A 288,358-nucleotide genomic window follows, 5' to 3' on the forward strand; every position below is an offset into this window, starting at 1 on the left:
AATGTGTAAAACTGTTGCTGGGAATATAAACTGATACAGCCACTATGGAAGACAGTATGGAGATTCCTTAGAAAACTAGGAATAAAACTACCATATGACCCCCAAATCCCATTACTGGGCATATACCCTGAGAAAACCATAATGAAAAAGATACATGTACCCCAATGTTCATTGCAGCACTAATTACAATAGCTAAGACAGGGAATCAACCTAAATGTCCATACAATGGAACATTACTCAGCCAGAAAAAGGAATGCATTTGAGTCAGTGCTAATGAGGTGGATGAACCTAGAGCCTATTATACAGAGTGAAGTAAGTCAGAAATAGAAAAACAAATATATTAGTGCATATATATGGAATCTAGAACGATGGTACTAATGAACTTATCTTCAGGGCAGCAGTGGAGATGCAGACATACAAAACAAACTTATGGACATGGGGAGGGGAGGAGAGGGTAGGACAAATTGAGAGAGTAGCATGGAAACATATACTGTACTGTTTGTAAAATAGATAGCCAGTGGGAATTTGCTATATGACTCAGGGAACTCAAAATGAGGCTCTGTGACAACCTAGAGGTGTGGGATGGGGTGGGAGATGGGAGGGAGGCTCAGGAGGGAGGGGATATATGTATACTTATAGCTGATACATGCCGATGTATGGCAGAAACCAACACAATATTGTAAAGCAATTATCCTTCCATTAAAAATAAATTGGTTTTAAAGTGTGCAAAGACAACCCACAGAATGGGAAAAAATATTTGCAAACAGTTGACTGGCAAGTGATTAATCTCCAAAATTTACAAACAGCTCATGCAGCTCAATATCAAAAAACCAAACAACCCAATCAAAAAAATGGGCAGGAAATCTAAATAGACATTTCTCCAGAGAAGACATACAGATGGCCAAGAAATGAAAAGATGCTCAGCATCAGTAATTATTAGAGAGAGGCAAACCAAAATTATAATCAGATAGAACCTCACAAGAATCAGAATGGCCATTATTAAAAAGTCTACAAACAATAAATTCTAGAGAAGGTGTGGAGAAAAGGGGACTCTCCTTCACTGTTGGTGGGAATGTAAATTGGTAGAGCTACTATGGAGAACAGTATGGAGGTTCCTCAAAAAACTAAAAATAGACCTAGCATATGATCCATCAATCCTATTCCTGGGCATATACCTGGAGAAAAACGTGTTTCAAAAGCATACATGCATCCCAACATTCATTTTAGCACTGTTTACAATAACCAAGATGTGGAAGCAACCTAAATGTTCATCAACAGATTGATGGATAAAGAAGATATGGTACATATATACAATGGAATAGTTAAAGTGAAAGTCACTCAGTAATGTCCGACTCTGCAATTCCATTGAATTCTCCAGGCCAGAATACTGGAGTAGGTACCTTTTCCCTTCTCCAGGGGATCTTTCCAACCCTGGAATCAAACCCAGGTCTCCCACATTGCAGGCAGGTTCTTTACCAGCTGAGCCACAAGGGAAGTCTCCAAACAGTGGAGTGGGCAGCCTATCCCTTCTCCAGTGGATCTTCCCGACCCAGGAATTGAACCAGGGTGTCCTGCATTGCAGGCAGATTCTTTACCAACTGAGCTATCAGGGAAGCCCCCAATGGAATATTACTCAGCTGTAAAAGAGTAAAATAATTCCATTTACATCAACATGGATGGACCTGCAGATTTTCATACTAAGTTAGTCAGACACAGAAAGACAAATGTAATATGACATTGCTTATATGCAGAATCTAAAAAAATGATATGAATGAACTTATTTGCAAAACAAAGACTCATAGACTTAGAAAACAAACTTATGGTTACCAAAAGGGAAAGGTGTGGGAGGGGAAGGATAAATTGGGAGTTTGGAATTGACATATACACTCTACTATATTTAAAATAGGTATGCTAAAAAATAAAAATAGGTAAGCAATAAGGATCTACTGTATAGTGCAGGGAACTCTACTCAATATTCTGTAATAACCTAAATGGGAAAATAATTTCAAAAAGAATATAAGTATATACACACAACATTGGAAGTCAACTATTCTCCAATATAGCATACAAATTTTAAAAAATGTGGAAAGACATTTAGACTTAATTCAGTCCTTACTATATGTTAGAGAACTCATACTGTGAGAAGCTTTATGACTATAAAATACTTAATAAAGTCTTTACTGTGCATGAACAACTTACTTAATACCAGTTTAGTAATATTGGCCAAAAAATCCTCTGCATGTAATCAAAATGGGAAAACTATTAGCATGCATCAACAGGTTCCTTGATAATATTCATATTGGCAAGAAGCTCTTTGAGTGTAAGGAATGTGTGAAAGCTTTTAGATATAATTCAATCCTTAACACATGTTGGTGAGTTTATACTGGTATGAATTATTATGAATATATGGAATGTGAGAAAGCCTTTAATCAAAGAAAACATCCTGATAATGCAAAAGAGAATTCATAATGATGAAAATTCTATAAATATAAAATATGTGGCAAAGCCCAAAATAGTGTCTATCAGATTACTCAATTTCAGTGAATTCATACTGGAGACTCTATGAATGCATGGTATGTGGGAAGACCTTTATTCATGTTAGATATCTTAGTTTTCATCAAGTAATTCATTCTGGTAACAACAAATTTTAGGAACTTAGGAAGAACTTTAGGCAACATTTACATCTTTCTCAGTTTGGGGTAATTCATAATATAATTTAATTAACAAAGAAAGCCTTCATTTTTTATACTTGTGTTTGTAGATAATCAGAATATCTATCCCAGAAACAAAATGGGTAGTGTAGAAACTCCATATGCTAATTTATTTCTTATGTCTTTTACTGGTGCAGTTTTACCAGGTATAATTTGGAATTATAATAATTACTTTGGAGAAATTTTGATATGGACTAGATTGTACATTTTGAGGCACAAAGGAAATAATATTTCTACTTCCCAGTGGAGTGCTTTATTTAATTTCTGTGAGGACTCTTCCACCTTGAAACTGGACTTTAAAATTGTCTGATATAATAATTGCTTAAAGCAAATTAAAATCATGAGAAAATTAGAAATGCCTTATTTGTAGATCCACAAAAGCCCATTACATTCCCCTCCATATCTTTTCTACTTTTCCCTTACCCATCTTCCACTTCCAGGACCTTGTTCAATTTCCACTGATTCCTTACTTTTACTCCTCCTCCTTTTCCTCAACTTACAAAACCCTCATTACTGCATCTTAAATTTTATGTTCTTACTTGGGAAAGACTTCAACATGTAGCTATGTTTGGATTTCTGTGCCATTGTTTGGACTTCCCATAGCCCAAAATAAAAAAGAAAAATGTTTATTAAGATGATTATGTGGTTTTGTCTTTTATTGATTTAGAGTATCGCACTAATAGATTTTCATATGATGAAACAACCTTGCATTACTGGGATAAATCACCATTAGTCATGATGCTTTATCTTTTCAAAATTTTGCTGGATTCAATGTGCTAGTATTTTGTTGAGTATTTTTGTCTATATTCATAAGAGGTATGAGTAGGTTTTTTAAAATGTTTATTTATTTGGCTGCACTGGATCTTAGTTGAGGCTTGTGGGATCTTTGATCTTTGTTGTGGCAGGTGAAATCTTTGGCTGCTGCATGCAAACTCTTAGTTGTGACATGTGGGATCTAGTTCCATGACCACAGTCAAACCCAGGCTCCCTGCATTGGGAGCGAAGAGCCTTATTAGTCACTAGACCACCAGGGAAGTCTCTATATGTTCTTTTTTTTCTTATAATATCTTGTCTGCTTTTACTATCAGTGGCCTCATAGAATGAGTTGAGAAATATTCCTTCTTTTTCTACTCTTTGGCAGATGTGATGCAAAACCTCTATTAAATTACTATCTGGTCCTGGGATTTTCCTTGTGGGAAGTTATTTTCTTTTTATGATTAACTCAATCTCTTCACTTGTTATAGGTCTATTCAGATTTTTATATTTTTTCTATAATCAATTTTGGTAGTTTGTGTCTTTCTAGGAATTTTTCCATTTCATCTACATTATCTAATTTGTTGGTCACACTTGTTCACAATATAACCTTATCATATATGATTCTTATTTCTACAAGGTCAGTAGTCATGTTCTTTCTCTCATTTCCAATTCTAGTAATTTTATTCCTTTTCTTTTTGTCAGTCTAGCTAAAGTTTGTCAATCTTACTGATCTTTTTAAAGAACTATCTTTTAGTTTTATTGATATTTTATTTTTCCTGTACTGTAGTTCATCAATATCTATTATATCTTACTATTTGTGTTCTTCTGGTTGATTTAGGTTTAGTTTGCTCTTCTTTTTTTCCCTTCAGTGTCTTAAGGTAGGAGTTTATTAATTTAAGATCATTCTTCTTTTTAAACTTACAGTTGTAAATTTCCCTCTAAGCACTTGTTTCCCATTAACGTTTGGTATGTTGTGCTGGAGGGCCTAGAGGAGCTATCCCACATTGAAGGTCAGGAAGGGCGGTGGTGAGGAGATACCCCTCGTCCAAGGTAAGGAGCATTGGCTGCACTTTGCTGGAGCAGCCGTGAAGAGATACCCCACACCCAAGGTTAAGAGAAACCCAAGTAAGACGGTAGGTGTTGCAAGAGGGCATCAGAGGGCAGACACAATGAAACCATACTCACAGAAAACTAGTCAATCTAATCACACTAGGACCACAGCCTTGTCTAACTCAATGAAACTAAGCCATGCCTGTGGGGCAACCCAAGATGGGTGGGTCATGGTGGAGAGATCTGACAGAATGTGGTTCACTGGAGAAGGGAATGGCAAACCGCTTAGTATTCTTGCCTTGAGAACCCCATGAACAGTATGAAAAGGCAAAATGATAGGATACTGAAACAGAAACTCCCCAGGTCAGTAGGTGCCCAATATGCTACTGGAGATCAGTGGAGAAATTACTCCAGAAAGAATGAAGGGATGGAGCCAAAGCAAAAAGAATACCCAGCTGTGGATGTGACTGGTGATAGAAGCAAGGTTCAATGCTGTAAAGAGCAATATTGCATAGGAACCTGGAATGTCAGGTCCATGAATCAAGGCAAATTGGAAGTGGTCAAACAAGAGATGGCAAGAGTGAATGTCGACATTCTAGGAATCAGCGAACTGAAATGGACTGGAATGGGTGAATTTAACTCAGATGACCATTATATCTACAACTGCAGGCAGGAATCCCTCAGAAGAAATGAAGTAGCCATCATGGTCAACAAAAGAGTCTGAAATGCAGTACTTGGATGCAATCTCAAAAACGACAGAATGATCTCTGTTCATTTCCAAGGCAAACCATTCAATATCACAGTAATCCAAGTCTATGCCCCAACCAGTAACGCTGAAGAAGCTGAAGTTGAATGATTCTATGAAGACCTACAAGACCTTTTAGAATTAATGCCCAAAAAAGATGTCCTTTTCATTATAGGGGACTGGAATGCAAAGTAGGAAGTCAAGAAACACCTGAAGTAACAGGCAAATTTGGCCTTGGAATACAGAATGAAGCAGGGCAAAGACAAATAGAGTTTTGCCAAGAAAATGCACTGGTCATAGCAAACACCCTCTTCCAACAACACAAGAGAAGACTCTATACATGGACATCACCAGATGGTCAACACCGAAATCAGATTGATTATATTCTTTGCAGCCAAAGATGGAGAAGCTCTATACAGTCAGCAAAAACAAGATCAGGAGCTGACTGTGGCTCAGATCATGAACTCCTTATTGCTAAATTCAGACTTAAATTGAAGAAAGTAGGGAAAACCATTAGACCATTCAGGTATGACCTAAATCAAATCCCTTATGATTATACAGTGGAAGTGAGAAATAGATTTAAGGGCCTAGATCTGATAGATAGAGTGCCTGATGAGCTATGGAATGAGGTTCATGACATTGTCCAGGAGACAGGGATCAAGACCATCCCCATGGAAAAGAAATGCAAAAAAGCAAAATGGCTGTCTGAGGAGGCCTTACAAATAGCTGTGAAAAGAAGAGAAGCGAAAAGCAAAGGAGAAAAGGAAAGATACAAGCATCTGAATGCAGAGTTCCAAAGAATAGCAAGAAGAGATAAGAAAGCCTTCCTCAGTGATCAATGCAAAGAAATAGAGGGAAACAACAGAATGGGAAAGACTAGACATCTCTTCAAGAAAATCAGAGATACCAAAGGAACATTTCATGCAAAGATGGGCTCAATAAAGGACAGAAATGGTATGGACCTAACAGAAGCAGAAGATATTAAGAAAAGGTGGCAAGAATACACAGAAGAACTATACAAAAAAGATCTTCACGACCCAGGTAATCACTATGGTGTGATCACTGACCTAGAGCCAGACATCCTGGAATGTGAAGTCAAGTGGGCCTTAGAAAGCATCACTATGACCAAAGTTAGTGGAGGTGATAGAATTCCAGTTGAGCTATTCCAAATCCTGAAAGATGATGCTATGAAAGTGTTGCACTCAATATGCCAGCAAATTTGGAAAACTCAGCAGTGGCCACAGGACTGGAAAAGGTCAGTTTTCATTCCAATCCCAAAGAAAGGCAATGCCAAAGAATGCTCAAACTACCACACAATTGCACTCATCTCACACGCTAGTAAAGTAATGCTCAAAATTCTCCAAGCCAGGCTTCAGCAACACGTGAACTGTGAACTTCCTGATGTTCAAGCTGATTTTAGAAAAGGCAGAGGAACCAGAGATCAAATTGCCAACATCCGCTGGATCATCGAAAAAGCAAGAGAGTTCCAGAAAAACATCTATTTCTGCTTTATTGACTATGCCAAAGCCTTTGACTCTGTGGATCACAATAAACTGTGGAAAATTCTGAAAGAGATGGGAATACCAGACCACCTGATCTGCCTCTTGAGAAGTTTGTATGCAGGTCAGGAAGCAACAGTTAGAACTGGACATGGAACAACAGACTGGTTCCAAATAGGAAAAGGAGTACATCAAGGCTGTATAGTGTCACCCTGATTATTTAACTTATATGCAGAGTACATCATGAGAAACGCTGGACTGGAAGAAACACAAGCTGGAATCAAGATTGCCGGGAGAAATATCAATAACCTCAGATATGCAGATGACACCACCCTTATGGCAGAAAGTGAAGAGGAACTAAAAAGCCTCTTGATGAAGGTGAAAGTGGAGAGTGAAAAAGTTGGCTTAAAGCTCAACATTCAGCAAACTAAGATCATGGCATCCAGTCCCATCACTTCATGGGAAATAGATGGGGAAACAGTGGAAATAGTGTCAGACTTTATTTTTCTGGGCTCCAAAATCACTGCGGATGGTGACTGCAGCCATGAAATTAAAAGACGCTTACTCCTTGGAAGGAAAGTTATGTCCAACCTAGATAGCATATTGAAAAGCAGAGACATTACTTTGCCAACAAAGGTCCATCTAGTCAAGACTATGGTTTTTTCTGTGGTCATGTATGGATGTGAGAGTTGGACTGTGAAGAAGGCTGAGCACCAAAGAATTCATGCTTTTGAACTGTGGTATTGGAGAAGACTCTTGAGAGTCCCTTGGACTGCAAGGAGATCCAACCAGTCCATTCTAAAGGAGATCAGCCCTGGGATTTCTTTGGAAGGAATGATGCTAAAGCTGAAACTCCAGTACTTTGGCCACCTCATATGAAGAGTTGACTCATTGGAAAAGACTCTGATGCTGGGAGGGATTGGGGGAAAGAGGAGAAGGGGACGACAGAGGATGAGATGGCTGGATGGCATCACTGACTCGATGGACATGAGTCTGAGTGAACTCCGGGAGTTGGTGATGGACAGGGAGGCTGGTGTGCTGCGATTCATGGGGTCGCAAAGAGTAGGACACGACTGAGTGAGTGATTTGATCTGATCTGATCTGATTATTTTTTTGATGTTTCTTCCTTTGATGATTGGTCATTTAGTAATGTATTATTTAATTTTTACATATTTTTTGCATTTCCCAAATTTTTTTCTGTTATTAATTTCTAATTTCCATTAAAGGGGAACATGCTTTAGTGAGTTATCTTTTTAAATTTATTGAAACTTGCTTTATGTCTTGGTTATGGTCTATCCTGGAGACTGTTTCATGTGTATTTGAGTACATTTTGAGTACATTGTACTTGAGTACATTTGAGTGCATTGAGTGTATATTTTACTGATGGAGTTTTCTGTAGAAGTCTATTGTATCTAGTTTCTAGTGTCTAGTTTCTACAGGCAGTTGTTCAAGTCTTCTGTTTCCTTGTTGATCTTATGCATGGTTATTTCATATAGGATTGATAGTGGAGTATTGAAATCTCTGTTGTGGAATTATAATGTCTTAGTGTTGGTTTCTTTGTATTTATTCTACTTGGACTTCCTTGAGTTCATTGGATTTTTAGATACATGTGTGCACTTGGTTGCTCGGTCATGTCTGACTCCTTGCAACTCCATGAATGGTAGCCTGTCAAGCTCCTATGTCCATGGAATTTTTCAGGCAAGAATACTGGACCAGGTTGCCATTTCCTACTCCAGGGGATCTTCCTGACCCAGGGATTGAACCCATATCTCTTGCATCTCTTGCACTGGCAGCCACCTGGGAAGGCCAGTATATGTTAAAAATAATCTTTCTACTCATTTCTCCTTCTCTTCTCACTCTTGGGCTCCAGTAATGTATATATTCTAATTCTTGGTGTCCCATGAGTCCCTTACGGCTCCAATTACTTTTCTTCAATCTTTTTTCTTTCTGTTCCTCAAACATTTCCATTGTCCTACCTTCCAAGTTTTCTGATTCTTTATTCTGCCTACTAGTTTTGGCCATTGAACTACTCTGGTGAATTTTTCACTTCAGTTATTGTATTTTTCAGCTTAAAAAAAAATCTTTGGTTGTATTGGGTCTTCATTGCTGCTTGGGCTTTCCTCTAGTTGTGACAAGTGCGGGCTCCTCTCTAGCTGTAGTGTTCGGGTTTCTCATTGTGTTGGCTTCCCTAGTTGTGGAGCACCTGCTCTAGGATGTTTGAACTTCACTAGTTGTGGCTTCCAGTCTCTAGAGCACAGGCTCAAGAGTTGTGGCACATGGGTTAAGCCATTCCACAGCATGTGGGATCTTCCCAGATCAGAGATCCAATATGTGTTTCCTATACTGGCAGGAAGATTCTACTGGTGAACCACCAGGGAAGTCCTTAGGTTTGTTTTTTATACCATTTTCCTATTGAAGAATATCTTGGTTTTCCCCCCCAGTGTTTTGTGTAAACACTGTAAACACTGTAAACACTGATAGTGTAAACAATGCATATAATGCTATTAACATTTATCTAGAGGTTTTTGTGTGAACATAAGTTATTACTACTCTGGGATAAGTGCCCAGGAGTGCAACTTTAAGTCTATTTTTTCCAAAAGAATAGGAAAGTCTATTTTCCAGAATGACTGTTGTGTTTTATATTCTTAGAAGCCACTTATGAATGATTTAGTTTTCTGCATCCTTGCTAACACTTGGTATTTTAACTTTTTATTTTAGTCATTCTGGTAGGCATATAATGATATCTTATTATAGTTTTAATTTGTATTTACCCAAATGCTACTGATATTGGAAATATTTTCATGTGTTTCTTTGACATCTGTATATCTTTTTTGGTGAAATGTTTCTTCATGTCTATCAAGGTTCTATTTGGGCGATTCACCAAAGCAATCTTGAGAAAGAAGAATGGAACTGGAGGAATCAACCTGCCTGACTTCAGGCTCTACTACAAAGCCACAGTCATCAAGACAGTATGGTACTGGCACAAAGACAGAAATATAGATCAATGGAACAAAATAGAAAGCCCAGAGATAAATCCATGCACCTATGGACACCTTATCTTTGACAAAGGAGGCAAGAATATACAATGGAGAAAAGACAATCTCTTTAACAAGTGGTGCTCGAAAAACTGGTCAACCACTTGTAAAAGAATGAAACTAGAACACATTCTAACACCATACACAAAAATAAACTCAAAATGGATTAAAGATCTAAATGTAAGACGAGAAACTATAAAACTCCTAGAGGAGAACATAGGCAAAACACTCTCCGACATACATCACAGCAGGATCCTCTATGACGCACCTCCCAGAATATTGGAAATAAAAGCAAAAATAAACAAATGGGACCTAATTAAAATTAAAAGCTTCTGCACAACAAAGGAAACTATAAGCAAGGTGAAAAGACAGCCTTCAGAATGGGAGAAAATAATAGCAAATGAAGCAACTGACAAAGAACTAATCTCAAAAATATATAAGCAACTCCTGCAGCTCAGTTCCAGAAAAATAAATGACCCAATCAAAAAATGGGCCAAAGAACTTTTCTTTGGCCCATTTCTCCAAAGACATTTGGAGAATGTCTTTGGAGAACAACAGACATTTCTCCAAAGAAGACATACAGATGGCTAACAAACACATGAAAAGATGCTCAACATCATTCATTATCAGAGAAATGCAAATCAAAACCACAGTGAGGTACCATTTCACGCCAGTCAGAATGGCTGTGATCCAAAAGTCTACAAGCAATAAATGCTGGAGAGGGTGTGGAGAAAGGGGAACCCTTTTACACTGTTGGTTGGAATGCAAACTAGTACAGCCACTATGGAGAACAGTGTGGAGATTCCTTAAAAAACTGGAAATAGAACTGCCTTATGACCCAGCAATTCCACTGCTGGGCATACACACCAAGGAAACCAGAATTGAAAGAGACATGTGTACCCCAGTGTTCATCACAGCAGTGTTTATAATAGCCAGGATGTGGAAACAACCTAGATGCCCATCAGCAGATGAATGGATAAGAAAGCTGTGGTACATATACACAATGGAGTATTACTCAGCCATTAAAAAGAATACATTTGAATCAGTTCTAATGAGGTGGATGAAACTGGAGCCTATTATACAGAGTGAAGGAAGCCAGAAGGAATACCTGTGGTGGATTCATTTTGATATTTGGCAAAACTAATACAATTATGTAAAGTTTAAAAATAAAATAAAATTAAAAAAATAAAATAAAAAAAAGAAAAAAGAAAAAAATAATAATTGGGCTATTCAGTTTTTTACTGTTGAATTTTGTTTTTTCATTATACATTCTAGATATGAGTTCTTTGTCAGTTTTATGTGCTTGCAGACAATTTCTCCAAAATTTTAGCTTTTATTCCCATACCCTAAATATGGTATTTTACAGAGTAAATTTTCTTAAATCTTGATGCAATTTATCAAATTTTTCCTTTTACAGACTATGCTTTTGCTATCAAGTCTAAGGACTCTTTCCCTACCCTTAGATCTTAAAGATTTTCTCCTATTTTTGGTAAAAGTTTTAGGGTTTTATGTTTTATTTTATGTTAATGATCCATTTTGAATTGATTTTAATATAAGATATGAGACTTACGTGGGTCTTTTTGTTTGTTTTTCCTAACAAAGTCCAATTGCTGTAACAGTATTTGCCAGAAAAGCAAATTAATTGCTTTTGCACCTTTGACAAATTCAGTTAATTCAGGACATTTGAGTGGGTCTATTTTTGGATTATTTATTTTGTTCCATAGATTGATCTACCTGTCTATTTATGTACCAGTAATACAGACTTGATTTCTGCAGCTGTATAATAACTCTTAAAATAGGATACACTGGTTCCTTCTAATTTTTACTGTTTTAAAAAATTGCTTGAGGTATTATAGTTCCTCTACCATTCCATATAATCTTGTATATGTCTATAGAAAATCTTGTTGAGGTTTTGGTAGAAATTGTGCTAAATCCATATGTTAATTCAGGGAAAAGTAACATCTCCCCATGGCATATTGAGTCATCCAATTCATGAACACAATAGAAATCCCTGCTTATTTAGATATTCTTCCATTTCTTTCATCAGTGTTTTGTTGTTTTCAGAATATGGTATACATTTACACCTAAGTATCTTTTTTGAGCTAATGTAAGTAGTATTGTATTTTAAATTTAATTTTGGTAGGTATATTTTCATTTTTATTGTTAGTATATGAAAATATATTCATTTTTGTATGTTTGTTTTTTGTGACATTGCCGAACTCACTTTTCTAGGAGGTTTTTAAAAATTCCTTGAGGTTTTAATGTATACAGCTGTGATATCTGTAATTAGGGGCAGCTTTGTTTTTCTCATCCATATGCCTCTTATTTCCTTTTCTTGCTTTATTGCACAGAGTAGAACTTCCTGCACTATGCTAAAAAGAGTAGCATTTGGCCTTGTTTCCAATCAGAGATTGATGCATTCGGTTCTTCACAATTAAGTATAATGTTTTCTGGAATCAAGATTGCTGGGAGAAATATCAGTAACCTCAGATATGCAGATAACACCACCCTTATGGCAGAAAGTGAAGAGGAACTAAAGAGCCTGTTCATGAAAGTAAAATAGGAGAGTGAAAAGCTGACTTAAAACTCAAGATTTAAAAAACGAAGATCATGGCATCCAGTCCCAACACTTCATGGCAAATAGAAGGGGAAACTGTGACAGACTTTCTTTTCTTTCTTTTCCTGGGCTCCAGTCACTTTGGATGGTGACTGCAGCCATGAAATTAAAAGACTCTTGTTCCTTGGAAGAAAAGCTGTAGCACATCTAGACAGCACATTAAAAAGCAGAGACATTACTTTGCCGACAAAGGTCCATCTAGTCAAAGCTATGGTTTTTGCAGTAGTCATGTATGGATGTGAGAGTTGGACCATAAAGAAAGCTGAGTGCTGTAGAATTCATGCTTTTGAGCTGTGGTGTTGGAGAAGACTCTTGAGAGTCCCTTGGACTGCAAGGAGATCCAACCAGTCAATCCTAAAGGAAATCAGTCCTGAATATTCACTGGAAAGACTGATGCTGAAGCTGAAGCTCCAGTACTTTGGTCCCCTGATGTGAAGAGCTGACTCATTGGAAAAGACCCTGATACTGGAAAAGATTGAAGACCGGAGGAGAAGAGGACAACAGAGGATGAGATAGTTGGATGGCATCACTGACTTGATGGACATGAGTTTGAGCAAGCTCCGGGAGATGGTGATGGACAGGGAAGCCTGGTGTGCTGCAGTCCACGGGGTTGTAAAGAGTCGGATATGACTGAGGGACTGAACTTTCTATAGGATTGTCATGGATGCACTTCATCAAGTTGAGAAAGTTCTATGATTTTTGAGGAAAAGTCAGATATAATTTTTATATTTGTTCATGTATAGGTTAAGTGTATTTTCCCTCTGGCCTCTTTCAGGATTTTTTTCATTAAAATTTTGATTTTGAGGTAATTGTACACTCAAATTTAGTTGTAAGTCATAATACAGAGAGATCTTGTGTACCTTTCACCCAGTTTCCCCTGATGAAATAGAGTAAAACTGTAGTACAATAATAGAATTTTAATTTAATCTTTGATTTTCTACAATGTGAAACTGATATGCCTAGATGTAGATATTTTGGCATTTATTCTGCTTAGTGTTATCTGAGCTTCCTGGTTCTGTGATTTGATATCTGAAATTAATTTGGAGGAAATTCTCAGTCATTATTATCTCGAATATTGTTTTTCTTTTCTCTCTTTCTTGTCCTAGTACTCTCATTATGTGCATGTTATACTTTTAAAAATTTGGCCTACTGTCCTTTGATTTTATGTTCTGTTTTTTTTAAACCTTTTTACTCTTTGCTTACCATTTTCTGAGGAGTCTATTGATATATCTTCTAGCTCAGAGATTCTTTCCTCATCCATGTCCAATCGACTAATGAAGATCAAATGCATCGTTAGTAATCAAAGTCATCTTTCATTTCCATTACATTTTTTGAAAATCTCTAATATTTCTTTTTGGTTCTTCCTTAGGACTTCCATCTCTCTGTTTACATTGCCCATCTCTTCTGTTCTTATATATTGTCTATTTTATCCATTGAAGTCATTAGTATATTAGCCATAGTTGATTTAAATTCTCAATCTGATAATTTCAACATTCCTTTCATGTCTGGTTCTGTTGTTTGCTCTGCTCTTCAAATTGTGGAATTTTTCCCCCTTTTGGTATACCTCATAATTTTTTGTTGATAGCTGGATATGATATACCTGGTAGAAAGAACTGGTATAACTAGTCTAGTCATAATGAGGTGGTGAGGTGTGGGGAGAAGGGAAACATTCTATAGTCCTATGATTAGGTCTCAGTCTTTTAGTGACCTTATGCTTCTGTACTATGAACTTCACAAGTGTTTCTCATTCTCTTCACCACAGGTCAGACAGGATAGCTAGAATGCCCTGGAATTGGGTATTTTTGTTCTCTCTTATGGAAGGTTAGAGTCTGCTGGAACTGGGTATTTCCTTTCCTTAAGGTCAGTTAGGCTCTGATAATAAACAATAAATAATTAAACTTCCATTAATTAGTTTCCCCTGAGGGAAGGCCTCTTAAGAAGCAAAGAGTACTCTGGGTATTTCACAATGGTTCCTTTTCCCCTCCCACTGCCAGAAACATGAGAGGATTTTTTTTTTTTCTGATATTTACTGTAGGAATCTGGTCAAGCTCTGGGAGATAAATTTCAAAATATTTTTGCCCTAAGCTAAGTTGCTTCAGTCGTGTCTGACTCTGTGTGACCCCATAGACAGCAGCCCACCAGGCTCCCCAATCCCTGGGATTCTCCAGGCAAGAACACTGGAGTGGCTTGCCATTTCCTTCTCCAATGCATGAAAGTGAAAAGTGAAAGTGAAGTTGCTCGGTCATGTCCGACTCTTAGCGACCCCATGGACTGCAGCCTACCAGGATCCTCCGTCCCTGGGATTTTCCAGGCAAGAGTACTGGAGTGGGGTGCCATTGCCTTCTCCGATTTCCTCCATCTCAAAATGCTTCCCCCTAGATTTTTAAACTCTGAGACTCATCCACATTGAGCCTCAAGCAATTTATGCATTATAATTTAAATACTCCTGCTCCAGCTCTGATTCCCATAGTGGCTTCTGCTCTTGGGTCTCTGTGTCAGTAATCTCTGACTTTCTGAATTTCCCTATTTCTTTTATTTTGGGGGCAGTGGTTTGCCATATGTCCTCTCTTCTCTTACATATCCAAAAGATGTTGTTGACTTTTTTCAGTCTGCTCAATTTTTGTTGTTAGAATGGAGTGGTGATTTCAAAGCCTCTTACATTCAGAACTAGAGACTGGAAGTCCTCGATAGTGTCTTTTGATGGAAAAATTATTTTTCAACTTTTTTGGAGTCTAATTTGTCCATTTCTTATTTTGTTGCCTGTACCACATACAGGGAATCATCACCAAACTGAAAGTCATGAAGCTTTTGCCATGTATTCAGCTAAGTATTTTACAGTTTTAAATCTTACATTTAGGTCATGGATTTATTTGAGTTAATTTTTGTATGTGGTGGTCAGTAAGGGTATAACTCATAAGGATATCCTGTTTTCCCAGGTGGTGCTAGTGCTAAAGAACGCACCTGCCAATGCAGGAAACATAAGAGATGTGGGTTTGATCCATGGGTCAGAAAGATCCCCTGGAGGAGGGCATGGCAACCCACTCGTCTTCTTGCCTGGAGAATCCCATGGACAGAGGAGCCTGGTGGGCTACAGTCCATAGGGTCACAAAGAATCGGACATAACTGAAGCAACTTAGCATATCTTGTTTTCCCAGCACCATTTGTTGAAAAGACTATTTTTCCTCCCCTTGAATGGTCTTAGCACTTTTGTTGAAAGTCATTTGACCATATATGTAAGAATTTCTTTCTGGATTCTTTATTTCTATCCCATTGGTCTATGCATCTGTCTTTATGACAGTGCCACACTGTTTTGATTACTGTAGCTTTGTATTAAGTTTTGAAATCAGAAAGTGTGAGTCTTCTGGCTTTGCTCTTTTTCAGGATTGTTTTGGCTATTTATGGTCCCTTGAGATTCTGTATATTTCCATATGCGTGCCTGCTAAGTCACTTCAGTCATGTCCACCTCTTTACGATGCTATGTACTGAAGCCCACCAGGCTCCTCTGTCCATGGGATTCTCCAGGCAAGAACACTAGAGTGTGTTGCTATGCCCTCCTCAAGGGAATCTTCCTGACCCAGTGATGGAGCCTGTGTCTTCTACATCTTATGCATTGGCAGGCAGGTTTTTTACCACTAGTGCCACCTGAGAAGCCTATGTTTCCGTATGCTGCTGCTGCTGCTAAGTTGCTTCAGTCATGTCTGACTCTTTGTGACCCTATGGATTATAGCCCACCAGGCTCCTCTGTCCATGGGGATTCTCCAGGCAAGAAGACTGGAGTGGGTTGCCGTGCAGTCTTCCAGGGGATCTTCCCGACCCAGGAATTGAACCCAAATATCCTGTATTGCAGGCAGATTCTTTACCACTGAGCCACCAAGGAAGCTCATGTTTCCATATCAGTTCAGTTCAGTCGCTCAGTCATGTCCGACTCTTTGCGACCCCATGAATTGCAGCACGCCAGGCCTCCCTGTCCATCACCAACTCCCGGAGTTCACTCAGACTCACGTCCATTGAGTGTGTGATGCCATCCAGCCATCTCATCCTCTGTTGTCCCCTTCTCCTCCTGCCCCCAATCCCTCCCAGCATCAGAGTCTTTTCCAATGAGTCAACTCTTCGCATGAGGTGGCCAAAGTACTGGAGTTTCAGCTTTAGCATCATTCCTTCCAAAGAAATCCCAGGGCTGATCTTCAGAATGGACTGGTTGGATTTCCTTGCAGTCCAAGGGACTCTCAAGAGTCTTCTCCAACACCACAGTTCAAAAGCATCAATTCTTCGGCACTTAACCTTCTTCACAGTCCAACTCTCACATCCATACATGACCACAGGAAAAACCACAGCCTTGACTAGATGGACCTTTGTTGGCAAAGTAATGTCTCTGCTTTTGAATATGCTATCTAGGTTGGACATAACTTTCCTTCCAAGGAGTAAGCTAATTACCAAAAACTAAAGAAGGAAACCATTTTGTCACCACCAGAGAGAAGACAAAAACTGTAAAAAGATAATTTATTTCAAATATGAAGCTTTAAAAAAGCAAGATTTTAAAGTAAAGTGAGAGTGACAGGAAAGGTGTAATGCTTTTTCAATGCTATTTTCAAGGAGAGGTGGCCAGGGACACCAGTGCCTGCTGCTCTCACTTCTGCTCCTTACAGCCTGAGGGACTGGCAGTGGCCAGATTCGTTCTTGGTCCCTGAGGAAGCCAAACACAGCACCTTTGTGGGTAGCATCACCCAGGACCTGGAGCTGGAGCTGGCGGAGCTGGTGCCGTGCCTGTTCTGGGTTGTATGGGGAACTGGTTCCACAGGGAACTTATGAAGATGAATTTGCAGAATGGCATTTTGTTTGTGAATATCTAGATCCATTGGGAGAAGCTATGTGGACAGAGGGCCAAATGTAGTATCCACCTAGAGGTAATTGTGGACAGGCCACCTGAGGTTTTCCATGTGGATGTGGAGGTGCATGCTTTAATAAAAATCCTCTGGTCTTTGGAGCAAGAGAAACAGGTTAATTTATTTCTGAATCTAGATTGCTAGATTCACGTTTCCTGGTACCAATGCTATTCTAACCCTTAGCTCCAGGGTTTATTTCTCTTTGGGTGTACAGGCACGTGGTGAACTAAGTCACTTTAACCTGAATTGAAGTCTGGATAAGAAGAAACACCAGAACTTCGTTTATGATTGACAGGCACTGGGACGGGAGCAAACCAGAACTAGAAGGTACAGTTCAGCTGCTGATCAGAGTGCTTGATGCTCCATTGTTTGCCCAGGCCGTGTACACAGTGTACTTTTAGACACTATAGCAAATGGAACATTAGTGATCATATTAAACACCTGTGATGCTGATGAACGTGTAAATGGTGAAACTGCCTTTTCCTTTGGCAATGATATCCCTCTTGACTTAAAAAGAAACAAAAAGCTTCAAAAATGATTCCAGCTCAGGGGAAATTAGGCTATTTGGTAGACTGAATATGAAGAAATGAAACCCTATGAAATTCAGGTAAAAGCAGTTGATAAAGAAGGTCCTCAATATCAAATGACTGCAAGGTTTTTGTGAGTGCTGGATATAAACGATAATACTTTTTACCAGTTAGAGGACCCTTCACTCTGCACTGTCATTGCCTTCATCTCCTTGTCCAACTGTGACTGTGGTGTCAGTGTGTAGGTGACATGCACCCTGAGGCCTCATGTCCCCTTCAAGCTGATGTCCACCTAAAAGAATTCATTGGTGCTGGACAGAGCCCTGGACTGTGAAAGCATGTCGAAATATGTGGTGGTGGTGACTGTAAGGTGCTCACCTTCCCTGTCGACCACGACCAACATGTTTGTGGAGGTAGCCAATGTGAACTACAGCATGCCTGGCTGCTGCCTCCTGAGCTGGGTGACTGGGCCGTGCTGTGAGCCAGCTGGTGGCGGGGTAGGTGAGTGTGGGCCACATGGTGGCAAAGGTGCACACAGTGGATGCAGACTGGGCTATACCACATGGCTGTCTTAAGGACTCGGGGCTACCATGCGTGGCTGTCATATGAGCTGTAGCCGGTGGTGGGTGGCGAGCACAGCGCATTCCTCATGGGGCTGTACACTGGCAAGATCCACATGATGCACACCCTGGACAAGGTGGACGCACTGCGCCTACCAGTGCTGGTGAAGGACGAGGGTGAGCCGGCGCTGACGGCCATGGCTACCGTGCTAGAGGACAGCAGCCGGGTGCCCAAGGGCTCTTTGTGGGCTTCGACGGGCTTCGCTGGAGCGGAAATGGTGTTAATGGATGTGAACGTGTACGTGATCATCGCCATCTGTGTGGTGTCCAGCCTGTGGATGTCATGCTGCTGCTGTACATGGCGCTGTGGTGCTCCATGCTGCCCAGCGAGGGTGCATGTGGTCCACGAAGCCCAAGCTGGTGTGCTCCATCATGGTGGGGAGCTGGTCTTACTCTCAGCAGACACAGCAGAGGGTGGGTGCTCTGGGGAGGGACCACCCAACACCAACCTCATGGCTTTCAGCTCCGTCTTTGTTCAGGTCTGAACACGTTGGGAGGAAATGAATATCCAGAAACAAATTCGGATCTTTCTGGTAATGTAAATTCAACTTCCAAGCTTTAGGTTTAATTTTTAAATTTTTTAACTTATCTAACCATCTTTTCAAATGTCACTTTAAAAACTGTATTCCAAGTGTTCGCTAAAGTCAGAACAAATCTTACTGTTTATTGTAGATGTTTATTCTATTACATATGGCTGCATCTTGAATGGAACTTGGAGTCAAACAACAAGCACATATAGGGACAAATCATCATATTCCTTGGTTTAAATAGCAGGATACTTTTGAAAGAAATACTGAGGTAGTAAGTAGCTTTGAGCATATTTACCATAGGATCTTAATGTAGTCAAATACAGTGACATTTTCAAGTTTATTTATATCTCATAATGAAATGTCAAGCTCTGGACAAAAAATTATAGGCAAATTTTTAGAAACCATCTGCCTTTCCTTAATATTTTAAGTTTCAAAGTGGGCAATTTAAAAAATCATTTTAAGCAAAAGTAATTTAAAATATATTTTAGGGTGATATTTTAATTTTTGTATTAAAATATACAGTTATTTTTTGATTGCCATTATGGTCACTATCCTGATGCCAATGACTTTGAGTTCTCCTGGTTCTAGAAAGCTTGATGTGGAATGATTTTGTTATTATAGGATCATTGACTAGGAAACACTTACTGAGCACCTTCCATTTACTCACAAATGTTCTAAGACACTTTATTTTTATTTCTCTCAACCTTTCCAATAACTTTGTGAAGTGCATACTTTAGTCTCTCTTTGTGGATGAAGGTGCTGAGGCTCAGAAAAACTAAGTGCAATATTTTTACTCAGTTTCCTCTAAATTTCCCAAGGATATCCAAAATTGGCTTGTTCTAATGCACTTCATTGCCTTGTATAAAGTATTTAAAGTAGCTTACAGTGGAAGATATTTATAAGAATTATTTTTAAAATCTGTTTAAAAGTCAAAGTAAAAGATCAAGAGAAGAGTGGGAACAATTTATCAAAAAATCAGTAATATGTTGAGTGCAAATCCTAATACTCATCTTCCTAGAAGTAAATACAGAAATATAAAAAAGAATAAAAGGAAATTCTCTATACCAAATTTTCAAGAGAGAAAAAAAAAAAAAACTCCTCTCTGCTATAAACTCAAACAGTTGGTTACTGATCATTATGTAAGGGTTTAGCAATATACTCAAGAGTATGTTTGATAGCAGTTTTGGAAAACAAGCTGAAACATATTTGTTAAAAATACTATACTTGCTAGTCACTAAGTCAAGAGCATAATGTTAAACTTTATTTCCTATGTTTAATTCTGAAGTTACACAAGCATTAAATGAACATATTTTTGTCTGCAAACATTCAAATAAACATACAGAAAATGTCCTATGAAAGTCCCCTTTTAGAAGCATTCTATAAGAAGTTAGTATAATTTAGTAGTTAAGTTTCTAGAGATTTGAACTGATACAGAACTGTTGCTTAGAGTGTTTCAAAAAACAGGTGGTGAGCATGTTTCTGCAACTTTTCAAATATTAATTATCATCCCTCCAGGCTTTTGGCAAAAATCAGCAAAATAATATTAATAATAATAATAATTTTAAAGTCATATTGCCAAGTTTCCAGCTCCTTTAAATGTGAGGTAAACTTTGCAAGATTATAAAGTTGAGAGAGATAAATTGAAGCACAAAAGAGTTTCTCTTCCCTAATTCACACTACCTATGTCCCCACGTCCAGGCTTAGGAATTTCTCTAGGGACACTCAATATATTTACTGATGGATCCATTCCACAAGCACAAATGGAAAGCCTACTGCATACTAAGTCCTGCTGTAGAAACTAGGGACCTAGCAAGAATGAAACAAGATAGGTGAGTCCCTGACTTCAAGGTGATCACACTGTAACCCATTTAAAATCACAATTGTGTTATGAAAAGACTTGGATTTGGTGTAATATTGCCTTTTCAGTTTTATTTGTCTAAACAAATTGTCTTATAAAGGAGAATCTCATTCTATTAATAACTTTTTAAAAATAGGCAATATAATGCTGACTGCTATTAGCCGTAGTTAATATTCTTGTGCCATTCAGAATCTTTGTGCCAACTTTCAATAGTTTTGTCTTCCTTTATAAGATTTCTTCCATGAAATGTATTCTTTCCTTTCTTCTTCTTTATTAAGATGGCCCAGTTGCCTTATTTTTCAGCTTTTCCACCATTCTTTGCTATCATTAATGTGTTATATAGATTTATGGGAAAGTTTATTAATGTGTTATATAGATTTATGGGAAAGTTTATTTTTTGGTATGTTTACAATTCTAATTAGTCATTCATTTGGGAAATGTATTAACTTAAAATGGTCATATCTTCAAAAGGTAAATTTATATATGCTGAGATCTTATCAGATATGGCAGGCTACAGTTCATAGAGCTGCAAAGAGTTGGACAGAACTGAAGCAACTTAGCACACATGCAATTTGATTAGTTTTGGTTAATATTAATTATCCATTAAAGCTGGCAGCTTCACACCTTTGTCATCTATCTGAAAAAACTAGACAGAGATCATTGTGCTGTTAATACTTTTTATTCTAATTTTTCTATGAAGGCTCCAAAAATCATCCCAGTGGAAACAAAACCCATCATTGCTTTCAGTAAAATATTGGTAAAACATACCTTATTATCATTTGATTATTCAATTTCAGTAATGAATTTAAATTTAATAACTATGATTTTAGGATACTTTCAAGTTACCTTGGTATAATAATAACAATGTAATTTAATTTGTAGGGGAATACTACAAATTAGCATTGTCTAAAATATAAGGAATAATACCCAAGAAGACTATTTCTTGATATGTTCCTTCTTTTTCAGAAAACTTCCTTTCTAAGATTAGAGTTGTGATTCTATTTTCTAGTATTTGTTGTTCAGTTGCTAAGTCGTGTCTGACTCTTTGTGATCCCACAAACTGCAGCATGCCAGGCTTCTCTGTCCTTCACTATCTCCCTTAGTTTGCTCAAACTCATGTGCACTGACATGACCATTGACCTGACATGTCCAAACTCATGACCATTGAGTCAGTGATGCCATACATCTCATCCTCTGTTGCCCCTTCTCCTCCTGCCCTCAATCTTTCCCAGCATCAGGGTCTTTTCCAATGAGTCAGCTCTTTGTATCAGGTGGCCAAAGTATTGGAGCTTCAGCATCAGTCTTTCCAGTGAATATTCAGGACTGATTTCCTTTAGGATTGACTGGTTGGATCTCCTTGCAGTCCAAGAGACTCTCAAGAGTCTTCTCCAGCACGACAGTTTGAAAGCATCAATTCTTTGGTGCTCAGCCTTCTTTATGGTCCAGCTCTCACATCTATACATGACTACTGGAAAAACCATAGCTTTTACTATATGGACCTTTGTCAGCAAAGTAATGTCTCTGCTTTTTCATAAGCTGTCTAGATTTGTCATAGCTATTCTTCCAAGGAGCAAACATCTTTTAATTTAACGGCTGCAGTCATCGTCCACATTGATTTTGGAGCCCAGGAAAATGAAATCCGACACTGTTTCCACATTTTCCCCATCTATTGCTGTGAATTGATGGGACCAGATGCCATAATCTTACTTTTTTGAATGTTGAGTTTTAAGCCAGCATTTTCACTCTCTTCTTTCACCTTCATCAAGAGGTTCTTTTGCTTCTCTTCACTTCCTGCTATTGAAGTGGTATCATTTGCATATCTGAGGTTGTTGATATTTCTTCTGGAAATCTTGATTCCAGCTTGTGATTCATTCAGCTTACTGTTATTTTCTAGTATGTGCTGTGCTATGCTTAGTCATGTCTGACTCTTTGCGAACCCATGGGTTGTGGCCTGCCAGGCTCTTCTGTCCATGGAGATTCTCCAGGCAAGAATACTGGAGTGAGTTGCCATGCCCTCTTCCAGATCTTCCCAAACCAGGGATCAAGCCCAGGTCTCCCTCATTGCAGACGAATTCTTTACCATCTGAGCCATCAGGGAAGCCTATGAATACTTCAGTGGGTCGCCTATCCCTTTTCCAGGGGAACTTCCCAACCCAAGAATCAAACCAGGGTCTCCTGCATTGCAGGATTATTTACCAGCTGACCTACTAGGGAAGCCCATTTTCTAGTATAACAGTAAATAATTAGAGAAGTTAGGTATCACTTCAAAGTACCTTTGAGACTTATGATTAGGCAAGAATGCAAATGGATGAGAATGAGAAACAGTTGTTTATTTTGGTAGCCACTGTCAATATTTCTGTTCTCCTCCTTCTGGGAACACTGGAGGATTTCATTTCCTTGCTACCCTGAGCTTTGATTTTCTTTGATCAAATACATGTGAATGATGTATATCACTTCCAAGCAGAAACAGATAATTGCCAGTGAAAGATTGCCTCCTGCTGTCTTTTCCTATTGTAGCATTTGTGGAAGTACAGGTTGATGCTGAGATGCCATTGATCAAAATATTCTGGGATGCTGAGCCAACATGTGGAGAAAAGCTGTCCTAGACAGTCTCCCATAACCACAGAGGACTTTTCAGGAGTCAGAGATAAAATCATGTTTATTTAAAATGGAAATAGTCAATATACAGCAACATGGTCATTGGGGTTCCACTGCCATTAAGCTAATGTGAATAGAATACATTTTACAAGAAGAGCATTACAACATGTAATCTATACAACTGATAGGAGAACATTATTATTGACCCTTTCACTAAGATTTGTGACCCACCCAAATCTAGGATAATGCTAAGTTTAGGTTTATCTTAATTATGTCTGTAAAGATCTCTATTCCAAATAAAGACACATTTTAAGTATCTGACCATTAAGTAGATTAGATAACTTGTATTTCATGGAAAAATTATTGTGTAGTGATTTCTTTTATATAAAAATCAGGAGAAGAAAAATAAACTGAATTTAAAATGTTTTAGGCACCTCTTTTTTTTTTTTTTCTTGCCTATCATCCATTTCCCTTTCTTCTTTTCTTCCTTCTGGGGCTTTGTTGTAGTTTTGTGAAAGACTTGAATGGGCATTTTTGAAGAATGAATCCTCAGAGACATAAAATTGTAGGGAATTGACAGTTTGCTTTGGTAAGGGCAAAGGGTATTCTTAGCAATGGATACTATATTGGTTTTGTAATGCTTCTGTATGTAACAAATTACCACAACCTTGGGGGCTTGAAACAACACAACAGAAATTTATTCTCTCACAGTTCTAGAGTTCAGAAGTCCAACAAGGTGTTGGCAGGGCCATGTTCTTTCTGAAGACTGTAAGGGGAGAATTCTTCCTGGCCTCTTCCAGGTTCTGGTGGCTCTAGCCATTCCAAGGTTCGTGGAAGTGTAACTCCAGTTTCTGTCTCAGTGGTCACAGTTCCTTCTTTCACATGCCTCTGTGCATTTTTTCTGTCTCTTATAAGGATATTTGTCACTGGATTTGTGACCCACCCAAATCTAGGATAATGCTAAGTTTAGGTTTATCTTAATTATGTCTGTAAAGATCTCTATTCCAAATAAAGACACATTTTAAGATTCTGAGTGGATATATCTTTTGGGAGCTACTATTCCAACCACTATAGATACAAAGAAGTATCAAGCTTATTGGCTAAGCTTGGCTTCTCAGACTCCTATCCCCATTGGAGGAAATGTGCTTGCATTTCTGGCAATGGGAATCTATCTCTCTGAGAGAGGGGGAGAGATATTCCGGGTCCTCAGAAACCCTGAATAACAGAAGAATGTGCCTCATACCTTCAGACATATGATTCTCAAAATCCAGCAAAATTAGTTTATAGGATTGCAAAAATTCCCTTTAAGCAAGCCATGTTTCCTAGAGCTAATATCTGGATTTTAGGCATAATTCCTTAGTATGTCAACAGTAGCTGGTATGTGGCCACTGATTATTAAAAAAACCCATACGGTATTACAAATATACAGTTGCACTGCAACTACTTAATGATATAATGGCTAGCCTGTAGCTATGTGCAATCTCTTTAAGCTCCAGGAGAAACTAAATACATGAGTCTTTGTACTGGCCTTAACAAAAACAAACCTCCTTGTTTTTAGTCCCCATAATTTAGGTGTGCCTGATTTCATCTCCTGGCTTTAAGAATAGATAAGCAAACCATGTCTGGCCAGTGTGAGGACCATCACCACTACTGACTAAAGAAAAGATATGTCATCTAAACAGGATCAAAGGAAGTGATTGTCTAGGACTTTTTCCTGGGCTACTAAGAAAAGGGCATTTTTCTTTCTGCTGAGAGTCACTACATGTGGCCTGAAAATAGGTAGCCTAAAAGCTACCCTAACCATTTTTGCCATCACATGTAAAAGTATTATAAAAGTTGAGATAATTTTCTTATGGCATTATTAAAGTGTGTACACCAAGCTCTTCCTGAAACTAGTACATAATTTTCCACTTCCATGTATAAAACAATAAATAATGTTCTGCTTTTTTGCTTAAGTCAGTTTACTTGGGGTTTATTGTTAGAATATGATTAATAGACATATATACTTTTATAGATGATGTGAATGAATATCTTAAGATATTGGACTCAAGGGAGAAATTAGCCTTGGGTTTCAGTACCAGGAAAAGCTAGTTTTTCTTTAGCAAGGATTTTTTCATTTACTGACACTATAAATTTTGCAGTTAATTTTTGTTTTCCTCTTTGCCGAAAACAAAGTTTGTGACCTCCTTATTGTGGTTCAGTCATAAGATGTGTCCAACTCTTTGCTACCCCATGAACTGCAGCATTCCAGGCTTCCCTGTCCTTCACCATCTCCTGCAGTTTGCTAAAACTCATGTCCATTGAGTCAGTGATGCCATTCAACCATCTCATCCTCTGTCTCCCTCTTCTCCTCATGTCCTCAATCTTTCCCAGCATCAGAGTCTTTTCCCATGAATAGGCTCTTTGCATCAGGTGGCCAAAGTATTGGAGCTTCAGCTCAGCATCAGTCCTTCCAGTAAATATTCAGGGTTGATTTCCTTTAGAACTGACTGATTTAATCTCCTTACTGTCCAAAGGACTCTCAAGAGTCTTTTTCAGCACCACAGTTTGAAAGCATCAGTTCTTCAGCGTTCAGCCTTCTTTGTGGTTGTGACCTGCTTAGAGTAACTGAAGATAACTTTTATGCATTTTGACACTGACTTACCCTCAATTCATTTTGTTTTATCCCTATGTTATCTTTGTCATATTTTCATATCATTTGTATATTAAGGGGACAGCTAAGAATTATTAAAGTTAAGATATTCTCAACACTAAAAAGAGATCAATTGTACTGTTCTTGAATAAAAATCCAAATGTATCAGAAAAGGGGATATTCTTAATTAAGAATATATTATCCAGATGAGGAAAATAAATTATTAATTTACAAACATCTGTGAACAGTCCAGAAAGCAAAATTAAATCCCAAAGCAAAAATTAAATATATAAATATATTTTCAATTTATAAAATATAAACTAAAATATCCTTTGATTTCTATGTGCTTTACTTGAAGAAACAGAAAAAAAAATCTGTTATATCCCAAAGAACTGAAAGCAGGGTCTCACAGATATTTTCATGGTGGTGGTGGTTTAGTCGCCAAGTTGTGTCTGACTCTTGCGATCCCATGGACAGAGGAGCCTGGCAGGCTACAGTCCATGGGATTCTCCAGGCAAGAATACTGGAGTGGGTTGCCATTTCCTTCTCCAGGGATCTTCCCAACCCAGGAATAGAACCTGGGTCTTCTACATTGTAGGTGGATTCTTTACCAACTGAGCTACAAGGGAAGCCCATATTTTCATACCCATGCTTATAACAGCACTATTCTCAATAGCTAAAAGGTGGAAGCAACCCAGATATCCATGGACAGATGGATGAATGAATAAACAAAATGTGGTATATTAAAAAATCAGAATATTGTTTGGCTTTATAAGTAAGGAAATTCATCACATGCTACACATGGATGAACCTTAGTGAAATAATCCAGTCACAACCAAACTGAGATTTCACTTATGTGAGGTACCTAGAGTAGTCAAATTTGTAGAAACAGAAAGTAGAATGGTTCTGAGAGGGATGTAGTATGGTGGAAAAGGGGAGTTGTTTTCTAATGGGTATAGAGATTCATGTTTGCAAGATTAAAGTTCTCAAGATATTTCACAACATTGTGACTAAAACAAACTAAACTGTATACTTAAAAGTGGATGATATGTAAATTTTGTTATATATTTTAACACAGTAAAAGGGGGAAGTGATATATTTCAGTTAAAGATAGGTATTTTTCCTAAATGAAAGCTATCAGTAAACTTAGCCTGGACAATTGTTAAAATTTAAATCTACACAATCAACAGTAGAGCCTACATTTTGGCCACATGATGTCGCTGTCTTACCACAGTATATCCTCTAAGAAGAAAAATACCCAGAACCCTATTGTAACTCCAGCGAGGAGAACAATAAGAGAAGCAGCAGGACTTGAGCATAGATTAGAGAACAACATTTAAAATTTTGCACAACACGATATTCTAATTTGATCAACTCACTGAGAATTGGTGATGGTGTCTTCTAAGAGTAGGGGCGTGGAGGTCCGGGATCTGCTTCCGCTGCTTCTGCTCTTAGCTGTAGGCGAGGCCGCGAGCGGCCAGGTCCGCTATTCAGTCCCTGAGGAGGCCAAACACGGCACCTTCGTAGGCCGCATCGCCCAGGATCTGGGACTGGAGCTGGAGGAGCTGGTGCCGCGCCTGTTCCGGGTGGCATCCAAAGGCCACGGGGACCTTCTGGAGGTAAATCTGCAGAATGGCATTTTGTTTGTGAATTCTCGGATCGACCGGGAGGAGCTGTGCGGGAGGAGAGCAGAGTGCAGTATCCACCTGGAGGTGATCGTGGACCGGCCGCTGCAGGTGTTCCATGTGGAGGTGGAGGTGAAGGACATTAATGACAACCCGCCAGTATTTCCAGTGGCGGTAAAGACTATCCGGTTTCACGAATCGAGACTGCTTGACTCACGGTTTCCTCTAGAGGGGGCATTTGATGCAGATATCGGAGTAAACGCTCTTCTCACCTACAAGCTCAGCTCCAGTGAGTTTTTCTTTCTAGATATACAGACAAATGATGAACTAAGTCAGTCTTTGTCTCTTGTGCTGAGGAAATCTCTGGACAGAGAGGAAACTGCTGAAATTAATTTGTTACTAGTGGCTACTGATGGGGGCAAACCTGAGCTCACCGGCACCGTTCAGTTGCTTGTTAAGGTATTAGACGTGAATGACAACGAACCTACTTTTGACCAATCAGTTTACAAAATACAGTTGTTAGAGAACGTGGCAAATGGAACCTTGGTGATTAAATTAAATTCTTCTGATGCAGATGAAGGATCAAATAGTGAGATTGTGTATTCATTTAGTAGTGATGTGTCCCGGGATATAAAGACCAAGTTCAACATAGATCCTAGCTCAGGGGAAATCAGAACTAAGGGACAATTAGATTATGAAGAAGTGAAATTCTATGATATTCATGTCATTGCGTATGATAACGGGACTCCGTCAATGTCTGGGCACTGTAAAATTTCAGTAAAACTTGTGGACATCAATGATAACTCACCAGAAGTCTCAATCACGTCTCTTTCACTTCCCATTCGAGAGGATGCTCCACTGGGCAGTGTCATTGCTCTCATCACGGTGGCCGACCGTGACTCCGGTGCCAATGGACAGGTGACCTGCACCCTGATCCCCCAAGACCTCTTCAAACTGGTGTCCACCTTCAAGAACTACTATTCACTCGTGTTGGACAGCGTCTTGGATCGCGAGAGCGTGGCGAACTATGAGGTGGTGGTGACCGCGAGGGACGGGGGCTCACCTCCGTTGTCGGCCACGGCCAGCGTGTCGGTGGAGGTAGCTGACGTGAACGACAACGCGCCCGCGTTTGCGCAGCCCGAGTACACGGTGTTCGTGAAGGAGAACAACCCGCCCGGCCGCCACATCTTCACCGTGTCGGCGTGGGACGCGGACGCGCAGGAGAACGCGCTGGTGTCCTACTCGCTGGTGGAGCGACGGGTGGGCGAGCGCGCGCTGTCGAGCTACGTGTCGGTGCACGCGGAGAGCGGCAAGGTGTATGCGCTGCAGCCGCTGGACCACGAGGAGCTGGAGCTGCTGCAGTTCCAGGTGAGCGCGCGCGACGCGGGCGTGCCGCCCCTGGGCAGCAACGTGACGCTGCAGGTGTTCGTGCTGGACGAGAACGACAACGCGCCTGCGCTGCTGCCGCCCGGGCCAGGTGGAGGACCCAGCGCGGTGAGCCAGGTGGTGGCGCGGTCGGTGGGCGCGGGCCACGTGGTGGCGAAGGTGCGCGCGGTGGACTCCGACTCGGGCTACAACGCGTGGCTGTCGTACGAGCTGCAGCCGGCGGCGGGTGGCGCGAGCACCCCGTTCCGCGTAGGGCTGTACACTGGCGAGATCAGCACGACGCGCGCCCTGGACGAGGCGGACGCGCCACACCAGCACCTACTGGTGCTGGTGAAAGACCACGGCGAGCCGGCGCTGACGGCCACGGCCACCGTGCTGCTGTCGCTGGAGGACAGCGGCCAGGCGCCCAAGGCCTCTTCGCGGGCGTTGTCTGGCGCCTCTGAAGCGGAGGCCGTTCTGGTGGATGTGAATGTGTACCTGATCATCGCCATCTGCGCGGTGTCCAGCCTTTTGGTGCTCACGCTGCTGCTGTACACGGCGCTGCGGTGCTCGGCGCCGCCCAGCGAGGGCGCGTACGCGAGGGGCAAGCCCAGGCTGGTGTGCTCCAGCGCTGTGGGGAGCTGGTCTTATTCGCGGGAGAGGCAGCAGAGGGTGTGCTCTGGAGAGGGGCCGCCGAAAACCGACCTCATGGCCTTCAGTCCTAGCCTGCCTCAAGGTCCAGGCTCAGCGGACGAAAGACAACAACTCTCCGAATCAGAACAATTCGGAAAGGTGAGTCTTAACTTTTTCCCCATAATCTCTAAAATTGTTTTATTTCCTTTGTTCTCTATAATTCTATTAATTATTTTGATTTATAGTTGTTTTTATTTATATCGTTATCCTATTGTGCAATATGTGATATGAATAGAAATCAATTTCTTGCATTGAGAATAAATTACTTAGATGATCTTTTTACATTTTGAAATTCCCATAAATTCCAAAATTATTCCAAAATAATTTTCCAAATTATTCCTTTCACCATGAATAATAGGATTAAAGGAATGAAAAAAATACTTCAGCAAAATTTGAAAACTTACTATTACCTGTAAATTGTTTTTCTTGTATTAAAAAATCACAATTGGGGAAATTTAGAGCATGATTATGGAATATATATTTTCAATTTACATCATTCATCCATTCTGTCAGAATATGTTGGAAATTTCCCAAATTATTCCTTTGATCAAGAATTTGTCTTTATCTGTTTATGTAACAGTTAATATGCTAGTTTTTCTTTCCATGTATTTAAAAGCAGCCTGAATAAATTTATAATGCCAGGACCTTCAAAGTACATATCATAGGTCATCACAACACATGACATCATTTAGAAATAATTGCTAATCTTACATATGTCTTTCAGTAGTAAAAAATAACCCGTTATTTGGAATAAAGACTTCACATTTGCAAAATTCTTAGTTTTAAGGCACAATAGAGAGTTCACTGAGAAAAGAGCTCCCTTTCAACTTTGTTTAATTGAAAAATCATTTTTAAAAGTCACATTGTGGGGTGGCCAGGTAGTGGGACTTTTTCTTCATACAAGTAGAGAATACTATAACCCAGTCTTTATTTAGTGGGATGTTTAGTCAGGCTTAAAGTGTATCACTGGGTTAATATATGTAGACCTCCCACTGTGCAGAGATTGACCACCTCCCTCTGGTGCCACACAGAATGCCTGTGATAACATTTTCCAAGACTGGCAGCAATCATATTCCTTTGAAGTTGGAGTTTTCCCAAAAGGTAACATAAGGAAGGGCGCTAGTGGTAAAGAACCTGCCTGTCAATGTAGGAGTTTTAAGAGACTCAGGTTGATCCCTGGGCCTGGAGGAGGGCATGGCAACCCACTCCAGTATTCTTGCCTAGAGAATCCCACGGACAGAGAAGCCTGGCAGGCTACAGTCCATAGGGTCTCACAGAGCCAGACACAACTGAAGCAACTTAGCACTGCACACAAGGTAAGGAAAATGTAGTTATTCAATGGAAACTACTATGTTGGGTTAAACACTAAACTTGGTGAGTAAATGTTACATTTGGAAAGGATGTTAAAAACACTTTTTTTCCAACCAAAGGAAGATGTCTTGGGGTGAAATTACTGTCTTTTACTACTCTTTGGTCCATAGTTATTTGCTTTTCCCCCCTCAAATATATGTGGATATTGATGATTCATGAAATAACTTATACTAAGTGATCTTTATGATCACTTGGCTAATAGCTTTAGCCATTTTACAGATAGGCCAGAATATACATTTCTATCTGTTATTAAAGGAATGGAGTTTGGTGGGGGAAATAGTGACCTGCATCTAAGTATAATCTGTTCCTGCAGGAAACTTATTAGCACCTCAGAGTTGATATACCTCAAAATGCAGGGAGTATATATTTGCTGGGAATCAGAAAAGTTCATCTGAGACTTTACAGAGAAAAACAAATGTCTTGAACAGATGAGGAAAAAGCTCTTTCTTAAGATGAGTCATCACTACTCATTACTTTCTTGAGACTTGTGTGCAGAAAGTATGAATGATCAAATGGAATCTCTCCTACCAGCAGTCTAGTCACTATATTCTATTCTAGGTAAATTGTAAGCTTTTATATTATATCCAGGTGTGTCCATATCTCCAGGAATCACAACAGATCATTGTATAAGCTCTTACTGATTTTTATTTTATATTTACATTTTCTAGATTCAGTTGCCAAGAGATGTCTAAGTGAGAGTAGATATTACTCACTAATACTTTATCCACATATTAGCTCAGTTTTCTAAACTCATATAGTTTCTTTACTATTACCTTCATCTCTTATTAATCATTATGGGGTCTACTCTCTTATAAATTCCCTATGGCATTCTATTTTGCAGAGAGTATACTCTTAAGTGTCATGAAATGTATAGTATTACAGTAAGCTGTGAAAGGTATCTTACTGATATGAAGTCCATGATATTTAAAAATTTTAATTTTGCCTCTCATTTTAAAACTAGCTACTGCCTTTAAAGATCCACCAAAGCACCTACTGGCATACTGATAATTATAATTATTTCCTAGATCCATTCTTTTCCAAAATAAGTCTTAAATGTTAACTTCTTTTTCATGAACTAGTATAGCAGAATCAATTAGAAATTATGTGTTTGATATAAACAAATATCATTAATTTAATTTACCTCATATTTTAAAGAAAGTTAATTTAAAATATTCACTTATTCATTAAAATTTAATTGATAATTTATTCTATTCTAAATATGAATAATAAAATATAAGTAAACTGCAATGTTGGTTGCATTCAATGAGTACATGAAAAAACCTGTTATGAGAACTATTCTCGTAATACTTAAATGACTGTTTGTTTTTGGTCACACTCCCAGCAGTGGAAACAAGGAGTCCTAACCACTGGATCAACAAGGAATTCCCTTAAATCGAATGTTCGATTTCATTTAAAAAGAGTCTGATTATAAGCAAAATTTGGGCATACCCTTACCTCTCTAAATTCAACCCCTTCCCATGAATTTTCTCTGTTCAACTTCCAAACGCTCAGAGAATGCACACATCTTACACACTTCACAGATACATTTAGTATAATTCATGGCCTAGTTTTACATATGTTGAATAAGTGAGTCAGATTCTAAAACTACTTTTCTCTCTTTAATGACTAAACACCAGTTCTTTCAAGTAACAACTTTTTAACAAATTGGAAGCCAGAAATTCATCCAGAGTGAAGATTATTAAAAACACAATTATTTCATATTGGAAACATTTTAGGATATACAGGTAAATTGAAATGTATAAATGGTATAGAGATTTTAAAAATTAATATAATTTTCCCTGGTATGATGTGAATATAACAAATTTCCAAATCAAACAATTTGCTGTGTTTTTATGCAGCAAAAATCAAATTTACAAAATAACGGTACTGTAAAATACTGACTTTGGCTTCCCTGGTGGCTCAGTAGTAAAGAATCCGACTGCCAATGCAGGAGATGTGGGTTTGATCCATGTGTCAGAAAGATTATCTAGAGAAGGAAATGGTAATCCACTCCAGTGTTCTTGCCTGAGAAATCCCATGGACAGAGGAGCCTGGTGGACTACAGTTCATAGGGTTGCCAAAGAGTCAGACATGACTTAATGACTTAACAACAACAAGACTGATTTGTGAAATCTTTATATAAATAATAGTTGAGACAGCTAACAAAGATGCAGTTGTTGGATAAAGGACACAAGAATGGTTTGTAGACATTCTATAAAGGAAGAAATATAAGTGAACATAATTTATAAATTAACAAATTGCCATAATAATATAGAAGTAAATTGTGTAAAAAAAAAGTTTTTATCAGTCTTGTTGTTTTAATGGTTACAAATATCAAAGGCCTGATTTTTATGTAAAATGTAGACTTTGTGGTCAAGTGGTTAAAGTCATGAATCTTGAATTAGATTGAGATCCCACTCAACACCACAAGTCAATATTATTTTTTAAGTTACTAACCTGTACATGTTTCCACTTCAGTGTTTCTAAAAACTGAATCATATTAATACCTACATCAGAAGGTTGTTGTGAGAATTTAATGAGATAACCCTGTTAAAACAAAAGGAATAGTACTTGTCACAGGGGAAATATTTCCAATAGATGTCCACTACTGTTAAAACAATAATCACTATTTTACTATATTGAACTGTATGGAATGGACTGGCCTAATTGAAGGGCATGAATTAGTAGAAAAGTTCTAAGCATATATTTTGAAAAAAAAAAAAACATGAAGACTTTGAGGAGTGGGAAGGAAATTAACAAGGAAAAAAATTGAGGTAAGTTCAATGGAAGGAAAAGATAGATTTATTTAACACCTACACGTTTAGCCACATGATGTCGCTGTCCACCGCAAGGTATTTTACCACAGAAGAAATACAGCATTCATTACGTAGTAAGATGCTGCTTTTCCTCACCATCTGTGAAATACGGGCATGGAATGATTATTTATGAAATGAAGAATAAGGAACTAAAAGTATTTTCAAAATTTTGATCGTTGCAAAAGCGACCCAATACTTGGAAAACGCTTGCAATGGTACTTTCCTGGAGAGAAGGTCAGGGAGACTGCCGACTACTGCTTTCAGTAATGCTTCTGCTATTCTGGGAGGCCGGGAGCGGCCAGGTCCACTACTGGGTCTCCGAGGAGGCCAAACACGGCACCTTCGTGGGCCGCATCACGCAGGACCTGGGGCTGGAGCTGGAGGAGCTGGTGCCGCGCTTGTTCCGGGTGGCGTCCAAAGACCGCGGGGATCTTCTGGAGGTAAACCTGCAGAATGGTATTTTGTTTGTGAATTCTCGGATCGACCGGGAGGAGCTGTGCGGACGGAGAGCGGAGTGCAGCATCCACCTGGAGGTGATCGTGGACCGGCCGCTGCAGGTGTTCCATGTGGAGGTGGAGGTGAAGGACATTAATGACAACCCACCGGTTTTTCCAATGGCAGTAAAAAATTTGTTTATTTATGAATCCCGGCCGCCTGGTTCTCGGATTCCGCTAGAGGGCGCATCAGATGCAGATATCGGAGCTAATTCTTTATTAACTTACAGGCTTAACTCCAATGAATATTTTACCTTGGATGTAAAAAGAAATGATGAGGAAATTAAATCCCTTGGACTTGTGCTGAAAAAACTTTTAAATCGAGAGGACACTCCTGAGCATCACTTACTTATAACTGCAGTTGACGGTGGGAAACCAGAACTCACTGGTACTACTCAACTGAAGATCACCGTTCTAGATGTAAACGACAATGCTCCAGAGTTTGAGAGCACGATCTACAAAGTCAAATTATTTGAAAATGCACCAAATGGTACCCTAGTAGTGACTGTTAACGCCTCTGATTTGGATGAAGGAATAAATAAGGACATTGTGTATTCTTTCAATACAGATACATCAGCAGATACTCTGTCGAAATTCCATTTAGACCCCGTTAATGGATACATCATTGTAAAGGGTGACATAGATTTTGAGTTAACTAAGTTATATGAAATACAGGTAGAGGCAACAGATAAAGGAAATCCCCCAATGGCAGATCACTGCACGGTTCTAGTGGAAATTTTGGACACAAATGATAATGTACCTGAGTTGGTTATCAAATCACTCTCTTTACCGATATTAGAAGATGCTCCAGTCGGCACAGTCATCGCCTTGATCAGCGTGTCCGACCTCGATTCCGGTGCCAATGGGCAGGTGACCTGCACCTTGACTCATCATGTGCCCTTCAAGCTGGTGTCCACCTTCAAGAATTACTATTCATTAGTGTTGGACAGCGTCTTGGATCGCGAGAGCGTGGCGAACTATGAGGTAGTGGTGACTGCGAGGGACGGGGGCTCGCCTTCGCTGTCGGCCATGGCCAGCGTGTCCGTGGAGGTGGCCGACGTGAACGACAACGCGCCCGCCTTCCCGCAGCCCGAGTACACGGTGTTCGTGAAGGAGAACAACCCGCCCGGCTGCCACATCTTCACCGTGTCGGCGCGAGACGCGGACGCGCAGGAGAACGCGCTGGTGTCCTACTCGCTGGTGGAGCGACGGGTGGGTGAGCGCGCGCTGTCGAGCTACGTGTCGGTGCACGCGGAGAGCGGCAAGGTGTACGCGCTGCAACCGCTGGACCACGAGGAGCTGGAGCTGCTGCAGTTCCAGGTGAGCGCGCGCGACGCGGGCGTGCCGCCCCTGGGCAGCAACGTGACGCTGCAGGTGTTCGTGCTGGACGAGAACGACAACGCGCCTGCGCTGTTGCCGCCGGGGCCAGGTGGAGGACCCAGCGCGGTGAGCCAGGTGGTGGCGCGGTCGGTGGGCGCGGGCCACGTGGTGGCGAAGGTGCGCGCGGTGGACGCCGACTCGGGCTACAACGCGTGGCTGTCCTACGAGCTGCAGCCGGCGGCGGATGGCGCGAGCACCCCGTTCCGCGTGGGACTGTACACTGGCGAGATTAGCACGACGCGCGCCCTGGACGAGGCGGACGCGCCGCGCCAGCGTCTGCTGGTGCTGGTGAAAGACCACGGCGAGCCGGCGCTGACGGCCACGGCCACCGTGCTGCTGTCGCTGGAGGATAGCGGCCAGGCGCCCAAGGCCTCTTCGCGGGCGTTGTCTGGCGCCTCTGAAGCGGAGGCTGTTCTGGTGAATGTGAACGTGTATCTGATCATCGCCATCTGCGCGGTATCCAGCCTGTTGGTGCTCACGCTGCTGCTGTACACGGCGCTGCGGTGCTCGGCGCCGCCCAGAGAGGGCGGGTGCGGGCCGGTGAAGCCCAGGCTGGTGTGCTCCAGCGCGGTGGGGAGCTGGTCTTACTCTCAGGAGAGGCGGCAGAGGGTGTGTTCTGGGGAGGGACAGCCCAAGACCGACCTCATGGCCTTCAGTCCTAGTCTTCCACCTGGTCCCATTAGTGGAGACAGAGAAAAGCAGCTGGATGTGGAGACTGATCTTCCTGCCAAAGTGAGTAATTAAAAAAAATCCTTTCAAAAATGTCTTTGTTCTTGATTGACTATTTCTGCTTCTTTGGAAGCATTTTTAACAGTAATTAGTCTTGCTTCTGGCAGTAGACTTTTCCAAGTATTGGTTTTGTTGTTAAAATGTTTGAATTTCTTGTGACTAATGAATGATTTTGAACCAAATCAGCAATAAGTGAGTACCATACTTGCCAGTGTTTAAAAATCGCTGGAGGATTATTATATTGCTAAAAGTCTGGATAGATAAAATAGATTTTTCCAGGGTATTTTGCATTGTTTACAATATTTAACTTTTAACTGTGGTGTACTAATTCCTGTACAATGCTTCAATAGCTAATGATACTTTTCATTTGAAATTTGGAGTAGATGTTAGTCCAAATGTCACTGGCCCATTTAGTTTTTTAAACCTGTTCTCTCCTATAGATCCCCTTTACTCATTTATCTATTTATTTGGATTCTCACTTCCTCTTTCTACTTGAACATGATGTTTTAATTTTTGTGCTCACATTTTGCAATACTGTGTATTGTTCCTAGTTTTCCAATTGGGCAAAAAAGCTAGAATAGTAAATTTATTGCTTTTAGAATTGTATCTTTTTCTTCAGTTTCTTACTACTTTTTATTAGAGAGCATTAAGAAATCAACAGGAAGTGAAATTTTAATATTCCCTTTATTATATCATCATTTAGAAAATGTTGCTTTTGGAAGAGTATTATTAGTCTTGTTAAGAACTATTATTTTCTACCTGCACAGTGTTGGAAAAATACTGTACATCTCATTTTAAAGCCATACTACTAGCAAAACTTATTGTCATTAATCTCTTTTACATACAATATTAAGGATGCTAATATCCGAAAAGTTCAATGTCATTATTGGTGACCTCCTCTGAATACCAACCCATTAATGTGTGTCGTATAGTAAGTACAAAGTTCCAAATAACTGGAAGTAAAATTATTTTCCATTCATACCATTCATTGATATTTGTTCAGTTCTCCTAGTAAATTGGTGGACTCCCACTGATGTTTCTTTGCCACTGGAAACTAAAGCTTAGGCATGTTAATGACTGAAGAATGGGCAAGTATTTCAAACCATTAGAGATAAAAATGAAGACACCAACCTTTCTCATGGGAGGGGAATGTGTTCCCATGTATTCCATTCTAATTGTATGGAATACTTTTCTACACAAGGTATGTACGCTACAACTTTCTACTTCCTTGTTCAAGTTTCATTGGTAAAACCTGGTTAATACTCAATGACATTGTAGGGGCGGCTAACATATAAAACAGAAAATCCTGCATTTTCCCACTTCCATTTCTACTTTCTGGCTCTGTCCTTTGTGACTCCCTGTCCATCAAGTGTGAGCCACAGCATGTTCAACCTCAGTTCACTATTTATTTTATTAGGTATCATTTTCATCCTGTTGTAAATAATAGGGTCATCCAGAGTTCTTATCTTCCAGGATATGAGACTTCAGTCTTCAAGTTCAGTTCTCCTCTTCAAATTTTTGACTAACATGTGTCTCAGCTAATAAGACATTTTTAAAACTTTTGAATTTTGCCCCTTAGAGATGTGTTGCTACTATACCAGGTAAATACTGAATAGTTTCCAAATATCCTTTCTATTCTTCTGCTTTCCTTATCTATTTATTTAATTATTAGCAAAATGGAGTAAATGGTCAAGGATTCTCTTTTACTTTGTTTCAGTGTTTAATACCAATCATTTTGCACAAGTCAACAGGTTGGGTCCTATAACTGAAACTACTTTAGTTTCAGTTTTATGTTTTCAGATTTATGTTTTAATTCAGAAAAAAATGATGGTGGTGAGGAGTCTGGCTTTTCCTAGAATGGGAGCCTAGGGCTATTTTCACTAGATTTAATTTTTTTTCTTTTTTTGGCTTCACCATGCACATGCTGGGGATCTTAGTTCTCTAACCAGGGATCCAACCCTTGCTCCCTTCAGTGGAAGTGAAGAGTCCTAATGACTGGACTGCCAGGGAAGTCCTAGACTGATGTTTTTTGTCCTAGACAACTATGGAATACACGGCTTATGAACAGAAGAGTCAAAGTTTGAAAATAACTACCATTATGTCCTTCTATATTGGTGTGTGTGTATGTGTGTATGTGTGTGTGCGTGTGTGTGTGTGGAGAGTATATTGTGCTCTGTTATTTGGGAATGCCTTATTGACCATCAGAACTATTAATGTCTCAAGGATCATGCTTGCTAAGAACTAGAAAGAAAACTAACCTGAAATCCATGTTTTCAATATGGCAATTGAAATACATCTTACATAGAGCAGTGCCTAAGTAAAATATTTCCTTTATCTCTGGAAAGTTATAGAGGTTGCTGAGACATCGTATTTTCTTAACTAGCTACATGATCACCTTAATTTAATGCATTTTAAGCAATAGAAGAAATTTAATGCATTTAAGCAATAGAAGAAAACCAAACTATTCTATTCAGTAAATATTCACTAACTACTCAATAAGTATTCTGAATGTTAAAATATTATGGTAAAATATTCTCTTTAAAAGTTTACATTCCAAAAATTTATGATTAGATACATATACCCAAATACCTACAAAAGAGAAATTAATGTAATAAATGGCTAATGTGATTGACCTAGATGCTATAGTATAAAAGAAAGTAAAGATGCCTGCCCAATTGGCTTAATCATGAAAGTCTTTATTGGTCAAGGAAGTTTTAAGTTGTTATATAATGGGGGAAGACTGCTTTTAGAAGAGTTTGGAAATGCTGGATATTACTTAGGCAGAGAATGAAATGAGTATATTTGTTTAGCAAAAAATGTTATTGGAAGCAGGAAATTGTCCACTTTGGCTAGACTATATGAGCACTGTAGGAGAAACAGAAGTTGAAGCATATTAGGTCCTGAAGAACAAGCAAAAAAAAAAAAAAAAAGAACAAGCAAGTGTTTATAAACCGTGAGAACCAAAATGAGAATACCAGTGTTGTTCATGGGAGGTGAATGGGTTCCAGGGAATGAAATTATTTGGAATACTTTCCAACACAATGTATACTGCAATATCCTACTTTCCTGTTAAAGCTTCATTGCCCTCAGCCCTTACATTATTTAAGAAAGACTCTCAATTAAGTGCTGATGGTCTTTGCTTCCTTGTTTGAATATTTTTTGAAATTCCCTTTCAACTACCTATCTCTGAGATCAGAGTTTTCCTAGAGATGTATTCTCTGAAGTCTTCAATAACCAGAATGTAAAATCCAATGGTGAATAGTGTCATCATTAATGACTACCTTTCTTCACTCTCAGGAACACAAAAATGTCATGAATTTTCCTAGTCAACACTTTGCCAACTGTATAAAGTGTTAACTATAGTTGGGTCTCTGTAAATACTTAAAACTTGTATGAAAAAAGTATTTCCACTGAAGTGAAATCTGCTCCTGTGGTGAAACTCACACTCAGTCAATCAGTAGCGCAAAATGTGTGCTGCAGTAGTGTAAAGTTGTGATTCTATTCTCCAAGGGCATTAAAATCCACGGGAAGGCGGAAAGAAAGATGAAGACTTAGCAGTTCATAGTATGGATTTCCAGAATCTGTTACTTACGGTTTTGAGCCACATGATGTCGCTCTGTACCGTAAAATTGATACCATAGAGCAAAAAAAAAAAAAAAAAAAAGAAAGAAAGAAAGAAATCCCTCCTGTTCTTATGGTAAAGAAGCTACATCCACCACTGAAAAAATGGAGGCTGCAATGGCATTGGACTGAACGGTCAGGAGGTAGTGCTTCGTTTGGAAACAAGACTCTCTTCATGACAACAAAACACTGAAGACATGAGATGGAGTTTTCCTGGGGAACTGGCCAGGAATACCGGCGTTTGCTATTCTCACTTCTGTTCCTCGCAGCCTGGAAGGCTGGGAGCGGCCAGCTCCGCTACTCTGTCCTGGAAGAGACCAAACACGGCACCTTTGTGGGCCGAATCGCTCAGGACCTGGGATTGGAGCTGGTGGAACTGGTGCCGCGCCTGTTTCGTGTGTCATCCAAAGGCCGCGGGGACCTTCTGGAGGTAAATCTGCAGAATGGCAGTTTGTTTGTGAATTCTCGGATCGACCGGGAGGAGCTGTGCGGGCAGAGTGCGGAGTGCAGCATCCACCTGGAGGTGATCGTGGACCGGCCGCTGCAGGTGTTCCATGTGGAGGTGGAGGTGAAGGACATTAACGACAATCCTCCAGTGTTCCCAGGAACACAAAAGATTCTGTTTATGGCTGAATCCAGGCCGCTTGACTCTCGGTTTCCGCTAGAGGGCGCCTCTGATGCAGACATTGGGGCCAACGCTCTGCTGACTTACAGGCTGAGTCCCAATGAATATTTCTCGTTGGAAAAACCGTCCGATGAGGAGCGGGTAAAACGTCTTGGGCTGGTATTAAGGAGACCTTTAGACAGAGAAGAAGCTCCGGAGATTTTTTTAGTCCTTACAGCCTCTGATGGCGGCAAACCTGAGCTGACTGGCACTGTTCAATTACTCGTCAGAGTGCTGGACGCCAACGACAACGCCCCGACTTTCGACAGAACACTCTATGAAGTGAAATTACTAGAAAACGTTCCTAACGGAACGTTGGTAATTAAACTTAACGCCTCAGATTTAGACGAAGGCTTGAATGGGAATATTATTTATTCATTCTCAGCTGATATTTTACCCACTGTGAAATCCAAATTCTACATGGATCCAATTACTGGAGAAATTATGGTAAAGGGATATATTGATTTTGAAGAAACCAAATCCTATGAAATTCTTGTAGAGGGCATTGATAAGGGGCAGCCGCCACTTTCTGGCCATTGTACAGTTATGGTGGAAGTTGAAGACACCAATGATAATGCCCCAGTAATGGAATTCAAATTCTTGTCACTCCCAATTAGGGAAGACGCTCCACTGGGCACCGTCATTGCCTTGATAAGTTTGTCTGACCTCGACTCCAGTGTCAATGGGCAGGTGACTTGTAGACTATCGCCCCACGTCCCTTTCAGGCTGGTGTCCACCTTCAAGAACTACTATTCACTCGTTTTGGACAGCAGCTTGGATCGCGAGAAAGTGTCCGTCTATAAATTGGTGGTGACCGCTCAAGACGGGGGGTCGCCTTCCTTGTCCACCACAGCCAGTGTGTCCGTGGAGGTGGCCGACGTGAACGACAATGCACCTGCGTTCGCGCAGCCCGAGTACACGGTGTTCGTGAAGGAGAACAACCCTCCAGGCTGCCACATCTTCACCGTGTCTGCGCGAGACGCGGACGCGCAGGAAAACGCGCTGGTGTCCTACTCGCTGGTGGAGCGGCGGGTGGGCGAGCGTGAGCTGTCCAGCTATCTGTCGGTGCACGCGGAGAGCGGCAAGGTGTATGCGCTGCAGCCGCTGGACCGCGAGGAGCTGGAGCTCCTGCAGTTCCAGGTGAGCGCGCGTGACGCGGGCGTGCCGCCCCTGGGCAGCAACGTGACGCTGCAAGTGTTCGTGCTGGACGAGAACGACAACGCGCCCGCGCTGCTGCCGCCCGGGCCAAGCGGAGGACCCAGCGCGGTGAGCCAGGTGGTGGCGCGGTCGGTGGGCGCGGGCCACGTGGTGGCAAAGGTGCGCGCGGTGGACGCCGACTCGGGCTACAACGCGTGGCTGTCCTACGAGCTGCAGCCGGCGGCGAGTGGCGCACGCAGCCTATTCCGCGTGGGACTGTACACTGGCGAGATCAGCACGACGCGCGCCCTGGACGAGGCGGACGCGCCGCGCCAGCGCCTGCTGGTGCTGGTGAAAGACCACGGCGAGCCGGCGCTGACGGCCACGGCCACCGTGCTGCTGTCGCTGGAGGATAGCGGCCAGGCGCCTAAGGCCTCTTCGCGGGCATTGTCTGGCGCGGCTGAAGCGGAGGCTGTTCTGGTGGATGTGAACGTGTATCTGATCATCGCCATCTGCGCGGTGTCCAGCCTGTTGGTGCTCACGCTGCTGCTGTACACGGCGCTGCGGTGCTCGGCGCCGCCCAGAGAGGGCGGGTGCGGGCCGGTGAAGCCCAGGCTGGTGTGCTCCAGCGCGGTGGGGAGCTGGTCTTACTCTCAGGAGAGGCGGCAGAGGGTGTGCTCTGAGGAGGGGCCGCCCAAGACCGACCTCATGGCCTTCAGTCCCAGTGTTCCGGACTCTGGGGACAGGGAGGATCAGCAGCCAGCAACTGTGGATTCTCCTTCAAAGGTTAGTTTATAAATATCCTTATTTACTCTGAAGTCTGGGTATTCTTTAATTCTATCAATTTCTTCTTAAAAACTTTCTCAAAACTAAATTTCTCTGAACTAAATTTGTTTACTTTTTCTTTCATCCCCTTTTAAACTAAAACCTTTTAGAGTAATAGGACACCAAGGCAATATATGTTGTTTTGTTTTTAATATTCATTATTCAATGCATATTTATATAACTAGGGTTATAAATTTTGTGATTTCTATCTTCATCTTTATTTTCAGTTGTAATCAACTTTTAAAAAGCTTTTCTTGTTATTTGCCTATAAATCATTGAAAAGTACACAGAATACTACAGCTTAATCAACTATTTGAAAGTGAAAACTGTTACCTTCACTCCAGAAGACACTCAAATGTACCTCCCAAATACCTTTTCCCTCTTCCCCCCATATGTAGCCACAGCTTTAATTTTATAGCTGATTAATTTTTACTTGCTTCTTGAATTTTTCTAAATGGAATTGCACAAAATGTGTTGTATGTGTGCTTGTGTTTCTGTGTTCATATTTATCATTCACTATTCTGTGGAGTCATCCATATTGCCTTAAGTGCTTGGAGTTAATTTATTATCTCTAATAGTTTTTTTCTTTCTTTAAAGTATGTTTTAGGAATAGGGTATGTGTTACTCTGTTGAGAATTTCACATTGTTTCTCTTTGTATCTATTTTACCTAATGCTGCCATCAGTATATTTGTAAAATTTTCAATGCCTATTTACAAACTTTTCTGTATTATTTAGCTAAGATGGAGATTAGTGGAACATAGGCTCTGTACTTATCTTCTCCTTTAATTGATCAGTTAAGTTGCTCAGTCATGTCTGACATATTGTGACCCCATGGACTACAGCAAGCCAGACTTCCCTGTCCTTCACCAGGTCCCAGAGCTTGCTCAAACTCATGTCCATTGAGTTGGTGATGCCATCCAACCAGCTCATCATCTGTCTTCCCCTTCTCCTCCTGCCCTCAATCTTTCCCAGCATCAGGGTCTTTTCAAATGAGTCAGCTCTTCGCATCAGGTGGCTAAAATATTGGAGTTTCAGCTTCAGCATCAGGATTGAATATTCAGGACTGATTTCCTTTAGGATTGATTGGTTTGATATCCTTGCAGTCCAAGGGACTCTCAAGACTCTTCTCCAACACCACAGTTAAAAAGCATCAATTCTTCCGTGCTCAGCTTTCTTTATAGTCCAATTCTCACATCCATACATGACCACTGGAAAAACCATAGCTTTGATTAGATGGACCTTTGTTGGCAGGGTAGTGTCTTTGCTTTTTAATATGCTCGCCAGGTTGGTCATAGATTTTCTTCCAAGGAGCAAGCGACTTTTAATTTCATGGCTGCAGTCACCATATGCGGTGATTTTGGAGCACCCCAAAATAAAGTCTCTCACCGTTTTTATTGTTTCCCCATCTATTTGCCACGAAGTGATGGGACCAGATGCCATGATCTTAGTTTTCTGAATGTTTAGTTTTAAGCCAACTTTTTCACTTTGATCTTTCACTTTCATCAACAGGCTCTTGAGTTCTTTGCTTTCTGCCAGAAGGGTGGTGTCATCTGCGTGTCTGAGGTTATTGATATTTCTCCCGGCAATCTTGATTCCAGCTTGTACTTCATCCAGCCTGGCATTTCACATGATGTACTCTGCATATAAGTTAAATGAGCAGGGTGACAATATACAACGTTGATGTACTCCTTTCCAATTTGGAACGAGTCTGTTGTTCCATGTCTGTTTCTAACTGTTGCTTCTTGACCTGCATACAGATTTCTCAGGAGGCAGGTCAGGTGATCTGTTATTCTCATCTCTTTAAGAACTTTCTGCATTTTGTTGTGACCACATAATCAAAGGCTTTGGTGTAGTCAATAAAGCAGAAATAAATGTTTTTCTGGAACTCTTGCTTTTTCTGTGATCCAACGGATGTTGGCAATTTGATCTCTGTTCCCTCTGCCTTTTCTAAATCCAGCTTGAACATTTGGAAGTTCATGGTTCACATACTGTTGAAGCCTGGCTTGAAGAATTTTGAGCATTACTTTGCTAGTGTGGGAGATGAGTGCAATTGTATGGTAGTTTGAACATTGTTTGGCATTGCCTTTCTTTGGGATCGGAATGAAAACTGACCTTTTCCAGTCCTGTGACCACTGCTGAGTTTTCCAAATTTGCTGGCATATTGAGTGCAGCACTTTCAAAGCATCATCTTTTAGTATTTGAAATAGGTCAGCTGGAATTCCATCACCTCCAGTAGCTTTGTTCGTAATGATGCTTCCTAAGGCCCACTTGACTTCACATTCCAGGATGCCTGGCTCTAGGTGAGTGGTCACACCATCATGGTTATCTGGGTCATGAAGATCTTTTTTGTATAGTTCTTCTGTATATCCTTGCCACCTCTTCTTAATCTCTTCTGCTTCTGTTTAGGTCCATACCATTTCTGTCCTTTATTGCGCCCTTGGTATCACTAATTGATAATGTCAATCAATTGGTATCTTTAATTGATGTCAATTTCCCCAAATGCTTTTACCTGTTCACACTTTTGTTAGTTCTGTATGAGTTTCAGTTGCTCTTCATCATCTGGAAAACTTGGCATTGTTAATTTACATTGTTGCCATTTTGCTAGATGTGCTTATGTTTCCCAATTTGTAATTGAGGTTGAGCACATTTTTGTATTATTATTGGCCATTTTAATATCCTATTCTGTGCAATAACTGTTCAAGTCTTCTGCCTATTTTCCTATTCTGTTATATTCTTCTACTGTTTTTTAAATTAATTTTTTGCTGTACCGGGTTTTCATTGGTGCACCTAGGGTTTCTGGTGAGGGGGGCTACTCTCTAGTTGTAGTGTATGAGCTTCTCATTGTCCTGGCTTCTCTTGTTGGAGAGTAAAGCCCTAGAGCACTAGGGCTTCAGTAGTTGCGGTGCATGGGCTTATTTGCCCTGTGTCATGTAGAATCTTCCTGGAGGAGAGATCCAACTCACATCCCCTGCATTGGCAGGCAGACTTTCAACTCTGGACTACCAAGGAAGTTCCTTCTACTTCTTTTTGAAAAGTTTTATGTTCTGGATATGACCCCTTTCTTGATTTTCTGCATTGTTCCACACTGTGACTTGTCTTTTCATTCTTTTGTCATTTGGTGAATAGAAATTTTCATTTTAGTTAAGTTCAACTTACCATTTTTTTCTTCTTGATTCTATCCTCTGAAGATAATTTCTTGTGTCTTTTGTTTTCTTGTTCATGTTACATATGAAATTAATTTTAATTTTTTGTCTTTGCTGAGACCCAAGGATCAAGCTTAACTTTTGCCAAACATGTTCAGCTGAAGCAAGACCATTAAAAATAATTAGTTCCACAGTTGTTCCTTATATAACCATAGTCTTTTTGCTTTTGTTTTTCTAATCAATTTGACTGTTTTTTCCATTAATGTCATGCTGTCTCTTTAATTCAACCTAGATTTATATATTAATTCCATAAAAACAACTTGGTGAGGTATTGATTTGGATTGCATCATATCTATTGAGATAATAGATAATTATCCTGATAATTTTGTCAGGATAATTAGCTATATTAGCCTGATAATTCTGTACTGAGTTCTGGGCATTGTACATGAAACCAGCTGACATCTTTACAATCATGAGACATTCACTTCATGAGCATGCTCTGTTTATCTAAATAACCTACAATGTTTCTTAATATTTTATAATTTCCTGTGTAGAGGTTCTATTCATCTTTCATAAGATTTATTCTTAGATAATTGCCATTTGTTATCATAATAAATATCAGCTCTAAGTTTAAATTATTTTCTTTAATCATGGTACATATGAGGAAATTCCCTGGTGGTATAGTGGTTAGGACTCTGTGCTTTCCTTCCTGAGGGCCCAGATCCCTGGTTGGGGAACTAAAGAAGAAATTATTTTATATATTTTTTAGTGGTGGTAAAGAATTCTCTAATATTTGGTATATGAGAAATATGTTTATTTTGCCAGCACTTCTGAAAAATAGTTTTGTTGAGTATCAAGTTCAGGGTTGTAATTTATTTCCCCCCACCCCATTGCTTTTAAGATGACATTCCATAGTCTCTTGAGAAGACAGCTGTCAAGTTTATTGTTCAGGTAGTAAAACCTTTTTTCCCCTGTCCAGCTGGTTTGTAAAATTTTTCTTTGTTTTTTATTTCCAAGGGCTTTATGCTCAGCTTTAGTTTTCTTTGATTTTTATCTTGTTTGCAGTTTTTAAAGCTTCTTGAATATGTGGTTTGATGTCTTTCATCAGTATAGGAAAAATTCCAGCAGTCTGCCTTTGAATATTCCTTCTGCCTCATGTTTTTCTCTCTTTCTCGTCTTTAAGTCAAGGCATAGGTGTGTTAAATCTTTTCACCATATCTCTTATATCTTCTATGCCCCTGTCTATTTTTTCAGCATCATTTTTGCTATTACCTGATGGATATTTTTATCCTGACCAATCTTATACTTCAGCAAATTCCTCTTATTAAGTCATCAATTGAATCTAAACATTGATTATTATCTTTTTCTGGTGAAATAATTTATTATGTATTTATTTTGGTACCTTAATTACAGTTTATTTATGGTCTGTCATATCAGTGTAATAATTGGATCATCTGTTTGTGGGTTTTATTGTTCATTTTTTCTCATGATTCTCTTTATTGGTAAGCCTGATAATTTTGTATTGAGTTCTGGGTATTGTACATGAGAAGCTGTAACTATTCTAGATGTAGTTATATTACTCTATAGATGGATAAAGAGTTTATAAATACCTGATAGATATGCATTTAGAAATTTATGGAAAAGTTTGAGTTGAGGTAATATTTTATATCTTTTCCTTTTTTATCTACTACAATGATGTCTGTCATTACAAATCTTCTGAAGATTTTATTTTTATCTCTTCTACTTAACCCAAGGTCTATTTTGTAGTCTCATACAAAGTTAGTAGAATAAGGGTTTTGTACTTTATTTTAACCCTTTTTATGTCCTCCTTTCCTCTTTCCTTTGTTCCTAAGACCCAAGCTTACTGAATTTATTTATTTTTTGCTGTTTAGTTTCCCTCCTTCTTTCTTATCCTGGATATTTACTAATGCTTTAAGAATCTTGCATCTCATCACATTTCCACTCACTTGGCCTGGAATTTTAAAAGATATGACCTCAGAGATTGTAATTTCTTTCAATTTAATAAAGACTGAATTGTGGCCTGGAGACACACAAAAAAATTGGGGCCACATGAATATTAATATGAATGCATAGAATAGAACCAAAAGTGCTTAAATTTAGCTTATTGTCTCTTTCCATTTTTAAATGAGCTCATTTGGGAAAAATGAAGGCAATAGGATTGTGAGTAAAAACTATGCTTAATTTAGCTTCCTTATTCCCTCAGAGGTACTTTAAAATTTACTCTCAGGTGTCCTCAGAATGTGTATATAACATAAATATTTTAGCACAATATTTTGTTGGGAGGTTGAACCATTACAAAAGTAATGTAAAAATATGTACCATATGCATATTATGTGGGGTAACTGGATAAATTATTTTCTACATATAATTAAACCTTTTGTTCATATTTGATGCAAGAGGATGAACTGTTTACAAACCTTTAAAAGATTGCTTCAGTTTCACCTGTTAGATCTCAACAGTGTGGTAGACTTACATAATTTTCTACACATAGGTGAGAAATATAGCTTATTAAAATTTTATTCTGGAGTTTTGTAGGAAATGAAAGTCATCTAGACTCCAATACAAAATTAAATTTTCTAGTGTACTGTTTTCCTGAATGTTCCTCAGTAAATTAAGCAGAGATATCTCAAAATACTATTTGGTTTCCTTAATCTAAATTCATTGTCAGGAAAGGAGTCTTAGTTTTGCCATGGGGCATACATAAGTATAACTGAAAATTTTCCAGAAACTATGTAGTAATAAGCTATAATATTTAATTGAAAGAATGGATTGGAAAAAGATTTAAAGAATTTCCTCTACTTATAGATTTCATGGAATTACAAGTAAAGAGGCTACACTTGTTGAAAAAATAACCTCCAAAACAAGAGTTGAGCAATGAAAGACAAATGCAAAGGATAATTTTAAAACTCTGCAGTCTAAAAGATATGAAGACAGTTCAAAAGCCAAGAGGCTTATTTTCTCCTTTATATATTTATGTGAAAAAATTACAAGCTGAAAGAAGCATATGATACTATTGATGGCATTTTCTCCATTAAGTATATTTTTTAAAGTTTTAAATATTTACTGAAAATATTCTGTAAAATACTATGCATGCATTGTTAATATCACACTATCAGTTGGCTTTCAAATACTTAATATTTACTTTTCTCAACAGTAAATTTTTTATTATAGTTTTGTAGATCCACATCAATCATGGTTTCATAATAGAAGGTGAATCAACATTAACTGATGATATTTTCAACTCAGATATTATAATTTTTTCTTATTATATATTAAAATACTTTAAATTATCCTTGTAAGTGACTGTTAGATAAATAGCTCTGAAATTTGATTACTATTTCGCTTTTTTAGTGTTTGGATGTTCTGAATGCTAAGAAATCTTTCAAAAACTAAAGGAAATGATAAATGTACTCTTAAAGATTGTATCAGAAACAAAGTCAGTAACATTATCTGATGTCCTTACATTACTGTTTTGAATACTGAGAAGCAAGTTAATTTCAATTGACTTTGTATTTTCTAGTAATCTTATTTCTTTCCAAGCTAGTTTGTATAGTATCACTTTTCCATATTTGCTTTATACATGGGCACAAAATACATCTAATTCCACATATGACTTATACCAACATTAAAAAATGTGTTTGGAGTTTATGCTTTACATGTAAAGCATTAAGTAATAGAATTATTGATTTCCTGGCCCCTCTTATATTCACAAGAAAAGATGATTTTTTAATATTTAAGGAATATAAGCATCTGAATGCAGAGTTCCAAAGAATAACAAGGAGAGATAAGAAAGCCTTCCTCAGCAATCAATGCAAAGAAATAGAGGAAAACAACAGAATGTGAAAGACTAGAGATCTCTTCAAGAAAATTAGAGATACCAAGGAAGCATTTCATGCAAAGATGGGCTCAATAAAGGACAGAAATGCTATGGACATAACAGAAGCAGAAGATGTTAAGAAGAGGTGGCAAGAATACACAGAAGAACTGTACAAAAACATCTTCATGACCCAGATAATCATGATGGTGTGATCACTCACCTAAACCCAGGCATCCTGGAATGTGAAGTCATTTGGGCCTTAGGAAGCATTACTACAAACAAAGCTAGTGAAGGTGATAGAATTCCAGTTGAGCTATTTCAAATCCTGAAAGATGATGCTATGAAAGTGTTGCACTCAATATGCCAGCAAATCTGGAAAACTCAGCAGTGGCCACAGGACTGGAACAGGTCAGTTTTCATTCCAATCCCAAAGAAAGGCAATACCAAAGAATGCTCAAACTACCACAGAATTGCATTCATCTCACACACTAGTAAAGTAATGCTCAAAATTCTCCAAGCCAGTCTTCAGCAATACATGAATCATGAACTTCTAGATGTTCAAGCTGTATTTAGAAAAGGCAGAGGAGCCAGAGATCAAATTGCCAACATCCGCTGGATCATGGAAAAAGCAATAGAGTTCCAGAAAAACATTTATTTCTGCTTTATTGACTATGCCAAAGCCTTTGACTGGGTGGATCACAATAAACTGTGGAAAATTCTGAAAGAGATGGGAATACTAGACCACCTGACTTGCCTCTTGAGAAACCTATATGCAGGTCAGGAAGGAATAGTTAGAACTGGACATGGAACAACAGACTGGTTCCAAATAGGAAAAGGAGTACGTCAAGGCTATATGTTGTCACCCTGCTTATTTAACTTATATGCAGAGTCCATCATGAGAAACGCTGGGCTGGAAGAAGCACAAGCTGGAATCAAGATTGCTGGGAGAAATATCAATAACATCAGATATGCAGATGACACCACTTTTATGGCAGAAAGTGAAGAGGAACTAAAAAGGCTCTTGATGACAGTGAAAGAGGAGAGTGAAAAAGTTGGCTTAAAACTCAATATTCAGAAAACTAAGATCATGGCATCTGGTCCCATCACTTCATGGGAAATAGATGGGGAAACAGTGGAAACAGTGTCAGACTTTATTTTGGGGGGCTCCAAAATCACTGCAGATGGTGACTGCAGCCATGAAATTAAAAGATGCTTACTCTTTGGAAGGAAAGTTATGACCAACCTAGACAGCATATTAAAAAGCAGAGACATTACTTTGCCAACAAAGGTCCGTCTATTCAAGGCTATGGTTTTTCCTGTGGTCATGTATGGATGTTAGAGTTGGACTATGAAGAAAGCTGAGCGCCAAAGAATTGATACTTTTGAATTGTGGTGTTGGAGAAGACTCTTGAGAGTCCCTTGGCCTGCAAGGAGATCCAATCAGTCCATCCTAAAGATCAGTCCTGGGTGTTCATTGGAAGGACTGATGCTGAAGCTGAAACTCCAATACTTTGGCCACCTCATGCAAAGAGTTGACTCATTGGAAAAGCCCCTGATGCTAGGAAGGATTTGGGGCAGGAAGAGAAGGGGACAACAGAGGATGAGATGGCTGGATGGCATCACCGACTCAATGGACATGAGTTTGGGTGAACTCTGGGAGTTGGTAATGGACAGGGAAGCCTGGTGTGCTGTGATTCATGGGGTCACAAAGAGTTGGACACAACTGAGCGACTGAACTGAACTGAGGGAGTATATACTTAAGTAGAATGTTAAACTTTTTTAAGAGGAAAAGTAGGTTTGTTTTATATTGGCCATATTTATTAAGTGAACTCCAAGTCCGTGTAGCAAATAAAATGGAGCAGTAGAATGAGATGAAATTAACAGAGTTAACATTAATAATGTGATTTCTTTCCATGTTTCAATTTTTATTGGAACTCAAATATTTTATAGAATATATCTCACAAACAACATTAGGATTTTGATTTGCTACATAAAAGAAAATATATGTGCTTTCACAATTTATATCAATCTGATTTATCAGCAATAGCAACTTGAAGAAATGCTTGTCTGTATTCTGTCCTGTGCTAGATGTATTAAGTTGCAAATAGTGTCATGTCCACATTACAGTTTTTGAGTTAACACTAAAAGTAAGTAGGTAATATAAAGAAAAAGGAAATCAATAAATTTTCATCAATTTGAAAATCAGACTTCCAAATGGAACTCAGATACGAATTCTATTCACATAGCTTGTTACTTTGAAAATAACATTACAAAAGCCAATATTAAATATTGCAAATAGGAATATAAACTTGTTTTATGAGTGATATAAAGACTAATATACAAACATCCCATCAAAATAGTAGAGAAAAAAATCGGTAATTTTAGTAAGTAATATTTAAATACAGAAAGATATAAAAAATCTAAAACTTTTAAAGTCCATTAGGAACTATACAAACCCTAAATATACAGAATAGGCCAATACAAATCATTCTAGTAAAGATTGGGTGTCACAACTTGAATAGTATTGATTCTGCAGTATTTTACTTAAATTTGATACATTTTATTAAAAATTTAATTATATATTTGATTGGAGATAAGGAATATAATGAGACGTTGAAACTGGGAAATATTTAACGAATGTAAGGTAAATAAAGCATAACAAAGTAAAATAACTCCCCTTTCCTCCACATGATGGCGCTGGAAACCGCAAGTTTAGTTTTTTTTTATTTTTAACAACAAAGGACTACAGCGAGTTTATTTTCCTGAGAAAGGAAAAGAGCCACTCCATTTTTTCACTCTGCTGCTGAAGCATAAAAGGTGAGCAAATACAAAATTGTATAAAATTGGGAATTAAATTTCCAAGAGCTATATGGTAGTGCAATAGGTATTTGAAAGTTGATACAAATTTGCGATGGTATATTCTCAGAGAAAAAGTCCAGGATCTCAGCGTCTGCTGCTATCGCTTCTGCTCCTTGTAGCCTGGGAGTCGGGGAGCGGCCAGGTCCACTACTCGGTTTCCGAGGAGGCCAAACACGGCACCTTCGTGGGCCGCATCGCCCAGGACCTGGGACTGGAGCTGGCAGAGCTGGTGCCTCGCCTCTTCCGGATTGCATCCAAAGGCCGCAGAGACCTTCTGGAGGTAAATCTGCAGAATGGCATTTTGTTTGTGAATTCTCGGATCGACCGGGAGGAGCTGTGCGGGCGGAGAGCGGAGTGCAGCATCCACCTGGAGGTGATCGTGGACCGGCCGCTGCAGGTGTTCCATGTGGAGGTGGAGGTGAAGGACATTAACGACAACCCGCCAAGGTTCTTGCGACAAGAACAAACACTATTTATACTAGAGTCAAGAAGAGTGGATTCCCGGTTTCCGCTAGAGGGCGCGTCTGATATGGATATCGGAAGAAACGCAGAATTGAGATACAAGTTACAAGCAAATGAGTATTTTGACTTGGATGTTAAAACAAACGAAGAGGAAACAAACTTTTTAGAACTAGTTTTGAAGAAACCAGTAGATAGGGAAGAAATGCAAGAACATCGTTTATTGCTGATTGCAATTGATGGAGGAAAACCTGAACTAACAGGTACAGTTCAGTTATTGATCAATGTTTTGGATGCGAATGATAATGCTCCAGAATTTGATAAATCAGTTTATAATGTCAGATTACTGGAAAATGCACCGAATGGGACACTAGTTATTAAACTGAACGCCTCAGATGCAGATGAGGGTATTAATAAGGAAATAATGTATCTCTTTAACAACCTTGTTCTTGACAATGTAAAATCTAAATTTGCGATCAATTCTAATAGTGGGGAAATAACAGTTACAGGAAAACTGGATTACGAAGACTGTAATTTATATGAAATTAATATTGATGCTGTTGATAAAAGTTCATTCCCATTAACTGGACACTGCAAAGTAATAGTGAAATTGCTGGATGAAAATGATAATATCCCAGAGATGGTCATAACCTCCCTATCTCTGCCTGTGCAAGAGGACGCTCCACTGGGCACCGTCATTGCCCTGATCAGTCTATCAGACCTCGACTCTGGTGCCAACGGACAGGTCACCTGCTCTGTGACGCCTGATGTTCCTTTTAAGCTGGTGTCCACTTTCAAAAATTACTATTCATTGGTGCTGGACAGCGACTTGGATCGTGAGCGCCTGGCGAACTATGATGTGGTGCTGACTGCGAGAGATGGGGGCTCGCCTGCCTTGTCCACCACGACCAGCGTGTCCGTGGAGGTAGCCGACGTGAACGACAATGCACCCGCGTTCACGCAGCCAGAGTACACAGTATTCGTGAAGGAGAACAACCTGCCCGGCTGCCACATCTTCACCGTGTCGGCGCGAGACGCCGACGCGCAGGAGAACGCGCTGGTGTCCTACTCGCTGGTGGAGCGACGCGTGGGCGAGCGCGCGCTGTCGAGCTATGTGTCGGTGCACGCGGAGAGCGGCAAGGTGTATGCGCTGCAGCCGCTGGACCACGAGGAGCTGGAGCTGCTGCAGTTCCAGGTGAGCGCGCGCGATGCGGGCGTGCCGCCCCTGGGCAGCAACGTGACGCTGCAGGTGTTCGTGCTGGACGAGAACGACAACGCGCCTGCGCTGCTGCCGCCCGGGTCAGGCAGAGGACCCAGCGCGGTGAGCCAGGTGGTGGCGCGGTCGGTGGGCGCGGGCCACGTGGTGGCGAAGGTGCGCGCGGTGGACGCCGACTCGGGCTACAACGCGTGGCTGTCCTACGAGCTGCAGCCGGCGGCGGGTGGCGCAAGCAGCCCGTTCCGCGTGGGGCTATACACTGGCGAGATCAGCACGACGCGCGCCCTGGACGAGGCGGACGCGCCGCGCCAGCGCCTGCTGGTGCTGGTGAAGGACCACGGCGAGCCGGCGCTGACGGCCACGGCCACCGTGCTGCTATCGCTGGAGGACAGCGGCCAGGCGCCCAAGGCCTCTTCGCGGGCGTTGTATGGTGCAGCTGGCGCAGAGACGGCGTTAGTGGATGTGAACGTGTACCTGATCATCGCCATCTGCGCGGTATCCAGCCTGTTGGTGCTCACGCTACTGCTGTACACAGCGCTGCGGTGCTCGGCGCCGCCTAGCGAGGGCGCGTGTGGACCCGGGAAGCCCAGGCTGGTGTGCTCCAACGCAGTGGAGAGCTGGTCTTACTCTCAGGAGAGGCGACAGAGGGTGTGCTCTGAGGAGGGGCCGCCCAAGACCGACCTCATGGCCTTCAGTCCTAGCCTGCCTCAGGGTCCCATCTCTACGGACACAGTGAGTCTCAAAAACCTTTCAGAAATTTTTCGTTATGTGCTGCTGCGGCTACTGCTAAGTCGCTTCAGTCGTGTCCGACTCTGTGCGACCCCATAGACGGCAGCCCACCAGGCTCCCCCGTCCCTGGGATTCTCCAGGCGAGAATACTGGAGTGGGTTGCCATTGCCTTCTCCAGATTTTCGTTATGTATTTAGTATTAAATATTTAATATCCTTTATCTTCTCTTTTCATTTTTAAAGTATGGCTTTATAAGTAGTTATTGTATCCTTTTAGGTATAAATTCTCTTGGTACTAATTTCTCTATACTTACAGTTATGATTAAAATTTACTTTGTTGAAGACAACTGCTTTGCACTATATTGTTTATTTCAGTAACAATGCCCTTTTTATGAGGTTTAAAGGCTTGAGTTAATGAACTGGTTTTCAGTTCACCATAGAAAATGTTTCCATAATTAAATTTTTAGTGAACATTTCAATTTTCAAATTTTAATAAGTGTTATAGGAAGATACTTGTAAGATACATTCTTGGTGTTATCATTTATTGTCAAAGTCCAGTATTGTAACTACATAGAAATATTGTAACACGTCGTGTCAACTTGCTCTTTTTTCCTCCACTGACTATCCATTATTTGGTTTTGTTTGTTTGCTTGATTTTGTTCGTTTGTGGTGGGTCTTCTTTGCTGCCTTTGGCCTTTCTCTAGTTTCTGAGAGTGCTACCTTCTAGTTGTGGTGCGCAGGCTTCTCATTGCTATGGCTTCTCTTGTTGCGGAGCACAGGCTTTAGGATGTGCCAGCTTTAGTAGTTGCGACTAGAGAGCTGTTTAGCATGGGTTCAGTAGTCATGGCCCACAGGCTTACTTGCTCCAGGGCAGGTTCTTAACCACTAGAACACCAGGGAAGCCTCTATTTGAGAAATTTTGTTCAGTTCAGTTCAGTTCAGTCGCTCAGTCGTGTCTGACTCTTTGAGACCCCATGAATCGCAACACGCCAGGCCTCCCTGTCCATCACCAACTCCAGGAGTTCACTCAGACTCACGTCCATTGAATCGGTGATGCCATCCAGCCATCTCATCCTTTGTCATCCCCTTTTCCTCCTGCCCCAAATCCCTCCCAGCATTAGAGTCTTTTCCAATGAGTCAACTCTTTGCATGAGGTGGCCAAAGTACTGGAGTTTCAGCTTTAGCATCAGTCCTTCCAAGGAACACCCAGGGCTAATCTCCTTTAGAATGGACTGGCTGGATCTCCTTGCAGTCCAAGGGACTCTCAAGAGCCTTCTCCAACACCACAGTTCAAAAGCATCAATGTTTCAGTGCTCAGCTTTCTTCACAGTCCAACTCTCATATCCATACATGACCACTGGAAAAACCATAGCCTTGACTAGATGAACCTTTGTTGACAAAGTAATGTCTCTGCTTTTAAATATGCTATCTAGGTTGGTCATAACTTTCCTTCCAAGGAGTCAATGTCTTTTAATTTCATGGCTGCACTCACCATCTGCAGTGATTTTGGAGCCCCCCAAAATAAAGTCTGACACTGTTTCCACTGTTTGCCCATCTATTTGCCATGAAGTGATGGGACCAGATGCCATAATCTTCATTTTCTGAATGTTGAGCTTTAAGCCAACTTTTTCACTGTCCTCTTTCACTTTCATCAAGAGGCTTTTGAGTTCCTCTTCACTTTCTGCCATAAGGGTGGTGTCATCTGCATATCTGAGGTTATTGATATTTCTCCCAGCAATCTTGATTCCAGCTTGTGCTTCTTCCAGCCCAGTGTTTCTCATGATGGACTCTGCATATAAGTTAAATAAGCAGGGTGACAGTACAGAAATTGAATTAGTGTTTCTAGTAATATTTGTGTATTGAATGACTCTTTCAAGTCTTGTTAAATGTTAGCCTTGGCATACTCATGGTGAGTTTGATATTTATAATTTAAAATTTTTAGCTCTAGTGGCTTAATTTTATTCATTATTATAATATATATTTCATGATTTAAAATGTTTTAAATGTGTCCATTCCACCTCCAACATCAAGCCACTTAATCAGTTCAGTTCAATTCAGTCACTCAGTTGTGTCTGACTTTTTGCAACCCCGTAGATTACAGCACGCCAGGCCTCCCTGTCCATCTCCAACTCCCGGAGTCCACTCAAACTCATGTCCATCGAGTTGGTGAGGCCATCCAACCATCTCATCCTCTGTCTTCCCCTTCTCCTCCTGCCTTCAATCTTTCCCAGCATCAGGGTCTTTTCCAATAAGTCAGGTGGCCAAATTATTGGAGTTTCAGCTTCAACATCAGTCCTTCCAATGTATATTCAGGACTGATTTCCTTTAGGATGGACTTGTTGGATCTCCTTGCAGTCCAAGGGACTCTCAAGAGTCTTCTCCAACACCATAGTTCACAAGCATCAATTCTGCAGTGCTCAGCTTTCTTTATAGTCCACCTCTCACATCCATACATGACTACTGGAAAAACCATAGCTTTAACTTGTTGGCAAAGTAATGTTTCTGCTTTTTAATACGCTGTCTTTTTGGTCATAGCTTTTCTTCCAGGAAGCAAGTGTCTTTTCATTTCATGGCTGTAGTTACCATCTGCAGTGATTTTGGACCCCCCCCCCCCCCAAATAAAGTCTCTCATTGTTTCCATTGTTTACGGATCACATAACTGTTGAAGCCTGGCTTGGAGAATTTTGCATACTACTTTGCTAGTGTGTGAGATGAGTGCAACTGGGCAGCAGTTTGAACATTTTTTGGCATTGCCTTTCTTTGGGATTGGAATGAAAACCGACCTTTTCCAATCCTTTGGCCACTGCTGAGTTTTCCAAATTTGCTGGCATATTGAGTGCAGCACTTTCTCAGCATCATCTTTTAGGATTTGAAATAGCTCAACTGCAATTCCATCACCTCCACTAGCTTTGTTCATAGTGATGCTTCCCAAAGCCCACTTGACTTCACATTCCCTGGCTCTAGTCTGGCTCTAGTCCAATGATCACACCAGCATGGTTATTTGGGTCATGAAGATCTTTTTTGTATAGTTCTTCTGTATATTCTTGCCACCTCTTAATATCTTTTTCTTCTGTTAGGTCCATACCATTTCTGTCCTTTATTGTGCCCATGTTTGCATAAAACGTTCCCTTGGTATCTCTTTTTCCTGAAAAGATTTCTAGTCTTTCCCTTTCTATTGTTTTCCTCTATTTCTTTGCATTGATCATTGAGGAAGGCTTTCTTATCTCTCCTTGCTGTTCTTTGGAACTCTGCATTCAGCTGCTTTTATCATTCCTTTTCTCCTTTACCTTCAGTTTCTCTTCTTTTCTGAGCTATTTGTAAGGCCTCCTCAGACAATCATTTTTCCTTTTTGCATTTCTTTTTCTTCAGGATGATCTTGATCACTGCCTCCTGTACATGAGCCTCCATCCATAGTTCTTCAGGCACTCTATCAGATCTAATCCCTTGAATCCATATGTCACTTCTACTGTATAATTGTAAGGGATTTGATTTAGGTCATACCTGAATGGTCTAGTGGTTTTCCTTACTTTCTTCGATTTAAGTCTGAATTTTGCGATAAGGAGTTCATGATCTGAGCTACAGTCATCTCCTGGCCTTGTTTTTGCTGACTGTATAGAGCTTCCTCATCTTTGGCTGCAAAGAATGCAATCAATCTGATTTCGGTATTGACCATCTGGTGATGTCCATGAGTAAAGTCTTCTCTTATGTTGTTGGAAGAGGGTGTTTGCTATGACCAGTGTGTTCTCTTGGAAAAACTCTTTTGTTAGCTTTTGCCGTTCTTAATTTTGTACTCCAAGGCCAAATTTGCCCGTTACTCTAGGTATCTCTTGACCTCCTACTTTTGCATTCCAGTCCCCTATGATGAAAAGGGCATCTTTTTGTGTGTTAATTCTAGAAGGTCTTATAGGTCTTCATAGAACCAATCAACTTCAGCTTCTTCAGCATTACTGGTTGGGACATAGACTTGGATTACTGTGATATTGAATGGTTTGCCTTGGAAATGAACAGAGATCATTTGGTTGTTTTTGAAGTTGCACCCAAGTATTGTATTTCTGACTCTTTTGTTGACTATGAGGGCTACTCCATTTCTTCTAAGGGATTCTTGCCCAAAGTAGTAGATATAATGGTCATCTGAGTTAAATTCGCCCATTCCAGTCCATTTTAGTTCACTGATTCCTAAAATGTCAGTGTTCACTCTAGCCATCTCCTGTTTGATCACTTCCAATTTACCTTGATTCATGGACCTAACATTCCAGGTTCCTATGCAATATTGTACTTTACAGGATCGGACTTTACTTCTATTACCAGTCACATCCACCACTGGGCATTGTTTTTGCTTTGGCTCCATCTCTTCATTTTTTCTGGAGTTATTTCTCCACTCCTCTCCAGTAGTGTTTTGGGCACCTACCGACCTGGGGAGTTCATCTTTCAGTGTCATATTTTTTTGCCTTTTCATACTGTTCATGGGGTTCTCAAGGCAAGAATACTGAAGTGGTTTGCCATTCCCTTCTCCAGTGGACCATGTTTTGTCAGAACTCTCCACCATATACCTGCTCAAATATTTCAAATGTTCTAATTTCTTGGTTATTCTCCTAGAGAATTTTTTATATACAAATAAACTCTCTTCTTCCACTTTAAAACATAATGTTTGTATTGATTTTCCTTTCCTCATTCATTTAATATAGTTTGTCTATTACTTAAGGAGATTTTTCACTCTTTTTTCTAGTCCATGTTGTCCCATTTTGCAGCTGTATCATAATTCCCAATACCAATGTTAAATGGAGGAATGATTAATTATGCTCTTATTTTTTATTTTTCAATTCACAAATTATTATATTGGTGAGAAATAATTGTGAATTCCCACAGCTGGGAAAATCTTAACTTTTTTTTTTAGTTAGAAGACGTTTGCTTTTATTGTTGCCTTTTGTTTTTAGATTAAAAAATACTGTATGATATAAACATCCCTCTTGACTTTATTGTTTACTAATACATTTTTTTACAACAAAGCCATACGTTTTATCTGATGTAGGCAATAGTGCTCTTCATATCAAATAAAGAGAACTATTTTTCTACACTTTTTGAAAAAACAGTGTGGGCTTAGGCAGTAATAAATATTCCACATTTCATATGACAAAATGATAATTTCCCTTTTTATTGCTTTTTCTATTTCTATATATTCTCACATATATTTAATTCTTAAATATATTTATAACATATTATTTAAACATTTCTAATACCTCATTACTTTTGGGAAGTCCTATAAATGGAGAAGGCATTCTCATCATTGTGTGAATTTGTAGTTACCAGTTGTTAGCTTTTTAAAAATCAAGTTAATTCAGTTTTGAAATATAAACTCTTTGATTTATAACTAAAATTTTTCTTTGCTGGGGAGAAAGCTGTTAATAAACTGCTTTTTTTCTGTACATAATCTTTTTCCTTGACTAAATGAACTATTTGAGTTAATAACTGAACAAAAATATAAGATGTTTCTTATGAGGAGACCAGTATTTCCCTTTTCCAAATTAATTTATTTTGCATATATGATTTCAGTAACATTGTATAATTTTCTACCTGGAGCCAATAAATAGAATTATTGCTACTCTTCCAATTAATCAGATTATATTAGCAACCTTATGGAAATTGCTAGGAACTTCAATAGAAAGAGAAAGTTGATACTTTAACTATGTTAGATGTTGATATTCAAAGAGACTCTTCATTTAGGGCAGCAATTTATGAAATACCTTAACCACTATAGAAAACTTTCAACTAACAAGACTATATGGCAATATAGATTTTGTCAAGGCTTATCTTTCTGTAAGCAAAGGAATCTTTTTCTTGGGGGGCTTAGTATTGGTTAGCAAATGAACTCTTTACTTACTAAAAATAACTGTAATAGAAAGTCAGTGATAAGGACTACTACTTATCAGTATAAATATTAGATGTAGGATATGTTATGTAATTTATGTAAGGTGTTCTCATGTTGGGGATACTTTGTATTACAGTTGTCTGTGAGGATTATACAAGTATATCAGAATTCTGGAGAAGGGTGAGTGTTGGTGTGTGTTTATTTGAAAAATCTTTTTATGACTTTCATTGTATCATTTAGAGAAAGAGTTTAATTATCTACAGTTGATGACAGTAAGGATGAATTCATAGTAAAATTGACATTTTGGCATGACTTTGATATGAGTGGAGCATTTTTTACAGGTAAAGGTGTAGATAATTTTTAAAAATTGAACAAAGATTGTATTGAGGAAGAAGGCAAGTAAGTGATCTATGTTGTCTGCAAAATAGAGATAATATTGGAAAATAGTTAAAAATAACACCAGAAATGTTGGCTTGTGATCACATCTCAGGTCATATAGAAGTGATTCTAACATCTTGGAATTTATTTGTTTAGTGCAATCCAATAAAAGCTGTACCCATGAAGATAAATATGGTGGTATGTGAAAAGACAGATGGGCTATATTACAACTTTGAATAGGACAAGTAGGGGACATGGAGTAATTAAAAAAAAAATCCACAGAGGTGACATGTAAAATGTTAATGCCATTAAATAAAAGGTGAATTTAAGGGCTTGAATTTGAGGAGTATTAATAATTTATCTTCATAACCTTTAAATTGTAATCAAATTATTTTCTGGGAGTTATCAGCATGTATAGGTAAAAATGATTATCACAACCATTGAAAAGAGGAAGAAAGATGTGAATTGGGGAATACCTTTAATAAAAGTCTTGTTTGAAATGTTAGAAGTGGATAAGAGCATTTTAATGAAATCATGTAAGAGCTTGAAGTCGAAAGAAAAGGATAAGGTCATTTAGGAGCAGCTGAAGGATCAAAGCAGCAAAGCACAATAGGTAGAAATTCCACAAGATTTTGCAGTGATGGAGAAGTATGCAAAGGAAAACATTTTGAGGGGGAGACCTAATAGAAGCTGTAGAGAAATTAAGAAATGCTGTAAAGATTATGTTCCTAAATTTTCATCCTCCATTATTAAATAAAAGAAACATTATTAGGAGCAGTTGATGTTCATTGAACAAAGAAAGAACGAACTTTGATCATCTATAAGGTCTTTAAAATTTGGGTAAAATTTGTTACTTTAAAATTACAGTCTTTTATCAGAGCAAAATATAATAGCATATCTTGTGACAGAAATATATGCACATGTTCTCTACACAAAATATGGAGGATAATTTGCACTTCTAATTCCCACTTAAACTTTCTAAACTGGTTGATACAGTTTTAACATTACTAGAAGGAAAGTTGTTTCACTCTGAATATTCTGAACCCTTACTCTAAACTAATAAGATAAATGAGATATTTACAAACATGAGGAGATTTACTATAAAAGTAAGGCAAAAGACATATATATGTATAATATATATAGCATGAATTCATTTCTTACCCTTTGGAGCCGCATGATGTCGCTGTCTACCATGAATACACAAGCTGTTATTCAAGTCCATTCCTCCCATTATTGCATCCTTCCAAGAGTGCTGAATGATGGCAGTCGCAGAAGAATTGAATTAACAGACTCGGGATCATACAATATTTCATCTTAATGCCTAGACAAGATTTCCTGATGGAAATAAACCAGGAAGTATTTGAAATGGTTATTACATCTGAAGGTCGACTGAGATCCCGGTGTTTGATGCTCTCGCTTCTGCTTCTTGCAGCCTGGGAAGCAGGGAGCGGCCAGGTCCACTACTCGGTCCCGGAGGAGGCCAAACACGGCACCTTCGTGGGTCGCATTGCCCAGGACCTGGGACTGGAGCTGGCGGAACTGGTTCCCCGCCTGTTTCGGGTAGCATCCAAAGGCCGCGGGGACCTTCTGGAGGTAAATCTGCAGAATGGCATTTTGTTTGTGAATTCTCGGATCGACCGAGAGGAGCTGTGCGGGCGGAGCGCGGAGTGCAGCATCCACCTGGAGGTGATCGTGGACCGGCCGCTGCAGGTGTTCCATGTGGAGGTGGAGGTGAAGGACATTAACGACAACCCGCCTGTGTTCCCGGTAAAGGAACAAAGAGTGTTGATTTACGAATCTAGGCTGCCAGATTCTTTGTTTCCACTAGAGGGCGCATCGGATGCAGATGTGGGGTCAAATTCTATTTTAACCTACAGACTCACTTCAAACGAAAATTTCGCACTGGATGTGAAAACAAACAGTGATGACAGTACACAAATTGGGCTCGTGTTAAGGAAATCCTTGGACAGAGAAGAAGTGCCCGAACATAACTTACTCCTCATGGCCACTGACCAAGGCAAACCTGAGCTCACTGGCACTGTTCAGCTGCTGATTACCGTACTGGATGTGAATGACAATGCTCCCAGTTTTGGACAATCTGAATACGAAGTAAAAATCTTTGAAAACTCAGATAACGGAACAATAGTTATCCGAGTGAATGCTTCTGATAGGGATGAAGGAGCGAATGGGGAAATATCATATTCTTTTAATAATCTTGTTCCAGCCACTATTAGTAACCAGTTTAGAATAGATGCGAATACTGGAGAAATAGTTATTCGAGGGAACTTAGATTTTGAAAATATGAATTTATACAAAATCCGTATTGAAGCGACGGACAAAGGCCACCCTCCCATGGCTGGTCATTGCACCGTTTTAGTGAAAGTCTTGGATAAAAATGATAACGTCCCTCAGATTGCGTTGACTTCCTTATCCTTGCCCGTCCGAGAGGATGCTCAATTCGGTACTGTCATAGCCCTAATTAGCGTGTCCGATCTGGACTCAGGTCCCAATGGGCAGGTGACCTGCTCTCTGACGCCCTATGTTCCCTTCAAACTGGTGTCCACCTTCAAGAATTACTATTCACTAGTGCTGGATAGCACCTTGGACCGAGAAAACGTGGCTAACTATGAAGTGGTTGTGACCGCAAAGGACGGGGGCTCGCCTTCTCTGTCGGCCACGGCCAGCATGTCCGTGGAGGTGGCCGACGTGAACGACAATGCGCCCGCATTCGCGCAGCCTGAGTACACGGTGTTCGTGAAGGAGAACAACCCGCCCGGCTGCCACATCTTCACCGTGTCAGCGCGAGACGCGGACGCTCAGGAGAACGCCCTGGTGTCCTACTCGCTGGTGGAGCGGAGGGTGGGCGAGCGCGCGCTGTCAAGCTACGTGTCGGTGCACGCGGAGAGCGGCAAGGTGTACGCGCTGCAACCGCTGGACCACGAGGAGCTGGAGCTGCTGCAATTCCAGGTGAGCGCGCGCGATGCGGGCGTGCCGCCCCTGGGCAGCAACGTGACGCTGCAGGTATTCGTGCTGGACGAGAACGACAACGCGCCTGCGCTGCTGCCTCCCGGGTCTGGCGGAGGACCCAGCGCGCTGAGCCAGGTGGTGTCGAGGTCCGTGGGCGCGGGCCACGTGGTGGCGAAGGTGCGCGCGGTGGACGCTGACTCGGGCTACAACGCGTGGCTGTCGTACGAGCTGCAGCTGGCGGCGGGTGGCGCACGCAGCCCGTTCCGCGTGGGGCTGTACACCGGCGAGATCAGCACGACGCGCGCCCTGGACGAGGCGGACGCGCCGCGCCAGCGCCTGCTGGTGCTGGTGAAGGACCACGGCGAGCCGGCGCTGACGGCCACAGCCACCGTGCTGCTGTCGCTGGAAGACAGCGGCCAGGCTCCCAAGGCCTCTTCGCGGGGGTTGTCTGGTGCAGCTGGCACAGAAACGGTGTTAGTGGATGTTAACGTGTACCTGATCATCGCCATCTGCGCCGTGTCCAGCCTGTTGGTTCTTACACTTCTGCTGTACACGGCGCTGCGGTGCTCGGCGCCGCCCAGCGAGGGCGCGTGCGGGCCCGTGAAGCCCAGGCTGGTGTGCTCCAGCGCGGTGGGGAGCTGGTCTTACTCTCAGGAGAGGCGGCAGAGGGTGTGCTCTGAGGAGGGGCCGCCCAAGACCGACCTCATGGCCTTCAGTCCCAGCCTACCAGCCTGTCCAGTAGTGGCGGATATGGGCGAGCATCAGGATTTAAAGGATGACAGTCTTTCCAAAGTAAGTCTGAGTTTTCATAATTAACAGTTGATTTTTTAAAATGTTTTCATTATTTTCCTTGGGTTTATGTTTAAATTTTCCTATTTCAACAAATTGAGTAATTTTGCATTATATACATCTTTTCTTCTTCGTTAATTATTGTAATCTCTTTGGTTTTTTAAACTTGAGTAGAGTGGAATCAGACATTATTAAAACATCATTCTACATGTCAAGATTTTTGTCTCAAAACTCAAAATTTCCTTAGATAACCATTTGTGATACATTAAAAAATGCATTGGTAGTATTTTTCCTTATTAATATTGTAGACTTTGATTACTTTGCATTTGAACTTCAGGAGAGTTATTTCACACTCATTTTAATTGATATATTATTTCAACATCACTTTATTATAGTTTTATCCTTCAGCTTCCTTCTTCCTTCCTTTCCTTCTTCTCTCTCTCTCTCTTTGATGCTTCTGCTTAGCCAACACTTTTGATTATCCACTTTGTTAATGACTGTCTTCATCATATCTTAAATCTATATTCCTTTTTGGGCCTGGTGATTCCAAGAGTCCAAGAGTCTGTAGTGCTCATTTACTGTTGGCCTTTTAAACTATTTAGAGACAAAATACATAATAATAGTTATCCTGATAACTAATATTCTTCTTTTAAAAATTTTATTTATTTATCACCTTGCTGGATCTTCATTACTGTGTGGGTTTTTCTCTAGTTTTGGGGAGCAAGGGCGACTCTCTAGCTGTGGAGCATGGGCTTCTCATTGTAAAGGCTTCTCTTGTTGCAGATCACAGGTTCTAGAGCTGGTGGGCTCAGTATTTGCAGCTCCTGGACTCTAGTGCACAGGCTCAATAGTTGTGGTTCATGGGCTTAATTGCTCTGGGCATGTGGGATCTTCCTGGATCAGGGATTGAACCCATGTCTCCTGCATTAGCAGGCAGATTCTTTACCTCTGAGCCTCCAGTGAGGCCCAGAATACTTCTGATTGGGATGAAAAAGTGAATGGGGAAATTTCACACTCTCAACTACCATGTGATACCCATGTTATTGCTCAGCTTATCAGGGATCCAAATATTTGACAATAATTCAATAGAATGTGGACTTTGACCAAGTAAATTCATGTAAAATGTGCATTGAGTTCTCAGACACTGAAAACCCCGTATTTATGTTTGACTTATTTGGTGGGCTCCTTTTCATGGAGAGTTTATTTCTTCTAATTTAATGCTTTCATTATTCATTCTGTATTATGATTTAAAGTATTCACCATTTCTCTACATGCAAGAAATGGATAGTAGTGTTAATTTTTGTAAGTTTTGAAAATGATGCTGTGCCAAGAATCATTGAGTTAACAAGACCCAGCCCCTGGCTTCAAGAAGTTGGTAGAAAAATAAAGATATCTGTCATACATAAATATGATCATCTTAGAAGGCTGAATATTATAACAGGTACAAGAAATGTAAACCACTCTGAGTGGATTGAACAGAAATAACTGCCTATTTTTCTTTTTGAAGAAGCCCTTCAAGAGGTATGATATTTTTAGCGGTTTGTAAATGGAAAAGTTTCCTTTGAGAGAATACTGAGTATAATAGGTATTCTTGGGAACAGAGGAACTTAAAGAAATGAGTACATACAAAATCCAAAATGTGCCTGGACATAGAGAATAGTCTGTTTTGGTTAAAACATATGGTTCCCATAGGAAAGAGTACGCGATAAAGCAGGAAAAGTAATGTGAGAAAAATTTCTTGGGTAATTTGGGTACTTTGCTAAGAAATTTTGACTCACCTCTCATTATTTGAAAGCTATAAAAAATGTGAATCAATAGGAATAAAAGGTGCTTTTCACTAAGATGACTGCCAGGATTAAGAGAAGGATAAAGGAGTTGTGACAAGATGAAACAATAAGAAGCTATTGCAATAATTCAGGACAGTAACAATATTTAAAACCCATTTAGGCACAGGTAAAACTTGGAAAGCATTAGAATACAGATGTTAATTATTTTACTTGCATTGGGAACATAGGGGTGAAATATTAAAAAAAAAAAACAAAACACCTCACTCTGTTAAGTAGAAATAAAAAGGATAAAACACCACAAGCTTGATTAAAGTCTGCTTTCTTAAGAAAAGAATGTGGATTATTTCCTTATATTCCTTGCTTCTGCAAACAAACAACCTTTCTAAGTTTTTCTGCCATTAGATTCTTGAGATCCTGGGTCCCTAGAGAGACCAGGAATTTTCTTAAAATAAATTGAATTTTATTTCAGAAAAATTGAATTTTCTGAACTGTGAACTAAGGATTTTAAAATTTAGTATTGCTAACATAATTCAATTTGTCATTAATATTTTTATCCTAATTTTAAACGTTTTGTAAAGAACATATTTTCAAGGCATGAGGAAGCCACAATTATGGTCATATTAAATATTAGGCACATAAATCTTCTAATAATGCCTTAAGCAAGCATGAGAAATATGGTCCTACACTTTAAGAAAAATAAAGAAAAATTCAGAGGTTGAAATAAAACCTCGTGTCCTAATAATACAAAGCTGATTTTTAAATTCGTACTTACTATTTGGGCCACATGATGTCGCTCTTTACTGTGAAATTCTCTCAATTCAAGACAGAATTAAGTCACATTGGAAAGAGTCTCCACTCTGTTTTAATATTCGGAGGTTGAACAATGGCGAACACATCATGAAAATAAAGAGGGGATAAGAAGACTCCTCTAAATTTTGGAACAAGATACACTGATTGGAAGAAAATCCCAATAATTTGAGATGTACTCAAATCTAGGCGACTTGGGGAACCGGCAGCTATTGCTATTTTTTATAATTTTCTCGATCTGGAAGACAGCAAGTGGCCAGGTCCGCTACTCGGTCTTGGAAGAAGCCAAACACGGCACCTTCGTGGGCCGAATTGCCCAGGACCTGGGACTGGAGCTGGCGGAGCTGGTGCCGCGCCTGTTCCGGGTGGCGTCTAAAGACCTCGGGGAACTTCTGGAGGTAAATCTGCAGAATGGCATTTTGTTTGTGAATTCTCGGATCGACCGGGAGGAGCTGTGCGGGCGGAGCGCGGAGTGCAGTATCCACCTGGAGGTGATCGTGGACCGGCCGCTGCAGGTGTTCCATGTGGAGGTGGAGGTGAAGGACATTAACGACAATCCTCCTGTGTTCCAGGGGACACAAAAGAATCTGTTTATCGCGGAATCCAGGCCGCTTGACTCTCGGTTTCCACTAGAGGGCGCCTCCGACGCAGATATCGGGGAGAACGCTCTGTTGACTTACAGGCTGAGCTCCAGTGAGTATTTCTCTCTGGAGGTACCAACCACCGACCAGCAGGTAAAACCTCTCAGTCTTGTATTACGCAAACCTTTAGACAGGGAAGAATCTCCGGAACTTCATTTAGTGCTCACGGCCACTGACAGAGGCAAACCTGAGCTGACTGGCACCGTTCAGTTATTCATCAAAGTGCTAGACGTCAATGACAACACTCCAATTTTTGATAGAACACTCTATGCTGTGAAGTTAGCAGAAAATGTCCCTAATGGAACGTTGGTAATTAAACTTAACGCCTCAGATTTAGACGAAGGCTTGAATGCGGATATTATTTATTCATTCTCTAGTGACGCGTCTCCTGATATAAAATTTAAGTTCTACATAGACCCTGTAAGTGGGGAAATTACAGTTACAGGACACATCGATTTTGAAGAAAGAAAAACCTACAAAATCCGAGTAGAGGCGACTGATAAAGGCTACCCACCCCTGACTGGTCACTGTACAGTTCTTGTGGAAGTTTTGGATGCTAATGACAATCCTCCAGTGTTGACAGTCACTTCCCTGTCCCTTCCTATCTCAGAGAATGCTCAGCCAGGCACAGTCATCACCTTGATTAACGTGTCTGACCGAGATTCTGGAGCAAATGGACAGGTGACCTGTTCTCTGACGCCTCATGTCCCCTTCAAGCTTGTGTCCACCTTCAAGAATTACTATTCGCTGGTCCTGGACAGTGCCTTGGATCGTGAAAGCGTAGCGAACTATGAAGTAGTAGTGACTGCGAGGGATGGGGGCTCGCCTTCTCTGTCGGCCACGGCCAGCGTGTCCGTGGAGGTGGCCGACGTGAACGACAACGCGCCCGCCTTCCCGCAGCCCGAGTACACGGTGTTCGTGAAGGAGAACAACCCGCCCGGCTGCCACATCTTCACCGTGTCAGCGCGAGACGCGGACGCTCAGGAGAACGCCCTGGTGTCCTACTCGCTGGTGGAGCGGAGGGTGGGCGAGCGCGCGCTGTCAAGCTACGTGTCGGTGCACGCGGAGAGCGGCAAGGTGTACGCGCTGCAACCGCTGGACCACGAGGAGCTGGAGCTGCTGCAGTTCCAGGTGAGCGCGCGCGATGCGGGCGTGCCGCCCCTGGGCAGCAACGTGACGCTGCAGGTATTCGTGCTGGACGAGAACGACAACGCGCCTGCGCTGCTGCCTCCCGGGTCTGGCGGAGGACCCAGCGCGGTGAGCCAGGTGGTGTCGAGGTCCGTGGGCGCGGGCCACGTGGTGGCGAAGGTGCGCGCGGTGGACGCCGACTCGGGCTACAACGCGTGGCTGTCGTACGAGCTGCAGCTGGCGGCGGGTGGCGCACGCAGCCCGTTCCGCGTGGGGCTGTACACCGGCGAGATCAGCACGACGCGCGCTCTGGACGAGGCGGACGCGTCGCGCCAGCGTCTGCTGGTGCTGGTGAAGGACCACGGCGAGCCGGCGCTGACGGCCACGGCCACCGTGCTGCTATCGCTGGAGGACAGCGGCCAGGCTCCCAAGGCCTCTTCGCGGGCGTTGTCTGGCGCAGCTGGCGCAGAGACGGCGTTAGTGGATGTGAACGTGTACCTGATCATCGCCATTTGCGCGGTGTCCAGCCTGTTGGTGCTTTCGCTGCTGCTGTACACGGCGCTGCGGTGCTCGGCGCCGCCCAGCGAGGGCGCGTGCGGGCCGGTGAAGCCCAGGCTGGTGTGCTCCAGCGCGGTGGAGAGCTGCTCTTACTCGCAGGAGAGGCGACAGAGGGTGTGCTCTGGGGAGGGGCCGCCCAAGACCGACCTCATGGCCTTCAGCCCCAGCCTGCCTCCATTCCCAGGTGCTGAAGCCATAGGCAAACAGCAAGACTTAAATGTTGATCATTGCGCGGAAGTAAGTCTATTTACATTTATATTATAATTATTTACAATGAAATTTCATATTTACTTTAAAACTATTTCATATATTTTCTTTTTAAAATGTATTGCAAATTTCACAGTTCTATATTCAAACATTATTGTGGTTTATAAATATCTACAATTAATCGTTAGTTTCCCCAGATTTATTGAGAAATAGTTGTTGTATAACATTCCCCATAAGGTGTAAAAGATGATAATTTTATATACATGTATATAGTAAATTTAGTTGCAATTTCTCAGTGCTATCAGACATTATTAACTATTTCCCCAAGTTAGATTTCTGGTCAAATTAAAATTTTCCTTGGATGAATTTCTTATTGGATATGATTTTATCCTTTGTAATACCTCACTTTATGAACACTAAGAACATCCAGTGTATATGTATTCCTCCACATAGCATTTATTTTTCATGATTACATATTGTGTGTACTTTTTAACCTTCACATGGTATGTTCTGATAATATTGAAGTATTTTTTGGTGATTAGTTTTAATTTACTCACTTAAGATCAGAGTCCATACATTTCATTTTCTTCTCTTTCTTACTGTTGGTATATAGATGTACAGATATATCTACAACTCTATATGTACTATTTTCAACCCAGGTCTCCCATATTTGGGGTTATTCTTTACTGTGTGAGCCACCAGGGAAGCCTGTATTTATATAGAGTTTCTCTATTGGTATATCAAGCAGTTTAGTTATGTTGTTTTTCAGTTGCTAAGTCATGTGCAACTCTGCAACCTCATGAACTGCAGCACACCAGGCTTCCCTGTCCTTCATTATCTCTGGGAGTTTGCTCTAACGCATGTCCATTGAGTCAGTGATGCTATCCAGCCATCTCATACTTTGTTGTCCCTTTCTCCTCTTGCCCTCAATCTTTCCCAGCATCAGGGTCTTTTCTAATGAGTCAGCTCTTTGGCTCTTTGCATCAGGTGCCCAAATATTGGAGCTTCAACATCAGTCCTTCCAATGAATATTCAGGGTTTATTTCCTTTAGGATTGACTGGTTTGATCTCCTTGCTGTCTAAGGGATTCTCAAGAGTTTTCTCTAGCACCACAATTTGAAAGCATCAATTCTTCCACATTCAGCCTTCTTCATGGTCCAACTCTCACATGCATACATGACTACTGAGAAAACCATAGCTTTGATTATCTGGACCTTTGTTGGCAAAGTGACATCTTTGCTTTTTAATACACTGTCTAGCTTTGTAATAGCTTTCCTTCCAAGGAGCAAGCGTCTTTTAGTTTAATGGCTGCGGTCACCATCCACAGTGAATTTGGAGCCCAAGAAAATAAAATCTGTCACTATTTCCACATGGCTATTTGCCATGAAGTGATGGAACAGGATGCCATGATCTTAGTTTTTTGAATGTTGAGTTTTAAGCCGGCTTTTTCACTCTCCACTTTCACCCTCATCAAGAGGCTCTTTAGTTCCTCTTCGCTTTCTGTCATTAGAGTAATGTCGTCTGCATATCTGACATTAGTTATCAGTTCAGTTTAGTTCAGTCCCTCAGTTGTGTCTGACTCTTTGTGACCCCATGAATCATAGCACACCAGGCCTCCCTGTCTATCACCGACTCCCGGAGTTCACTCAGACTCATGTCCATCGAGTCAGTGATGCCATCCAGCCATCTAATCCTCTGTCGTCCCCTTCTCCTCCTGCCCCCCAATCCCTCCCAGCATCAGAGTCTTTTCCAATGAGTCAACTCTTCTCATGAGGTGGCCAAAGTACTGGAGTTTCATCTTTAGCATCATTCCTTCCAAAGAAATCCCAGGGCTGATTTCCTTCAGAATGGACTGGTTGGAGCTCCTTGCAGTCCAAGGGACTCTCAAGAGTCTTCTCCAACACCACACTTCAAAAGCATCAATTCTTTGGCGCTCAGCCTTCTTCACAGTCCAACTCTCACATCCATACATGACCACAGGAAAAACCGTAGCCTTGACTAGACGGACCTTTGTTGGCAAAGAAATGTCTCTGCTTTTCAATATGCTATCTAGGTTGGACGTAACTTCCCTTCCAAGGAGTGTCTTTTAATTTCATGGCTGCAGTCACCATCTGCAGTGATTTTGGAGCCCCCAAAAATAAAGTCTGACACTGTTTCCACTGTTTCCCCATCTATTTCCCATGAAGTGATGGGACTGGATGCCATGATCTTCATTTTCTGAATGTTGAGCTTTAAGCCAACTTTTTCACTGTCCTCTTTCACTTTCATCAAGAGGCTTTTTAGTTCCTCTTCACTTTCTGCCATAAGGGTGGTGTCATCTGCATATCTGATGTTATTGATATTTCTCCCGGCAATCTTGATTCCAGCTTGTACTTCTTCCAGTCCAGCCTTTCTCATGATGTACTCCGCATATAAGTTAAATAAGCAGGGTGACAATATACAGCCTTGAGGTACTCCTTTTCCTATTGGAACCAGTATGTTGTTCCATGTCCAGTTCTACCTGTTGCTTCCTGACCTGCATACAGATTTCTCAAGAGGCAGGTCAGGTGGTCTGGTATTCCCATCTCCTTCAGAATTTTCCACAGTTTATTGTGATCCACACAGTCAAAGGCTTTGGCGTAGTCAATAAAGCAGAAATAGATGTTTTTCTGGAACTCTTTTGCCTTTTGGATGATCCAGTGGATGTTGGCAATTTGATCTCTGGTTCCTCTGCCTTTTCTAAAACCATCTTGAACATCAGGAAGTTCACGGTTCACGTATTGCTGAAGCCTGGCTTGGAGAATTTTGAGCATTACTTTACTAGCGTGTGAGATGAGTGCAATTGTGCAGTAGTTTGAGCATTCTTTGGCATTGCCTTTCTTTGGGATTGGAATGAAAACTGACCTGTTCCAGTTCTGTGGCCACTGCTGAGTTTTCCAGATTTGCTGGCATATTGAGTGCAGCACTTTCACAGCATCATCTTTCAGGATTTGAAATAGCTCAACTGGAATTTCATCACCTCCACTAGCTTTGTTCGTAGTGATGCTTTCTAAGGCCCACTTGACTTCACATTCCAGGATGTCTGGCTCTAAGTCAGTGATCATACCATCGTGATTATCTGGGATATGAAGATCTTTTTTGTACAGTTCTTCTGTGTATTCTTGCCACCTCTTCTTGATATCTTCTACTTCTGTTAGGTCCATACCATTTCTGTCCTTTATCAAGCCCATCTTTGCATGAAATGTTCCCTTGGTATCTCTTTAGTTATAAAGAATAATAATTTCTTCTGAAAATTTAAATGTTTCCATCCTATATTTATTATAGACCAGAAGTTATAAAAATAGGTAATACAAAACAGGAATAATAAAAATAGGAACTATCAGGTTATTCCTTGTAGGTCCAATGTTTAGAACTCAGTGCTTTCACTACTGGAGACCCAAGTTTGTCAGTCCCTAATAGGAGGAATAAGATTCTGCAAACTACTCAGCCAAACAAAGAAAAAATCCCCAAGGAGAAAATACACAAAAAACTCACAATACAATATCCTCTCAATACAATATCAAATAGATCATTTTACCATTTCAAGATATGTACTTTACTATCAGATAATTTTTGTCATGTCAATCATAATATGTTTTGAGGATGTAAGTATAGTAAATAATTGCTTTTAGACTGATAAAAATCTACTTAACTCTAATTATTAATATTGAATAAAATACTATCAGCCCTTTGTAGATGAGTTGGAGTAGTGTGGGAAAATATTTTGCATTGATTTTTATTTTCTATATGACTTAGAAAAATATTTTGAATAGAAGAAGCATGTATTAATGCCATTCTTGGTGACCAACTGATAAATTTATAAATTTTCATTACATAGAATATGCAGATGTTGCTGCTGCTGCTGCAAAGTCGCTTCAGTCGTGTCCGACTCTGTTCGACCCCATAGATGGCAGCCCACCAGGCTCCCCCGTCCCTGGGATTCTCCAGGCAAGAACATTGGAGTGGGTTGCCATTTCCTTCTCCAATGCAGGAAAGTGAAAAGTGAAAGTGAAGTCACTCAGTCATGTCCGACTCTTAGCGACCCCATAGACTGCAGCCTACCAGGCTCCTCCGTCCATGGGATTTTCCAGGCAAGAGTACTGGAGTGGGGTGCCATTGCCTTCTCCAATGCAGATGTTAGGACCCATTAATTCAAGTAAAGATTTTTAGTGTTATAGAGTAAAATTTTGAAAGTCCAAGAAAGTTTATTAGTTTGCCATTTCATTTTTTCATTATTTTGCTTCTTCTTGTCTTTTTAAAATATTTTTTCTTATAACTCTTTGACCTGCCTTAATGTTAATCAGACAGCCATAGATTTTGAGCATCTTCCTTTGGAGAAAATGGGGGAATTTAATGGAATAGAATGAAGGGTTTCTGGTATTCTCAATTCTTATAACTTGTTATTAACATATTTCTTCATCTTATTATCAGTTATGGTCAGCAATATAATAATTTGTGGTCTCATGTTATTTCCTTTGATCAACTGTAAGTAATCTGAAATCAGTGTTACTTTGCAGTTTATTTTATATTTCTTACAATGCCATCACTGCCTATATTTGGTTATTAAAAGTACATGACATAAAAGGAATAATTTTAATTTTAGTCTTCAACTTAAATGGCTGTGTGTTGTTATATATGCTTATTTTTATCGTACTGCTTGAATCAAGTATGGAGTTTTAACCTTGTGAAAGTGATGGTACTCTTAGATTTCCTATTCTAAGCTTATCTGATTCTCAGGTATAACTTTAATCACTCAATTCTCCTCCTAACTGTTTATTTTTTAAAAATCCCTTAATTAAAAACAAAGACTGTTTCCACCACCTACCATTTACTTGACAACTCTCATAATTTCAATCGTTTTAGTTCTGTGTTCCTCCAACTCTCTAATTGGTATTTGAATTTCAATTTGGAAGTATGCCTATCACAAAGAGGGAGTCAAAATCTATATCTGTATTTTAATACTTTTCACTATTTTATCAATGCAGAGCTTTTAGCTATTAAATATTTCTTAACTGAAAGGCACCAGAGCTCAGTTATTAAATACTGTGAACCCTGAAGCATCCTGTATCAAAATTTCATCTCTATGAATTTTTCTTCATATAACATTTATTAAAGCATCTGTTATTTCAATTCCTTGGTTTCACATCCTATGAATGATGAATGAGTTCTATTGCATAGAATTTTTGTATCAAATAAGTAAATATTTATAAAATTGCTTATAAAACTATAACAAGTACTATGTGCATAAGAAAATCTGATTACTATTATTCAAAAGTACAAGGAGTTCATATTTGGAAATGGAAAAACTAAAATATTTGAAAGTCATTATGACCTTCCATATTACTCTTATGTAAAAATCATCTTTTATGATGTTATTTTCAGATTAACCTAGAATGTCTCAATGCTTTGAATTCTTTGGGGTAGAATAAAAAATTCATCTAAAAGTCAGTTGTTACAGGTTTTGGAAAGTCCAATTAGCACTCTGGGTATAGAAAATCTTTTTGGATCTAGAAAGTTATTTAGATAAAACCTCCATAGGGAAAGTCTAGACAATCTTGTGTGGACAGTGATGTATTTTTCCATGCTTATAAATTGCTTCAAATCAGAAGTCTGAGAATGTGTTTGAAATCTTTGTTCTTTTCCATTAGTAGTGTTTCCTTTTCCTTAAAAAGAAATACACAATATGTCTTATTGACGATTTAAAAATTAGTAGTACTTACTTCCTACTAAGGAAGTAAGCCTTATATATAGAGTGTTGTAGAATAACTTTTAAAATATAGCTATTTATCTTCATTAAACATTAATAGATCTTTAGAGGATCTTTAGAGATCTTTAGAGGATTCCAAGACCATGACATGCCAGAAACCACTGAATTATGAAAACCCAGCCTCTGACTTTGAAAAGCTTGAGATAAAAAACACATGAGTCATACAAGTTAAAAGAAGATATTAAAACAGGTATAAAAGTGGGGCTGCAGTTGAATAAAAATCATTCCTTGTTTGCATTTTTAAAGTAACACTTGGAAGGGTCATGGTGTTTTCAAATGAGTAAATTTCCCCTGAACACTTCTGTGAAGGAGAAAATTAAGCAAACTTGAAGACACCCACAGGCCTCAGTTGACTGGAAACTTGGAATAATCCATTTTGATGAAAACATATGGTTCACATAAAATAAAGGCAAAAAAGTGATATGAAAGTATCTCTTAATTTTGAGTATTAGACTAAGTCACTTTGAGTAGTAGATTAAGAAATTTGGATTCTTCAGAAGTTAGTTGGGAGCTAGCAAAAGATTTTAAGCAAAAGAAGTCAACATCGTATTTCAAAAGTTTGGAGGGAAAGAAAATCTAGGAAGCTACTGCAATAATCAAGGATAACAGCATTAGGTAAAAATGTTTCTTAGCTTGCTGTAAGAATATGAAAGAAAAGAAAGATATATAGAAGCATCAGTGGCACCATAAACTGATAATTTTTCCTCTACCAATTAAACTTTAAAAAAATTTATATTGGAGTATAGTTGACTTATGCTTTTACTCTTGAGAGGCACTAAAATCTAGATGCAAGTAATCTATTTGCTGTTTGAAATGAGAGCAGAATTCACAAGTGAACTTTCCTTGTTAAGTAGATACTAAGAAGGAAGAATCCCAAGCATAGCTTCAAAACCGGAAACTGGCCTAAGTACTAAAGATGAACAATAATGAAATTAAAATATATTATGAAAAGATAGGATATAAACTATATTGGGGATTTTTAAAAAATATTAATAAGTATTAAGGCTTGGAAAAATTGAACTATATAGATATAGGCATGCAACATATTTATGGAAACAAGTTATATAATTTCTAATAAAAATATAAAATAGTATCTTGGTACACAATATAGTAAAGCAAATTCTGTTCTCATTTTACATACATTCAATTCATAAAATTACTTAAGAAAATACCCAGTTAATTGCTCAATTTCCTAAATTATTTTTTCAGACATGTGAGAGTTTCTTTCTCAATGGTAGGATTTCCTAGAGACCCTGGAAAGAGTCACCAAAATCTTATAGCCAAAACCCTAAATCTGTAAATGTGGAAGATCCTGAATTACAAGATGAAAGAATCTTCCACTTTAAAATTCCTGGTTGTTCGATCATTTTTATTTTTACTTCATTTCTGTGATTATTTTAAAATTGTGTGGAATGTTTTCCCAGATGACAAAAGTTCACAATTTTGGTTTATACTAAACTTTTAGAGGTACTTAATTTGCTAGAATGCCTCCAACAAGACACAAATACTATTCTCTATTTCATTAATTATTAAGAAAAAATTCAGAGAAGGAAGTAAAATTTCTCAGGATAAGGTAAAATGTTCAGCCATGGAGTATGTACTTACTTTTTGGGCCACGTGATGTCACTCTCCGCCGAGAAATTCTCTGATCCAAGGCGACAGCCATCTTTGAGGCTTAGGAAATATGCTAGAGTCTTTTATAGTTTCCTAGTGCAGAACAATGACGAACACAGCAGGATGGAACTGACGGAATCAGAAGATTTCCCTTAATATTGAGAAATTTTTCGCTAAGAAGAAATAAGCTCGACTATTTGAAATGCTGTGCGCAAGTCAAGGCAACCAAGGGAACCGGAATCTACTACTGCTGTTTGTCACCCTCGCAGCCTGGGAGACAGGGAGTGGCCAGGTTCGTTATTCAGTTATGGAGGAGGCCAAACACGGCACCTTCGTGGGCCACATCGCCCAGGACCTAAGGCTGGAGTTGCAAGAGCTGGTGCCCCGCTTGTTCCAGTTGGATTCCAAAGGTCTTGGGGACCTTCTGGAGGTAAATCTGCAGAATGGCATTTTGTTTGTGAATTCTCGGATCGACCGGGAGGAGCTGTGCGGGCGGAGCGCGGAGTGCAGCATTCACTTGGAGGTGATCGTGGACCGGCCGCTGCAGGTGTTCCATGTGGAGGTGGAGGTGAAGGACATTAACGACAATCCTCCTGTGTTCCAGGGGACACAAAAGAATCTGTTTATCGCGGAATCCAGGCCGCTTGACTCTCGGTTTCCACTAGAGGGCGCCTCCGACGCAGATATCGGGGAGAACGCTCTGTTGACTTACAGGCTGAGCTCCAGTGAGTATTTCTCTCTGGAGGTACCAACCACCGACCAACAGGTAAAACCTCTCAGTCTTGTATTACGCAAACCTTTAGACAGGGAAGAATCTCCGGAACTTCATTTAGTGCTCACGGCCACTGACAGAGGCAAACCTGAGCTGACTGGCACCGTTCGGTTATTCATCAAAGTGCTAGACGTCAATGACAACACTCCAATTTTTGATAGAACACTCTATGCTGTGAAGTTAGCAGAAAATGTCCCTAATGGAACGTTGGTAATTAAACTTAACGCCTCAGATTTAGACGAAGGCTTGAATGCGGATATTATTTATTCATTCTCTAGTGACGCGTCTCCTGATATAAAATTTAAGTTCTACATAGACCCTGTAAGTGGGGAAATTACAGTTACAGGACACATCGATTTTGAAGAAAGAAAAACCTACAAAATCCGAGTAGAGGCGACTGATAAAGGCTACCCACCCCTGACTGGTCACTGTACAGTTCTTGTGGAAGTTTTGGATGCTAATGACAATGCTCCTAAGTTGACTATCAAAACTCTCTGGCTCCCCGTCAAAGAGGATGCACAGCTGGGGACAATCATCGCCCTGATCAGTGTGATTGACGGAGATGAAGGTGAAAATGGACAGGTGACCTGTTTTCTGACGCCTCATGTCCCCTTCAAGCTAGTGTCCACCTTCAAGAATTACTATTCGCTGGTCCTGGACAGTGCCTTGGATCGTGAGAGCGTAGCGAACTATGAAGTAGTAGTGACTGCGAGGGATGGGGGCTCGCCTTCGCTGTCGGCCACTGCCAGTGTGTCCGTGGAGGTGGCCGACGTGAACGACAACGCGCCCGCGTTCCTGCAGCCCGAGTACACGGTGTTCGTGAAGGAGAACAACCCGCCCGGCTGCCACATCTTCACCGTGTCGGCTTGGGACGCGGACGCGCAGGAGAACGCTCTGGTGTCCTACTCGCTGGTGGAGCGGCGGGTGGGCGAGCGCGCGCTGTCGAGCTACGTGTCGGTGCACGCGGAGAGCGGCAAGGTGTACGCGCTGCAACCGCTGGACCACGAGGAGCTGGAGCTGCTGCAGTTCCAGGTGAGCGCGCGCGATGCGGGCGTGCCGCCCCTGGGCAGCAACGTGACGCTGCAGGTGTTCGTGCTGGACGAGAACGACAACGCGCCTGCGCTGCTGCCGCCCGGGTCTGGCGGAGGACCCAGCGCGGTGAGCCAGGTGGTGTCGAGGTCCGTGGGCGCGGGCCACGTGGTGGCGAAGGTGCGCGCGGTGGACGCGGACTCGGGCTACAACGCGTGGCTGTCGTACGAGTTGCAGCTGGCGGCGGGTGGCGCACGCAGCCCGTTCCGCGTGGGGCTGTACACCGGCGAGATCAGCACGACGCGCGCCCTGGACGAGGCGGACGCGCCGCGCCAGCGCCTGCTGGTGCTGGTGAAGGACCACGGCGAGCCGGCGCTGACGGCCACGGCCACCGTGCTGCTGTCTCTGGAGGACAGCGGCCAGGCGCCCAAGGCCTCTTCGCGGGCGTTGTCTGGTGCAGCTGGCGCAGAGACGGCGTTAGTGGATGTGAACGTGTACCTGATCATCGCCATCTGCGCGGTGTCCAGCCTGTTGGTACTCACGCTGCTGCTGTACACGGCGCTGCGGTGCTCGGCGCCGCCCAGCGAAGGCGTGTGTGGACCTCTGAAGCCCAGGCTGGTGTGCTCCAGCGCGGTGGGGAGCTGGTCTTACTCGCAGGAGAGGCGACAGAGGGTGTGCTCTGGGGAGGGGCCGCCCAAGACCGACCTCATGGCCTTCAGCCCCAGCCTGCCTCCGTGTCCTGGATCTGTAGCCAATGATCCACAGGCTTCTTTGGACTCCTCTGGTAAGGTGGGTTATTCTAATATTTTATTTGTTCATTTTTGTATTCCGTCTTGAAAAATATCTTAATTATCTTCTAAGGTATAATAGAATAGTTTTCATCCATTTATCCTAGTTCTGCCAGAATGTTTAAATTTATTTGCAGAAAGTGAATACTTTTATTTTTTTTTGAGTTTTTTTGTTTGTACTTTAATAGAGAATTATTATAAACCATGCATTAAACAGGTATTTATTGGGACTGAATTAATTTTATTTAGAACCTGTTCTGGGAGTCATATTGAATTCCTGATCCATTGTTGCCGCCGTACCTGAAAACTATTAGGTGTAAACAAATTTAGTCGTTACACTTTACGTAAATGGAAACACCATTCTAAACTGCGCATGGTACTATAGTCTTAATTCTTTTGTTTTTAAGCAACCCCATAGCAGGTATAGTGAGTGGGCTTCCCTGGTGGCTCAGAAGGTGAAGTCTGTCTGCAATGTTTGATCCCTGGGTCGGGAAGATCCCCTGGAGGAGGAAATGATAACCCACTCTAGTACTCTTGCCCAGAAAATCCCATGGACAGAAAAGCCTGGTAGGCTACAGTCCATGGGGTCGCAAAGAGTTGGACACGACTGAGCAACTTTACTTTTACTTTACTTTACTATAGCAGGTATATGAGTAATTGTGACCTTGTTAACTTTGTAGTTGTCTACCTTTTTGGAGACACGGTGGTCAGCACTAATTAGTATCTGTAACTTCAATGAGCACCTTCCTCTATGCCTAGAAAAGAGATGCTTTACTTTAGGAATCTCATTTTGAATATAAGTGTTTCAAATATAACTCATTCTCTCTTGTTAAAAAAATTTTTTTTACATTGTCTGACAATGTAGTTCACAAGAAAGTGTTGGTTAAGAATCTTTTCTACCACTTAGAAAATTTCCTGAAATTCATGTTTTATCATTGAAAATATTTCCTGAAAGGTACTCTCTTTCCTCAAGAAGACTTTCTGCTTTTAATTTTTTTTCTGTTAGTGATATAATAATGCTCAAGCATTAAAATTTATCTACATTCTGCACTTTGAATTCTCTTGAAATTAACTGTATGGAACTTAAGCAGTTTAGAAGAGGATTTTTTTTCTTTCAATAGTACAAAAGACAGAAATCTGTAGATGAGGTTGTGCATCTTTAAATTTATTACATATTAAAGTTACAATTCTTGGATTGTGGCTTGTGAGTTTCAAATTGGTGGTTCTCCACACTCTGGTTAGTCTGAACATTCATTTTCTTCTCTAATTTATATTTTAAAAACTTCCTTTATTCTTGCATTGTAGTTGTGTAATTCACCTTGTATTTCTACTCAGGGATTTTATTCTTTATTGTGTCAGGTGTTTTACAAGGTATTTCTTAATTAAAAATTCAGCAGAGGAAAATCAGAATGGCTTTGAGAATAGAGCCACCATATAACCATAAATGTGCTAGTAAAATCTCTTCAAATAAAACACTTCAGTGCTTTTATTTTTTCCAAAGAACACATTTGGTATATGCTACAAAGCAATCTGGAAAAGGTCAGTTTTCATTCCAATCCCAAAGAAAGGCAATGCCAAAGAACGCTCAAACTACCACACAATTGCACTCATCTCACATGCTAGTAAAGTAATAGTCAAAATTCTCCAAGCCAGGCTTCAGCAATATGTGAACTGTGAACTTCCTGAGGTTCAAGCTGGTTTTAGAAAAGGCAGAGGAACCAGAGATCAAATTGCCAACATCCGCTGGATCATGGAAAAAGCAAGAGAGTTCCAGAAAAACATCTATTTCTGCTGTATTAGCTATGCCAAAGCCTTTGACTGTGTGGATCACAATAAACTGTGGAAAATTCTGAAAGAGATGGAAATACCAGACCACCTGACCTGCCTCTTGAGACATCTGTATGCAGGTCAGGAAGCAACAGGTAGAACTGGACATGGAACAAGAGACTGGTTCCAAATAAGAAAAGGAGTACGTCAAGGCTGTATATTGTCACCCTGCTTATTTAACTTATATGCAGAGTACATATGAGAAACGCTGGACTGGAAGAAGTACAAGCTGGAATCAAGATTGCCGGGAGAAATATCAGTAACCTCAGATATGCAGATGACACCACACTTATGGCAGAAAGTGAAGAGGAACTAAAAAGCCTCTTGATGAAAGTGAAAGAGGAGAGTGAAAAAGTTGGCTTAAAGCTCAACCTTCAGAAAACAAAGATCATGGCATCCAGTCCCATCACTTCATGGGAAATAGATGGGGAAACAGTGGAAACAGTGTCAGACTTTATTTTTGGGGGCTCCAAAATCACTGCAGATGGTGACTGCAGCCATGAAATTAAAAGACACTTACTCCTTGGAAGGAAAGTTATGTCCAACCTAGATAGCATATTGAAAAGCAGAGACATTTCTTTGCCAACAAAGGTCCGTCTAGTCAAGGCTACGGTTTTTCCTGTGGTCATGTATGGATGTGAGTTGGACTGTGAAGAAGGCTGAGCGCCAAAGAATTGATGCTTTTGAAGTGTGGTGTTGGAGAAGACTCTTGAGAGTCCCTTGGACTGCAGGGAGATCCAACCAGTCCATTCTGAAGGAGATCAGCCCTGGGTGTTCTTTGGAAGGAATGATGCTAAAGCTGAAACTCCAGTACTTTGGCCACCTCATGAGAAGAGTTGACTCATTGGAAAAGACTCTGATGCTGGGAGGGATTGGGGGCAGGAGGAGAAGGGGACGACAGAGGATGAGATGGCTGGATGGCATCACTGACTCGATGGACATGAGTCTGAGTGAACTCCGGGAGTTGGTGATGGACAGGGAGGCCTGGCGTGCTGCGATTCATGGGGTCACAAAGAGTCAAACACGACTGAGCGACTGAACTGAACAAAGCAATCTACTTTTTTTCCATCCTATTTATTTCAAAACTTGAGTATTTTCAGAACTCGTCATAAAACCTATGTCTATTGGCATAACACACTTTAAATCCCGACTTATACTTTCAATTATTTCTGTCTGTGCACTTTTTCAGTTTCCATATGCCACCTATATGTGGGTCCAGGTATTTGATTATGTTATATGGATTGAGGGATACTAGAAATGTCATTTCCTTCCCCCCCCAAATTCCCACCACTCTTCTAGTATCTTAGACCTAGTATTATTCGTTAAGTACTTACTACATCTTCTATACTTATACATTTTATTCTTTATCATTTTTAATTGTATCAATATAATCAGTAATTTAGTCCCTTATCCTAGTCTTTATTCCCTCCCAGAACATGGGTTATCATTGTGTGCAAATTTTCAAATCAGTAAACTTCTTAGTAATTGATTTTTTGGGTCATCAGGAAGCATGCTGCTGCTGCTGCTAAGTTGCTTCAGTCATGTCCGACTCCGTGCGACCCCATAGACGGCAGCCCACTAGGCTCCCCGGTCCCTGGGGTTCTCCAGGCAAGAACACTGGAGTGGGTTGCCATTTCCTTCTCCACAGGAAGCATGAACACAGTATAATTCAGGGAACTGGGAAGTTCCAAAACAGGGGGAAAGTCCAAAACAGAGAGGTGAGAGCTTGGAAGACGCTTCAGTGTTTCGCCTGCCTAGTAACTACCCCTCTGTTTATCTATAGGTAACCTTCTTCACTTTAAGCTAGAATCATGAGACCAACAATGAAACTCCCCTATGCCAGTCCCTGAATTGTAGTGTCAAGATAGGGCTAACTGAAGTTATGACATTTAGACACTTTTGAAAGTGAAAGGGGCACTATATAGATTTATACAAGAATGCAGACAAACATAGAGGGTATCCAGGCAGACTGGGGTCTGTGGTCAGCCTATCCTCAAAACTGAACATTCTGGTTCCCAGACATCATCTCAAATTTCTGAAATTATCAGTAAAATTTGTATTTTAACAAACATTCCAGTTAACTCTTATCCAACTGAAGTTTTAGATGCAATAGCTCTAATGAGTTGCTTGGGAAAGTAAGTTCTTATTATTTGACAAGATGTAACTTAACTACACTACTTTTTATTCATTATTGGAGATTTATATTGGGACATTTATGCTATTAACTGGTTCAAAAATGCTCATTAACAGCAATAGAATTTACCTTATATCATTGCGTTGAGATGATTAATAAATGATAAACTTATTTTTAGACTCCAGATAGTATTGACAGCTCACACTGAACATTGCTATTATGTATGGATAGATGAACTCATTTAAATTTTTATTATGTTTTGTAAGAAAAGTAACTCTTAAAATCAGGATTTGAATAGACTTTGACACTAGAATCATTCTAGAGGAGTATAGGACCATAAAATCAGAATTTAGCAGCATACATACATCAGTGAATTAACTGACCCTCATTCCTATAAATTTTCATATTCATAAATATTCTATTTCCCAGCTCTTAATAACTGTAAGAGTTCAAAATTATTGATTTCTTTTAAAAATAAAAACATAATCAAAGAAATTATCCTTTGGATCAGACAAAACTCCTAAGTTTTCCTTTTTGGAAAAGGAGAAACTTCAGGTTTTATCATTAGTGTAGATGTATTAATTGAGAATTTCAGTTACTGAATATTTGATTCCAAGAATTTTGAGATAAAATATTTTTACCACAGGTGATGAAAAACTATTGAAACACAAAATTATTAGATAATGCCAAAACTCTATATCTGGGGTGTTTGAAAAAACATAAATATGACAAGGATGAAATTAGTTGTCTCTGAAAGTAGAAATCAAAGTATAAAATTATTTTATTTTAAATCACAATTAAGATTTTTTGCTCATGTAAGATGTGTAAAAAAACTGAAACTTCCCCCTCTATAACTAATTTCTCAATATAAGCTCTTTTCTGTTCCTTAAAGATAGGAACACTGCTCAGCCTGTGCAGTAGCAATAGTAAAGGCTTTATAGGGTGACACCATTCTATAGGTAACAGTTTTTCCCAAAGAGCCAATTTTGGTCTTGAGCCTTATGAATACAATGTGGCTGAAGTGAGCTGAGAGTAACAGCCATTTATGAAACACTCACTCTCCTTAAAGTACTATCCTAGGCACTTAATATATCATAATTCATGCAACCACCATATTATTATTAATCTTCTATGAATGTTATCAAAGTGGAAACTGAGATGTAGAGGTTAAATTATTTTCCTTAAGTCACACAGCTAGTAAGTTGAAGACTAGGAATAAGAAGAGAGGAATTTCTGATGTTGAAGCCTGTGACCTTCTCTCTGCATTCTAGTGATGATTGGCTTTTAGAAGTTGCAAATACCTCACAGAGAATTGATGATTGAAATTAATGTCTGAATAAGATTTATTTAATATAAAAATAATGATGAAGAGAGTGAATTGTGTTAGAAGTTGAAGAGAGTTAAATTCGTTATCCAACAAAATGCTAGTACACTCAGTATTATACAAATACTAAAGTTGTCTTCAAATTTGACTAATGATAATCATGGTTGGAAGGAATTACTTCTGGGTGCTTTTCCATTAAAGAAAATGCTGCACTGCATATGGAAAATGATCATTATTATATACAAAAGAAACATAATGTGTCTTTGAAAGTTCATAAAGATACGAATTTGTGAAAATAGAATGAAAAGATACGAATGAGTTGTTAAACTCATGGAATTGTACTTACACATTAAGCCACCGGATGTCGCTGTCTTCCACAAAAATGGCTTTTCAGAACAGACTCAATCCTGTTTCTCAAGGACGAGGAAGGAGCTACATTCGGACATCTCAGCCATTTCGATAAAATTGAATGTAAGATATGGAACAGGAAAATTCGGAGCGTGTGGGTGTGTTCTAGATGACCCACTTATTGATTTGTAAAACAGAAGAAGGGTATGATGTTGGTCTACAGACCCAGCGGTCTGAGCACCCGGCGCCTGCTTCTCTCCTTTCTGTTTGTTGCAGCCTGGGACGCTGGGAGCGGCCAGGTCCACTACTCGGTCCTGGAGGAGGCTAAACACGGCACTTTCGTGGGTCGCATCGCTCAGGACCTGAGGCTGGAGCTGGCGGAGCTCGTGCCCCGCCTTTTCCGGATTGCATCCAAAGGCCGCGGGGACTTTCTGGAGGTAAATCTGCAGAATGGCATTTTGTTTGTGAATTCTCGGATCGACCGGGAGGAGCTGTGCGGGTGGAAAGCGGAGTGCGGCATCCACCTGGAGGTGATCGTGGAACGGCCGCTCCAGGTATTCCATGTGGAGGTGGAGGTGAAGGACATTAACGACAACCGGCCGGTTTTCTCCACCTCAGAACAAAAGCTCTCAATTCTGGAATCTCAACCGCTTGACTCTCGATTTCCTCTAGAAGGCGCATCTGATGCGGATATTGGAGAGAACGCAATGCTTACTTACGGACTCAGTTCAAATGAGTTTTTCACTCTTGATATTATAAACAAAAAGGACAAAGGCAAATTACCAGTGCTTGTTTTAAGCAAACTGCTGGATCGTGAAGAAAACCCTAAGCTTCGGTTGTTATTAACGGCAACTGATGGAGGCAAACCTGAACTTACCGGATCTGTTATTCTGCAGATCCTGGTGTTAGATGCTAATGACAATGCACCTGTATTTGACCAAACCGTGTACGAAGTTAAGATGTATGAAAATTCAGCGAACCAAACATTGGTCATTTGGCTAAATGCTTCTGATGCGGATGAAGGGATAAACAAGGAAGTAATATATTCATTTAGCTCTTTGGTTCCACCCACCATAAGAAGGAAATTTTTAATTAATGAAAGAACGGGAGAAGTAAGAATCAATGATGCCATTGACTTCGAAGATAGTAACACTTACGAAATTCATGTAGATGTTACAGATAAAGGAAACCTACCCATGGTTGGTCACTGCACCGTCCTAGTGGAAATCCTGGATGAAAATGATAATTCACCTGAGGTGGTTGTCACTTCTTTGGCTCTCCCGGTGCGAGAGGATGCTCAGGTAGGTACCATCATATCCCTGATCAGCGTGTCCGACCGTGACTCCGGCGCCAACGGGCAGGTGACCTGCTCACTAACACCTGAAAGCCCCTTCAAACTAGTGTCCACCTTCAAGAATTACTATTCACTCGTGTTGGACAGCGTCTTGGATCGTGAAAGCGTGGCGAACTATGAGGTGGTGGTGACTGCGAGAGATGGGGGCTCGCCTTCATTGTCGGCCACGGCCAGCGTGTCCGTGGAGGTGGCCGACGTGAACGACAATGTGCCCGCGTTCGCGCAGCCCGAGTACACAGTGTTCATAAAGGAGAACAACCCGCCCGGCTGCCACATCTTCACCGTGTCGGCGCGAGACGCGGACGCTCAGGAGAACGCGCTGGTGTCCTACTCGCTGGTGGAGCGGCGGGTGGGCGAGCGCGCGCTGTCGAGCTACGTGTCGGTGCACGCGGAGAGCGGCAAGGTGTACGCGCTGCAACCGCTGGACCACGAGGAGCTGGAGCTGCTGCAGTTCCAGGTGAGCGCGCGCGATGCGGGCGTGCCGCCCCTGGGCAGCAAAGTGACGCTGCAGGTGTTCGTGCTGGACGAGAACGACAACGCGCCCGCGCTGCTGCCGCCCGGGCCGGGTGGAGGACCCAGCGCGGTGAGCCAAGTGGTATCCAGGTCCGTGGACGCGGGCCACGTGGTGGCGAAGGTGCGCGCGGTGGACGCGGATTCGGGGTACAACGCGTGGCTGTCCTACGAGCTGCAGCTGGCGGCGGGTGGCGCACGCAGCCCGTTCCTCGTGGGGCTATACACCGGCGAGATCAGCACGACGCGCGCCCTGGACGAGGCGGACGCGCCGCGCCAGCGCCTGCTGGTGCTGGTGAAGGACCACGGCGAGCCGGCGCTGACGGCCACGGCCACCGTGCTGCTGTCTCTGGAGGACAGCGGCCAGGCTCCCAAGGCCTCTTCGCGGGCGTTGTCTGGTGCAGCTGGCGCAGAGACGGCGTTAGTGGATGTGAATGTGTACCTGATCATCGCCATTTGCGCGGTGTCCAGCCTGTTGGTGCTCACGCTGCTGCTGTACACGGCGCTGCGGTGCTCGGCGCCGCCCAATGAGGGCGCGTGCGGGCCGGTGAAGCCCAGGCTGGTGTGCTCCAGCGCGGTGGGGAGCTGGTCTTACTGTCAGCAGAAGCAGCAGAAGGTGTGCTCCAGCGAGGGGCCACCCAAGACCGACCTCATCGCCTTCAGTCCCAGTCTTCTGCCGTGTCCGCAACCAGAGGTGGAAGTGGAAGAACAGTCTATTGGAGGCGACCACTCTATCAAGGTGAGTTATTGCTTTTTATTTTCACGCTTTGCTGCATGAATATTTTATTTTACCCCGTTTCCCCGCCTCAAATATATTTCTTGGAGTATCTTTATCTTTTGTCTAAAGAACATATATTTCTATAAAATATCTCAAAGATTTCTTGTAATAAGTTTTGTAATATTGTTTTTTTTTCTAAAAATTCACTTTATATTTTCTTTACAGTGCCCTCTGCATCACCTTTTGATTGATACTTCAATTTTTAGTAAATGCCATGTATACTAAATTCATTTATATTTTCCAGTACAAATATTTGGTGTATGTTGCAGGTTTTAATGTTTTTTTTTTTTTTCCCAAAAACCAGTATCTTTTAATGTTATAAATATTTGTAAGAAAAGTACTTTATTATTAAATCTAAAATTTGAAATAACTCTATTGCATTAACAAAAAGACTGCTATGACTAATTGCCTCTGTGATAAAAATGTGGGTTTTGCTCCTTAAATAAAGAATATGTGTAGTGCAACATAACTTTTAATGCATACTTGAACTTCAGTGTTTACACCTTGGAGTATGTAGACTGGGAGATAGTTCATAAAATATGTCCTAATAAATGGAATTAAGTGTCTTGGACTCAAAATATTTTCATTTTTATTTATTTTTTTACTGATTTTAAATTTTAATGTGACAATATCTTCCAGTGGCTCTGTTATTAAGATAAATGTATTTTTTATTTTTTTAAATATTTGGTTGTACTGAGTCTTTGTTGTTGTGTAGACTTTTCTCTAGTTGTGGTGATTAGGGCTTTCCCTCTAATTGCTGTGCATGGGTTTCTTATTGCAGTGACTTCCCTTTGCAAAGCACAGGCTTTTGGGTTCATGGGCTTCAGTAGTTGAAGCACATGGGCTCAGTAATTGCCGCTTCAGGGCTCTGGAGCACAGGCTCAGTAGTTGTGGTGCATGGGCTTAGTTGCTTGGCAGCATGTGGAATCTTCCCAGACCAGGGATGGAACCCGTATCTTCTATATTAGCAGGCAGATTCCTTACCACTGAACCACCAGGGAAGCCCAACATAAATATTTTTAACAACTTTGTGGACAGTTTCTTTCATTCAATTCAGAAGGACTGACATTTTAGAATGAAGTCATATAAATTTCCCGAGTCAAGGATTACTCTCACCCCCTCCCTCTGGGAGCCACCCAGCTTGAGGGAGGGATCTTAATTTCTCCAGGAGGGATGGAACCAGAACCTGCTGCAGAGGAAGCACTGAATCCTAACCTTTGGACCACTAGGGAAATCCCCAAGGATTGCTTTTAACATTCTTGCCAAAAAAGGAGTTAGTCCATTTGTTTTGAAACTATAACATCTTATTTTTATAACTCTGTTTAACATGCTCTGTATTAGATGGCATTAAAATGAGGCAAATTATTAGTATTCCTGGCTCTCAATGGCTGAGCATTTGTGATAGCCTGTTTCAAGATGAGTGAAGAACCCACAGGTTTATTAATACACTGTAGTGATTTAGCTATATGATAACCTTGATATGTGGGAGCTTTAAAAGCTATCTTTCATATGTTCTTAATCAATGAAGCAACTCTTTAAGCCAAAAGTGGAACAGATCTTCAGCATGGAGTCATTCCCATAGGAACTGGAGTATTTCTATCAGCAAACATGCAGAGGTTTGTTTCCTTGTCATATCTCTTTCTGAATTTAGTCACACCTATATGCTAAAATTTTCCTGCTGTCTTCTAGGTAAATATGTTGGTCTTGAATTTATGGTTTCCATAATTAATAAAAGAGAAGTAATTAGAATGAAAAATCTTTGGCATAGAGTTATAATTATTGACTCACTATTTTATAAAATGTTCAGAATAAATATTGTGGCTCACTTTTACATGAAATGTGAGATTTCTTTGCATAACCACTTATAATTTTTTTAAGGAGAGAAATGGGATTTTCCAAATGACTGTCCTCTTCCTGGAAAGATTTCAAATATTGGATAGTTAGCTCCTTATCAATCTTGAGAATGATTAAAACATTTTTTCTAAAACAACACTGATAAGCTTTATTGCAATCGATGAATAATTGTTATGCAAATTTCATTGTTTTAAAAAAATTTGAGATAAAAGAGGAAAACAAAATTGACTGATTACATGATATTTAGAATGCTCTTTACACCCTAGTCTCCTTAAGCCAACTTTGGAATAAAATGGGTATGAACAAAGTGACAAATACAATTTGGATTTCTGATCAGTATGGTTTTAGGGGGGATTAGAAAGATTATTTCTACAGATAACAGTGGATATAACACAAATTTAAGTTGTCCTTCAGGATGGAGATGATGACATTCACCCTGGGCAGATTTAATAATTGAAAAAAACTTTTAAATGAGACAAATATAAACATGTTTCATATTTCCAGGAGTCAGTATTTGGTGAATTCATTAACATCAGAGTAAATAAGTTTTTGGACAACTTAGAAGAAGTTGCATATTAGCATTGATTCCAAACATCATCATGTTGAGAAGGTAACAGACAGTTGGCATTTTGAGTTATCTTGTACACAACTGGACTAAATGTTTAGAGTAATTTAACCCAGTATAAGGTTTAAGCAGTAGAAAATTATAGTGTTAGCAATTAAATAAACTTAGTAAGAGGCCATTCAAAATTATCAAGTTCTGAAAGTCTTTAAAAAACTGTATCACTAGTAACTCACAAACATGGATTTTTTTCACATTCATATACATAATAGTGCAGTAGTATGTTCTCTTAGTTGTCTATATCAAAAATAGAACTCTTCTTGGAATTCTAACTTCTAAATCCAAACCACCTTTAAAGAGTTAGTGGTCACACACAAGGAATAAAAGAATTAAAGGCTGACAAAAACAGACTAATATGAAGGAATCAAGGAAGAAGCCAAGTAAGTGAAAGAAATGGTATGAACGCCAAACGCACTTCCACTTTGACCCACAGGATGTCGTTGTTCTCCAAGGAGAGGATTGTTTTAACGGAAAAAAGTAGATTATTCCCGGAACAGAAAGACTGCTGTCACTGTTCCGGTGCTTAGACTATACACACACCCAAATTGTTAAGATTAGTTGGGATATCAGGACTAAGACTCAAAAGAAAGATCTCGAAAGGACTACATATTTCTACTCAGAAAATGTGATTTACTAACCAGGAGCGATGTTAGCTTCAGGATCTGGTGGCCGGCGAGCCCGGCGCCTCCTGCTCTCACTTCTGCTTCTCGCTGCCTGGGAGACTGGGAGCAATCATGTCCACTACTCAGTCCCTGAGGAGGCCAAACACGGCACCTTCGTGGGCCGCATCGCCCAGGACCTCGGGCTGGAGCTGGCGGAGCTGGTGCCGCGCCTGTTCCGGGTGGCATCCAAAGGCCACGGGGACCTTCTGGAGGTAAATCTGCAGAATGGCATTTTGTTTGTGAATTCTCGGATCGACCGGGAGGAGCTGTGCGAGCGGAGCGCGGAGTGCAGCATCCACCTGGAGGTGATTGTGGACCGGCCGCTGCAGGTGTTCTATGTGGAGGTGGAGGTGAAGGACATTAACGACAACCCGCCTGTGTTCCCAGCGACACACAGAAATCTCTTTATTTCCGAAGCTAGGGCTCTTGAGTCTCATTTTTCACTAGAGGGCGCCTCCGACGCAGATATCGGGGAGAACGCTCTGTTGACTTACAGACTGACCCCCAACGAGTATTTCTCTCTGGAAGTACCGAGCAACGATGAGCAGGAAAAACCGCTCGAACTAGTACTAAAAAAACGTTTAGACAGAGAAGTCGCTTCAGAGCTTCTCTTGGTGCTCAAAGCAACGGATGGGGGCAAACCTGAACTGACAGGCACTGTGAAGATAAACATCACAGTGCTGGATGCAAATGACAACGCCCCAGTTTTTGACAAAGCAGTTCATCGTATAAAATTACTGGAAAATGCAAGAAATGGCACACTGATTATTAGAGTTAACGCCTCAGATTTGGACGAGGGTTCAAACGGCTACATTCTTTATTCCTTTGCAACTGATGTTTCCTCTAATACAGAAGCCTCTTTTCGCATAGATTCAAACAGCGGAGAAATAAGAGTAAATGGGAAAATAGATTTCGAAGAAACTAAATTATGGAAACTTCAAATAGAAGCAGTTGACAAGGGAAATCCTCCAATGTTTGGTCACTGCACAGTCTTGATAGAAGTCTTGGACATCAATGATAATGCTCCAGAGTTACTAGTGACGTCACTGTTGCTTTCTATTCCAGAGGATGCTCCACTAGGGACCGTCATCACTCTAATCAGTGTAACCGACCGTGACGTAGGTAGCAATGCTCAGGTGACCTGCTCACTAACACCACATGTCCCTTTCAAACTGGTGTCCACCTTCAAGAATTACTATTCGCTAGTGCTGGACAGTTCCCTGGACAGAGAGAAAGTGTCAGAATATGCTTTAACACTGATAGCGAAGGACAGGGGCTCGCCTTCCTTGTCCACCACGGCTAGCGTGTCCGTGGAGGTGGCCGACGTAAACGACAACGCGCCCGTGTTCGCGCAGCCCGAGTACACGGTGTTCGTGAAGGAGAACAACCCGCCCGGCTGCCACATCTTCACCGTGTCTGCGCGAGACGCAGACGCGCAGGAGAACGCGCTGGTGTCCTACTCGCTGGTGGAGCGGCGGGTGGGCGAGCGCGCGCTGTCGAGCTACGTGTCGGTGCACGCGGAGAGCGGCAAGGTGTACGCGCTGCAACCGCTGGACCACGAGGAGCTGGAGCTGCTGCAGTTCCAGGTGAGCGCGCGCGACGCGGGCGTGCCGCCCCTGGGCAGCAACGTGACGCTGCAGGTGTTCGTGCTGGACGAGAACGACAACGCGCCTGCGCTGCTGCCGCCCGGGCCAGGTGGAGGACCCAGCGCGGTGAGCCAGGTGGTCTCTAGGTCCGTGGACGCGGGCCACGTGGTGGCGAAGGTGCGCGCGGTGGACGCCGACTCGGGCTACAACGCGTGGCTGTCGTATGAGCTGCAGCCGGCGGCGGATGGCGCGCGCAGCCCGTTCCGCGTGGGGTTGTACACCGGCGAGATCAGCACGACGCGTGCCCTGGACGAGGCGGACGCGCCGCGCCAGCGCCTGCTGGTGCTGGTGAAGGACCACGGCGAGCCGGCGCTGACGGCCACGGCCACCGTGCTGCTGTCTCTGGAGGACAGAGGCCAGGCGCCCAAGGCCTCTTCGCGGGCGTTGTCTGGTGCAGCTGGCGCAGAGACGGCGTTAGTGGATGTGAACGTGTACCTGATCATCGCCATCTGCGCGGTGTCCAGCCTGTTGGTACTCACGCTGCTGCTGTACACGGCGCTGCGGTGCTCGGCGCCGCCCAGTGAAGGCGTGTGCGGGCCCGTGAAGCCCAGGCTGGTGTGCTCCAGCGCGGTGGGGAGCTGGTCTTACTCGCAGGAGAGGCGACAGAGGGTGTGCTCTGGGGAGGAGCCGCCTAAGACCGACCTCATCGCCTTCAGTCCTAGTGTTCCCCCAGGTTTGAATTCTGGAGATATTGGAGACGAACAGGAATTTTGCGAGAATGTAAGTACAGTAATTCTGGGACGTATCATGCCTATTAATGTCAATCACGTAGTAGTTCACCAACAAATTACTACAAGTCCATTGCTTGAAATATTTGTTGTCTTTTTCTCGTGATGGTTTATTCTAAAGCACAATGGAAGTCCAGTCATTTTTATTTCTTTTCACCACAATCTTCTTAAACACACTTGAGAATATTATTTAGTTGTTGGAAATAATAATAATATTAATAATGAAGTAGACTGTCACACCTTCCTGTAAATGAGCAAGGCTAAGTCAGCCAAGAAGGAAAGTATCACTGATGGAAATGGAGCATGTGGGTGAGGCTCAAATATTCTACTTCTCAATTTTGCAGTAAGTTCATTCTTCCTGTTCATTTTTTATTCTATATTATTTGGTGCCCTCCACTAATGTTTGTGCCTTCAAATTTTCCATAATAATGCATAGTTCCATAATTTGGTTAATTTGAGTTTAAACATGGCAGAATTCTTACCTTTCTATAAATTTGTGTATTACTGTCAGGCATGGGCTGTTAAGGTGGCTTAATTTTATAAATAATTTCATTTCTTTATAATCAATAGCATGCTTCTTTCATAAAGTAGGTAGAATTTTAGCCTTTCTTTTGGGTATGATTTTAGTTTTTTGCCTTTAATCCCTTCATGATTTAAACTCCTTTTCTTCATAGTCTTCAAATGCTTGAGATATACAAACTAAATTTTTTTCTAATATAATGATGGTTTTGCTAATTGCCCAATAGCTTGCTGCTCTCCTCCACATTAATTTGTTGATTTTTATTTGGAAGATTTATTTGAGCATTTATTATACTTCTATTTCTTGCATTCATGGTACCTATAATGAGGCTGTGGGAAAATTCATACTCCTTTGTCCTTTGAGTTTCAAACATGTCTTCTCGTACTTGCAGAACTGTGATACTTCTGTCCATGTTCACCAAGCAGCTTGGACTTCAAAATAACATTGCTTTAAATAACTTAAGCCTAATAATCATGGAATATCTATAAAGGCACTTCCACTTGACAATGGTGCTGTTGACAACATTTCAAAATTTAACATTGTGTACTTAAATTTTTTTTAAACATTGTGTACTTTAGATACATTTGATACAAATTTTTTTTTTGCTCCAGTGCTATATTCATGTGAATGGTTTTCCCAAAGAGGTCACAGAGAACTTGAAATTAGAGCTGTAAGGGTGTGAATCAAATAATGTGGAAGTTGATTTTGTTCTTTTTGGCTTAATTGTGCAAATTAGAGATTCTTTAATTGTATGGTATGGAGAAATAAATTATATATGATATATTTACATGTAGGTGGAGAACCACATTATAGATAGGGTAAAGTTAATAGAAATTCTGAGATAGCTATTTTCTACCCAGAAAGTAGGATGATTTCCATAAAGATGAACATTAGGAAATCTTCAGAAAAGGAAAAGTCATATCTTGGTTTATGGCACTGGAATCTTCTTTATCCACAGCTACAGAGTACACGAGTCAAGGATACAACATTGGTCACTAACTATAATCAACCACCACTATTTGAGATATTTCTATTTGTAAGATATCATATAAAGGGCTTAAATAATAATTTTATTTAAATCTTACAGCAACTTGTAAAGTACATTCAACTATCCAAGTTCTAAAGATTAGATAAGAGATGGTGAGATGCTTGTCTGTCTTGTCCATTGCCATCCAGTTAATATATGATGGAGATGATATTCAAATGCACATCTCTTAAAGAGCCATTCTTTTATTAACTGTACAACTTTTTAGAGTAAATCTTTCATCTAATGTTCAGTTGTGCAGTTGTGTCTGACTCTGTGCAACCCCATGGACAGCAGCATACCAGGCTTCCCTGTCCTTCACAGTCTCCCAGAGTCTGCTTAAACTCATGTCCATTGAATTGGTGATGCCATCCAACCATAGCTCTGGCTAGAAAAATCAAGCACAAGCTGTATACATGTTAATTCTCCTGTTTTACTTAGGAAAAAACCTCCATGATTATTTTCATGATTATAGTATAGTGAAGTCGCTCAGTCGTGTCTGACTCTTTGTGACCCCGTGGATTGTAGCCTACCAGGCTTCTCCGTCCAAGGGATTCTCCAGGCAAGAATACTGGAGTGGGTTACCATTTCCTTCTCCAGGGGATCTTCCCGACCCAGGGATTGAACCCAGGTCTCCTGCATTGGAGGCAGACTCTTTAACCTCTGAACCACCAGGGAACAATACCATAACTAAGGTAGGAATTAAGGTTTTTTTTTTATGTTGGTAAGTGATTCTTTTCTCAGAATGTTCATGGTCATCATAATCATTTGTCTTAGTCAATGCCGTATTGAGATAGGAGATTTACATTATTAATAATTAAGGGTTGTCCAATAAGCACTGTTGATCACTTGTTTGGAAGTGATATAAATAAGCAAAATCATTTAATATATAAAGAAAAGCAGAAGACTGTGCTCTGCTACAGTCTTGCAGAACACCAAACCCAAATTATATATATATATATATATATATATATATATACACACACACACACGCATACTTATCCTTTTTATACTAATACAACAATAATTATGTTTTGACACATATATGTGGTAATATGATTATTTCTTGGATCCTAAATACCAGTGAAGGATCAGTAAGTGTTTCCAAAATTGTATACTTCAGTAATAGCTTTAAAGGTGTATATTCCCCATAAAAATCTTTGAACATGTGTGGGTCTTTCTTTCTTCTTCAGTCTTACTGTTGCCTGAGAGACTGTGCCAATTGAACAAATAATCTGTTATCAAATAACTGTATATTTCAGTGAGTCATGATAGCACAGAGTGAACATCACTGTTTATGTTCTGTAGTTTTGTAGATTCAATGCTGAATGGTACTTCTAATCCATTAATTTTGAAAAACCTACTGGTTTCCAAGAGTGGCTTCAAGATTTATTTTTGGTTCTATGTTTTCAATAAATAGTAGTACTAGATATATTATGGAATATTAGTGGATGATGAGGACTGGCAGAACATACTTGACTAGCAGGACATACAGCTGGAATTTAAGACTAACCATATTGATTTTGAAAAGGTCAGGGTCAAAGTTCCTTAGTCTTTTCAGTCAATCTTACAAAATCAATGTTAACTATATAGATGCAATTTCTTGGCACCAGCCTATTACCAGATCTCAGGCCCATTCCCAAAGATGAGTTCAAAGATACAATAATCTATTCTATAGGAGCTAGTTGAGATGATGAAATCTGAAGTATCACAGACAAAATGCAAAAGATGTGACATTGGTTCATATGATATATCCAACTCTTTTATGACTTGGTAGTCTTCCAGTGTCACTTAATATACTTGTGTAACATCTGGTTTGAATTTAGACATGTAATATAATCTCTCAGATAAACTTTCTCATATTTATTTCTCTACCTTTAAAAACTTCACATTGCATGTAACATCTCAATCTCAAGTTTACTTAGGGAAGTGGTTGGAAGTCCGTTGCTTCTTTCTTCTGCCAAATCTGACAGGCTTCAAATATCATGTTAGATCTACTGTTCTCTAGCCTAATGGTATACTTTGAAAATAGGCCTGTTTGACTGGTTGTTTTCTATTAATAGATGCATAACAGAATTCAGTGTCACAAACGGTCATTAGTCTGTTTTGTTAGTTTTTTAAGAAGGAATTTTAAATTTACTTTAAAGACAGTTCTAGCAGAATAATAATGTTGGGAAAAGAACAAATTTGAAATAAATGAAACAAGATTTGAAATTAGCAATAGAACATATGTGTGTATTCAAGATAAAAGAAAATGTTAACAATACAAATACTAGCAATTTTTTCACTGTAGTATTTTTAGATTGGATATGAACCATCAGAACTGTACAACAAAATACTCAAGCTAGAGTGATATTTATCCTGAATCACTTTCTTCTCTCAGCTTTCACTGTACCCTTTTTTCCTTCCTCAAATCTCAAAGTAATATGAAACAATAAAGGACAAGTAACTAAATTACAACTTCAGGCAATGAAAATTCATCAGTTCCAATTTTCTAGTTGATATTTTATGAAATTGAATTTCCATTAACACTAAGGTCATTTAGCTTTCAGTTAAATCGATTATTTTGTTTTCTTTAGCACAATATTAGGCACTTAGAGGCAAAGTGTTTAAAAATAATTTCCCTTATTTTGGATAAACTTACAATCTCAAACCCAGAATTTTTTAAAAGAAGAAATTGGTCAGCTATTTTCATTACTATATCTTGATAAATATATAAAAGCCAGTGTTGTTGAGTGGAAATACAAATATGGCACAGAAGTTTTCATGGCAATTTTTATGTCATTGAATGGTAAAAAAGTTCAGTATGAAAGAAGTAGTCTTTCATATACTGACACCATTACATAAAGTAACAAAGTAATCATTTTGATAACCTGTTATTATATTGTTAGCAATGCAGCTTACATGAGAAATCATATATGCCAAATATAAATTTCATTTACATCAATAGACTTTTCTCTTGTGAACTCCATGTCTTAAATCACCAAATTTGAAATATATTTTTGTTTTTCTTGTTGTTCTTTACTGGATATAAAGTTTCTTGTAACAGGAACACAATTAAATGTAAATAACAACAAAGAATTAGAACTAATGAAAAATATAAATAGAAAGCAAGTACGAATAGTGCACATAGATAAAAATACAATATGTAGGCCTAAAGACTAAAGAATTGTTATTAAAGCTTCAAATTTGTCTTTGAGTTTCCTAGCAGCTGAAGTAACAAGGGAGACTAGAAGTAAAACAATTTTTATATGAGGAAATGTTTGACTCTTTTTTCATAAAGCTACCAATAGAATTGACCTCTCTCTCTCTCTCTCTCTCAGTGTGTGTATACGTGTAGATAAGTAAAAGCACTCTAAATCAAACATAGGAACAAACATTTCAGTTTGATGTTAATCAAGAAAAAAACGCCATTTCCCATATACCATCAATTTCAATATGACCTAAAATCTGAATGTTCCACAAATAAGCACTTTGGAAATATTTGGGAGATAAAATAGCTTGAAACACGTGAACTTATTTTTTATCTCTTCAAGTAAAATTCTATGGTGTTGAATGTAGGGTACAATACTCACGATTTCAGGCACAAGGTGTCGCTCTTTACTTGGAGGAAGTAGTTCATTCAAGGGTTAGTCTGAGCTGCCAGGAACTCCCCATTTAAAGATTCTGTCATGCCGGATGCTACCGTTAAAGGATCCTTTGAAACTTCTCAAAGATTCAGCAAGATATTTCACCCGGAACTGGAGTCTATGGTACTGTAAGTGTAAAGTATCATATTTTGGAAGTCAGTATATGCGATGTCCGCGACTCAAAGAAGTGGATTGGGTAATGGGCGACTGCTGCTGTCGCTTCTGCTCCTCGCAGCTTGGGAGGCAGGGAGCGGCCAGGTCCACTACTCCGTCCCTGAAGAAGCCAAACACGGCACCTTCGTGGGTCGCATCGCCCAGGACCTGGGACTGGAGCTGGCGGAGCTGGTGCCGCGCCTGTTCCGGGTGGCGTCCAAAGGCCGCGGGGATCTTCTGGAGGTAAATCTGCAGAATGGCATTTTGTTTGTGAATTCTCGGATCGACCGAGAGGAGCTGTGCGGGCGGAGCGCGGAGTGCAGCATCCACCTGGAGGTGATCGTGGACCGGCCGCTGCAGGTTTTCCATGTGGAGGTGGAGGTGAAGGACATAAATGACAACCCGCCCGTGTTCTCTCTTAGAGAACAAAAGCTGCTGATTTCTGAATCTAAACAACCTGACTCTCGTTTTCCTCTAGAGGGAGCTTCTGATGCGGATATAGGAGAGAATGCTCAATTGACCTACCGACTAAGTAAAAATGAGTACTTTTCTTTAGAATTACTAATAAATAGTAAGCCGACTAAAAAACTGTCACTAACGTTAAAGAAGTCTCTAGACAGAGAGAAAACTCCGGAATTTAATTTACTGCTGACGGCTGTAGATGGAGGGAAACCGGAGCTCACTGGCACTGTTGAACTCTTCGTCCGCGTCTTGGATATTAACGACAATGATCCGGAATTTGAACAATCAGAATACAAGGTGAGATTGATGGAAAACGCAGCTAAAGAAACTCTTGTGATACAGTTAAATGCCACAGATCAAGATGAAGGAGTCAATGGGGAGGTAACATACTCCTTGATGTCAATTAAGCCCAAGGGAAAACCTTTATTTACACTAGATGAAAATAACGGAGAAGTGAAGGTCAATGGAACTTTAGACTATGAAGAAAACAAGTTTTATGAAATTGAAGTACAGGCCACAGATAAGGGGAATCCCCCAATGGCAGGTCACTGTACAGTCTGGGTTGAAATCTTAGATGCCAATGATAACTCCCCTGAAATCACTGTCACTTCCCTGTCTCTACCAGTACGAGAGGACACTCAGCCAAGCACTGTTATTGCGCTGATCAGTGTATTTGATCAAGACTCTGGTGACAATGGACAGGTAATCTGCTTTCTAACGCCCAACGTCCCCTTCAAGATCGTGTCTACGTTCAAGAACTATTATTCACTAGTGCTGGACGGCACCCTGGACCGTGAGAGCGTGTCTGTCTATAAGTTGGTGGTGACAGCGCGGGACGGGGGCTCGCCTTCGCTGTCCGCCACCGCCAGCATGTCTGTGGAGGTGGCCGACGTGAACGACAACGCGCCCGCGTTCGCGCAGCCTGAGTACACGGTGTTCGTGAAGGAGAACAACCCGCCCGGCTGCCACATCTTCACCGTGTCGGCGTGGGACGCGGACGCGCAGGAGAACGCTCTGGTGTCCTACTCGCTGGTGGAGCGGCGGGTGGGCGAGCGCGCGCTGTCGAGCTACGTGTCGGTGCACGCGGAGAGCGGCAAGGTGTACGCGCTGCAACCGCTGGACCACGAGGAGCTGGAGCTGCTGCAGTTCCAGGTGAGCGCGCGCGACGCGGGCGTGCCGCCCCTGGGCAGCAACGTGACGCTGCAGGTGTTCGTGCTGGACGAGAACGACAACGCGCCCGCGCTGCTGCCGCCCGGGCCGGGCGGAGGACCCAGCGCGGTGAGCCAGGTGGTGTCTAGGTCCGTGGACGCGGGCCACGTGGTGGCGAAGGTGCGCGCGGTGGACGCGGACTCGGGCTACAATGCGTGGCTGTCGTATGAGCTGCAGCCGGCGGCGGGTGGCGCGCGCAGCCCGTTCCGTGTGGGGCTGTACACCGGCGAGATCAGCACGACGCGCGCCCTGGACGAGGCGGACGCGCCGCGCCAGCGCCTGCTGGTGCTGGTGAAGGACCACGGCGAGCCGGCGCTGACGGCCACGGCCACCGTGTTGCTGTCGCTGGAGGACAGCGGCCAGGCGCCCAAGGCCTCTTCGCGGGCTTTGTCTGGTGCAGCTGGCGCAGAGACGGCGTTAGTGGATGTGAACGTGTATCTGATCATCGCCATCTGCGCGGTGTCCAGCCTGTTGGTGCTCACGCTGCTGCTGTACACGGCGCTGCGGTGCTCGGCGCCGCCCAGCGAGGGCGCGTGCGGGCCCGTGAAGCCCAGGCTGGTGTGCTCCAGCGCGGTGGGGAGCTGGTCTTACTCGCAGGAGAGGCGACAGAGGGTGTGCTCTGGGGAGGGGCCGCCCAAGACCGACCTCATGGCCTTCAGCCCCAGCCTACCTCCGGGCCTGGATAGAGAAGTCGGAGAAGAAAGGCAGGAGGCAGGATCAAACCATTCTGGTCTGGTGAGTTCTATAAATCCTTTCCCTCTTCTTGAAGTTTATATTGATTGTTTAAAAAAATCCAGTTTATTTCATGGATGTCTTATACTTTGAGTATCTTTTAAAGAACGTTTGTTAGTGAAATGCCAAATGATACACATATCCAGTTTAATCATATAAAGTATTAGGCTTTATAGCCAGTAAATATCATATTTCTCCTAATGTTTTGTTAGAACATGTTTAAAAAAAGATTCAAGAATGACATTTTTATCATCACTTTATTAGAAATAATTTCTTACTTTCAACTCATCTACCCAAATTACTTCATCATCTCTAGTCCTAATTATTGTAGATAATCACTATGGATTTTTAAAATTTTAATCATCCTCTTTGCTTTTTTAAACAAGCTTTAGGTTTGAGATTTTCACATTATTAGATCAATGATTCTTGTCACTTCAGGCTTGTATCAAAAATTTAACACTGTTAATTAGTTCTGAAAGGATTTTTCTTTTCTTTTTTTTTTTTTTGGTTTTGAACGTTCAGTTCAGTTCAGTTCAGTAGCTCAGTCGTGTCCGACTCTTTGTGACCCCATGAATCACAGCATGCCAGGCCTCCCTGTCCATCACCAACTCCTGGAGTTCACTCAGACTCATGTCCATTGAGTCGGTGATGCCATCCAACCATCTCATCCTCTGTCGTCCCCTTCTCCTCCTGCCTCCAATCCCTCCCAGCATCAGAGTCTTTTCCAGTGAGTCATCTCTTCTCATGAAGTGGCCAAAGTATTGGAGTTTCAGCTTTAGCATTGGTCCTTCCAAAGAACACTCCTTTAGAATGGACTGGTTGGATCTCCTTGCAGTCCAAGGGACTCTCAAGAGTCTTCTCCAACACCACAGTTCAAAAGCATCAATTCTTTGGTGCTCAGCCTTCTTCACAGTCCAACTCTCACATCCATACATGACCACTGGAAAAACCATAGCCTTGACTTGACGGACCTTTGTTGGCAAAGTAATATCTCTGCTTTTTAATATGCTATCTAGGTTGGTCATAATTTGCCTTCCAAGGAGTAAGCGTCTTTTAATTTCATAGCTGCATCACCATCTGCAGTGATTTTGGAGCCCCACAAAATAAAGTCTGACACTGTTTCCACTGTTTCTCCATCTATTTCCCATGAAGTGATGGGACCAGATGGCATGATCTTCGTTTTCTGAATGTTGAGCTTTAAGCCAACTTTTTCACTCTCTTTCACTTTTATCAAGAGGCTTTTGAGTTCCTCTTCACTTTCTGCCATAAGGGCAGTGTCATCTGCATATCTGAGGTTATTGATATTTCTCCTGGCAATCTTGATTCCAGCTTGTGCTTCTTCCAGCCCAGCATTTCTCATGATGTACTCTGCATATAGTTAAATAAGCAGGGTGACAATATACAGCCTTGACGTACTCCTTTTCCTATTTGGAACCAGTCTGTTGTTCCATGTCCAGTTCTAACTGTTGCTTCGTGACCTGCATATAGGTCTCTCAAGAGGCAGGTCAGGTGGTCTGGTATTCCCATCTCTTTCAGAATTTGCCACAGTTTATTGTGATCCACACAGTCAAAGGCTTTGGCATAGTCAATAAAGCAGAAATAGATGTTTTTCTGGAACTCTCTTGCTTTTTCTATGATCCAGCGGATGTTGGCAATTTGATCTCTGGTTTCTCTGCCTTTTCTAAATCCAGCTTGAACATCTGGAAGTTCACGGTTCACGTATTGCTGAAGCCTGGCTTGGAGAATTTTGAGCATTTCTTTACTAGTGTGTGAGATGAGTGCAATTGTGTGGTAGTTTGAGCATTCTTTGGCGTTCATCATACATCTATTGTCCATTAAATAATCCTCAGTCTTAACTCTAACAATAAGATAAAACCTGTTTTCATATTATTTGTGGTAAAAGAATGCAGTCTTTTGTCCTAGTGTGCTTATTTCATTGAAATAATATAACTAAAATTTCTGTCCATTTTTAATTTTGTTCTCTGAAATGGGGAGAGATTTATCTACTATGTACTGAAACAAAGCTCCCAGGTTTATGCTGCCAGAGTAACTAGGCAAATAAGGTTATTGATATTCCTCAATCAAGTCATTCAAACTTGCTAAAGGCATGCATATAGGCCTCTAACATCTGCAATATATGCTGCTGCTAAGTCACTTCAGTTGTGTCCGACTCTGTGAGACCCCATAGACGGCAGCCCACCAGGCTTCCCTGTCCGTGGGATTCTCCAGGCAAGAACACTGGAGTAGGTTTCCATTTCCTTCTCCAATGCATGAAAGTAAAAAGTGAAAGTGAAGTTGCTCAGTCATGTCAGACTCTTTGCGACCCCATGGATTGCAGCCTACCAGGCTCCTCCATCCATGGATTTTCTAGGCAAGAGTACTGGAGTGGGGTTCCATTGCCTTCTTTGCTAGTTGGCATTATTTCCTAGTTTCTGGATTTATCTAGACAGAAAAAGTTAATTCTATCAAAGTGAAGCCTATTGACATTTATCAATTTCTTTCATTTTAAATTTCCTATCCTTAAGTGCTTTATTGCTGGCATTTGTAAAAGTTTCTTTCCATGTAGTATACCCATGTATATACATGCCCATGTACCACATCTGAAGATTCTAGCAAAAATCATTTGCCTCTAGGTCATCCTTCTAATTCAGTGGTTCTTAGCCACATGTAGGATGGTGCAATTGCTGACCTCTTTTGAGAAGCTGATGAAAGTCATTCTCCCTTTAAAATTACATAGCAACCCACTTGGCATAATAGTCAAGGACTCCATGCTGAAGCTCATCCTTGGGCCTCTGTTTATGAAACTTTGTATGTCAAGATTAATTGTCTAAAAACATTCTTTATTCAAAATTAGTCAATAAGATTAAAATATAAACTATTTCAGGCTCAAAAGTAATTAATCATATCATTTATGAAAGTTTGTAAATATAAATAAATGTGAATGTTTTGTAGGGCATGTATTATTACCCATTTCCAAACTAACTTCTTGGAATGATTCAACATCATTTTAATTTAATATAAAACATATTAGAATGTTTTAAGTACAGGTTAAAAGTTTGCAAATTGTTACTATTGCATAATATATAAGTAATCAATACACATTTTAGATAATTCCAAGTTATGTGGATGAATTTCTACAAATTTAGTGTCTTTTATACTTAATTTAAATTTCAGGATTACATTCTAGAATGCAAAATTGTTATTTCATTCTATTTTGTAGTTTGATTGTTTAAGTATTGAGCTAACTTTGGATTTTTATATCTGTTTAATCATTTAGTTATGTCTAACAGTGAGTGAGAATGCATTGGGTCTCCTGAATACATTACAATAAGATTCCTTGTGAATTATGGTACATTGACATTTTTGAAAATGGAAGATATAAAATGAATAAGCTTGATGGTGATAGACAGTTTGAATAGTCCCATAGCATCAAAATTCAAATATGTGTTTCATTAATTCAGAGTGAGTGTGGTAGTTGATTTAAGTTATTTTATACTTGTAGAATCATTCTTGGTTATTATTTTCTGGCTCTTTAAAAGTTTCACTTCTCAGTTTCCTTTATTATGCGTTAAAGAATGGTGAGAAATTATTGGTTTAAAGATTTTGATTTAAATTTAGATGAACTTCTAAATAATATGCTTACTTTTTTTTTTACAACTAGCTGTAGGATCTTATCTGTGTTTTGTTTTCCCTTAAAGCTAGTCTTGAATTACTGAATAAAATTATTGGAAATATTTTGATTCTCCCTTGAATCATAGTCACCATTGTGGTCTTCTGAAGAGAAGCTTATTTTATATAACTACTAACTGGCCTAGAAGGAAGGATATAGAGGAAAACAAAATGGTCACTATGAAGTTCATATTCTTTTGACTTTAGTCAATGAGATTGGGCTCCAAAACATTTCATAAGATCTTTTTCAGATTAGTGCTCTACTACCACTTCAGAATACCGTGAAATTTGGAGGTTTTAACTCAACATTTTACATGAAAATGCTTTAATCATGCTAGAGTAAAATATTCTAGAATCTGCACCCACAATTCATTTTTCAACATATTATAAGAATGAGAGCAGTTGTATGAAAAGTCATCACATGTGAGCATCAAGGAACCAAAAATAACATCTTCCGTATTTATGATGAATTCTAATATTGGCCATATTTATGAATAAAATAATTTATATGAATGAAATATTTTCTCCTTTACTAGACAAGGAAATTCTTGGCTTTCTCATAAAGACTTAGAATGAAGTGCTTGTGAAGGATAAAAATCATTATGAATGTGAATTGTAAGCAATATAAGGGCCAGGGCAGTGTTCTCAGTCATGTCTGACTCTTTGAGACCTTATGCACTGTAGCCTGCCTGATTCCTCTGTCCATGAAAATTTCCAGGCAAGAATACTGGAGTGGGTTGCCATTTCCTACTCCAGGGTATCTTCCCCACCCAGGGATCAAACCCAAGTCTCTTGCATCTCCTGCACTGGCAGGTGGATTCTTTACCACTTTGTCACCTGGGAAGCCCAATGGCAGGGGTGATGTACATTATTCTTCATTTTATTTTCCATGAGAGCTAGCTAACGAGTAACTTCTGACATGCCACATTTCAATGATTATTTTGTGATAGACTTTGAAGCAGAATTATTTTTAAAACTGAAGTATAATAGAAGTATTTGTGCTTTGTTAAGAATATTATATATATTAAATAAATAGGTATTTGCAAATGATCCATTAAACTACCCAAAAAGTTGAAACAGATTTAAAGTGAACCAAGAAGTGGCTAAACCAAAAAGAACCTCAGGCTCTTTCTTGTACTTACATAATCAGTCACATGATGTCGCTGTATACTCAAAAGGTGAAAAGGGAAAACTGTCTCCAAGTCCAGATTCCAACAATCCACAGAATAGGATAGACTCCATATTGACCGGAAGGCTGGGTAAAATTTACTGAAGATATACTTACGGAAGGGGAGACTGGTCATAAATGTTGGCAGGCGAACTATCCCTTAAAACTGACAGTCTCACCTCAGAGATCTCTTTATCTGCAATGGTGCTTTCTTGGAGAGGAGGCTCCGAAGCTCGGAGCCTGCTACTCTCGGTTTTGCTCCTCGCAGCCTGGGAGTCGGGGAGGGGCCAGGTCCATTACTCGGTTCCCGAGGAGGCAAAACACGGCACCTTCGTGGGCCGCATCGCCCAGGACCTAGGACTGGAGCTGGCGGAGCTGGTGCCGCGCCTGTTCCGGGTGGCATCCAAAGGCCGCGGGGACCTTCTGGAGGTAAATCTGCAGAATGGCATTTTGTTTGTGAATTCTCGGATCGACCGGGAGGAGCTGTGCGGACGGAGCGCGGAGTGCAGCATCCACCTGGAGGTGATCGTGGACCGGCCGCTGCAGGTGTTCCATGTGGAGGTGGAGGTGAAGGACATTAACGACAACCCGCCAGTATTCAGAGGAGAACAAAAGCTACTCATTTCTGAATCTGCGCCTTTGGAGTCTCGTTTTCCTCTAGAGGGCGCTTCTGATGCGGATATCGGCCTAAACTCTCTTCTGACCTATAGGTTAAGTCTAAATGAGTATTTTACTCTTAAACTAATAACGAAAACCGACAAAAGTATATTGCCTGAACTCATTCTTCGGAAGTCACTGGATAGAGAAGAAATACCAGAACTTAATATGTTGCTGACCGCTCTGGATGGCGGTAAACCCCAGCTAACAGAATCTGTTCAGATTCAAATAACCATCCTGGATGTTAATGACAATGCTCCTGAGTTTGATCAGCCTGGCTATAAAGTGGTGCTGTTTGAAAATGTCCCAAACGGCACCAGAATCATTCAACTAAATGCTTCTGATCTAGACGAAGGACCAAACAGAGAAATTTCCTATGGAATCAGAACGATTCTGCCACTGAGTGAGAAATGTATGTTTTTAATAAATCCACAAACAGGTGAAATTAGAATTTACGGGAAACTGGATTTTGAAGAGAATAATGAGTATGAAATCCAGGTTAACGCTATTGATAAAGGGATTCCGCCCATGGCTGGTCATTGCACGGTCCTGGTGGAAGTTCTAGACCTGAATGACAATACCCCTGAGGTAATGATCACTTCGCTGTCGCTCCCAGTGCGGGAGGACGCTCAGGTGGGCACTGTCATTGCCTTGATCAGCGTGTCCGACTGTGACTCCGGCGCCAATGGACAGGTGACCTGCTCACTCACACCACCCCATATCCCCTTCAAGCTGGTGTCCACCTTCAAGAATTACTATTCGATAGTGCTGGACAGCGTCCTGGACCGCGAGAGTGCGTCGAACTATGAGGTAGTGGTGACAGCGAGGGACGGCGGCTCACCTTCTCTGTCGGCCACCGCCAGCGTGTCCGTGGAGGTGGCCGACGTGAACGACAACGCGCCCGCCTTCCCGCAGCCCGAGTACACGGTGTTCGTGAAGGAGAACAACCCGCCCGGCTGCCACATCTTCACGGTCTCGGCGCGGGACGCGGACGCGCAGGAGAACGCCCTGGTGTCCTACTCGCTGGTGGAGCGGCGGGTGGGCGAGCGCGCGCTGTCGAGCTACGTGTCGGTGCACGCGGAGAGCGGCAAGGTGTACGCGCTGCAACCGCTGGACCACGAGGAGCTGGAGCTGCTGCAGTTCCAGGTGAGCGCGCGCGATGCGGGCGTGCCGCCCCTGGGCAGCAACGTGACGCTGCAGGTGTTCGTGCTGGACGAGAACGACAACGCGCCTGCGCTGCTGCCGCCCGGGCCAGGCAGAGGACCCAGCGAGGTGAGCCAGGTGGTGGTGCGGTCGGTGGGCGCGGGCCACGTGGTGGCGAAGGTGCGCGCGGTGGACGCTGACTCGGGCTACAACGCGTGGCTGTCTTACGAGCTGCAGCCGGCGGCGGGCGGCTCGCGCAGCCCGTTCCGCGTGGGGTTGTACACCGGCGAGATCAGCACGACGCGTGCCCTGGACGAGGCGGACGCACCGCGCCAGCGCCTGCTGGTGCTGGTGAAGGACCACGGCGAGCCGGCCCTGACGGCCACGGCTACCGTGCTGCTATCGCTGGAGGACAGCGGCCAGGCGCCCAAGGCCTCTTCGCGGGCGTTGTCTGGTGCAGCTGGCGCAGAGACGGCGTTAGTGGATGTGAACGTGTACCTGATCATCGCCATCTGCGCGGTGTCCAGCCTGTTGGTGCTCACGCTGCTGCTGTACACGGCGCTGCGGTGCTCGGCGCCGCCCAGCGAGGGCGCGTGCGGGCCCGTGAAGCCCAGGCTGGTGTGCTCCAGCGCGGTGGGGAGCTGGTCTTACTCGCAGGAGAGGCGGCAGAGGGTGTGCTCTGGGGAGGGGCCTCCCAAGACCGACCTCATGGCCTTCAGTCCCTGTCTTCCAGCGTCTGGAGAAGATTGTTTAAATCCTTCCAGTGAAGTAAGTCCTTGGTATCATTTAAGTATGTTAGTCATTTTGTAGGTTTCATGTATTAGCCCAAATTTTCAAGCATTCAGTTCAGTTCAGTCGCGTCCGACTCTTCTCTACCCCATGGATGCCAGGCTTTCCTGTCCATCACCAGCTCCCAAAGCTTGCTCAAACTTATGTCCATGGAGTCGGTGATGCCATCCAACCATCTCATCCTCTGTCGTCCCCTTCTCCTGCCTTCACTCTTTCCCAGCATTCCATTTAATCTTTTCCAATTATTTTCAGCATTTCAAGCATTAAATAATTGGAGAGGATAAAATGGAGGCCATGGATAACCAGATTTAAAGTTTCCTGGCTCTATAATTTTTCATATTATCTATGAATTTCTAGCCTTGAAAGAAATAAGTACATTTGAGTAAAAACTAAGTTCTGATAAATTTATTTTTAATTTGTACTCAATTTCATAATTAAATGAAATTTGCAAGGTTAGTGTAGAGAGTTCCCAGATATCATAAACTAGATTCCTTTACTGCTCTTTACATGCATAGACTTGTAAAATAGTCTTCTTGATCACCAATCTAGTTGCAGTACAATCCCCTTTCAAGTATAATAACAATAATAAAAATTGTTATCAATTCTAAAATGAGTAATTTGTTATTGCTCCCATAGAGTACCTTTCTTTCCATTGTGATTGGCTGCAGTACTGTTGTTATTTACATAAAATATGCCATTTAAAATATTGTAATATCTATCTAAAGCAGGATGCACCTTATAATTAATAGTTTATAACAATTTAACTGATTCTTTTTCTTGGTAGCACACAAATAATGACACATCTTACAATTAGTAACATTGATTTGATTCCATAAAATATAAGAATAGTTATTCAGGACTTGTCTGGTGGTCCAGTGGCTAAGACTCTGCATTCCCAAAGCAGGAAGACTGGGTTTGATCCCTGGTCTGGGACCCAACACAACCAAAGAATATTTATCACCCCCTATTTTTTCCAGGACCTGTTCTAAGATCTTTAATTGTATTATCTCATTTAGTTATGAAATCACCCCTACAGTGCAGGTATAATATTTATTATTAGCATTCTACTGATAAGAAGTCGGAAACTTAAGCCACATAGATCAGGCAAAGTGACACAAACCCAGTTTTGGAGGATCACCAACCCATTATGGCATGCTACTGCTCTGATACAATTATTGGGTGAATCTTCTAAAAGTGTATTTTACATCTTGTAATTTTCTTCCACACAAAGCCTTTCCAGAGTGTTTTTTAATGTGAGGGAAAGAAGTAAGTAAAAAGGGAGATACTGAAAATCAGACAGGCAGAGAAGGAATGAAGATGAAGATGAAACATATGAATGAGAATAGAGAAAAAAATTAAGACAGTAGGGTTGGCCTTAAAAGTGGCACGATTTTTCCTTAGTAGTGAATGAATAATAGAGAATATAAAGAGAAATGTCAACATAAGAAGAGAGCCATTGAGTTTGTATTTGATGACTTATCTTTCTGGGTAAGTCATCTGAGAACCACATGGTTGGAATGAGGTTGGGAATTTGAGAAAAAAGAAGAAAGTATGGAAGAATCTCTATGGGCAGGAATTATGAATTCACTTGAGGGGTCAATTGAGGTAAAGGTGAGCATAAACTTGTAGAGAATATAGTAATGTTAAGTGGCTAATGAACTGAGGAGTTCAATAGAAAGCATTGAGAAAATGAATAGTTAGGCTGTGTATTGAAAGGTAAAGAAAATGTTAAAGAGAGGTGATATAAGAAGATATGTACCTATAGGGTATCTGAAAGGGCATGTTTTATTTTAATTTTTAAAATTTTAATTTGTGTTAGAGTATAGCCAATAAACAATGTTGTGATAGTTTCAGGTAGACAGCAAAGGGATTCAGTTATACATACACATGTATCCATTCTCCCCCCAAATTCCCCTCCCATCCAGGCTACCACATAATATTGATCAGAGTTCCCTGTGCTATGCAGTAGGTTCTTGTTGGTTACCCATTTTAAATATTTCAGTGTGTACATGTCAATAGCAAACTCCCGAACCATTGGAAAGGCATGTTTTAAATGGTTGACTGTGTATTCTAGGTTAGATGGAGAGGTAAAAAAGACAAAGTAGGGCCTAATAGACAAGAACAATTAGAATCAAGAAACTATTCCCATTATAAAAGTAAAGGTGTGTTAATAAAAGTAATGGAGCAATGAGGAGAATGATGGTGAGAGAGTATCAAATACTCACATTTTCAGAGGCGAGCAAAGGTTCAGAAATGAACCCAACTCTTATTTCCTGCAGAGTTGGGCACAAAACAGGCAAGAGAGTTATGGAGCTATACTTTTTCTTTCCTAGCCCTGTTGGCATGGAACTTGGTGACTTGGTAAAGATAAAAGTAAGATTCCCTCCCTTTCTTCCTTGCTAGAGGTTTGTTAACATCTGTATCTACTTGTTGTTACTTGGAAAATCAGAGTCAACTTAAATGATAGTAGGAAATTCCCCAGTAATGGTATAGTTAGGGAGAAAGAAAGGGGAAGTTTAACCTACTGGTAGTAATTCCATTTTTAGCAAATACATGAGATACTAGTTCTTGGCATGTTTTATACAAAGAAAATCCAGGACTTCAAAGTATTGTTATATCTAAATGGTCAATATTGTGTGTTTATGTACATACACACTCACATACAAACTCATATTTACATTGATGGACATTTTCTTTCAATACAAATATTTTATCCAAATTTACAATCATGTTTGGGGGAAGTTAAAAATATTGTATTATTTAAAATCTGGTATATCAGTTACCGAATTTTCCATGTTCATTTATTTCATTCTTATATGATTCGTTATGTTTCTGCTTGGAGTCAAGGGAGTTGTGTGAGTAGGTCTCAAAAATATTACAGGAAAAGGACAGTCCCACCAAAATCTACAAAGCTATTAAGAACTAGAGTCTGATTTCCAAAAGCGAATGTGGACTACTACCTCTTTTTACAAATTCTGCACCACGTTTTACACATGCAAAAATGTTTTTGTGGAAAGATGGAACTCATCAACCGATTTCAACTAGAAGCCAATGCTGAACAGAATACAGTGATTTACTGTTGCTGGAGAGAAAAACATTTAATCTTCCATTACGTATTTGCAGTGAAAAATGTCATGAAATGCAAGAAGAAAAAATAAATCCCCTACGGCAACGGAAATTATGAACTGAGTCGTTATTACACTTACACATTCATGCGCATGGTGTCGCTCTTCACTGAAAACAATTCCGCGAAGAAAGCGCCTCCGCTCCTTCCTTCTTGGAGAAAATTGGGCAGATAGTGGAAAACCTCCGCGAATCCTCCCGCAGTAGAAGGCCGTAAAATTAGACCTTGAGGGGCATTTGAAGTAAGGTAGCCTATAGACTTCAGATATCTTTAAAGGCTTTTGAGTGTACCATGCTGATTTCCTGGAGAGAAGGCCCAGGAGCTCGGCTTTTGCTGCTCTCGCTTCTGCTTCTCGCAGCCTGGGAGTCGGGGAGCGGCCAGGTCCATTACTCGGTTCCCGAGGAGGCAAAACACGGCACCTTCGTGGGCCGCATCGCCCAGGACCTAGGACTGGAGCTGGCGGAGCTGGTGCCCCGCCTGTTTCGGGTGGCGTCCAAAGGCCGCGGGGACCTTTTGGAGGTAAACCTGAAGAATGGCATTTTGTTTGTGAATTCTCGGATCGACCGGGAGGAGCTGTGCGGACGGAGCGCGGAGTGCAGCATCCACCTGGAGGTGATCGTGGACCGGCCGCTGCAGGTGTTCCATGTGGAGGTGGAAGTTAGAGATATTAACGACAACCCGCCTGTGTTCCCAGAAAGTGAAAAAAGAATAATCATTGCTGAATCTAGACCTCCGGAAACTCGGTTCCCGCTAGATGGCGCATCTGATGCAGATATTGGAGTAAACTCCGCCTTGACGTACCGAGTCGATCCCAACGATTATTTCACTTTGGACACACAAAACACTCGTGAACAAATGTCTTCGTTATCACTTGTGTTAAGGAAATCATTGGACAGAGAGGAAATTCAGGAACATAGTTTATTATTGACAGCTAGTGATGGAGGTAAACCCGAGTTGACCAGCACAGTTCAGCTGCTGATTACAATCCTGGATGTGAATGACAACGCACCAGAATTTGACCAATTAATTTATAAAGTGAGAATGTTAGAGAACTCACTTAATGGCTCATTAGTGATCAAACTAAATGCCACAGACCCTGATGATGGTACAAATGCAGACATAACCTACTCATTTAGAAGACCTGTATCACCTGCAATATTATATGCGTTTTACATAAATCCCGACAGTGGAGAAATTAGGACAAAAGGTAAATTGGATTTCGAAGAAAATAAATTGTATGAAATATCCGTGGAAGCGATTGACAAGGGGAATATTCCAATGGCGGGTCATTGTACCATTTTGGTGGAAATAGTAGATATAAATGACAATGCTCCAGAAGTTACCATCACTTCTTTGGCTCTTCCGGTGAGAGAGGACGCTCAGGTGGGCACTGTCATCGCCTTGGTCAGCGTATCCGACCGTGACTCCGGCGCCAACGGGCAGGTGACCTGCTCCCTGATGGCTCACAACCCGTTCAAGTTGGTGTCCACCTTCAAGAATTACTATTCGATAGTGCTGGACAGCGTCCTGGACCGCGAGAGTGCGTCGAACTATGAGGTGGTGGTGACAGCGAGGGACGGCGGCTCACCTTCTCTGTCGGCCACCGCCAGCGTGTCCGTGGAGGTGGCCGACGTGAACGACAACGCGCCCGCCTTCCCGCAGCCCGAGTACACGGTGTTCGTGAAGGAGAACAACCCGCCCGGCTGCCACATCTTCACGGTCTCGGCGCGGGACGCGGACGCGCAGGAGAACGCGCTGGTGTCCTACTCGCTGGTGGAGCGGCGGGTGGGCGAGCGCGCGCTGTCGAGCTACGTGTCGGTGCACGCGGAGAGTGGCAAGGTGTACGCGCTGCAACCGCTGGACCACGAGGAGCTGGAGCTGCTGCAGTTCCAGGTGAGCGCGCGCGACGCGGGCGTGCCGCCCCTGGGCAGCAACGTGACGCTGCAGGTGTTCGTGCTGGACGAGAACGACAACGCGCCCGCGCTGCTGCCGCCTGGGCCAAGCGGAGGACCCAGCGCGGTGAGCCAAGTGGTATCCAGGTCCGTGGACGCGGGCCACGTGGTGGCGAAGGTGCGCGCGGTGGACGCCGACTCGGGCTACAACGCGTGGCTGTCGTACGAGCTGCAGCCGGCGGCGGGCGGCTCGCGCAGCCCGTTCCGCGTGGGGTTGTACACCGGCGAGATCAGCACGACGCGTGCCCTGGACGAGGCGGACGCGCCGCGCCAGCGCCTGCTGGTGCTGGTGAAGGACCACGGCGAGCCGGCGCTGACGGCCACGGCTACCGTGCTGCTGTCGCTGGAAGACAGCGGCCAGGCGCCCAAGGCCTCTTCGCGGGCGTTGTCTGGTGCAGCTGGCGCAGAGACGGCGTTAGTGGATGTGAACGTGTACCTGATCATCGCCATCTGCGCGGTGTCCAGCCTGTTGGTGCTCACGCTGCTGCTGTACACGGCGCTGCGGTGCTCGGCGCCGCCCAGCGAGGGCGCGTGCGGGCCCGTGAAGCCCAGGCTGGTGTGCTCCAGCGCGGTGGGGAGCTGGTCTTACTCGCAGGAGAGGCGACAGAGGGTGTGCTCTGGGGAGGGGCCGCCCAAGACCGACCTCATGGCCTTCAGCCCCAGTCTTCCTCCTTGTCTGAGTTCTGCGGAGGGACCAGGGGAAATAGAAGCAGAATTAGAGCAGTTGAAAAAGGTGAGGTCATATTTTAAATTTTCTTGCTGTTTTAGCCACCCTCACAGTTTTAAGATTCTTCAATCTCAGTTTTAAGGTCATTCTTTAATTTACTTGTCATTATGGTTTTAATGAGTGTTACTGACATCATGAGTTCCATTAATCTTCAAATTAAATATTAGTAAAAAAAACACAGTATTGGTCATAATGCTAATTATTTGCTTTTGTTGAATTCTTGACAGTTTAAAAATATTTATTGCTTACATAAGCATTTTTCAAGAAACTCCACATTGTGAGTACTTAAGCATCTAGAAAACCATAATTAAACATTTTAAAATCTGTGTCTTTAAAATTTATAGATATGCCCACATACAGATTTTGTTTTGAATGTGGCCATAACTTTTTACATAAAGTTTTTTTTAAAGATGCATTTTTCTTCCTTCTTAAAGAATCTTTTTTGTTTGCTCCTTCCTTATTTTACTCTGGCACATCACCATTCCCCTGTCTGTATACAATCTGAAAAACTTTATGATTTTCCTTTAACATTTTTATTTGCAGTTACATAATTATTCACATACATGCATACATGTGGTGGGTTTTTATTATTGTTTCTTTTGGAAATTTTGTTAGCATAGATACTGCATTTTACATTTCACAGTCACCAGTACTTTGTGGAAATCCCTGATTCATTTAATAGCTGTGTAGTACTCTATAGTGTGGATGTACCATTTATATGATATCATTTATATAATTTATCAGTTATTCACCAGTTGATGAGTACTTTGTGTTTTTTTGCCCTCATAAACCATGCTGTGGAGAAGGCAATGGCACCCCACTCCAGTACTCTTGCCTGGAAACTCCCATGGACGGAGGAGCTTGGTAGGCTGCAGTTGCTCAGAGTCGGACACGACTGAGCCACTTCACTTTCACTTTTCACTTTCATGCATTGGAAAAGGAAATGGCAACCCATTCCAGTGTTCTTGCCTGGAGAATCCCAGGGATGGGGGAGCCTGGTGAGCTGCCATCTATGGGGTCACACAGAGTTGGACACGACTAAAGCGACTTAGCAACAGCAAACCATGCTGTAATATCATTTTACATATTCCTAAAATATTTGTGCCTTTATTTGTATAAAATTCATTTTCAGATATTGATGAATCTAAGAGTATGAATAATTTTAATTTAAATATATTTTCTAGATTACTTTCCCAAAATTTTGAATTTCTTTTCATCTCCACCAAGAAGTTTGAGCACTCTCCCTTTTATCTTTAAAAGCAATAGAGGTCTTACATTCTGCCAATGTGATATATGTAAATGGTATCTTTGTTACTTTAATTTTAGTTCCTGTATTTTTTTTTTATTTATTTAATTTTAATTCCTGAGCATAATGTCATCAGCATTTGGTTTTCATTGATTTGTCAGTTAAATTTTTTGGTTGTTTTTCAATTTGGGAAAGTTCTTTGTCAATAATTAGCTTTTATCTCCCATCTATATCACAGATATTTTTCCTCCTATATATTGATTTGTTTAGGATATATTTTGCCATATAAAAGTATTTTTAAAATTTCTCTGTTTCCTGTTATGGATTTTAAAGTCTTTTAAGTTTATTTAGGGATATCTTCCCAAGTTTTATACTGAACATTCATTAATTAATTCATTTAAAAACATTTAAATTTAATTTAATTAAAAAACTGAAGTATAATTGATATTAATTTCAGGTGTACAATGTAATGATTCAGTATCTGTGTATACTGTGAAATGATTACCACAATAAATCTAGTTAACATTCATCACTATACATAGTTACAAAAATTTTTTCAATGAGAACCTTTAAGATCCTTTCTTTAGCATCTTTCAAATATATAATACAGCATTATTAACTATAATCACCATCAGTTCAGTTCAGTTCAGTCGCTCAGTCATGTCCAACTCTTTGCAACCCCATGAATTGCAGCACGCCAGGCCTCCCTGTCCATCACCAACTCCCAGAGTTCACCCAGACTCACATCCATCGAGTCAGTGATGCCATCCAGCCATCTCAACCTCTTTTGTCCCCTTCTCCTCCTGCCCCCAATCCCTCCCAGCATCAGAGTCTTTTCCAATGAGTCAACTCTTCACATGAGGTGCCCAGAGTACTGGAGTTTCAGCTTTAGCATCATTCCTTCCAAATAAATCCCAGGGCTGATCTTCAGAATGGACTGGTTGGATCTCCTTGCAGTCCAAGGGACTCTCAAGAGTCTTCTCCAACACCACACTTCAAAAGCATCAATTCTTTGGCGCTCAGCCTTCTTCACAGTCCAACTCTCACACCCATACATGACCACAGGAAAAACCATAGCCTTGACTAGACAAACCTTTGTTGGCGAAGTAATGTCTCTGCTTTTTAATATGCTATCTAGGTTGGTCATAACTTTCCTTCCAAGGAGTAAGCATTTTAATTTCATGGCTGCAGTCACCATCTGCAGTGATTTTGGAGCCCCCAAAAATAAAGTCTGACACTGTTTCCACTGTTTCTCCATCTATTTCCCATAAAGTGATGGGACCGGATGCCGTGATCTTCATTTTCTGAATGTTGAGCTTTAAGCCAACTTTTTCACTCTCCTCTTTCACTTTCATCAAGAGGCTTTTGAGTTCCTCTTCACTTTCTGCCATAAGGGTGGTGTCATCTGCATATCTGAGGTTATTGATATTTCTCCTGGCAATCTTGATTCCAGTTTGTGTTTCTTCCAGCCCAGGGTTTCTCATGATGTACTCTACATATAAGTTAAATAAGCAGGGTGACAATATACAGCCTTGACGTACTCCTTTTCTTATTTGGAACCAGTCTCTTGTTCCATGTCCAGTTCTAATTGTTGCTTCCTGACCTGCATACAAATTTCTCAAGAGGCAGATCAGGTGGTCTGGTATTCCCATCTCTTTCAGAATTTTCCACAGTTTATTATGATCCACACAATCAAAGGCTTTGGCATAGTCAATAAAGCAGAAATAGATGTTTTTCTGGAACTCTCTTGCTTTTTCCATGATCCAGCGGATGTTGGCAATTTGATCTCTGGTTTCTCTGCCTTTTCTAAAACCAGCTTGAACATCAGGAAGTTCACGGTTCACATATTGCTGAAGCCTGACTTGGAGAATTTTGAGCATTATTTTACTAGTGTGTGAGATGAGTGCAATTGTGCGGTAGTTTGAGCATTCTTTGGCATTGCCTTTCTTTGGGATAGGAATGAAAACTGACCTTTTCCAGTCTTGTGCCCACTGCTGAGTTTTCCAAATTTGCTGGCATATTGAGTGCAGCACTTTCACAGCATCATCTTTCAGGATTTGAAATAGCTCAACTGGAATTCCATCACCTCCACTAGCTTTGTTCGTAGTGATGCTTTCTAAGGCCCACTTGACTTCACATTCCAGGATGTCTGGCTCTAGGTGAGTGATCACACCATCGTGGTTATCTGGGTCATGAAGATCTTTTTTGTACAGTTCTTCTGTGTATTCTTGCCATCTCTTCTTAATATCTTCTGCTTCTGTTAGGTCCATACCATTTCTGTCCTTTATCACCATACTGTACATTATATCACTAGGACTTATTTATTTTATAACTGTCAGTTTGTCCTTTTTGACCACCTTCACCCATTGCACCCACCCCTTGCATCTGGCAACCACTAATTTGTTGTCTGTATCTATAAGTTTGTTAGATTCCATATATGTGAGATCATTTTTTCTTAATATAGACATTTATCACGATAAACCTCCCTCTTAGCATTGCTTTTGCTGTATTTCATAAGTTTTTTTTAAAATATGATTTTATTTTTTTATTTATGTTTGTTGCTGCGTGAGCGAGTGGGGGATACTGTCCAGTCACAGCATTTTGGCTTCTGATTGTGATGGCTTCGCCTGTTGTGGAGCATGGGCTCTAGGCATGGCGGCTTCAGTAGTTTCAGTAGTTGTGGTGCAGGGGCTTTAGTTGGTCTGCAGCATGTGGGATCTTGCCAGACCGAGGACTGAACCCTAATCTCCTGTATTGGCACATCGATTCTTTACTACTGAGCTACCAGGGAACCCCACCTCATAAGTTTTGATATGTTGTGTTTTCATGTTCAGTTGTTTCAAGATATTTTTGAATTTTCCCTTGATTTCATCTTTGATCCATTGGTTTCCAGAAAAGCGTTGTTTAATTTCCACATATTTAACCATTGTGGTTGGAAAAGATACTTCATATGATTTTAGTCTTTTAAAATTTGCTTACCCTTGATTTGGATCTAGTATCTGATCTATCCTGGAGAATGTGAGCCTGGGTATTAGCTGAAGTGGATGTTTTGGAGGCAGCTTGTAGTTGTGTGTGTGTGTTTTTAAACGTTTTCAGCCATTCTGGGCCCTTTGATTGGATAATTTAATCCACTTACATTTAAAGTAATTCTTGATAAGTAAAAACTTACTATTACCATCTTGTTCATTGTTTTCTGGTTGTTTCATTGTTCCTTTGTTCTTTTCTTCCTCTCTTTCTATCTTCTTTTGTGAACTGATGATTTTCCATTGGGGTATACTTTGATTCCCTTTTCTTTATCTTGTGTGTATGTGTCTACTATAGTTTTTTGTTTGTTTTGTAGTTACCCTGTGGCTTACTTGAAATATCTTACAGATAAAACAGTTTATTTTAAGCTGATAACTTTGATCATATTAAAAAACTCTACTCTTTTTCCTCTCCCCTTAATTTGTTTTTGTTGCCATAATTGACATCTTTTTAATATTCTGTACCATAAACAAATTATTGTAGCTATATTTATTCTTAACACCTTTGTTTTATAACCCTTACACTAGAGTTAAATGGTTATCACACCATCATATTACAGTATTAGATTATTCTGAATCTGACTATATACTTATCTTTACCAGTGTATCATGTATTTTCATATGGTTTCATGTTATTAGTTAGCTGCCTTTCATTTCAGCTTGAAGAACTCCTTTCAGCATTTCTTGTAAGGCACATCTAATAGTAGGCGATGAACTCCCTCAGCTTTTGTTTGTTTGGGTAAGTCTTTATCTCATCTTCATTTCTGAAGGTCAGCTTTGTAGAGTCAAGTTTTCATAGTTGGCATTTTTTCTTTTAGCTCTTTGAATATATCCTCCCATTCTTTCCGGGCATACAATGCTTCTGCTACAATATCTGCTGATAGCCTTATGAGAGTTGTCTTATATAAGATAATTTTTTTTTTCTTGCTGCTTCTTTGATTTTATACAGTTTTATTATAATTTGTCTTGAAGAAGATTGTCTTGCATTGAAAATTTGAGGTAACCTAGAGGCTTCACGGACTTGGATGTCCAAACCCCTCTCCAGGTTTGGGAAATTCTCACCATTCTTTCTTCATTTTTTAAAAAAGGTATTTATTTATCTTTGGCTGTGCTGGGTCTTAGTTGCTGTGTGGGCTTTTCTCTAGTTGTAGCGAGTGGAGGCTACTCTCTACTTGCAGTTTGTGGGCTTCTCATTGCAGTGGCTTCTCTAGTTGTGGAGCACAGGCTCCAGGTGCATGGGCTTCAGTAGTTGCAGGACATGGGATGAATAATTGCAGCTTGTGGGTTCTAGAGTGCGGGCTCACTATTTTCTTTCTTTTTACATCTCTTTATCAGATATTTTTAAATGATCTGTCTTGCTCCTTCTACTGTCTTTCTGTAGCATTTCAAATTTTCTGGTTCTACAGCAGCAAGCTACTCTTGTTTGTTCTCAGTGGCCATTAGGCATCTAAACTATGGTGGTTCCCGGACAGTTTCAAGTCAAGTGGGACAGATACTAATTCCTTGAGCAGCCCTCCAGAACCCAGAAGGGCTGGATTCACGCCCTTTCTCCCTCCTTCCTAAAGGAGCTAGCTGCCTTTTTGCTAGCAGCGAAGTTGCTTATTCTTCATGACTCCCAGGCATCCAAACTATGCCAGTTCTATCAGTTCTCTGAGTAGGGCCATATATAGAAACTAATCCCTCATGAAGTTCTCCAAGGAGCTGAAGCATTGGACGCACGCTCTACTCTTCTCCTTCCCCTTGATGATAGGAGAGTGAACCAGGGTGTTTTTTCCTGGTGCTGAGCTATGCCAATTTCTGGGAGGGGCTGATGTGAGTAAAGTAAAATTACTCTTCTTATTTGTTCCAATACAGCTGTTTAAGTTTTAAACTCATTTGGGTACTCCAACTTCTTAACTTGATTATGGAATTCTTGTAAGGGTATTTCATTACACATATCATTACTAATTAGTATTTTTGTGGGTGAATTAGGGCTGGGACTTTCTATTCTGACAGCAAGGGGAAAGTGTCTTTTAATTTCATGTCTGCAGTCACTATCCACAGTGATTTTGGAGCCCAAGAAAATAAAATGGGCTTCTCTGGTGGCTCAGACAGTAAAGAATATGCCTGCAATGCAGGAGACTGAGTCGATCCCTGGGTCAGAAAGATCCTTTGGAGAAGGGAATGTCTATCTCCTCCAGTATTCTTGCCTGGAGAATTATGTGGACAGAGGAGCTTGGTGGGCTTTAGTTCATGGAGTTGCAAAGAGTCAGATGTGACTAATAGCAACATTCAGATCAGATCAGATTAGATCAGTCGCTCAGTCATGTCCAACTCTTTGAGACCCCATGAATCGCAGCACGCCAGGCCTCCCTGTCCATCACCAACTCCCGGAGTTCACTCAGACTCACATCCATCAAGTTAGTGATGCCATCCAGCCATCTCATCCTCTGTCATCCCCTTCTCTTCTTGCCCCCAATTCCTCCCAGCATCAGTCTTTTCCAATGAGTCAACTCTTCGCATGAGGTGGCCAAAGTACTGGATAGCAACATTACAAGATATTAAATATGGTCCCCTGTGCTATACAGAGGTCCTTGTTGTTTATCTGTTTTATATATGGTAGTATATATCTATTAACTCCAAATTCCTAATTTATCCCTGCCTTTCCCCTTTGGTAACCATAAGTTTGTATTCTGTGTGAGAATGTTTTTGTTTTGTGAATAAGTTAATTTGTATCATTTTTTTAGATTCCACATACAAGTGATATCATATGATGTTTGTCTTTTTCTATCTGACTTACTTTACGAAGTATGACAAATTCTAGGTCCATTCATGTTGCTGAAAATGGCATTATTTTATTATTTTTCTTGGCTGAGTGAGTAACATTCCACTGCATATATTTATACCACCTTTTCTTTATCCAGTAATTTGTTGATAAACACTTAAGTTGTTGATGAACACTCAAACTGCTGCAGAAATGCAGTCATCTCACACACTAACAAAGTAATGCTTAAAATTCTCCAAGCCAGGCTTCAACAATACGTGAACTGTGAACTTCCAGATGTTCAAGTTGGATTTACAAAAGAGAGAGGAAGCAGAGATCAAATTGTCAACATCCATTGGATCATTGAAAAATTAAGAGAGTTCCAGAAAAACATCTACTTCTGCTTTATTGACTAAACCAAAGCTTTTGACTGTGTGGATCACAACCAACTGTGGAAAATTCTTAAAGAGATGGGAATAGCAGACCACCTGACCTGCCTTCCCAGAAATCTATATGCAGGTCAAGAAGCAACAGTTAGAACTGAACAGGGAACAACAGACTGGTTCCAAATTGGGAAAGGTGTACGTCAAAGGCTGTATATTGTCACCCTGCTTTTTTTAACTTATATGCAAAGTGGTGGTGGTGGTGGTGGGTGGTTTAGTCGCTAAGTCATGTCCAGCTCTTGCGACCCCATGGACTGTAGCCTGTCAGACTCCTCTGTCCATGGGATTCTCCAGGAAAGAATACTGGAGTGGATTGCCATTTCCTTCTCCAGGGGATCTTCCTGACCCAGGAATTGAACCCAGGTCTCCTGCATTGCAGGCAGATTCTTTACCAACTGAGCTATGAGTCAGCATGCATTATGTGGAACAGCAAGCATTATATGCAGAGTACATCATGAGAAACACTGGGCTGGATGAAGCACAAGCTGGAGTCAAGATTGCTGGGAGAAATACCAATAACCTCAGATATGCAGATGGCACCACCCTTATGGCAGAAAGTGAGGAAGAACTAAAGAGCCTCTTGATGAAAGTGAAAGAGGAGAGTGAAAAAGTTGGCTTAAAGCTCAACATTCAGAAAACTAAGATCATGGCATCTGGTCCCATCACTTCATGGGGAAATAGATGGGGAAACAGTGGAAGCAGTGAGAGACTTTATTTTGGGGGCTCCAAAATCACTGCAGATGGTGATTGCAGCCATGAAATTAAAAGACACTTACTCCTTGGAAGGAAAGTTATGACCAGCCTAGTTCAGTTCAGTTCAGTTGCTCAGTCGTGTCCAACTCTTTGTGACCCCATGAATTGCAGCATTCCAGGCTTCCCTGTCCGTCACCAACTCCTGGAGTTCACTCAAACTCATGTCCACTGACCAACCTAGACAGCATATTAAAAAGCAGAGACATTATTTTGCCAACAAAGGTCCATCTAGTCAAGGCTATGGTTTTTCCAGTGGTCATGTATGGATGTGAGAGTTGGACTGTGAAGAACGCTGAGCGCCGAAGAATTGATGCTTTTGAAGTGTGGTGTTGGAGAAGACTCTTGAGAGTCCCTTGGACTGCAAGGAGATCCAACCAGTCAGTTCTAAAGGAACTATGTCCTGAATATTCATTGGAAGGACTGATGCTGAACCTGAAACTCCCAATACTTTGGCCACCTGATGTGAAGAGCTGACTCATTTGAAAAGACCCTGATGCTGGGAAAGATTGAGGACAGGAGGAGAAGGGGATGACACAGGATGAGATGGTTGGATGGCATCACTGACTCGAAGGACATGAGTTTGGGTAGGCTCTGGGAATTGGTGTTGGACAGGGAAGTCTGGCGTGCTGCAGCTCATGGGGTCGCAAAGAGCTGGACATGACTGAGCAACTGAACTGAACTGAAGAAGATTCTTGAGAGTCCCTTGGACTGCAAGGAGATCCAAGCAGTCAATCCTAAAGGAAATCAACCCTGAATGTTTGATGCCGAAGCTGCAGTTCCAATACTTGGGCCACCTGATGCAAAGAGCTGACTCATTGGAAAAGACCCTGATGCTGGGAAAGATTGAAGGCAAAAGGAGAAGGGGGCAGCAAAGGATGAGTTGGTTGGATGGCATCACTGACTCAATGGACATGAGTTTGAGCAAACTCCAGGAGATAGTGGAGGGCAGAAGAACCTGATGTGCTGCAATCCACGGGATTGCAAAAAGTTGGACATGACTTAGGGACTAAGCAACAACAACATTAGTTGCTGTATAACACAACAACAATGACAATGGTAACTGTGTTTAGATAAACTAAACCTCTATATTGTTTACCTTTATGGCTACACCAATTTACATTCCCACCAACATTGTAGGAAGGTTCCCTTTTATCCACACTCTCTGCAGCATTTAGTATTTGTAGACTTTTTGATGATGGTTATTCTGCCTGGTGTGAGGTGATGCTTCTTTGTAATTTTGATTTGCATTTCCCTAATAATTAGCAATATTGAGTATCTTTTTGTGTGCCTTTGGCCATCTGTATGCCTTCTTTGGATAAATGTCTATTTAGGTCTTCTGTCCATTTGTTAATTGAGTTGTTAGTTATTTTTTTATATTGAGCTATATAAGCTGTTCTGATATTTTAGAAATTAAGCCCTTGTCAGTCACATTGTTTGCAAATATTTTATCCCTTTCCATAGCTTGTCTTTTTGTTTTATTGATGGTTTCCTTTCTGTGCAAAAGCTTGTAAGTTTGATTAGGTCTCATTTATTTATTTTTGTTTTTATTTCTTTTGCCTTGGAAGACTGATCTAAGAAAGTGTTGCTATGATTTATGTTCAAGAATGTTTTGCTTATGTTCTCTTCTAGAAGTTTTATGGTGGTGTGTCATATTTAAGTTGTTAAACCATTTTGAATTTATTTTTGTGTATGATATGAGCGAGTGTTTTAACTTGATTGATTACATGTAACTGTCCAGCTTTCCCAACACCACTTCCTGAAGAGGCTGTCTTTTCTCCATTGTATATTCTTGCCTCCTTTGTTAAAGATTTTTTGCCCATACGTGTGTGGGTTTATTTCTGGGCTCTCTATTCTGTTCCATTAATCCATATATTGTGCCAATACCATGCTATTTTGATTACTGTAGCTTTATAGTATTGTCTGAAGTTTGGAAGGGTTAAGCTTCCAGTTTTGTTCTTTTTCCTGGGATTGCTGTAGCAATTCCAGATCTTTAGTGGTTCCATATAAATTTTAGGATTATTTGTTCTAGTTCTGTGAAAAACATCATGGGTAATTTAATAGGCAGAGTATTAAATCTGTAGATTGCTTTGGGTGGGATGGCCATTTGGACAATATTAATTCTTCCAATCGAAGAACATGTAATATCTTTCCATTTATTTGAATCATCTTCAGTTTTCACTGTCAATGTTTTATAGCTCCCATTAAGTGAGTAAGTCTTTCATCTCCTTTGTCAGGTTTATTTCTAGGTATTTTTTTTTTAATTTGATTTTAAGCAGAATTTTAAAAAACTTTCTCCTTCTGATATTTCATGGTTAGTATAAAAAAATGCACTAGATTTCTGTATGTTAATCTTGTATCCTATACCTTGCTGAATTCATTTATCAGTTCTAATAGTTTTCATGTGGATTCTTTAGGGTTTTCTTTATAGAGTATCATGTCATCTGCATATAATGACAATTTTACCTTCCAATTTGGATTTTTTTTTCTTTGTCTTGTCTGATTGCTGTAGCTGGGACTTCCAATACTATGTTGAATAGAAGTGGTCAGAGTGGGCATTCTTGTTTTGCTCCAGATTTTAGCAGGAAGGCTTCTAACTTTTCACCTTTGAATATTATGTTGGCTGTGGTGCATTATATTTATTGATTTTTCAGATGTTAAATCAACCTTGCATTCTTGGAATAACTCCAGCTTGGTGATAGTGAATAATTTCTTTACTGAGTATGGTTCTCTAGTATGATGGTGAGAATGTATGTTTTTATACTTATGAGAGATATTGGTCTCTAGTTTTTTTCTTGTGATGTCTTTGATGTCTCATGTGCACAGAAGTGTTTACTTCTCTTCTATTTTTGAAAGAGTTTGTACAGAACAGGTGTTAAATCTTACTTAAGTGTTTGGTAGAATTCATTCATAGTAACTTTTGGCCCTATTTGTTTGTTTTCGTTTTGTGTGTATTTCCATCATTATGTATTCAATTTCTTTACTTTTTATAGATCCATTCAGGTTTTCTATTTCTTTTTGACTCAGGTTTTGTATTTGTATTTTATATAAATTTGTCTGTTTTATATAAGCTATTTATTTATTGGCATACTTATTTCATTTCTGGTTTTAAGTAATTTTAGTCTTCTGTTTTTTTTCTCTTGGTCAACCTAGCTAAAGTTTTGCCAGTTTTGTTGATAATTTCAAAGAACCAACTTTTGGCTTTATTGTCTTACTCTGTTGTTTTACCATTCTTAGTTTCATTTATTTCTGCTCTAATGCTAATTATTTTGTTTCTTCTGCTTGCTTTCGGAGAAGGCAATGGCACCCCACTCCAGTGCTCTTGCCTGGAAAATCCCATGGACAGAGGAGCCTGGTAGGCTGCAGTCCATGGGGTTACTAGGAGTTGGACACGACTGAGCGACTTCACTTTCACTTTTCACTTTCATGCACTGGAGAAGGAAATGGCACCCCACTCCAGTGTTCTTGCTTGGAGAATCCCAGGGACGGGGAGCCTGGTGGGCTACCGTCTCTGGGGTGGCACAGAGTCGGACACGACTGAAGCGACTTAGCAGCAGCAGCTGCTTGCTTTAGATTTGATTTGCTTTTCTTTTTACTGTGTCTTAAAGTAGAAGATTAGGTTATTGAAATGAGGTATTTTTTCTTTTTAAATGTCAACATTTATAGCTGTATGTTTCTCTATAAGCATTGTTTTAGTTGCATCCCATAAGTTTTCATATGTTGTGTTTCCATTTTTGGTCATTTAAGAGTATTTTCCGGAGAAGGCAATGGTACCCCACTCCAGTACTCTTGCCTGGAAAACTCCATGGACGGAGGAGCCTGGTAGGCTGCAGTCCATGGGGTCGCTAGGAGTCTGACACGACTGAGCAACTTCACTTTCACGTTTCACTTTCATGCATTGGAGAAGGAAATGGCAACCCACTCCACTGTTCTTGCCTGGAGAATCCCAGGGACGGGGGAGCCTGGTGGGCTGCCATCTCTGGGGTCACACAGAGTCGGACATGACTGAAGCGACTTAGCAGCAGCAGCAGCAAGAGTATTTTCTGATTTTCCTTGTTCTTTCTTCTTTGACCCATTGGTTATTTTAGCATATGTTATCTAATTTTCATATATTTGTGAATTACTCAAACTTCCTTTTGTTATGATTTCTTGTTTCATATCATTGTGGTCAGAGAATATTCTTTGTATGGCATCAATTTTTAAAAATTTATTGAAGCTTGTTTTATGACGTGTTGAGAAGGGAAGTCTCATGTGCACAGTCTTTCAACCCTCATTCAGCTACATAAAAATGGGTCTTGGAAAGGGAACCCACGTACACTGTTTGTGGAAATGTAAGTTGGTGGCTACTATGGAAAACAGCATGATATATTCTCAAAAAACTAAAAACACAACTACCATGTGACCCAGCAATTTCAGTTCTGGATATATATTTTAAAAAAATGAAAACATGAATTCAAAAAGATACACATACCCCAGTGTTCATAGCAGCATGTGTGTGTGCTTAATTAGTTGGTCGTGTCTGACTCTGTGACCCAGTGGACTGTACCCTGCCAGGCTCCTCAGTTCATGGGATTCTCCAGGCAAGAATATTGGAATGGGTAGCCATTCCCTTCTTCAGGGAATTTTCCCGACCCAGGGGTAGAACCCGGGTCTCCTGCATTGCAGGCAGATTCTTTATTGTCTGAGTCACCAGGGAAGCCCTCATGGTAGCATATTATTTACAGTTGCCAATAGAAGCAACCTAAGTGTCCATCAACAGATGAATGGATAAAGAAGATGAAGCCATAAAAAAGAATGAACTTTTGCCATTTGTAACAACATGGATGGGCCTTGAGTGTATTATACTAAGTAAAACAAATCAGATAGGGAAAGACAGATACTATATGATATTACTTATTTAAGGAATCTAAAAAATAAAACCAGCTAATGAATGTAACAAAGAAGAAATATATCTATAGATATAGAAAACAAATTAGTAGTTACCAGTGGGGAGAGGGAAATGGGGAAGGATAAGAACAGGGGAGGGAATCAAACATAGTAGTCTGTAGAGGTACAAACTATTAATATATAAAATAAAAAAGCTACAAGGATATATTGCACATCACAAGGAAAATAGCCAGTATTTTATAATAACTGCGAACCAGTATGGTGTACATATGTAACTTATTTTAAAAAAGAAGGTATTGTCAAATGTAGTCAATAAAGTTTGAGAAACATTTGTGCTATAAAGTAATAAAATTGTTTTAAAGTGGGATTGTTATGGCTACACAGTTTGTACATTTTCAAAAATGAGTTGTTTATTTAAATATGTGAACTTACAACAAAAAATTATACCTAAGAAAATAGAATGGGTCTTGATAAGGAATGGAACATTTCCTTATCAAGAGATGAAGAGTCCATACAGCCTTTGCTAGGTATATATACAATGCGGGGCTACATTTCCCTGTTTCAGGCTCAACGGATGCTCTGCTTGGAGCATGCTCATCATGTGGCACCTATCCAACTCCAATTAAAAAGTTCTTTTTATTTTTATTGAAGTATAGTTGATTTATAATATTGCAACATTTTCAGGTATATAGCAAGGTGATTCAGATATATATGCATGCATGTGTGAGACCCTAGGGACTGTAGCTTCCATAAGCCTCTTATCCTTATCCATCAGAGGACAGACAGACTGAAAACCACAATCACAGAAAACTAAGCAAACTGATCACATGGACCACAGCCTTGTCTAACTCAGTGAAACTATTAGCCATGCCATGTAGGGCCACCAAAGACGATGGGTCATGGTGGAAAGCTCTGACAAAATGTGGCCCACTAGAGAAGGGAATGGCAAACCACTTCAGTATTCTTGCCTTGAGAACCTCATGAACAGTATGAAAAGGCAAAAAGATATGACACTGAAAGATGAACACTTCAGGTTGGTAGGTGCCCAATATGCTACTGGGGAAGAGTGGAGAGATAATTCCAGAAAGAATGAAGAGATGGAGCCAATGCAAAAACAACACCCAGTTGTGGATGAGACTGGGGATGGAAGTAAAGTCTGATCCTGTAAGGTACAATATTGCATAGGAACCTGGAATGTTAGGTCCGTGAATCAAGGTAAATTGGAAGTGATCAAACAGGAAATGGCAAGAGTGAACACTGACATTTTAGGAAAGAAGAAAAGGAAAGATATACCCATTTGAATGCAGAGTTCCAAAGAATAGCAAGGAGAGATAAGAAAGCCTTCCTCAGTAATTAATGCAAAGAAATAGAGGAAAACAATAGAATAGGAAAGACTTTAGAGATCTCTTCAAGAAAATTAGAGATACCAAGGGAACATTTCATGCAAAGATGGGCTCAATAAAGGACAGAAATGGTATGGACTTAACAGAAACAGAAGATATTAAGAAGAGGTGGCAAGAATACACAGAAGAACTGTACAAAAAAGATATTCACAACCCAGATAACCACGATGGTGTGATCACTCACCTAGAGCTAGACATCCTGGAATGTGAAGTCAATTGGGCCTTAGGAAGTATCACTACGAACAAAGCTAGTGGAGGTGATGGAATTCCAGTTGAGCTATTTCAAATCCTGAAAGATGATGCTGTGAAAGTGCTGCACTCAATATGCCAGCAAATTCGGAAAACTCAGCAGTGGCCACAGGACTGGAAAAGGTCAGTTTTCATTCCTATCCCAAAGAAAGGCAATGCCAAAGAATGCTCAAACTACCGCACAATTGCACTCATCTCACACACTAGTAAAATAATGCTCAAAATTCTCCAAGTCAGGCTTCAGCAATACATGAACTGTGAACTGCCAGATGTTCAAGCTGGATTTAGAAAAGGCAGAGGAACCAGAGATCAAATTGCCAACATCCGCTGGATCATTGAAAAAGCAAGAGACTTCCAGAAAAACATCTATTTCTGCTTTATTGACTATGCCAAAGCCTTTGACTGTGTGGATCACAATAAACTGGAAAATTCTTCAAGAGGTGGAAATACCAGACCACCTGACCTACCTCTTGAGAAACCTGTATGTAGGTCAGGAAGCAACAGTTAGAATTGGACATGGAACAACAGACTGGTTCCAAATAGGAAAAGGAGTATATCAAGGCTGTATAGTGTCACCCTGCTTATTTAACTTATATGTAGAGTACATCATGAGAAACCCTGGGCTGGAGGAAGCACAAGCTGAATCAAGATTGCCAGGAGAAATATCAATAACCTCAGATATGCAGATGACACCACCCTTATGGCAGAAAGTGAAGAGGAACTAAAAAGCCTCTTGATGAAAGTGAAAGAGGAGAGTGAAAAAGTTGGCTTAAAGCTCAACATTCAGAAAACAAAGATCATGGCATCTGGTCCCATCACTTCATGGGAAATAGATGGGGAAACAGTGGAAACAGTGTCAGACTTTATTTTTGGGGGGCTCCAAAATCACTGCAGATGGCGATTGCAGCCATGAAATTAAAAGATGCTTACTCCTTGGAAGGAAAGTTATGGCCAACCTAGACAGCATATTAAAAAGCAGAGACATTACTTTATCAACAAAGGTCTGTCTAGTCAAGGCTATGGTTTTTCTAGTAGTCATGTATGGATGTGAGAGTTGGATTATAAAGAAAACTGAGCACCGAAGAATTGATGCTCTTGAACTTTAGTGTTGGAGAAGACTCTTGAGAGTCCCTTGGACTGCAAGGAGGTCCAACCAATCCATCCTAAAAGAGATCAGTCCTGGGTGTTCATTGGAAGGACTGCTGATGAAGCTGAAACTCCAATACTTTGGCCACCTGATGTGAAGAACTGACTCATTTGAGAAGACCCTGATGTTGGGAAAGACTGAAGGCAGGAGGAGAAGGGGAAGACAGAGGATGAGATGGTTAGATGGCATCACCGACTCAATGGACATGAGTTTGGGTAAACTCCGGGAGTTGGTGATGGACAGGGTGGCCTGGTGTGCTGTTGTTCATGGGGTCACAAAGAGTCAGACATGAGTGAATGACTGAACTGAACTGAACTGAACTGAACTAAATTGGACTGAAATGGGCGAATTTAACTCAGATGACCATTATATCTACTACTGTGGGCAAGGATCCCTTAGAAGAAATGGAATAACCCTCATAGTCAACAAAAGAGTCGGAAATGTATTACTTGGGTGCAGTCTCAAAAATGACAGAATGATCCCTGCTTGTTTCCAAGGAAAACCATTCAATATCACAGTAATCCAAGTCTATGCCACAACCAGTAATGCTGAAGAAGCTGAAGTTGAAGGTTCTGTGAAGACCTACAAGATGTTCTGGAACTAGCACACAAAAAAGATGTCCTCTTCATCTGCAATGAAGGGACTGAAATGCAAGAGTAGGAAGTCAAGAGATACCTGAAGTAACAGGCAAATTTGGCCTTGGTGTACAAAATGAAGCAGGGCAAAGGCTAACAGTTTTTCCAAGAGAATGCACTGGTTATAGCAAACACCCTCTTCCAACAAATCAAGAGAAGACTCTCCACATGGACATCACCAGATGGTCAATACTGAAATCAGATTGATTATATTCTTTGCAGCTGAAGATGAAGAAGCTCTATACAGTCAGCAAAAACAAGGCCAGGAGATGACTGTGGCATAGATCATGAACTCCTTATTTCAGTAATTCAGACTTAAATTGAAGAAAGTAGGGAAAACCCTTAGACCATTCAGGTATGACGTAACTCAAATCCCTTAACGATTATATAATGAGAGTGACAAATAGATTCCAGGGATTAGATGTGATAGACAGCGTGCCTGAAGAACTATGGATGGAGGTTCATGACATTGTAAAGGAAGCAGTGATCGAGACCATCCCCAAGAAAAAGAAATGCAAAAAGGCAAAATGGCTGTCTGGGGAGGCCTTACAAATAACTGAGAAAAGAAGAGAAGTGAAAGGCAAAGGAGAAAAAGAAAGATATACCCATTTGAATGCAGATTTACAAAGAATAGCATGGAGAGATAAGAAAGCCTTCCTCAGTGATCAATGCAAAAAATAGAGGAAAACAATAGAATGGGAAAGACTAGAGATCCCTTCAAGAAAATTAGAGATACCAAGGGAAAATTTCATGCAAAGATGGGCTCAATAAAGGAAGAAATGGTATAGACCTAACAGAAGTAGAAGATATTAAGAAGAGGTGCCAAGAATACATAGAAGAACTATACAAAAAAGATCTTTATGACCCAGATAACCACGATGGTGTGATCACTCACCTAGAGCCAGACATCCTGGAATGTGAAGTCAAGTGGGCCTTAAGAAGTATCACTATGAACAAAGCTAGTGGAGGTGATGGAATTCCAATTGAGCTATTTCAAATTCTAAAAGATGATGCTGTGAAAGTGCTGCACTCAACATGCCAGCAAATTTGGAAAACTCAGCAGTGGCCACAGGACTGGAAAAGGTCAGTTTTCATTCCAATCCCAAAGAAAGGCAATGCACAATTGCACTCATCTCACATGCTAGCAAAGTACTGCTCAAAATTCTCCAAGGCAGGCTTCAACAGTATGTGAACCATGAACTTCTAGATGTTCAAGCTGGATTTAGCAAAGGCAGAGGAACCAGAGATCAGATTGCCAACATCCACTGGATCATCAAAAAAGCAAGAGAGTTCCAGAAAAACATCTATTTCTTCTTTATTGACTACACCAGAGCCTTAGACTGTGTGGATCACAATAAACTGTGGAAAATTCTTAAAGAAATGGGAATACCAGACCACCTTACCTGCCTCCTGAGAAATCTGTCTGCAGGTCAAGAAGCAACAGTTAGAAGTGGGCATGGAACAACAGACTAGTTCCAAATTGGGAAAGAAGTACGTCAAGGCTGTATATTGTCACCTTGTTTATTTAACTTACATGCAGAGAACATCATGTGAAATGCTGGGCTGGATGAAGCACAAGCTGGAACAAGATTGCCAGGAGAAATATCAATAACCTCAGATATGCAGATGACACTATCCTTATGGCAGAAAGTGAAGAAGAACTGAAGAGCCTCTTGATGAAAGTGAAAGAGGAGAGTGAAAAAGTTGGCTTAAAACTCGAATTCGGAAAACTAAGATCATGGCATCCAGTCCCATCACTTCATGGCAAATAGATGGGGAAACAATGGAAAGAGTGAGAGAATTTTTTTGTGGGGGGGCTCCAAAATCACTGCAGATGGTGACTGCAGCCATGAAAGTAAAAGATGCTTGCTCCTTGGAAGAAAAGCTATGACCATCTTAGCATATTAAAAAGCAGAGACATTACCCTGCCAACAAAGGTCCGTCTAGTCTAAGCTATGGTTTTTCCAGTAGTCATGTATGGATGTGAGTGTTGGACTTTAAAGAAAGCTGAACGCTGAAGAATTGATGCTTTTGAACTGTGGTGTTGGAGAAGGCTCTTAGGATCCCTTGGACTGCAAGGAGATCCAACTAGGCCATCCTAAAGAAATCAGTCCTGAATATTCATTGGAAGGACTGATGCTGAAGCTGAATACTTTGGCCACCTGAATACTTTGGCCACCTGATGCGAAGAGCGGACTCATTGGAAAAGATCCTGATGCTGGGAAAGATTGAATCCAGGAGGAGAAGGGGACAACAGAGGATGAGATGGTTGGATGGCATCACCGACTCAATAGACATGAGTTCGAGCAAGCTCCGTGAGTTCGTGATGAACAGGGAAGCCTGGTGTTCTGCAGTCCATGGGGTTGCAGAGAGTCAGACTCAACTGAGCAACTGAACTGAACTAGAATCTAGCCTGCTAGGCTCCTCTGTCCATGGAGATTCTCCAGGCACGAATACTGGAGTCAGTTGGCGTGCCCTCCTCCAGAGGATCTTCCTGACCCAGAGATCGAATCCGCATCTCTTTTGTCTCCTGCATTGACAGGCATATTCTTTACCACTAGCACCATCTGGGAAGCCCACATAATGTGTATGTATGTGTGTGTGTATATATATACATATAATTTTTCAGATTAGTTTTCATTATAGACAATTGTTTCCTGTGTAAAAATTGTTACAGTAAATCCTTGTTGTTTATCTATTTTATTTTATTTATTATTATTTTTTTCCACACTGTGGCTTGTGGAATCATAGTTCCCCAACCAGGGATCAAACTCAGGTCCTTGGCAGTGAAAGCACAGAGTCCCAACCATAGGACTACCAGGGAATTCCATGTTTTACATATAGTAGGACTGCCCTGATAGCTCAGACAGTAAAAAATCCCCCTGTGATGTAGGAGACATGAGTTCAATCCCTGGGTCAGGAAGATCCCCTGGAGAAGAGAATGGCAATCCATTTCAGTATCCCTGCCTGGAGAATTCCATGGACAGAGGAGCTTGATGGGCTCTAGGCATGTGGGCTTCATTGCTTGCAGCATGAGGGTTCAGTAGTTGCAGTATGCAGGCTCTAGGGCACTGCAGGCTTCAGTAGTCATAGCACACAGGCTCAGTAGTTGCAGCTCATGGGCTTTAGAGTGAAGGCTCAGTAGTTGTGGTGCTGGGGCATGTGGAATTTTCCCAGACCAGGAATCAAACCCTTGTCCCCTGCATTGACAGGTGGATTCTTTTCCACTGTGCCTGTTGTATCTATTTTTAATGGGGAAGGAAAAAAGTCTTTCTACCATGGCACAAGAGGGGTGCATATAGGCAAACTGCTCTGCAATTGCCTCTTGTCTGCCATTTTACTTTTGGTTTCTTTATGTCTTAATTCTTCTTTGTTTTTATATTCCTCCTTTACCAATATTTTTATTAAGTGAATATTTTCAAATGTAACATTTTAATTCCTTTAATGGGTTTTAAACTGTATTTTTGAGTTATTTTCTCAGTGGTTTCTCTAGAGTTTATTATATACATTATAATATCAATATCTCCTTCAGATTTATATTAACTTAAATCTATTAAGGTATAAAGATATTACTCCTATATAACTCTTTTTCTTTCTTCTTCTTTGTTCTATTATTATATGTATTACATCTTGTAGTGGGTTGAATTGTGGCCTCCAAAAAGGTATGTCCACTTCCTAACCCTTGGAACCTGTGAATGTGACCTATTGGGGAAAAAAAGGACTTTGAAGATGTAATTAAGTTAAGGATCTTGGGATGAGGAGTTTATCCTGAATTTCCCAGGTGGGCACTAATTCCAAAGAGAAGTGTTTTTTTATAAGAGAGAGAATAAGGGAGGACACAGACACAGAGGGAAGGCCATGTGAAGATAGAAGCATAGTGGAGTCATGAACACAGCCATCAAAAGCTGTATGCGGCAAGAAATGAAATCTCTGCTAGAGCTTCCAGAAGGGGTGCAGCCTCGCCAACACCTTAAGTTTGAATTTCTCCCCTCCAAAACTATGAGAAAAACTGTTTTAAGCCACCTAATGTGTGGTAACTTTTTTGCAGCAGCTACAGGAAAGCAACACACATCTCTGTATATTACAAGCCCAACAGTAAGTACATTGTTAACAATTATTACATTATATAATTTTATGTCTTTTAAAGATGTTGAGGGAAAAAGGAAAGCAATTATATATTTATAGTGTTTCTCATTTCCCATTTCTGGTTCTGTTAATTTATTGCCCTGCATTGGAATTTCCTTATCCATTACAGCTGTTCTTCCATCTACCTCCTTTGTACTATAATTGGCAATTTTGTTTCATTTCTATATATTATAAGCCCAGAAATATGTTTATATATATTGTTACATACAATTGGTTTTTTAAAAGAAGAAAGGAGAAGCTTCTGGGCCTACCTCAGAAGGAGTACTATTCGTCTCTCCCTGCCAGAGCCAAGGAGATTTTTCTTGGATGTTCACTTTGAGAACCTAGTGGGATTCCTGAAAGTAAAGTCCATAAAAGTAGGCATGCTCCCCCTTCACCTCAACTGTGACCTCCATGAGTTTCTGACTCTTAAGATAGTCCACAACTCAGCCTCCAGCAATTTGTCAAAATTTCCATTAGGGTGTTCCTACCAGGCTGTGCCTCTAGAGGCTTCTGCTCCATGGAAACAGATCTTGGTTGACTCTCTGCATTTGCTTATTTCTCCAGATTTTGGTGACTTCCCTGGTGGCTCAGATAGTAAAGCATCTGCCTACAATGCGGGAGACCCAGGTTTGATCCCTAAGATCCTCTGGAGAAGGAAATGGCACCCCACTCCAGTACTCTTGCCTGGAATATCCCATGGACAGAGGAGCCTGGTAGGCTACAGTCTATGGGGTCACAAAGAGTTGGACACAATTGAGTGACTTCATTTTCACTTTTTTCTTTCCAGATTTTATAGTAGAGGTTTTCCTTGTAAACTCAGTTCTCTGATGGGTTCAGGAAAAGTCGTGTGTCCAGCTTTTCTTGTTATTACAAGAAAAAAAGTGATAAATTCTAAGCTCTTTACGTGTTGGAGGTGAAACTGGAAGTTTGTTCTTTCTACGTACTTTTCTCAGCCTTCTCAAGTGTTTCTTATTGTTCTTGACTATGTATTAATACCAAGCAGAGCTTGTTCACTTTTTTACTATTTCCAATGTGGCTCTAATTTCTGCTATTATATTCTATTATTTCTGATTTTATATTTCTCTTCCACTTATTTCATGAGTTGTATCAGCTCAGTTTTCATGGTCTTCTGTGGCATTTTCATTTTTTTTTTTGAAATTCTGTATCCCTGAGTTCTTAATTCTCTGAGACTCTTTAAAATTGTTTCATGCATCTTTTAACTAGAGACCTTTAGAGATCTGTGTGTTATTATCTGTTATGTTTCATATTTCTTATTCCTTCTTGTAATATTTATATAGGTCCTGCATTGGCTCTTTTTTGATTAGTATTTATCTTTGAGAGGAGTTCCTTTAGGACCAGCTATCTTCAGGTGGAAATGTAGATGTATGGGCCAGTAGTGCTCTGGACTAAAGTGAGCATTTCCTGTTTACCATTTGTTAGAGGGGTTTGTGTATACCTTAGCTTTTACATATCTCCCAATAATGAGAACTGGCAGCTGCAGAGCAATTTGTCCTCCACAGTTTTATCTTAATTTTAGCACATACTTAGGTTCACTCTTGAAATAATTGTGCATCTGCTCACTAGTGCATTCACTCCTGCTTTTTCTCCTATTTTGTGCTGACAAATAGGATTATGGAAAAGCCCTGCCTGATTTAACTTAGGCACTTAGATATTTTTGTTTCAAATAAGGGATCTTTTGTTTTACATCTCACTGTGAAGTACTACTTTGGAAAACTCTAATCTACCAGCTCTTCCCAAGATGGCAAGAATACTCTCTCAGCATTTTCTGGCATCTTGGTCCAATTTTCTTAGCACTTGGTAACTTCTCTTCATATATACTATTGTTGAAGTTCAAATGCTTAAAGGAGTTTAATCAAAGACACAATTTTACTTTTTGTTGGCTATTCTTCTGTTGTTTTTGGTAGGTTTTATGGAGAAGAAATCCATTTTCATTTATCCATAATTGATTGAAATCCCTCTTTTTGTCTAGTTATTGCAGATATGTAGGAAAACTATGTTTTATAACTTAGTCATCTCATTGAGCTCTGTTTCAGTTCTATTTATTTTTCTTTAATTCTCTGGGACTTTATGAATAGAAAATTTTATTACCTAAAAATTTATCATCTATTAGTGACAGTATATTTTATCCTCCTCTCTAACATACACACATATGCACACACACTTCCTTATCTTGTGTTGTCTAGAATTTCCAAGTCAGTATTGAATAATAGCTATTACATGCTGTTATGCTTATGATTTTTCATGGCAATAATTCTGATATTTTTATTGTTTAAAATAAAGATGGCTATTTTGGGGGGTGATAGCTGTGAAATTTTTATCAAAATTAAAAAAATATATAAATAATTATGATCTGGAAATACTTTGTTTTGAAACTATAATATAATGTGAGATTTATGTAGATTCTTTTTTGGTGAATGTTGATAGTGCCTTTGTCAGATCTTTATTTTAGGTTAGGCACTCCTATAAAAATGATGTCAGATAGGGTGATTAGTAGTGGTTGCAAGCCTTCCTTTTCAGCCACATGTGATGAAATTTTTTTCATCAGCTCAAAGGAAGATCTGGTGTGACTGCTTACCAAATATGTAGGAATATGAAATTTGATATGTAAAATATGTGATTGAACCAGACTGGCTAGCTCTTAATACAATGACATTCAGCCAATTTGACTTTAAAAAATTAAATGTAAAAGTCTAGGATTTTTTGATCTGTGGCTTAATAACATCTAGGAAAAAACCACGTATGAATTTTAGCTTTAAATCCATCATAAAAAAGTTATGTGATGTGGCTGTTAAGGAACCAGATGCAAGTTTAGACCCTTACTTGATATGGAGTATTTAGAATGAAAAGGCAAGATCTCATCTTCTTGGATATTATGACCAATCTGGAGCATGACTTTAAGTTCTGAGGACTATACTTTGAAGATGAAATAGAGTAAGATTTTATAAAGAGGTAATTCTAGAAAAATTATCATAGTTATAAAAAGGAGTAAGAAAACACAGCATAGAGTTAATTAGAGTGAAGATTCATGAAAAAAATGTCTGAGACACTTTATATAATATTATGTTATGGAGAAAAACTTTGTACAAACTTGAGAAGTTCTATAGTAATGTGCTATTGGTAAAGTGTTCAGGTTAAAAAAGAAACAATGATTGACATAGGCTGTTGTGTACTGAGAGTAGTTGAGCCATTTAGTTTATGTGCCTGGAGCTTAGCTAGATATTTCAGAGACAAAATTGAGTGATACAGATCTCTACCCTCAAACAATTCACACTCTGTTAGGCTTGATTTGAAACCTTCATGAAGCAATATTATGGGATGAAAATTGCTTTAATGTGATTGTGATGTCCAGTTTTTTAATTTACTTCCCATAAGTACAGAATATACTCCCAAAAGAATAATCTTAATTACTAAGAAAATCTTAAGTACAATAACATTTTACTGACAAACTCTGGTGGATATTCAGATCATTCTCTTGTTTGGCTTCAGGATCTCTAACATGAACTCATGCATTATGACTAGCAATCTCTTGAATTTACAGATTACAGCCAAGTTTGGTGGGAGAGCTTTATAGTAATAGTCTTTGCAATAGAACCCAAGCAGAAATCAGAACAATGTTTTTGCACAGAGTCCTCTTAAAGTTGTACTTGGACCTAATTAAAAGCTTGAAAATACTTGAATTAGGAGACACTATAGAAAATCCCACGAACTGGCAAAATGAAATATTAGAAAGGAAGGGTTCTGCTATAGAGAAGTTAATTCATGATTTTAACATGGCAACCCACTCCAGTACTCTCGCCTTGGAAAATCCCATGGATGGAGGAGCTTGGTAGGCTGCAGTCCATGGGGTCACTAAGAGTTGGACACTACTGAGCGACTTCACTTTCACTTTTCACTTTCATGCACTGGAGAAGGAAATGGCAACCCACCCCAGTGTTCTTGCCTGGAGAATCCCAGGGACAGGGGCGCCTGGTGGGCTGCCATCTATGAGGTCGCACAGAGTCAGACACGACTGAAGTGACTTAGCAGCAGCAGCAGCAGTAATATTATACACAGGAAAAAAGTTTTTAGACTTTCTCATCTTCAGGATATCCAAATATTTAGATATCTAAATATTACTTTCCCACAAAACAGTTTATATCAATAAATATTGAGTGCGTGCTGTTGCTTCAGTTGTGTCTGACTCTTTGTGACGCTATGGACTGTAGCCTGTTAGGCTTCTCTGTCCGAGATTCTCCAGGCAAGATTACTGGAATGGATTGCCATGCCCTCCTCCAGGGGATCTTCCCGACCCCAGGGATTGAACCTGTGTCTCCTGCAGCTCCTGCATTGCAGGCGGATTCTTTACCACTGAGCCACCAAGGAAACCCAAGGGCAGGGGTGATATATATTATTTTTCATTTTATAGTCCTTGATAGCAGAGGACTAACTTTTGACATGCCACATTTCAATGATTACTTTATGATAGGCTTTGAAGCAGAATTATTTTAAAAACTGAAGTATAATAGAAGTATTTATGCTTTGTTATAATTATAATATACATTAAATAAATAGGCAGCTCATAAATAAAATAAATAGGTAGCTCAATGGTAAAAGAATCTACCTGCTACTGCAGGGGAGGCAGTTTCAATCCCTGGGTTGGCAAGATTCCCCTGGAGAAGGAAATGGTAATCCATTCAATATTCTTGACTTGGAAATCCTATGGAGAGAAGACCCTGGTAGGTTATAGTCCATGGGGTCCCAAAGAGTCTGACACCACTTAGTGACTAAAACAACAACAAGAGGCAGCCTGCCCTACTTCCTTGGAAGAAATAAGGGGTGGGTTTGTGATGGACAGAGGAGGTGATTGGTGTTTAGTGGCATAGTGAAGTTACCAATCCCACTTAGTCTTAAAACCAGAAAGCTGGAGGTGCCTGTTTATCCCTGCCTGCCCCACCTACATTTTAAGTGACAGTTAAAAAAATTATTAGAGAAATATTCAGGCATACAGTGAAGTTGAGAGAATTGTGCAATTAACGCCATGTATCCAGTACTCAGCTTCAGTAATTAGCCATATGTTTAGGCAGTTTTCTGACCAGTAAATATAATGCCCTGAGAGCTTCACTTCTTTATCTGTATTCAACTTTTGTCTTTCAAATTTTGGTTCTTGGGGCTTTGGATACTGAAATTGTATCAAAAGAAGGATTTGAGTGAGGAATTTAGTGTTTAGTGTTTAAGCCTTTTCAGCTCTCCACCCTCTCAGGAGAAGCCACTGGTTGTAGGGTGCTATTGTAGGTGGAATTTGGAAGTATTGTGGCCAAGAGCTGTTTTTCATAGAACAGATCACTGTCCCAATTTCCGTGCCGAAGACCGGCTAAAAACAAAGCTGGGGAACCGACGGGCATCAGGTCTGCTCTTACACCAATTCAGTGCTGTTTTCTGAATAAGAGCATATTTAAAGAACAGTTTCCTGGTCACGCTCTGGGGAGTATCTCAGTATTTCCCCCTTCATTTTGTACATCCAGGTCCAGTTTGGGGGTGAGCTGTCAATCTTTCTGAGTTTCTGATGCTTGATATTGACTAGCTTCTAACCACTTTCCTCGCCCAGAGCTTGCCGAGCACTCCCCTTAGGGGCTCCTGGGGAAAACAGAAAAGCTGCTGATTTGGTAAAAAGAGGGAACATTGAGCCGGAATTGCGCTCGCCTAGTTTTGTGCCTTGAAAAGCGAGAGTGCCGGGGAATGATCCCCATATGCCCCTCACTGGTTCTCGCTATAGAAATCTTGGCGTCTCCGGGGATATAAGAAAGTGCAGGAGAGACTTAAACTCTCAGCGGAGAGGCTGAGAATCCAGCACGGAACGCACCATAGCACTTGGTTTGGGGGTTCCTGTTTCCTTAAGCCTAGAAGGCGTAGTGGTTCATGGTCGTGGTCCCGCCTCCCAGGGTGTCGGCCCGGCGGTTCCTCTCGGAATTCCTCCCTCTGCCGGCACTGTAGGGAGTCAGTGGGTCCGAGCGCCCGGGATCCGATGCTCGGCTCTCAAAATAGTCGCTGAGAGACGCCCAGCCGAGCTCAGCCCCAGTTTTAAGCCGTCTTCAGGTAGAGTTTGTAGACGTTAAGACTGCGGCAGTCAGGGCGTTGTCCTAGGAAACGCAGTTTAAGGGAAGGTGTGTTAGTTTCTCGGAGCATCTCTTTGCCCCGCCTTGCGCTCGCTGCCTGGGCGCGGGGCGAGTTCCCAGTGGGCGGGCAACCGAGACCGCTCTTTCCGGAGCCCGGCAGTTTCCCTCGCCTCTGCACCCCTAGGCGGCGCTGCGCTCCTCCGCTCCCGCAGGCTCCGCTTTCCCAGACGGCTGCTGAACCTCCAGTCTAGCAAGCCTTGCTGTCAGCCGGCCGGTCCCGGGCAATTACGGCATTCGGAAGGCGAACGTCGGCTGTCTGCACTTCCAGCGGGCAGCGGCGGCCGACCGGCCTTCGGTTTTTTCCTTTTACCACGGCTCGCACTCTCCGGGAGTCCGGAGCATGGTCCCGGGTCACGGCTGGTGGAGCGAGGACGCCGAGAGGGAGGGGGATGGTGGGCTTGAGGGTGGCGGTTCTATGTTTGTGGGTTTCCTGCGGCTCTGTAGCCGGACAGCTCGAATACTCAGTGTCGGAGGAGACCGAACGGGGCGTAGCCGTAGGCAGTGTTGCCCAGGACTTGAGGCTGTCAGCGGCCTCTCTGTCCTTGCGGAACTTTCGCTTCCTTTCCAGCCGCGGCGAGACTTACTTCGGGGTTGATCTGGCCAGCGGAAACTTGGTGGTCCGACAGCCGGCGGACCGCGAACGGCTGTGCGGGGCCAAAGCTACCTGCGTCCTGATCTATGAGCTTGTGCTCGAGGACCCGCTAGAGCTGCACAAGGTCCATGTTCACGTCCTGGACATCAACGACAACTCGCCTCACTTCCCTGCCGGCGACGTGCAATTCCATATTCCTGAGTTCCTTATGCCCGGAGCCCGCTTTACTCTCCCTAATGCCGAAGATGCCGACGAGGGAAGCAACGGGTTGCTAAGCTACAGCCTGAGCCCCAGCCGGCACTTTCGCCTGGACATGGGTTCGCGGGTCGACGGCAGCGAATTCCCAGAGCTGGTGTTGGAGAAAGCGTTGGATCGGGAGCAACGTGCCACCCACCGGCTAGTGCTCACCGCTCGGGACGGCGGGCTGCCAGCTCGCTCCGGTGAGGTACAAGTCACCATCGTCGTGGTGGACACAAACGACAATGCACCTGTATTTGAGCGCTCAGTATACCGCACCGAGGTGCCAGAGACTGCACCCAATGGGACTGTGTTATTCCGAGTGCAAGCCTCGGACCCGGATGAAGGTTCCAATGGGGAAATCCGGTACTCCTTAAGCAATAGCACCCAAGCCAAGCTGCGACACCACTTTCACGTGCACCCTAGAAATGGGGAAGTGCGGGTCGCTGCTTCACTAGGTCCTCCTGAAACGCTGTTGGAGGCATACATTGAGGCAAGGGATGAAGGTGCCTTCAGTCTAGCCAGCACCGCCAAACTGCTGGTGGAGGTGACTGACGTGAACGATCACGCCCCTGAGGTGAACCTTCTCACTCTCTCCAGTCCCGTTTCCGAGGACGCCGCCACTGGCACAGTGATTGCTCTCCTTAATGTAAGGGATGAAGACCTTGGTCCCAATGGTAAAGTCACCTGTAGCATGTACAGTGGCGGCCCCTTTAAGTTGAAGGCTTCCTTTGGCAACTACTACAGCTTGGTGACTGATGGGCCGCTGGACCGGGAGCAAGTCGGTGAATACCAGGTTCTGATCACTGCCTCGGATGGTGGCTCACCTCCACTTAGCACTCGCAGGACACTGACTGTGTCAGTTGCTGATGTGAATGACAACACACCAAGCTTTCCTAAATCGAAACAGGAACTTTTTGTGGCTGAAAACAATGCCCCTGGAGCCTCCCTAGGACATGTGTTTGCCCAGGACCCAGATCTGGGGAAGAATGGCCTTGTCTTCTATGAGCTGTTGGATATTATCTCTGAAGGACAGTCAGCCTCTAGCTTGGTGGAAGTAGATTCATCCAGTGGGGCTATCACTGCCAAAATTTCCTTTGACTTTGAGTGGCTCAGGGGGTTTCACTTCCAAGTGGAAGCCCGGGATGGTGGCTTTCCTCCCAGAAGTGCAACAGTGACTGTGAACTTGTTTGTGGTGGATAGGAACGACAATGCTCCAGTCATCTTGTTTCCCTTGCCCAAAAATGGCTCTGTCCCAGTGGAAATCGTGCCCCGCTCTGCCAGAACAGGACACTTGATCACAAAAGTGGTAGCAGAAGATGCAGACAGTGGCTCCAATGCTTGGCTTTCCTACTACATCTTTAAGGCTTCTGACTCGAGCCTTTTCAGAATTTCAGCCAACATGGGAGAGCTCCGTACTGCTCGTTTAGTTCTTCCCACTGATGCAGTTAAACAGAAGGTGGTGGTGGTGGTTCAGGACCATGGAGACCCATCACTTTCTGCCTCTGTCACATTGGGTGTGCTGTTGAGCAGCTCTGCCCCTCAGGTCCTTCCAGACTTTGAAGATGGCTGGGAAACAGGAGGGCACCTTTCTGCCCAGAACCTGTATTTAACAATTGCCCTGGCCTGTATTTCCTTTTTATTTCTGGGGTGTTTACTTTTCTTTGTGTGTAGCAAGTTCAGGCAGAGTGCAGGCTGTTGCACTCAGAGCTGCTGTCACTCTCCAGAGGAGCTGAGGTATGGAAGCAAGGTGGCTTCAAATCCTTGCATGTCATCAGCCACAATAGATGTCACTACAGTCGAAAGACTTTCTCATACTTATCTCTATTGGGCCTCCCTGGGACTTGGTTATGATAATAACAGTTTGCTGTTGCATGGGGAATACAGTGCTGCTGTCCTGAGAAATCTGGCCTCTGGGGTAGAACTGAATGTGCCAATATCCTGTCTCCAGATTCGGAATAGGAAAGGGGATCACGCAAATGTCAATGCCATGGTAAGCATATTTTATGGAATTTGATTCCCTTGACCAGGAGATGGTTACTAGGTATTTCTAAAATGTTTCTTATGTGAGTCTTTGGTAGCATGTAATCCACTGAATTGAACACTCTGGCTCAGCATCCCTTGTGCTAAGGATTCTGGGAAGATCCAGGTGTTAAAAGAGATCATTTTTGGCCTGAAGGAGGTTACAGTTTATTTTTGAAAAACCAGGGTAAGAAATGCAAACCTATTAAAGAACAATTAAAGTAATACAGTATAAAGTTCTAAAATTGAAAAGAATAAACCACCAAAGTTTCTGGAACAGGTAATAAACAACCTGGGATGTCTTTGAATAATTCCTTTTATGAATTTATTTAAGGAATTACTTGAAATAAATATCCTTTCATTAGAAAACATATTTTGAGCAAAAGATATGTTTAAGGCATTCTGATACCTAAGGTGAGAATGAAAATTATGGAAGAGTCTTTGCGTAATACAAACTTAATATCATGGATGATGAGACATTTACTCAAACCATAACAAATACATGATTTAAACATGATGATAACCTAAAACATGTAAAAATAAATCATAACAGATGTTCAAAGAAGGGAGAGAGAGAACATCTAGACAGAGAAGAGGGAATTAGAGAAGGTTTTGTGGTAGAGATGGCAGTGAATTGGATTGTGAATGCTATACCATTTAATAAAATGCAACATATTCCCTAGGCTATATTTTACAATGAATACCATTTTGACAAAGTAGTCTTTTTTGATAATGGTATTCCAAAACATAGATAATAGTTCCACACAGTATTTGTAAATATATAGAAATAATAAGCATGTCTCAGAGCACTTATTTGTACTGACAGAAAGATGATACAGTTGGGTATAGGACTTGACAATCTTTTATTATGTGTTCTTATTGATGCATTTCACAAAGAAGACAGATGCGTAATTGCCATGTCAGAAACATTTGTGTGTTCAAGGTGTACTTCCCATTCAAAGTCCATTCAACTTGGATTTAATTTTCTTATTATTTTAGAAGCCAGTAAACTTTGAAATAAGAAAATACCATGTTAAGGTGTAATGCCCCTAAGAAGGCTTCCCTCGTAGCTCAGTCAGTAAAGAGTCTGCCTGCAATGCAGGAGACCCGGGTTCGATTCCTGGGTCAGGAAGATCCCCTGGAGAAGGAAATGGCAACCCACTCCAGTATTCTTGCCTGGAGAGCCCCATAGACAGAAGAGCCTGGCAGGTAGTCTATAGGACTTGACAGTCTATGAGTTTGCAACAATTGGACATGACCAAGCACACACAGCAACAGCAGCAGCACCTAAGAAAGATTAAATTATTCAAATACTTCAGTTCATCTATAGTGGCCCTTGGTATTTCAAAACTTTCTAAGTGAAGTGGGAGCAATTGGATTAGCAATTTTCCAGTATTACTTTGTGACTTCTCATAGAGATCATGGATACAAGGGAAGGAGGTATGCAGAAGTTAGGGAAGGGAATGAAGGGAATGTTTTACCATTTCAGATAATAAGGGGGAAATTGGGTTATAAGTTACTCTACTTCAAATAATGATGTTAACCGCAAATAAAATAGATTTGCACCTTTTATAATTTTGCATATTTAATATTTACAGCATGATACAATGGAATCCGTTATATACTATATGATTAGTCAATACTTGTTGATGAATAAATGATTCAATTTGTGAATCTATGAATTGAGTGATAACACTGTTTAATATATAAATAAAAATTTACTTTTTTACTTTATGTTTATATATAGCTAGCAGTTTAAATGGCACCCCACTCCAGTACTCTTGCCTGGAAACTCCCATGGATGGAGGAGCCTGGTGGGCTGCCGTCCATGGGGTCGTTAAGGGTTGGACACTTCTGAGCGACTTCACTTTCACTTTTCCCTTTCATGCATTGGAGAAGGAAATGGCAACCCACTCCAGTGTTCTTGCCTGGAGAATCCCAGGGACGGGGAGCCTGCTGGGCTGCCGTCTATGGGGTCACATAGAGTCGGACACGACTGAAGCGACTTAGTAGTAGTAGCAGTTTAAAGGCCTTTTTCAAATACATTATTTCAATGATTATTTTCTTCCTTATGATATATAATCATGAAACAATACAACAGGGATTTTCTGGTCTAGAGCTAGCATGAACAACATCAATGCTGTGTTCTGGGGCTAAATACCAGTCCAGTTTCTGTAGAGGACAAAGTGATTAGCAGGAATGCACATAATTATTGTGAAATTTGCATGAATGAAAATTAAAGTGCAGCTAATTTTAAGGGAGAAAATTGGTGCACAAAATATTAGTATTTCAGGTATCAAAACACAATGTATAAACTCTCCTTCTATTAAGAGAATTCACTAAGGTTTGAGAGAAACCTTTTGACTAGACTGCAGAGGAAACATAAGTAAGCATTAGGAAGATCAATGATCTGAGAGAAGGAAAATTATCCACTTAGAAGGAAAGAATATAGCTAATAACAGAGGAATATGTCCCCTGCCACAGAATGTTTAAATTTATGTGAGTGATAAAGTAACAGAGATATATACTGTTTAGACATGGAGGACTATTGTGCCATCTCATCCATCCAGTTGAGCAATCTTCCCATCATTGTTGATATTTTGCTTTATAGGTGGTTCATTGTTAATTTTTATGGGCTGGACATTTCCTTACATATAAAGAAAGTTTGTTGTATAAAAACATGGACAAAAATAACTTCTTTGAAGCTGGAGTATTTGTAATTCAACACAGGCATTTATCACTTACTTTTTCCTCCAAGTGCAGATTGATCCAGTATTTTGATGCTTTAGAAAAGAATGCTTGTCATGGTGTTCATTGAATGCCTTAAGAACAACTACAGAATTCTAGAAATAAGGTATTTGTTGCTTCAGTTTTAGAAATGATCTGTCTTTTGAAAAGCCTGCAATTTCATAATTTTAACTGTGTCTGAATCACACAGAATCATGTTGATGCATATGTACTTATATTTTGTTCTACTCTAAGCTCTTTTCTCTTATTTTAGAGTACATTAGTATAGTTTATAAAGCTTATGAAATTCAGGAAAACATTTTATCTGTATCTCTCCTTTGATAATATTTAACAGATAGAAACAAAATTGACCTACTGTGCAACAGCTAAGCAATATGAGTCTCATGTCAATTTTTTTCTGTTAAGATTCTTGATAATTTTTTAGATGATATCTGTGATATATCTACTTCCTATTAAAAACTGCATTGGCAGTTTTTAAAGATAGTAAATATTAGTGTCCCCAAAATGCACAACAGCATAAACTGACTTTATTAAAAATTTCACATGAAAATTATATTTTAAACATACCAGTCTAAATTAAACTAAACCAAATTAAAGCAACTTCTCTTTTGCCAGGATCTATGGGGCATAAGATATTTCCCCTTTGCAGTGTCATTTGTTAATGACAAATGGTAGACTGTTTTTGGCATTCTGGGTGTTTTTATTTGCTAACATATATTCCCCAAGTAGACTTGCCCATAGGTTAACTGGATATTTCTTTATATCTATTTTGACTTTGAAGCTGATAACCACACTTTGAAAAACTTTAGAGTGCAGAATCTAAGGAAGCATGCAGGCTATATGAAATATGTTCAGATTCAAATATATGGAGACAGCACAATAGTATTCTTTGTATGATATGGAAACCTCAAACTAGTGACAAGGAGAGAAGAGCATCATAACTTGAATAGAAAAGAGAAAAGCAATGCTTTGGGGAGATGTATGAGTGGGAAAGTTTTGACAGCATGTATGATAATGTTGATGACCTATTGATTTTCATTGAAATCAATCAATGACCTATTGATTAATAGGTCATTGAAATCAATCAATGACCTATTGATTTTGATAATGTTAATGACTATTGATTTTCATCATTAATGTTAATGACCTATTGATTTTACTTCAATATTTGCAGTAATATTTCAGAGACTAAATACTCTTTAGCTGGGTTGGGATGAAAGTAGACTGAATTACTAAGAGGTTTTTATATTGCTCAAATGCATATAATGTGAATATCAGAAATAGCGTTTGGCAGAATGTCAAATGAATATAGATCACAATCTAGGATTCTGACTAAAGTATGGGAAGTAAAGAATTTATTCGTAAGGATTATTCTTTAAAACCAAAACTTAATGATAAAGGTGGTTACTCACTTTGTTTCCAATTTTAATTGATGAGAAGAGAATGGGTCAAGATATAAATAAGTTACATGTCTCTTTTATACTGCATTTATGAAAAATAATTGGTAATAATAAGGCAAGAATACTGTAGTGGGTTGCCATTTCCTTCTCCAGGAGATCTTCCCGACCCAGGGATTGAACCCGGGTCTTTTGCATTGTAGGCAGACGCTTTACCATCTGAGCCACCAGGTAAGTCCCATATGAAAAATAATTAGGATAAGAATTTCCTCCTCAATCTTTAAACACAGAAGGTCGTTATATATTCATCTGGAACTTGTCTTAGAATCTAGGGATGAATATAAGATCATGTAGTCTTCTGTGCTGCAGAGAAAGAGAAAAGTCTTTCTGTCCCAACTCAAATTGTTGGCTGTTCTTAGAGCCATCTGATTGCCATGTACACATACACTATTTTCATAACTGAACTCTATTGACATACCTCAAAAATGTACTCTCTGAATTCAGGTACATTATGCTTACTCTTTGGAATCTTTAAGCAAAGATTATAGCTGTTTTGTTTAGAATCAAAATGATGTTCTTATAAAATAAAAACAACCAATAAAGACATCTTAATAATGTATTCATCACTTGAGATTGGCATGTCATTTTCCTTTCTTTTAAGGATTTGCTATCAAGGTTATGCTGGCCTTATTAAACAAGTTAGAAGTGTTTTTCTTTTTTCCTCTCCTTTTTTTCTAGTCTCTGGTCATGTTAAGATTGGTGATATATCTTTCTCAAATACTTCATAGAATTCACTAAGGATATTCTCTGTGCCTTAAGTTTTCTTTGTGGGAAAGTTTAAAATCATGAAATCACATTTCTTTACTATAAAAGAAATATTAGTTATTTTATTCTTCTTATTTCATTTCTATAAATTCTCTTTTCCAGAAATACATTAATTTTAGCTAAGTTTTCAAATATTTAAGCTAAAATATACACTAAATATGGCATAAAGTTTTTTTTTATAATATCCTCTTTGTAATCTTTTAACATTTACAGGATCTGTAGTGATATTCTTCTTTCCAATCCTAATGTTGTTGTCAGCTCTCATTTTTCCTGGTTAGACTCGGCAGTCACTTATTAAATTAGCCTTTTCAAGGACTAACTAAGTTTTGGGGATTCTCTTTCTTGTATATTTGCTTTCTATTTCACTGACTTCTGCTCTTAACATTATTTACCTTCTCATATTTCTTTATATTCAGTTTGCTATTTGATTTCTAGCTTTTTGTTTTTCAGGTTTTGTTGTTTTTAATGTATGGATTTATGGATTTAAAGCCAAAAAATTTCCACTTAGTATTAGCTGATTCATGTAAATCTTATTTTTAAAATTTTATTTGAAGTATAACATACATAAAAGTTCATATATTATTATACATAAAAGTTTATATATCATACATGTACAGCTTGCTGAATAATCAAAGCCAACGCAATCATGTGGTCACCACAGAGATAAGGAAGTAGAAGAGCATTACCAGCACCCCAAGCCCCCCTCAGCCTCCTCTATCATTGTGCTTCACTGATGGCTCAGACAGTAAAGAATCTGCCTGCAATGCATGGAGACCTGGGTTTGATCCCTGGATTGGGAAGATCCCGGGAGAAGGGAATGGCTACCCCCTCCAGTATTCTTGCCTAGAGCATTCCATAAACCGAGGAGCCTGGTGGTTTATAGTCCATGGGGGTTGCAAAGAGTTGGACATGACTGAACCACTAATACCTCATTACTCTCATCTGAAAATATCACTATTGTAATGAGTTTCAATGTCATAAAAATAGGATCATATAGTATGCTTATGGTTTTGTGTCTGGCTAGTTTAATTCAATATTATACATGTGACGTTCATCTGGCCTGCTGTGTGTAGCAATAATTCATCCATTAAACTGCTGTTTATCGTGTTGTATGAGTATATAACAATTTATTTATCCATGTTTCTGTTGATGGACATTTTTTTCAAGTTTATTTTTGCTATTATAGACAATTCTGCTATGGACATTTTCCCTATGTCTTTTGGTGCACACGTTAGCGTTTCTGTTAACAGTGTATCTAGTAGTAGAAATTGCTTGTTTATGTAGTATGAGTGTTCTCAACTTTAATAGATACTGCCAGTGGTTTCCCAAATTAGTTGTTCCAAGTTATTCTCCCACCAGCTTAAGAGTTTTAGTTACTTCACATTCTTGAATAATTAGTATTACTAGTATTACCAGCCTTTTACATTTTCATCATTATAGTGGTATGTACTCATATCTCATTTTTAAAATTTAAACTCTAGATTTGAGCTAGTTTTTTTTTTTTCATGTAGTAAGTGAATATGGAACAGTCTACAAGGTGAATATTAAAGCGCTTAGACCATTTGTCCCTTCCTTCCACTATATACTTTTAAAGTCAGGTTTATTGGTTGTTTGGGGAAGGCAATGGTAACCCACTTCTGTATTCTTGCCTGGGAAATCCCATGGATAGAGGAGCCTCGTAGACTACAATCCATGGGGTCATAAAGAGTCAGACATGACTTAATGACTGAACAACAACAACTATTGGTTGTTTGGGAAATGTTGGCTCTCTGAGTTATACAGATCTTCCAAATGTGGACACATTTTATTATGCAATAAAAAATAATATTTATCAATACCACCATTGCTCTCATCAGATGGTCTTTTAGTATTGGGAAGCTACAGGCTTACCATGGTAGAGGAAAGTTTTCCAAAATTATGACTGTCACTCAAAATCTTAAATTTTAGTATTTGCAACAAATACTATCATTCATTTTCCTTGCAGTGAGGGATTCATTTCATTCATTTTTAAGAGAATGTCTGCTCTCTGGTGTTATAAATACCCAGATTCATTTTGTAAATTTCCTGTCTCGGACCTGGAACCAACCATTCCCCAAGAATCCTTCAATTCTTTTTTGTGGGAGATGTTATTTAGAAATATAATCTGGGTGGTAGGTGTGCTCATTCCTACAGGATTGAGTCAACGTTTCTAGGTATTTTCAGTTACCGAACTAAGGGATATGCGTTTTTAAAAAAGTAAAATCACAAGTTCATACTAATCTTTCCAATTCAAGTTAAGAACTATAAGGTTTTTAGTTAATTTCATTACACTTACATTTGTATCTCCTTTCTCCCACCATAAAAATCTTAGTGTTCATTTATATCAACATAATTACTAATTTATTACCACACACTAAAAGAACAGACTCAGAGAACAGTACCAGCACTACACCAACAATGTGGTTACAGTAACAGTTTAATGTTTTTGCCATTCTTTTCATTTGTAGGCTGCATTTTACTAGGCTTGTACAAATTGTTGTTTAGTTGCTAAGTCGTGTCCAGCTCTTTTGCGACCCCATGGACTGTAGCCTGCCAGGCTCCTCTGTCCATGAGATTTCCCAGGCAAGAATACTGGAGTCGTTTGCCATTTCCTTCTCCAGGGGATCCTCCCTACCTAGGGATTGGACCCACGTCTCCTGCATTGGCAGACAGATTCTTTACCACTGAGCCATCAAGGAAGCCCCTTGTATAAATTATCATGTTTTAAAGTATCTTGGAATAGTTCATCTCTGTGTAGTTAAGCCACAAACTACATAGAGTTAGATTAATTTGTTTCAAATTGCTTTCAAAACTAGGGCTTTTTAAGATTAAGTATTTTTGAACCACCTTTGTCCAATTCCCCCTCTTCCCTACCCCCACCTCTGGTAATCACAAATCTGATCTCTTTTTCTATGAGTTTGTTTTTGAAGTATAATTAACCTACAGCGCTGTGTTAATTCCTGGTGCACAACATAGTGACTTGGTATTTGTATATGTTATGAAACGGTCGCCATAATAAGTCTAGTTACCATTTGTCCCCATACAAAGGTATTGTATTATTATTGACTGTGTTTCCCACAGTGTACATTTTTTACCTGTGACTCATTTATTCTGTAGCTGAAAGTTTGTACCTCTTAATTTCCCTTACCTAGTTTACTCATTTCCCACCCTCCTCCCTTCTGGCAACCACTTGTTTCTTCTCTATATCTGTGATTTTGATTCTATTTTGTTTATTCATTTTTTTAATATTTGTTTTTCAAATGTAAGTGGAATCATGCAGTTTTTGTTGTTGTCTGACATATTTCACTTAGCATAACAACCTCACAATCCACCCAGATTGTCATGAATGGCAAGATTTTATTCTTTTCTATGACTAATATTCCATTATATATATGGGTGTGTGTACACACACACACCACATCTTCTTTATTCATTCATCTATTGGTGGACACTTAGGTTGCTTCCATATCTTGGATATTAATAGTGATTAATGCCGCAATGAACATAGGGGGTCCATATATCTTTTCAAATTAGTGTTTTCATTTTCTTTAGAAAAGTATCCAGAAGTGGAATTGCTGGGTTATATGGTAGTTCTGTTTTTAATCTTTTGAGGAAACATCATACTGTTTTCCATAATGGTACACCAATTTACATTCCTATGAACAGGGCATGAGGGTTCCATTTTCTTCACATGCTCATGCATACTTCTTTCTTATTTGCTGTCTTTTTGATAATAGTCATTCTGACAAGTGCGAGGTGATATCTCAGTGTGGTTTTGATTTGCATTTCCCTGCTGATTTGTGATTTTGAGCATCTTTTCTTATATGTTGGCCATCTGCATGTCTTCTTTGGAAAAATACCTATTCAGATCCTCTGCCCATTTTTTAATCAGATCATTTTTTTGATATTGAGTTATATGTGTTCTTTAGGTATTTTGGATATTAGTCACTTATTGGATATATCATTTGCAAATATTAATATCTTCTCCCATTCAGTAGGTGACTTTTTCATTTTGTCAGTAGATTCCTTTGCTGTGCAAAATGTTTTTAGTTTGGTGTCGTCCCATTTGTTTATTTTTGCTTTATTTATTTCATCTAGATTGTCTATTTTATTTACATATAATTGTTCATAGTAGTCTCTTGTGATTTTTTGTATTTCTGTGGTATCAGTTGTCACTTTTTTCCATTTCTGATTTTATTTATTTGGCTCCTCTCTTTTTCTTGATGAGTCTGGCTAAAGGTTTATCAATTTTGTTTATCTTTTCAAAGAACTAGCTCTTAGTTTCATTCATCTTTCCTATTTTTTTTAGACTCTATTCTATTTATTTCTTCTCTTATTTTTATGATTTCTTTCCTTCTGCTAACTTTGGGTCTTTTTGTTATTCTTTTATAGTTCCTTTCAGTGTAAGGTTAGGTTGTTTATTTGAAATTTTTCTTGTTTTCTGAGGTAGGCTTGTATCTCTGTAAAGTTCCCTTTTAGAACTGCTTTTGCTGTGTCCCATAAATTTTAAGATCACTGTTTTTGTTTTTGTCTCCAGATACTGGTTGATTTAATAGTAACAAACCAATCTTGCATTCTTAGCATAAATGTAGGTTTGCTGTGATATATTATTCTTTTTATGTCACTAGATTTAGTTTCTTAACATTTTGCTGAGAATTTAAAAAATGTGTATATGATAGAAATTGACTTGTAATCTTTCATTCTTATAATGTTTTTGTCAGGTTTTGATATCAAAACTATGCTGGTCTCATATAGTGAATTGAGAAGTATTACCTTTTTTCCAGTTCTCTGGAAAGTTTGTATATGTAAATCAGTGGTTTTTTCCCCCTTCCTGTAAACATTTGGAAGAATTCAGAATGAAGCCTTTTTGGACTAGCATTCTCTGCATTAAAGTTTTTAATTATAAATAAATATCTGTTATAGATATGAAACTATACAGATCTTCTGTTTCTAGTTATAACAGTTGCTTCATTGTGTTTTTCCAATAATTTTGTGCATTCAAATAAATGTGAAAATACATTTATAGAGTGTGGGCTTAAAGTTGTTTCATAATATTTCTTCTTATTATTTTGAAATCATAGGAACCATATGTTTCTTTTTGTATTGCTAGTGTGGTATTTTTTATTTCTCTTTTTTTTTTTGGATAAGCTTTGCTGTAGATGTGTTGGTTTTATTAGGCTTTTCAGTGAGCCATCTTTTGACTGTCAGAAAATAAAAAGAAAACATTACCTTTAAATGAGCAACAGGAAGACAGACAACTGAAGTCTCAAGGGAAAAATAAAAGCCAGAATACAATGAAATGACATCTTCAAGGGATCTAAGAACACCTGAAAAACCTAGAATTTTATACCCAGCAAAAATATCCTTAAAAAAAAGAAATAAATAAAATATTTTCAAATGAAACAAAGTTGAGGAAATGCGTCCCAATCAGATCTGCACTGAGGGAAATAGTAAGTGATTTCTTTATGGAAAATTTTCCCAATTAGAAGCTCAGAAATATAGGAAGGAAGGAAGGGGAACAAGAGGAAAGAAGAGGAAGTAAATATTTACTGACTAAAACAATAATAATGCACAGTAGAATTTAAAATATAAGAAGAACTGAAATATATGAGGACAACAACAGAAATATGGAAGGAGGTAAATGGAATTAAAAGGGTTTAAGGCCGTTACATTGTCCTGAAAGTAGTGAAAGTAAAAATTATATTAGACTTTAATAAGTCCAGGATGAATGTTGTATTTTCTAAGAAAATCCATTTAAGATAGTAAAGAAAAGTAGCCAATAAGTTAGTAGCAGAGAGAAAATGGGATAAAAATATACTTAATTAGTCCAAATGAAGGCTAGAAGTAGGGGAAAGGCAAATTAGATAAGATAAATACAAGTAGAGATTAAAATCCAGGTATATCAGTAGTTACGTTAAATGTAGATAGACTAAACACTCCGATTACAAAAATGGTCATACTGGTTAGAAATTATACTCCCGTATGTCAGTTATCAGAGACACACTTACAAAAAGGATAAAAAAAAGTGGGAAGTAAAAGAATGGAAAGAGACATACCGTGTAAACACTTATCAAAAGGAAACTGTATAGCTAACTCAACAGGTATCACTCATAGTGGACCTGAAGGCAAGAAGCCTTATGGATATAAATAGGGGCATTATGTAATAATAAAAGGGTTAGTCTATTAGGAAGATAATAATAAAATTTAATGTGTTAATAACATCATGTTTAAGTACCTTAAGCAAAAACAATTAAACTTTAAGGAGAAATAGAGAAATCTATAACCAGAATGGGAAATTTTAACATACTTTGTTCAGAAACAGAATAAGGAGACAAAAAAAAAAAAAACCACAACAATGAGAATACAGAGAATTTGAATAAGGGGGTTAATGAGCATGTATGTGTGTGCATATAAAACCACCCAGTAATTGCAAAATGAAAAATCTTTAAAATACACATGAGCATGTGGTGTATGTAAGAAAATTAAGTGTAATCTGGATCATAAAAGAAATCTCAATGAATCCATGACAAATTTTCATGCATGCATTCTTAGTTCCTCAGTCGTGTCTGACAGCATGTCAGGCTGTGAATGGTTGATTTTTGTAAATGTTCATGAATGTCTGTGTTTATGAAAGGGGTAATATTATAAAATTGCCTGTAAAAGTACTCTGTATATGTCTATTAAGTCTTTTGCCAGTTGTGTTGTTCAAATATTCTGCATTCTTTTTTACTCTTTTTATTTGCTTATTTTATGTGACTGAAAAAGTTATGTTAAAATGTCTCATTGTAAATGAACTGTTTATTTCTTCTTGGATTTTTGTCACATTTTTATTTCATATATTTTTAGGCTTTTTATTTTATTTAGATACTTAACCCAATTTAGATTTGTAATATTTTCCTGTTAAGTGGAAACTTCTAACATTATGAAATAACTCTATCTCTACTTCTGTTGGTGATGAACTGTTTTAGTTTTTGTTTGTCTATGATGTCATTCTTGATAGATATTTTTCCTTGGGTATGGAATTCTAGGTAAGCATCTCCTTCACTTTGGCACATTAAATTTATCCTACTTTTTGGGTTTCACTGTTGTCTTATTGTGCTCTTTTGTGAGTAATTTCTTATTATTTTTCTTTCAATTTTGCTAATTTTGTCTTCTTTTATGCCTAATATTCTACTAGAAGTGTCCCTTGAGTTTTATTTTTAGTTATTCTGTTTTTCATTTAAAAATTCTAATATGATTGTTCATATCTGCTGGGTTATTTTAAATTTATTTTACTTCTCTGAAAAGATTTTCAAACTTGCTTTTTATTTCTTTAAATATATTAAATCTCTGATATTTCTACAGTCTGCAGTCTGAAAGTATGTTTCTGCTGAGTGCTGCATCAACTAGTTTTTTATCACAGCTCCATATTTCCATGTGTTGCAGATTTCCCCTGACTTCTGATGGTCATTACCCTGAAAATAATATTTCTCAGGATATCCTGAGATCTTGTATGAAAGTACCTTCAGGATAGATTTTTATTTACATCTGCCAGTGTCTGAGGGGCTTCCCAGGTGGCTCAGGCATTAAGAATCTGTCTGCAATGCAGGAAATGCAGGAGATACTGGTTCAATCCCTGGGTCAGGAAGATCTCCTGGGGAAGAGTATGGCAACCCACTCCAGTATTGTTGCCTGGAGAATCCTATGGATAGAGGAGCCTGGCAGGCTACAGTCCATGGGTTCACAGAGAGTCAGACACGACTGAAGTGACTGAACACACACATGCCAGTGTCTGAATGCTACTAGTTGTATGCTACCTTAAGTTCAAGATTTGAGGATCTTTGGAGACTTAGGCTCTATGTATACCCAGCTGAAAATCTACAGGATATCCAGTATCCAATGACAACTTTATAAGACTTTTTTTCCTTTCCTGTTTTCCTTCTGTTTTGGTTGGCTCCAAGTGAAATTTCCCAGCAGTGGATAGGTTTAGTTTTGTTACACCATCTCCTGGAGGGTATGGTCCTTGGGTTCCAGATTACTGTAGTTTGGAGATCCTATAAGATTCCTCTTCTTATGTACTTTCTGGTCCTTAATTTCTGTCTTCCTTATCCTACAAATTATCTGGATTTACAGCCAAGTTTATGTTGGCAGATGCTTTCAAAACAAAAAGCAAATTCAAAATTCTGCTTGCCTCTCTGGGTTTAGGTTTCCTCCAGACTTTGTCTTAGCAGTTCTCGCTATCTTATCAGATTTTCAGTGCTTTTAAGATAATTGTTTTAATATTTTATCTAGAATATTTCCTTGCTTTCAGTAAGATGGCTGCTCTGAATAATTTAAGCTTCCGTTACCTGAGATTTCATAGTATACAATTTTATCACCAGCATATTAGCATCTAAGTAGTATTGAAATGTTTTATGCTGCTGCTACTGCTAAGTCGCTTCAGTTGTGTCCGACTCTGTGCGACCCCATAGACGGCAGCCCACCAGGCTCCCCCGTCCCTGGGATTCTCCAGGCAAGAACACTGGAGTGGGTTGCCATTGGGGGATTTAAATCTTTTATTACTATTTTGGGCTTCCCAGGTGGCACTAGTGGTAAAGAACCAGCAATTACTGATTTGGGGGAAAAAAGTAATTCGTACGTTAGATCTACTATGAACCAAGAGAGCACATGCTTTCACTTAAACATTCAGACAATAACCTATTCTCTGAAAAAGAATACACACACACACATTACATCTATGTAACTGAGTCACTGTGCTGTATACCTGACACTAACATGACATTGTAAATCAACCATATTTCAATAAAGAGCAAATAAAAACATTCAGATAATAAAATTTTATTAAAGGTGGCACTTGTGACTTTGCTTGACATACAATTTCCATATTTATTTATTCTAGTCACTCCATCTGACATACTTTTTAAAGCATGAGACATTCAAAATGTAGAGACAGATAAGATATAATCCGTAATAGTGAAAGATATGTCAACAATAAACAGGTAAACCATCAATTATAATACAAACAGATTAGAGCTACAATGAAACAAATATATGCTACCCTGGAATGCAGAGGGAAAGCAACTAACTTAGTATGTTGTTTGGTTGAGGGTGGGGACATGTAGAGAGATCTTCCCATGTACGATATCTCTATAGTAGAGGATTAATGGATGATTGGGAGAAAAGTTATGACCAACCTAGAGAGCATATTCAAAAGCAGAGACATTACTTTGCCAACAAAGGTCCATCTAGTCAAGGCTATGGTTTTTCCAGTGGTCATGTATGGATGTGAGAGTTGGACTGTGAAGAAGGCTGAGCGCCGAATTGGACTGTGAAGAAGGCTGAGCGCCGAAGAATTGATGCTTTTGAACTGTGGTGTTGGAGAAGACTCTTGAGAGTCCCTTGGACTGCAAGGAGATCCAACCAGTCCATTCTGAAGGAGATCAGCCCTGGGTGTTCTTTGGAAGGAATGATGCTAAAGCTGAAACTCCAGTACTTTGGCCACCTCATGCGAAGAGTTGACTCATTGGAAAAGACTCTGATGCTGGGAAGGATTGGGGGCAGGAGGAGAAGGGGACGACAGAGGATGAGATGGCTGGATGGTATCACTGACTCAATGGACGTGAGTCTGAGTGAACTCCGGGAGTTGGTGATGGACAGGGAGGCCTGGCGTGCTGTGATTCATGGGGTCGCAAAGAGTCGGACACGACTGAGTGACTGAACTGAACTGAACTGAAATGGATGATTTGGGAAGCAAGGAGGTAGATTGGTGAACGAGTATTTCAGGCAGAGCAAAACCCATAAAGCCCTAGAGGAATGAGAAAGCATAAAAGAAACTGAAAATACTTTGATGTGGTCAGAAAATATTGTATATGTGTAAGCAAACAAGAAGTTGAGGCTAGAAAAATAAATAAGAATCAGGTAAGATTCTTCAATGTTTAGAATATCAGATTTTACCATTAAGAAATATGTAGCTGATAAGGTTGAGAAAAAGGTTTAAAAAGAACTTTTCCATTAAATAGTACTACATGATCATTGAGATGTTTTATAAAAAGAAATTACCTGTAGTTCCAAAACCTAAGTACAGTCACAATTATATGTTTACAGCTCTTTTAAAAAAAAAACCATGTTCCATGTGTATTTTTAAAAATAGTTGAAATAATATATAAATAACTTATATATTATAGAATATAGTAAAATGTAGGAAAGTACAGGCATTTTTAAATGATTATGTTTTTATTGAGATATAGTTGATATATAATAATGTATGTTTCAGATGAATAACATAGCAATTCACAGGTTTTAAATGTTGTATTCCATTTGTAGTTATTGTAAAATATTTGCTCTATTCTCTGTGTTGTACAACATATCCTTGTAGCTAATCTGTTTTATATAGTTTGTAGCCCTTAATCCCCTACCCATATCTTGCCCCTCTCCTCTTCTCTCTTCCTGCTGGTAACCACTAGTTTGTTCTCTATGAATCTGTTTCTTTTTTGTTATAGAGGTCAACATTTTAGATGACTGTATGATAGTTCATCACAGATAATTTTCCTATGCTGAACATTTGATTCTAGTGTTTATTATAAATGTCACTGCTGTGAACAAGTTTGTACATTGATCTTTGCTTGATTTTCAGATAAATTCCTTAGGAAGATGCATAGAAGACATCCTGCTATTAGCTTGAAAGTTGACATTTTTTGTGTTTTTTAAACTTTAAAAATTCTTTTCATTATCATTTTGGTGGTTATCTTTGGTGTTACAACATAATCCTTGACTTCTCAAAGTCTAATTACTAATTAGTATTTTTAGCTCTTTTTGCTGGATCTATTTCTGTAATAGTTGTGGGTCATGAATTATTCTTACTCAGACATATTATTTTTTGTCCCTATTTCTAGCCACATTTGGGACTATTTTGGAAAATACTGTTCAGTCATGTCCAATAATAATTGCAAGTTAATTAATTAGCTGAGCCAGATTTTGTCTAGTCCCCGGATCAGTAACTAGAAATAACACAGATACCCAGGATGTAAACAACATAACTGCTAATAGTTTCCCATTCCTGCTCTTTTGACTTGAAAAATGTCATGTAATAGATAAAAGGGTTTACATTTGGTTTCTTCTCTTAGAAAGGAGGGCATATTCTATATCTCCATCAAAACCTTTAAAAGATATCTTCTTTAGATTAATGGCAGTAGCCTGAGCAAGACTGTTAATTGTTAATGTGTGTAAGACTAAATGTTCCTCCCAAGCACCTGTCCTCTACCATCAAGGATTATGATTATAATCTCAGAAGATTATAGTCATGTATTTGGATTCATTCTGAATCACAATTGATGACTTGCAATGCCTTTCAACCTTCATTCAACTGAAAATCAAATATATCTGAATTATCGTGGCACTCTTTTCACCTCTGTGGAAAGCAGAGAACCTTATAATTTTGAGGACATAGCACTAGTGTTTGCCTCTTTTATGGTGTCTTTCATAATCTATGACACTTGGGCTCAGAAACACTTTGTTCATATATGAGATTTTATCACCAAGCAAGAAGATTTACATAAGTCATTATAGTAAGTGAGGAGTTGATAGTAGTTCACGTTAATATTTGTAGCTATGATATTCTACCTATTTAGATGAACAGGAATAAATTGTGAAAATTTAATCTACAGTTTACGTATATATCAGCTGCCATCTGCCTCACTTAATTTGTCTCTCCTCTGAAATCCACTATTTATTCCTTCTGTGATTCATTTGTAAGTTAATATTTTATCTATAGTTCTCTTGAAATGCCCAATTGAAGGTTGTGCCCTAGAATGGTTTGATGGAATTTACTTTAAGAGCTTTTTTTTTGGTCCATGTGATGGCTGAATATTCTCCTGTTTAACAGCTTATTTGAGGGTTTTTGGAAATACAAGACCAGAAGAAACTTAAATCACATTTTTGTGTTTGAAAATTTTATTTTCTCCTTGTAACATCAATAGACTTTGTTTTACAGCTAAAATAATATTAAAAATATTACACAAAAACTCTAAAATCACCAGGATCCCCCAAGATATTAATCTAAATTTAGGCAAGCAGTTAATTATATGTGAATTCTTTACCACTAGTGCCACCTGGGAAGCCCTTAAGGAAAGGGAATAATTCCTTTTTTTCTTTAAAGGTTGTTATCAAGTACTTCCGGGCTTCCCTAGTAGCTCAGTTGGTAAAGAAACTGCCTGCAATGTGGGAGACCTGGGTTCGATCCCTGGGTTGGGAAGATCCCCTGGAGAAGGGATAGTGCCCACTCCAGTATTCCAGATAATTTGGTCAGGCTTAAAACATAAGGCCAGTTGCGACACTTGTGTAAGAACCTTAAAATTTTATAGTGATATTTTATGGCTTTATTTTTTATCAACTTATTATAGTTATCTTAATAACTATAATGTATTGTTATAATGTATAGTATAGATATAGCTATATCTTAATAGGCTATATCCATTTAAAGTATTTGATTCAGTGAGTTTTGTTCTGAAAAATTGAGGTTTATTATATGCAATATTATATAATTTTCAGGTGTACAACATAGTGATTTACAATTTTTAAAGGATTTGTTCCATTTATAATTATTATAAAATATTGGCTCTATTTCCTGTGTTGTACTGTATATCCTTGTAGCTTATTTGTTTTATACATAAGAATTCCTCCCTGTTAATCACCTGTCCCTACTTTGCCCTTCCCTCCTCCCCTCTCTGCAGTGCTAACCAGTAATTTGTTCTCTACATCTGTGAGCCTGTTTTTTTTTTTTTATTATTATAGTCACTAGTTTATTTTTTAGATTCCCTGATTCAATGCATTTTAGTGATTGTGTACATTCTTGAAATTACCACTAACCTAAAGGTATAGAATATTTTCACCACTCCCAAAAGTGTTCTCTGGTTCTTTTGCAGTTATTTCTCCCTCCAACTCAGGCCTCAAAGAACCACTGATCTGCTTTCAGTTACTATAAATTGATTGCATTTTCTAGAATAATATATAAATGGAATTGTTCAGGAAGAAGTTTTTGTATCTACCTTCTTTAGCTCAGCATACTGATTTTGAGATTCATTCATATTGCTGGGTATTTTCAGTAGTTCATTCCTTTTCATCATTGAGTAGTATACCATTGTAGGATATATGACATTTTTATTGCCTAGTCACCTGTCAATGGAATGTTTTTTCTAATTTTTAGCTATTAAGAAAAAGACTTCTGTGTAGATTGGTTACGTTCTATGGTAGGTTATATTTTAAGAAACCGACACATTGTTTGTCAAAGTGTGCACCATTTCACATGTTCACTAGCAACCATATAGGGGTTCCAGTTGCCCCACATCTTCACAAACGTTTGGCAGTCTTTTTTAAAAAGGTCCTTTATCATAACCATTCTAATGAGTGTGAACCGTTATTCAATTGTGGTTTTAATTAGCATTTCCCTAATGATTTTGTGCATTTTAAAAAATGTGCATCCACTTGTATGTCTTCTCCTATGGAGTATGTTAAAATTATTTTCCCCTTTTTTTATTGGTTTGTGTGCCTCATTATTACTGAATTGTAAAAATCTATATACAAGTCCTATATCAGATATACGTATTGCAGATACTCTCTCCCGTTTACCCGTTCATTTTCTTAATAATGTCCTCTGAAGACCAAAGTTTTAAATTTTCATGATGGTAAACTATTTTTTATTTTATGATTTATGTCTTCTGTGTTCTCCTTAGAAAACTTTTGCTTATTCCAAGTTGACAAAGAATTTTCTCTGTGTTTTCTTCTAGAAGCTTTTAGATTTAGTTCTGTGAGCCATTCAAGCTAATTTCTGTGGATGGTGTGAGGTAATGTAGATTTATTTTTCTCCATTCAAAGGCCATTTATTGAAAAGACCTACTCTTTTCAATTATCATGGCATGTTTATCAAAAATCAATGGACCATATTTTGCTGACCTTATTCTGGACTCTGTTTCATCCCTTTGATCTGTATGTTTTTTCTTTCACCAGGAGTAAATTGTTTTGATATTGTAATTTTCTAAGTTTGGAAATGAGCTGTATAATATTCCTTAGGATTTTCTAATTGTATCATCTGGAAATAGAGACTTCTTTCTTCCAGGATTACATTAATATTTTTCTTTGTTACTTAATAGCAATGGCTAGGACCTATAGTCTCGGAGAAGGCAACGGCAACCCACTCCAGTACTCTTGCCTGGAAAATCCCATGGATGGAGGAGCCTGGTAGTCTGCAGTCCATGAGGTCACTAAGAGTTGGACACGACTGAGCGACTTCACTTTCACTTTTCACTTGCATGCATTGGAGAAGGAAATGGCACCCCACTCCAGTGTTCTTGACTGGAGAATCCCAGGGATGGGGGAGCCTGGTGGGCTGCTGTCTATGGGGTCGCACAGAGTCGGACACGACTGAAGCGACTTAGCAGCAGCAGCAGCAGCACCAGGACCTATAGTACAGTAGTGAATAGAAGTGATAAGAGCAGGCATCCTTGCTTTATTTCCAACTTTAGGGCAAAAGTATTCAATATTTCACCATTAAGTATTATGGAAGTCATAGATTTTTTATAAATGCTTTATCAAATTGAGGAAATTCCTCCCTCTGGATTGTTCAGAATTTTATCATGAGTAGTTACTGAATTTTGTCAAACTTTTTTTCCACATCAATTGAAGTGAAAATAAAGTTTTCTTCTTTAACCTACGAATATGGTAAATTATACTGATTGTTTTTGAATGTTGAAACAACCTTTCATTCCTGGGATAAACCTTAGACATGATTATTGTCTTTAAGCATATTGTTGGATTAGATTTGCTAATATTTTGTTATTTTTACATCCGTGTTTGTACAAGATATCTTTATGTGATTTTCTCATTTTTTTCTTTTCTATTCTTTCTGTTGTGATATCTTTGTCAGGCTGTGCTATTATCTGACCCAATAAAAAGACTTCAATTTCTTTGATAGATTTTTAAATTAAAAATGGAAACACTATTCATATATTTATTTCATCTTGAGGTAGTCTTAAGATGTATTTTTCAAATAATTTGTCTGTTTCTTCCAATTTGTTATGTTTGTTAGCACAAAATTATTAATAGTATTCTCTCATCTTTTAATGTCTGTGTAGTCTATAGTAATAGCATTCCTTTTATTCCTGGTAGTGATGATTTGTGTTCTGTTTTTTTCTTGACCAGTCTAGCTTGAAGTTTATCAATGTTGTCGATCTTTTCAAAGAGCCAGCTTTTGACCATTTTGATGCATTTTCTATTATTTTTCTGCTTTCTGTTTTATTTTCTTCATCTTTATTATTTGAACTCTTCTATGACTTTAAGTTTACTTTGCTCCTTTTTACATTTTTTGGGTGCATTTTTCTATATCCTTTAGGTATATTCTATATCTAATTTTAAAATTCTTTCTAATAGAAAAAATTAAGGCTACAAATTCCCCTCTAAAACCTGTTTATTTGCATTCAACAAATTTTGATATATTGTATTTTTATTTTTGCTCATTTTAAAATATGTTCAATTTCCCTCTGATTTATTCTTTTGCCCTTTGATTACTTAGGAGTGTCTTTAAGTTTACAAGTATTTGTGGTTTTCCTAGCTATCTTATTACTTTTGATTTCTAGTCAATTCTGTTTTGTTCAAAGCAGATACTCTTCCTAATTTCAGTCTTTTGAGGTTTATTTGGTAAAGTGTTTGACTGCAATGTGTGAGACCAGGCTTCGATCCCTGGGTCGGGAACATCCCATGGAGAAGGAAATGGCAACCCACTTCCAGTACTCTTGCCTGGAAAATTCCATGGACAGAGGAGCGTGGTGGGCTACAGTCCATGAGGTCGCAAAGAGCTGGACATGACTGAGTGATTTCACTTTCTTTTTATGTCTCAGTATACAGTCTATCTTGGTGAATGTACCAAATGTACTTTAAAAGAATGTGTATTCTGCAGTTGTCAGGTGTAGTGATTTACAAGTTGTAAGTAATTATTTAGGTCTTATTTTTGTGTAGTTGCTCTGAGAGCAGTGTTAAAGTATTTATTATTATTATTGTTCTCCCTTTAATTGTGTCCATTTTTGCTTCATGCATTGTGAGGCTCTACTATTAGGCATATGTATACATTTATGATTATTACAATCTTCCTGATTTACTGATCTTTCTATTTTTATGAAATATCTCTTTGTTGCTCAGATCATGAACTCCTTATTGAGATATTCAGACTTAAATTGAAGAAAGTGGGGAAAACCACTAGACCATCCAGGTATGACCTCAATCAAATCCCTTATGATTATACAGTGGAAGTAAGAAATAGATTTAAGGGCCTAGATCTGATAGAGTGCCTGATGAACTATGGACATAAGTTCGTGACATTGTACAGGAGACAGGGATCAAGACCATCCCCAAGAAAAAGAAATGCAAAAAAGCAAAATGGCTGTCTGAGGAGGCCTTACAAATAGCTATGAAAAGAAGAGAAGCAAAAAGCAAAGGAGAAAAGGAAACATATACCCATTTGAATGCAGAGTTCCAAAGAATAGCAAGGAGAGATAAGAAAGCCTTTCTCAGCAATCAATGCAAAGAAATAGAGGAAAACAATAGAATGGGAAAGACTAGAGATCTCTTCAAGAAAATTAGAGATACCAAAGGAACATTTCATGCAAAGATGGGCTCAATAAAGGACAGAAATGGTATGGCCTAACAGAAGCAGAAGATATTAAGAAGAGGTGGCAAGAATACACAGAAGAACTGTACAAAAAACATCTTCATGACCCAGATAATCATATTGGTGTGATCATTCACCTAGAGCGAGACATCCTGGTATGTAAAGTCAAGTGGGCTTTAGGAAGCATCACTACGAACAAAGCTAGTGGAGGTGATGGAATTCCAGTTGAGCTATTTCAAATCCTGAAAGATGATGCTGTGAAAGTGCTGCACTCAATATGCCAGCAAATTTGGAAAACTCAGCAGTGGCCACCGGACTGGAAAAGGTCAGTTTTCATTCCAATCCCAAAGAAAGGCAGTGCCAAAGAATGTTCAAACTACCACACAATTGCACTCATCTCACACGCTAGTAAAGTAATGCTCAAAATTCTCCAAGCCAGGCTTCAGCAATACATGAACCATGAACTTCCAGATGTTCAAGCTGTTTTAGAAAAGGCAGAGGAACCAGAGATCAAATTGCCAACATCCGCTGGATCATTGAAAAAGCAAGAGAGTTCCAGAAAAACATCTATTTCTGCTTTATTGACTATGCCAAAGCCTTTGACTGTGTGGATCACAATAAACTGTGGAAAATTCTGAAAGAGATGGGAATACCAGACCACCTGATCTGCCTCTTGAGAAATCTGTATGCAGGTCAGGAAGCAACAGTTAGAACTGGACATGGAACAACACACTGGTTCCAATAGGAAAAGGAGTACGTCAAGGCTGTATATTGTCACCCTGCTTATTTAACTTACATGCAGAGTACATCATGAGAAATGCTGGACTGGGAGAAACACAAGTTGGAATCAAGATTGCTGGGAGAAATATCAATAACCTCAGATATGCAGATGACACCACCCTTATGGCAGAAAGTGAAGAGGAACTCAAAAGCCTCTTGAAAGTGAAAGTGGAGAGTGAAAAAGTTGGCTTAAAGCTCAACATTCAGAAAACGAAGATCATGGCATCCGGTCCCACCCCTTCATGGGAAATAGATGGGGAAACAGTGGAAACAGTGTCAGACTTTATTTTTCCGGGCTCCAAAATCACTACAGATGGTGACTGCAGCCATGAAATTAAAAGACGCTTACTCCTTGGAAGGAAAGTTATGACCAACCTAGATAGCATATTCAAAAGCAGAGGCATTACTTTGCCAACAAAGGTTCATCTAGTCAAGGCGATGGTTTTTCCAGTGGTCATGTATGGATGTGAGAGTTGGACTGTGAAGAAGGCTGAGTGCCGAAGTATTGATGCTTTTGAACTGTGGTGTTGGAGAAGACTCTTGAGAGTCCCTTGGACTGCAAGGAGATCCAATCAGTCCATTCTGAAGGAGATCAGCCCTGGGATTTCTTTGGAAGGAATGATGCTAAAGCTGAAACTCCAGTACTTTGGCCACCTCACACGAAGAGTTGACTCATTGGAAAAGACTCTGATGCTGGGAGGGATTGGGGGCAGGAGGAGAAGGGGACGACAGAGGATGAGATGGCTGGATGGCATCACTGACTCGATGGACGTGAGTCTGAGTGAACTCCAGGAGTTGGTGATGGACAGGGAGGCCTGGCGTGCTGTGATTCATGGGGTCACAAAGAGTCAGACACGACTGAGCGACTGAACTGAACTGAATACTCTTTTTTGAAGTATATTTTATCTGATATTAAATTGGCCATTGCAGTCTAATATTTACTGTGTGCATGGCATATCTCTTCTCATCCATTTACTTTCTGTTTCTTTACATTTAAAATGTGCCCTTGTAGAAAGAATATGTTTTGTTCTTGTTCTTTTATTCATCTTGGTAACTGTTATCTTTTGATTGAAGTTAATTTGTGTGATTATTGATATGTTTGAATTTGTATTCTCTAATATATTGTCTTTAATTTTCCACTATGAATTTGTTCTTTTGGTTTTCCTTGTCTCTTTTGAATTATTTGAATATTCTTTAGAATTCTGTTTAATTTTTGGATACACATATTTTTAGTTAAATATATTTGCATATTTTAGTTGTTGCTCTAAGGATTATAGTATGTATCTTAACTTCTATCAGTCTACTTAGAGTTACTTGTGTTCTACTTTCATAGAACATAGTAACATAGTAACCTGTAACCATATAAAACTGTTCAGCTTCTCTCATGTCATTGCTTACACTATAGTTTTCATTTGTATTAAACTTATACAATATTAAACCAAGACACAAGATACAGTTATAAATTTTGCTTAGTCATTATGTGCTTTAGAGAAGTTAAGAAGATAAAAAGTCATTTTTATTCATCCAGACATTTAGCATTTTCAGTGCAGTTATTTGCTTCCAAAGAGTCTAATTTCCCTGTAGTATCTTTTCACTTCAGCCTGAAAAAGCTTAATGTGTATCTGCTGCAGTGATTTCTCTTAGTTTTCTTTATTGGAAAATATATTTATTTCTACTGCATTTTTGACTGATAAAGAGTTCTGAATTGATAGTTTTTTCTTTCCTTCAGCATTTTAAAGATTTTATTCCACTGTATTTTAACCTCTGTGTTTTCTTTTATTTATTTTTGGCTGCGCTGGGTCTTTGCTTTGCATGGGTTTTCTCTAGTTATGGAGAGCAAGGGCTACTCTTCATTGCAGTGCAAGGGCTTTGCATCGTGGTAGCTACTCTTGTTGCAGAGCACAGGCTCTAGAGCGCTGGCTAATAGTTGTGACACACGGGCTTAGTTGTTCTGCAGCATGTGGAATCTTCCTAGATCAGGGATTGAACCTATGTCTCCTGCATTGGCAGGTGGATTCTTACCCACTGTGCCACCAGGGAAGACCTTAAACTCTGTGTTTTCTGATGAGAAGTCTACAATCATTTAAGTCATTGTTACCTTTCTACGATACGATTGTTTTTGTTACCTTTTTTGGGGGGGTAAGGTGTACTGATTTCAAGGTTTTCTACTTATCTTTGGTTCAGAAATTTGACTATGATGTGCTTGCTTGTGGTTTTCTTCATATTTACCCTGTTTGGGATTACCTGAGTTTACTAAACCTGTAAATTTATGTCTTTCACCAAATCTGGAAAAATTTTTGTCCTTAATTCCTAATAAAGTGAAATATTTTTTGGCTCTATTCTCTGTTTTCTCTCTTTCTGAACTCTATCACCTACATATGAAACTTTTGAATATTTTCTGATTTTATCATTGTAGAGTTTAACTTTTGTCCTTAATAGTCATATTTCTATATCCTCATATATAGGAATATATGTCCTATATTCTCTATATATCCTATATTCTATTCTAGAATATTCTTACATTGTCGTGTAGGTCTGTGAGGCTCTGTTTATTTGATTTCAATTCTTTCTCTCTCTCCTTCAGATTTGATCATTTCTCTTACTCTAATTTCAGGTTCACTGACTTTTTCTTCTATTATCTCCACTCTTCTATTAAGCCTACTCAATGAATTTTTATTTCATGATATTTTAGTACTAGTATTTCCACTGGGTTCTTTTTTAATATTTTCTATGCTCAGATTTTCTTTATTTTCATTCATTACCAGCATGGTGCTCTTCATGTTATTAAATATAGTTAGAGTAGCTACCTTAAAGTCATGGTCTGCTAATTTCAACTCCTGCATCATCTCAGGTTTCATTTCCTGGTGGTCTTTACCCTTGAAAACACATCACATTTTACTAGTTGTTTGTATGCTACATAATTTTGAATGTATCCTGGATATTATAAGTGTTGTGGAGACTCTGTACTGTGTTACATTTTTCTGAAGGGTGTTCATGTTTTTGTTTTAGGAGAGAATAAATGATTAGACTGAAAATACAAAACTTCTCTGGCTTGTGATGGGCAGTAGTTCAAATTTAAGTTTAGTTCTTTTAGCTGTAGCCTTGGTTTTCTATATGTGTTAAGGGGTCTACAGAGATGTGTAAAGAATTCCCTTTATCTGGCTCTCTCCACTTAAGGATCTTTCTCTCCTCCAATTGTTGTGGTTGCTACTAACTCTTCATTAATTCCTCATGCCTGAGAAAATGAGGTCTATCTGTCAGAGCTCTAGCTTCCTCATGTTGTGCCACAACCATGGCCTGTCCTCAGAGCAAAGCAACAAAAACAGGAAGCTCACACCATGCTAAACCCTTTCTCCAAATTTTGGCTCCCCACCAGATCTCCTTGCTTTTGTTTACTCTCAGGAGCCCTCAGAAAGTTACTGTATGTATTCGTTCAGAAGGCCTATCATGAGCTTAGTTAGGTATACTGGATTCAGCTTCAGACCTTTTCTTTAAAGATTTTACTTAAATATCACATTAATCCAGGAATTAAACTTAATAATTTATTTATCTCCAGATAAAGGGTTGAATGAATGTTTGAGAGAGTTAGATATCAAGAAATGTATTTTCTTTTCTTAAATATTCTTTATTTTTTAAATTATGAAAGTATGATAACACATTTACAAGAGACTTGGAAAATACATAACAAAGTTACATACAGTTCCACTATATATTATAATTATTTTTTAAGTAGATAAATTAAGATTTTTAGTTGGAGTTTAAATATCCAGCTCTCAAAAATTAATAGAATGAACAGACAGAAAAGTAGAAGGATATAGTAGACCCGAAAGCACTATTAAGCAATTCAATATAATTAAGATTTATACAGCTAAGGAATGTATATTCTTAAAGGAACAACTTCTAACCCTACTGGATATAGGGTAAAAATGACATAAAAACACTGTGATGTGGGGACTTCCCTTGTGGTCCAGTGGTTAAGACTTCACACTGCCAGTGCAGAAGGCATAGGTTCTGGTTGGGGAACTAAGTTCCACATGCCATGCAGTGCGACCAAAAGATAAAAATAAATAAGTAAAAACAGTATGATGAAACAAGTCAGCTTAAGTGAAATAAATTCAAAGAAGTAAGCTAACTTTCTCAATGAGAATTTAGGTGTAATTTATAGGAGTAGTATGAAATAATTATGAGACCTTTTATAAGGAAAACAAAATATTGCTGTGAACATGATTGTGTGTTTCTTTACTGTATTATGAACTAAGAATTTTAAAGACAAATTAGAAGTAATGAATTGGCACTTTTACTATTGATTGTGAGTGTAAATTGGCACAGAAATTTAGGAAAGCATTTTGCCATGTCTGATTAAAATTTATATGTGCATACTTTTAACTAAGCACCTCTCAAAATAAACACATAAGCACATACATACATGCACACACTTTCAGAAATACACCTAAATATTCAATCATATAGTAAAAATAAATTATGAAGTATTCATAATGGCTGAATATTATACAGCCACTACCAGGAGTAAAACAGAGTTATCTGGGGAATTCCCTGGCTGTCCAGTGGTTGGAACTCTGTGCTTTCACTGCCAAGGACCCGGGTTCAATCTGGGTCAGAGAACTGGGATTTCGCAGGTAGCACCACAGGGCCAAAAAACAAAACAAATAAACAAAACCCCCCAGAGTTATCTGTGGTGACATCATAAATGTTAAGTAAAAATAAACGGTAGTATGTAGAATGTGGTTACACTTGGGCAATATATATAATGTACATGTTTATGTATACATAAAAGTCTGGAGGAATATATAATTATCTATTAATGATGTAGTGTACAGGAGAATGGGATTTGAAGGGACTTTCACTTTTTTTGCCTTTTCTGGATGAATTGAGTTTTGTACAAGCAGCATGTATTTTTTAATGTTATTGAACCTAAATAAAATAAATAGAAGACCAAGAAAAAAATAAAATTTCATGTAGGAAATATAACCAAAATTTACATCTTTTTAAAACCTAAAAGTATGGACATACTATATTCACTTATTCAAAAAGCACATACATATACAATAAAAGCTTTTTACAGCAGTATAACAAATATACTTTTACTTGCTAGTGATCCCCAGATGTTTTTTCCTTAGTTGATTATAATATAACTTTAATATAATAAATAAATTAAAAGTATATGAGATACCAGGAAAGGGCATCAGAGCTTTAGTGTTTAGTTCTTGTCACAAAGTAAATTTTCAATAAATTTTGAATGAATGAAAAGGTTCCCAATATCAGAAAAAAAGAATTTTTCTTTTAATAAGAATGACTGAGATTGTTCAGCTCTGAATTATTTCTCCAAATAAGATTCTGACACCCTAACATAAGGCAGTTTTCTTGTTTACAAATTATGAGCCTTAATAGTAAAATAGCATATAGATAAAATAAATGGAAATACAGTGCAGTCACATATTACTCTAGGGTTAGGGTCCAAAGTGTATGTGTGTGGTGAATAACATGTTTAATTAGTAAAAACTTGCAAATCACATAAATCTTTCCAAGTACATTTTCCCTAGTTGTATTGGTACCACTTTAAAGAGAAATTCTTATGTATGCTAAAGTTTAAGATTACTAAACTCATCTAAATTAGGGAACAAAAGAAATTTTTTTATCTGGATATTCAGACTTTTCTGCCATTAAGATAAATGATGAATGAGGATTGATGGAGGATTATAAAGTGCTCCTGCTTGCCTATAAGTTTTATTCCATTTGCTTTTTAATGTTAGCTCAGTAACCTTGATGCATATACAAATTCTTTAATGAGAATAAAATTTGATAATTTAATTTGGCTATGTATTGTAACATTATTGAATTTCTCCATGATTTTTTAAAAAATATATTGGGGGGAAATAAGCATAGGGAATAATCCATGATAATTTAATTTTCTGTCCCTACCCCCAACCTAAAATTGCCAGGTTCTCAGAATTATAGCTAGTTTCTCATCCAGGGATGTGTACTCAGGAAACTCATGGTCTTATTTTTTCAGGGTTGCAGCTACTTTCTTAACACATCATTGTTGACACTTGGAAAGAAGGACTTTTTTGTAATTTGAAAATCCTCTTTATTTTTCAACTCCTGCTAGCTTAAGGAGCACTAAACCTACATATCCTAGGAGACATATCTGTCTAGTATATCCTATGTATACACTGATTTATGAACCAATAAATGTTTCATATACAGTTGAGATTTCAAATGAGCTTATGATAATTGGATCAGAGGAATAGTAGTCTAGCTTAAGAGTATAGCAGAAAACCAATCATGGGAGGCTATGATGAAATTTTAATTATAAAGGATATTGAATATCTTAGGGTGACAGTTCTGTTATAATAGATGTAACGTTGAACTTGAAAGGGAGAAAGTGAGATTTTCCCCCCTGCTGCTGCTGCTGCTAAGTCGCTTCAGTTGTGTCCGACTCTGTGCAACCCCATTGACAGCAGCCCACCAGGCTCCCCTGTCCCTGGGATTCTCCAGGCAAGAACAGTGGAGTGGGTTGCCATTTCCTTCTCCAATGCATGAAAGTGAAGAGTGAAAGTGAAGTCGCTTAGTCATATCCAACTCTTAGCGACCCCATGGACTGCAGCCTACCAGGCTCCTTCGTCCATGGGATTTTCCAGGTAAGAGTACTGGAGTGGGGTGCCATTGATCTGCTTGAAACCAACTCTTATTTCTAGTAAATTATCAAACCATTCTGTGCTTCGGTTTTATATCTTCATTAAGGTTACTACCTTATTGTCTTTGGTTTACTGAGTTTATTGAAAAATTCCCCAATAGATTTAGATAAAGAAAAAGTCTCAAGTTAAAGTGTTAACTAATTGGAAAGTTTGGTATGCATGTGTGTATACATATTTTTCTACTCAGGGCTGGAAGGCTAAAGTAGGCATTAACCCACTTCAAGTTGTAGATGTATAAATTAAATGATATTAAGATCTTTTTTTTTTAAATGTAGAAAAGCAATGTATTCCATTATAAGCACTTACACAGTTAGTCATGGAGAGTAACAGGCCTGCTGTGAAACAGGTCACCCAAAATTGAGATGGTATCAAACTAGTGGTCAAGGACTAACTCCTTAAAAAAAAAAGCAACTCTTATCCAGGATTAATTTAATTTTAAAAACAAATACAAGCTATTGAATCACTCTTCTCAACTTAACTGGACAGTCTACCTGTGGTATAACTGTCAGGTAAAAACATGGTTTTACAACCATGTTGTAAAGGGAATACCTTTACAACTTGGTATTCCCAAGTTTTTTTAAAAAACCATTTCACAGAAAGTAAAGAAATAATATTAAAACAGCTCAAGAAATACACTAACAAGCAAAAATATATGGGGAAGGAAGAACACATTGTCTTGACTTAACTGAAGAAACTGAGAGGGGACTGGTCTATGTAAGAAAATGTGCATCCTGGAAAGCTCAGCATGTAGGAATTTGTATGACTTGAATCTCCTCTATTTCCTGAATAAAAACAACATCTTGTAGTATTTATACTTCATGGCTCAGACACCTATCTCACTTGGCTCTATTTCTTACTCACTTTAGCCTTTACTTAAATGAGTCTGAAAAACTTGGGGGTATAGCATAAGAAGAAAAATAACCGCACACAATACTCCCCCTTTTTTGTGGCTACTTTTAGACCTCTGTTACTAGAAAATTCCTAAAGAAAATTTAAGTATAAGTCTGTGGCTCTGCTGAATCAAGAAGCCACCAGTTAATGTTTAGAAAACACCTTCTGTTTGGACTAATAATAACATTGTTGATAGAATTTATTATAGAGGGATAACCAAACAAAGTCTGTGTCTCAAAACCAGTGTTAAATCAGTCTCAGAGTTGAGAGAAAGAACAGGGGAGTCCAAAAAGTGCAGACATGATCTAAGATCCTTGTCCTTCTGGAGCCACACTTTCTTCAGGGTCTTCATCATTATAAATGTTCTCTGCCATTTGCCACACTTGCATGATATTGTCTTCTGATAAAGAACAAATCACCCAAGGTTTGTTGGGATTCCAGGAGAAATCAGATATCTTGGCAGTGTGACCACCATAAATAAACAATTCTGGTGGCCCATCTTCTGCATCTTCTGGGGATTGTCCCTCTCTAATTTTGCTTAAATCCCAGACATGCAGTCTATGATCAGTACCACTGGAAGCCAAAATAGTCTCATTGTGAGGTGACCACTGAACCTGGAATATTTCATCCTTATGTGATTCAAAGGAATGCAACTTAAGTTTCAGATTTCTCAGATCCCACAGAGCAACAGTCTTGTCAGCTGATCCTGTGGCAAGAATGAACTCACTATAAGGACTGAAAGAAAGGCAGTTCACTTCAGCAGTGTGAGCATCAACTGAGTGGCTTGGCTTGGAAGTATTGTTAGAATGAGTATCCCAGATATTAAGTTTCTGATCATCAGCAACTGACCCAAAGAGGACTCATGGAGCAGATGCCAAGAGACATCCTCTACTACTGCCGTGTGCCCTGTGAAGATGGTCTTCGCATCCACAACTTTCCCTTTCTTTGGAACAGCACTGATGTCCCACAGGCAGGCAGTGTGATCATCTGAAACACTCAGTATGTGCCCACTGAGATTTGGGTTCCAAGAAAGCCTGTAGCCTTCCTTCTGATGTCCACAGAGATGCAAGTCTGGGTTGCACTCTCCAGAAGGGTCTGGTTTAGAAGGATGTTTTGTATAGCCAAAACCAAGAACATCACTGGATGGAGTCTTTGTTGCAATGATGCAAGGGTTCTGGGGTGTATAGCATGCCCTGTTTACCTCTCCTTCAAGGTTGATCTTGATTTCTAATACAATTTTTCCACTAACTGAGCCCAAACCCCCAAATTCTCCTTTTTCACTGTTTTTGTGTGAAGCATCAAACTGAGCATTATGGTTAGTGAGCTGCATGCTGGCTATCACAAGGTGGTTTTGTTCATCTGACGTGTGTGTGTCCCCAGGACAAGTCGATGAATACTGAAATCTTTCCCTTCTGGTCTGGTTACATCTGGAAGCCACTGTGCAGTTAGGCTAGGCCACTCCAGAGCATAGGTCATCACCAAATTGTAAAGAAAAGGAATGTTCTTTTTCCATATTTTGTATTCTTCATTGAGCACACATTCTTCTACTGCGTCATCAAAGGCTGCTTCCTTGTCGGCCATGGAGGGTAGGCAAGCTGGTGGGGATCCTGTGATTTTAAGATCTTTGAGACCATTAGATTAGAGACGCTAAATAAATAGAACCAGTACTAGATTTTTCTTCTCAGTGCTAGATTTTTCTCCTCAATTCCATCAGTCAAGAATGCAAAAAGAGAATGCAGAAATTTGGAGTTTTGCTCTTTTTACTCATCCCTCCTTTCTCTTCAGGTTATTTTGATAATTTTATGAGACTTCTATCCCTATGCTGTGCCCTCTTTTTTTCTGGCTAATAATCATTGAAAATGCATAAAATGGAAATTTTTCATGCTTTATCTCAATAAATGCCTAGCAGAAACTGTTGGTAGTAAGTACTGTTTCCCCCTATTTTACTAAGCTGAGATCTACAGAGAGAGAGAGAGAGAGCATGCGAAAACCTTTCCCAAGGACACATAATAAACAGTAGAGCCAGATCTTGAATCTTAAGAGTCTGGTTTTACATTAAGCAGGATTATTTTTTTTTTCCATTTGCTGTAAAGTTTTATTTTATTTTCCTTGGAGGGGGAGTGAGGGGGAGAGGAGTCCTGACCTAATTTGTTCTGGAGCAAAATATGGCCTCTCAGGCAAAGGACCCACCTGTACACGAACTCTTGCTTGGTGCAAGCAGTATTATTATAAGAGGACCCTCCCTAGGTGCATGACCTAAGCATATGATGTGATTAAAAACCTTCAAGTGGAGTTGGGTCTATAATTGCTCGTGGAATTTAGTCCTAGAATCTTACCACCTAAAAGATCCATTGTAAAAAGTTCTGAGGATACCACAAAAATGAAGAATCTATAAGTGTCTTGGAACTCTGAGAGGTTTCTAACTTTGATAAAAGTTTTAGATAACAGTAATTGCTCATCAAAATACCTTAATGATCTTTTCATATCACAGGATACATCTTAAATTGGCTAATTTAGAGAATTTATATTTTACCCACCTTATAATGTACACATAACTGCTGAAGAATTTATTTAACAATATCCATCACAACAAATACACGAATGAGATATTAGAAAAGTCTGGGAATTCCCTGGTCGTCCAGTGGTTAGGATGCTGTGCTTCCATTTCAGAGGGCCCAGGTTCATCCCCTGGTCAGGGAACTAAGATCCCTAAGCCAATTTATTTGTAAAACCCCATTACTTAGGCAGAATATTGTAGATGAGATCCTGCAAAGCATGTAGTATGGCCAAAAAAGAGGTTCATTTGTAAAACCCAATTACTTAGGCACAATATTGTAGGTGGGAAGATGGTACTGAAAGAAGAAATGAAACACAAATCTGTTTTGTATTGCAGTTTTGCTAAGGCCAACCACCGTGTGTGTGTGCGTGTGTGTGTGTGTGCGTGCGCGTACGTGTGTGTGTGCACGTACGTGTGTTTGTGTGCGTGTGTATGTGTGTGTGTGTGTGTGTGTGTGTGTGTGTGTAGGCTTCCCAGGTGGCCCTAGTGGTAAATAACCTGCCTGCCAATGCAGGAGACATAAGAGACACAGGTTTGATCCCTGGGTTGGGAAGATCCCCTGGAGGAAGGCATGACAACCCACTCCAGTATTCTTGACTGGAGAATCCCATGGATAGAGGAACCTGGCAGGCTATAGTCCATAGGGTTGCACAGAGTCGGATACGACTGAAGCGACTTAGCACGCACACACACACGTGTGTGTGTATATGTATATATTCCAACTGAAGTCTCTAAAAGATCAAAAAATTATAGTTGTAAAAGGAATTGGATAGGAGCTCATATAAAATACTTGGAACTTTTTGCTGGAGGCAGTAACATAATTCTTAATTAAAAGTGCATGTGTAGTGGTCAGAGGTGGTATTTCTAGCTCAAGAAAAAAGGGCATGGAAAAGAGCTTCCTGAAGATTCTGTTAAATTTCTTCACCTTTTGGGTATCTAGTTTCTTCATCAGTACCAACCTGATTGGGGACTGTGCTCTTGTGAGCATTAAATGAAATAATGTGTATAGAAACAATATATAAACGTAGTGCTAAGGCATCAACATGGCAAGGAGGAACCAAAAAGCCAATAATTACTTGACACTCTGTATATATGAACAGATACTTCTGAGAATTCACCCTTTTTAGGTGGAGGTGTATATTTGTTTTCTCTAAGCAGCAAACACAATGGGTATAGAAAGAAGACACTGTGACCTTCGTTTAGACCAAACAGGTCAATCCTGAAAAACAGTTCCAATTCCAGGTACCTCACCAATATCTACATTTTTTGAAATTAAAAAAAAATGTGTACAAATCGATGACTGCTTTGGCTAAAACCCACTTGGGAACAAGGGTATTGTTTTAGTGCCAATTACCGTCTTATTTTATTCTATGGCTAAAATCCCAAGAATTGAAGAAGAGAAACAGGGCCAAAACAAGTTTTTCTATTAAAATAAAAGGCCTTGAGTGATGAATGGAAACTTGGAACAGGTTTTAATGGCAATACCAGAAGCCAGGAATTAACTTAAATACAAACTTACCAATTTCTGGCATGCATTGAGTCTCAAATAGAATATTGGTTCTAATTTTAGTGAATTAGAAACATGGCTTACTCCAGGCAGTTGGTATTCTCATTCCAGAATGCTCAACTTGTTGCTGGATTGGCGTGGACTATTGATGCTTCCTTGGTTTGAGTCATTGATAAAATGTTGAATAACTAACTGCTAAGACCAATGGTGAATCTCTGCGGTCACCTACAAGAATTCTCCTTTCAGGCTGAAACATTCCATTAATAAACACTTTTTGTCACTGTTATCCAAATAATTATGAAATCATCTAATTACACTGTCCATAGCCTTCCTTCCTTCCTTTTGTCTGTAAGGAGATATTGGGGGACTTTATTTAATGTCTTCATGAATTCCAAATAGACTGTGCCTATAGCATTTTCCTTGTCAATTATTCTAGCAACTGAAAATCTAAAATGCCCATGTGGATTTTTTAAAAAAGTTTATGTGGTTGGTTTGATGTTACCAGTTTTCAGTTAAGCCAAAGTGGTCCCTAGTATGAATGCCTTTGTCTCTAAGTGCTCAAAAACAGTTACTTTAGTAACAATAGTTTTGAAGGAATTTATATCAGACTCAATGGCACTTTTAAAAAAATAGGAAATTTGGTACTCTAGTCACATCTGTAAGTTCCGCTAATACTCTGGAAGATCATTTATTACTTGGCTTACTTTTAGCACTTTTATGTTTCCTATCTCCTCACTGATCTTGAGGTTCAAGTTCCACTTAAACATTTTGCTCAATGAAAAGTAAAGAATTTGGGTGAGATACTTTCTAAATTTCTCTCAACCTTTAACATTCTGTGATTTTTAGTAGGCCATCTCAATTGAAAATAGTGATAGAGAAGCAAAGCTCTCTAATAAGTGAATAGTTTGATTTTATCTATTACACTATCTGCCCCAATCTCTTAGTGTATTTCTCCCTTTTTATTATTTATCCAAAGATAGTTTGAGTTCCTTTGTTTATTGTAAGCAATTTTCAGATGCCTCAGTCTCGAATCAACAGTATATTAATTTCTTAGAACTAAAGACTTAAAGGATCTTTCCCTAAAAGCTAATGCATTCCCTCTGGAGGAAAGGGACTATGGAAAAAATTCAACCATCATGTTAAATGAAAAATCTTTTTTTATCTCTCCAGTCATTGGATGCCGAACCTGTAAAGAATGCTATAATCATATTTGTAAACATTTTCCTTTTCTAGATGTATAAAGATCAGAGGTGCAGTTCCTTTATAATAAGATGAAATTTTTAAACTCTTTTGGACCACACTAAACATTGGGAAGTTCATTTGTCTCTGTTTTTAAATTATATGTCATGTGCTCAGTTGGTGGAACAACATAAATACACACCTTAAAACTAAAAATTATAACCTTCCCTATTTGACAGATGTTCCCATATTGGTCAGCCCAAAGCCTGATCCAACTAATGAGAACACCTTGTGGTCAAAAGATTCTAGATTGTTTACTTCCCCAAAGTAAAATGATTTGTAATGACACTAATAATAAAGGAAAGTTTATGTGAATTAGGAGAGTTCACTAAGCACTCAGAGGCTTAATTGGGTTGTGTTCTGATTGGTTTTGCTCCTGTGTCCAATGACCTCAGGATAGATGCATTTCACAGATACAATTGAGGGATATAATTAAGGGAGGCTATTTCAGAGTTCTTGGCTAACATGGGGGTAAACAAAATCATGTTTTGTGTGTGTGTGGTGCTTCTCATATCATGTCACTTTCTTTGTTATGAGCAGGGAATATCTTTTTTATATATAATTTGTAATTATAAAGTAGAAAGAGTGATAATAAAATACTTTTGAGCAGATCCTTTCTTAAAGAGTCCAGCAACTTTAGAATTAGTTCCAGGTTTGAAATATTTTGAATTTCAAATTTTAAAGGAAGTTAAATCATTGTGGACCGTTGAACCCTCTCACCATGAGATCTGGGGGAAAAAAAGGGAAGCGATAGCTCTTCTTATATCTGCTAAAAAAGGATCTGAAGAAGTGGAAACACCCATCACTTATTTATTGAGAGGTTTCCTACACTGTGAAGAAGATAAAGACACATACAACATGGCTTCTGCTTGTAGGTTGGTTGTAATTAAGATAAAGAAATAATATTAAAGCATTTGGATGAATTAAAAAATGACACGTTTAGAATTCTGAATGTCAGCATTTAGAGAGATAAAAAGACCTTATGTTTAGAATAGACAATGTTTCATGGATTAGGTAGGTTTTAAGATGGATCTTGAAATATAGATAAGATTTGGAAAGGGGGAGAGAAAAGATGAAGCTATTTTTATTTGAGATAATTGTACAGTGAAGTTGTAAATTTAGTTCTGTTCAAGAAACATTATTAAGTACCTCTGTGCCAGTCTCTACACTGGGTGTTAGATATTACAGCATGTTTGGCAACAGTTCTGTACTCTGTTGCTAGCGTATTTTCACATATCTTAAATAAGGTGAATCTCTTGTGAGGAAACAAATCCCTTGAAGGAATTCTCATGACGTAAGTCCCTTTTCTTTGGTGATATAGAAAAGGACTGGTTTTTGTTTTCAAAATATAGGATAAGGTCAACTTTGGTACACATTCATCTTCCCCATCATCACCAACTTCCTGTCTGGCATAGTTACAGGTGCTAATCTTTGTTCAATACTTTAAAGGGCCATGCTATATACAGACTGTCAATTAAGGAGGTTATCTGATGATAAGAAGTTGTTGCATTTTGATAATAATGATAATAATAACATTTGTCAATTACTATGTAGGTTGTTTTTCTCTTTCCAATTTTATTGAGATATAACTGACATACAGCAGTGTATAAGTTTAAGGTGTACAGCATGATGATTTAAGTTACATACATCATGAAATAATTACTACAATGTTTAATGAACATCCAGTTTCTCGTATAGATAGAAAATGAAAGAAAAATAAAATTTCTTTCCTCGTGATGAGAACTCTTAGGATTTACTCTCTTAACAGCTTTCATATATAATATATAGTAGTATCAATTATATTATTTATCATCTTGTGCATTATATCCCTAGTACTTACCTTATAATTGGCAGTTTGTATGAAGCCTATCTTCTAACTGGCTTCATCTAACTCCCCCTCTCCTACCCTCTCACCTCTGGTAACCATAAATCTAATTTCTTCTTCTATGAGTTCGTGTGTTTGTGAAGTATAATTGACATACAGCACTATGTTAATTTCTGGCACACAACACAGTGATTCAATATTTCTGTGTGTTACAAAATGATCACCACAATAAGTCTAGTTAGCATTTGTCACTATACAGAGTTATCACATTATTATTGACTATATTCCCATATTGTATGTTTCATACCTGTGACTTATTTTATAAGAGGAAGTTTGTACCTCTTTAATCTCCCTAAGATTGTTTTATATATATCATTTCATGTAATTGTAATGATTCTATGAGTTTACTTAAATTTGTCTTCCCCAATTATAATGAGTAAGCTAAAGTTTAAGTTATATAACATGACCAAGGCCACATGGTTAGTCATTGGCAGGGGTGTGACTGACTTCAAAATCTGTATTACTACACTGTGCTACTCTGCTTTTCTGTAGAGGTTCTTGAAGGTCTGAGGAAAGGAAGGAGTGCATAGTGGTATGGCTGAGGCATTAGTACTAATATTCATGGACAGGGCACCTGCCAGCAGTCTAAACAATCCCATTCCAATAACTAGTAAGGTTGGCATGAGACATGTACAACATATGAGGAACTAAATCATTGTAGTGCCAAATACAGAGTACACCATCTCTTCAGTGTATCTTTGAAAAGGTGGCTGATTTGCACTGGTGCTGTTTGCCTTCTCAGCCATTGAGGGAGTGAGCACTAGCTGAAGCTTATGATCCTGACACATCAAGATGGACAACCTGGCAGATGTCCTTGCTGGAAGATGACAAGATTACTAAGAGAAGAGGCCTGATTTTTCTCCTGAGTTGACACTTGGGGGCTTCCATTAAAAACATTACCAAACCTCTGTCATTTTCATCTCTTCCTTAAGAGCCTGTGATCTTGTCAGGGGCACAGGTCCATGCATGGTCAATGCCTAGTGACCAGGTTCCCGAGCTGTGGGCAGAGGTGGCAGTGACTATGAAAGCCTGGGAGGAGATGAGGGAAGAAAAGGTCATTCTTCCTGACAACTTATAACTTGATTCCACTTATAAGCCATTTATTTTCAGAAATAAGTAATGGGTGAAGACATAGGCCAGACCTACAATTCATGCACTTGAAAGTTTAAGGCTTTCTGAGATCAAATTACCACAGCAAACAGAGACAGAGTTACTATAGGGACATTTTGGAAGGAAGCTGACAGAGGGAGAAGCCAGAGGCCTAGGAAAGGAGATAGAATTAGAATGCGATGGAAATTGCTTCCCTCTCTGCACCCTTGAGGGAACAAAGAGGGCAAATAAGAAGCAACACATGGAAGACATAGAAGGAAGAGATAGAAGGAAGCTGGGAGCTTCTCTGGAATAAAATGAGTTAGGTTGTGGAGTTGTCAGAGGGTGCACCTGGTATGTGGGAAGAAGAGATGCCCTAGTCCAGGCCTTTGAAACCTGGGTGCCTTGGCCCCTTCACCCCCTGAAGGAGCAAAGCATGTCAAATGTCAGGTCTTGTTCTAGTTTTGTTGCAGTTCATAGCTAGGAAATGACCCACAGCAGAAGATCAAGGGGTGAGAGGATGCTGAAAGAAGAGGAGTGAGTGCTTTTTTTTTTTTTTTTTAACAAGTGGGGCAATGAGTTTTAAACTCTTGCAGAATAGATGAGAAGGCCTGGGGAAAGTGGATGCTCAGAACAGAGAAGAAGAGGCAATGACACAGCACAGAAAGGCTTTTTCTGATTCTTTTGCCTTTCTGTTCACTGAAGGCAATTGGTTATCCTTTTGTTGCCTCTGCAGCAATACAAGGTGTGTATTACACCTGCAGAGACCAGCAGGTGTAGAGGAGCCTCGTATTTATGGAATATGAGCTGCAGCCATTGAAATTGTTGCCTGGTAGTGTAAGATAAATCCTAACCTCCCACATTTTGCTTAATAACAGCAGACTTTTCACTGCAAAGCATTAATGGATTCCAACTTCTGGACAGGCTTGGGAAATCAAGAGTAACAATCTTGATGTAATGGTTTTGCAGGCTCTTGACATTGTCATTCATTAAAGAAAAAATATTAAATCATTTGAAAGAACAAAGAAAATGTTTTGGGTGATAAATGATAAAGATTTGAAGTAAAATGAGGAAAAGCTTGAAGGAAGAAACTCTTTAAAATTTTACCAGATTCTCCCCACTGTGATCAAAAGTGGTCAAGTAAGAGCTTAGCCTGCAGCCTCATGGAACCAATGTTTTAAAGAATTTTAAAACCTGAAATACTGGTTATTTGCCAAGGCACACATTCAAAGTAAAGGCCATTCGGCCAGGAGTGTTGGATCCCAGGATGCTAGTTTTAGGTCTGCTCCGCGAAAGAGGACAGCACTTCCCACCCCCTCCCTCTGCTCTAGAAGTTGAACACTTTCTGCAGTATTTAGGAGTATTCAGGGAAAATGCTGGGGTCAGAGAAATAATTCTCCTCATCCTCCAGAGTGCCTCTCTGGCGTTTGTTTCTTTGAACGTGAAGCCGCCGCCCAGATACCAGTACTTAGCTGAGGCCCTCGGTGTATTTTCTTGAATTGCGCTTGGAAATCTTTCCCTGGGAGCTGATAGCTCGAGTCCTAGAGATTTAGCAGTCTTTCCTAGAATCTGCTTACAAGACCCGTGCAGCAGCCGAGGGACCGTGGAGACGGGCTGAACAGGACAGTGGGGGCTGGGAGAAAGGGAGTGGCCGTGTTCCCGCGGTCTGCCGGGATCCGGCGGGTCCGGCGTGCAGGAGCTGGGGCTGGAGTGGTTGGAGCGACTGGGCTGACCGGGTCGGTCGCCGTCCGCCACCTCGGTGCGGAATCGGAGCCGGACTTGCTGAGCACTCCTCCCCCTCCCCTTCTGCTTCCTCTTCCCTCCCCCTGGACCAGCGGCGGCGGCGGCGGCGGCGGCAAGGAAGCGAAGCCAGAGCGACTCGGTGGCGAGCGGAAGAGCTGGGATATGGGGAGTCAGGGCTGGCGGCGGGGCCAGGAGCCCTCCGGAGGGCCCACGAGGGGAGCGGCCCCCGGCATTTGCTAGCGTTTGCTGGCACGTGAGGTGTGGGGGAGCGGGCGTTGGGCGGCACAAGCGGAGGCGGAGGCGCGGCCGGGGCGTGGAGCAAGGCTGGGGAAGCTGCTGCCTCCGGCCCTGCCCGGCTGCCTCCGCCGTGGCCGGTGGCTATGGAGCTGGCGGGCATCAGACCCGGGGAGACAGTGCATCCGCGACTCCAGCCGCCCATGTCCTGGCTGCCGCTGTTGCAGCTTCTCCTGCTGCTGCCGGGCCCAGCGGCCTCCCAGCTGCGATACTCGGTGCCGGAGGAGCAGGCACCCGGCGCGCCTGTGGGCAACGTGGCTCGTGCGCTGGGGTTGGAGCTGCGGCGCTTGGGGCCGGGCTGCCTGCGCATCCACCACCTGGGTGCGCCCAGCCCGCGCTACCTGGAGCTGGACCTGACCAATGGAGCGCTCTTCGTCAACGAGCGCATTGACCGGGAGGCGCTGTGCGAGCAGCGGCCTCGCTGCCTGCTCAGTCTGGAAGTACTGGCGCACAGCCCGGTGGCGGTGAGCGCCGTGGAGGTGGAGGTGCTGGACATCAACGACAACTCGCCCCGCTTCCCGCGGCCCGACTACCAGCTGCAGGTAAGCGAATCGGTGGCCCCTGGAGCGCGCTTTCACATAGAGAGCGCCCAGGACCCCGACGTGGGCACCAACTCGGTGCAGACCTACGAGCTCAGCCCCAATGAGCACTTCGAGCTGGACCTGAAACCCCTGCAAGAGAACAGTAAGGTGCTGGAGCTGCTGCTGCGGAAGGGCCTAGACCGCGAGCAGGCAGTCTTGCACCACCTGGTTCTCACAGCTGTGGACGGGGGCAGCCCAGCCCGCTCCGGCACCGCGCAGATCTCGGTGCGAGTCCTGGACACTAACGACAATTCTCCCGCTTTCGACCAGTCCACTTACCGCGTCCACCTTCGAGAGGACTCGCCCCCAGGCACGCTAGTGGTGAAGCTGAATGCCTCCGACCCGGATGAGGGCTCCAATGGCGAGCTCACGTACTCCTTGAGCAGCTACACGTCGGACCGGGAGAGACAGCTCTTCAGCATCGACGCCAGCACGGGGGAAGTGCGCGTCAGCGGAGCGCTGGATTACGAGGAGGCCTCCTCCTACCAGATCTATGTGCAGGCAACTGACCGGGGTCCGGTGCCCATGGTGGGTCACTGCAAGGTGCTGGTGGATATCGTGGACGTGAATGATAACGCACCAGAGGTGGTGCTCACGGATCTGTACAGCCCGGTGCCTGAGGACGCTGCCTCCAACACTGTTGTGGCCCTTCTCAGTGTCAATGACCAAGACTCGGGTCCCAACCGGAAAGTGAGCCTGGGACTGGAGGCCGCACTGCCTTTCCGACTGAATGGTTTTGGAAACTCCTACACACTGGTGGTGAGTGGACCCCTGGACCGGGAGCGGGTGGCTGCCTACAACATCACAGTGACTGCCACTGATGGGGGAGTACCACAGCTCACGTCCCAGCGGACACTGCAGGTTGAGATCTCTGACATCAATGACAATCCCCCCAGCTTCCCAAAGGACTCCTACTCCATCTACATAGAGGAGAACAATTTGCCAGGGGTGTTGCTCTGCACTGTGCAAGCCACGGACCCAGATGAAAAGGAGAATGCGGAGGTGACCTACTCCCTCCTGGAGAGGGAAGTTCAAGGGCTGCCGGTCACTTCCTATGTCTCCATTAACAGTGCCAGTGGCAGCCTTTATGCTGTCAACTCCTTTGATTATGAGAAGTTTCGGGAGTTTTTTGTGATTGTGGAGGCCCGAGACAATGGGAGCCCACCACTGAGCAGCACTGTGACCGTCAATGTGTATGTAGTGGACATGAATGACCATGCCCCTCACATCCTGTACCCTACCTCAACCAATTCATCAGTAGCCATTGAAATGGTGCCTCGAACTGCCCCTGCTGGCTACCTGGTCACTAAAGTCATAGCCATGGACTCAGATTCTGGGCAAAATGCTTGGCTCTTTTACCATCTGTCCCAGATTTCTGACCTGGACCTCTTTAAAGTAGAGCTCCACACAGGAGAAATTAGGACTACCAGGAAGATGGGAGACGAGACTGGAACCACTTTCAACCTGACCGTGGTGGTCCGAGATAATGGAGAGCCATCGTTGTCAGCCTCTGTGGCCATTACAGTAGCTGTGGTGGATAGGGTTTCCAGAATCCTCCCTGACACTCAGAGACACGTGAAAAGTCCTCGGACATACTCTGAAATTACACTTTATCTCATAATAGCACTAAGCACAGTGTCTTTTATATTTCTTTTGACAATCATTGTTTTGAGCATCATCAAGTGCTACCGCTACACTGCTTATGGCACCACGTGCTGTGGAGGCTTCTGTGGAGTGAGGGAGAGGTGCCCTGCAGAACTCTACAAGCAGGCCAACAACAATATTGATGCCAGGATACCTCCTGGCCTCAAAGTGCAGCCTCACTTCATCGAAGTGCGAGGGAACGGCTCCCTCACCAAGACCTACTGCTACAAGGCCTGTCTGACAGCAGGCTCAGGGAGCGATACCTTCATGTTTTACAACACAGGGGCACAGACAGGACCGGGACCTGGGGGAGCCCAAGCAGCGTCAGGTGACAGCAGGCACCTCACAGGCCAAAGTGGGCAGAGTGCTGGGAACCTGATTATACTAAAAAATGAAGCTGTTTCTCAAAATGAGGTGAGATGGTAGTCAAGGGGTCTTCCACAAAGTCATGCATTTTTCACCCCCCTCCACCACTATCATGTGGTTGGCTTTATTGAGTTATTAGCAATGACAAGGGTTATCTGGTAAACTGAGTATATGTAGTACCTATGACTGGGTTATAATCGAATGTGTTTTCCTCTCTAGAAACATAGCACTAGAGAATTGTTTTCATTTCCCCTTTCTCTTCAGATATATGAAGACTTGACTATAAAATTGTTTGAGAAATGAAGGTTTGTCTTAAGTGTGTGATGTTCAAGCACAGCTTTGTAGAGAAATAGAATAGGCCCGAGAATAAGATGGTGCTATAGGGAGTGATGTTATGAGACTCAAGGAGGAAGGGCTTGTGCCGTGTCATCTACAGGGAAAGTTCTCTTTTGAAACCCTAGAGGAGTGTTGTTTTTTCAAAGTTCTTAGACTTCAGGGTTATGGTGTTCGCCTCTGTATGCTTTCCATACTATTTATACCTCGGACTATCTACAATGTAAAGTATCTAGTTAATATTTCTGGATATTAGTTCATATTAGTTAATCCAGTTAATATTTCTAATATTAGTTTTGCATTGTACTAATGTGATATGATCTGCTAGAAACTCTTATCAGAGTTGATGAGACCATAGAATGTGGACATTCCCGCCCCCCCCCCCCCGCCCCCCGCCAAAGTCAAAGTTTGTTTTGGCTGTTTGCTGTGGTAACTCTTCTGTAGGGGCTGTCAGAGGAGATGAATGATGGTAAGGCTGGGAACCAATTTGTCTGGTTGGGCCATGGAGATGTTAGAATGAGTGGACTAGGGATGTGAGGGTATGGTGAAGCCTAGGACAAGCTGGGGTTGGGGAGAAAGAAAGGGGGGAAGAATACTGCCCTTAGTCACCTTTCTTGGCATTGTGTGAACTCATTGTAAGAGGATTTCCCTGCGTTTAGAGTAAGTGTGGTCTGATTCCCTCTTAACAGTTTCTAAGGTTTTGATGAGATGTGAAGCAGCCTCTTCAAGGCCCTCCTGTCTTTCACTTAAATGATAATACTTTAAATAATACTTCAGTATATTCCAAAGCACACATTCATTTACTGAATGTAGCTACAAAAGCCTTGGAAAGTGGGACTTATTGTACACAAAGGACAGGTGTTAGTAGATACACTAGTTTTAAGTTTTAAGTAGGCCTAAGGCTAGTTTTCTCATTATATGAAGGATGTATATGTTGGATACTGCATGTGTTTTGTGTAGTATGTTTGTCTCCACATGAATTTTCTGTGATACTTTAAATAGGATTTCAGAAGTCAAAATTTTATCTCATAAATAGTGATAAATTGTTTCTTCCCAAACAACTACTTTGTAGCTAGGACTTTCAGAGGTACTGCAAAATGAATTAATAGTATTTATCCCTCCTATATTTTTGTGATGTGTTTTCATTGACATATTGTTGTCTTTTTATCCATAGTTTCACATTCTAAATTCATGCTCATCTTCAGGAAATTAATATATAAGCACAGAGTAGAACAGAGATGGATTGAGAGAATTTCCATGTACATTGAAGGTAGATTTATCTGAAGAGCCTGGTGTTAGTCAATGCTGAGCAGTCACCAGAGGCAGATTGCAGATTAAGAACAGGGGGTGGGGAATCAAGGAGTTTCTAGAATTCTTTAGATCATAGCTTTTGGCAGCATGTAGCAGAGTCGGACACGACTGAAGCGACTTAGCAGCAGCAGCAGCAGCAGCAGCAGGGGAGCCTGGTGGGTTGCTGTCTATGGGGTCACACAGAGTTGGACACGACTGAAGTGACTTAGCAGCAGCAGCAGAAGGGCTTAATTTTAAATAAGGATGCTGTAGACATTTGCTGAACAAATTACTGAGAAGTCGTCGTGGGCCTCTCTACAGAGAGCAGGGCAGGCGAGCTTTGCTACCAGCTGTGAGCCAGAAGCGAGGGGAGTGAACTGTTACCCTCCCTCTCCTGACTCAAAGCATGGGACAATTTGATATGTGAACTATTTCTGTCTCACACTGACCTGTGTGTTAATATGTGCTTTGGTTCACAAATCTTTAATCTAGGGAGAAAATTATGTCAGAAAAGTGCTTACTCCTGTGGGATTTTGCCAGGAGAGTGCTTGATTTTAATAATGGCAAATTTTTGCCAGAAACTTCTGGAAATTCACTGCCTATCTGCAGCTCCTGGAATACTTGTGGTTACACAGGGAGAGTGAGTCATGTTGTCATAGCATGGCAAAATGGGGACAGAAACCACTCAACGCTGAAAGTCATCACTGCTAGATCAACCTGTTAAATTCTTACGTTAGGCTTTCTGTCTTCTCTACCCAGTCCTTTCAGATGGCAGGAGAGTCCTGGGGTGCAATTAATTCCATGTGCCTAAAATTAGTTGGGGACTGGAAAAGATGAATCAGGAATTTGTGCTCACTGACCACCCAGCTATATATAAAAATATTCTGTACTGCAATATATGTATGGTTTCATTACCTGTAAGTCATATATTAAACAAATACTTATCAACATCTAGCATATGAGGAAACAGAGGTTAAGTAACATACACAGTCACTCTACTAGTGGTATTTTAAGTCATATCTGTCTAACTCTAAAGACTGTGCTGTTTGAAATGTTGTAGATAGAAGTCTCATTGTTTATATTCCTGTTGATATGGGATACTCAGGCATTTAGGCTACTGCTGATTCACCTAGTAGTGTCACTTAACTGCTCTGGAAAAAGAGGAATTCTTTGCATAAAAGTAGGTCACCAATGGGAGGATCAGTGAGTAAAAAATGTTACTACCAAACTAGCATATTTTTATTTGTTTTACCATTGATAAAACCTGTTCGACAGATCTTTTATCTTCATACTTTCTCTAGTTTCTCTTGTTGCTTATTAAATATCAGTATTTAACACCAGACTAATCTTTCAGTAGATTTTATCCCCCAGTGAGTTTATTTCATGAGCCACTTGTGCAGTGAGGTTTTTGGAGTAACTGTTTAACAATGGGGCAGAATTTTTCTTTGGAGAGATCTGAAAACCTAGTATTGAATGTAGTTGGCACCCTCTTCAGAATCACCAAGAAAAGAAACCAAAGCTTATGTGGATTCTGTGCGCTTGTGGTCCTTGCACTTGTGACTGCTGATGAGTCACTTTGAGCGCTCTGGTCAGAATTGTCCAGCTGGGCCTCACTGGGACTGGTTGGCCCAAGATGGAGAAATCACAAGAGAGTAGCAGAAACAAGGTATATTTACATTCACTTTCACTTATTTTAAAGCAATTTGGAGTTGCCAAGTCTTCAGTTATTTTTGCTGCTGTATGTACATATTCACTCTAATTCCAGATGTAGTAACCTGGAAAGTAACCCTCCTTTCAGTGGCACCTAATTTATTTCCCACAGGACTGACTCTTCTAGCTGGTGACTGACTCTGCCCTGGATCAGAATGTACACTTTGTGTAAAGTGCCATTGTAGTGAATTCATTAAAAACCGCACAGTGGTCAAAATAGGCAAAGAAATTGTGTCTGAGCTTCCATTTCAATGTCTCATCCTCATATGGTCACTTTTGAATGGGTGGGGCTGTTTTGTTTGCCACTTCTGTTTTGCTTATAGGGCTGTTGTGAGAAAAGGTTTCTTTGGTCTAAGAATACAATAATGTATTCTCATTACCCCCTTCCTCCCCTTTTCTACAGATCAGCTGAGCCAGATGGAATTATGGCTGAGCTCCTCTCAGTCTCTTTATCTTGCACATATTCTGATTGTTGAAGAAATCTGTTTACTGTAGCTTGAATGTCATTGGCCTACCCTTTGTACTGACCCAGGAATGAGCCTGCACACGGGCATCTGGTCTAACTCAGAACACTCTGCAGGGACACAGCCTGGCATATTATAAATTGTCTATTGGCATGCTGTCTGTTTGACAGAATAGCAGAGTCGATTCTGGATATTTGCCTTGGTTGGCCACCAAGTTTTGCTCTCAGTGAGAGGTCAGGATGATGTCAGTTTGCAAATGTTTGAGGAAAAATTACCACCAGCAAGCCAGAGGTTTAGCTGAACTGTGGGGATTTACAGATGTCTTCGAATGTGACTTTTGTAAATTTCACCTGGCTCCATGTTCCTGTGCATATTATAGTATGAATATAAATTTGGCTTATTTGTATGATAATATTTTGAGTATTTTAATCTAAAAGCATGATTTCAAAAATCAAAGGTCAAGAGAATTCCTCTGAAGTGTTTTAAATATGCTAGCCTAAAAATTATGCAACCTTTTTTCTTTCGAGGATTTGAATTTGACAAATGTGAAGAAATCTCCAAAATCACAAAAATTGAAGAAGAATATTAGTTTCTTGGCACATGAGCAACACTGGTTCCTTTCTGGCCTTGCAGGGTCAAAACTCTGGGCTCCAGGGAAGTGAAACTGTGAGTGAAAAAGTAACTGTGCTCACAGGCTGTGCATCCAGAGTGAAGCAGACCTAGCATTTTCTGTTGTACAAAGTTATGTGTACTTTATTTTCCTGCTCTGTGGATTAAGGTTATAAATGACTGTTTTTAGAAGTAACTATTCACCTAGAGGGGCTTCTCAGGAGGCACTAGTGGAGGGTTCAATCCCTGGACCAGGAAGATCCCCTGGAGGAGGGAATGGCAACCCACTCCAGTATTCTTGCCTGGAGAATCCCATAGACAGAGAAGCCTGGCAGGCTACAGTCCATGGGGTCACACAGAGTCAGACATGACTGAGCCACTGTGATCACAGTTCACCTAGAAATCTCATACTTATCATCTTTGCATTTTGATTTATGAGAAGACTAACGTGATTATTTTATTTGTGATTATTTTAAATGTTAGATTCCTTTTTGCCTTGATGACCAACAGTTTTATGTATTCATTTCCTATTGCTTTGTAACAAGTCACCACAGATTAGTGGTTAAAACTAATACTCAATTATTACCTGCCCATTGTGGCTGGCTTCTCTGCCCAGGTTTTCACAAGGCTGAAAGGAACATGTCTGCCAGGCTGAGTTCTCTCTTGGACACTCCAAGGAAGAATCTGCTTCCAAGTTCATTCAAGTTGTTGGGTAGAATGCAGTTCCTTGAGGACTGAGCTCCCTGTTTTCTTACAGGGAAAGAAGGGGACCCCACAGACCTCTTTTCTTACAGGGGGCCCCATGGCCCCCTCCATCTTCAGAACTGGAGAATATTTTAACAGTGGAAAATATTTTCTCTTGCGGACTCCCTCTCATGCTTCAGATGTCTCTGATTTCTGTCTCTGATCTCTACACCCAGATTTAAAGACTGGAATGATTAGATCATCACCACCTATATTATCTCCCTTTTTTCAAAGCCAACTGTGCCATATAGTATGACTTAATCATGGAGTAAGGCCCATCATATTCAGTCTTAGAGATTATACAGGGCATTCACTCAGGGTGTAGGGATCCTGGAGGCCATTTTTGGGTTTTGCCTATCATAATTTATATTAGTGTTCATAAAATATCACTGAAAAATTTGCAGTGGATACATCTTTAATAGATTCCTACTAGGAAGGAAAAGAAGATGCTACGTGTAGTTTTGTTTCTCAGACAACCATTTATTGATAGCTTCATGGATTTCCATGATAAGAAGATAGCATTTACTTCACTGAGTAGTCCTATGATTTTATGAATGGCATAGAGTATCTGTCCTGGAAAAGGTGATTCACCCTTTTGTAGCTCAAATATTACATAGTATAAATAATAAATAATACCACTACAGGGCAAATAAAATCTCAGCTATAATCTTGATAGAAATTTAAATGGATTCTTGTTCTTCAATACTACATCACCTGCATGAACTACTTAATTCAGCTTTTCCACTTCTGGAATTTTGTGACTTATTCTACTGAAGGACTACTCTTTGAAACAACATACTGGGGCTTTTTACCTATAGAACTTAAGCAAAGCCCAGGGATGTACCATCCAAGTATTAGAGAACTAAACATATGTCTCATTGTATCAGGTATATCAGTAGTCAACCTATCAGCTTCAATTTTTCCAAGTTTAACCAAGTTCAGATGAAACCATGTACATTTTTTTACCTTTAATTTCATATCATTTTAAAATTAATCAATATTGGGGGCAGTCAGTAGTAAAAAAGAGAAAAAAGTATATCTGTCATTCCATGCAAATTTATTTAAAACACAGACTTTCACAGTCAGTTCAGTTCAGTCGCTCAGTCATGTCTGACTCTTTGCAACACCATGGACTGCAGCATGCCAGGCTTCCCTGTCCATCACCAACTCCTGGATCTTGCTCAAACTCATGTCCATCAAGTTGGTGATGCCATCCAACCATCTCATTTTCTGTTGTCTCCTTTTTCTCCTGCCTTCAATCTTTCCCAGCATCAGGGTCTTTTCAAATGAGTTAGTTCTTGGCATCAGGTGGCCAAAGTATTGGAGTTTCAGCTTTAGCATCAGTCCTTCCAGTGAATATTCAGAACTGATTTCCTTTAGGATGGACTGGTTGGATCTCCTTGCAGTCCAAGGGACTCTCAAGAGTCTTCTTCAACACCACAGTTCAAAAGCATCAATTCTTCGGTGCTCAGCTTTCTTTATAGTCCAACTCTCACATCCATACGTGACTACTGGAAAAACCATAGCTTTGAATAGACGGACCTTTGTTGGCAAAGTAATGTCTTTGCTTTTTAATATGCTGTCTAGGTTGGTCATAACTTTCCTCCCAAGGAGCAAGCATCTTTTAATTTCATGGCTGCAGTCACCATCTGCAGTGATTTGGAGCCCAAAAAAAGAAAGTCTACCACTGTTTCCCCATCTATTTGCCATAAAGTGATGGGACTGGATGCCATGATCTTAGTTTCCTGAATGTTGAATTTTAAGCCAACTTTTTCACTCTCCTCTTTCATTTTCATCAAGAGGCTCTTTAGTTCTTCTTCACTTTCTGCCATAAGGGTAGTGTCATCTGCATATCTGAGGTTGTTGATATTTTCCCCAGCAATCTTGATTCCAGCTTGTGCTTCATCCAGTCCAGCATTTCTCATGATGTACTCTGCATAGAAGTTAAATAAGCAGGGTGACACTATACAGCCTTGATGTATTCCTTTCCCAATTTGGAACCAGTCTCTTGTTCCATGCCCAGTTCTAACTGTTGCTTCTTGATCTGCATACAGATTTCTCAGGAGGCAGGTAAGGTGGTCTGTATTCCCATCTCTTTCAGAATTTTCCACAGTTTATTGTGATCCACACAGTCAAAGGTTTTGGCATAGTCAATAAAGCAGTAGTAGATGTTTTTCTGGAACTCTCTTGCTTTTTCAATGATCCAGTGGATGTTGGCAATCTTATCTCTGGTTCCTCTGCTTTTGCTAAATCCAGCTTGAACATCTGGAAGTTCATGGTTCATGTACTGTTGAAGCCTGGCCTGGAGAATTTTGAGCAATACTTTGCTAGTGCGTGAGATGAGTACAATTATGTGGTAGTTTGAAAATTCTTTGGCATTGCCTTTCTTTGGGATTGGAATGAAAACTGACCTTTTCCAGTCCTGTGGCCACTGCTGAGTTTTCCAAATTTGCTGGCATATTGGGTGCATCACTTTCACAGCATCATCTTTTAGGATTTGAAATAGCTCAACTGGAATTCCGTCACCTCCACTAGCTTTGTTCGTAGCAATGCTTCCTAAGGCCCACTTGACTTCACTTTCCCGAGTGTCTGGCTCTAGGTGAGTGATCACACCATTGTGATCATCTGGGTCGTGGAGATCTTTTTTGTATAGTTCTTCTGTATATTCTTGCCACTTCTTCTTAATATCTTCTGCTTCTGTTAGGTCCATACCATTTCTGTCCTTTATTGTGCCCATCTTTGCATGAAATGTTCCCTTGGTATCTCTAATTTTCTTGAAGAGATCTCTAGTCTTTCCCATTCTATTGTTTTCCTCTGTGTCTTTGCACTGATCACTGAGGAAGGCTTTCTTATCTCTCCTTGCGAATAGGGAAGTCTGCATTCATATGGGTATATCTTTCCTTTTCTCCTTTGCCTTTTGCTTCTCTTCTTTTCACAGCTACTTGTAAGGCCTCCTCAGACAACCATTTTGCCTTTTCGCATTTCTTTTTCTTGGGGATGGTATTGATCACTGCCTCCTGTACAACGTCACAAACCTCCATCCATAGTTCTTCAGGCACTCGATCAGATCTAAATCTTGATATCTATTTGTCACTTCCACTGTATAATATAATGTATAATGACTTTCACATTAGGGATACCTAAACATGACTATCAGCCAGACCTACTTATGAGGCAGGCAATTTAATCTCTCTGAAATTCCAGGTTTCTAATTTTTGTAATTTAAGTATGATAATGTTGCCATTGCTTGGTAGTTAATTTATTTGAAAGGATTTTAAAAGCCTATCCAATACCTGAACCTTGCTAGCTTCTGAGGATATAACTATTATTATGAATATTTGAGACTATCTGTATGTTTTATAAACAAAGATATAATCCCTTTCATAGAGATTATGGTCTAACAAAGGTGTTAGGATAAATGCAGTAATATGTATAAAGTGCTTATCCCATTGCCTAGTATTGTGTGGATACATAAAACATATTAAGCACTTTCTTCCTTACCTTTTCCTTGCCTGATCTCATTGCTGTAAGATGTATCATAACTATGATTCTGGCAAATAAATCTCAGAAGCATTGTGTCACTGAAGAATTAGTATAGAAAATAGCAGCATGACAAATTACACGTTGCTGAGGAAGTGAGATTATGTAATGGACTGAGTTTCCTGGTCAATCTTGCTAGAACTGTGCCTTTCAGCAAAATGAAGTTGGTGATTTTGTTCCCAAGATCAGCAGTTTTCATCATGGATGTTACCCGGTCATAGAAAAATTGGCAGCATTTACTCAACAGATGTCAGAGTCTTTCTTGAAGGAAGGGTCTCATAGCTGACAAGCTGACACCAGTGCTACCAATTGTCAGGGGAAATCTGGTGATGACATGATTAATAAAAAGTATTTTGATAATTTTTCAGGTTTACCAAATGGTTGCAATTATGTTCTCTGTTGCTCCCTCTACTACCACTGATAGAAAATGTGCACCCTTCATTTCATCTGTAGATAGTTTTATGCTACTTTATGAGGAACATCAATAGCAGTTTGTGAACTCAAGAACCAAGGGTGAAGCAGCTTGTATGTTCGTATCTTGCCAACAGAATGGAAGGGACCAGAGAGGGCAGTTAGTGTATGGGAACTTTTGAGGCAAAAATATCCTAGAGTTGTAGCTTTGTCCGGGCCTTGACTTGGCTAAATCTCAGAATATCATCTAACCATCCCAAAGTCTGCCTGGAAGTTGAGATTCTGATCACTTCTTCGCTGGATGTTGTGGAGAAATATGTTTATGAGATACTGTGTATCCCTTGAATGAACTATAAGAATGACAGGATCAAGACTTACTGACATTTTGAAATAGTTTATTGACATTACTGTGGCCTTGTGTCTACCAAACATGATGATTATAGTCCAGAGGAAAATACAAAATACAACCTCTATCTCTTCATCTTTCCATTCAAATAGACTTCAGTATTCAGTGACAGGACTTCTTTATTATTTTTTTCCAAATACTTTAAAAAAATTTAATTGAAGGATAATTGCTTTACAATGTTGTGTTGGTTTCTACTGTAAACCGTGAATTAGCCATAATTATATGTATATGTATATGTATATGTGCATCTCCTCCCTCTTTAGCTGCCCTCCCTCTCGCATGCCACCCCTCTGGGTCGTCGCGGAGCACCAGGCTGGGTCCCCTGTGCTGTACGGCAGCTCCGCACTAGCCATCTGGTTTACACATGGCAGTGCATACATGTCAGTGCTACTCTCTCAGTTTGTCCCACCTTCTTCTTCCCCTGCTGTGTCCATAAGTCCTTTCTCTACATCTGCATCTCTATTCCTGCCCTGCAGATAGGTTCATCAGTACAATTTTTATAGATTCACAGGAGTACTTTAATCTCTGTTCATGAAAACACATCAAGAGGAACATCTGTCACAGGTTTTATTTAATACAAATTTTGCTAGTTGTTACCAGAATAGTGGTGGTGATTGATTTTGTCCCCAGTGACTCCTGAGTAGCTCCTACTCAGCACATAACTCCCAGAACAGTCTTCTGATACCCACATTTTCCTCTGTGTCCCCTTTACTCTGAATTGACAGTTTGCAGGCAATGACACCCCACTCCAGTACTCTTGCCTGGAAAACCCCATGGACAGAGGAGCCTGGTAGGCTGCAGTCCATGGGGTCGCTAAGAGTCGGACATGACTGAATGACTTCACTTTCACTCTTCACTTTCATGCATTGGAGAAGGAAATGGAGAATCCCAGGGACAAGGGAGCCTGGTGGGCTGCCGTCTATGGGAGCCCAGAGCCGTCACACAGAGTTGGACACGACTGAAGTGACTTAGCAGCAGCAGCAGACACAGGGCAACACATAGGTGGTGCAGAGTGAGTCATGTTCTTCTTAGGTCTCAGCTGCTCCCTGTTAAGCAGAGCTTAGCGAACAGTAATTGAATAAGAAGGCAGAGCACTCAGAGGAGCAGGAAACAAGTACAATTTTATGAAAAGGATTATGCAGCACAAGGTCAAACCCTGCCACGGTTTGTTTTCCTCTCCCTTGTATTCCTCTTCGATCAGCAGAAGAGGCTGTTATCAGTTGTTGGCATTATGACTGGGCACATCCGTCCAGGGTCAAACATGCTGCAGTCTGCAAAGCCAGCAGCAGATTGCAGTGCTCTGCAGTCCAGCCAGACCAGCAGAACTTGTGTAGTGCCCTGTTATAAACTAGAATACCAAACTGGGGATGTTGCCTTAATGGGGCATTTGAGGGCAAAAGCAACGAAAGCTTTTCCTGTTTCAGAACAAACTGTCCTTCCATAAGTGCTGCCTTAGGAACATAGAACATGTGTTTTGTTTTTTAATGGAAGTATAGTTTATTTACAATATTGTATTAGTTTCAGGTGTACTGTGATTCAGTTATACATATGTATTCTCTTTCAGATTATTTTCCATTTTAGGTTTTACAAGATATTAAATAGAGTTCCCTGTGGTGTATAGTGAGTCTTTGTTGTTTATCTATTTTATATAGACACAGTAGTGTGTATTTGTTAATACATTAACATAATACATGTTAATACATAGACCTGTTTGGAGCAAGGCAAAGCCAAAGCTGGTCCTCACAGCATCATTAAATTCTGTTTTCCATGATATTTAATCTGTGCATGGACCCTGATGAGCTAGTTTAATTTTCTTTTGAAGTGCTGTATGTGTGGATATTATCTTAGAGTTGCATATGAAATGGCAACTTCAATATTTTCAATAGATGCATGGAGATGTTTAAGAACCAACTTACCGATGAACATCATCACTAGGAGATCATTGTTTTGCCATATTAACAGAAACTCCCTTTGTGATTTTGCAGCCACGACAGCCCAACCCTGACTGGCGTTACTCTGCCTCCCTGAGAGCAGGAATGCACAGGTATGTCTTTCCCTCCTCCTTCTGTCAGAAGTTACTGTAACTGTGCGATTCAGATAAACTCTTGTCTTCATAGGCCGGAAGCAGCTGTCAAAACTGAGATGCCTAAATGCTTTGCCAGGGAAATGAACTTATTTTTGTCTCCGTATCTGGAAGTGGTCATTGCCAAATGCTTATCTAGTGCTGCCAAATAAGAGTGCCCTGTAAAGTCACAGACAGGCGGCTGTGTACTTTCTCTCATGAAAATTTCTATAAGGAAGTAGTTTCAACATCTTTTATCCTTTTTCTATCTATGCTTTCTGACCCTGCCATAAAATGATAACTAATACTGATGCTTTGGGACTTGAGTATATCGTATAATATATGCTCATGTTGTCCACCTTGGTTTTCCATCACACATTGACTGTTATATCCTATTAGCCACATAATTGTTATTCTTGTCCATGTTCACCCCTATTAGCGTTTCCTTATCTTTTCCATCTTGTTGCTGTCTTATTGCCTGCCCTCAGTGGCATGGACTCCTCAGAGGATGAGCCACGTGAAGGGCCTTTATTGAATATCTGGAGACCAAATCAAGCTTACTTTTAAATTAACCTAGAGTAATAGCATTACTCTAAGACTCAGATTAAATATAATTTTGCCTTCTCTACTTTGTCTCTTTGACAGTAATTGATTAGCTACAATTATTCCCAGACCTGATCTAGTATTCATGCTACAGGGCCAAATAAAAGATTCATTATTTGTGAGTGTCTTTGGGAAACCAAATGGAGAGCGCCAAGCAACTAATGTTCACTACCACCAGAATAATTTAGTTTTAAAGAGGAAATAAACTCCAGAGTTATCTGGGCAACTTTTGAGTAGATCTTTAACCAAATCTTGATCAATTTCTAAAGAGAGAGTTTACAAAGTATGTGTTGAGTTAATGAGAAATTGGTTTTAACCCATGAAAAATGTATTAAATTCAAATAAGTCAGTATATTCCCAACCATTTCACATTGAACAGAAATCCTTATATTAGGTGCTCTTTCTGAACAAGAAGTGATCAGTTGAAGACTGAAGATCAGTAGTTGGCTTGGTGAGACACTGCACTAGAATCTGGTCATAATTTTAGGCCAGAAACACTCGGGCAGATGCCAGCATACTAGGTTTCAGAAATATTCTTTCTACTTGTTAGAAGCTATCTTATGCTTTTTCCTGCATCTGAGCTATTGTGGTAGACTATATGATAGGAAAAAATATGGTTTATGTTACCAACTCTTTATCTCCCAGTTGAATTAGTACTTTATTTGAAAAGTACCAAAGCTATAAGATTCACCTTTAAAACTATATTAAAATAAAATGCTAAAACATATCACTTCCTTATTCCATTTTCAAATGAAAAAAAGCCATATGTGCTTCTATTCAGGTTTCAACTAAGATGTCATAAAATTCAAGTAGGATAAGAGAGGAAATAAAAATTAAAACTAAAAGTTATTTATTCCTCACAGTGTAGTACATGGTGCATATGTTAAGTTGTGAACTTAAGTAATACTCATCTTTTTCATGCATATGCTTGGCTTCCTGACCTTTCTATACTGTATACCTGTCCTTTGAAAATTCTGCTTGAGCTGAGCTGGTTCCCAGGGTAGTTATATCTTCAGAGAGAATCTAATTGAACCCATGTAATTTGTTGGTAGGCTCCAGCAACACCATCAGCAGTACCTGAAGGATATTAATATTTGGAAAAAAGGGAAGATTCTAGGATATAGATGAAGGCAAGAACAGCAATAGAGCAGAGCTTATGGAGTGAATTTCCACTAGATATGTTGTTTGAAGTCAAAGGGTAAGAAGATATTGGGAATTCCCTGGTGGTCCCATGGTTAGGACTCCGATCTTTCACCACCAAGGGCGCACGGATCCCTGGTCAGGGAACTAAGATCCCACAGGCCACATGATGTGGCCAAAAAAAAAAAAAAAAAAAGGAAAAGAATGTTGAGTTTAGAGACCTTCTCTGTAATATTTCAGGTTTGCCTGCTCTGCTGAGTCACACGGCCCCTTCAGGCAGTCGTCCTCAAGTTTTACTTCAGTAACTTAATTTCCAAGGTGAATTAATGTCTAGTTTCAGAGAGTTCTCTTATTTTGCTGGGGGTTTTCTTGGGTGATATTTATTCTTAGGGTTCTATTCATTCCTTTCTTCATCCAAAAGATATTTGAGAGTTTCGTATGTGCTTACATTACACATACATAAATGAATATGATGTTCTCTCTGCCCATGAACAGTTTACATGCTATCTCTGCTTACCTCTAAGGATCTCCCAGTTCATGTCTCACTCCTGTGCAGCATTTCATGTGGAGTTAATCTCTTCTGAATTGGGGTCCATGAGTGGTGATGATAAACTTTCTCTAGTCCCAGGATATGTAGGGTGGGTTTTCTTTGAGGAAAAATAAAGAGTGATGAAACAGAAAATAAAGTTAGGGAATAATTGGGCAAAACTGGAATAATACTGTGCTTTCCTTTTTTTGCTGGTTACTACAGTATTATTCCATACTTAAGGCTACGGTGGCTGTAGCCTTAAGTATGGAATAATACTGTGAAAGTGAAAGTGAAGTAGCTCAGTCGTGTCCGACTCTTTGCAACCCCGTGGACTGTAGCCTACCAGGCTCCTCCCTCCATGGGATTCTTCAGGCAAGAATACTGGAATGGGTTGCCATTTCCTTCGCCAGGGGATTTTCCCGACCCAGGGATTGAACTCAGGTTTCCTGCATTGCGGGCAGACACTTTAACCTCTGAGCCATCAGGGAAGCCATGGAATAATACTGTAGTTACCAGCAAATAATGTTTGTGCTTTCCTCTGCCCTACAGAAAACCCAGAAATCAGAGAACCAGCAAAAGAAACTTGGGGCTTTTGAAAATAAGCTCTCTTCATCTGCTTCAGCATTAAGATGATAAAATGGCATTTTTTAGCCCTATGATGGGCTTCCTGTTAGATTTAATGAACACCACACGGCATTAATGAAAACCAAAATTGGTATAAAGATAAAACATATTTATCTCCTGCATGGTGTAGCAGGCAGTAAGTCAGCAATGCTTTTGCATTTTATGCAAGGTGACTGCTCAATAGTAATTGCTTCAGTTTAAGCACAAGTAGAAATTGTTAGCTGCAGTCCTGCCTCCAGAGATGTAAGCACTTTCTGAGGGTGGAAGGAGAGCTGGAAAGACATTTGTGGTCTAACTTTTATTTGGGTCTATGTGTTTACTCAGCTCTGTGCACCTGGAGGAGGCTGGCATTCTACGGGCTGGTCCAGGGGGACCCGATCAGCAGTGGCCAACAGTATCCAGTGCGACACCAGGTAAAGACCCAGGGTCTCTCCCTTCTTGTTTGAGTTCTGGAAAGTCATCAGATGACCTGTTTTTGTAAGACCAGGAATATCAGTGGCTCTCTTTTAATTCTTTCTTCTTTTCCTTACATGTGTGACTTCCTTAAGTACATGATTATACAAAGTATTTTGATTTTCTTCTTAATGTACCTCAATGGTTGGAAACAGGTAACATAAGGGCATGTGTGTGCATAAACTTCTTTTCCGCAATAACCAGGTACATGTCAAATACTTAGTCTATCTGAGCTACACAGACAAGATCTGGCGGCCTCATGCACAGAGATGACACTGTTAGCAAAGATCTTTTGGTTAAAGATGTTGGAAATCCACTCCAAGTAGTAAACAAAACGGAGACTGATAGACTGATTAGTAGATAGACTGATGAAATGGAGTTCCTCGTGGAAGTGGAAAACTTGTCAGAACCAAGGCACCACTCTGTCTGACTTCAAGGCACAGTCAGGCCTCCTTCTTTCCTGACATCTGCATCTTTCAGTAGACTGCCTTTTATTGCCTTGACATGCACATTGCCAAATGTGACCAGTCTTGCAGTTTCTTAGTGCAGAGGACCAGTGGGAACCAATTCCTAATCCAAACTTTCAGGAAAGAGAATCTGCCAGGTGACATCAAGAACCCAGTGGCTGGGTGAGCATTAAAAATTTTCCCAAATTCACGTTTCCTTATTTTCCTTATCTTGCCCAGTCACTAAAGCAGTGTCATATAATGTAAATATGGCTTTGGAGACACATCCTGGTGGCAATTTTCAGAAAGGAACAAATACAGAGATTATAAATGTTGTCTAGCATAATCCTCTATAAATAGAACATCATTGTGGTGATAATAGTTACTAATTTTTGAGACACACTGTATCCAGACACTGTGCCAGTGCATGATCTCATTTACTCCCTGAGACAGTCTTGCATGGGATTTATTATCTCTGGTGTACATAAGAGGAACTAGAGACACAGAGAGGTTAAGAAACATACCCAAGTTCACATAGTTTATGGTAAGGTAGGATTCAAACCTCGGAGAAGGCCATGGCACCCCACTCCAGTACCCTTGCCTGGAAAATTCCATGGATGGAGGAGTCTGGTAGGCTGCAGTCCATGGGGTCGCTAAGAGTCAGAAACGACTAAGCAACTTCCCTTTCACTTTTCACTTTCATGCATTGGAGAAGGAAATGGCAACCCACTCCAGTGTTCTTGCCTAGAGAATCCCAGGGACGGAAGAGCCTGGTGGGTTCCTGTCTATGGGGTCACACAGAGTCAGACACGACTGAAGCGACTTAGCAGGATTCAAACCTAAGTGTATCTAACTTCAAATCCAAGTGTATCTAGTTCTTCTATTCATAGCATGGGTGGCTTGCAAGAATCCACCCAAATTCGAACATATATATATATATATATATATTCACATATATAACAGATTATATAAGTGTATGTGTAAAAAGTTCTTTCCAAAAATAATCTGGTGCCTTTCAAATGATTAGGCTGTGCAAGTAACATGTGCAGTTAAGGGCCCATTTTTGCTGGCAGCTCTTAAGAGTTTTCGTTGATTCTAATAAGCCAGCATTTGCTATTTATGAATGTTGTATAATTCAACTAAAAGTCACATTTGTCAAAAAAACAAATGCCTAAGTTAAAGCAATTCATTAGAGAGCTAATATTCCAGATGGCAAGGGGGAGAACATAAAATAGTTCATTGACAAATTTGCACCCCCAGTGCCAGTGATGGCATAACATGGTGGAGGAGGAAGTGGTTTTAGACTGCCAAGCGTTGCAGGATGGGAGGCATTTGAGAGGTGAGAACTGCTCAATCAAAGCAGTGCCATGAAATCACCCCTACCATCCTGCCTCCATTTCAGGGTTTTTCTTGTTCTCATAGAGACTTTGCAGGTCAGGCTGGTGAGTCCAGAACTAACTTTGAATACATTCTCCCTTTCATTGATGGTGCTAGTTGCTGTATATTCCTAGGCAAGTGGGAAATAGGAACTGTTCATAGATTATTTTATCTGCATCTGGCCCAGGATTGTCCTTCAAATTCAAAACAATGTTAAAAACCCATCTTTTAAAAAAAATTATTGAAGTATAGTTGATTTACAAGGTTGTTTCTGCTGTACAGCAAAGTGATTCAGTTATACATACGTTCTTTTTTATATTCTTTTCCATTCTGGTTTATCACGGGATATTGAATATAGTTCCCTGTGCTATACCGTAGGACCTTGTTGTTTATCCATTCTCTATATAATAGTATGCATCTGCTAACCCCACACCCCCAATCCATTCCTCCCCTAGCCCTGTTCCCCCTTGGCAGCCACAGGTCTGTTCTTTTTGTGTGTGAATGTGTTTCTGTTTTGTAGGTAAGTTCATTTGTGTCATGTTTTAGATTTCACATATACGTGAGATCATATGGTATTTGTCTTTCTCTTTCTGACTTCCTTCACTTAGTATGATAATCTCTAGGTCCAGCCATGCTGCTGCAAATGGCATTCTTTCATTCGTTTTTATGGCTGAGTAGGACGGGGAAGCCTGGTGGGCTGCTGTCTATGGGGTCGCACAGAGTCGGACACGACTGAAGTGACTTAGCAGCAGCAGTACTCTGTTGTATACATATACACCACATCTTGACCCATTCATCTGTTGATGGACATTTAGGTTGCTTCCATGTCTTGACTATTGTAAACCATGCTGCTGTGAACACAAGGGTGCTAGTATCTTTTTGAATTATAGTTTTATCTGGATGTATGCCGAGGAGTGGGATCGCTGGATCATATGGCAACTCTATTTTAAGTTTTTTGAGGAACTGCCTTATTGCACCAATTTACATTCCCACCAGCAGTGTAGGAGGAAGGAACCCATCTTCTTGACAGAAGATAGAGAAGGAGCCACCATGGCTCCCCTTCCCTGCTGTCCTGACCCCTCTTGGATAATCCCTTCTCTTTGGGGCGATCCCTGGCTGCTGACGCATGAGTCAGTTTTCGTGGGCTGAGCTGGACAGAGCTTCTGTCTTCCATGGGTGGCCTCCCGTACTTTTCAGCACACCTCTGCACCAGTGATGGGACATTAGAGAGATGCTCCTCTGTGTTCTGCTCTGTTCTTTGGGTATTTTAGAGTCTTAGGACTCAAAATAGTTCTGCACTGTTTGGAGGGAACACGGGATAAAGATTTAAGATTATGGTTTAAAGTCAGATCTGAATTGAATTCCAATTCCAAACTTACTTGCTGGGTGAGCATAAACAAATTGGTTAAATTCATGTTTTCTTTGTTACCCCATCTGTAAATTGGGTATAACAATAACATCAATTTTGCCATGATAACTGAAGAAGACAGAGCTGAATATAGCACTTGACATATAGTATTAATAAATGTCTAATCTTTTCACTCCTTTTTTTTCTGGCCTACTTTTGTTTCCTGCAGTCTTTGTTGTGGCCTTAGATGGTAGCATGGTGGGCAGCATTCAGTAGTTCTCACTTCTGAGCCCAGATACAGAGCCTCTGAAGTAGTCTGGGTCATCCTGGTATCTGTGCAGTCCCGTTACACCTCGCCTCCCCACCCCAGCCACCCTCCTGGAGAATTCATCGACATGCTCCAAAACGCTTGGTTGTTTTCATTTCTAGGTAGAGCTTGCCTTTCACAGATTCTGCTGCCTTTAGTGCTTCATGATGATGGTGTAGTTGCTTCCAAAAGGCTTCCTCCTGGTGCCCGAGTCCCCGCACACTTGTGTCTGAGAGCTTCTCTGGAAATAGCACCTTCTTACACCAACCCCAGCAACAGCTGTGGGAATAGAGAGAGGCCTGCTGTGACCCAGTCCTCCTTTGCATGTGTTCTTTGTAGCTGTTTTTCCTCCACTGATGAATCCTTTGGCCTTGTCATGAAACTGTTCATTTATTGTCACAGTCCCCAGAAGCTGAGGCTAAAATGCCACGCTCTAAAAGGGTCAGAGGGGACATCACCAGGTGATGTTTCCCGCAGGATAAACAAGGCAGGCATTAAATCCGGTAATCCCAATTCCTGGCCCCTTTCTCCAGCCTCACCTCTGTGTGAGCAGATCTGGAACACAGGCTTCTTATTTCCTTAGCAGCTCAGTGAGACTGAGGAGGGAAAGAAAAGGAGCCGAGGTGGGGAGTGCACAGCTCACAATTCCTCTTCAGATGGAGGAGTGTGTTGGGGGGAGGGGCATTAAAGGGCCAGCCATTCATGCTTACAACCCTTTAAACGTTCTTAGTGTGCAATCTCTGAAGAGGTTTTAATGAGTGCCCTCTTGTGACAGTTCCTAGAGGGAATCCCAAGAGATTATGAAAAGACTTGTCTGTACCTTCTCGAGAGCCAGTCTGGCTTCATGGTCCCTGGCTGCTTTGCCCTCACACTGGTTCTTCCGGGCTCCTCTTTCCACATTTCATGGGATCTCAGGATTTACTCAAGGCAACAGTACATTATTTTTGAAGTGGGAGATATTCACTGTTTTCAAAAAGAGCTCAGGGAATTCCAAAAGGCACAGCACTGCCAAAGATAACATTATAGCTTTTCAAGCAATACCCCCAGGGGACCTGGGGCTGAACAGTGAAAGGTTAATTAGGTAGGTGCGGCAACTCAGGCCCTGAGGCTTCTTTAGACAAGCTTAGTTTAGAGTGACTGCACAGGGCTTCTGCAAGGATGGTTCCCAGAGCCACACTGACAACACCCATCAAATCCAAAAATCTTGGGCGGAGGCCCAGCCATCTGTGTTTTAAGGGGCCCTCTAAGTGACCCTGATGAACCCTCCAAGGTTGAGGACTGGTCGAGAGTTGAGGGCATATTCCTGAGGTTGTCTCATACCTTTGGAGGCTCAGAAACCATGCAATGAAGGCCTCTGTTCATGCTTCTGTTTATGATTCTTACTAGAAACAGGAAGCCTCCCGCATATCAAAGAGCCAATAACTAAGAGCTCAGGCTCTGGGTCAGAGTAACCCTATTTGAAATCTCGCTCTTCCACTCAGAGGTTGTATGTTCCTAGGACCATTATTTCTGAGTCCCAGTTTCTTTTTTTTGAAATGGAGATAACAGTGTCTACCTTATAGGGTTGATGCATGAATTAAATGAGACAGTACACACATCTGCAGAGCCTGGAGAGCAATGTTTAGTAAACGATGGTTATTTTTAGGATTTTTCAAGGTATGAGTCTACCTTTCAACGTCAGAATTTAGGTCTGAGTTGTTCTGAGTAGTCTCTGTGGGAAGGCTTTATTATAGAGCAGACTTTAAAAAGCACCATTTTGTGCCCTTAGGGGATTGTTTTTGCCCTGGTTTGCTGCATCTCTTTACTCTGTGGAAAATGGACAGTTAACGTGCCCTAGTTTCATAGGGAGATTCATGCTCTTATTTGTCTTAGGGATTCCCACCTCCCTGACAAAATCAACTCCCCGCAGAAGGTCTCCACAGAGACTTCATCTTTGATTCTTCCCCAGAAAGAAGTCATGATCCTTAAATTTGGGGGAATCCATTTAGGAGCACTGCCAACATGAATTTTTCCACTTCATGAGCGACTGCAGCCTCAGGCCTTGTCCGAGAATTTAAAAAGCATGCTGTTCCACTAACCTGCTCACCCTCAACTTCTGCTATTGTCATGGCAACGATAGTCCTGGGAGATGTGTGCATATCTTTATCAGGGAGAAAAAAAAATGAAATCAACGATCTATATGGGTGGGGCAGCTCCCTCCCATCAGTATCCTCCACTCTCACCTTTCATCTCACAGCCCAGGAGTGCCAGATTGCCTTAGGGTCTCTAGCAGCCAGAAAAATATGTCCTTGTATAAGATACGCTTTTACTCTCTTGGTGGTGTAGAGCTCATCAGGTCTGCTGGAGTTCTCTGTGTAGCTTATCTTGTGTGTTCTGACCTGGCCTGGAGGGCTGGAGCACGGTGTTGTGAGAAGGGGAATTGGAATCCTCTACCCAGGAGAAGCCAGGAAGTTTGTCTTTGCTAGCTCCATCTGTCTGGGACTTTCTTCAGCTCCTTCTTAAAGAGCACTTGGCACCACACTTGGCACCTTCTATTTTTAATGTCATGTAAATGAAAAACTGGAAAAAGAAAAGGCAGAGGAACCAGAGATCAAATTGCCAACATCCGCTGGATCATGAAAAAAGCAAGAGAGTTCCAGAAAAACATCTATTTCTGCTTTATTGACTATGCCAAAGCCTTTGACTGTGTGCATCACAATAAACTGTGGAAAATTCTGAAAGAGATGGGAATACCAGACCACCTGATATGCCTCTTGAGAAACCTGTATGCAGGTCAGGAAGCAACAGTTAGAACTGGACATGGAACAACAGACTGGTTCCAAATAGGAAAAGGAGTACGTCAAGGCTGTATATTGTCACCCTGCTTATTTAACTTACATGCAGAGTACATCATGAGAAACACTGGACTGGAAGAAACACAAGCTGAAATCAAGATTGCTGGGAGAAATATCAATGACCTCAGGTATGCAGATGACACCACCCTTATGGCAGAAAGTGAAGAGGAACTAAGAAGCCTCTTGATGAAAGTGAAAGAAGAGAGTGAAAAAGTTGGCTTAAAGCTCAACATTCAGAAAACGAAGATCATGGCATCTGGTCCCATCACTTCATGGGAAATAGATGGGGAAACAGTGGAAACAGTGTCAGACTTTATTTTTTGGGGCTCCAAAATCACTGCAGATGGTGACTGCAGCCATGAAATTAAAAGACGCTTACTCCTTGGAAGGAAAGTTATGACCAACCAAGATAGCATATTCAAAAGCAGAGACATTACTTTGCCAACAAAGGTTCGTCTAGTCAAGGCTATGGTTTTTCCTGTGGTCATGTATGGATGTGAGAGTTGGACTGTGAAGAAAGCTGAGTGTCGAAGAATTGATGCTTTTGAACTGTGGTGTTGGAGAAGACTCTTGAGAGTCCCTTGGACTGGAAGGAGATCCAACCAGTCCATTCTGAAGATCAGCCCTGGGATTTCTTTGGAAGGAATGATACTAAAGCTGAAACTCCAGTACTTTGGCCACCTCATGCGAAGAGTTGACTCATTGGAAAAGACTCTGATGCTGGGAGGGATTAGGGGCAGGAGGAGAAGGGGACGACAGAGGATGAGATGGCTGGATGGCATCACTGACTCGATGGACGTGAGTCTGAGTGAACTCCAGGAGTTGGTGATGGACTGGGAGGCCTGGCGTGCTGCGATTCATGGGGTCGCAAAGAGTCGGACACGACTGAGCGACTGAAGTGAAATTAAAAACTAGAAGGAAGACTTCCTTCTTTTTCTGAAAAGTTTCTGTTGAATAAATAGATTCTGAGATAGTTCTTATTCTCCACTCTGTATTCCCCACACCACTCTCATTTTCCTACATCCATTCTTCCAGGCTCAGTAGGCAGTATACAGTCAGGGTTGGGGCCGTGATACATAGTACAAGAATTTCTTCCATGTCAGAGGCCCACAACAGATCCTGTGCCTCCTGAAAATGGAATCCCTTGTGCACTGAGATGTGTGATCCTGAGCATGTATTTTGGAGAGTGAGAGTGTGTTGAGGAGGGAGGAGCAGCAGGATCTGTTGCCTTAGGCCACGGTTTCCTTCAGCCCCACAGATGCAGAGAGGCAGCTAATGTAGGGCCAGGAAATGGAGACTGATTACAGTTCCCTTGGTTATCATCGATCCATCCAACGAGCCTCAGGAGGAGTGCAGTCTGGTCCCTGCAAACTTGATCGTGAAAAACAATTTTTGCATATGACTTTAGAAAATAATACACTTCAGTCTTCTTTTATTTGAGTGTTGCATGGAACAGGAGACTTTCTGAGTAACCTTCCCTTCTAGCTTTCTCTATACACTGTCCTTGGTGGCTGAACTTTTAAGTCCTTTTTCGAAAGGGAAATTCAAGTTTAAACTGGGGAGATGTCAAAAGACTACAGGGAGGGGGGGGGTGTCACCAACTCTGCTGCCTGACTTGGCTCAAAGATGACAGGCCACCTGTGTGTTTGAGAGCTTTGTGGGGAAGCAGAAGTGTTGTGTGAGAGTCCACACTTCATCTTGGATTGTATGGAACTGGTGGGCTTGGAGCTCCTTCCTGGGAGGTGCTTGGATGAGAAAGACCTATTTACGGCCAGGGTTGAGAGCCTATGGGTAGCAATAACTTGTAATGCCTTTCAGCTTTGCAGCTCTAGCAGGCATTGCCCTCAGCCTCACTGATTCTAGTGAACTAGAAATGAAAGCCAGTTCCCAGCAACAGCATGGATCTTTAACGACAAATATTTTCAGAGTAACTCAGTCCAGATTCCAAAAGAACTTGAAAAGTTCATTTTCTCAGAGGCAGTCAACTTTGCAGTTGAGAAGGTCACTGCCTAATCTGGAGAAACGCATTCAGGTCAAGCACTGGCTGGAGACCAGGTAGGGGAAGGTCATAATAGAGTTAAGTGCCAGGAGGCCTGGAAGTGAGCCTGTGGGTTGGAGAGGAGCCCCTCTCTGACTCAGCCCTCAGAGCTTGTTACCCACGGTCAGAGAAAGGACAAGGAGCAGAGATGGATGCCGTGTCACTCGCAGCTCAGTGAGACCAAGAGATTCCTCAGCAGCTCCCTGCCTAGACGGGTGTGACTCCAAGGCAGTGGGCTAGGTGAAGGATGGGAGAAGGCAGTCGTGATGGCAATACTAAAGGAGATAAAGGGGGAAAAGGTGCTTCTGCTTAGTATTAAAAAAGGAAATGGAGAGCTTTGTAGAAGTCAGATTCAAGAGGTTAACTATAGAAGGTTAGGGTAGGAAAAGGTAACGTTCATGAAACCAAATTTGAATCCATAACATGACAGGAATAATGAGAAGTCTGTTGTTACTAGAGTTGTGTCCTTTAAGTACTGAATACCAAACAGAGTACCCTAAGCCTCCAGATTATAGCTGCAATTGCATGTGAAAAACAACCAAACAAACTTCAAAAGTAAATACAGCCTGTCCTGTACAGAAGGTCTGAACAAACAAGTTTGTTGTTGATGGTCCAAGAAAGCCCGCCAGCTTGGGTTTACTTCCAACATTGGCCCAGTCCCGTGTCCAGAGCTATTGCTCTAGGGTGGCATCATGGGCCACGCTGAGCAGTCAGGTGACATTCCTGCTTTTATTTTCTTTGACTCTGCATCATAGATACTTTCTTATCCAAGCACACACATATGTTATATGTGTTGCCTTGATCACCTGCTGTTACCTAAAGGCCCGTGACAAGGCTAGAAGCTTCAGCCAGTGTAATTGACTTACGTTAGATGCACGCCAAGCTCCATGTCAGAGTTTTGTGGGGAGAAGGGGGTCACTGGATGTGTAAACAGACTGAGGTGGATGCCCTTGAGCCTGGGAGCTTGGAGCCATGTTTGATGAGCCAAGAAGTCCCCTTCCCTCAGCTAATGCCTATTTGTAAGGAGATGTGGAGGGTCATTTGTAGGGTCTTTGTCATTGAAGTTTCAAAGTCTTTAAATCCCATCCTGTTGCCCCCTTGTGTTGTTGGAAATAGTATTTTAGAACAAGAGAAAGGAAGACTTGATATTTACTGTTATTTATTGAGGACTGCGATAAGCACTTTATATGCCTTGCCTACTTAAACAAGACAGAAATTATCATTCCCTTGTTCTAGATTAGGAAATTGAGGCTTGTAGGAATTAAATGACTTCCTTATATTCATCCTTTCTTACATCTAGTGTTTTTTGCTCACTATTATATTCCCAGTGTTGAGCTAGTTGTCTAGTACATGATGGTGCTTAATAAATATTTGTTGAACTCATCAGTGAATAACAATGGCTAAGGCAGTATTTGAACCCATGTCTGCCTGCTGCTGAACTCTATGCATTTAAATGACACACCACAGTTCCTTTGTCCCACATGCCAGATAAAGGAAATCGTTTGGTAATTTGGAGAAAACTGTTCACTGTCTGAGCTCCAGGTAAACTGTAGGGGTCTGAATTACTTTCCCATTTCTGCTGTAATAGGTTCCAATAAACTTTGTGACTTAAAACAATACACATTTATTATGTTACAGTTCTGGAGGTCAGACATACAAAATGGGTTTTACTGTGCCACAGTATAGGTGGGTTCCTGCACTATGTAACAAGGATCTACTTTCTTTAGTTTCCAATAACATGTTCCTCATTTCCATCTGAGCCCTCACTGGCAGCATCTTCAAGACCATATTTCCACAACAGTTTGCTAGTGGCACTTACAATGTATGTTTTCCCTACCATCGTCCTCACTTCTGAGTCCTCTCTAGCAGAGTCATTAATGTCCATATTTCTACTAACAGCCTTTTCAAGGTAATCAAGACAGTTTCACCATGCTCCTCAAAATCCTCAAATCTCTGTCTGTTTCCCAGTTCCAAAGCCACTTTTACATTATTGGTAATTTTCACAGCAACACCCCACTTCCAGATCCCAAAATCTATATTAGTTTCTATGGCTGCCATAGCGAATGACCACAAACTAGGTGACTTAAAACAGTACAAATTTATTACCTTATAGTTCTGGAAACCAGAAAGAGGCACTAAAGGAGGATATGTTTCCTTGTCTTTTCCAGTTCTCAGAGGCTGCCTGCATTTCCAGGCTCAGTGGCTCCTTCTTCCATATTCATGGCCACTGCAGAGCATCTGCAAACCTCACTCTCTGACTCTCCTACCTTGCTCTTTCCCTCGTGAGGACCCTTGTGACTACATTGGGCTCACCTAGATAATCCAGGATAACCACTCTTGCTCAAGATCCTTAATTTAATCGCATCTGCAAAGTGCTTTTCTTTTTTTTTTTTTTAACCATGTAACATAACATAGGTTCCAGGAATTAGGATGAGGGCATCTTTGTTCTTGTTTAGTTGCCCAGCTGTGTCCAACTCTTTTTTGACCCCACGGATTGGGATTTCCTAGGCAAGAATACTGGAGTTGTTGCCATTTCCTCCTCCAGGGAAATCTTCCCGACTCAGAGATCAAACACTCATCTCCTGCCCACGTCTCCTGCATTGGAGGCAGATTCTTTACTACTGAGCCACTGAGGAAGCCTGTGGACATCTTTGGGGCACCATTATCCCGCCTATCTCAGGATCTTCCATGTGCAGGCAGAGGTGGCTCTGTGTGTCTGTGTGTGTGTAAATTTCAGTGTAGGTGAAGGTAAAGTTAGGTGCAAATTAGGACCCTGAAGAGGGTGTAGTCAGTGTGAACTAGAATTTAAAGGCCTTTTGAAAGCTATCAATTGTCAACAGTGTGCTGGAGATGAATTCATCACCCCCTCCCTCTCCAAATCTTGGCTAATTAGGAATAGATGCATGGGACCAACTGAGAGAATCAAAGTTCAGAATCAGGCGTATTATTGGTAAAGAAGTTCTGGAGACTGTGACAGGGCTTCCAAGCTCCTGAATGCAAGGGAAGAAAGTCAAGAATGGAAGAACTCTCCCTTGGTGAGGAGGGGCACCTGTCCTGGTTTGATTACCAAGTGGAGGCTGAGCTGGAGCAGACAAAAAATTAGGTAAGAGCTATGCCATGAAAGAAGGCTTCCCTGATAGCTCAGTTGCTAAAGAATCCGCCTGCAATGCAGGAGACCTGGGTTCAATTCCTGAGTTGGGAAGATCCTGGAGAAGGGAACAGCTACCCACTCCAGTATTCTGGCCTGGAGAATTGCATGGACTATCCATGGGGTCCCAAAGAGTTGGACATGACTGAGTGACTTTCACTTCACTTCACTATGTCATGAAAGAAAAATAACTGTTGATGTTAACTTGGCCCAATCAGGAAACACAATCTGAGGAATTCCCCAGCAGTCCTGTGGTTAGGACTTGGTACTTTCACTGCCTGATTTGATCCCTGCTTAGGGAACTAAGATCCTGCATTGTGGCCTGCGGCACAACCAAAAAAAAAAAAAAAGGAAATATAATGCATTTAAACTTTAGCTTATGATAATCTCCCCAATGAGACAACTTTTCTGAGAAGAGTAAGTAAGGAAGTAGAGCTAAACGTGAAAAGTCCCTTCCTAGCACATTGCTGTGAGGTTGGAAGGATGGTTGGTGGGTGTTTCCTCCTCTGTGGGAAGAGCTGGAAATGTGGAGAGAGGAGGAAAGTCCCCATCCATTGTTATGTTAAGGGATTTGATGTACTGTTTTGTCCCAGGCTTAAGAGTATTTTCCTAAGAGTCATGGAGCAGTCAGAAGACAGGCCTCTTTGGGTCATTCACAGGAAAGAGTCAATTAAAGCCCTGGCAGAAAAGTCACTGTCCCCAGGGTGATGCCAGGAGGCAGGGCACTGCCCATCACGTGCCCTGTATGGATCTAGCATCTGTGTCTAGGTGAAAGCAGATTAAAATATATATCTAGGACTTTCTTGAAGAAGAAAGTATAGAGCCTGATCCATGTATATGTACGTGTTGGGGGTTGTGGGCGGGAAGGGGTACTTTAATCACTATTTCTAAATGTCACCTTTCCTCAGCGATGCCTCCTGTGTCAGGAGCAGGGGTCAGGGTGATTGTAGGCCAATTCTGTGGATACACATGCACTCAGGATTTGTTTGTTTGTTTTTTAGGAGCATTTTGCATAACAAATCTATTCTCACACTAGCTACCTCCTTGAGATCCTAACAGGCTAAGCACTTCCAAAGCCTAGAGTGTCCTGGCACCCTCAGCAGCTCTGACTGGAGACTAAATCAGCCTCTTGCCTCTGACAGTGATTAGCCAGGAGACCCATGGAGGAGCCGCCTTGGAGGCCAGCATCCCCTGGAGGCTCCTTGTGTCACTAAGATGTTGCTCTGACTGCTGTCCCTCAATCTGCAGCCAGTGGCGTTGTGTTTAGCCAACGATCAGTGTCATGTCAGTTTTCCTCTGTTGGACCAAGTGTAAATTCATTCTAAATATCTGCCTGGGGGAAATCTCTATAGGGAAGATGAGCTTTTCAGTGTGCTCTCTCAAATTCTAGGCACTTAGAGATATAAATTAGCTTCCTTGGTCTTTTCTCACTCAAGGTCATAACCTTTCCTCCAGGGTACTAATGTTCTAAATGGTTGTGATTTGAAGGGCACTAGGAAGGTCCTTACAAAACCCACCTGACAGGTCCCTAGAACTTTCCCATTAACCACCACCACTGTCGGCATTCTCTTTTAAAATGCCCATTCTTTCATTCATCCATTCATATTTTCTCTTCCTCTCTCTCTCTCACACACACATACACACACACACACTCACACACACACACACACAAAGAAGTATTAGACTATCCTGTCGAATGAAACTTCCCTTGGCTTGGCTTTAATATAGAATTTGGTTGGAACCTCCTATATTGTCATTAAACAAGCATTTGTTAAGTACCTACTTAAGGCCAGCCTCTGTTCTAGGTGATGCAGCTGCTGCTGCTGCTGCTAAGTCGCTTCAGTCGTGTCCGACTCTGTGCGACCCCACAGACGGCAGCCCAACAGGCTCCCCTGTCCCTGGAATTCTCCAGGCAAGAATACTGGAGTGGGTTGCCATTTCTTTCTCCAGTGTATGAAAGTGAAAAGTGAAAGTGAAGTCGCTCAGTCGTGTCTGACTCTTAGCGACCCCATGGACTGCAGCCCACCAGGCTCCTCCATCCATGGGATTTTCCAGGCAAGAGTACTGGAGTGGGGTGCCATTGCCTTCTCTGAGTGCCATGTATAGCAGGTACAATGAGGGGAAGGAAGCTGGGACAAACCACCAGGGCCTGTCAGTCCAGGATGGGACCCAGAGACTATCTGTGTTGTAATCCATACAAACCCTATGTAAACATGGTCAGCTGGTTCATGTTTCCTGAGAGGGATCTCCTAATTATTTAACAGAGCCCAAACCCTCCCTCAGCAACCATGAATAGCAGATATGTTGTGGGAGCCCAGAAGATGGAATTGGGAATTTAGGGGACCAGGTCAGAAAGTATGTGACATTCAATACTGTATTGAAGGATGGTACATAGATTGCGGGAAGAAAGTTCCAGACAAAGAAAAGAATACATGTGCCCCCAAACCAGAATGCATATTGGTGAACAGAATGAATACATTTAATGGAAAGGGTGGCGTGGAAGACTGTTGGGAAATGAGATCAGAAAGACTAGAGTCAGATTTTCTTGGGCTTCCACAATCCTGCTAAAGAAGAACTTTCATTCAGTTGCTAGCAGTGGAGAGCTGCCTCAAGGTCTGTTTTTTTCTTTTTAAGAATAGAGCCTCTATTGAGCCTCTTAGCTCTGCTGAATCTGCAAAAACTATCCTGTAATATGTCAAGACAAACTCATGAGCTATCAACCTAATGTTTTTCTCCACCTAAACCAGGAGTTAGAAACTCTTGAGTGTCTAGAAATGTGGGACCAAGAGGGTAATGAATGCAGCATTTTTGTAAAAGGGACTGTCCTTGGAAATGTTCTTAGGTAATTCTCCTGGACTTGGTTTAATTATGTCTAAGAAAATGTGGAATGAAGGGAAGGCTTGTTTAAATTTTGCCTTGTGTTAGCTTTTTAAGGGAGGCAGTGTGGCATTGCATAGTCCCTCTGCTCCCTGTGGGACCACTTCATCATTATGCTTCAGATTTATTAATATGTAAAAAAGGAAAGACTGTAGGCTGCTGTAAGGATTAAATGAGATGATGCCTGTGAAATGCTTAGCACAGTGCTTAGTTCATGGTAAGCACTGAAAAGTGTTACCATTTTCTCAATTTTAATACTCCTGGCACTTAGCACAGTAAATAGGATTCCCAGTGTCTTTGCTAAAGGAAATGGATTGGTCTTGGAGTGCACAGAATCAGAGATGGTGGTAGAGGAGAGGCTTCTCTCCGATGACAGTCATTCCCCTGCTCTCCTCCCTGCAGTGTTCTGACAGCACCTCCATTTTACACCCTCAGTGCAGAGATACCACGGCTGTCCAGAAATGGTTGCTCAAGGCTGCAAAGTGACACAGCAACACAGAGCCTGGGATTGCTGCCAAGTTTTAAGAAGCGCAGATTGTGACAAAGTAAGGGAGGGAGGCAGAGAAGAAAAATCTGAAAACCAGAAGCAGTGTTCTTGCTGAGCGACACGATGGTGGCTCACACAGCTTCAGGTGGGACAGGCACTGTGAGGGGTCACTGCCAGCTGGTGGTGCTGGAGGAGGAGCCCAGTAAGGGACTCGGGTCCAGGCAAGGCTGCTGCGTGGGGCCCTGCACTTGGAAAAGGCCCTGTTAGGTTTAATACTCTGCTTTTGCCATCTTGAAGTTCTTAATCTTTTTTTAACAAGGGGCCCCCATTTTCGTTTTGCAGTGAACCCTGCAAGTTATGTAGCTGGTCCTGGGTCCAGGCTACCTGGGGCAGGGATATTTTGTCTCAGCTAGTGTTTTGAGCTAGTTTTTGAACTTGCAACTGATCAAGTAGAGTGGGTTAGTATTCTGTTTTTAAAAAAATTATTTATTTGCTTATTTTTGGCCATGCTAGGTCTTTGTTGTTGAATGGGCTTTTCTCTAGTTGCAGCGAGTGGGGTGCATAGGCTTCTCATTACGGCGGCCTCGCTTGTTGCGGGTCACAGGCTCTAGGGCCCTCAGGCGTCAGAAGTTGTGGTGCAGGGGTTTAGCTGTTCTGCAGCATGTGAGCTCTTCCTAGGTCAGGGATCGAACCCGTGTCTCCACATTCGCAGGCAGATTCTTTACCACTGGGCCACCAGGGAAGCCCTAGTATTCTTTTTAATCTCTCTCTCTCTCTAATTATAAAAGGACAAAAATGATAACAAATTAAACCTGTAAAAACTGAAATAAAATGAGTAGCACCTCACTCCTTTTCTCCCCAGAAATAACCACTAAAAATGCTTTTAGTGTGTATCCCCCAGATTTTTTGTTAACTATAAAGTACTATATTATAAAACAGTGTGCATTTACATTGTTGATGTAAATATTAAACAACGCAGCATCATTTATGCAAAAATATTCACGTTTCCCTCAGACCCACTCCCCTTCAGTGAGGCAACCACCATTAACAGTTGTGTCTGTATGTTCCAAAGATATTTTTTGAATAAACTTTATTTCTTTAGAGCAATTTTAGGTTCCTAGAAAAATTGAGTGGAAAGTACAGAAGGTTTCCAAATGCCTCTGTCCCCAAACTGCACTATCCCCACTATTGATAACCAGACCCAGAGCCGTGCATTGTTACACCTATACTGACAGATCATTGTCACCACCCAGAGTCCATAGTTTATATTAATACTAGAGTTCAGTCTTCCAAATATCTTTCAAATTAATTTTTAGTTACGTAATTGATGTATGAATGTGTTTTCTATGTTTATTAAAAATAGGTAGGCTTTCAGAAAGCAAAATGGGATAATTTCAGCCATGAAATTAAAAGACGCTTACTCCTTGGAGGGGAAGTTATGACCAACCTAGATACCATATTGAAAAGCAGACATTACTTTGCCAACAAAGGTCTGTCTTGTCAAGGCTATGGTTTTTCCTGTGGTCATGTATGGATGTGAGAGTTGGACTGTGAAGAAGGTTGAGCATTGAAGAATTGATGCTTTTGAACTGTGGTGTTGGAGAAGACTCTTGAGAGTCCCTTGGACTGCAAGGAGATCCAACCAGTCCATTCTAAAGGAGATCAGCCCTGGGATTTCTTTGGAAGGAATGATGCTAAAGCTGAAACTCTAGTACTTTGGCCACCTCATGCGACAAGTTGACTCATTGGAAAAGACTCTGATGCTGGGAAGGATTAGGGGCAGGAGGAGAAGGGGACGACAGAGGATGAGATGGCTGGATGGTATCACTGACTCAATGGACGTGAGTCTGAGTGAACTCCGGGAGTTGGTGATGGACAGGGAGGCCTGGCGTGCTGTGATTCATGGGGTCATAAAGAGTCGGACACGACTGAGCGACTGATCTGATCTGATCTGATCTGTTGAGTATGTAGCTTATTTTTATTTTTTAACAAATGCTTTTCCAAGACACTACATATAGACCTGTCTCACTCTTCTTTAATAAGAGCATACTGTGTTGTATGTCTATATTATAAGTTATTTATCAAATTTCCCTTTGGTATATATGTTTTACAAACAAGGCAGTACACATTCTATTTTTTAAGTTTAAAAATATTTTTTAATTGTAGGATAATTGCTTTACAATGGTGTGTTTCTGCTGTACAGCATTGTGAATCAGCTATATATATATATAAACACACACATATATATGTATATGTATACATATATCCTCTCCCTCTTGAGAGTACACTTTCTTATGCATATTTTTTGTGCTCCTGGTATATATAGGATAGGGTATGAACATATCAAATTGGCACTCTCATATCTGGGGTTGACTGCACTTGTTATCAGTTCAGTTCAGTTCAGTTCAGTCGCTCAGTCGTGTCCGACTCTTTGCGACCCCATGAATCGCAGCATGCCAGGCCTCCCTGTCTATCACCAACTCCCGGAGTTCACCCAGACTCATGTCCATCAAGTCAGTGATGCCATCCAGCCATCTCATCCTCTGCCGTCCCCTTCTCCTCCTGCCCCCAATCCCTCCCAGCATCAGAGTCTTTTCCAATGAGTCAACTCTTCGAATGAGGTGGCCAAAGTACAAGAAATCCCAGGGCTGATCTCCTTCAGAATAGACTGGTTGGATCTCCTTGCAGTCCAAGGGACTCTCAAGAGTCTTCTCCAACACCACAGTTCAAAAGCATCAATTCTTTGGCGTTCAGCCTTCTTCACAGTCCAACTCTCACATCCATACATGACCACAGGAAAAACCATAGCCTTGAGTAGATGGACCTTTGTTGGCAAAGTAATGTCTCTGCTTTTGAATATGCTATCTAGGTTGGTCATAACTTTCCTTCCAAGGAGTAAGCGTCTTTTAATTTCATGGCTGCAGTCACCATCTGCAGTGATTTTGGAGCCCCCAAAAATAAAGTCTGACACTGTTTCCACTGTTTCCCCATCTATTTCCCATGAAGTAAAAGACTTCATGATGCCATGATCTTCGTTTTCTGAATGTTGAGCTTTAAGCGAATTTTTTCACTCTCTTCTTTCACTTTCATCGAGAGGCTTTGTAGTTCCTCTTCACTTTCTGCCATAAGGGTGGTGTCATCTGCATGTCTGAGGTTATTGATATTTCTCCCGGCAATCTTGATTCCAGCTTGTGCTTCTTCCAGTCCAGCGTTTCTCATGATGTACTCTGCATATATGTTAAATAAGCAGGGTGACAATAAACAGCCTTGAGGTACTGCTTTTCCTATTTGGAACCAGTCTGTTGTTCCATGTCCACTTCTAACTGTTGCTTCCTGACCTGCATACAGATTTCTCAAGAGGCATGTCAGGTGGTCTGGTATTCCCATCTCTTTCAGAATTGTCCACAGTTTATTGTGATCCACACAGTCAAAGGCTATACACTCCCACTAACCCTCACCTCTGTGTCACTTCACTCATTGGTACCATCTTCCAGGGACTTAGCCCTCAGGGTTGAGAATCCTGGAGCAGAGAAAGGAGAGAATTTATTTGTGACTAACAATAGTAACAGCTCACTTGTACTGAGCACTTATACCATGTTTTATGCACTCAAGCCACTTATTGTTCTAAATATTTTGTGCTGTGCTTAGTTACTCAGTTGTGTCCGACTCTTTGCTACCCCATGGACTGCCAGGCTCTTCTGTCCATGGAGATTCTCCAGGCAAGAATATTTGAGTGGATTGCCATGCCCCACTCCAGGGAATCTTCCCAACTCAGGGATTGAACCCAGGTCTCCTGCATTGTAGGTGGATTCTTTAATGTCTGAGTGACCAGGCAAGCCTGAGAATCCTGGAATGGGTAGCCTATCCCTCCTGCAGAAGATCTTCCCAGCCCAGGAATCAAACCGGGGTCTCCTGCATTGCAGGTGATTCTTAACCAGCTGAGCTACCAGGAAACACTTTATATGTATTAAATCTGTTAATCTGTATAACCACCTCAGAGATAAGTCTGTTATGATACTCATTTTATTTTGTTTATTAAAAGCCTTTTATCGGAGTATAGCCGGTTACCAATGTTATGATAGTTTCAGGTGCACAGCAAAGGGACTCAGTCATACATATACATGTATCCGTTCTCTCCCAAACAGCCCTCATATCCAGGCTGCCAGGTAACATTGAGCAGAGTTCTGTCCTATACAGTAGGACATTGTTGGTTATTGATTTTAAATATAGCAGGTTGCTGCTGCTGCTGCTGCTGCTAAGTTGCTTCAGTCGTGTCTGACTCTGTGCAACCCCCTGGATGGCAGCCCACCAGGCTCCCCCATCCCTGGGATTCTCCAGGCAAGAACACTGGAGTGGGTTGCCATTTCCTTCTCCAATGCATGAAAGTGAAAAGTGAAAGTGAAGTTGCTCAGTTGTGTCCGACTTAGCGACCCCATGGACTTCACCCTACCAGGCTCCTCTGTCCATGGGGTTTTCCAGGCAAGAGTACTGGAGTGGGGTGCCATTGCCTTCTCCGATAGCAGATTACACCTATTTTAATATTTAGGAAACTGAGACACCTAGCGTTAATTAAGGTCACACATCTGTCTAGTAAATGTCAAGATCCAAAGCAAGGCTCTTTGACTTCTCAGCCTGTGCTCTTAACCTCTACACACACTCTCTCTAGAGAGTTTAATGCCGTAACAATGTCAGAGTTTCTCTACATTGTTTATTCCTTAAAACAATATTGTATTTATTCATTTACTTGTCTTGTTCTACACTATAACTCTCTGAGGGGAGGGTACCTGTCCAAGTATTATTCATAACCCTATACCCTAATGTCTAGCACCACATCTGCTTTATTGTATGTAATAAATAAATTTAGTTGAATGGATAACAGTGCCTCTTGGAGGTCACTACTATTTCCATTTTATAGATGAAATTACAAGTCAGTGTCACCCACATAGTGTAGTAGAAAATAGTAGGAAGCAGAATAGCAGAGCTGCAATGTGAACCCAAGGCTTTTGATACCTAATCCAAGGTGCCATCCACCTTGTCTAAGCTGCTTCCATTCTGCCTGTTTCAGAGGCTCTGGAGAATGGTTCCCTACCTAGCAACCGTTTCTAAGCTGGAAGACTTCACAGCTAGCTGGTTTTAATGATCCCTGGGAGGGGCAGAGCCTGATGAGAGGAAGGCCCTTGGAAAAGAGTTTCAGGAAGCTCTGCATCCGGGAGTCAGTTGTTAGAAGAGTCAGATTCCTTAGAGGACTACCATGTAGTAATGATATGTATCCTTTATTTCAGTTTCTGTGTGCTAAATATTATTCTGTGTGATTTATGAGCAGTGTCTCTTTTTACTGATCACAGTCCCATTAGATGGATATTATTATCTTTGTTTTACATGTGAAAGAATACTGAGAGGCCAAGTGGCTTGCTCAAGGTTATACAACAAATAAGTGCTAAAACTAGGATTCAACTCAAAATATGTGACCCCCAAACATTCATTTCAAGCACTCTGCTACCCTTGGTTATAAGAGAAGCTGAAGCAGGGGGCATTGTAAGAAGAAATTGCCCTCCCAAGACCCTGGAGGACATTAGTGATGAGAAAATAAGGTAGAGAAAACCATGTAGTCTGAGCCCTCTTAGGTGAGGGGGGTCACAGAAGAAATGTTATTTATTTATTTTTTAGCTGACTGTGGAGAGCTAGGGAGATTTGAGACCAGCCATTCCAATTTTTGAATCTGGGTTCTCAGCACGTGATGTCTTTATAGTCTTAACCTAGAAATGGCAGAGTTATTTTGGGCACAAAGCAAGAGCTGTGGCTTTAAAAATATGCCACTGTATTTATCTCTTCCGCTTCAAGATTACTGAAAATTAGCCCAGCTGTGGCCTGAGGCACCAAACAGCCACACAGTCTTCTCAACCCACCCAGAGCGGCTGAAACACCCAGAAGTGGCAGCCTCTGGGGGAGTGGCTATCAGATTAGTTCTCCATCACCAAGCCTACTCTCTGATCACACAAGCACACCATCCTTTGCCAGCTACTGTGGGGATCAGGATGCTAGGCCTGTGAATCAGCTCAGCTCTGTCTTCTCCCCCATCCCCAAGGCTTTAATAAAAGTAAAAACATTAATAATTCTACTATTGAGCTGGGGAATCAGTACAAGAATAATTTTTCAGCTTTGTTACCCAATTGCTGTTTGAGTTAAGGCAGATAATCTTGCTGTAATTTAAGCCTTCAGTTTCCTTATCTATAAATTGAAAATCTTATATATATATATATATATATATATATATGCAAAGTACTTAATAAAGTACTTGGCCCATAGTAAGCAATCAATTGATATTCCTTCAACACATCAGTCTTCTGTTACTCTGGTCTTACTAACAGGTAAAATGGTGATGGACTTTTACTTTGTGCCAGGCACTGTGTTATGTGCTAAGGATAACTGATGACTCTGCAGATAAAGAATCTGCCTGCACAGGAGACACAGGAGATGAGGGTTTGATCCCGGGGTCAGGAAGATCCCCTGTAGAAGGAAATGGCAACCCACTCCAGTATTCTTGCCTGAAAAATCCCATGAATAGAGGAGCCTGGTAGGGTATAGTCCATGGAGTCACAAAGAGTCAGACATGACTGAGCAGCTAAACACACATACAAGGATAATTACATTTAATCCTGTAACAGCCCTATGAGGTAGATGCTATTACACATGAAAACTGAAGCCCAGAGGTAATTAAATAATTTGCTAAACATCACATAATTTACATGATGTAGCCAGATTTAGACCTAGTACTCTGATTATAGAGCCTAAAGTCTTAAAGAGAAGAGGGAAGAATATTTTTACATTCTCCAGTTTCCATGGAAAATTCCTTCCACTGTCAACTGAAGGACGAAGAAGCTGTGGGGAAATGCTGTTAGTGCTCGCCCAGGTGGTTTCAGCTTTCTTCCCCTCTCTATGATTCTGGACAGGATTTGAGTTTCCAACCGTCGTTCTCCTGTGTTTTGTGGGCTGTAATTACTCAGATTTACTTTGTCCAATTCATAAAGGATCCAGCAAGGGGGAGGAGGTGGAGCTTGTCTAAGCAATTCATAGACCCCACTGACCGTGGAGTAGGGGGTGGGGAGGGAGCTGGAGATGTTTTACATCCTAATCTTTCAGTGGGTTTGCTGGCAGATACTTTTTGCCTTTTGGTCTGAGCATGTATTCAGGCTGGACATGTATAATTCTGCAATCTGCCAAGTTCTGGTAGAGAGAGAGAGACAGAGAGAGAAAGACAAACGGACACACTCTCTGTCACACACACACAAACACACACACACATAGAAAGACAGGCACACAGAGAGAGGGAGATGGAATGGTTGGTCAAAGCTGCAGAAGGCTCCAATGAAATTGGAGCTGCTTGAAAGGCCTCAGTGGCTGGAGGGGTGGGGAAGAAGGAGAAGCGAGATGTCGCTGTGCAGAAAGCCTGGATGTTCACTTTCAAACCCAGAATCTGCGCATCCTTCTGTGCCCTGACCCTTCCCTGGGCAGCCAGAGGCAGCAGCAGCAGCCCAAGCCCGCGGGAGAACAAGCAATCCAGGGGAGTTGTCTAGCGGAGCCGGAAACGCCTGTAATCATTTAATAGCCTTTGCTGGCTGCACCGACAGAACGGAGTGGGCGGTAGGCAGGCTCCAGAGTGCTGTCTGGCAAGATAGTCCCTGGCTTTAATCAAAATGATGGGTTTCCTGGAAGCTCTTTATTAACCTCAGCACCAGAATCCCAGAGATGGTAACAAAAGGATGAATGGGGCGCGGAGGGGAGGGGCTGAAACCTGCAGGCTGGGCGGTGATTTTCCTGAGCTGAGCAGTCACTCCCGCAGGCACCCCTCCCCCCAGCTGCACAAGTCTTTCCACTTCTGCTCGCTTAGAGAGAAGCTCCTGCCTGCATTGCCATCTCTCAAGCGGGTGACTAAACAGATATAGCCGTAGAAATTGCTATACTTGTATAATGCCTCAGGGTTTTCACACAGCATTCCTATACAGCTCAGCATGTGGGTCTCATGACTGGAGTGAGACTCCCTAGATTTGAGTCCAAAGCTCCACGGTTAGTAACTCTTGATTGATATTCAGTATCTTCATTTATAAAACCGACATATTTATAAAGCAGACATAGATATTGGTCATATCTACTTCCTGTGGTTCTTGTGAAGAGTAGAAATTATATTGCATGCAAATCTGCTTAGCTGGGTGCCACACACAGAGGAAGGCAGAGTAAATGCTAACTAGTTCATGACTGATAGAGACAGAAAGGTGATCACCTCCATTTTATGCCTGAAGCACCTGAGGCTCAGAGTTTTTTCTATAAATTGCCTAGGACTAGGTACCCTTAAGGGCTTCCCTGGTGGCTTAGATGGTAAAGAAATCTGCCTGCAATGCAGGAGCCTGGGTTTGGTCCCTGGGTTGAGAAGATACCCTGGAGAATGGAGCTACCCACTTCAGTATTCTTGCCTGGAGAATTCCATGGACAGAGGAGCCTAGGGGGCTACAGGCCATGGGGTTGCAAAGAGTCAGACATGACTGAGTGATAAACACACATACACAGGTACCTTTAAGTGATAGAACCAGAGCAAGCCCTCAGTTTAGAAGAGCAAAACAAGAGGAAGAGAGGAAAAGAGAATTAAAATCCCTCCAACATTCTCCAGGTTTGCCCCTCTAAGAACTTTCCTGAAAGTAGTATGCATAGTCAAAATGACTGTGGGTGGTTCTGTTAAGTAGAGTCCCCTGGACTGCAAGGAGATCCAAGATGTTGAAGCTGAAACTCCAATACTTTGGCCACCTGACGCGAAGAGCTGACTCATTTGAAAAGTCCCTGATGCTGGGAAAGATTGAGGGCAGGAAGAAAAGGGGATGACAGGGGATGAGATGGTTGGATGGCATCACCGACTCAATGGATATGAGTTTGGGTAGACTCCAGGAGTTGGTGATGGACAGGGAGGCCTGGCATGCTGCGGTTCAGGGGATCGCAAAGAGTCAGACATGACTGAGCGACTGAACTGAACTGAACTGAGTTGAACTGAAAGTCAGTATGAATCAGATAAACTGCTCCTGGCCTTAACTGATTGTACAAACAGATTAGAATGGGAGTCGGGGGTGAGTTTACAAGTCTGGCATTTGCTTCACAATCTTTAGGACCTTCCCTGGCATCTGCATTGGCAAAACCTCCAGCTTAATCGTTCCTAGTCACCGAGGCTAAACTCCAGTCAGAGTTAGTTTAGCATGAAAGAAGAAAGTTGGGAATGCTTACCTAAGGGGAGTGCCTAACTCCCCTTGGATTAATGAATTAAATGAAGTGGTCAGCTACCCCTAGAAGGCAGTTTTTTTTTAAAGTTGCAGATCTATATGTCTTTGTGTTAAAAAAAGAAAAGTGTGTTGTTTGAATTTTTTAAAGTATCCCTACCTATTGTGGATAAACCAGACAATTAAAAAAAAAAAGCAAAACCTATATTTAACGTATAATTATGATCATACTCTGTTAAACTTTTGGGGCTTCCCTGGTGGCTCAGGCAGTAAAGAATCTGCCTGCAATGCAGGGAACCAGAGTTCAATCCCTGGGTTGGGAAGATCCCCTGGAGAAGGAAATGGCAACCCATTCCAGTCTTCTTGCCTGGAGAATTCCACGGACAGAGGAGTCTAGTGGGCTATAGTCCATGGGGGTTGCAAAGAGTTGGACACAACTGAGCAGACTAGCACTTTCACTATTAAACTTTTAAATTCCATTAGGTTGTAATCTGAATGTCAGGGAAGGGCTGATGTCTGTCAGAAGCCCTCTTTAGAGGACTCAGGTCAGTTCAGTCAGTCACTCATGTCCGACTCTGTGACCCCATGGACTGCAGCACACCAGGCTTCCCTGTCAATCACCAGGTCCTGGAGCTCGCTCAAACTCATGTCTAGCAAGTCAGTGATGCCATCCAGCCATCTTGTCCTCTGTTGTCCCCTTCTCCTCCTGTCTCCTGCTTTCTAGGTTGGTTGTAGCTTTTCTTCCAAGGAGCAAGTGTCTTTTAATTTCATGGCTGCAGTCACCATCTGCAGTGATTTTGGAACCAAGAAAAGAAAGTCTGTCACTGTTTTCTTTGTTTCCCCATCTGTTTGCCATAAAGTGATGGGACTGGATGCCATGATCTTAGTTTTTTGAATGTTGAACTTTAAGCCAGCTTTTTCACTCTGCTCTTTCACTTTCATCAAGAGGTTCTTTAGTTCCTCTTCACTTTCTGCCATAAGGGTGGTGTCATCTGCATATCTGAGGTCATTGATATTTCTCCCAGCAATCTTGATTCCAGCTTGTGCTTCATCCAGCCTGGCATTTTGCATGATGTACTCTGCATATAAGTTAAATAAGCAGGGTGACAATATACAGCCTTGACATACTCCTTTCCCAATTTGGAACCAGTCTGTTCTATATACAGTTCTAACTGTTGCTTCTTGACCTGCATACAGATTTCTCAGGAGGAAAGTAAAGTGGTCTGGTATTCCCATCTCTTTAAAAATTTTAAGACTCTAGTAGATCCATTAATTTGGGTTGTGGCTTGTCTCAGTCTTGTCTTTGTTAGCCAGTGTGCTGGGTCCCTGGGAGCAGAGGGGAGGGGACCTGTGGGAGGTCCCAGGAAGGGGAAGGGAGACAGTACAGAAAGAGGAAGCATTCCTTTGACTGACCTGGGACTGGCCCTGGGCTGGGGTTAGGGGCAGAAAAGGTATGTTTTCCTTTCTCATCTTTTACTTATCTTCCTTTCTCATCTGTCTCATGAGATACTGTCCTCAACTATCTCCTTGATTCTGCCCCCAAAGTCACAGAATTTTATAAAAAAAGTCAGCCAAGGGTTTCAGTGCTCTTGGTCAAAAGGGACTCAAATGAAGAGGTCAGTAAATGTTGTTTGTCAGATCCTTTAAGCCGTTATTTCATCCAAACAAACCCTCAGAGATGTTTGCGCATACATTGGCCTGAATAGGTTGAGTACAAGGACCCGGGAGACGCTGGAGAAACCAGATCCTGTTCTGCTCTGCAGAAGCTGAATATGGGAGGATGTACCTGAATGGTTCTCTGATTGCTTCTTAGTGTGGAGGCTGAGTCAGACCCAACCAAGACTCCCAGCACAGGCGCAGAAGCTCAGTGACATATAAAAGAAGCTCATTAACTCTTAGCAGTCCGGCTATGAGGAGCTGTCTCTGCCAATAGGCGTGGTCTTTCAGGTCCCTTAACTCTACAAGATAAAAATATCTCTGAGCTTGGCTTCTCCAGATGACCATCCTGAAGGCCTCATGCAGGGTCCTGGCTGTGGTCAGAAAAAATTTCCATCCTAGGCTTTGAGAGCAATTGAAGGACTATGGAGTGGTGTTGAAACCCAGTTCTCTTAGACACCAAGTCAGGGGCTTTTAAATACATTTCCCACTTTTGTCTCAGTCTCTCAGAGGTAGGCCTGTAATTGAAAGGTCAACAGGCAGATTCTGGGTGAGCGCAATTGCAGATCTGATTATCTTTGGTGAATCAGAGAAATCAGTCTTGGGGACAAAGTATCTATTGCTCTCTGTCCAACGGGCTTCCCAGGTGCAGTAGTGGTAAAGAGCCTGCCCGCCAGTGTAAGAGACACAAGTTCCATCCCTGGGCCAGAAAGATCCCCTGGAGGAGGAAATGGCAGCCCACTAAAATATTCTTGCCTGGACAGTCCCATGGACAGAGGAGTCTGGTGGGCTGCAGTCCATGGGGTGGCAAAGAGTTGGACACAACTGAAGTGACTTTGCACACACACATGCCCTCTTCCAAAGAGCTATATTGTCAGCTCTGTCAGGGAAGCATGGTGAAGCACAGGAGTTTATGGGCGAGAAGAAACTCTTCTATCCCCTTTCCCTACTGTCTGCTGGTATTTGGACTAAATCTGCAGTATCCTTACCCTGCCCTTCTAGCCCTGAGAGCTGTGCCTTGTATATTGCTTGTGTGTGATTCCATTTTTTGGGCTCTTACATTGGAGACAGCCTCGGCATTTCACATGCATTTCCTGATTGTCTTTAGGGACTCCCAAGTGTGGCAGAGGGAAGTTGTTTGAGCTCCTGAGGAACTGGCACCACTTCCATTTCTCACATCAGTCCTTTCATTCATCCATCTAGCAAGTGTTTATCAACTACCTGTTATGGGACAGGAATTGTGCTAGACACTGGCTACACATTGGTGAATAAAACAGATATATTTTCTGCTTCTCTGGACTTTACAGTGATAGAGATAGAGGTGAAGGGAGGTGCTGCTTGGCTAGGATGACTGTACAGTGCCTGTATGAAGAGGTTCCAATTAAGCACAGACTTGAAGAATGAGAGTCTAAGCTTGAAGGGGAGATCATTCAGGCAAAAGGAGACCATATGTGTACAGGCCTTGAGGCAATAACAATCCCAAGGGGTATTAAGGAATTTAAAGAAAACTTGTGTGGCTGGACGATAGTGGTAAGAAGGAGATTTGTAGATGAAATTGGAGAATTAAAAAATAACAGGTTATTGAAGGGCCTTATATACCATGTTAAGGAGTTTGATTTTTTTTTTTCTCAAGGCAATAGAAAACATTCAAATAATTTTAAGTAAGGGGAATGATATAAAATAATTTCTATTTTTAAAGGATTTTGCTGTGTGTATATTATACTTCGGTACTTTTAAAAGGGAGAAAGACTTAAAGGAATAAAGGTAACTCGGGCTGTGTGGAAGGTTAGAGAGAGGCAGAAGTAGAAGCAGTTTGAGCAAGGAAGAGGCTGTAATTGTTGTAATTCACAAGCAAGATAGAGTAGTGGTATCTTGAAAAAAGGTAGCAGCAGTGAAGTTGGGGAGAAGAGGACACTGGTTACATTTAGGAGGCCGAAATGACAAGTGTTGGTATATTATAAATGAAGAATGAAGAATAGAGACAAATGAATAATGACTCTGGAATTTCTGCTTTGAGCATTGGAGTGAATGGAGTATCATCGACTGAGATGAGAGATTTAGAAGGGAACAGAGGAGAAGAATCATGAGTTTGATTTCAGATTGCTTCTGTTTGAGATGCCCATGAGACTGCCAAGAGGAGATACCAGACAGGCAGTTGGATACATGAGATTGGAGAGACCTGTGGACTTTAAATTTGTATCTCATCAGCATATTTAGATGGTGTGTATACCCATGGACAGGCTGAGATCCCAAAAGGAGAGGGTGAAGAGAAAGAAAAAGAAAAGAAGAAGAAGAAAAAGTCTAGGGCCAAACCCAAGCGTATTAGATGAGTATCTTGTGAAGAAACTAACAGCCCGAGAGAAGGGTCAGGAGAATAGTTTTACTGAGTGAGTGAAGTCGCTCAGTTGTGTCCGACTCTTTGTGACCCCATGGACTGTAGCCTACCAGGCTCCTCCCTCCATGGGATTCTCCAGGCAAGAATACTGGAGTGGGTTGCCATTTCCTTCTCCAGGGGATCTTCCCGACCCAGGGATCGAACCCGGGTCTCCCGCATTGCAGGCAGACGCTTTAATCTCTGAGCCACAACTCATTAAACGTAAGTCTTTCAGGACTGCCCTGGTGGGAAAGTGGTTAGGTCTCTGTGTTCACAATGCAGGGAACACGGGTTCGAACCCTGGTCAAGGAACGGAGATCCTGGATGCCATGCAGCATGGCCAATAAATAAATAAATGTTTCAAGAAGGTTTGAAACTAATGCTGCTGAGAAGTTCAATAAGATGTGACTAAAATGTGATCACTGGCTTTGGAAATAATACAATTAGTGAGCTTGCTGTGAGCAGTGTTAGAAAAGCAGTGCTCAAGGATGCCAAATTAGAGGAGATTGACAAGTGATGGGAGGTAGGGAGATGGAGATAGCACACGTAGAGAATCCCAAGCTACAGTCAAACATAAACCATTTGTCTGGTGGTTCATGGCTTCTCCAAAGGAGCAGTGTCAGATACATGAGCCTTCTGTGATGCCACAGAGTTCCAGTGTCATGGCCCTTGGGATCACTTTGCCCAGACAGACCATTACTCTTCTTCCCCAGCACTGACTTCTACTCTTCTAGATGTCTTTGGTGTACTTTAGGTGTGTCTTCCACTAGAAGACTCTTGGGAAATTCTTGCATTGGGAACCCCTGTGGATGCATAATCTTTTTCCTTAAATATCAGCACAAATTTTACTTCTCTTCTGGAATCTTGTTTGAATTTCTCAAGTGTGATTAATGATTTTTGCCTCTCAGTCCTATAATACTTTGGGGCTTCCCTGATGGCTCAGTTGGTAAAGAATCCACCTGCAATGTGGGAGACCTGGGTTCAATCCCTGGGTTGGGAAGATCCCCTGGAGGAGGGCATGGCAGCCCACTCCAGTATTCTTGCCTGGAGAATATCCATGGACAGAGGAGCTTGGCGGGCTACAGTCCATGCGGTCACAAAAAGTCGGACATGACTGAGTGACGAAACACAGCACCCATATATATCTTTTATTTTTAATTGAGATATAATTGACACATAATATTGTATCAATTTCAGGTATACAATATGGATTACTACCTGTATATGTAGGAAAATGATCACAATAAGACTAGTTAACCTCTGTCAGTACACATAGTTACAAAAACATTTTTATTATGATGAGAACTTTTAAGATCTCATCTTTCAGCAGCTTTCAAATATGCAATACAGTGTTAGTAACTATAGTTACTGTACGTCACATCCCCATGACTAACTTATACTATAACCGTAAGTTTGTACCTTTCGGCACCCTCACCATCGCCACCATCACTGCACCCACCTCTAGCAACCACCAGTCTGTCTTCTGTATCTATAAGCTAGTTGCTTTGTTTTTTTTATATGCCATTTATGTGAGATCATATGTATTTGTCTTTCTCTGTGTTATTTTGTCAAATATTTAAGTATTGATTTATTTCACTTAGCATAATGCCCTTGAGGTCCATTCATGTTGTCAAAAAGGGTAGGATGTCATTCTTTTTTATGGCTGAACTTTATATCCATCACATTTTCTTTATTCATGAACCAGTAGATACTTAAATTGCTTCCATATCTTGCCTACTGTAAATAATGCTGCAATGAACATGGGGTACATATATCTTTTCAAGATAGTGTTTATGCTTTCTTCAGATGCATACCCAGAAGTAGAATTGCTGGATCATATGCTGGCTCTATTTTTAATTTTTTGAGGAACCTCCATATTCTTTTCCATAGTGACTATACCAATTTACACTCCCACCAATAGTGCACAAGGGATCTCTTTTCTCCATACCCTCACCGACACTTGCTATTTCTAGGTTTTTTTTTTTTTTTTTTTCGGTAACAGCCATTCTAACAGGTGTGAGGTAATAGCTTATTGTGGTTTTGATTTGTAATTCTCTGATGAGTAGTGACATTGGGCACCTTTTCATGTACCTGCTGGCCATCTGTATGTTTTCTTTGGAAAAATGTCTATTTAGATCATCTTTCCACTTTTTAATCAGATAGTTTGGGATTATTTTGATATTGAATTCTATGACTTCTTTATATATTTTAGATACTAACCCCTTATCAGATGTAGAATTTGCAATTTTTTTCTCCTATTCCATAGGTTGCCTTTATCATTTTGTTGGCTTCCTTCTTTGTGCAGAAGTTTTTTAGTTTGATGTAATATAATTTGTTTTTACTTTTGTTATCAGATTTAAAAAAATCATTGTTAAGACTGATGGTAAAAAGCTTACTGTTTATGTTTTCTTCTAGGAGTTTTATGGTTTCAGGTCTTATGTTCAAATCTGTAATCCATTTTGAGTTAATTTTTGTATATGGTGTAAGATAGAGGCCCAGTTTCATTCTTTTGTATGTGGCTGTCCATTTTTTCCAGCATCATATTGAAGATGCTGTTCTTTTCCCATTGTATATTCTTGGCTTGTTTGTCATCAATTGACCATTTTTGCCTGAGTTTATTTTTGGGCTCTGTATTCTCTTCCATTTATCTCTGTGTCTTTTTATGTCATACTGTTTTGATTAATTAACTTCATGATATAGTTTAGAAGCTTCATGCCTCCAGCTTTGTTCTTTTTCTCAAGAATGCTTTGGCTGGGACTTCCCTGGCAGTCCAATGGTTAAGACTCTGCACTTCTACTGCAGGGGGGCATGAATTTGATCTGTGGTCAGGGAACTAAGATTCTGCATGCCATGCAATGCAAAAACAATACAAACAATACAATACAAACAAACAAAGACAAAGAATTTGGCTACTGGGTTCTTTTGTGGTTCCATACAAATCTTAGGATTGTTTGTTCTATTTCTGTGAAAAATGCCATTGGAATTTTGATAAGAATTGCTTTGAATCTATAGATTGCTTTGAGTAGTATGGGCATTTTAGCAATATTAATTTTTCTAATCCATGAGCATGGAATATCTTTCCACTTGTTTCTGTCTTCTTCAACTTATTTCATAAATGTTGTAAAGTTTCCGGTATATCAGTCTTTCATCTTCTTGGTTAAATTTATTCCTGGGTATTTTATTGCATATTCTACTTTAATCCAGTACATTTCTTGCCCCACTCCCAGGCAGGATAATCACAACTAGATATTCTTTAGGGAATTCTTCACAAAGAACCAAAAATATGTTATTAGAAACTTAGATTTATGGACCCAGTGGTGAAAAAAATCTGCCTTCCTGCTTGTTTCCAAACACTGGCCTTGCCCTAGGCTTGAAGAAATAACCCATGATTTCATGGGTGCTGTGCCTGTCTGTGCAGCCTCTCCTGTGTTCAGTGTGGCACATGGAAGACATATGTTGACTCTGTGACTGACTTGCAGTGTTTTGTCTTGCAGAACCAGAGGCAGGAGAGGTGTCCCCTCCAGTCGGGGCTGGTGTCAACAGCAACAGCTGGACCTTTAAATATGGACCAGGCAACCCCAAACAATCTGGTCCCGGTGAGTTGCCAGACAAATTCATTATCCCAGGATCTCCTGCAATCATCTCCATCCGGCAGGAGCCTACTAACAGCCAAATTGACAAAAGTGACTTCATAACCTTCGGCAAAAAGGAGGAGACCAAGAAAAAGAAGAAAAAGAAGAAGGGTAACAAGACCCAGGAGAAAAAAGAGAAAGGGAACAGCACGACTGACAACAGTGACCAGTGAGGTCATCTAATGGAAACAAGCCACTTAGCCAATTTTTGTAATAATGGCAGATCTCTCCCATGTAGCAACTCCCTACTCCTTTCTCCTGTCCACACAGACCCTCTCTTATAGACCTCAGAAATCTGCAGAAAGTTCCCTGTGTCTGTCTAGATCACATTTAACAGGTTTTTGTCTTAAAAGCTTTGCTAAGTCTGGTGTTAACTCTTTCTCTCCACTCTGGCTTGTTTGCAGAACCTAAAAAGCAGACCCAAGTTTCCTTTCTCCTCCGCCGCAAAGGAGAGGCTTCCCAGCCCCGCCAGTGAGAGGTTGGACTCTCTGCCCTGTGCTCCGGGGATCCTGTCTTGATGACACTTGCAGGGCAGGCTGAAAGGTTTTGAGATTGAGCAGCTTGAGTGTCTGTGGCTACTGGGTATGTGTGGCCACCGGGGATAGGTGAGTGTCAGATGTTGGCTGGGATGGGCCAGGTTAGACTAGGAGGGTTGGGAAACAAAGGCAAATCAACAATGGGAAGGATGAAATGAAAAAGGACCAGACTTTCTAAATCTTTACAACTCAAGAGGTGGTGGCCACCCTCTAGCAGACAAAATTCCCTCCACTGACAAGGCTTTGGGAGTCCCTAAGTCTCTTGGCTGTGGTGTCATTATACCTAAAACCTGCATTTTTACCTACAAGCCTGTAGTTCAGTGTTCCATGGGGGGCCAACCAGGGCAACAGAAGCAGATCTGATGTGTTTCCTGTATATGTCCTTGTGCTCACTTTATTAAAAATTCTTTTGCACACAATGTTATGAAAAGGTCAGATCCTTTTCCAACAACACATATGCAAAAGCAAAAGAAAACCCCAACACCTCACTTTATGCTGTTTGTTGTTTGATAGATTTATTTAAAAAAGAGCAAATCTATAACTATAAATCTTTAAAGAGAAATATGATTAATACAACTCCCCTAAACTCTCCTCGAAAGAGAATTCCGTCTACAGCCATTTAAATGATCATTGCTGCTACAGAAGTGCTTTAAGAGAATTGCCTGAAACATCTGTATTATACCGGCCACCTGCCAATCACAGCTTTACTCTTTCAGGTCACTCTGGGGCTGCCTCTTGCATGTATTAATTACTAAATAAAAGGATCTTTCTCTCTCTCTCTCTTTTCTAAAACACAATTATGTGCACTTTGAATACACAACCTTCTCTAGCCAACTCTATTAAGACCCAGAAATTGAAGAAAAATATTGTTTTCTCGTACATAACAGTGAGCAGACTTTTCAATCCTCGAATTCTGTGATTTGTCTTGGAGTGCTAGCCAACACCTTCTCTTTGGTTTAGTTTTCCTTTTCTATAACACTCTGAATTGCTAATCTTGCTAACACCTATGATATTACCTGAACTCAATCTCCCATATGTATGCTGTATGCTATTATAAGACTCCTGAAATATATTTACTCTGTGCTTGTGTATGTGAATGTTATTGCAACTATTACCTAGAGTGAACTTTAAGCTTTATTGTTGAATGTAATTCCATTATATTTCCTTTTGTACACCTGTGAAAAAAGTGGAGTAGTGTTTTTTTAACCATTGTTAATCAGCTTTTGTGTATGAAAGATACAGTAAAATTTCTTTCTTAAATCAAGATACTGGTGATTCAAGGAATTTTATTTGTGGTCAGCCCAGTGCCATCTCTTGCCAAGACTCTGGCTGGCAAGGGAATGGATAAAGCTGTTTTTTTCTAGTAACAATTCTGGAATACATACTGAAGATATTCCCTGAGGGTGTGTGCAAGCACAAAATTTACCAATTTGACCTCTTTGAAGTTGCAGAATGCTTTGAAATTCTAACAATACCTGGAATATCAGCTCATAGAAAATAATAAAATTTACTGCCAACCTTAAATAAGAAATTTTAATTTTGTTTAAATGTACAGTTTAAGAAGTTTGATGAACTATATTATCTTTTAAAAGTTAACATAAAAGAGGTAGGAGTCTGTTATTAAAGCAAAAGCATTAAATCTAAAAAAAAAACAAACCTGTTTTGTCTACTTTTAGCTTCATTCTCCCATTTTTTGAAGGGTGTGTAACTTCAGCTCTGCAGGATTGCATGGGGTAAAACTTATTGCTAACACATGTGAATCATTGCTACATTGTAGGTTGTGATCATTTTGCCCCACTGAAACCCATGTATCTGACCTTACGTGCCTTTTGAATACTAGGAGAATCGGGCTAATTTATTAATGATGATAATTATAATGTATGTGTACAGCACTTTTTACATTTGCAAAGTGCTTTCCAATCCATGTTAGTTACTAGTTATTACAGCTGTAAGGATAAAACACATCATGTGGATTCATTTTTGATTGGTGCTATTGGTATTTCCTCTGTATTGCTAATAAATGGAAAATGGTGGTATGAAAGAAATGGTGGTCATTTCTAAGTATAAAAGTAGGAGCAAATAGAACACTGATTATCATTAGCTATTATTATTGAAGAAGGTTGCAGTGTGAAACTTACTGTATCACTCTCTGGCTGTCTCCCTGGCTATTATGTTTATTACTAAGGCACGACACCCAATGGAATCAAGAATCAAATTCCACAATATCACCAGAACAGGCAGCCAGGAGATTTCTGGGTCACATCCCAGTATACCATTTCAGTCTTCTCTAATAAGAATTCCAACAAACCAATTTTAATCACTAGAGCCCTCCAGTCATCTAGTTCATATTTTGTTTAGCTCTTGCATCTCTCCACAATTGGGAAATCAAATAATGCCCCCAAGAAATGAACTTTTATTGAGTACAGGTGTATGCCAGCCTGTGTAATAGGTAGGCTCATAGTACATGTTTTGTAACAAATAGATGATATTTTCCTTCTGTAGTTAAAATTTTATGAGCATGTGCTTTAAAAAAAAAAAAAAAACTGACAATAACATGGAGATTCCTCCAGGTCAACTCTTAAGTCATTCTTTTTAATTCCTGTACAAATCCCATATGATAGCCAGATCATAATGTCATAATGTACTCATTTTTTTTCTCTATTAATGGACAGTTGGGTTATATCCAGATTTTTGCTACTAGAAACAACAAATAGCACTTATATGCAATGATAAATTTAGTTGCCGAACTTTATAAAACCTGGTCTAGGTGTATCCCAAAGAGGAAATGGGGAAGGCTTTTATGACTATTACATGACTCCTGCAATAACTGCAGTCCTCTATCTGAACATACACTTATTTTTAGCACTGAGCAGTCGATTATGGCTCTATTTATATAGATGACTGATGAAAAACAGAATAGACGTTCACAAGAAAGAGAGGTGAGAAAGAATTGTTTTCATCTACTTATCCAAAATCATTTCCTAGGAGCTCCATTTCACCCCAAGACTTTTCTTCTTCCAATTGTAGATTGAAATGCATGTGTCCAGGAGGAAGAAATTTTCCTTTATCCTTCTACATTCTTCTGGCTAATCGAAGAACAAAGTCGACATGAGACTGATTAACAGGAGAAAGTCAAACGGAAGTTTAATACCAGGTCTATGTGGGAGAGACCCAGGAAAACTGAGTAACTCACTAAAATGCCCAGAACCCTCACCTTAAACACCATCTTCGGCTAAAGACAAAAGAGGATGTTGGGGGTAGCGGTTTGGGACTTTAAAGGAGAGGAAGGCAATTCACATGGAGATAGAAAAGCAAACGTTTGGTAAACAAATATTTGCTGGGCCTGCAGAGACAATGGGACACAGAATGGACTCTAATCTCTATCTAGAAATCTCTATCTAGGCCCTGCCCAATTTCCCCCTAGTTTTTCTTTGCATATGTCTGATGACAGTACTATTCTGCAAACAGGCCCTTTATCTTTTTTTTTTAATTGAAGTGTAGTTGGTTTACAATGTTGTTATATCTAAATTCTTTAGGCAGCTAAGTGGGAAGTAAAAAAAGAGACTTCCTGAGTCTTCAGTTTCTTAAAAATAATCAGCCTAAATTAATCCCCATGCCAAAGAGATGCATTCTGGGTGGAAAATTTTGTCCCCTGCACCAGTTTTGAAACACTGATGTTGGGCTTGTTAGGGAGCTATAGCTGGGATGGGGGCTACCCACATGAAGCTATTGGTAAAGAACCCACCTGCCAATGCAGAAGACATTAAGAGATGTAGGTTCAGTCCCTGGGTCGGGAAGATCCCCTGGAGGACGGCATGGCAATCCACTCCAGTATTCTTGCTTGGAGAATCCCCATGGACAGAGGAGCCTGGTGGGCTACAGTCCAGAGGGTCGCAAAGAGTCGGATATGACTGAGCGACTGAGCACACAGTACAGCTGGAATGAGCAGTACTGGATCAAGCCTAGGGTTGCTTGTAGGACAGGGAGGTGGGTTTTTATAGACTGAGTTTAAATCTGATAGTAATTTTAGTTTCTTTGCATAAATTTGGGATGCTAGGGCCAAGAGGCTAAAGATCAAGTCTGTTTCTGCTGGTTAGATGTACATTGTAGGAAAGATTCTTTGATTGCAGGTTAAAAAGACTAGCTCTATCTATTAATAATTTAAGATAAAAAGGACTGTCTAGTATGAGGCTACAAGTTTGCCTCACTGAAATTAAGAATAGGAAGGCAGCTGGGCCTCCAGAAGGGACCAGAGACTAGAAAGCCAGAAGAAATATTAAAAAAAATTTTTTTAACTTTATCTTTAATTATTTTTAATAGTCTGTTTTATTCTTCCTTATCTCTACAGACCAGTTTTTTCTTCTTTTCATTTCCATAGCTTCTAAATTTATTTGCCCTTGATTCTAGTGGTCCACAAAAACCTACCTTCTCTTTGTAAATCCCCTTTGTAAATTCTTCATGGTGAGAAAACTTGATTGGATCACCTTCAGTCAGGTGGCCACTCTTGGACCCATCAGCCATGGGCCAGTGGGTTATGGCTGGGAAAGAGTTCCCCATAAAGAAGAGTCAGACTTAGACACAATTTTAACAGCTTGCTAACAGCTGACATTAATTACCCAAATATATACTAAACATCAGTGTATAGCACCTTAGAGCCTAAAGGGAACTTATTTAATAAATGAGAAAATTGAAGAAGGGAAATGACTCTTTCAAAAAGTCACATAGCTAGTCAATGACAAAGCAAAGTCATTATTCTATTACCATGGACTGAAAGACCAGAGGCCACCAGGAGTGAATAACATTATCTATTTCATTATATTCTCGACAGTCATAAGTAGTATAGTTTAGGGAGGCCATGTTTATTTCACTTTTGTTGGTGTTTAGTCGCTAAATCATGTCCAACCCTTTTGCAACCCCATGAACTGTAGCCCGCCATGCTCCTCTGTCCACAGGATTTCCCAGGCAAGAATACTGGAGTAGGTTGCCAATTCCTTCTCCAGGGCAGGGATCAAACCTGACTCTACCTGTGTCTCCTGCGTTGCAGGTGGATTCTTTACCACTGAGTCACCTGGGAAGCTTATAGAAAGCTTATTTCACATAGAGTAGTATATCATCCTTATATGTTTTATTCCTCTTTTTAATCAAAGTAGAAACATTAATACTGATTTTATTGGTTCTGAAAATAGAACACAATTATATATACATATATTTTTAAAATAAAATATGCAGAAGCCAAGAATTTAGGAAGTAAAGTATCTACAGAGAGCACCATTAAGGAGTTTGAAGTCTGTTCTTCCACGCTTTTTTCAATGCATATTGGTGCTTGAAAGTACCTGATAAACAGCGGCTTTCTTCCTTGTCCAGAGTAATGAATAAACTTATAAACAAGATGAATAGAAGGCAAAAATGTTACTCTGATTCATGTAAAGATGAATTAGAGGATGTTTATTAGTGTGGGTGCCAGAGTAGGGACTGCTAAATGAACTCCGGAATTATTCAGGGTTTCCCTCCTAGTATCAGGCAGGAGAGAGAACCTGGAGGAGCAGAAATGAGGTGGTATTCCCAGTAGGCAGCACGATTCCAAGCAGAAAAGGGGCACAGTTGAGTCAAGTATTGTATCTGAGTTGGACATTACAGGGCCTTCTCAGGACAGATCCACCATGTCCTCCGCCGGCCTGCTGTATGTAAAAAAGTTTTCCTTTCCCAGGCCTCCCCTGAGTCACAAGAGGCTGGCTCAAGAGTTAATGATTAAAAGAATGTGAACAGATAGTAACAATAAAAAATAGCAGTGGGGTCAGGAGTACTGGTAACCATTTAAACACTAAATCAGCCAAATAGCCATCACAGAATCTTTTTGCTGCCCCAGAAGGACACAGAAAAGAGTTGGATGCACATTCCTGAGTTATTGTGCAGCTACTGAAACCCTCACCAGATGGGAGAGGTTAACTGCCTGATGACCACTGGCCCCAGGCTGGCTGGAACCAAAGATTGATAATGGTAAACACCTGTGACACCGTCCTGTAACTTCACCATCAACCAATCAGAGAACTATGCACGAGCTGACCATGCACCCTACGGCACCTCCCCCCCCCCCCCCTTAATTGCCTTTAAAAACTCTTTCCAGACCCTTCTTTTGAGCATTAACTGCTCAGTGTCTTTGCTGAGCATCGTTCTTTCCTTCACTACAGCCTGGTGCCTGTAGGCTGGCATTCCTGCTTACTGATCAGCGGACCAAAGTTTGATTCCTGTCAGTTTTAACTTCCCCACGTTGCCAATCAAGTGAATCACTGCAATTTGACGAGGAAGCGTGCATATAGGAGTATAGAGAGGTAAGACTGCGTCTAGGTTCCCTTTGCACAGAAGGGAACACTCAGAGTGAGAGATGCATTTTTTTCCCATAAATATGTATGTATATTTTAGAGGGTCATACTAGTCTTTCTGTAACTTGCTTTTTCCCACATAAATATAAATCTTTTAAGTTATTTGCATATATTCTATGATATAACTACACTAATTTATTTAACCAGTCTGTTAATATTAAAGGTTTTTCAGTTTTACTACTGTAAACAGAGCTCTAATGAATATTCTTTTACCACATTTGGCATATTGTCCAATTTTCCTTCACAAGTTCCAAAAAGTGGAATTACTAAGTAAAAAATATACACATGAAACTTCTTATATATTTTACAAAATTGGCTCTTAGAATTGCAGTATACTCCCACCAACAGTTTATAAGAATTTCTGGGGCTTCCCTAGTGGCTCAGTGGTAAAGAATCTGCCTGCCAGTGCAGGAGACACAAGAGATGGAGGTTCAGCCTCTGGGTTGGGAAGATCCCCTGAGAAGCAAACGGCAACCCACTCCAGAATTCTTGCTTGAGAAATCCCATGGACAGAGGAGCCTGGTGGGCAACAGTCCATGGGGTCGTAAAGAGTCAGACACAACTTAGTGACTAAACAACAACATGTATAAAAAGTAATAAAGTTTAAAAAAGTAACATAAAAAGAATTTCTACACCTGGCTAAACATTGAATGTTATCAGTCATTCTCATTTTTTTGAAAATATAAGCAAAACATTGTTGTTTAATCTGTATTTCTTTGATTACCATAAAGTTGCAATTTCCCCCCATCTCTTCTATCATAAGATGATGATTTGACTGGTCTGATTTACTTCATTGTGGTATAAACCCTGACAGGTGCCTGACTTCAGCTTTGATTGCAGAGGCATCCACTTTAAAGGGGCCTCCATTTCAAAGATGCCTGTCCTGAGTAAACGCAGCAGCAGCCACTTGACTAAAGAGACAGGCTGCCCCCTACCTCTCTCAATTTTGAGATCTTGGTCAATTTTGATAACTGACCGTTTGGGCCTAGTTTCCTCCACCTCTGTGCTTACAATTCCCTCCTTATGTTTTAAATTTACCAATAAAGAGTAAGCTCAGAAACCCTAGGCCTCTACCCTTGACTCCAATAAAATCAGAATGCTAAGGTGCACATATGTTTTTTGCTTTCTCTCTCTTCCCTTGTTCTCACTGTGGCCCTAGTTATGTGATTTCTAGGATCTGTAAGTATTAAGCCTTTCCCCCTCAAGGTTTCCTGGTGACTATTGCTGAGGGTGTCTTGTAGTCATAATAAGTACCATAAGGGCTGGCCCAGCCACAACAGTGGTTATTGATAGGCTGAGACTGGCAGGAAACAGGTGTCAGTTATTTACCAGAATATGAGATGCCTTTAAGAATCTGAGCAGCAAGTCTGGCTTCAAAACAGAGTGAAAAATTGATGGTGTTATTTGGCCCGGCAGATGTATTAGGTAGATTACAACGTGTGAGCTCAGAATCGATGTTCAGTCCATATATTTGTGCGATGGACAATTACTGTAATAAATGCAGACTTGACAATTCAATAGAAGGAACACAGTGCATTAGGCCTGTGTCCCAGAGGGCTTGCTGGATCAGGAGCTTTGAAATCATCCAGAAGAGTGGGCTGAATGCCTTGCTTTCAGAACTCCACCCTTCAGTCCTCATAGTGACTATAGGCCAAACCAGAGCACACAAGATTTTGTCTTCCATTTTTCTGAAAAGGAGCCCACATGTTATTGATCCTGGTTCTCTGGGCACATTGATAGAAGTTTGACTAACTCCCCAAGTAGCAGACTTGGAGCCTTTTCTGTATGGGTTTTAGTGTAACTGGAAGAGATTGGTAACCAAACCCAAGTTCAGCTGCTCACTGTTCATCTTGAAAGGTCAATACTCGAGAGACAAGTGTTAGTAGAAATGATGAAGTTGTTTTATTTGGGAAGCCAGCAACCTGGGATTATGGTGGACTAATGTCCTAAGATCATCTCCAAGTTGCAGGTTAGAGGACGAGGTTTTAAAGGGAAGTTTCAATGTGTTAATTTTATATCCTGCAACTTTACTATATTCGTTGATTAGCTCTAGTAATTTTCTGGTGGAGTCTTTAGGGTTTTCTATGTAGAGGATCATGTCATCTGCAAACAGTGAGAGTTTTACTTCTTCTTTTCCAGTCTGGATTCCTTTTATTTCTTTTTCTGCTCTGATTGCTGTGGCCAAAACTTCCAAAACTATGTTGACTAGTAGTGGTGAGAGTGGGCACCCTTGCCTTGTTCCTGACTTTAGGGGAAATGCTTTCAATTTTTCACCATTGACGATAATGTTTGCTGTGGGTTTGTCATATATAGCTTTTATTATGTTGAGGTATGTTCCTTCTATTCATGCTTTCTGGAGGGTTTTTATCATAAATGGATGTTGAATTTTGTCAAAGGCTTTCTCTGCATCTATTGAGATAATCATATAGTTTTTATCATTCAATTTGTTAATGTGGTGTATTACATTGATTGATTTGTGGATGTTAAAGAATCCTTGCATTCCTGGGATAAAGCCCACTTGGTCATGATATATGATTTTTTTAATGTTATTGGATTCTGATTGCTATAATTTTGTTAAGGATTTTTGCATCTATGTTCATCAGTGATATTGGCCTGTAGTTTTCTTTTTTTGTGGTATCTTTGTCTGGTTTTGGTATTAGGGTGATGGTGGCCTCATAGAATGAGTTTGGAAGTTTACCTTCCCCTGAAATTTTCTGGAAGAGTTTGAGTAAGATAGGCATTAGCTCTTCTCAAAATTTTTGGTAGAATTCAGCTGTGAAGCTGTCTGGACCTGGGCTTTTGTTTGCTGGAAGATTTCTGATTACAGTTTCAATTTCTGTGCTTGTGATGGGTCTGTTAAGATTTTCTATTTCTTCCTGGTTCACTTTTGGAAAGTTGTACTTTTCTAAGAATTTGTCCATTTCTTCCAGGTTGTCCATTTTATTGGCATAGAATTGCTGATAGTAGTCTCTCATGATCCTTTGTATTTCTGTGTTGTCTATTGTGATTTCTCCATTTTCATTTCTAATTTTGTTGATTCTTCTCCCTTTGTATCTTGATGAGTCTGGCTAATTAAACTTAAACGCTTTTGCACAATGAAGGAAACTATAAGCAAGGTGAAAAGACAGCCTTCAGAATGGGAGAAAATAATAGCAAATGAAACAACTGACAAAGAATTAATCTCAAAAATATACAAGCAACTCCTGCAGTTCAATTCCATAAAAATAAAAGACCCAATCAAAAAATGGGCCAAAGAACTAAATAGTTCTCCAAAGAAGACATACAGATGGCTAACAAACACATGAAAAGATGCTCAACATCACTCATTATCAGAGAAATGCAAATCAAAACCACTATGAGGTACCATTTCATGCCAGTCAGAATGGCTGCTATCCAAAAGTCTACAAGCAATAAATGCTGGAGAGGGTGTGGAGAAAAGGGAACCTTCTAACACTGTTGGTGGGAATGCAAACTAGTACAGCCACTATGGAGAACAGTGTGGAGATTCCTTAAAACACTGGAAATAGAACTGCCATACAACCCAGCAACCCCACTGCTGGGCATACACACCAAGGAAACCAGAATTGGAAGAGACACGTGTATCCCACTGTTCATCACAGCACTGTTTATAATAGCCAGGACGTGGAAGCAACCTAGATGTCCATCAGCAGATGAATGGATAAGAAAGCTGTGGTACATATACACAATGGAGTATTACTCAGCCATTAAAAAGAATACATTTGAATCAGTTCTAATGAGGTGGATGAAACTGGAGCCTATTATACAGAGTGAAGTAAGCCAGAAAGAAGAACACCAATACAGTATACTAACGCATATATATGGAATTTAGAAAGATGGTAACAATAACCCTGTGAGACAGCAAAAGAGACACATGTATAGAGCAGTCTTTTGGACTCTGTGGGAGAAGGCAAGGGTGGGATGATCTGAGAGGATAGCATTGAAACATGTATATTATCATATGTGAAATAGATCACCAGTCCAGGCTTAATGCATGAGACAGGGTGCTCAGGGCTGGTGCACTGGGATGACCCAGAGGGATGGGATGGGGAGGGAGGTGGGAGGGGGGTTCAGGAAGGGGAACACATGTACACCCATGGCTGATTCATGTCAGTGTATGGCAGAAACCACTACAATACTGTAAAGTAATTAGCCTCCAATTAAAATAAATAAATTAAAAAAATTTATTTTTAAATAAATAAAGGGAAGTTTCAGGGGTGTCCAGGCAGGAGGCCAGGTGCTAATAATCATCTCAAAACTGGTCATGGAGCGCTCTAGTCAGTGTCAGCTTGATGGTTTTATGCCCAATTCATTTTCTACTCCAAGGTAGGTCTGCTCCCACCTCCTCAAGGCCAGACTCTAGAATTCTTAAGCAAGATCAATTCTCTCCTAGTTAGCTAGACATTATCTGTAACTCTTAAGACATGCCAGAGTCAGGAGGGGAGAAAAATGCAAGTTTTAAAATCTGTGCTGCTGAAAATGGAGCATCTTATGCTGTGGCCACATTAGATTTAATAGTACCAACAAAAGCAAATTTAGACACGTAGGTCTAATCACATATCCAGAGATACAACTGAGTAAGGATCTTAGAAAAAGGTTAAGCACAGAGGAAGCATTTAATAAATGTGACACATTTTTTATAAGTTGACATGTTTTATAAGTATGGTATATGAGTCCATTTTGAATGAGTGAGAATCAATTTTTTTTTTCTTTCTCCCTTCTCCCATCTCTTTTTCACTCTGGCCCTTCCTCCTCCTTTTCTGCCTTTCCTCACCATTTTATCTCTCCTCTATATCTTCCTCTCTCCTTCTCCCTCCTTCCTCCCTTACTAGTTTAATTAAACCCTTTTCTTGTCAATGAGAGGTTATGATTGAAATTCTCAATAGCAACTCAACAAACTACAAAAAATAAATGTACAGAAAGTGAATCTGCTTAATGTTTACTTGGACTAAAAAGTAGGTTTTTTCAATTCAGTTTTTCTGATTTCATGTGGGACATAGTCTTTCCTCATATTTGCATGCTTTACAAGTAAGTTCAGTTGATATCACCCTCCTTATATTTCAAGGGTTTCTACTAGATTCTTTCAAAGTCACTTTTTAAAGAAAACTGCACATTTTAGACTACTGGTCAGAAGGGGAAGTGTCCAGAAAGGGTTGACCACTTGCAGAGACAATTATCCCCTTCTAATTAATCAAAAATCACATAAATTTGTACTTTTTTTTCACTTCTTTCCCTCTTTGCCTGCCTATGGAGTGCCAAAGTAGAGGACTAAGAGGAGGAAATTTGGGAGATGGGCTGAAGGCAGACAGAAGGGTTTTCACCGACACATCAGAATGAAACATAAATGCAATTTGCATTAAAGAGTTAAATATACATAAACTATAGAAGAATTAGAGTAAGACAAAAGCACATGTCTGATAAAGGCAGTAAGTTAAAGCTTAAGAAATAGATTGACTATATACATTTCTTTTATATCCCTAAGTTAAAGCAAATGAGCTACCAAATATACTAACAGAAAATAAATATTAAAGAGTGAGGGTTCCCAGGTGGCACTAGTGGTAAAGAGTCCTCCTGCCAATGCAGGAAATGCAAAAGACATGAGTATGATCTCTGGATCAGGAAGATCCCCTGGAGTAGGAAATGGCAACCCACTCCAGTATTCTTGCCTGGAAAATTCCATGGATAGAGTAGCCTGGTGGGCTACAGTCCATGGGGTTGCAAACAGCTGGACACAGCTGAGCACTTGAACACCCTTTAGCACATAATAAAGGATAACTTTTATTGTATAAAGAAATTATACAATTTGATAAGAAAGATGCTCAGGCTCTAAGAGATATGAACAACCAGAGAATTTAAAAATATTTTGTAAAGTGTTCCACTGTTCAACCTCATTAATAATCAAAGGTAAAAATTAATTAGATATCATTCGTGGCCTATTCAATTTTTTCACAAATCCGTAATTTCCAGTGCTTACAAAGATGAGAGATGACACTTTTTCTCTACTCCTTCCTCCGTTCTGGGAGAGCTCTAAAATGACTCAGTCCTTCCAGTGTCTTCCCAATCCCTCACTCCATAAGGGAAAAGACATCTGATAGAGTTTGAAAGGCCTACAGACACCATTCCTGTTCTTTTTTTTCCTTTCCTTGTGAATTCAGCTCTTTCCACTGTAGCCTATGTTCTAACTCCAGCCCTACTGGTTTGAGGAATGCTACCACCTGTGTTTAATTCTTTTTTTTTTTTTAATTAAAAAAAATAAAAAAAATTTTTTTTCTTTTGGCCATGCCTCACAGCATGTAGAGTCTTACTTCCCTGACCAGGGATCAAACCCTTGCCTCTTGCACTGGAAGCTCAAAGTATTAATCACTGGACCACCAAGGAAGTCCCTATGTTTAATTCCAGAGATCAGACTAAGAAGCAAATTTCCTAATATCAGACTTAACAGTGATAAAGGGGATATTTTCATCTCCATATATTTTCTTTGTTTTGTATTCCCATTGCTTTACATACTAGACACAAAGAGGGGTACTACTTATTGGGGCCTGTCAAAATTGAACATTTTATCACTGTGTATCCAAAGCTTTAAAGGTGTTCAAAGCTTTTATCCACTTCTGAAAATTATATTTAGACACTAAGCTTTATGCACTAAGATCTTCATTATGTTTTCATTATTAATGATAAAATAATGGTTAGTGAGCCACTTCCCTGGTGGCTCAGAGGCTAAAGCATCTGCTTGCAATGCGGGAGACCCAGGTTTGATCCCTGGGTCGGGAAGATCCTCTGGAGAAGGAAATGACAACCCACTCCAGTATTCTTGCCTGGAAAATCCCATGGACGGAGGAGCCTGGTAGGCTACAGTTCATGGGGTTGCAGAGTCGGACACGATTGAGCGACTTCACTTCACTAATGGCTAGTGAACCAATGTTGTATCCACTAACATTTCACTAAAAGGCAAAAATCAAGATGCAAAAGAATGTACACACTTCATTCAACCAATTTTTTTTAGCTTGTACACTGATTTGAGAACTTTGCTATGTAAATCACAAAGAAAAAAAGTCTACACAGAAGTACACCAAAGAATCTTAACAATATTTTGTTTTTGTGAGTTTTGTTTTTATTTTTTTGATGTGGACCATTTTTTAAAGTCTTTGTTACAGCATTGCTTCTGTTTTATGTTTTGATTTTCTGGCCCTGAGGCATGTGGGAGCCCAGCTTCCCAACCAGGGATCAAACCTACACGTACTGCTTTAGAAGGTGAAGTCTTAACCACTGAACGACCAGGGAAGTCCCAACAACGTTTATTGTTAAGAAGTAAGATGAGGACTGATAGCCTCTTCCCGATTACATGTTTCTTTTTAAATTGACATGTGCTACCTTTCTGATTTTATAAAAATATATGTCATTGTTGTTTAGCTGCTAAGTTGTGTCTGACTCTTTGCAACCCCATGGACTGTAACCCACCAGGGTCCTCTCTCTGTGGGATTTCCCAGTCAGTATTAGAGTGGGTTTCCATTTCCTTCTCCAGGGGATCTTTCTGACCCAGGAATTGAACCCATGTCTCCTGCATTGAAGGCAATTCTTTACCATTTGAGCCACCAGGGAAGCCCATAAAAGTGTATACACCAAAATAAATTCAAGATGGAGAGAGAGAAATAATACCATTAACAGCAAACATAATGCATCATTTAGGTTGAGATACTTCTAAAATATGTTGATATATTTCTGAAAGACTCAAAAGTGATGGGAAGTATATCCTTTTCATAAAAAGATGTCTGAATGTAGAGCGCCGAAGCTTTGCTATGTCACTAGGGACCTAGGATCATATCTTCTGCTCTGCCACAATATTCTGCTCAGCATTCTTCCTCATCATCAAGGTCTCCCAAATAATGGCTGCTAGATATCCAGCCATTTCAAGAACAAGAAGGAGGTAGCAAAGTCTTTTTAGAAAGTTTCCCAGAAGTCCCTCCTAACATTTCTCTTTACATCTCACTGGCAAATCAAACACATGGTCAAAACTAGATGCAAGGATGTGACCAATTAAAAGCAGGACTCTCTCTCTTTGATGTGGACCATTTTTTAAGTCTTTGTTGATTTTGTTACAAGATTGCTTCTGTTTTATTTATGTTTTGGTTTTGGCTGCCAGGCATGTGGGATCTTTTTTTTTAAAGAGAAGTATTTTTATTTATATATATATATATATATATTTACTTTACAATATTTTTATCCTGTTTTATTTATTTATTTTTTACAATATTGTATTGGTTTTGCCATACATCAACATGAATCCACCACGGGTGTACACGTGTTCCCCATCCTGAACCCCCCTCCTACCTCCCGCCCCGTACCATCCCTCTGGGTCATCCCAGTGCACCAGCCCCAAGCATCCTGTATCCTGCATCAAACCTGGACTGGTGATTCATTTCTTATATGATATTATACATGTTTCAATGCCATTCTCCCAAATCATCCCACCCTCTCCCTCTCCCACAGAGTCCAAAAGACTGTTCTATACATCTGTGTGTCTTTTGCTGTCTCGCATACAGGGTTATCGTTACCATCTTTCTGAATTCCATATATATGCGTTAGTATACTGTATTGGTGTTTTTCTTTCTGGCTTACTTCACTCTGTATAATAGGCTCCAGTTTCATCCACCTCATTAGAACTGATTCAAATGTGTTCTTTTTAATGGCTGAGTAATACTCCATCATGTATATGTACCACAGCTTTCTTATCCATTCATCTGCTGATGGACATCTAGGTTGCTTCCACATCCTGGCTATTATAAACAGTGCTGTGATGAACATTGGGGTACACGTGTCTCTTTCAATTCTTGTTTCCTCAGTGTGTATGACCAGCAGTGGGATTGTTGGGTCATATGGCAGTTCTAGTTCCAATTTTTTAAGGAATCTCCACACTGTTCTCCATAGTGGCTGTACTAGTTTGCATTCCCACCAACAGTGTAAGAGGGTTCCCTTTTCTCCACACCCTCTCCAGCATTTATTGCTTGTAGACTTTTTGATCACAGCGATTCTGACTGGCATGAAATGGTACCTCATAGTGGTTTTGATTTGCATTTCTCTGATAATGAGTGATGTTGAGCATCTTTTCATGTGTTTATTAGCCATCTGTATGTCTTCTTTGGAGAAGTGTCTGTTTAGTTCTTTGGCCCATTTTTTGATTGGGTCTTTTATTTTTCTGGAATTGAGCTGCAGGTGTTCCTTGTATATTTTTGAGATTAGTTGTTTGTCTGTTGCTTCATTTGCTATTATTTTCTCCCATTCTGAAGGCTGTCTTTTCACCTTGCTTATAGTTTCCTTTGTTGTGCAGAAGCTTTTACGTTTAATTAGGTCCCATTTGTTTATCTTTGCTTTTATTTCCAATATTCTGGGAGGTGGGTCATAGAGGATCCTGCTGTGATTTATGTCAGAGAGTGTTTTGCCTATGTTCTCCTCTAGGAGTTTTATAGCTTCTGGTCTTACATCTAAATCTTTAATCCATTTTGAGTTTATTTTTGTGTATGGTGTTAGAAAGTGTTCTAGTTTCATTCTTTTACAAGTGGTTGACCAGTTTTCCCAGCACCACTTGTTAAAGAGATTGTCTTTTCTTCATTGTATATTCTTGCATCCTTTGTCAAAGATAAGGTGTCCATATGTGCGAGGATTTATCTCTGGGCTTTCTATTTTGTTCTATTGATCTATATTTCTGTCTTTGGGCCAGTACCATACTGACTTGATGACTGTGGCTTTGTAGTAGAGCCTGAAGCCAGGCAGGTTGATTCCCCCAGTTCCATTCTTCTTTATCAAGATTGCTTTGGCTATTTGAGGTTTTTTGTATTTCCATACAAATTGTGAAATTATTTGTTCTAGGTCTGTGAAAAATACCGTTGGTAGCTTGATAGGGATTGCATTGAATCTATAGATTGCTTTGGGTAGTATACTCATTTTCACATCAACATGGAATATTTCTCCATCTATTAGTGTCCTCTTTGATTTCTTTCACCAGTGTTTTATAGTTTTCTATATATAGGTCTTTAGTTTCTTTAGGTAGATATATTCCTAAGTATTTTATTCTTTTCATTGCAATGGTGAATGGAATTGTTTCCTTAATTTCTCTCTCTATTTTCTCATTATTAGTGTATAGGAATGCAAGGGATTTCTGTGTGTTGACTTTATATCCTGCAACTTTACTCTATTCATTGATTAGCTCTGGTAATTTTCTGGTGGAGTCTTTAGGGTTTTCTATGTAGAGGATCATGTCATCTGCAAACAGTGAGAGTTTTACTTCTTCTTTTCCAGTCTGGATTCCTTTTATTTCTTTTTCTGCTCTGATTGCTGTGGCCAAAACTTCCAAAACTATGTTGACTAGTAGTGGTGAGAGAGGGCACCCTTGTCTTGTTCCTGACTTTAGGGGAAATGCTTTCAATTTTTCACCATTGACGGTAATGTTTGCTGTGGGTTTGTCATATATAGCTTTTATTATGTTGAGGTATGTTCCTTCTATTCCTGCTTTCTGGAGAGTTTTTATCATAAATGGATGTTGAATTTTGTCAAAGGCTTTCTCTGCATCTATTGAGATAATCATATGGCTTTTATTTTTCAATTTGTTAATGTGGTGTATTACATTGATTGATTTGCGGATATTGAAGAATCCTTGCATCCCTGGGATAAAGCCCACTTGGTCATGGTCTATGATCTTTTTAATGTGTTCTTGGATTCTGATTGCTAGAATTTTGTTAAGGATTTTTGCATCTATGTTCATCAGTGATATTGGCCTGTAGTTCTCTTTTTTTGTGGCATCTTTGTCTGGTTTTGGTATTAGGGTGATGGTGGCCTCATAGAATGAGTTTGGAAGTTTACCTTCCTCTGAAATTTTCTGGAAGAGTTTGAGCAGGATAGGTTTTAGCTCTTCTTGAAATTTTTGGTAGAATTCAGCTGTGAAGCTGTCTGGACCTGGGCTTTTGTTTGCTGGAAGATTTCTGATTACAGTTTCAATTTCCGTGCTTGTGATAGGTCTGTTAAGATTTTCTATTTCTTCCTGGTTCACTTTTGGAAAGTTGTACTTTTCTAAGAATTTGTCCATTTCTTCCAAGTTGTCCATTTTATTGGCATAGAATTGCTGATAGTAGTTTCTTATGATCCTTTGTATTTCTGTGTTGTCTGTTGTGATCTCTCCATTTTCATTTCTAATTTTATTGATTTTTCTCCCTTTGTTTCTTGATGAGTCTGGCTAATGGTTTGTCAATTTGATTTATCCTCTCAAAGAACCAGCTTTTGGCTTTGTTGTTTTTTGCTATGTTCTCTTTTGTTTCTTTTGCATTTATTTCTGCCCTAATTTTTTAAGATTTCTTTCCTTCTACTAACCCTGGGGTTCTTCATTTCTTCCTTTTCTAGTTGCTTTAGGTGTAGAGTTAGATTATTTATTTGACTTTTTTCTTGTTTCTTGAGGTATGCCTGTATTGCTATGAACTTTCCCCTTAGCACTGCTTTTACAGTGTCACACAGGTTTTGGGTTGTTGTGTTTTCATTTTCATTCATTTCTTTGCATATTTTGATTTCATTTTTTATTTCTCCTGTTATTTGTTGGTTATTCAGCAGTGTGTTGTTCAGCCTCCATATGTTGGAATTTTTAATAGTTTTTCTTCTGTAATTGAGATCTAATCTTTCTGCATTGTGGTCAGAAAAGATGCTTGGAATGATTTCAATTTTTTTGAATTTACCAAGGCTAGATTTATGGCCCAGGATGTGATCTATCCTGGAGAAGGTTCCCTGTGCGCTTGAGAAAAAGGTGAAATTCATTGTTTGGGGGTAAAATGTCCTATAGATATCAATTAGGTCTAACTGGTCTATTGTATCATTTAAAGTTTGTGTTTCCTTGTTAATTTTCTGTTTAGTTGATCTATCCATAGGTGTGAGTGGGGTATTAGAGCCTCCCACTATTATTGTGTTATTGTTAATTTCCCCTTTCATACTTGTTAGCATTTGTCTTACATATTGTGGTGCTCCTATGTTGGATGCATATATATTTATAATTGTTATATCTTCTTCTTGGATTGATCCTTTGATCATTATGTAGTGTCCTTCTTTGTCTCTTTTCACAGCCTTTGTTTTAAAGTCTATTTTATCTGATATGAAGTATTGCTACTCCTGCTTTCTTTTGGTCTCTATTTGTGTGGAATATCTTTTTCCAGTCCTTCACTTTCAGTCTGTATGTGTCCCCTGTTTTGAGGACTCTTGTAGACAACATATATAGGGGTCTTGTTTTTGTATCCATTCAGCCAGTTTTTGTCTTTTGGTTGGGGCATTCAACCCATTTACGTTTAAGGTAATTATTGATAAGTATGTTCCTGTTGCCATTTACTTTATTGTTTTGGGTTTGAGTTTATACACCCTTTTTGTGTTTCCTGTCTAGAGAATATCCTTTAGCATTTGTTGGAGAGCTGGTTTGGTGATGATGAATTCTCTCAGCTTTTGCTTGTCTGTAAAGCTTTTGATTTCTCCTTCATATTTGAATAAGATCCTTGCTGGGTACAGTAATCTGGGCTGTAGGTTATTTTCTTTCATCACTTTAAGTATGTCCTGCCATTCCCTCCTGGCCTGAAGAGTTTCTATTGAAAGATCAGCTGTTATCCTTATGGGAATCCCCTTGTGTGTTATTTGTTGTTTTTCCCTTGCTGCTTTTAATATTTGTTCTTTGTGTTTGATCTTTGTTAATTTGATTAATATGTGTCTTGGGGTGTTTTGCCTTGGGTTTATCCTGTTTGGGACTCTCTGGGTTTCTTGGACTTCGGTGATTATTTCCTTCCCCATTTTAGGGAAGTTTTCAACTATTATCTCCTCAAGTATTTTCTCATGGTCTTTCTTTTTGTCTTCCTCTTCTGGGACTCCTGTGATTCAAATGTTGGGGTGTTTAATATTGTCCTGGAGGTCTCTGAGATTGTCCTCATTTCTTTTAATTCGTTTTTCTTTTTTCCTCTCTGATTGATTTATTTCTACCATTCTATCTTCTACTTCACTAATCCTATCTTCTGCCTCTGTTATTCTACTATTTGTTGCCTCCAGAGTGTTTTTGATCTCATTTATTGCATAATTCATTATATATTGACTCTTTTTTATTTCTTCTGGGTCCTTGTTAAACCTTTCTTGCATCTTCTCAATCCTTGTCTCCAGGCTATTTATCTGTGATTCCATTTTGATTTCAAGATTTTGGATCATTTTCACTATCATTATTCGGAATTCTTTATCAGGTAAATTCCCTATCTTTCCCTCTTTGGTTTGGTTTGGTGGGCATTTATCCTGTTCCTTTACCTGCTGGGTATTCCTCTGTCTCTTCATCTTGTTTATATTGCTGAGTTTGGGGTGGCCTTTCTGTATTCTGGCAGTTTGTGGAGTTCTCTTTATTGTGGAGTTTCCTTGCTGTGGCTGGGGTTGTACGGGTGGCTTGTCAAGGTTTCCTGGTTAGGGAAGCTTGTGTTGGTGTTCTGGTGGGTGGAGCTGGATTTCTTCTCTCTGGAGTGCAATGAAATGTCCAGTAATGAGTTATGAGATATCAATGGGTTTGGAGTAATTTTGGGCAGCCTGTATATTGAAGCTCAGGGCTGTGTTCCTGTGTGGCTGGAGAATTTGTGTGGTATGTCTTGCTCTGGAACTTGTTGGCCCTTGGGTCATGCTTGGTTTCAGTGTAGGTATGGAGGCATTTGATGAGCTCCTGTCAATTAATGTTCCCTGGAGTCAGGAGTTCTCTGGTGTTCTCAGGATTTGGACTTAAGCCTCCTGCTTCTGGTTTTCAGTCTTATTTTTACAGTAGTCTCAAGACTTCTCCATCTATACAGCACCATTGATAAAACATCTAGGTTAAAGATGAAAAGTTTCTCCACAGTGAGGGACACCCAGAGAGGTTCACAGAGTTACATGGAGAAGAGAAGAGGGAGGAGGGAGTTAGAGGTGACCCGAAAGAGATGAGGTGGAATCAAAAGAGGAGAGAGCAAGCTAGCCAGTAATCACTTCCTTATGTGCGCACCACAGTCTGGATGGTTCAGAGATGTTCACAGAGTTATACAGAGAAGAGAAGAGGGAGGAAGGAGACAGAGGTGACCAGGAGGATAAAGAGGGGAATCAAAAGAAGAGAGACAGATCCAGCCAGTAATCAGTTTCCACTCTCTAGAACACACAAAGTGTGTTTTCCACCCTCTAGAACACACAAAGAGATTCACAGAGTTGGGTAGAGAAGAGAAGGGGAGGGAGGAGATAGAGGCGACCTGGTGGAGAAAAAGGAGAGTCCAAAGGGGGAGAGAGCAGTCAAGCCAGTAATCTTGCTCCCATGTAAAAATGGGTACTGAAGATTGGGTTCTTAAAGGTACAAAATTGATAACAAATACCAAAAAGCAAAGATTAAAAATCTAGAGTAGAGGTTGGATTTTCAAAAATACAATATTAAGGAAAAGAAAAAAAGTCACAAAAATTATAAAATATATATATATATATAAATGAAGTTTGCTTTAAAAAATAGGGTCTTTTTTTGCAAAGTAATAGTAGGTTATAAAAATGAAAATTAAAGGCGTAATGGAGGACTTAAAATTAAAAAAAAAAGAATAATCGTAAAAATAGTAAAAATATATCTAGGACTTTCTCTGGTGGTGGTGTGGGCAGTGTGGGGTCAGTTCATTTTCGAATAGTTCCCTGGTCCGGCTTATATTTCTCAAGATCTATAGGCCCCTTCCTATGTAGTCAGTACTAACTACAGGGTTTTAATCTATTGCACCTGTCACTTCCAAGGCAGTTCCCTCTGTTTTAGCTTCTTCTGTTTGCTGGTCTCTTCAGTGTCTGATTTCCACCTTGACACAAGGCGGGCAGTGGTGGACACTTTTTTAGGCTCACTTGTTCAGTCACACTGTGGGGAGGGAAGAACGCGCAAACAAATAACACTGGCGTGTGCTTGCAGTGTCTTGGCCACCCTGGGCCTGCCCCCACTCACGGTGCATGGCCCTCCCTACCCACACTGCTCAGGCTCTAGGTTGCTCCACCAGGAACTGTCCGAGGCCAGCCCTGGGCTGCATGCACCTCCCAGGTCTAAGCCACTCAGGTTCAGGCACGCCGGTAGTCCTCAGAGGCACAGACTCAGTTGGGCCTGAGTTTTGTGCCCTTCCCGGGTCCGAGCAGCTCAGGTGATGAGTGTTTGGCGAGTGCGGTCGCTGCGACTTATCACCTCCCCCGTCCCTGCTGCTCGGTTTTTCTGGGTCTACAACTGGCACACCTTCTCAGGCGGATGTTGACCGTCCAGAACCCCAAGAAGTCTTAGTTAGCAAAGAAACCTGCTTGCAGTTTGGTAGATAATGTCTCTCTGGGGCTGCGATTGCCCCCTTCTGGCTCTGGCTGCCTGTCACCGGAGGGGGATGGTCTGCAGCGGGCTAGCTCTGTTCAGTCCTTTGTTCTGTGAGCAGGCCTGGTGGTGTCTTAGGTTAGGGCTTTTCGCGTGGTAGCTATCCCAAAGTCTGGTTTGCTAGCCCAAGTTAGTTCCCTCAGATTGCCCTCGGAGCATTCAGGCCTGGTCCTTACTCTAAGTAATGCAGCCCACGCCTACCTGCCCAGCCCCCACTTGCTAGTGGCCGGTGCAGGCATCTGCGCTGCTTCTCCACTGGGGGAGTTACCATTGGGCACGTAATCTGTGGGGTTTATTTATTTATTTATTTTTCCTCCCAGCTATGTTGCCCTCTGTGGTTCCAAGGCTCGCCACAGATTCGGCAGTGAGAGTGTTTTCTGGTGTTTGGAAACTTCTCTCTTTTTAAGACTCACTTCCTGTGATGGAGCTCTGTCCCTACCTCTTTTGTCTCTTTTTTTGTCTTTTATATTTTTTTCCTACCTCCTTTCAAAGACAATGGGCTGCTTTTCTGGGTGCCTGATGTCCTCTGCTAGCATTCAGAAGTTGTTTTGTGGAATTTACTCAGCGTTTAAATGTTCTTTCGATGAATTTGTGGGGGAGAAAGTGGTCTCCCCATCCTATTCCTCTGCCATCTTAGGACTGCCCCCTGGCATGTGGGTTCTTAGCCCTCCAACCAGGGGTTGAATCTACATCTCCTGATAGCTCAGTTAGTAAAGAATCCACCTGCAATGCAGAAGACCCCAGTTCAATTCCTGGGTCAGGAAGATCTGCTAGAGAAAGAGATAGGCTACCTATACCAGTATTCTTGGGCTTCCCTTGTGGCTCAGAAATGACTGAGCAACTGAACAGACTGATACTATAATAAACAACATCAGGAAAAAAAAAAAAACAGTATGGCACTGGCTAGATAACAATCATATAGATAATTGCAACAGAATAAGGGCCCAGAAATAAATTAACAGAATTTGATTATAGATGAACAGATGAAGAATGTAAGTACATAGAATGGTGAAAAGACAGCTACATGTAAATCAATGAGAGTAGAAGTCTCCCTCTCACCATATACAAAGAAAACTCAGAATGGTTTAAAGACTTCATATAAGCCATGAAACTATAAAACTTGTAGAAGAAGAAAGCCAGGGCTTCCCTGGTGGCTCGGTGGCAAAGAATTCACCTGTTGATGCAGGAGACACAGGTTGATCACCAGTCCAGCAAGATCCCACATGCTGAGGAGCAACCAATCCTGTGCACCACAACTATTGAGCCTGTGCTCTAGAGCCTGGGAGCCCCAAATATGAAAGGCTGCACAACCCACAGCCTGTGCTCTGCAACAAGAGAAGCCACTGCAATGAGAACCCAAGAAACCAGTCCACTGCAATAGAGTCATCACCTGCTCATGGCAACTAGAGTAAAAGCCTCACAGCAACAAAGACCCAGCACAGCTAAAATAAATAAATAAATGAAATCAAAGAAAACAAGGCCAAAATGTGCTCTGACATGAACTGTAGCAATATTTTCTTAGATCAGTCTCCCAAAGCAAAAGAATTGAGAGCAGAAATGAAAAAAAGGAATCTAATCAACTGAATAAGTTTTGAATACCATAGGAAACCTACAACAAACAATAGGACAACTTACAGAATGAAAGAAAACGTTTGCAAATGATGCTACTGACAAGGACTTAGTTTCTAAAATATAGAAAGAGATAAACAACTCAATAAAAAACGCACTTAAAAAAAATGCCCAGGAGACCTAAATAGACATTTCTCCAAAGAAGACATTCAGATGGCCTATTGACACATGAAATAATCTTCTCAACATCATTGATCATTAGAGGAATGCTAATCAATATAACAAAGTGGTATGATGTCAAACAGGTTAAAATGGCCATCACTAAAAATCTAGAAATAACAAATGCTGCAATGGTTGTGGAGAAGAGGGAACACTCCTACATGGCTAGTGGAAGTATACTGGTGAAGTCTCAATGAAGAACAGTATGACTGTTCCATAAAAAAATACAGATAGAGCTACCATATGATCCAGCAATCTCACTCCTGGGCATACATCCAGACGAAAGTTTCCTTCAAAGACATACATGCACCCTGATGTTCATAGGAGCACTCCTCACGGTAGTCAAGACAGGGAAACAAATTGTGTGCCCTTTGACAGATCAAGAAGATATAGTACATGTATACAGTGAATTACTACTCAACCATAACAAAGAATATAATAATGCCATTTGCAGCAATATGGAAGGAACTTGACTTTACCAAAATAAGTGAAGGAAGTCAGAAACAGAAAGACAAATACCGTATGATATCACTTTTATGTGGAATCTCAAATATGACACAAATTTATATACACAACAGAAAGAGGCACACACACAGAGTAAACACAGCAGCAGTTGCCGAGAGAAAGGGGGACCTGGGGGTGGCATAGGGAATGGATTGGGAGTTAGGGATTAGCAGATGCATACTGTCATATACAGAATGGATAAACCACAAGTTCCTAACTGTATAGCACAAGGAACTCTATAGAACATCCTATGATATACAGTAGAAGAAAAGAATGTGAAAAAGAATATTTATATCTGTATAACCAAATCATTGTGCTATACAGCAGAACCTAACACAAGTATACTACAAGAAACTGCATTGTTTTTAAAAAAGTGTTATTTTGGTTAAAAAAAAGTCTTTTAGATCAATGCAACAAAGTAAGAGCCCAGAAATAAATCCGTATACCAGCAGTCAATTAATCTTGGTTGAAAAATGGGAATATATACAGTGGAAAAAGGACAGTACCTTCAGGAAGTAGTGTTTGGAAAACAGGACAGCCACAAGTAAATCAATGACGTTAGAACACTCCATCCCACTGTACACAAAGGAAACTCAAAATGACTTAAAAACTAAAGACATGACATCATAAAACTTGTGTAAGAAAACATGGGCAAAACATGCTCTAACAGAAACTGTAACAATAGTTTCTTAGATCAGCCTCCCAAGGCAAAACAAATGGAAGCAAAAATAAACAAGAGGGGCCTTATCAACATTATAAACTTTGACTAGCAAAGGAAGCATCAACGTAACAGAAAGACAAGCTACAGAATGGGAGAAAGTATTTACAAATGATGGGACCAATAAGAACTTGGTTTCCAAAATATATAAAGAGCATAAACAACTAACTCAATTAAAAAAACACACACACACATTGAAAAAATGGGCAGGAGATCTAAATAGACATTTCTCCAAAGACATCCAGATGGCCAAATGACACATGAAATAATCAACTCAACATTGCTGATCATTAAGTGAGTGAAGTCATTCAGTCGTGTCTGACTCTCTGTGACCCCATGGACTGTAGCCCACCAGGCTCCTCCATCCATGGAATTTTCTAGGCAAGAGTACTGGAGTGGGTTGCCATTTCCTTCTCCAGGGGATCTTCCCGACCCAGGGGTCAAACCCAGGTCTCCCGCATTGCGGACAGACGCTTTACCGTCTGAGCCACCAGGGAATCCCTTGCTGATCATTACTGCTGCTACTGCTGCTAAGTCACTTCAGTCGTGTCCCACTCCGTGCGACCCCATAGATGGCAGCCCACCAGGCTCCCCCATCCCTGGGATTCTCCAGGCAAGAATACTGGAGTGGGTTGTCATTTCCTTCTCCAATGCATGAAAGTGAAAAGTGAAAGAAGTCGCTCAGTCATGTCCGACTCTCTGCGACCCCATGGACTGCAGCCTACCAGGCTCCTGTGTCCATGGGATTTTCCAGGCAAAGGTACTGGAGTGGGTGGCCATTGCCTTCTCCATGTTGATCATTAGAGTAATGCAAATCAAAATCACAAAGCGGTATTACATCACATCAGTCGCAATCACCATAATCAGAAAGTCTACAAAGAATAAATATTGGGGAGGGCGTGGAGGAAAGGCAACATTCCTACTGTTGGCAGCCATGTAAATTGGTGCAGCCTCTATGAAGAACAGTATGCAAGTTCCACAAAAAAGTACAGAGTTAACACGTGATCCAGCAAACCCACACCAGGGGATATATCCAGACAATGTATGCTTCAGAGAGATACAGGCATCCTCATGTTCACAGGAGCACTATACAATTCATAGGAGCACTATACACTAGCCAAAACTGGCAAACCACCTAAGTGTCCTTCAACAGGTGAATGGATCAAGAAGATGAGGTACATATATACAATGGAGTACTACTCAGCCACAACAAGTAATGAAACAATGCCATTTGTAGCAATATGGAAGGACCTTGCGTTTACCAAAATAAGTGAAGGAAGTCAGAAAGCAAGAAATACCATATGATATCTCTTACATGTGGAATCTCAACATGACACAAGTGAATTTATGCAACACGAAGAGAATGACTTACATGGAGAACAGACATATGGTTTCCAAGAGAGAGAGATGGATTGGGAGAAGAGTGGCTAGGAGTTTGGGATTAGCAGATGCACACTATCATATAGGCAATAGTGCAGAGAAATCTGTGCACTGCAATGAAGAGAAGGGCCCCTGCTCACTGCAACTAGAGAAAAGCCTTTGTAGCAACAAAGACAGGGCACAGCCAAAAATTAATGAATACATGAAATTAAAAAACAAACAGCAAAACATGCTCTGACATAAATTGGAGCAATATTTTCTTAGACCAGTCTCCCAAAGAAAAAGAAATGAAAAAAAAGAAAACCTGCAAATGGAACCAAATCAACTTTATAAACTTTTGAACAGAAGTGGAAACCATTAACAGAACAAAAAGACAACCTATGGAATGGGAGAAAAGATTTGTAAATGCTGTGACCAATAAGGGTTTAATTTCTAAAATATACAGTTTATACTGCTCAATATAAGAAAAACCAATATAAAATAGACAGCACATCTAAATGGACTTTTCTCCAAAGTAGACATCTCAGTGCCCAATAGACACATGGAAAGATTTCAGTACCACTGATTATTATAGAAATTCAAATAAAAACTACAATGAGGTATCACATCATACCAGTCTATCATTAAAAAGGCTACAAACAACAAATGCTGGAGAGGGAATAGAGCAGAGGGATCCCTCCTACACTGTTTTTGGGAAGGCAAATAGAAAACAATGACTGGAAAACAGTATGGGGGTTCTTCAGAACCTAAAAATAGAGCTACTATTATGATCCAGCAATTCCACTCCAAGATATATATTCCAAAATGTCGAGAACTCGAATTTTAAAAGTTACATGCGCCCCGATGTTCGTAACAGCACTGTTTACAACAGCCAAGACATGGAAACAATCCATGTGTCCATCAACAGATGATCGGCCTAAGAATATGTTTTATATATATATATATATGTGTGTATATTATACACACACACACACTGGAGTATTATTCAGCCATAAAAATAAGAATATTGCCATGTATGATAACTTCAGTGGACCTAAGGAATATTATACTAAGTCAGACAATGACAAATTCTACATCATATTGCTTATATGTGGAATCTGAAAAATAATACCAATAAAACTGTATATACAACAGAAACAGACTCACAGACATAGAAAAACTCATGGTTAAAGGGAAGAGGGGCAGATTAAGAGTAAGGGATTAACAGATGAAAACTACTATACATAAAGTAAAAAAAAAAAGAAAACTACATAAAATAAGCAATAAGGGTTTGCTGTATAGCACAGCAAATTATGTTTAATATCTCATAATGACTTAGAATGTGAACAGAAAAAATTACTGAATCATTATTCTGTATACCTGAAACTAACATAATAAATCAACTATGCTTCAATTTAAAAAAGCAAATAGGAAACAAAGGCTTTTAGAGACCCAAAATCTGAGTTTGTCACCAATAGACCACACATTAAAGTAATTCTAAAGATTATACATTAGGCAAAATAACCTCATTTTATACAAGAGATATGAGATGCAAGAAGGATTAAAGAAACCAGAAAAAAGAAAATAAATCTAACATTATAATACTGACAATAATAATGTTTTGAATTTTAAAGAAGAATAAAGATAAAATTAAGACAATAAAATTAGAGCTATAAATGGTTATAAAGGTTAATGGATTTTAAGTGTCTAATATCCTCCTTAGTTCAAAAGGGGAAAATACTGGTTTGAACATTAGTAAGTTAGATATACATGTTGTAATTACTAGAGTAACCATTAGAATAATAGAAATAGATACTTAATACCTATGCAAAAGTAGGAAAATCTAAATGAGAAATAATAACCACCTTCCTTCCTCAAAAAAAGCAAGATGTTAAAAACAGATGGAAAAAATAGCATAAGTTATGATATAGAGATTTAGATACAAATAAGTACTTAAATACAAATATGTATTTCTAAGAAATATAAATGAACTAAATGCTTCAGGTAGACTCATATTGTAGGATAAATAAAAAACTGGATTATTTAAAGGTGTTTAAATCAGATCACAACCATATTCTAGAAAAGAGAGTTTTCTCCCATCTACTCAGTAGAACTGAGGTATCATGGAGCAAATCAGTAAGAGGAAATAAAGAAGCATTTCCTTACACACAGGAACATAGTGTATGTAAATTAGAAACCCTGTCACATCATTACATAATTTTTCCTTTAGTTTAAATTGTCATAATTTTCAAATAATCAATGAAGCTATGTCTGACATTCATTCTTATGGCTCTATCATTAGCCACATTCCCTGGACAGCTACAAAATAATAATTATTTGCATATAGATGAACCTGAATATCTGTAAATATGTTACATTACCTCCAAAATCACTTTAGAGAAGTTCAGTCACAGTTTGTATAGTTTTAATGGTATATTATTCTAGTTCGCTGAATAGTACTTAACACCAATAATCTCTGATTAACCAATTTTTCCTTTCTAAGCATGCTGGAATTTATTTCATAATACATGAAAAATCATTTATCTACTTTATTAACCACACAACTATTCAGTAGAAATTTATTAACAATTACTCTGTCAACACAGAAGTCTTCAACTGAAGATTGGAGAGTATATTCCCAAAGGCTTGAAAAACAGAAATTTCTATATTAAGATGCACTAGGGGGAGTGCTTTTAAATCCCATGGCAATAGCTTTTAAATCCCATGACAATAGCGGAGAGATACTGGTAATAAAAATAACATCTCTACCTTTCAGATAGCTCTCTGGTGCATAATACAATAAAACCTGAGTGGCAACAAAAATTGAGCCTTCCTAGAGTTTACTTTCTTGGGAGGAAGGGTAAACAAATAATGTATTAGTTAGATGGTAAATAGCTCTATAGAAAAATATAATATAGGGAAGGGGATTAGGGAGTGCAGTAGAAGGGGAGGGTCCACAGAAAAAGTAACACCTGAATAAAAACTAGAACACAGTAAAGAAGCAAGGCATGTGGCTATCTGAGAAACACATTCCAGATTAAGTGAACAGTAAATGCGTAGGCCCTCTAAAAGAAGCGTGTCAGGCATGTTCCTCGAGGACAAAGAGACCAGAGTAGCTGGATCGATATCAGTGAAGAGGTAGAATAACAGGAGAAAGAAGTTATAAAGGAGTAGCTTGTGTTGAACCGTGTAGGTGATTATTATAACTTTTGACTTTTACTTGGGAGAAATAGATTCTGAAGGAATTATCAGTGTTGACCATCACTAGGGCAACTGTGCTGAGAACAGACTGAAGAGGGCAAAAGAAAAAGCACAGAGACCACTTAAGCGGCTATTGTAACAACTTGAGAAAGGTTATGGCATCTTGGACCAGAGTGGAAACAGACAGGCTGGGACTTGGGACTCTTCACTACCATAATTACACTGAAAATGTCTCCTCAAGCATCGAAATACAAAGAAACTATAAGGGACTAAAAAAAAAAAATGCATGCATGCACAGTTGAGCTATTACAAATTGTAAAAGATGATGCTGTTAAAGTGCTGCACTCACTATGGCAGCAAATTTGGAAAACTCACCAGTGGTCACAGGATTGGAAATGGTCAGTTTTCATTATTATCCCAAAGAAGGGCAATGCCAAAGAAGGTTCAAACTACCACACAATTGTACTCATTTCACATGCTAGCAAGGTAATGCTCAAAATCCTTCATGCTAGGCTTCAACAGTATGTGAACCAAGAACTTCCAGATGTTCAAACTGAATTTAAAGAAGGTAGAGGAACCAGAGATCAAATTGCAAACATCCACTGGATCATAGAAAAATCGAGGGAATTCAAAAGAAACATATACTTCTGTTTCATTGACTATGTTAAAGCCTTTGTGTGGATCACAACAAACTGGAAAATTCTAGAGATAGGAATAACAGATCACCTTACCTACCTCTACCTGTATGCAAGACAAGAAGCAACAGTCAGAACTGGGCATGGAACAACACATTGACTCAAAATTGGGAAGGAGGTATGTCAAAGCTGTATATTGTCACCCTGCTTATTTAACTTACATGCAGAGTACACATCATGCGAAATGCTGGGCTGGTTGAAGCACAGGCTGGAATTAAGAATGCCAGGAGAAATATCAATAACCTCAGATATGCAGATGCTGCTGCTGCTATTACCACCCTAATGGGAGAAAGCAAAGAGAAATTAAAGAGCCTCTTAAAGAAGGTGAAAGAGGAGAATGAAAAAGTTGGCTTAAAACTCAGCATTCAAAAAACTAAGACCGTGGCATCCGGTCCCATCACTTCATGGCAGATAGATGGGGAAACAATAGAAACACTGACAAATTTTATTTCTTGGGCTCCAAAATCTCTGCAGATGGTGACCACAGCCATGAAATTAAAAGACACTCCTTGGAAGAAAAGCTATGAAAAACCTACCCAGCATATTAAAAAGCAGAGAGATTACTTTGCTGACAAAGTTCCATAAAGTTCCAAACTGCAACAACAACAATTCAAACCTGGGGCAAATTATGAACAGCGATGTACAAAAAGACAAAAACCCAACTGCCACTTCTGAGGCGCTGGGAGCAATTCCTGCACACAGCGCCAGTGGGTGGGCAAACCACCTCAGCCACCCCTCTGGCCTGATCCACAGGTCCATTCCTAACCTCACCCCATCCTCACCTCATTTAAGAGATGGACTCAGCCACCCTCAGGGAGCATGCAGGAGAACCTATTACTGGATTATGCTCCCTCGTGCTGCACCTAAAGTCCCAGTAAAGCCCTGACTGAATTTCTCATCTGGCCTCTTATCAACGTCTATTGATCAAAGAGTCCAGAACCGAGATCAGTGCACCACAACAAAGACCCAGCTCAGCCAAATTAATTAAAATGAAAATAAGTAGATTTGGTTGAATTCTGAGTAAATTTTGAAGACAAATAGGATCTGCTTAATTAGATGTGATATAAAAAGGGAGAGGTCAAAGATAATTCTGGAATTTGGCCTGACCAACTGTCAGGATGAGTTGCCATTCACTGGCATAGGGAAGAGGAGATTTGGGGGAGGAAGATTAAGAATTTGCATTTGGAAATGTTAAAACTTGAGATGCCTCTTAGCCATACAGAGATATTCAGTAGGCAGCTGGATATACATGTCTGGATTTCAGGATAGATGTTGGAACTTCAGATAAAGTTGGGAAGCAGCAGTTAGTGAATAGGTGGTTTATAAGTCTATGGGACTAGATGAAATAAACAAGGACATGAGGGGAGAGAGAAGAGATAAGAAATATAGCACCCAATGCCTGTAGCATTCTAACATTAAGAGATTGTGGTGATAGGAGGAACTAACCAAGAAGACTAAGGAGAACCAGGTGTAAAAAAACATGTAAAGAAACCATTTAAAGGAGGAAGAAGAAATTCATGACGGTCAATGCTGCAGAAAGTTCAAGTAAGATGAGAATCGAGAATTGAAAGCAGCATTTTAGTAGAATGGTTTGTTGCTGCCAGTGATGTTGGTGGTGTAATTATGAAACTATTTTGTGTATATTGTAAGACAGAAAAAAAATGAGTAAATGTGTAAGTGCTGTTTGGAACCAGAGTTTTTACTGAAGGAGAAAGGAAATGTAAGGAGGATCCCAATGCCCTTGGATTTTAACTGGAATTGTTAGAATAAACTCAAGGATTCAAATCTACTAAAAGAGCCCAGGAACACAGACACCTAGTAGCAGTGGACATCTTTGACATAGATTGGTTTCTAAATACTGTCCCCACTAAAAGGAACCAGAGATCCTTAGAGAAAGACCTGCTTCAGGCAGGTCTAGGCAACAGAAGTATAAAATCAGTCTGAGGCATCACACATTTCTAAAAAGCAAAGAATACTCAAAGAATGGGGAGATCATGTCAAAGGACACAGAGCTTAACTGAAAGGTGTATCACTGGGCAAACTGAAAAGATGTTGAACAAAGATGATAATGATGGTAATGCACCCTCAAGAATGGGAGAAAATATTTGCAAACAACTTACAAGCAGTTATTCTGCAAAGTATACAAACAGCTCTTGCAGCTCAAAATCTGCCTCCTGAGAAAATCTGTATGCGAGTCAAGATGCAAGAGTTAGAACTGGACATGGAACAACAGACTGGTTCCAAATCGGGAGAGGAGTACATCAAGGCTGCATATTGTCACCCTGCTTATTTAACTTATACGCAGAGTACATCGTGTGAAATGCCAGGCTGGATGAAGCATAAGCTGGAATCAAGATTGCCAGGAGAAATATCAGTAACCTCAGAAATGCAGATGACACGACCCTTATGGCAGAAAGAAGAACTAAAGAGAATCTTGATGAAAGTGAAAGAAGAGAGTGAAAAAGTTGGCTTAAACCTCAACATTCAGAAAACTAAGATCATGGCATCCAGTCCCGTCACTTCATGGCAAATAGATGGGGAAACAGTGGCTGACTATTTTTCTGGGCTCCAAAATCACTGCAGATGGTGATTGCAGCAATGAAATTAAAAGACGTTTACTCCTTGGAAGGAAAGTTATGACCAACCTAGACAGCATATTAAAAAGCAGAGACATTACTTTGCCAACTCTTGTTGGCATAGTTCTTCTTTCTGCCATAAGGGTGGTATCATCTGCATATCTGAGGTTACTGATATTTCTGACAGAAATATCAGATGACAGAGAATAAGATGCTTGGATGGCATCACCAACTCAATGGACATGAATTTGAGCAAACTCTGGGAGATAGTGAAGGTCGGAGGAGCCTGGTGTGCTGCAGTCCATGGGGTCGCAGAGTTGGATCTGACTTAGCGACTGAATAACAATCTAAAAACATTCAGAGTTCTGGAGCTCTCACTTAGCTACAACTGGATCTCTTTCTTTATGCACAGGACCACACAGAGACCCCTCTGACCCTTGCCAGTGCAGGTTTGGAGGCCGGAGGCCAGGGCAGTGCCATCTGGCATGAGAGCTTCCTTCAGCTGCCTTGGGTATTATCCACAGCAGGAGGAATCAAGGTTCTGACTTTCTACCTGTTTTGAAGGCAAACCCACTCCTGAAGCTCATGCCTCTCAGGAGATCAGAACACAGTGATGACGATTGTGCTGCTAATGCTGCCAGTTCTCACATGGGACTAGGTACTGTGAAAACCAAAGGGAGACAGGAATGTCTAAAATATAACACTTAAGCTGAAGGGTAATCATGTTTCCCTGTGGCCAAGATGAGTACTCTTGAACCATGGGAAGTTTAGCTAGAGCCTACTAGATTTTTTAAGTTTAAAAGTTGGCTACTTTCTATCACTAAGATCAGAAATACAACGCTCTAATCAGAAACTGCGGACATTTTGAAATATCCTAATATTTAAGAGGAAATTAAAAGTAAGTCTTGCTTGCTATCAATGTTAAAAATCACGAATAGACACACCATACTGAGTCACTGTAATAATTCTCTAGCCTTCATTCACTGAATCTCTGCAGATTCAATTTGGCATCAAATAACAGCCCATTCTTCTCTGCCATAGTGTCGTTGGGAGCTGATGAGGGAGACAGATAGCACCTTAGCTACAAAGACAAAGATTTCAGGTGACTGTTTTAGAAAAAGTCTGGAAACATGCAAGTCTGATCTGTTTTTCTGAGCAACACTAAGCAACATTGGAAACTTTCACTGTGGTATTTTTTCTTAAATCAACTCAAGTAGGAGTTAGGATACTGGAGTTAGCCTCTGGTTATGTGCCTAACTGGAGAAGGCAATGGCACCCCACTCCAGTACTCTTGCCTGGAAAATCCCATGGATGGAGGAGCCTGGTAGGCTGCAGTCCATGGGGTTGCAAAGAGTTGGACATGACTGAGCGACCTCACTTTCACTTTTCACTTCTATGCATTGGAGAAGGAAATGGCAACCCACTCCAGTGTTCTTGCCTGGAGAATCCCAGGGACGGGGAGCCTGGTTGGCTGCCGTCTATGGGGTCACACAGAGTCGGACACGACTGAAGTGACTTAGCAGCAGCAGCAGCAGTATGTCCCTAACACTTTAGCAGTTACTTTTACTTTCTCTGTCTGCAAATGAAAAATAAAACTGTCCCAAAGTGTCAAAGGGGATTTCTAGAACATTGTTGACTTGAAACCAGGGTATTTCAACCTCAAATTTGGAGAGAATGTTCACATCTTCAGATCCAGAACTTATTAACTAATAGGCAAGGAATGGGAACTGCTCTTTTCAGAAGAGACCTCACATAAGCCAAGAGGAGAGCCAGAAACAGATGCCAAATTTAAAGGAGACCCAGTGAGTAATGTCTAGAAAATGAATTAGATATTTAGAAGGACATAATGCCCAAGGTGGGTGGACAATATTTTGTAAGAAGCATGCAAAGGTGATGATGGGGAGTTAGTTCACCTCATACCATTTCATCTCCAGTCAAATTTCCAGATACCAATTTGCCTAATTAATTCACCTAAAATTAGCATTTTCTGGAGCAGTGGTTCTCAATTCTAGTTATGAATTAGGTGGTTCTGATTTGGGAAATTTTAAAAAACATTAATAAATATTTCAGGCAGGTATTCGAACAGGGTCCAGTATTCTAAACAGAAAACACTAAATCATGTCATATTAATAACCAAAAGAACAAAATTGCTTGACATAAAAATTGAATAAGTAATGTATTCCCATGGCACAATATTGTAAAACTACAAAATTATGTAAAATAGGGATAAGCCTCTGTCTCATGCACTTACCAAAGCCACCATGTCCTCTTCAGAAATAACCCACTGATGTCAAGTCCTCATGCCTTTCAGGAATATTCTCTACATACACCAGCATATATGTACATGTGCACACGTAAGATCTTTTCATATACAGGTACCTTATATACTGGCTGTATACTATCCCATTATATAGATACATTAACAAGCCCATACTTGGGGGAATTTAGTGGTTTTTTAAAAATTCCTGACTGGTATACAATGCTGAAGTGCATATTCTTCTGCAACCATCATTTCACCCATGCTAAACCATTAGAATATATCTTTAAAATAAATTCCTAAAGTGGAATTGTTAAGTCAATATTTTTGAGTTGTAGTAAATACTGTCAAATTAGTTTCTACAAAAATTTTAGTAAATACTGTCGAATTACTTTCACCAATTTATATTCCATTAGCAATATGTCTGAGCTCAAATTACTTTCAAAAGCAAGCCCTGAAGCAGGGCTGTGTTTAGGCAACTAGTTTGGGAGGTTTGAGGGCTGCACCCCGAAGGTCTGCAAACCTTGTATTTGCTCAGCCACAAGACCGAAGAACATGCCTAGAAGCAGTGACAGAGATATCAACAATTTTGTTGAAAAGAGAAACTTACAAGTCAGAAGCAAAGTCCTGGAGTGACACCTCACCATGTATAGCAGATGGGCTGGCAGGACTTGGCAACAAGATGGCTGCTGGGGAAAAGAAAGAGGTTACCATTCATAGGGGGAACTGAAGTCCCTCTATTGAATTTGGCTCTTTGTTTACCAGGGAAACCAGCTGAGGAGACTGTTCCTTACAGTCCCTCAGGTTAACAGTCATCATGAGGGCCAGACTCTTCTCTTTGATAACCTGGAGTGGAGCTGTTCTGGTCTAAGGATTAGAACAATCACCAGTCAGGGCAGGGGACAAACACGCAGGCAGTTACTGATTAGGCTCTATAATTAAGAGGGAAGGTCAGTCATGTGAGAAGGGTGTAGGTGAACCAGGAAATGGTTGAGCAGGGGATGTAGCGAGAGCAAGAGAACAGCCATCTTGAGTGGCCTGATCATACAGAGGCGATCTAAAGGATCAGAAGTGAAGGACCAAGAAAAGCAAAACAAAGAAGAGCCAATGCAAGGCTGCATCATCTAGATCGCCACTGTGGGGATCTGGGGCCCCAGCCGCCAGGAACTTCAGAGGAGGGTGTAAGATGCCTCTTGTAATTGTTCACACAGGGGTCAACAGGAGAAACATAGGTCCATCAGTCCTCACCCTCCACGGATTGAAGGTTAGCCCAGAGGTATTAAGTCCCATACTTCTAGAATAAACCTGTACCTTCAACCAACACTGACCCATGATGAGACTTCAAAAAAGCTCTAGGAAAGAAAGCAAAAGGCTTGGATGCATACTTGAAGCAACACTGTCAGCTAGAAATGAGTCTAAGCCTACAGAGGATTTTTTTCTTCTGTAGCAACAGCTGGAATCAGAGGTGAAGTTTAGAAGCTGTGAGATGAGGCACAAGATGTATCTGATACGTGGCACAGGACTTGCAGCCTTACCAACAATGTGTCATTAAATGCCTTAACCATTTCTTCAATAGGTGAAAAAAATGATATTTCACTGGAGCTCTATTTTGATTTTGTTGAACCAAAACACTTATATTTTCCTTTTCTGTGAAATGTCCTTTGCACAGTTTTCTATTAACTTTTAGAGTTCTTATCTATTAATGTGTAGGAGATACTTATATGTATAGAAATTAGCCCTTTTCTATGACATTAATGGAAAGATATCTTCTGATTTTGTTCATAGTGGTTTTCACAATGTATTTTTTTTTAAATTTGCCTATACAAAATATTTTTTCTGTCTTCTTAGTATTCTATCATACTTAGAAAATCTTTCCCCATTTTAAGATTTTTTAAAAATCATCTATTTTGTGACAGAGGCTATAGCCCCCAAATTATCTTCTTTTTAAACAGAGAACCCAGGGACTTCCCTGGCAGTCCAATGGTTAAGACTTTGCCTTCCAATAGAGAGGTGAAAGTGAAAGTCGCTCAGTTGTGTCTGACTCGTTGCGGCCCCATGGACTGTATAGTCCATGGAATTCTCCAGGCCAGAATACTGGAGTGGGTAACTTTTCCTTTCTCCAGGGGATCTTCCCAACCCAGGGATCGAACCCCTGTCTGTATCTGACTCTTTGCGATCCCATGGACTGCAGCACTGTCTATCACCAACTCAGCTCAGCTGTTCTCTTCTAGGAGTTTTATGGTATCATTCTTATATTTAAGTCTTTAAGCCATTTTGAGTTTATTTTTGTGTATAGTGGGAGGGAGTGTTATGAGTTCACTGATTTACATGTGGCTGTCCAGCTTTCCTAATATCAGTTTCTTGTCTGTTGTATATACGTGCCTCCTTTGTCCTGGATTGATGTAGCTGTGTGGGTTTACTTCTGGGCTCGCTGCTCTGTGCCACTGATCTATATGCTTGTTTTTGTGCCAATACCACATTGTTGTTTTTTTCTTCAAGATAATCATGACTGAGTGAGATGTGAAGATAGTCTTCAGTCTCCATGATTTATTATTTTTTAAAACTTTTATTTATTTAATTTAGTTTTCTGGTTGAGCTGGGTCTTCGTTGCTGGGTGCAGTCTTTCTCTGGTTGTGGCGAGCAGGGGCTACTCTTCCTTGTGGTGTGTGGGCTTCTCGTTGCAGTGGCTTCTCTTGTTGCAGATCATAGGTTCTAGGCATATGGGTTTCAGTAGTTGTGGAGCAAGGGCTTAGTTGCTCCACAGCGTGTGGGATCTTCCCAGACTAGGGATCAAGCTCATGCCTCCTGCATTGGCAGGCAGATTCTTACCACTGTGCCACCAGGATACAGTTGGTGCAGTGTCCCACATAGTTTTGATTGCTGTATCTTGTGGTACTCCCACTACAGTTTGGAGTCTGGAAGTGTTAAACCTCCTGCTTTGTTTTTTTCCATCAGGATTGGCTTGGCAATTCGTGGTTCCATGTAAATTTTAGGATTATTTGTCCTAGTTATGTGAAAAATGTCATGGGTAATTTGATAGGAATCGCATTAAGAATAAATTAAGTGTAAATTGCTTTGGATGACATTTGAACAATATTCGTCCAATCTAAGATCATGGATCTTCCCATTTCTTGGAATCATATTCAGTTTCTTTTATCAGTGTTTTATAGTCCTCAGTATATCTTAGGTTTGTTCCTAGTTATTTTGGTGTTTTGACTCTTATTTAAACAGGATTTTAAAAATTTCTTCTTGCTGGTATTTGTTAGTATGAAGAAATGCAACAAATTTCTGTATATTGTGTCCTGTTACCTTGATGAATTCATTATTAGTCCTAATAGTTTTTTGCTGTATGTGGCTTTTATTATGTTGGAATATGTTCCCGCTATACTCACTGATTTTTTTTTTTAAATCATGAATTGATGTTCAGTTTGTCAAATGCTTTTTCTATGTCTATTGAGATGATCTTGTGGCTTTTTGCCTTTTCTTTTTTAATCCAGTGTGTCACACTGATTTGTGTATGTTGAATAATCCTTGCAACCCTGGAATGAATCTAACTTGATCATGGTATGTGATTCTTTATGTATTTTTAAATTCATTTTGCTGTTGAGGATTGCTGCATTGATATTCACCAAAGATACTGGCCTGTAATTTTCTTTTTTTGTAGTATCCCTGTCTGTTTTTGGTATCAGGGTGATGGTGGCCTCATAGAATGAATTTGGGAGTGTTCCTTCTTCGGTTTTTTGGAATGGCTTGAGAAAGGTAGATACAAGTTCTTCTTTGTGTGTTTGGTAGAACTCCCCAGTGAAGCCATTTTACTGGACTTTTCTTTGCCAGGAGTCTTTTTTTGTTTGTTTTTGTTTTAATTACAGATTTTATTTCACTTCTAGTGATTAGTGTGTTCAAATGATCTGCTTCTTAATTAAGTTTTAGCTGGCTGTAAGTTTCTAGAAACTGGTCCATTTCTTCTCTGTTGTCCAATTTGTTGGCTTATAACTGTTAATAGTATTTTTGTGATTCTTTTGTTTCTGTGGTATCAGTTGTTTGTTCTCCTTTCATTCTTTTTTTTTTAATGGAGTATAGTTGATTTTCAATGTGTTAGTTTCTGAAATCCCTGTTTTGCATAGTTGGGCATGCTTTATATCCCATATATCTCAAACGTTGCTTTTATTATTTTTTTCCATTTGTCTTCCTGTATGCTGTTCTGATTGGGTGATTTCCATTACTCTACCTTCTAGATCATTTATTTGCTTTTCTGTGTCATTTATTCTATCCATTGTTTCTAGACTGGTTTTTATCTTGGCAATTGAATTGTCTGTTTTTGACTGGTTCATCTTTGTAATTTTTAGTTCCTTGTTAGGGTGATCTGTATTTCTTTTCATAAACTTTCTTAAATCAGTGAGCATTTAAAAATTTTATTCATTTTATTTTCTGTTGCTCTGAGTCTTTGTTGCTACACACTGGCTTTCTCTAGTGGTGGTCTGTGGGCTTCTTGTTGCATTGGCTTCTCTTGTTGCAGAGAGGACTGGCTCTGGTTACACGGGCTTCAGTAGTCACAGCTCACGGGCTCAGTAGCTGCGGCGCACTGGCTTAGTTGCTTTGCAACATGTGGGACCTTCCTGGACCAGGGGAACTCATGTCCCCTGCACTGGCAGGCGGATTCTTACCAATGGTACCACCCAGGAAGTCCACCACCTTCCCCCCACCCCCACCAAGTTTATTGAATTTGCATTAGTATTTTTATCATCAAGGAGGTATTTCCCTGAGGGGGAACTTTATCCTGGAAGCCAATGCCCCAGGCCTGCCCAGTCTTTCTCTTTGTCCTTTTAATTTCAAGGAGCTGTATTACCACCTTTTTGAACTCAGGGTCTGGTAGACTGAGCTCTGTTTCATTATTCGTTCTTTCAGGGAATTTCTCTTGTTCTTTTAATTGAGAGTACTCTGCCTTTTCATTTTACTTATATTTCAATCACCTTTCATTTCTCTGTCTCTATGAATTTAGGAGAAACAAGTTATCTACTGTGGTCTTGAAGGGGTGTTTATGTGGAAGCATCCCCATGTAGGCTGTATGTCCAGCGTTTTTGGTGTGAGGGCTGGTTCCGGTATGGACACTAGCCTCATCTTGCCTCATCTTTGCCTCATCTTTCCTTTTGCTGGCTGTTATCCCCTAAGTGGCAAGGGAAGGAGTGGTTAGTACCGAAGAGCCTGTGCAGGGTGTGAGGTGAGGCTTCCCCTCTGCTCCATGACAGTGGCTGCCCTGTCAGAGGTGGAGTTTGCGCCCCAGATGTTGGATTAGAAGCCCTCAGGCTTGGGTCCAGGCAGGCTCCATTGTCTTGAGTGCGGGCCCCGAGGTGAGTGCCGAAGCAGGTGAGGCCTGCGCACTGCCTGGGTTGGCAGCTGCGGTTTGCCCAGAAGCAGCCCAAGGTCATGTCCCTTTCTGTGTTGTGTTCCTCCCAGGTTTAGTGCAAGGCTGTGGTGTGGAGTAGGCTGGGGGTTAGGGCGTCGTGACTGCAGGAACTGAGGCGGTTGCACTGCCCCCAGGTCTGGGCTGTCTCTGTGGCAGTCTTCTCCCATGACCCATCTACCCCAGATCTAGCGTGAGGCTGCGTTGTGGAGTGGGTGGAGCCGGGGGGTGGGAGGGCTGATTTCTCAAGAGCCAAAGCGCTGACAAGGCCACTGGCCATCCCTCCCGGACCACACTCTGTGCAGAAGCGTGGCTAAAATGCGTCCTCTCCAGGGCCTGTCTGCCCAAGATTCGGTGCTCATGCTCTTGTGGCACTGCCCTGTACATGTTGTGACAGTGTCCTCCCAGGCTCCACCCAGATCACAACCTACCTACCCCCGTCTGTCTCTGCTTAGCTTGACCCGGTCTTTGCCCAGATTGTGCGCCAGGCTGTGGTGTGGAGTGAGCTAGACTGGGGTGGTAGTCCCTTCGTATTGAGACGCATAGCAAGACTGCAGACACCAGTGCATGGCTCTCTCCATCCTGATTGTTGGCAAGCCAGCTTGTGTGCACTTCTAGAGTCTAGGCTTTGGCAGCCCTTCTATCTCAGTGGGGAAGGGGGCTTGACCCCTCTGCACAGCACACCACAGTTGGGATGCCCAGGCTGTGGCATGTCCTGCTGGCTCCCCAGGACGAGGATCTGCCTATGTAGACCTTCTCTTCATCATAGATCCCTCCCAGGGGTGTAGTTCTGACCTGGTAACTTTCCCCCCATCTTACCCAGTTACATGGAGATCTTTCTTGCAGTTTTCATTGCTTAGGAGTTATTCTGCCAGTTTCTAGCTAGTTTTTTTTATGAGAATTGTTCCACATGTTTTTGAAGTGTTGTGGAGGAAGGTGAGCTCCTCCTACTCTACCGTCTTGATCCTCTTGTCCTACTGGGTCATAAGAGATATTTATGCTGGGATTAGAATTTTTTTATTTAAACATAGTTGATTTACAATACGTCAACCTCTGTTGTACAGCAAACTGACTCAGTTATAAACTTCTATGCATTTAAAAAAAAATATTAATCTTTTTGCCAGTTTATACATTCTTTTTTTATATTCTTTTCCATTATGGTTTATCCCAAGAGATTGGTCATAACTCCCTGTGGAGTTATAGGCCCTTGTTTTTTAGACTTAGAATTTTAAATAACTGATTTAACTGTAATTTTATATCAGACAGTGACAATGTCATTTCCTTGTATTTTGTCTTCCACTGTTGCTTCTGGAAAATAAGTTCTCTGCCATTACTTAAAATGAAATCAATCTCTTATAAGATAATCTTTTTTACCTTCAGTATTGTGCCATCTCACTATGATCTATATATGTGTTTATTTTATTTTACATGAGATTCATTTCACTTCTTGAATTAGTAGCTTGGTGTTATGAAAAATTCTAATTATCTCCTTAAATACTGCTTTCATCCCTTCTTATTTATCCTCCTTGGACTCCAGTTAGAATAAAGTGAAATAATATGTCTAGATCTGTCTCTCCATCTTGTATCTTTTTACTACATTTTTTTTTGTCTTCCAGTCTATTTCATCTGCTGTGTTCTTAAAACTACCCATTAAAAAAAAAAAAAAAAACCTATCCATTGAATTTTAAACTTCATTTGTTACAACTTTAGATTTCTAGAAGCTCTGTTTGTTCTTTACTCAAAGATACTTGCTCATTCTTCATGATTTTTGTTCCCTCCACTTATTTTCAAACACTTACTTCCTTCAGTTCAGTTCAGTCACTCAGTCGTGTCCAACTCTTCGCAACTCCATTAACCACAGCACGGCAGGCCTCCCTGTCTATCACCAACTCCCAGAGTTTACCCAAACTCATGTCCATTGAGTCAGTGATGCCATCCAACCATCTCATCCTCTGTCGTCCCCTTCTCCTCCTGCCCTCAATCTTTCCCAGCATCAGGGTCTTTTCAAATGAGTCAGCACTTCGCATCAAGTGGCCAAAGTATTGGAGTTTCAGCTTCAACATCAGTCCTTCCAATGAACACCTAGGACTGATCTCCTTTAGGATGGAGTGGTTGAATCTCCTTGCAGTCCAAGGGATTCTCAAGAGTCTTCTCCAACACCACAGTTCAAAAGCATCAATTCTTTGGTGCTCAGCTTTCTTTATAGTCCAACTCTCACATCCATACATGACTACTGGAAAAACCATAGCCTTGACTTAGAGACCTTTGACAACATAGACAGACCTTTGTTGGCAAAGTAAAGTCTCTGCTTTTTAATATGCTATCTAGGTTGGTCATAACTTTCCTTCCAAGGAGTAAGCGTCTTTTAATTTCATGGCTGCAATTTTGTGTTTGATAATTCCATTGTCTGACATCACTGTATGTCTGCTTCAGCTATTGGAGCTATTCTTATTTCTGCTGATTCTCACTCTGGTATCTTGTTTCCCTGTATGTTGAACTTTTTTTTTCTTTTTAATGGTAAGTTGTTCACTTTCGTTGGAATTCTGTATCTGGAAATAACTTGAAGCCTAGGATGAAGATGGGTTATTCTAGAGATAATTCATTTTTACCACATTCCAGGGGTATTACCAGTTTGATATCAATATCAAGTTATAATTCTCTGAAGGTTTCATTCCTTCATCACCATCCCTTACCAAGTGTCCAGATCCAGTGCATACAAGATACAAACTTAAATGAGGGTTAGAAGTGGTTCCAAATTCTTAGTAGTGATTCCTATCCCCCACCCTCCTTGCTCTACTTCCAGGCTCAGGGCTAGTGTTTCAGGCAGTTTTTATTGTAGTCCCTGAGTGGAAGGTACATGTAGCTCCTGAACTGGTGATGGGTATCATTTTCAGAATATCTCCTTTGATGGGATATATCTCCTATGAGACTTTCCATGTTGGTTGATTGTAAAACTTTGTCACCTAGTCCTTGTGCTAAGAGGCTATGAAAACTGAAGCTCAATTACTAAAGACAAATGGATACGAACAAACTACAGATACATGCAATATCCTGAATGAGTTTCAAAGCATTATGCTAAATGAAGGATGCTCAATGCAAAAGGCCACATACAGTGTGATGATTCTACTTATACAGGAACAGGAATCAGATCAGTGTGGTTACCAGGGGCTGCGGGTGGGGTGAGAGACTGAATAGAAATAGGCATGAGGAAACTTTTGGGGGTGATGGAAATATTCTATACCTTGATTTTGTTGGAGGTTAAGTGACTGTGTATGTTTGTCACTCATCAAACTGTATACTTTAAAACAGTGAATTTTACTGCATGGCAGTTATATGTCAATAAAACTGACTTTAAATGAAACATCTCCCTTTCTTACTTACACACACACTCACACACACACAGACATGTACACACATACCCCTAAAGGTCAAACGTATTTACATCTCTGAATGTCTCAGGGTAAAGCTGATATGGGTGGTCTGATTATCTCTCGATTACTAGAGGCAAAAATTTTTGTCTATTCAGTGCTGTATCCCTGGCACATAGTCCTAAAATAGTATAGGACCTCTATAAATACTGGCTAATTGACTGAATTAATAAATGTTAAGCAATGACCTGCTAACTTTTAAAGATCAAAAAACTTTTTATGAGTGCCAAAGATCTTTGTCATAAGAAAACTGATTTCTATGACAATTTGTTTCTAACTTGGAGTTAAGACATCCTATTTCTCTGGGCCTCAAGTTTCTTTACATATAAGATGAAACCTATACTAGGTGTTGTCTCAATTTCTCTCAGGAAAAACCACCTACAATTTTCACTCTCCATATCTATTCTCTTTTCATTTGCCTCTTCCATATCCAGAAGTCCAGAAATAATAAGAGGATGAATCATCAGTGACATGTTATCTTCAGTTTATTAAATTTTAGAAATTAATTTCCTCAATTTTCATATTTGGAGCATATTAGAAATGAGGCATCATTTAATAATATTTATTAATAGATTATTTTTCATGACTGTTGTTGTGGAATTGGGGTAAGCAGAAATGCTTAATATGTACAAGTATTCCCCAGAGCCTCATGAGAGTGAACTAAGGAACAATCGGAATAGTCAGGCAATCTTGGAAGGATTAGGGAACACTTTTAATATCTTTTTTTTTTTTCACTTTTTTTTCTTTTTCTTTTTTTTTTTCCATTTTAAATTTCTTAATTGAAGTACAGTTGATTTACAATGTTGTGTTAATTTCTGCTGTACAGCAAAGGTGATTCAGTTAAACATACATATATATGTATATATATACATTTTAAGAAAAAATGTTCTTTTCCATTATGGTTTATCACAGGATATTGAATATAATTCCCTGTGCTATAGTAGGACCTTGTTATTTATCCATTCTGTATATAATAGTTGGTATCTGCTAACCCCAAACTCCCATTCCATTCCCTCCCGGCTGGCAATAAGTCTAGAGAACACTTGTAAAATGTATCTAAAATTACCTGAAAAGAATTTTTAAAATATTAATAAAATTTGCAGTAATAATCTGTATTAGCTATTATATATAACTAATGAATATTATTACATAAAAATACTTTAAAATTTTTGACATTTATCCATAATAATGAATAATCAATTTCTAAGGAAGTTTGAAATTCAGTAAGTAGTTTTGAGACAGATCACCCTAAAAGACAGAAAAAATGATACCGTTTATCCCCTTTCTCACAGTGCTCTTAAATATTGCACTAGCCTTCCATTCTTCCATGGCCTCTAAACCTGTGTACATGCTCTTCCCTATTACTAAGTCACTGTTTTCTTTCCTGGATAACTTCTCATCTTTCAGAGTCCAGTCTTTCATAACCTTGCATCCCCCACCTAGAATTTTGAGTCCTGCTATTATGCTGTATTCTTCTTATGATATCTGTAACATATTTACTGTTAACAATTTAACTGCCTATCTTACCTTTAGGACCCTAGTTTGAGGCTGAAATGGTATCCATCTTATCATATTTTCTGGCCCTGAGTAGGCCAAACACATAGAAGGTGAAGGGTATAGTGCTGATTGAGTGTTAGGAGAAATGAAACTTTAGAAGTCCCTTGATTTAACACGTCCATGAGCAAGAGCTGGCTTACATTATATATATGATGCTAAAGCTGAAACTCCAGTACTTTGGCCACCCCATGCGAAGAGTTGACTCATTGGAAAAGACTCTGATGCTGGGAGGGATTGGGGGCAGGAGGAGAAGGGGACGACAGAGGATGAGATGGCTGGATGGCATCACTGACTCGATGGACATGAGTCTCAGTGAACTCCAGGAGTTGGTGATGGACAGGGAGGCCTGGTGTGCTGTGATTCATGGGGTTGCAAAGACTGAGTGACTGATCTGATATATATATATATACATATATATACACACACACACACACACACACACAATTATATATATATATTATACATATTCTATATTTTATAAATATTTATTTTAAAATATAAAATTAATATTTATTTTTAAACAATAAAGTTATTTATATATAAATAATATATATTATTAAATAATATTTATTAAATAATATTTTATTATTTATTTAATATTTAATATAAATAACTTTAAATAAACAGGGTTAAATAAAATATTAAATTTTATTAAATAAGTTAAATAAATTTTTATTATAAAAATATAATAAAAATATAAAAATTATATATATATATACACAATAATTATAAAAATATAATTTATTTTTAGTTGAAGGATAATTGCTGTACAATATTGTGTTGGTTTCTGCCAAACACCAACATGAATCGGCCATAGGTGTACCTATGTCCCCTCCATCTTAAACCTCCCCCACCATCCCACTCCTTTAGGTTGTTACAGAGCCCTGGTTTGAGTTCCGAGTCACACAGCAAATTTCCACTGGCTATATATTTTACATATGATAATATATATGTTTCCATGTTACTCTCTCCATACATCCCACCCTATGTCCATAAATCTGTTCTCTGTCTCTGTTTCCATGGTTGCCCTGCAAATAGGTTCATCAATTCCATCTTTCTAGATTCCATATACATGTTAATATATGATGTTTGTCTATTTCTGACTTACTTCACTCTGTGTAATAGGCTCTAGGTCCATCCACCTCATTAGAACTGATTCAAATGCATTCCTTTTTATGGCTGAGTAATATTCTATTTTATGTATGTACCAGAGTTTCTTTGTTCATTTATCTGTTGATGGACAACTAGGTTGCTTCCATGTTCTAGCTATTGTAAACAGTGCTGCAGTGAACTTTGGGGTACATATATCTTTTAAAATTTTGGTTTCCTCAGGGTATATGACTAGGAGTGGGATTGCTGGGTCATATGGTGGTTTTATTCCTAGCTTGTTTAGGAATCTCCATGCCATCTTCCATAGTGGTTGTATCAATTTACCTTCCCTCCAAGAGTCCCTGAGGGTTCTCTTTTCTCTGCGCACTCTCAGCATTGTTTGTAGATTTTTCGATGATGGCCATTCTGACCTGTGTGAGGTGATATCTCATGGTAGTTTTGATTTGCATTCCTCTAATAAGCGATGAGTATCTTTTCATGTGTTTATCAGCCATCTGATGTCTTCTTTGGAGAAATGTCTGTTTAGGTCTTTTGCCCACTTTTTGATTGGGTTGTTTGTTTTTCTGGTATTGAGTTGTATGAGCTGCTTGTATACTTTAGAAATTAATCCTCTGTCAGTAGTTAAATGTACTATTATTTTCTCCCATTCTGAGGATTGTCTTTTCACCTTGTTTATAGTTTCCTTTGCTGTGCAAAAGCTTTTAAGTTTAATCAGATCCTACTTATTTTTGTTTTTATTTCCATTACTCTAAGGAGGAATACAACATCACCGCAGATGGTGACTGCAGTCATGAAATTAAAAGATGCTTGCTCCTTGGAAGAAAAGTTATGACCTCCCTCGACAACATATTAAAAAGCAGAGTCATTATTTTGCCAACAAAGGTCTGTCTAGTCAAAGCTATGGTTTTTTCAGTAGTCATGTATGGATGTTGAGTTGGACTATAAAGAAAGCTGAAGAATTGGTGCTTTTGAACTGTGGTGTTGGAGAAGACTCTTGAGAGTCCCTTGGACTGCAAGATCAAACCAGTCCATCCTAGAGGAAATCAGTCCTGAATATTCATTGGAAAGACTGATACTGAAGCTGAAACTTCAATACTTTGGCCACCTGATGCAAAGAACTGACCCATTTGAAAAGACCCTGATGCTGGGAAAGATTGAAGGCGGGAGAAGGGGATGACAGAGGATGAGATGGTTGGATGGCATTACTGACTCAATGGACATGAGTTTGAGTAAACTCTGGGAGTTGGTGATGGACAGGGAGGCCTGGCATGCTGCAGGCCATGGGGTCTTGCAGTCGGACATGACTGAGTGACTGAACTCTAGGAGGTGGGTTATAGAGGATCTTGCTGTGATTTATGTCATAGAGTGACATAGTGTTTTCCTCAAAGAGTTTTATAGATTATGGTTTTACATTTAGGTCTTTAATCCATTTTGAATTTATCTTTGTGTATGGTGTTAGAGAGTATTCTAATTTTATTCTTTACACGTAGCTGTCCAGTTTTCCCAGCAGCACTTACTGAAGAGACTCTCTTTGCCCCATTGTATATTCTTGCTTCCTTTGTCAAAAATAAGGTACCCATAGGTGTGTGAGTTTATTTCTGGGCTTTCTATCTTGTTCCATTGGTCTATATTTCTGTTTTTGTGGCTTAGGCTTTTTTTTTAGTGATTGCATTCTAAAACTCCTTTATTTGGCCCATGAGAAGGATTTAAAAACTCTGTGGCATGGACAATTTGCAAGAATAGGAGGCCTAGTGATTCTGATTGCAATTATCAGAAACAGCTTAACATGGCATATAAACAAGTGAACATAAAAAACTAGTTTGTGAACTAGGTCTTAGAAAATGCTTTGAAAGCCACTGGTTCAGATAAAATAGAAGTTCAAATGAGGATCTCTACATCAAAGAAGTTTATGTTTCTATCTTGAGGCACAGTAGGCATCTGTAATTACCTCAAAAGAGGAAGAGAGTTTCCCAGTTAGGGAAATCATGGGCAGAGGATTAAATACTATCCACAGAGCTATGAAGAAACTGCCTCAGTATATCCTTCAGGCAGCCACCATTACAGTCAATTACCTATATACTTTGATCTAATATCAAGGAATTTTGAATTTAGAATTACATGTATATAGGCCATCAAAGCTGGAAGTTCATGTAATCTCTACTTCAAGTAGTAGTATTTAGAAGAAATCCAAGCTGTATAATATTTTCATAATAGGTTGTCACATTAAATCAAGTTTTAATCACTTCATTGAATCTACTCTGCCAAGGTCACAAAGGACCTCCATCTTTGAACCTCAAATTTCATCTGACTAAACACAGCTGTATTGCCTACTTCCTTCTTGACACAATTTCTCCACGTGACTTTCGGAACACTTTCTGTTCTGATTTTCTGTGACCAACTGGCTACTCCCCCTCAGTCTCCTTTGCTGACTTCTCTCCATTTCCTAGACCTCAAAAAGCTGATGTACCCTAGCATTGGCCATCTTTTCAACTACATTAAATCCCTACATGATCTTATTAAATTTCATCGCTTTAATTAGTTTTCCTAATCTTTTCTTTCTAGATGTGATATCTCCCCATAAGTCCACAGACCCAAATAACTAGTAGCTCAATCAACATAACTTATGTTTAACAAGCATTTCAAATTGTGTGTGGCCACAATTCTTAATCTTTTCCATACTAAAACTAACACTGAATTTCCATAACAGTAAATGGCACCACCAATACCAAAATACCCCGAACAGGGGGCCGTTTTTCTTTAACATTCCGTATGTAAGACCATTATCAAATCATGTCAAATTTTATCTTTAAAATATGAATCAAATCCAACCAATTTATGTTAACTCCAGCACTATCACCCTAATTCACACTATCACTATTTTTTAAAATTAATTGGAGGATAATTACAGCATTATGGTGGTTTTTGCCATACATTGACATGAATCAGACACAGGTGCACATGTCCCCCTCATCCTGAACACCCCTCCCACCTCCCTCCCCACCCCATCCCTCTGGGTTGTTCCAGAGCACTGGCTTTGAGTGCCCTGATTCATGTATCAAACTTCCACTGGTCATCTATTTTACAAATGGTAATGTACATGTTTCAATGCCGTTCTCTCAAATCATCTCACCCTCGCATTCTCCCACAGTCCAAAAGTCTGTTCTTTACATGTGTTTCTTTTGCTACCTTGCATCATCATTACTGTCATTTTAAATTCCATATATATGCATTAATATACTGTATCAGTGTTTCTGACTTTACTCTGTATAATAGGCTCTCGTTTCATCCACCTCATTAGAACTCATATGCATTCTTTTTTTATAGCTGAGTAATATTCCATTGTGTATATGTACCACAACATCCTTACACATTTGACTGCCAATGGACATCTATGTTGCTTCCATGTCCTGGCTATTGTATTGTAAAGAGTGCTGCAATGAACACAGAGGGTACATGTGTCTCTTTCAATTCTGCCCATATTTCTGCAATGGCCTTCTAACTGGGATCCCTTCTTATACCCATACAACAACCAGACTTAGCTTTAAAAATTTCATTCAGATATCCATTCAAAACCCTCTGGGTTTCTCATCATCCCCTTATTTTTATTTTTAAATTTTTTATTGGAGTATAGTTGATTTACAGTGTTATGTTTAAGGTCTACAGCAAAATGAATCAGTTATACATACACATTTATCCCCTTTAAAGATTCTTTTCCCATATAGATCATTACAGAGTACTGAGTAGAGTTCCCTGTGCTATACAATAGGTCGTTATTATATTTTATATAGTGTTTGTATTTTAATCCCAAACTTCTAATTTATCCACTCACCTTATCCCCTGCAAGCATGTTTGTTTTCTACACCTGTAACTATTTTTTAAAATTTAATTTACTTATTCATGGCTGCTCTGAGTCTTTGTTGCTGTGTGGGCTTTCTCTAGTTGTGGCGAGTGGGGGCTACTCTTCATTGTGGTGCGTGGGCTTCTCGTTGCAGGGCACAGGCTCTAGGCATGGGAAGCTCAGCAGTTGAAGCTTGTAGGACAGTAGTTGTGGCACACAGGCTTAATTGCTCCTTGGCATGAGGGATCTTCCCAGACCAGGGATGGAACCTGTGTCCCCCGCACTGGCAGGTGAATTTTTAACCACAGGACCACCAAAGAAGTCCCTCTATTTCTGTTTTGTAGATAAGTTCACATCTACCTTTTTTCTTTCTTTAAGATTCTACATATAAGCAATATCATATGATATCTGTCTGACTTATTTCACTCAGCATGAAATCTCTAGGTCTATCCACATTGCTGCAAATGGCTCCCTATAGGCAGAGACTTTGTACTGTGTACCCAGAGCCTAGAAGAGGGTCTGACACTTAACAGATGATTAATAAGTATCTGCTGAGTAAACAGGTGAATCACAGAGTATATTTTTCCAAGTATTTTTTTAAACCTTGGTATCAGATATTATAACCTGGTAAAACAAAGACACAATGATTATCTGACACCTGTCTTTCTAATTACATGCTAGGATCATACTTAGAGCCTCATCTGCCCCATTTTTTCTCACATGACTGTAATCAGTGCAGTTCAGTCACTCAATCATGTCCAACTCTTTGTGACTCCACGGAATGCAGCACAACAGGCTTCCCTGTCCATCACCAACTCCCGGAGCTTGCTCAAACTTATGTCCATCAAATTGGTGATGCCATCCAACCATCTTATTCTCTGTTGTCCCCTTCTCCTCCTGCCCTCAGTCTTTCCCAGCATCAGGGTCTTTTCCAGTGAGTCAGCTCTTTGCATCAGGTGGCCAAAGTATTGGAGCTTCAGCATTAGTTCTTCCAATGATTATTCAGGGTTGATTTCCTTTAGGATTGACAGGTTTGATATTCTTGCAGTCCAAGGGACTCTCAAGAGTATTCTCCAACACCACAGTTCAAAAGCATCAATTCTTCAGCACTCAGTTTTCTTTATAATCCAACTCTCACATCCATACATGACTACTGGAAAAAAACATAGCTTTGACTAGATGGACCTTTGTCGACAAAGTAATGTCTCTGTTTTTTAATATGCTGTCTAGGTTGGTCATAGCTTTTCTTCTAAGGAGCAAGCGTCTTTTAATTTCATGGCTGCAGTCACCATCTGCAATGATTTTGGAGCCCCCCAAAAAACTTTACATGACTGTAATAAAGAATTCTAATTCTTCACCTTGGATTATCCTTTAGAATATGAGCCCTGTGATATACAGTTTTCTAGAAGGAAATAACATATAAACTCTACTTTTTAAGTATGACAAAAATGAAGATATGTATGTGACATATATAGATCTCTATTTGTGGGAATGATTTTTTACAGTGAGTGAGTACAGAGCTTGGAAAATCTATACTGTGATTCCACTAGAAGTCCCCTTCCTGCCAAGACACTATATATGAAAGGAAAAGATAAAAAAAAAAGCTAAAAATCAGAGTTGTTAAGTGTCAAAACACAGATCTAAGCTGATAATTGTTTATTCTTTTCACAATTACTTAATGAATTTCTGTAATATGTCAGGCATGATGCTAAGCACAAGGAAATAGCAGAGAAGACAGATATAGGGTCTGTGCTGTCATAGGATTTACCTTAGAGTAGAGGCAGTTAGACAGGGAATGAGCAGAGAAATACATAAAATGAGTAAAAATTGTGATGACTGCTCCTAATATTATATGCTACAAAAAGGGGGAGTGTGGTAGGCAGAATGATGCCCCTCTCAAAGATGTCCACAATTCCAGTTCTCAGAAGTTGTGAATATGTTATAGGGGAATTAATGTTGCTAAATCAGCTGACATTGAGATTAGGACAGTTTACTGAAATATCTGGCTGGATCCAACAATGTTGAGAGAGTGGAAAAGAGGGAAGAGAGGATCAGAATCTGAGATTTGAAAATGCTGCACTACTGATGGTGAAGGTGGAAGGAGCCACAAGCCCAGAAATGCCTCCAGCCTCTAAAAGCTGGCAACAGCCAGGAAATGGATCCTCCCCTAGAGCCTCCAGAAGGAGATGCTCCTGCTGGTGCCTTGATGTTGGCCCAGGGACACCCATATCAGACTGGTGACCTCCAGAAGTCTCAGATCATAAGTTTGTATTGTTTAAAGTCACTGGGTTTTTGATTATTCACTATAGCAGCAAATAAAAACAATGACACGGGGACTTCAGATAGAAGAATCAATGCAAGCTTTCTCTAAAAAGGTATCATTGACCTGAGAGTTGAAGGATTGGAAGGAACATGATACAAAGAGAGCTGGTGATAATGCATTCCAGGCAGAGAGTAGCAAGGCCAAGGGCCTTAAGATTGAAAAGAGATACGTTCTAGAACTGATGAAAGCTCACTAATTCAAGTGTGATAATGAAGGGAGGAAATAGTTAATAAGAAATTGGAAATTTAGGTAGGACTAGTTTTTCTAGGGCCTTATAGGCTACATTAAGGAACTTATATTGTATAACATAATTAACATGTACAAATCATAGTACATAGCTCAATAGATATTTAAAGGGTGAACAAACTTGAGTAACCACCACCCAGATCAAGAAACAAAACATTACCAATTCCCTCTGAGGCCTCCCTCTTACCCCTTTCCAGTGTTGATCTCCACTAAAGGCAACTACTATTCTGAATTAGTTTTTCCAATAATTGAGCTTTATGTAAGTAGAATCATAAAAAATGTGTTTGAGTTTCTCCTGTTGAATATTATGAGATTTACACATATTGTTGCATTTAGCAGTATTTTAAAAGGTCATTGCTATATGAAAGTGAAAGTGAAGTCGCTCAGTCGTGTCCGACTCTGCGACCCCATAGACTGTAGTCTACCAGGCTCCTCCGTCCATGGGATTTTCCAGGCAAGAGTACTGGAGTGGGTTGCCATTTCCTTCTCCAGAGGATCTTCCCGACCCAGGGATCGAACCCGGGTCTCCCGCATTTAGGCAGATGCTTTACTGTCTGAGACACCAGGGAAGCATTTTTCTTTGCTATATATGTTTCTGTATATAGCAATAACAATCTATATTCTACTGTTGAGGTTTGGATTGCTTACAAATTTTAGTTACAATGAACAGATCAAGAAGCAACATTTAGAACTGGACATGGAACAATAAGACTGGTTCCAAATCGGGAAAGGAGTACATCAAGGCTGTATATTGTCCCCCTACTTATTTAACTTATATGCAGAGTACATCATGTGAAATGCAGAGCTGGATGAAGCATAAGCTGGAAACAAGATTGCTGGGAGAAATATCAATAACCTTAGATACACAGATGAC

At 40.3% G+C, this 288,358-nt stretch overlaps 4 protein-coding genes and 4 pseudogenes across 15 annotated transcripts; 7 read left to right on the top strand and 1 right to left on the bottom strand.

Annotated features, from left to right (window-relative positions):
• Positions 1-16,992: 16,992 nt before the first annotated feature.
• On the top strand, positions 16,993-17,546 carry LOC133251366 (protocadherin alpha-1-like; annotated as a pseudogene).
• Positions 17,547-17,580: 34 nt separating this feature from the next.
• On the top strand, positions 17,581-18,398 carry LOC133251363 (protocadherin alpha-1-like; annotated as a pseudogene).
• A 22-nt stretch (positions 18,399-18,420) lies between these two features.
• Positions 18,421-19,000, top strand: LOC133251367 (protocadherin alpha-3-like; annotated as a pseudogene).
• Positions 19,001-27,167: 8,167 nt separating this feature from the next.
• Positions 27,168-235,976, top strand: LOC133251350 (protocadherin alpha-C2). 12 transcript variants are annotated; one of them, XM_061423695.1, is made up of 5 exons: positions 140,825-144,535; positions 198,970-199,028; positions 202,267-202,355; positions 234,039-234,140; positions 234,581-235,976. In XM_061423695.1, the coding sequence occupies exons 1-5, from the start codon at positions 142,103-142,105 to the stop codon at positions 234,649-234,651; spliced, it is 2,754 nt and encodes a 917-aa protein (XP_061279679.1). In that variant the 5' UTR covers positions 140,825-142,102; the 3' UTR covers positions 234,652-235,976. The 12 variants fall into 12 exon arrangements, with proteins under 12 accessions (XP_061279675.1, XP_061279677.1, XP_061279681.1 ...); XM_061423691.1 differs by lacking the exon at positions 140,825-144,535 and adding an exon at positions 27,168-29,843 and having other exon boundaries at positions 234,039-235,976; XM_061423693.1 differs by lacking the exon at positions 140,825-144,535 and adding an exon at positions 39,098-42,742 and having other exon boundaries at positions 234,039-235,976.
• LOC133251353 (protocadherin alpha-3-like) lies at positions 33,556-37,073 on the top strand. The gene has a single exon (XM_061423699.1). It carries the CDS (start codon positions 34,144-34,146, stop codon positions 36,547-36,549), a length of 2,406 nt encoding a protein of 801 aa, XP_061279683.1. The 5' UTR covers positions 33,556-34,143; the 3' UTR covers positions 36,550-37,073.
• Positions 82,616-202,294, top strand: LOC133251351 (protocadherin alpha-10-like). The gene is given in 4 exon segments (XM_061423698.1): positions 82,616-88,251; positions 88,253-88,377; positions 198,970-199,028; positions 202,267-202,294. Coding segments are annotated over 3 exon segments (2,439 nt in total). The 5' UTR covers positions 82,616-85,980; the 3' UTR covers positions 199,013-199,028; positions 202,267-202,294.
• LOC133251354 (protocadherin alpha-12-like) lies at positions 106,618-109,475 on the top strand. The gene has a single exon (XM_061423700.1). It carries the CDS (start codon positions 106,633-106,635, stop codon positions 109,102-109,104), a length of 2,472 nt encoding a protein of 823 aa, XP_061279684.1. The 5' UTR covers positions 106,618-106,632; the 3' UTR covers positions 109,105-109,475.
• On the bottom strand, positions 174,861-176,329 carry LOC133251349 (histone-binding protein RBBP4-like; annotated as a pseudogene).
• Positions 235,977-288,358: the final 52,382 nt, after the last annotated feature.

The sequence above is a fragment of the Bos javanicus genome, chromosome 7 (genome assembly GCF_032452875.1).
Source record: "Bos javanicus breed banteng chromosome 7, ARS-OSU_banteng_1.0, whole genome shotgun sequence".
Lineage (NCBI taxonomy): Eukaryota > Metazoa > Chordata > Mammalia > Artiodactyla > Bovidae > Bos > Bos javanicus.

Bases quoted from the DNA above. Each gene is read 5' to 3' on its own strand.
- LOC133251354 (XM_061423700.1), top strand. From the start codon at position 106,633: ATGTTGGCAGGCGAACTATCCCTTAAAACTGACAGTCTCACCTCAGAG.
- LOC133251353 (XM_061423699.1), top strand. From the start codon at position 34,144: ATGGTACTTTCCTGGAGAGAAGGTCAGGGAGACTGCCGACTACTGCTT.
- LOC133251350 (XM_061423685.1), top strand. From the start codon at position 184,973: ATGGAGCTGGCGGGCATCAGACCCGGGGAGACAGTGCATCCGCGACTC. The intron at 187,526-198,969 runs GTGAGATGGTAG...GTGATTTTGCAG, and splicing joins AAGCTGTTTCTCAAAATGAG to CCACGACAGCCCAACCCTGA. The intron at 199,029-202,266 runs GTATGTCTTTCC...GTGTTTACTCAG, and splicing joins CTGAGAGCAGGAATGCACAG to CTCTGTGCACCTGGAGGAGG.